The sequence below is a fragment of the Suillus paluster genome, assembly GCF_016628075.1.
Source record: "Suillus paluster strain FC165 chromosome Unknown EDB91scaffold_55, whole genome shotgun sequence".
Classification (NCBI taxonomy): domain Eukaryota; kingdom Fungi; phylum Basidiomycota; class Agaricomycetes; order Boletales; family Suillaceae; genus Suillus; species Suillus paluster.
In genome coordinates this window covers 1-253,932 of record NW_024537615.1, presented here as the reverse complement: position 1 = coordinate 253,932, position 253,932 = coordinate 1, and the positions used below count along the sequence as shown (strand labels likewise).

The 253,932-nt window shown below is 48.0% G+C and overlaps 77 protein-coding genes across 77 annotated transcripts; 36 read left to right on the top strand and 41 right to left on the bottom strand.

Annotated features, from left to right (window-relative positions):
- Positions 1-7,538: 7,538 nt before the first annotated feature.
- Positions 7,539-8,891, bottom strand: EDB91DRAFT_654999 (alpha/beta hydrolase fold-domain-containing protein). The gene is made up of 5 exons (XM_041328006.1): positions 8,510-8,891; positions 8,403-8,462; positions 8,188-8,350; positions 8,053-8,141; positions 7,539-8,006 (listed from the first exon to the last, which is right to left on the bottom strand). The coding sequence occupies exons 1-5, from the start codon at positions 8,787-8,789 to the stop codon at positions 7,606-7,608; spliced, it is 993 nt and encodes a 330-aa protein (XP_041174197.1). The 5' UTR covers positions 8,790-8,891; the 3' UTR covers positions 7,539-7,605.
- A 691-nt stretch (positions 8,892-9,582) lies between these two features.
- EDB91DRAFT_1238669 (Pyruvate/Phosphoenolpyruvate kinase-like domain-containing protein) lies at positions 9,583-11,056 on the bottom strand (the record flags this gene model as incomplete). The annotated part of the gene is made up of 10 exons (XM_041321751.1): positions 9,583-9,642; positions 9,693-9,817; positions 9,867-9,927; positions 9,985-10,045; positions 10,096-10,225; positions 10,276-10,291; positions 10,346-10,576; positions 10,640-10,735; positions 10,795-10,934; positions 10,984-11,056. 10 exons carry the CDS (start codon positions 11,054-11,056, stop codon positions 9,583-9,585), a joined length of 993 nt encoding a protein of 330 aa, XP_041174196.1.
- A 248-nt stretch (positions 11,057-11,304) lies between these two features.
- EDB91DRAFT_1150378 (uncharacterized protein) lies at positions 11,305-12,922 on the bottom strand. Its single transcript, XM_041319396.1, has 3 exons — positions 12,544-12,922; positions 11,765-12,495; positions 11,305-11,708 (listed from the first exon to the last, which is right to left on the bottom strand). The coding sequence occupies exons 1-3, from the start codon at positions 12,872-12,874 to the stop codon at positions 11,388-11,390; spliced, it is 1,383 nt and encodes a 460-aa protein (XP_041174195.1). The 5' UTR covers positions 12,875-12,922; the 3' UTR covers positions 11,305-11,387.
- On the top strand, positions 12,911-14,017 carry EDB91DRAFT_1238667 (uncharacterized protein; the record flags this gene model as incomplete). Its single annotated transcript, XM_041321750.1, has 6 exons — positions 12,911-13,049; positions 13,103-13,185; positions 13,237-13,377; positions 13,450-13,672; positions 13,728-13,768; positions 13,862-14,017. 6 exons carry the CDS (start codon positions 12,911-12,913, stop codon positions 14,015-14,017), a joined length of 783 nt encoding a protein of 260 aa, XP_041174194.1.
- Positions 14,018-14,167: 150 nt separating this feature from the next.
- EDB91DRAFT_1251564 (CwfJ C-terminus 1-domain-containing protein-like protein) lies at positions 14,168-16,920 on the bottom strand (the record flags this gene model as incomplete). The annotated part of the gene is made up of 8 exons (XM_041323395.1): positions 14,168-14,327; positions 14,384-14,781; positions 14,839-15,053; positions 15,109-15,199; positions 15,264-15,428; positions 15,479-16,288; positions 16,338-16,664; positions 16,717-16,920. 8 exons carry the CDS (start codon positions 16,918-16,920, stop codon positions 14,168-14,170), a joined length of 2,370 nt encoding a protein of 789 aa, XP_041174193.1.
- Positions 16,921-18,558: 1,638 nt separating this feature from the next.
- Positions 18,559-20,538, top strand: EDB91DRAFT_654908 (P-loop containing nucleoside triphosphate hydrolase protein). Its single transcript, XM_041328005.1, has 8 exons — positions 18,559-18,671; positions 18,718-18,941; positions 18,998-19,100; positions 19,153-19,286; positions 19,337-19,627; positions 19,688-20,065; positions 20,117-20,460; positions 20,516-20,538. The coding sequence occupies exons 2-7, from the start codon at positions 18,735-18,737 to the stop codon at positions 20,375-20,377; spliced, it is 1,374 nt and encodes a 457-aa protein (XP_041174192.1). The 5' UTR covers positions 18,559-18,671; positions 18,718-18,734; the 3' UTR covers positions 20,378-20,460; positions 20,516-20,538.
- A 508-nt stretch (positions 20,539-21,046) lies between these two features.
- On the bottom strand, positions 21,047-23,995 carry EDB91DRAFT_1150337 (uncharacterized protein). The gene is made up of 12 exons (XM_041319395.1): positions 23,347-23,995; positions 23,244-23,297; positions 23,118-23,184; positions 22,797-23,067; positions 22,720-22,744; positions 22,530-22,615; positions 22,353-22,478; positions 22,282-22,302; positions 21,975-22,231; positions 21,730-21,924; positions 21,592-21,683; positions 21,047-21,544 (listed from the first exon to the last, which is right to left on the bottom strand). The coding sequence occupies exons 1-12, from the start codon at positions 23,739-23,741 to the stop codon at positions 21,307-21,309; spliced, it is 1,827 nt and encodes a 608-aa protein (XP_041174191.1). The 5' UTR covers positions 23,742-23,995; the 3' UTR covers positions 21,047-21,306.
- Positions 23,996-24,998: 1,003 nt separating this feature from the next.
- Positions 24,999-27,281, bottom strand: EDB91DRAFT_654525 (uncharacterized protein). Its single transcript, XM_041328003.1, has 19 exons — positions 27,120-27,281; positions 27,028-27,063; positions 26,784-26,854; positions 26,643-26,724; positions 26,580-26,593; positions 26,407-26,515; positions 26,330-26,341; positions 26,254-26,279; positions 26,168-26,193; positions 26,080-26,117; positions 26,002-26,026; positions 25,938-25,949; positions 25,866-25,881; positions 25,670-25,810; positions 25,552-25,611; positions 25,475-25,502; positions 25,365-25,422; positions 25,161-25,318; positions 24,999-25,109 (listed from the first exon to the last, which is right to left on the bottom strand). Exons 2-19 carry the CDS (start codon positions 27,049-27,051, stop codon positions 25,056-25,058), a joined length of 954 nt encoding a protein of 317 aa, XP_041174190.1. The 5' UTR covers positions 27,052-27,063; positions 27,120-27,281; the 3' UTR covers positions 24,999-25,055.
- Positions 27,282-29,520: 2,239 nt separating this feature from the next.
- Positions 29,521-29,966, bottom strand: EDB91DRAFT_1084579 (uncharacterized protein; the record flags this gene model as incomplete). The annotated part of the gene is made up of 2 exons (XM_041315790.1): positions 29,521-29,668; positions 29,737-29,966. The coding sequence occupies 2 exons, from the start codon at positions 29,964-29,966 to the stop codon at positions 29,521-29,523; spliced, it is 378 nt and encodes a 125-aa protein (XP_041174189.1).
- Positions 29,967-31,174: 1,208 nt separating this feature from the next.
- EDB91DRAFT_1084578 (uncharacterized protein) lies at positions 31,175-33,433 on the bottom strand (the record flags this gene model as incomplete). Its single annotated transcript, XM_041315789.1, has 8 exons — positions 31,175-31,363; positions 31,420-31,959; positions 32,018-32,102; positions 32,139-32,235; positions 32,427-32,572; positions 32,633-32,690; positions 32,727-32,971; positions 33,081-33,433. 8 exons carry the CDS (start codon positions 33,431-33,433, stop codon positions 31,175-31,177), a joined length of 1,713 nt encoding a protein of 570 aa, XP_041174188.1.
- Positions 33,434-33,729: 296 nt separating this feature from the next.
- EDB91DRAFT_1251557 (uncharacterized protein) lies at positions 33,730-34,050 on the top strand (the record flags this gene model as incomplete). The annotated part of the gene is made up of 1 exon (XM_041323394.1): positions 33,730-34,050. One exon carries the CDS (start codon positions 33,730-33,732, stop codon positions 34,048-34,050), a length of 321 nt encoding a protein of 106 aa, XP_041174187.1.
- Positions 34,051-34,766: 716 nt separating this feature from the next.
- On the bottom strand, positions 34,767-36,608 carry EDB91DRAFT_1084576 (uncharacterized protein; the record flags this gene model as incomplete). The annotated part of the gene is made up of 11 exons (XM_041315788.1): positions 34,767-34,783; positions 34,864-35,063; positions 35,188-35,300; positions 35,378-35,494; positions 35,518-35,645; positions 35,728-35,775; positions 35,830-35,976; positions 36,048-36,092; positions 36,158-36,295; positions 36,357-36,485; positions 36,539-36,608. 11 exons carry the CDS (start codon positions 36,606-36,608, stop codon positions 34,767-34,769), a joined length of 1,152 nt encoding a protein of 383 aa, XP_041174186.1.
- A 7,842-nt stretch (positions 36,609-44,450) lies between these two features.
- On the top strand, positions 44,451-45,152 carry EDB91DRAFT_1084575 (uncharacterized protein; the record flags this gene model as incomplete). Its single annotated transcript, XM_041315787.1, has 1 exon — positions 44,451-45,152. One exon carries the CDS (start codon positions 44,451-44,453, stop codon positions 45,150-45,152), a length of 702 nt encoding a protein of 233 aa, XP_041174185.1.
- Positions 45,153-49,230: 4,078 nt separating this feature from the next.
- On the bottom strand, positions 49,231-49,709 carry EDB91DRAFT_1039044 (uncharacterized protein; the record flags this gene model as incomplete). The annotated part of the gene is made up of 3 exons (XM_041312855.1): positions 49,231-49,301; positions 49,352-49,565; positions 49,632-49,709. Coding segments are annotated over 3 exons (363 nt in total), but the record flags the coding sequence as incomplete, so codon positions are not given.
- A 62-nt stretch (positions 49,710-49,771) lies between these two features.
- Positions 49,772-51,282, bottom strand: EDB91DRAFT_1238664 (uncharacterized protein; the record flags this gene model as incomplete). Its single annotated transcript, XM_041321749.1, has 6 exons — positions 49,772-49,813; positions 50,516-50,586; positions 50,699-50,886; positions 50,939-50,991; positions 51,034-51,095; positions 51,138-51,282. 6 exons carry the CDS (start codon positions 51,280-51,282, stop codon positions 49,772-49,774), a joined length of 561 nt encoding a protein of 186 aa, XP_041174183.1.
- Positions 51,283-53,576: 2,294 nt separating this feature from the next.
- On the bottom strand, positions 53,577-53,867 carry EDB91DRAFT_1150311 (uncharacterized protein). Its single transcript, XM_041319394.1, has one exon. It carries the CDS (start codon positions 53,829-53,831, stop codon positions 53,616-53,618), a length of 216 nt encoding a protein of 71 aa, XP_041174182.1. The 5' UTR covers positions 53,832-53,867; the 3' UTR covers positions 53,577-53,615.
- Positions 53,868-54,733: 866 nt separating this feature from the next.
- On the bottom strand, positions 54,734-55,302 carry EDB91DRAFT_1150304 (uncharacterized protein). The gene has a single exon (XM_041319393.1). It carries the CDS (start codon positions 55,050-55,052, stop codon positions 54,825-54,827), a length of 228 nt encoding a protein of 75 aa, XP_041174181.1. The 5' UTR covers positions 55,053-55,302; the 3' UTR covers positions 54,734-54,824.
- Positions 55,303-56,899: 1,597 nt separating this feature from the next.
- EDB91DRAFT_1348925 (uncharacterized protein) lies at positions 56,900-58,048 on the top strand. The gene is made up of 4 exons (XM_041325995.1): positions 56,900-56,960; positions 57,010-57,186; positions 57,234-57,321; positions 57,359-58,048. Exons 1-4 carry the CDS (start codon positions 56,934-56,936, stop codon positions 57,568-57,570), a joined length of 504 nt encoding a protein of 167 aa, XP_041174179.1. The 5' UTR covers positions 56,900-56,933; the 3' UTR covers positions 57,571-58,048.
- EDB91DRAFT_1150295 (uncharacterized protein) lies at positions 57,290-58,020 on the bottom strand (the record flags this gene model as incomplete). Its single annotated transcript, XM_041319392.1, is given in 4 exon segments — positions 57,290-57,321; positions 57,359-57,362; positions 57,378-57,544; positions 57,781-58,020. A coding segment is annotated over 1 exon segment (240 nt), but the record flags the coding sequence as incomplete, so codon positions are not given.
- A 561-nt stretch (positions 58,049-58,609) lies between the features above and the next one.
- On the top strand, positions 58,610-59,025 carry EDB91DRAFT_654139 (uncharacterized protein). Its single transcript, XM_041328001.1, has 2 exons — positions 58,610-58,924; positions 58,982-59,025. Exon 1 carries the CDS (start codon positions 58,725-58,727, stop codon positions 58,911-58,913), a length of 189 nt encoding a protein of 62 aa, XP_041174178.1. The 5' UTR covers positions 58,610-58,724; the 3' UTR covers positions 58,914-58,924; positions 58,982-59,025.
- Positions 59,026-59,816: 791 nt separating this feature from the next.
- Positions 59,817-61,001, top strand: EDB91DRAFT_654270 (OSCP, subunit 5 of the stator stalk of mitochondrial F1F0 ATP synthase). The gene is made up of 2 exons (XM_041328002.1): positions 59,817-60,454; positions 60,506-61,001. Exons 1-2 carry the CDS (start codon positions 59,930-59,932, stop codon positions 60,665-60,667), a joined length of 687 nt encoding a protein of 228 aa, XP_041174177.1. The 5' UTR covers positions 59,817-59,929; the 3' UTR covers positions 60,668-61,001.
- An 888-nt stretch (positions 61,002-61,889) lies between these two features.
- EDB91DRAFT_653903 (uncharacterized protein) lies at positions 61,890-63,962 on the top strand. The gene is made up of 17 exons (XM_041328000.1): positions 61,890-62,015; positions 62,067-62,148; positions 62,198-62,211; positions 62,273-62,381; positions 62,441-62,458; positions 62,511-62,536; positions 62,597-62,622; positions 62,673-62,710; positions 62,774-62,798; positions 62,851-62,862; positions 62,918-62,933; positions 62,981-63,121; positions 63,175-63,234; positions 63,282-63,309; positions 63,363-63,420; positions 63,474-63,682; positions 63,741-63,962. Exons 1-17 carry the CDS (start codon positions 61,924-61,926, stop codon positions 63,786-63,788), a joined length of 1,002 nt encoding a protein of 333 aa, XP_041174176.1. The 5' UTR covers positions 61,890-61,923; the 3' UTR covers positions 63,789-63,962.
- Positions 63,963-65,695: 1,733 nt separating this feature from the next.
- EDB91DRAFT_1057712 (DUF427-domain-containing protein) lies at positions 65,696-66,162 on the bottom strand (the record flags this gene model as incomplete). The annotated part of the gene is made up of 4 exons (XM_041314103.1): positions 65,696-65,792; positions 65,851-65,907; positions 65,964-65,984; positions 66,038-66,162. The coding sequence occupies 4 exons, from the start codon at positions 66,160-66,162 to the stop codon at positions 65,696-65,698; spliced, it is 300 nt and encodes a 99-aa protein (XP_041174175.1).
- A 6,511-nt stretch (positions 66,163-72,673) lies between these two features.
- EDB91DRAFT_1057701 (mitochondrial NAD transporter) lies at positions 72,674-73,966 on the top strand (the record flags this gene model as incomplete). Its single annotated transcript, XM_041314101.1, has 6 exons — positions 72,674-72,716; positions 72,778-72,894; positions 72,960-73,273; positions 73,351-73,519; positions 73,578-73,875; positions 73,927-73,966. The coding sequence occupies 6 exons, from the start codon at positions 72,674-72,676 to the stop codon at positions 73,964-73,966; spliced, it is 981 nt and encodes a 326-aa protein (XP_041174174.1).
- Positions 73,967-75,116: 1,150 nt separating this feature from the next.
- On the bottom strand, positions 75,117-76,947 carry EDB91DRAFT_653631 (uncharacterized protein). The gene is made up of 4 exons (XM_041327999.1): positions 76,639-76,947; positions 76,435-76,539; positions 76,110-76,382; positions 75,117-76,058 (listed from the first exon to the last, which is right to left on the bottom strand). Exons 1-4 carry the CDS (start codon positions 76,790-76,792, stop codon positions 75,331-75,333), a joined length of 1,260 nt encoding a protein of 419 aa, XP_041174173.1. The 5' UTR covers positions 76,793-76,947; the 3' UTR covers positions 75,117-75,330.
- Positions 76,948-78,264: 1,317 nt separating this feature from the next.
- Positions 78,265-81,066, top strand: EDB91DRAFT_1150240 (uncharacterized protein). Its single transcript, XM_041319391.1, has 7 exons — positions 78,265-78,954; positions 79,001-79,086; positions 79,134-79,247; positions 79,296-79,533; positions 79,583-80,036; positions 80,087-80,249; positions 80,306-81,066. The coding sequence occupies exons 1-7, from the start codon at positions 78,420-78,422 to the stop codon at positions 80,765-80,767; spliced, it is 2,052 nt and encodes a 683-aa protein (XP_041174172.1). The 5' UTR covers positions 78,265-78,419; the 3' UTR covers positions 80,768-81,066.
- Positions 80,980-84,026, top strand: EDB91DRAFT_653561 (uncharacterized protein). Its single transcript, XM_041327998.1, has 18 exons — positions 80,980-81,352; positions 81,465-81,519; positions 81,580-81,594; positions 81,662-81,688; positions 81,749-81,797; positions 81,851-82,166; positions 82,230-82,347; positions 82,398-82,412; positions 82,481-82,503; positions 82,555-82,578; positions 82,633-82,712; positions 82,762-82,795; positions 82,858-82,987; positions 83,040-83,241; positions 83,295-83,318; positions 83,373-83,442; positions 83,492-83,707; positions 83,761-84,026. Exons 1-18 carry the CDS (start codon positions 81,191-81,193, stop codon positions 83,911-83,913), a joined length of 1,713 nt encoding a protein of 570 aa, XP_041174171.1. The 5' UTR covers positions 80,980-81,190; the 3' UTR covers positions 83,914-84,026.
- Positions 84,027-84,154: 128 nt separating this feature from the next.
- On the top strand, positions 84,155-86,867 carry EDB91DRAFT_1150224 (uncharacterized protein). The gene is made up of 15 exons (XM_041319390.1): positions 84,155-84,428; positions 84,506-84,560; positions 84,685-84,711; positions 84,766-84,814; positions 84,872-85,172; positions 85,227-85,353; positions 85,475-85,497; positions 85,632-85,711; positions 85,807-85,810; positions 85,860-85,937; positions 85,975-85,990; positions 86,048-86,343; positions 86,390-86,485; positions 86,511-86,606; positions 86,656-86,867. The coding sequence occupies exons 1-15, from the start codon at positions 84,270-84,272 to the stop codon at positions 86,809-86,811; spliced, it is 1,563 nt and encodes a 520-aa protein (XP_041174170.1). The 5' UTR covers positions 84,155-84,269; the 3' UTR covers positions 86,812-86,867.
- A 1,217-nt stretch (positions 86,868-88,084) lies between these two features.
- Positions 88,085-90,428, top strand: EDB91DRAFT_1301160 (uncharacterized protein; the record flags this gene model as incomplete). The annotated part of the gene is made up of 13 exons (XM_041324984.1): positions 88,085-88,140; positions 88,203-88,503; positions 88,564-88,690; positions 88,740-88,754; positions 88,814-88,836; positions 88,896-88,919; positions 88,970-89,049; positions 89,103-89,136; positions 89,189-89,318; positions 89,367-89,568; positions 89,623-89,716; positions 89,771-89,986; positions 90,039-90,428. 13 exons carry the CDS (start codon positions 88,085-88,087, stop codon positions 90,186-90,188), a joined length of 1,452 nt encoding a protein of 483 aa, XP_041174169.1. The 3' UTR covers positions 90,189-90,428.
- Positions 90,429-91,402: 974 nt separating this feature from the next.
- On the top strand, positions 91,403-93,791 carry EDB91DRAFT_1338205 (uncharacterized protein; the record flags this gene model as incomplete). The annotated part of the gene is made up of 18 exons (XM_041325614.1): positions 91,403-91,537; positions 91,595-91,798; positions 91,875-92,013; positions 92,090-92,165; positions 92,215-92,228; positions 92,286-92,394; positions 92,455-92,472; positions 92,523-92,548; positions 92,605-92,630; positions 92,681-92,718; positions 92,769-92,793; positions 92,846-92,927; positions 92,979-93,119; positions 93,175-93,234; positions 93,283-93,310; positions 93,361-93,418; positions 93,473-93,690; positions 93,738-93,791. The coding sequence occupies exons 2-18, from the start codon at positions 91,744-91,746 to the stop codon at positions 93,789-93,791; spliced, it is 1,167 nt and encodes a 388-aa protein (XP_041174168.1). The 5' UTR covers positions 91,403-91,537; positions 91,595-91,743.
- Positions 93,792-94,378: 587 nt separating this feature from the next.
- On the bottom strand, positions 94,379-95,092 carry EDB91DRAFT_1150193 (uncharacterized protein). The gene has a single exon (XM_041319389.1). It carries the CDS (start codon positions 94,990-94,992, stop codon positions 94,723-94,725), a length of 270 nt encoding a protein of 89 aa, XP_041174167.1. The 5' UTR covers positions 94,993-95,092; the 3' UTR covers positions 94,379-94,722.
- Positions 95,093-102,801: 7,709 nt separating this feature from the next.
- On the top strand, positions 102,802-105,156 carry EDB91DRAFT_1301101 (uncharacterized protein). The gene is made up of 16 exons (XM_041324983.1): positions 102,802-103,164; positions 103,235-103,316; positions 103,366-103,379; positions 103,444-103,552; positions 103,612-103,629; positions 103,680-103,705; positions 103,766-103,791; positions 103,845-103,882; positions 103,942-103,966; positions 104,019-104,030; positions 104,088-104,103; positions 104,159-104,299; positions 104,358-104,545; positions 104,596-104,604; positions 104,651-104,862; positions 104,914-105,156. Exons 1-16 carry the CDS (start codon positions 103,076-103,078, stop codon positions 104,965-104,967), a joined length of 1,059 nt encoding a protein of 352 aa, XP_041174166.1. The 5' UTR covers positions 102,802-103,075; the 3' UTR covers positions 104,968-105,156.
- Positions 105,157-106,855: 1,699 nt separating this feature from the next.
- On the top strand, positions 106,856-109,052 carry EDB91DRAFT_1301081 (uncharacterized protein; the record flags this gene model as incomplete). Its single annotated transcript, XM_041324982.1, has 16 exons — positions 106,856-106,944; positions 107,018-107,099; positions 107,149-107,162; positions 107,227-107,335; positions 107,395-107,412; positions 107,465-107,490; positions 107,549-107,574; positions 107,627-107,664; positions 107,724-107,748; positions 107,805-107,816; positions 107,872-107,887; positions 107,939-108,079; positions 108,138-108,274; positions 108,327-108,377; positions 108,443-108,639; positions 108,692-109,052. 16 exons carry the CDS (start codon positions 106,856-106,858, stop codon positions 108,743-108,745), a joined length of 1,035 nt encoding a protein of 344 aa, XP_041174165.1. The 3' UTR covers positions 108,746-109,052.
- A 154-nt stretch (positions 109,053-109,206) lies between these two features.
- Positions 109,207-110,924, bottom strand: EDB91DRAFT_1150079 (uncharacterized protein). The gene is made up of 2 exons (XM_041319388.1): positions 110,609-110,924; positions 109,207-110,538 (listed from the first exon to the last, which is right to left on the bottom strand). Exons 1-2 carry the CDS (start codon positions 110,835-110,837, stop codon positions 109,622-109,624), a joined length of 1,146 nt encoding a protein of 381 aa, XP_041174164.1. The 5' UTR covers positions 110,838-110,924; the 3' UTR covers positions 109,207-109,621.
- Positions 110,925-110,997: 73 nt separating this feature from the next.
- Positions 110,998-112,488, top strand: EDB91DRAFT_1150077 (uncharacterized protein). The gene is made up of 3 exons (XM_041319387.1): positions 110,998-111,196; positions 111,389-111,635; positions 111,706-112,488. Exons 1-3 carry the CDS (start codon positions 111,072-111,074, stop codon positions 112,105-112,107), a joined length of 774 nt encoding a protein of 257 aa, XP_041174163.1. The 5' UTR covers positions 110,998-111,071; the 3' UTR covers positions 112,108-112,488.
- A 1,003-nt stretch (positions 112,489-113,491) lies between these two features.
- Positions 113,492-115,847, top strand: EDB91DRAFT_1251535 (phosphoribosyltransferase-like protein; the record flags this gene model as incomplete). Its single annotated transcript, XM_041323393.1, has 10 exons — positions 113,492-113,564; positions 113,618-113,805; positions 113,857-114,094; positions 114,149-114,234; positions 114,290-114,665; positions 114,720-114,943; positions 114,991-115,115; positions 115,167-115,240; positions 115,290-115,389; positions 115,436-115,847. The coding sequence occupies 10 exons, from the start codon at positions 113,492-113,494 to the stop codon at positions 115,845-115,847; spliced, it is 1,896 nt and encodes a 631-aa protein (XP_041174162.1).
- A 165-nt stretch (positions 115,848-116,012) lies between these two features.
- On the bottom strand, positions 116,013-117,557 carry EDB91DRAFT_652341 (RNA polymerase II transcription factor SIII subunit A-domain-containing protein). The gene is made up of 7 exons (XM_041327997.1): positions 117,393-117,557; positions 117,312-117,332; positions 117,150-117,253; positions 117,076-117,097; positions 116,925-117,025; positions 116,733-116,874; positions 116,013-116,675 (listed from the first exon to the last, which is right to left on the bottom strand). Exons 1-7 carry the CDS (start codon positions 117,454-117,456, stop codon positions 116,179-116,181), a joined length of 951 nt encoding a protein of 316 aa, XP_041174161.1. The 5' UTR covers positions 117,457-117,557; the 3' UTR covers positions 116,013-116,178.
- Positions 117,558-118,067: 510 nt separating this feature from the next.
- Positions 118,068-120,350, bottom strand: EDB91DRAFT_1226279 (uncharacterized protein). Its single transcript, XM_041320984.1, has 16 exons — positions 120,073-120,350; positions 119,921-120,002; positions 119,858-119,871; positions 119,682-119,790; positions 119,604-119,621; positions 119,528-119,553; positions 119,442-119,467; positions 119,349-119,386; positions 119,202-119,292; positions 119,137-119,152; positions 118,945-119,085; positions 118,830-118,889; positions 118,754-118,781; positions 118,645-118,702; positions 118,360-118,583; positions 118,068-118,303 (listed from the first exon to the last, which is right to left on the bottom strand). The coding sequence occupies exons 1-16, from the start codon at positions 120,159-120,161 to the stop codon at positions 118,256-118,258; spliced, it is 1,068 nt and encodes a 355-aa protein (XP_041174160.1). The 5' UTR covers positions 120,162-120,350; the 3' UTR covers positions 118,068-118,255.
- Positions 120,351-130,162: 9,812 nt separating this feature from the next.
- On the bottom strand, positions 130,163-130,819 carry EDB91DRAFT_1057727 (uncharacterized protein; the record flags this gene model as incomplete). The annotated part of the gene is made up of 2 exons (XM_041314104.1): positions 130,163-130,410; positions 130,459-130,819. The coding sequence occupies 2 exons, from the start codon at positions 130,817-130,819 to the stop codon at positions 130,163-130,165; spliced, it is 609 nt and encodes a 202-aa protein (XP_041174159.1).
- A 329-nt stretch (positions 130,820-131,148) lies between these two features.
- On the bottom strand, positions 131,149-131,361 carry EDB91DRAFT_1031016 (uncharacterized protein; the record flags this gene model as incomplete). The annotated part of the gene is made up of 1 exon (XM_041312718.1): positions 131,149-131,361. A coding segment is annotated over one exon (213 nt), but the record flags the coding sequence as incomplete, so codon positions are not given.
- A 4,700-nt stretch (positions 131,362-136,061) lies between these two features.
- On the bottom strand, positions 136,062-136,277 carry EDB91DRAFT_1057739 (uncharacterized protein; the record flags this gene model as incomplete). Its single annotated transcript, XM_041314105.1, has 1 exon — positions 136,062-136,277. A coding segment is annotated over one exon (216 nt), but the record flags the coding sequence as incomplete, so codon positions are not given.
- A 4,120-nt stretch (positions 136,278-140,397) lies between these two features.
- On the bottom strand, positions 140,398-142,669 carry EDB91DRAFT_651993 (uncharacterized protein). The gene is made up of 18 exons (XM_041327996.1): positions 142,648-142,669; positions 142,305-142,579; positions 142,148-142,229; positions 142,085-142,098; positions 141,909-142,017; positions 141,841-141,858; positions 141,765-141,790; positions 141,676-141,701; positions 141,577-141,614; positions 141,494-141,518; positions 141,432-141,443; positions 141,360-141,375; positions 141,168-141,308; positions 141,052-141,111; positions 140,976-141,003; positions 140,866-140,923; positions 140,590-140,813; positions 140,398-140,533 (listed from the first exon to the last, which is right to left on the bottom strand). The coding sequence occupies exons 2-18, from the start codon at positions 142,415-142,417 to the stop codon at positions 140,486-140,488; spliced, it is 1,038 nt and encodes a 345-aa protein (XP_041174156.1). The 5' UTR covers positions 142,418-142,579; positions 142,648-142,669; the 3' UTR covers positions 140,398-140,485.
- A 1,007-nt stretch (positions 142,670-143,676) lies between these two features.
- On the bottom strand, positions 143,677-146,037 carry EDB91DRAFT_651926 (uncharacterized protein). The gene is made up of 17 exons (XM_041327995.1): positions 145,731-146,037; positions 145,590-145,671; positions 145,527-145,540; positions 145,354-145,462; positions 145,276-145,293; positions 145,199-145,224; positions 145,116-145,141; positions 145,028-145,065; positions 144,948-144,972; positions 144,879-144,890; positions 144,810-144,825; positions 144,619-144,759; positions 144,497-144,556; positions 144,420-144,447; positions 144,311-144,368; positions 144,036-144,256; positions 143,677-143,978 (listed from the first exon to the last, which is right to left on the bottom strand). The coding sequence occupies exons 1-17, from the start codon at positions 145,817-145,819 to the stop codon at positions 143,928-143,930; spliced, it is 1,014 nt and encodes a 337-aa protein (XP_041174155.1). The 5' UTR covers positions 145,820-146,037; the 3' UTR covers positions 143,677-143,927.
- Positions 146,038-149,705: 3,668 nt separating this feature from the next.
- Positions 149,706-151,781, top strand: EDB91DRAFT_1238656 (uncharacterized protein; the record flags this gene model as incomplete). Its single annotated transcript, XM_041321748.1, has 6 exons — positions 149,706-149,768; positions 149,854-150,111; positions 150,155-150,474; positions 150,525-150,576; positions 150,625-151,179; positions 151,284-151,781. 6 exons carry the CDS (start codon positions 149,706-149,708, stop codon positions 151,779-151,781), a joined length of 1,746 nt encoding a protein of 581 aa, XP_041174154.1.
- A 1,885-nt stretch (positions 151,782-153,666) lies between these two features.
- Positions 153,667-154,395, bottom strand: EDB91DRAFT_1057702 (uncharacterized protein; the record flags this gene model as incomplete). The annotated part of the gene is made up of 5 exons (XM_041314102.1): positions 153,667-153,719; positions 153,775-153,810; positions 153,861-153,993; positions 154,051-154,180; positions 154,238-154,395. 5 exons carry the CDS (start codon positions 154,393-154,395, stop codon positions 153,667-153,669), a joined length of 510 nt encoding a protein of 169 aa, XP_041174153.1.
- Positions 154,396-154,581: 186 nt separating this feature from the next.
- EDB91DRAFT_1057686 (ribonucleases P/MRP protein subunit POP1-domain-containing protein) lies at positions 154,582-157,564 on the top strand (the record flags this gene model as incomplete). Its single annotated transcript, XM_041314100.1, is given in 12 exon segments — positions 154,582-154,762; positions 154,813-154,859; positions 154,915-154,964; positions 155,015-155,129; positions 155,179-155,275; positions 155,330-155,406; positions 155,455-155,624; positions 155,672-156,122; positions 156,174-156,262; positions 156,314-156,485; positions 156,540-157,314; positions 157,332-157,564. The coding sequence occupies 12 exon segments, from the start codon at positions 154,582-154,584 to the stop codon at positions 157,562-157,564; spliced, it is 2,457 nt and encodes an 818-aa protein (XP_041174152.1).
- Positions 157,565-158,010: 446 nt separating this feature from the next.
- On the bottom strand, positions 158,011-159,543 carry EDB91DRAFT_1251521 (C-3 sterol dehydrogenase; the record flags this gene model as incomplete). The annotated part of the gene is made up of 4 exons (XM_041323392.1): positions 158,011-158,040; positions 158,099-158,888; positions 158,944-159,269; positions 159,319-159,543. The coding sequence occupies 4 exons, from the start codon at positions 159,541-159,543 to the stop codon at positions 158,011-158,013; spliced, it is 1,371 nt and encodes a 456-aa protein (XP_041174151.1).
- Positions 159,544-159,739: 196 nt separating this feature from the next.
- EDB91DRAFT_1149956 (uncharacterized protein) lies at positions 159,740-161,454 on the top strand. Its single transcript, XM_041319386.1, has 3 exons — positions 159,740-159,893; positions 159,967-160,230; positions 160,282-161,454. Exons 1-3 carry the CDS (start codon positions 159,818-159,820, stop codon positions 161,208-161,210), a joined length of 1,269 nt encoding a protein of 422 aa, XP_041174150.1. The 5' UTR covers positions 159,740-159,817; the 3' UTR covers positions 161,211-161,454.
- A 2,302-nt stretch (positions 161,455-163,756) lies between these two features.
- EDB91DRAFT_1149949 (uncharacterized protein) lies at positions 163,757-166,374 on the bottom strand. Its single transcript, XM_041319385.1, has 23 exons — positions 166,165-166,374; positions 166,053-166,108; positions 165,982-165,995; positions 165,905-165,933; positions 165,845-165,854; positions 165,737-165,796; positions 165,673-165,682; positions 165,599-165,616; positions 165,521-165,546; positions 165,447-165,472; positions 165,344-165,393; positions 165,270-165,294; positions 165,204-165,215; positions 165,142-165,157; positions 165,040-165,085; positions 164,885-164,988; positions 164,769-164,828; positions 164,688-164,715; positions 164,584-164,641; positions 164,507-164,531; positions 164,329-164,458; positions 164,173-164,268; positions 163,757-164,119 (listed from the first exon to the last, which is right to left on the bottom strand). The coding sequence occupies exons 1-23, from the start codon at positions 166,268-166,270 to the stop codon at positions 164,060-164,062; spliced, it is 1,065 nt and encodes a 354-aa protein (XP_041174149.1). The 5' UTR covers positions 166,271-166,374; the 3' UTR covers positions 163,757-164,059.
- Positions 166,375-169,581: 3,207 nt separating this feature from the next.
- EDB91DRAFT_1149919 (uncharacterized protein) lies at positions 169,582-172,953 on the top strand. Its single transcript, XM_041319384.1, has 15 exons — positions 169,582-169,783; positions 169,840-170,175; positions 170,299-170,652; positions 170,703-170,723; positions 170,778-170,909; positions 170,961-171,155; positions 171,213-171,346; positions 171,398-171,567; positions 171,624-171,710; positions 171,767-172,043; positions 172,095-172,187; positions 172,237-172,316; positions 172,371-172,500; positions 172,574-172,715; positions 172,771-172,953. The coding sequence occupies exons 2-15, from the start codon at positions 170,026-170,028 to the stop codon at positions 172,846-172,848; spliced, it is 2,043 nt and encodes a 680-aa protein (XP_041174148.1). The 5' UTR covers positions 169,582-169,783; positions 169,840-170,025; the 3' UTR covers positions 172,849-172,953.
- Positions 172,954-172,980: 27 nt separating this feature from the next.
- On the top strand, positions 172,981-176,003 carry EDB91DRAFT_1149908 (uncharacterized protein). Its single transcript, XM_041319383.1, has 6 exons — positions 172,981-174,672; positions 174,722-174,756; positions 174,809-174,867; positions 174,921-175,108; positions 175,168-175,204; positions 175,268-176,003. Exons 1-6 carry the CDS (start codon positions 173,381-173,383, stop codon positions 175,568-175,570), a joined length of 1,914 nt encoding a protein of 637 aa, XP_041174147.1. The 5' UTR covers positions 172,981-173,380; the 3' UTR covers positions 175,571-176,003.
- Positions 176,004-177,413: 1,410 nt separating this feature from the next.
- Positions 177,414-179,412, bottom strand: EDB91DRAFT_1084545 (MFS general substrate transporter; the record flags this gene model as incomplete). The annotated part of the gene is made up of 11 exons (XM_041315786.1): positions 177,414-177,477; positions 177,525-177,638; positions 177,692-177,752; positions 177,811-178,001; positions 178,056-178,269; positions 178,320-178,536; positions 178,585-178,601; positions 178,658-178,667; positions 178,727-178,946; positions 179,000-179,080; positions 179,132-179,412. 11 exons carry the CDS (start codon positions 179,410-179,412, stop codon positions 177,414-177,416), a joined length of 1,470 nt encoding a protein of 489 aa, XP_041174146.1.
- Positions 179,413-181,575: 2,163 nt separating this feature from the next.
- On the bottom strand, positions 181,576-182,347 carry EDB91DRAFT_650783 (uncharacterized protein). Its single transcript, XM_041327994.1, has 3 exons — positions 182,130-182,347; positions 181,704-182,076; positions 181,576-181,650 (listed from the first exon to the last, which is right to left on the bottom strand). The coding sequence occupies exons 1-3, from the start codon at positions 182,189-182,191 to the stop codon at positions 181,639-181,641; spliced, it is 447 nt and encodes a 148-aa protein (XP_041174145.1). The 5' UTR covers positions 182,192-182,347; the 3' UTR covers positions 181,576-181,638.
- A 259-nt stretch (positions 182,348-182,606) lies between these two features.
- On the bottom strand, positions 182,607-185,400 carry EDB91DRAFT_1149892 (MFS general substrate transporter). Its single transcript, XM_041319382.1, has 12 exons — positions 185,226-185,400; positions 184,756-185,179; positions 184,619-184,699; positions 184,349-184,568; positions 184,270-184,296; positions 183,999-184,215; positions 183,733-183,946; positions 183,491-183,678; positions 183,366-183,426; positions 183,196-183,309; positions 182,999-183,142; positions 182,607-182,928 (listed from the first exon to the last, which is right to left on the bottom strand). Exons 2-11 carry the CDS (start codon positions 185,028-185,030, stop codon positions 183,094-183,096), a joined length of 1,446 nt encoding a protein of 481 aa, XP_041174144.1. The 5' UTR covers positions 185,031-185,179; positions 185,226-185,400; the 3' UTR covers positions 182,607-182,928; positions 182,999-183,093.
- A 1,012-nt stretch (positions 185,401-186,412) lies between these two features.
- On the top strand, positions 186,413-187,648 carry EDB91DRAFT_650610 (uncharacterized protein). Its single transcript, XM_041327992.1, has 6 exons — positions 186,413-186,943; positions 186,994-187,047; positions 187,103-187,122; positions 187,174-187,346; positions 187,408-187,453; positions 187,507-187,648. The coding sequence occupies exons 1-5, from the start codon at positions 186,667-186,669 to the stop codon at positions 187,436-187,438; spliced, it is 555 nt and encodes a 184-aa protein (XP_041174143.1). The 5' UTR covers positions 186,413-186,666; the 3' UTR covers positions 187,439-187,453; positions 187,507-187,648.
- A 396-nt stretch (positions 187,649-188,044) lies between these two features.
- Positions 188,045-188,434, top strand: EDB91DRAFT_650630 (uncharacterized protein). The gene has a single exon (XM_041327993.1). It carries the CDS (start codon positions 188,146-188,148, stop codon positions 188,401-188,403), a length of 258 nt encoding a protein of 85 aa, XP_041174142.1. The 5' UTR covers positions 188,045-188,145; the 3' UTR covers positions 188,404-188,434.
- Positions 188,435-189,696: 1,262 nt separating this feature from the next.
- On the bottom strand, positions 189,697-191,800 carry EDB91DRAFT_1084542 (cytochrome P450; the record flags this gene model as incomplete). Its single annotated transcript, XM_041315785.1, has 11 exons — positions 189,697-189,866; positions 189,928-190,064; positions 190,110-190,134; positions 190,189-190,478; positions 190,537-190,550; positions 190,612-190,737; positions 190,790-190,905; positions 190,967-191,118; positions 191,168-191,356; positions 191,406-191,535; positions 191,590-191,800. 11 exons carry the CDS (start codon positions 191,798-191,800, stop codon positions 189,697-189,699), a joined length of 1,560 nt encoding a protein of 519 aa, XP_041174141.1.
- A 3,114-nt stretch (positions 191,801-194,914) lies between these two features.
- EDB91DRAFT_1057674 (uncharacterized protein) lies at positions 194,915-195,646 on the top strand (the record flags this gene model as incomplete). Its single annotated transcript, XM_041314099.1, has 2 exons — positions 194,915-195,086; positions 195,111-195,646. 2 exons carry the CDS (start codon positions 194,915-194,917, stop codon positions 195,644-195,646), a joined length of 708 nt encoding a protein of 235 aa, XP_041174140.1.
- Positions 195,647-202,322: 6,676 nt separating this feature from the next.
- Positions 202,323-204,552, bottom strand: EDB91DRAFT_1205695 (cytochrome P450; the record flags this gene model as incomplete). Its single annotated transcript, XM_041320700.1, has 13 exons — positions 204,257-204,552; positions 204,073-204,202; positions 203,835-204,023; positions 203,634-203,785; positions 203,457-203,572; positions 203,275-203,404; positions 203,206-203,219; positions 202,969-203,158; positions 202,858-202,914; positions 202,776-202,800; positions 202,593-202,729; positions 202,401-202,533; positions 202,323-202,342 (listed from the first exon to the last, which is right to left on the bottom strand). Coding segments are annotated over exons 1-13 (1,506 nt in total), but the record flags the coding sequence as incomplete, so codon positions are not given.
- Positions 204,553-205,667: 1,115 nt separating this feature from the next.
- On the bottom strand, positions 205,668-209,773 carry EDB91DRAFT_650032 (mitochondrial protein Pet127-domain-containing protein). Its single transcript, XM_041327991.1, has 12 exons — positions 209,100-209,773; positions 208,815-209,036; positions 208,691-208,760; positions 208,504-208,636; positions 208,305-208,451; positions 207,894-208,022; positions 207,672-207,794; positions 207,432-207,554; positions 207,209-207,306; positions 206,902-207,145; positions 206,551-206,842; positions 205,668-206,466 (listed from the first exon to the last, which is right to left on the bottom strand). Exons 1-12 carry the CDS (start codon positions 209,740-209,742, stop codon positions 205,844-205,846), a joined length of 2,847 nt encoding a protein of 948 aa, XP_041174138.1. The 5' UTR covers positions 209,743-209,773; the 3' UTR covers positions 205,668-205,843.
- A 326-nt stretch (positions 209,774-210,099) lies between these two features.
- On the top strand, positions 210,100-211,040 carry EDB91DRAFT_1226245 (class II aldolase/adducin N-terminal; the record flags this gene model as incomplete). Its single annotated transcript, XM_041320983.1, has 5 exons — positions 210,100-210,264; positions 210,310-210,345; positions 210,454-210,750; positions 210,806-210,925; positions 210,979-211,040. The coding sequence occupies 4 exons, from the start codon at positions 210,100-210,102 to the stop codon at positions 210,908-210,910; spliced, it is 603 nt and encodes a 200-aa protein (XP_041174137.1). The 3' UTR covers positions 210,911-210,925; positions 210,979-211,040.
- A 5,341-nt stretch (positions 211,041-216,381) lies between these two features.
- EDB91DRAFT_1251508 (kinase-like domain-containing protein) lies at positions 216,382-218,203 on the top strand (the record flags this gene model as incomplete). Its single annotated transcript, XM_041323391.1, has 4 exons — positions 216,382-216,639; positions 216,921-217,040; positions 217,095-217,726; positions 217,780-218,203. 4 exons carry the CDS (start codon positions 216,382-216,384, stop codon positions 218,201-218,203), a joined length of 1,434 nt encoding a protein of 477 aa, XP_041174136.1.
- A 278-nt stretch (positions 218,204-218,481) lies between these two features.
- On the top strand, positions 218,482-219,572 carry EDB91DRAFT_1084536 (Arl8a protein; the record flags this gene model as incomplete). Its single annotated transcript, XM_041315784.1, has 11 exons — positions 218,482-218,519; positions 218,566-218,611; positions 218,669-218,713; positions 218,771-218,916; positions 218,972-218,993; positions 219,049-219,129; positions 219,179-219,237; positions 219,287-219,320; positions 219,375-219,383; positions 219,430-219,455; positions 219,533-219,572. 11 exons carry the CDS (start codon positions 218,482-218,484, stop codon positions 219,570-219,572), a joined length of 546 nt encoding a protein of 181 aa, XP_041174135.1.
- A 470-nt stretch (positions 219,573-220,042) lies between these two features.
- EDB91DRAFT_1084535 (uncharacterized protein) lies at positions 220,043-220,851 on the top strand (the record flags this gene model as incomplete). Its single annotated transcript, XM_041315783.1, has 4 exons — positions 220,043-220,077; positions 220,102-220,130; positions 220,171-220,313; positions 220,372-220,851. The coding sequence occupies 4 exons, from the start codon at positions 220,043-220,045 to the stop codon at positions 220,849-220,851; spliced, it is 687 nt and encodes a 228-aa protein (XP_041174134.1).
- Positions 220,778-223,671, bottom strand: EDB91DRAFT_649445 (lysophospholipase catalytic domain-containing protein). Its single transcript, XM_041327988.1, has 6 exons — positions 222,481-223,671; positions 222,282-222,421; positions 222,081-222,232; positions 221,775-222,029; positions 221,677-221,724; positions 220,778-221,625 (listed from the first exon to the last, which is right to left on the bottom strand). Exons 1-6 carry the CDS (start codon positions 223,287-223,289, stop codon positions 221,095-221,097), a joined length of 1,935 nt encoding a protein of 644 aa, XP_041174133.1. The 5' UTR covers positions 223,290-223,671; the 3' UTR covers positions 220,778-221,094.
- On the bottom strand, positions 223,672-225,360 carry EDB91DRAFT_649735 (adhesion regulating molecule). The gene is made up of 6 exons (XM_041327990.1): positions 224,979-225,360; positions 224,909-224,920; positions 224,702-224,859; positions 224,556-224,638; positions 223,947-224,497; positions 223,672-223,852 (listed from the first exon to the last, which is right to left on the bottom strand). The coding sequence occupies exons 1-5, from the start codon at positions 225,264-225,266 to the stop codon at positions 224,148-224,150; spliced, it is 891 nt and encodes a 296-aa protein (XP_041174132.1). The 5' UTR covers positions 225,267-225,360; the 3' UTR covers positions 223,672-223,852; positions 223,947-224,147.
- A 3,477-nt stretch (positions 225,361-228,837) lies between these two features.
- On the top strand, positions 228,838-231,242 carry EDB91DRAFT_649398 (cytochrome P450). Its single transcript, XM_041327987.1, has 14 exons — positions 228,838-228,865; positions 228,922-229,119; positions 229,175-229,304; positions 229,360-229,548; positions 229,598-229,749; positions 229,804-229,919; positions 229,969-230,095; positions 230,149-230,162; positions 230,211-230,400; positions 230,458-230,514; positions 230,565-230,589; positions 230,637-230,773; positions 230,837-230,969; positions 231,028-231,242. The coding sequence occupies exons 2-14, from the start codon at positions 229,035-229,037 to the stop codon at positions 231,110-231,112; spliced, it is 1,440 nt and encodes a 479-aa protein (XP_041174131.1). The 5' UTR covers positions 228,838-228,865; positions 228,922-229,034; the 3' UTR covers positions 231,113-231,242.
- A 692-nt stretch (positions 231,243-231,934) lies between these two features.
- EDB91DRAFT_1057670 (uncharacterized protein) lies at positions 231,935-232,192 on the top strand (the record flags this gene model as incomplete). The annotated part of the gene is made up of 1 exon (XM_041314097.1): positions 231,935-232,192. A coding segment is annotated over one exon (258 nt), but the record flags the coding sequence as incomplete, so codon positions are not given.
- A 251-nt stretch (positions 232,193-232,443) lies between these two features.
- Positions 232,444-235,334, top strand: EDB91DRAFT_1205677 (cytochrome P450). Its single transcript, XM_041320699.1, has 13 exons — positions 232,444-233,082; positions 233,137-233,266; positions 233,316-233,504; positions 233,556-233,707; positions 233,761-233,876; positions 233,928-234,057; positions 234,117-234,130; positions 234,178-234,367; positions 234,418-234,471; positions 234,522-234,546; positions 234,594-234,730; positions 234,791-234,923; positions 234,982-235,334. The coding sequence occupies exons 1-13, from the start codon at positions 232,869-232,871 to the stop codon at positions 235,064-235,066; spliced, it is 1,569 nt and encodes a 522-aa protein (XP_041174129.1). The 5' UTR covers positions 232,444-232,868; the 3' UTR covers positions 235,067-235,334.
- A 450-nt stretch (positions 235,335-235,784) lies between these two features.
- Positions 235,785-237,002, top strand: EDB91DRAFT_1057762 (uncharacterized protein; the record flags this gene model as incomplete). The annotated part of the gene is made up of 2 exons (XM_041314106.1): positions 235,785-236,073; positions 236,413-237,002. Coding segments are annotated over 2 exons (879 nt in total), but the record flags the coding sequence as incomplete, so codon positions are not given.
- An 800-nt stretch (positions 237,003-237,802) lies between these two features.
- EDB91DRAFT_1300941 (uncharacterized protein) lies at positions 237,803-238,274 on the top strand (the record flags this gene model as incomplete). The annotated part of the gene is made up of 2 exons (XM_041324981.1): positions 237,803-238,019; positions 238,043-238,274. 2 exons carry the CDS (start codon positions 237,803-237,805, stop codon positions 238,225-238,227), a joined length of 402 nt encoding a protein of 133 aa, XP_041174127.1. The 3' UTR covers positions 238,228-238,274.
- A 384-nt stretch (positions 238,275-238,658) lies between these two features.
- EDB91DRAFT_1149734 (uncharacterized protein) lies at positions 238,659-241,002 on the bottom strand (the record flags this gene model as incomplete). The annotated part of the gene is made up of 5 exons (XM_041319381.1): positions 240,238-241,002; positions 239,749-240,160; positions 239,611-239,696; positions 239,505-239,564; positions 238,659-239,451 (listed from the first exon to the last, which is right to left on the bottom strand). The coding sequence occupies exons 1-5, from the start codon at positions 240,771-240,773 to the stop codon at positions 238,659-238,661; spliced, it is 1,887 nt and encodes a 628-aa protein (XP_041174126.1). The 5' UTR covers positions 240,774-241,002.
- Positions 241,003-242,329: 1,327 nt separating this feature from the next.
- Positions 242,330-244,311, bottom strand: EDB91DRAFT_1057673 (MFS general substrate transporter; the record flags this gene model as incomplete). Its single annotated transcript, XM_041314098.1, is given in 11 exon segments — positions 242,330-242,513; positions 242,564-242,704; positions 242,760-242,876; positions 242,927-243,144; positions 243,161-243,311; positions 243,371-243,505; positions 243,554-243,640; positions 243,746-243,835; positions 243,885-243,992; positions 244,053-244,072; positions 244,123-244,311. 11 exon segments carry the CDS (start codon positions 244,309-244,311, stop codon positions 242,330-242,332), a joined length of 1,440 nt encoding a protein of 479 aa, XP_041174125.1.
- A 1,487-nt stretch (positions 244,312-245,798) lies between these two features.
- Positions 245,799-247,527, bottom strand: EDB91DRAFT_649191 (Mmp37-domain-containing protein). The gene is made up of 3 exons (XM_041327986.1): positions 246,818-247,527; positions 246,205-246,763; positions 245,799-246,154 (listed from the first exon to the last, which is right to left on the bottom strand). Exons 1-3 carry the CDS (start codon positions 247,379-247,381, stop codon positions 246,012-246,014), a joined length of 1,266 nt encoding a protein of 421 aa, XP_041174124.1. The 5' UTR covers positions 247,382-247,527; the 3' UTR covers positions 245,799-246,011.
- A 40-nt stretch (positions 247,528-247,567) lies between these two features.
- On the top strand, positions 247,568-250,037 carry EDB91DRAFT_1149717 (glutathione synthase). Its single transcript, XM_041319380.1, has 6 exons — positions 247,568-247,772; positions 247,825-248,331; positions 248,387-248,520; positions 248,579-248,710; positions 248,762-248,842; positions 248,892-250,037. Exons 2-6 carry the CDS (start codon positions 247,954-247,956, stop codon positions 249,805-249,807), a joined length of 1,641 nt encoding a protein of 546 aa, XP_041174123.1. The 5' UTR covers positions 247,568-247,772; positions 247,825-247,953; the 3' UTR covers positions 249,808-250,037.
- A 1,456-nt stretch (positions 250,038-251,493) lies between these two features.
- On the bottom strand, positions 251,494-251,949 carry EDB91DRAFT_1251498 (cytochrome P450; the record flags this gene model as incomplete). The annotated part of the gene is made up of 4 exons (XM_041323390.1): positions 251,494-251,596; positions 251,645-251,669; positions 251,720-251,779; positions 251,853-251,949. 4 exons carry the CDS (start codon positions 251,947-251,949, stop codon positions 251,494-251,496), a joined length of 285 nt encoding a protein of 94 aa, XP_041174122.1.
- A 257-nt stretch (positions 251,950-252,206) lies between these two features.
- EDB91DRAFT_649018 (uncharacterized protein) lies at positions 252,207-253,023 on the bottom strand. The gene is made up of 4 exons (XM_041327985.1): positions 252,971-253,023; positions 252,604-252,771; positions 252,405-252,544; positions 252,207-252,355 (listed from the first exon to the last, which is right to left on the bottom strand). Exons 2-4 carry the CDS (start codon positions 252,697-252,699, stop codon positions 252,244-252,246), a joined length of 348 nt encoding a protein of 115 aa, XP_041174121.1. The 5' UTR covers positions 252,700-252,771; positions 252,971-253,023; the 3' UTR covers positions 252,207-252,243.
- Positions 253,024-253,932: the final 909 nt, after the last annotated feature.

The following is a 253,932-nucleotide window of genomic DNA, read 5'->3' as shown; positions in this document are numbered from 1 at the left end:
TCACGTCTATGCTTGAGGGGTGATCCGACTGGGAGGTTCGTGTCTAGATTCCACAGCCGCGTTGTATTCTCTGATACACTCGCAAGGAGGCGATCATTTAGAGACAAGGAGAGGACGCGAACAGTGTCTGTGTGACCCTCGAGGATGGCGATCTGCAGCCAAGTGGCTGTGTCGAATATCCTAATTAGGCCATTTAACCCGGAGATAAGCTTCTTCCCATCCGACGTCCAGGCCAGGCTGAAAACTGTTTGATTATGTTCGAGTGTGGCGACTCTGGCGAGCAGCTCGCCTGTCTTGGCATCCCATATTTTGACATCATCATGGTAGCCGCACGTCGCAATTTTTGATGAGTCAGGCGAGTAGATCGCTGCGAACATCCGCATGTGCCCAGTCTTGATTGTCAGAATGGTTTTGCTCCTCTTGACATTCCACACTCTTACTGTACCCTTGTGGTATCCGCTCATGACTCGCTGACCATCTCCACTCCAGCATACTGACCCCACAGTATCATTGTGCCCTGTCCATTTGGTGGTGACCTTCCCCGTCTCGACATCCCACAACTCTACTATCCCGTCATCGCTTCCGCTTGCAACAATCTTGCCGTTTGGAGACAATGCTATTGTTTTCACTGTTTCGTTGTATCCCTTATTTCTCCAGTTGTCTCCTATCTGTGCGCCGCTCTCCAGGTCCCATAGGCGGAGTGAGCCATCATCCGAACATGTGATGATGTGTCGCCCGCCGCGCAGGTGCACCACACCTCGTACCCAGTTGGCATGGCCTCGTATAGTCTTGCGGGGCGTGACTGCTGTGGCTTGTTGCTTCTTAATGGTCGGGGAAGACATGGTTGGCGCCCTGAGTCTCGACTGTCGCAGATCGTGGACTATGGATACAAGAGAAGCCGTCCGGGATCTTCGAATTAAGACGTATTGTCTTGCAATGGAAAATATGTTTGTGAGTCGACGGGCCTATCGTCATTCACTTCAAATATTGTCAATAAAATCACGAGGAAACCACGAGGCATTGATGACGAGAAATCCTGCTCACAGGAATTCAGTCCTGACACACAGGATGGCTTCGGAACTATATATGCAGGTGTTGCTGCGGCGCTATTCGTGTTTTCAAAATAGATCTTTTCTGGCCAAAGTTGTCGGTCAGCGAGTGGTCTGCTTTACGGCTTAAGGTATCACTCACGAGAGACACCTTTCAGGCCAACTCACACAAATGACAGTCCAATCACCATCACCAATACGAGGGATGGACTGTAAGCTGAGATAGTGGGTGTTTGGTTTGGAGTCAAAGAAGTTGGCACCCGATCGTTTAAGTCGTCTATAGGGCGTATTCCATGCACTGTCCTCGTGTTTAGTGCTGTGTCGACGAAGTGCTCAGGTCTGCGACTCTATGTGTATTTTTCTCTATGTAAGGGACTGCTCCGTTGATGGTTGTGATCATTTGACAGGTACTGCACTTCCTCTCCGCTTCACATATTCTTGCAGCCTCTCCATTTTCGAACTCATTGTTGTCGGCTCTTCGGCATGTGTGCAGGCGATGCAGCGTGCTGTTACCGCATGCTGTATTCCGAATCCGCCTGCTCTGACGTAGACCCCTACTTCGTCACCTTCAGTACCCTCTTTGCGACATAGCGAGTGTGATCGCTGTTTGTCCATGGCGATACTATGCGATTGGTTCCCACTACACAATGTGGATCTTCCACCCGGTATCGCATGTTTATCATGCATACCTAATAATTACATAACTTCCACACCAAGTTGCACTTGAACGACTACATGTGCCTATAATTGCATTCTCACGTCCGAACATCGAGTTGCACGGGTGAACATTGATTGACAATCCTCATGTCAGGGTCACACAGATTAATGAAGAGCTCATATCCTGTGACTGGCGCTACCATAATGTGCATTTCCTCCTTCCACTCTGAGAGTCCGCGTGTTTCTTCCAGCCAGTCTATTTCCGACCTCGACGTCTTCGACTCCTCAACATGTTTTCAGGAGTGTAGGAGGCTGTCCGACACCCTGAGATGTCTCTTCTGAGTCCTAGAGATGAAATTCGGGGTGGCTCGGCTCCTCGCCCAAGAGTGAAAGGGAATCATCAGCCTTTCAATGTCGGACTCCGTCCAGTTGCACGAGTAACGAGGACGTCGACTGACCACACTGGGCATCGCCTCTCGGGTTGCTGTGGACTAGTAAGTATATTGTAAGGATCGGTGATGTTTCTTCATAGATGCCCTCATAAGCGCTTGATCCCATGATATTGTATTCTCAGCAAGCGTGAAACTCCGTGGTAACGGGTATCATATTTTAATGAAGCAGATAACTCGGTGAGCTTTGGTGTCGATCGATCTCCAGCAACTGACACTCAGTGGTACTCAGCAACTTTATACAATATTAACGGCTTCCTTTGACGTTGCACATGAAGTTGATCGTGATGAGTGTCATCATCCGTGCGCATCCCTGGCATTCCCTGCATGACGCCATTTTTTCGTCATCGTCACAATTGAGAGCTCCCAGATGATGATCCAGACCCTGACTCAACAATAACAGAATCCCCCTAGTCGGTTCAAGCACTATTCCAAGGTGATTCTCTTGTGCTTCCCGTCTCTCGTCAATGAATATTGCAGTAGACAAGTCAGTTTGTCGTGACCCCGTCATTTTTGACCCAGGGCGCATCAACATGTCACCCTCTCTTATTCTGGAGAACAGGATTTACGAAAGAACAATCGCAAGGTGGTCTTAGAGTATCATCACATGAGTCGGTTGTCGCATTCAATGTAATTGTCTACAATTTATCACTGTTCTCTGGCACGCTCATATCATCCCATGCCGCTTCAAAAGCCTGCCCTGATAGCGTCGTTAGTTTGCTGCTTGCCAACCCTCAGTGCAGTGTTCATCCTGAGGATCTGATCCAGTGCTCTTGAGTACACATTTATCTATGCCTTCTCCCTGAATGACTTTAACCAAGTTCTCTCCGTACGCAATACCTTCATCGCAAAGAGACTCAAGCTCACATACGGCAATCCATGCATGTGGGACCTTAGAAAGTGCAGTATCCGATGCGAAGATGGGCGAGTTGCTTGACTCCGTCCAGGTCACAGGACACATGTTGCTGAACCACATCCTCCGCTTTCGCCGGGCCAAACTGTGTTCTGGCACTTCTTCCAAGCAAGTAGTCAGTGACAAATGCAATGCTATGTTGTCAATGACGAAGCACATTATTTGTGACAAAGTTCAACACGAGTTATGACAGGTGTGCAAAATACCTCGACAGACGAGTTAAGTGGCTACATAGATGGTCATTAACATCATGTATGGGGGGTAACGAGGTGTATCTACAACAGGGTCACACTGTAATTCAATAAAGAACTAGATGCGAGATGGAAAAAAAAATGGTTGCCTATGTGCTGGGATGTCCGCCGTCGGTGCCAGGAGAGACACAAACGAGAAACAACACAATACGAACCCACCATTTTGGGTTCTTGATGCGTTTTGCCTTGTCACTCGGTCGTTCCGGCCGCCGAACAACAACCAATGCCTGCGTAAAAATCATCAGACGCCAGAAATTGACACACTGGGGAAAGACATACCCGCTTGTCCCGCATTGCAGCAACCTCGACAACATAACGAGTGCGGGTGGTTTGCCTCGAGTGTCGCAGGAGTTTGGCTTCTTCATGCGTGTCAGATGGAGAACGGAAAAGTGAGGACAGACGAGCGATGAATGCATCTGAACGTGAACTAGAAGGTGTTGATGGTCGTTGAGGTTCGGTCGCTTTGTTGGTATTGAGTCGGGAGCGGGGAAAAAGTGAGGACATGCGACCGAGTAGCTCGTGTGGACGCAACCGCGAAGGCGTGGGGGGTTGCTGACGTTCGTTTACTTCATCACCGTCGGGTCGAGAGCGGTGGATGAGTGAGGACAGGCAACCGAGAAGTTGTGACCGCGAAGGACTTCGGGGCTGCGGAAGTTCAGTCGCTTCAACATTACCGGGTCGAGAGCGGTGGAGGAGCGAGGAAAAGTGCTCAAAGAATGCACTGGCAGGGGAATGGGCACCGGGCGTTGCGGAGGTCTGGGAGTAGAGGTCTGAACAAGAACTAATTATAAAGATGCTGATGACGCACATGAACATCAGCTTGCATGTTGTCAAAAAACTCCGGTGGGAGTTCATCATCGACATCCCCGGGTTGGTGGGGGCATCGCGTAGCATCAGCCTGGGATGTCGATGTTATAATCATTGAGAAGGTTCACAACCACGAAACGTACTTCCAAAAATGACATGTCATCTATGTCCGGCGAGGAGGGGGGAATGCGCTTTGTTCTTGAAGCTAAAGCGCCATTGGATGATGCAAGTGCATCTTTGGGTGTCTAACAGTAGACATTTTCAGCGAGAGAGTGCATGATATGTTGATACTCACGTTGGTAATGGGCAGTAGGTCTTCAAGGCCAGCTTCTTTGAGGATGGCGTGAATGTCCCATGCGTACGCATTTTCATCCTGACAACCAGTGACTAGCACGCCTCCATCAGCAGAAAAGGCGACGCATTCCACTTTGTCTTCGTGCCGGAAGGGTGGTCCGATCGGGAGGTTGGTGTCGAGGTTCCAGAGACGCGCTGTTGCGTCCCACGATGCACTCGCAAGGAGGCGGTCGTTCTGAGACAAGGAGAGGGCGCGGACACAGTCTGTATGACCCAGGGCGCGAACATAGTCTGTGCGACCCTTGAGTAGGGCAGTCTGCGTCCAAGTGGCTGTGTCGAATATCCTAATCGAACCGCCCGATGACCCGGAAATAAGCTTCTTTTCATCCGACGTCCATGCCAAGCTCCAAACCATTCGATCATGTCCGAGCGTGGCGAGCAGCTTCCCTGTCTTGATATCCCAGATTTTTATTCCAGTGTCGAGCCCTCCGCAGGTCGCAATTTTTGATGAGTCGGGTGAATAGATCGCTGCATCCAACCAGTCATGCTTTGTCTTGATTGTCACGACTATTTCGCCGCTCTTGATATCCCACACTCTCGTCGTCCCATTCTCGGATCCGCTCAAGACTCGTTCACCATCTGCGCTCCAGCCCACTGACTTGATACCCCATAATGCGTGCCCGGTCCATTTGGCGATGACCTTCCCCGTCTTGACGTCCCACAACCTTACTTTCCCATCACTACTTCCGCTTGCAACAGTGTTACCGTTTGGAGACAATGCTATTGGCCACATTGCTGCTTCCTCCGCATCTATCCAATCCTCTCCTATCTTTGCGCCACTCTTTAGGTCCCACAATCGAAGTGAGCCATCCCTTGAACTCGTGATGACGCGTCGTCCGCCAGGCAGGTGCACAACGCCATTTACCCAGTCGATATGGCCCCGCATCGTCTGTCGAGGCATGACTACTGGCATCTTAATGGTTTGGGAGGACATGTTCGACGCTTGGACTGTCGACCAAATCGTGGACTATGTATGTCTGGATGCATGCCGTTATCTTTCAATTTTAGCTTAATAATATGAACCGTAAGACAGGGCATCAAATTTGTATAGTAGGGGCTGGGCGCCGCCTGAATATCTGGGTTCTCAACCTCAAACATTTTATCCCGCTGGTGTCAGACATGGCACGAGTGAAGGGCTGTTCTGCGGAATGTCTTTCTCACGTTATGACTTCCAATACTCGACATCTCCGTACTCTGGTTTATCACTGATGGAACTTTCGCACCGTTTGTAGTTAGATCCTGATGATTGCCCCTGACTTGGCGGTGGCACAATGCTTCCCAGTTGGTCGAGGCAATGTTCCAAGGTGATTCTGCTTCCTTGCTGCAGCCTGGTCGCAGACAATTCAGTTGTCGTAAACCCGTCACTTTTGACCCTGGGCACAGATGCAATCCTATGTTGTTCCGGACAAGGGACGGGTCCCCTGAAAGACCAATTGCAAGGTTGTCTTGGAATACCCTATGTAACCGGTACCGTGGCCTCGCATTCATGGTCAAGGTGTGATCGTACACAGTTTATCACACACTTTTCAGAGTGATCCGCTCACACAATCATCCTACACCGCTCTGAAAGGATCGCTTACTGTCTTTATGGCGTCATCAGCTTGCTGCTTGCCAACCTTCAGTGGAGCGTCCATCCCGAGAATCTGGTGCAGGTGCTCTTGGATTAATTACCGGTCCTCACCCCCATGGATGTACAGCAATACCGGCCACCCGTTCCAGCGGGTATGAATGTCCGAATCTTGCACTTCTGCAAACTGATGTCCTTGACAAGTAATAGCCCGCATCGTGCTAGATGTGAAGGAACAACCGTTGATCCTCGAGGCATTGCGAGCGCACCGAGATGGACTTCGGGCGCCTCTGTAACTCGCCCCGCATCTCAAGATTGGAGGAGGGTTAAAAGATTGGGTGGTGTGGCCCTATTTCCTGGCACGTCTGGCACACAAAGGGCGTAACAGTTGTGGAGAGTATCTCATTGCCTCTGAGATTCTGGCTTTGTGTGATTTGATTTGATTTTCCCTTGAGATTGAATACATGGTCCTGAGTAGATGCCTCCGATGCTGGCGTCTCCTGTTCTATCTCAAGTTTCGCCATTTTATCAGCAACCCCGATGCATCAAAACCTGCTGTCGTCTTGCTCGTAAGGACACGACTTGTTAAATCTTCCGATCTGGACCATTCGTAGACGCTACATATTCTCACATGCAGGACGGCAAGGTTGACGAGACGCCGTCAGACATTCTTAAACGCAAATTTACCGGTCGCCTCTTTTCTTTCCCGATCACAAACAAGCGCCATCGTACTCATGCCAAACATGAAGGGCATCATCAGGACCGATGATTTCAATGGTGATGGGACGTCAGTAGTGATGGGTGGATCTTTCGAGCGCTGTTCTCGTTAGCCACTCGGTGTCAAATCTTAGCGATGTCTTTTGGTAAAATTTGCAGTCTAGAGTTCTGAGAAGGTGACTGCTATCATTCAACTTCGAGCGGCTTATACCCAACCCTTTGCAAAGCTTTTATCCGATATTCCCTGTTTCCTTGGACGTCATGCATGAAGTCAATCTTGACGTGTCGCATTCCGCAGAGTCGAGATTCCGGACGATCCAGCCCCTGATAAGTCGATCGAACCGTTGTTTTGCTTTAGTAGTGGTAGCGTTATCTCTTTTTGACCTTCAACGTGTCATATAGTGTGCAGAGCGCGCAGTTTCTTGACAGACAAATTAAGATGGAATACATGGATGAATCGATGAACATGGATACCATTAATGACAGGGTCACGAAATATATCGCTCAGATCTACGACGGGTTTCATGTGCATCTTCCTATATGTCGAGGGTCGTACGGCTGTGACAATCATTCGACAATCATTGTGCCGCTACTTAATATTATTAGCAGGAGTCTGCTGGCGCGCGAATCGGCCCCCTATCATCTCTTCAATGATTATGATTATGAATGTGCTGTAACCCGGCCGTAGGCAAGTTAGTTGCTGTGAATCCTTCAGGGCGCATATGACACCCTGGACAAGTTCCACATGACCAATTACAAGGTCGCCTGAGAATACCGCAGTTGGCTGGCCCTCGCATTCAATATAGAAGTACACAATTTATCACTCTTCTGTGGCACCATGCTATGCCGCTCTGAAAGCATCACCCACTGCCTTGATGGCGTCATCAGCTTGCTGCTTCCCAACCTTCAGTGCAGCGTCCATTCCAAGAATCTGATGCGATGCTCTCGGGTATACCTTCATCTCTACTTTCACCCCAAGCGATTTTAACTTCTCGCCATACGCGATTCCTTCATCACGCAGAAGATCGAGTTCACAGACGCCAATATATGCAGGTGGGACCTTGGCAAGTGCAGCATCCGATGCGAAGATGGGCGAGTTGTCTGGCTCTGTCCAGGTCGCAGGATCAGGAAGGTACATGTTGCGGAACCACATCATGCGCCCTTCATTCAGCCAAACGGTATTCTGGAGCTCTTTCCAAGATGGGTATCGTCCGTCAGTGACGGATGCTGTGTTGTCAATCACTGCGAACAGATGAGACAATGGTCCTTTCGAATTCTTCATGCTTACCAGGCACGAGCAATAGCTGGAAGATGATAGGGATGGGAGGCGTGAGTTCTTGCGCCTTGAGAGATGCGATTGCCGCCAAGTTTCCGCCACTGGCAAAAATTGGTGCTTTATCATACGGAGTGAGACGGTACGCACCTGGACGACCCTCCGACAGCGATCTTGTTCACGTTTGCGTTGAACTCTGCCTTCCCACTGTAATAGATAAATTTCAACGCATCAACCGTGTCATCAACCGCTGCAGGGTATGGATTCTCGGGAGCCAAGCGATAGTCCAAGGCAACTGCGACACAGTCGTTCTCTTGAACTCAGTTCAGCACCAGCTCATGCCAATTTTCGTCTTCAGACCTCACCTTTGCATTGACGCGAGATGAATGAGTTCAGAGTGTCGATGCTCCCAAGCGTCCATCCACCTGAGGACTCTCAGCTAACATTCACCCGAACAGATACTGGCGCTCACCCCCATGGATGTATAGCAATACCGGCCACCCTTCTGGAGGAGGTGTTCCTTCGGGTATGAAAGCCCGAATCTTGCAGTTCTGCAAACTGATATCCTTGACAGCTCCAACTGTCCTGACCAGCGAGCCACCAGGAACGTAGGGTGCTTTCCTGATATCTGGGTGCCAGGGGATCGTGTGTGGGGGGACACGGTGTGCTATGTGCTCATTGTGGATTGCGACGTATTCAGGGTCGAGGCGGGGGAGGATGTCGGGGTGGATAGCGGAGGGAAGGTCTGACATAGTGCTGGTGGGTGCTCAAGGTGCAATCGAGCACGATAGTCCCGTGAAGCCAGTACTTGAGGGCCGCATTTTCATTATAATCGGAGTCGAGGACACATGACGTGGGTTATAATTGGCCAATGGGAGATAAGAACTCCTAGGTGGGAATTTGTTGGACATGTCAGGGGCTCTACTCGTATGATATTGCCTACTAGGAAGACCGTTCCGTCTCCATGAATATTTCGGTCACGAATCGCAGATTTTGAGCATGGTTTGTTGCCTCCTAGGGAACAGCAAATTATGGTTAGTGCAATGACAGAAAAACAGACAATTGTGGATCCAGTGTTCATTGGATGATAGTCCCCTCCCTGACGCAAAGGAGCCGAAGGAGGATAAGACTGGTCCTTTCGAGGATCGATGTGTAATGTCTTGTCGCTGAGGCTCGCAGTGACAAAGGTCTGCCAGTGCTGTGATGCGATATGATTTCTGATTATTTGAGGTGGTATAAGTGGAAGAGTAGAGCGGTATTCTCCGCGAATGTCGACGTGGTCGGTTTCTCATGAGTCATCAGTGGTTAATCGAGGCATAAGACAAATTTCCCGGAAGATGCGATAGGCCGATGACGATGAGGAGGGATATGGATTCCAGGTGGTAACTTGCCGAGTATGATGCGGTCGATAAGACGAATCCAAAGGTCGCCACAGCATACGCGTACCTAAATTTATTTCACTGGGTACTTGCTACCCGAGCAAGGAAAGTAGTCGAGAACTCGCAGTTCACTCACTTGAACTGAACGTAATACATTCGTTCGCAACTAATCTATAACAGGTATTTGCAAGCCAGCTGCCTTGGCCACTCGCATAATATTCTCAGCCTGGCCAACATATCAGACACTGCACAAAACAGGAAACTGCACAAACTTACCTGCTTCAACATCGGAGCATCAATCATCTCCTTACCGCCCCCCTCCATCTCTAGGCCAACGGCGCCCTTCTGAGAGGAATGCGCAACTTCCATCTGGTGGAGAATCTTGGCGGCGCGAAGAATTTCTGTGCGAGGGTGTTCATTAAGGATTGGACTTGGATGCAGACGACGCACCTTTTTCTGAAGGAACAAACGTCGACTGAATGATATCAACCTGTGTGGGGTGAATGGCTTGCTAGAAATGATAGCCACATTCAATACGCGTTTCAAGACAAGACTAGACGAGATCGACCTTTCCATTGAAACCAAGTCTCCTTCCATCTTCGCATTCGTCTTTTAGATAATCGAGGTCCCTTGTAGTTGACACAAACCTGCCATGGTCAACTTTAGCGAATATCCCAACGTAGTCGTGACACTACGCACCATATCTATGGCATCCAATCCGAAAGCCTTCGCAGCAATCGTAATTTGGGACCGTACATAGAGAAGCTCAAGTCTTGAAGAAGACCGCAACACCGAGGTATCCGCACAATCTGTATCACAGTAAGCTCTCCGCCTGTGCCGAAGTATAAAACCACAATACAATCTTCTGCCGCGAACTACAAATATATGATCTCTCAGCACCTATGAAAGCAGATAAAGAGGAAACGCACGAGCAAAGCACCCAACTTCCCACCCACATCTGGATCATACTCCGAAGTCCAAGAAGCGATCTCGCCAAGATTCCACGCGCTTCTGGCGCTTTCGATACTTGCAACGAGGCGTATAGGGAATGGAGTTGATATTCCTGCCCGGGAAGTTCGGATAGCTCGCGAGACGTGATGAAGGTCGCGCACGGAGTGGATCTTGGGGAGTACGAGTGTTCGGACGAATGGTGATTTAAGCTGGATGAAAGGCAAGCCAAACTCAGCTACGGGATACAATGTGTGGGAATAGAGAACACCTACGACTTCGGAGATATCATTCTCGAAGAAAGGCGTGGTGATGTCGTTTAGGCGGACAGCTATGCGCTGAGGGTGCGGGAGCTTGTGCTCTGGTGTGCGCTACCCGGCGAACAACGTTTCAAGCTCAAATCATGAGGAATACAAACGCGTCGACGTACGCTGAGAAACGTACTCAGTCTTTGTCTCGCGCTTTCTTTGTCGTAAGCGGAGGGCGGTACGCTGTCCTCGAGGTCATATATGATGACGTCGGATGGTGTGCTCAAAGACTTGTCCAGCATCCGGTCGGACGATGTGGGCACTGGTCATCGTTCAGCTTGAAACATCATAACTCAGATATGGCATCACACCATAGAGATATGACCGGCGAAGCGCCTGGTCGGTCTTGCCATTGCCAATAGTACTCAGTGTGCGAATGCACATAGAGCCATGTCTCAGATTCGTGCGCACGGCACTACGTGCGGGTGAAGCTAGTCGCGATAGCAGCATCGGCGTCTCCTGAGGCCTGCGACTGCCTATTCGAAGTTGGAGATCGTACTGGAACGAAGTTGTAGAGACCTGCCCTTCAATGTATCACGGTTCCAAGTAACCGGGTTCGCCGTGTGACAGTAAATTCACAAACATAACGTGTAGTTATAATACAAGTCCCACCAAAGTCCCACTATAAGTATACTTCGCAAAATAGGATTTCATTCGTAGCAGCTTCAAGTAGTATAACACAGAACAAGTATGCGCTCTACGAGTGACCATTTCTTTACCCTTTCCGGCTCCCCATGGAAAGCGTCACTCCAGATCCAGGTGCGCCTCTCCCTCTGCGTACCACCAGTGACTCTTGCGGCCTTTTTACCTCAAACTCCCATGTAGCAAACATTTGTGCGTCGGGTAACGTGAACGTTGGAGGTTCGTTTCCACGTCCGTTGGCTATGCCATCGTCTTTTCCTTTCGCTCCGGCAGGCGCACCTGATGATGACGAGTTCCATGGCGCGCTGACGCCAGCGCCATAATAAAGTTTCTGGTTGCCCCGTTGTAATACGGGTGGATGTGCAAGACGTGTAGTACGTGCGAGAACCGAGGGCTATGGCGGCATTGTAGTGAGTAGATGATATGAAATGGATGGAAAGGACGACTTACAGGCAAGATCTGACGTGCAAGATCTGGTAAGCGCGAGGATTGCTGTGACGCCAGGAACACAAGTTTGTCGGAAGAAAAGACAGGACGGGGTGGTGCAGAGGGAAATATAGGTTTTTTATCGGATTCTTTGTCGTCCTTGCCCGAGCGAATGTCATCCAAAGTCGATTGCGCGACGGGGTAGGAAGGGCCGATGACTGCAACCCGGGGTGGGCAGGGTGCGATGTTAGCGTATAGTGTATCTGGAAGGCTCCATCGTGGGTTATTTTGCACTTGGGAGAGGAGAGTCGTTGCGACTTTGTGTTTTGCGGGATTTGGTGGGGCGGGAGGAGGTACGGGGTGCGTAAGGATATGGTGGTATGCTTGGAGGAGCGCTTGTTCTGTTTGTGGGGTTGGGAGGTGAGATGGTTGTTTTCGGGACAGCGCGCTAGCTGGTGGACGCGAGGGGAGGTGCCACTCCGGCGTGGAAGCTAGAACGGACTCAGAGTAGTTGACCTGTGTCACGTAGTCGGAAACGGTGTTAGATGTTATATGCTGTGGGATGAGTGACGGCGGCTTTTCTAGCTTCACGGGGTGAGCCGTGGGCTTGGGCGATACGCTTCGTGGCCGCGATGTATCATCTGGGAGGGGAGGCAGGAAATCTGGAGTAGGTGAGCGATACAATTCGTCGCTCGACGAAGGTAGTAAGTCGAGAAGAGGTATCGCGTCGTCTTCGTGGCCATCCTCAAGATAACCTGTGATAATCGTAAACCAACGGTGAACTGGATGGTCTAGAACAGTACCTCTGAATTCTAAAAGATCGTCGAGCCTCCTGGCGCTGCTGCTCGCATACCTCCCAATCTCCTTTCCTTCAGAGCCGCAGTACTCGTCCAGCTCTTCTAGGCTCACGCCCAGGTCTTCTAATGAGCTCAGCACATCCCATATGGACAACTTCGAGCGTCCCGAAAGCTCGGCGTAGCTGCCACAGACAGAAGAAAGTAGAACAAGATAGCGAGAAACGAGGCTGGCTAGGACAACAGAAGCCTGCGATGACGTCCTCGAGAAATTATGGGCATGTAGAATCTTTAGGATAGCTGAGTCGAGGATGGTCGTCGCTGCAGCTTGAGATGCCATTGTGTGTTGATGTTGACGCGCTCTTCACTACTTACCATGTCGTCTCATGACACTGACGCTTTCAAGCAGGTACTTCACCGTCAGGACTATACTTCGTGGCATTCGCAGCCCATATCACTCGCATCTACATCTGATGCGACGTCAAGCGCTACTAAAAAGAAGAGACCAAAGACGAGCACGTCTTCAGTGAGCTCGTACCTTTGCAAGCACTCTAACATTATTCTCTAGCTACTGTTTATTCGCAACCGGCGGATACGGGAACAGGCACCAATGCCAACACCCAGCTAGTCTACGCGATAGACCATTTGAAGGTAATATACTTTAACTTCGACCGTTGCGCTCACACTGACCTTCAGATGTAGTCGACGCATAATCCAATGCGTATTCAGGACATAGCAATTGTCACCGGCACGCCGCTAGACACCGACATGGTCCTTCTGCAGAAATTCAAATCACACGATCGTATTCGGTGGGATACAAAAACTGACCTCTACTCGTATCGAGTATGTCCCATCAACGCTCCCCAGAATCGTACTGACGCATGATGTAGCACGAGTTCAGCTGTCGCAATAAAGCCAGCACTCCTCACAGAAATACAACGGCAGACACGCAAAGGTGGTGGGATCCCTGACCGTGCACTGAAAGAGTCGTGGAAAGAGGCGCCGCAAGCTATAGAGGAACTCGAGAAAGAAGGGGAAGCTCTTGTGACGCGGACAGTAAAGGACGGTCAGCTGCGAATGGTGTTTTGGAACGAAATTAAGCCAGATGACGAGAGTGGGAGGAAGCAAGTCGAGAATGGTGAGTTCTAGAAATGTTGTCATGGTATAGACCCTTGCTGATCATTTTCTCGCAGAATTTTTCGATCTATGGTATTCACTCAAGGTGCCAAATGACGTGGACCTGCTCAAAGCGTTGCACGCAGGCACGTATCTGGAACCATTCCCTCCTATTCATTTTCTGACAGACTGAACTACAGAGGGTCTCCAGGCTACTGCAGAAGAAACGCCAATTCCGAAAGCACTATCGAACGTCAAGAAGAAGGGAAAACGCGCTGCGCCGCAACAACGACAAGCCAAGATTACCAACACTCACTTGAAGGGGGAAATCGACCTTTCAAGAGATTATGATTCTCAGAGGACATGATCTTTTTCCTATCGGCGTTGATCTTCACAATGATCTCTATTCCTCACGCTGCGTAAGAAAGAATGGAAGATCGCAGGTGCGGGTACATACATCAGATTAGATGACCCAAGGCAACGCAAGCTCGAATAGCAGACAATCTCAACAAATCCGTCACGACGTCCCAATCAACCCCGTCCAATCATACTTCTCATACATCCTCTTTAACAACTGTATCCGTTCCTTGTTATGCCGATAATCCACCTTCCGCGGTCGCATCCATCGACGTGGCTCAAGATCCAGCACGTTCCCAATAATCTCTCCCGCAAAATATCTGCAAGCAAGCACCTTCAAACCCGACCACGAACGTTCAGAACAACAAAGACGCACCTCGGAAAATCCCCACCACCTTTATCCCCTTCATCCAACGCCCCATCCTCCTCACCCGTTGCCGCAGACTCCCCGGTACCCTCAATAACATGTCCGTACCCCTTCTCCCCCTTATAATCAAACTGCACCATGAAATACGGCAGATTCGGCACCATCGCACGTCGGAACCCCCCAGGCCTCGCGGAGAAATCGATAACTTTCTTGTGCGTCGACCATTCTGCTTCAGAAGCGAGGATGCTCTCCTTGAAGTACGCTGGGATGTCGTCGTACTTGTCCCATGGGAGCGGTACGCACTCGATGCAGGTGTGTTTTTGGGGTTTGAGGGAGATGACGGTTTCGTAGAATATGACGCCTTTGTCTTCTTCGGCGAACATGCGCATGAGGCTTTTCATGAAGTTCTGTGGGTGTCGTCAGTAAGTCTGGCTGTGGAGGTTGGTTTAGGTCTGATTACGCACCCGCACTTCATCCCAGACGTCATCATCAGCTTCCAGCATTGTAAGGTGGTGTTGTATAGGCACAATGAGACAATGGCCGTCTAGAAGTTCCTCGTTCAGGGTGCAGGAGAGGTAGACTCGTGTGCCCATTGCAACGACAGGTGCTTTTGGAGGCGAGTCGTCTTCACCGTAGCAGAACTGGCATGTTGCGAGTGCTTTTTGAGTGCGCTTGTAGTCTGATCACAAAAATTGTTGAATGTCAAAAAGCGAGGATGGGGAATACAAACACACCGTGGACAGCAAACTGTCGTTTCATTGCGTCAGTTCGCATCTTTTGCCGCCCGAGCCGTTCCGCATTATCATCCATATAGTCGAGGTTGCTCTGTGAATAGAATAATGAGTGTCAGAAGGAGCAGGTGAGTTGATAGCGCTCTCGTACCTCAAACTTGCCATCTCCCAGTGATAGCCTTGGCGAACTGTGCATCCAAGTTCTTCTGATCCGCCATACCCGCTCCAAACCGCTCTTGCCTAACCATCTCTCCCAGTGTAATCTCATCATCGTCAGCGTTATACCTGAGGAGCTCTCCCGTCTTCGGATCACGCGTTTCGAACTGACCAGCATGTAGTCAGTGACCTCGCGCTCAAGGATGCAAGAACTCACCTTCTCTTTCTTCCGCTTATTACCAGGGCCTTTCTCTGCGTCATCCTTCCCATGACCAACATCATACATTTGTCCCCTGGCATCCAATGTCGGTAGTACTTCCACGCGAGTCCTGACTCCGCCCTCCTCACCCTTGGCCCGCCTCACCTCTGCATCGTACTCTTCCTCAAGCCTCTTCACATTCGGTGCATCCATCAGCTTCGCACGGATAACCTGCGCTTGAAGTTTGTTTAACGATGAAGGCGACATGGCACGGCGCGTGCTCGTCGTCGCCACAGATGGAATCATGACGCTCGGTATTGGGGTGTGCGACTGTGCGAGTGGGGATGCGGCCTGCGAGGGTAATCGTACAGAGTCGAGGCGACGATTCGCAGGTGGGTTGGTGGGTGATGGTGTGGAGGGGGTACTTCCTGTCGCGCCCGAGCCAGGACGTCTGAAAGAGGAGCTACGGGACGAAGCCCCACTTGCGCCGACATCAGTAAACATAAAACGTTTCCCCCCACCAGTCTCCCGCCCTCGACTGTTCTCATCTTTGCGTTCTGAACGCCTGCCTTGACGTTCGTCGAGTATGCGCCGTTCTTCTTTGGCCTCCTCGAATGCTTGCAGTGTGCCGAAACGCTCGACTGCGACTTCTTCGATGGGCTTGTTTTCCTCCTCTGATGTCTCGTATACGCGCCGGAGACGCATCATGCGCCAATTTGAGCCTGGGCCACCGGGGGTTATGGCTTTTGGAGGTGGGGGAGGTGCGTCGTTATCGATAGGACGTCCAGCACGGATGTCCTCGTTGATTTCTTTAGAACTGACTTTGATCTGGAGGACACTGTCATTTGAATGTATGCAGATGGGAGTGATACTGTACCTTGTCAGGATCAGGCTTGTCAGGCCGTGGTGGTCGCTTGCGTTCGGTGCCAAGGGAAGAAAAGAAGTCGACATCGCCGCTAGGGTTGCGCCCGCTCGAGGAGGCTTCGCCGTAGTCCTCTGTAAGAGAGTCGTCTCCTGTTGGCAATCCTAGTCTTGACGCATTCAAAGGCTCTGCAACACCACCGGATGGCATGAGCATCCACTCGTCGCGTTGTAGTTTCGTCTCCGTTGTTAGATTAGGCGGGAGCGGCGGGTCAGTCTCCCCAGCAGTTGCATGAGTTGTGATCTTCAAGCTCTCTGCAGTTGGGATATCCGTTGCGAGAAGCTAGTAAACCAAACATGTCAGCGTTACACGGGCAAGAATAACAAATACGCACCCGCTCGCCGTCGTTGTCGATGTTCTTCTCGACCCACATATCATCGTCGTTGGCGTCATCGTCCGTGATATGGACGGCGTCTGTGCGAGACTTGCGTTTGTGGGATTTATGCTCGGACTTGTGTTTTTTCTTAGATTTATGCTCGTCCTTGTCTCTGGAACGTTTGTGCTTGGAAGTTGAGTGTCGCTCGCGGTCGTCTCCCATCGTGTTCAACGTTGAGCACAGTGACGAACGATGCTGCCAAATGTAGGCGCGCGAAAGAGTTGTCTTATTTAGTAGTAATGTGACATGATAGTGACTTCATTGGTGTCACACCAAACGTTGTCACGCGTAGAGCCTTATGTCGAGCGACCTCCAGCGATTCATCAGCGACAACTGTCTTAGGGTAACGTTCGTTTATCCTCCTCCATTCACCTTACCTAATGCCCATTTGCAGCTTTTTGGTCTTGCAGACCGAAGTATCATCGACTTCGTACAAGCTTCAGGTGCGCTCTAGCATTCTACCAGTACATGCCATTGCTCACATCTTATCTTCCAGCATCGACATCAAAAACACCAGACGCTCTCTTCTCCTCCCTCACCGCTTCAGGCCTCCCAAACACCCCCGACGCACATACATTCATCAACGAGCTCTTCTCTCGCGTTCCCAGAAAAAGCAAACACAAGTCTTCAGCAGACAGCGCACGGAAGCAAGCGGAGAAGGATGCAAAGGCGTTGAATTCTCGCAGGTTTGAGTTCTTGCTTGAGGATGAGGCTACCCCTGATGTTACCGAGCTGAAGGGGAAGCGGAAGGAGGAGGGAAGTAGTAGCAAGGACAAACGGAAGGATGATAGAGCGAGTGGTAAGGAGAAACGCGACCGGCATCTCAGGAAGAGAGAGCACGATAGCAAAGAGTGGGAGAGCGACGAGGAAGAGAAGGCTCGCAAGCGGCGGAAACCGGACGATGATGTTCAAGCCGACGTCGATGAAGAGGCAATGGAAATCCCGGAGGACGAGGATGAAAGGAAGGAACGAGAACGGATACGGGATATGAAGGAACGAGACGAATTCGCTGAGCGTGTGCGTGAAAAAGATCGGGAAAAGACGAAAAAGGTCGTCGAAGATCGCTCCTCTCGTAACGCAGGTGCAGCGGCCGAGGCTGCGCAACGTCGACAACTCGGAGATGACGCAGAAGCACGGACGCAAGCAATGCCTTCACTACGATTGCACTCTCGGCAGGAATACCTCACCAAACGTGAGGTCCAGCAGATCGAGCTCTTGAGGAAGGAGATTGCGGACGAGGAGGCCTATTTCCATGGAATGAAGCTCACGAAGGAGGAACATGAGGAAATAGGGCGCAAGAAAGAGATTCTGCGGCTTGTCGAGGAGCGTCTCAAGATCAACGACAAATGGGACGGTTACATGCTACCCGAAGACTACATTACCGAGCAGGGGAAAATCGACAAGGAGAAGAAACAGAACGCCCTTTACAAGCGGTACGAGGAAGCCAAGCCCAAGGACGACCAGTTCGTAACGGACGTCGACCAGTGGGAGGCCAGTCAAACGCAACACAGCACCTTCCGGACAGGCGCAATGGACAAAAGGGAGGTCGTCGACGAGTACGAGTACGTCTTCGACGAGAGTCAGACCATCAAGTTTGTCATGGACCAGACTCTTAAGGGGGAGGGGATGATGAGTGCCAAGGACAAACTCCTGCACCAGCAGATCGAGGAGGCTGAAAACCGAGGTCAGTATCAAAAGTCTATCTCTGGTCAATGTTTTCTGACCACCTCAATCTAGCGAAATCTATCGATGAAACTCGCAAATCCCTGCCGATATTCACGTACCGGGAACAACTGCTGGAGGCCATTAAAGAGCATCAGGTGCTCATCGTCGTGGCCGAGACGGGGTCGGGCAAAACAACTCAGCTTCCGCAGTACCTGCATGAAGCCGGGTATACATCCAACGGACAAAAAGTGGGTTGCACGCAACCTCGTCGTGTAGCCGCAATGTCCGTAGCAGCGCGTGTCGCAGATGAAATGGGTACAAAAGTCGGTTACGAAGTGGGCTATTCCATCCGATTCGAGGACTGCACGAGCGACAAGACAGTGCTCAAGTACATGACGGACGGAATGCTCCTCCGAGAATTCCTAACCGAACCTGACTTGGCTGGTTACGCAGCGCTGATCATTGACGAAGCACACGAGCGGACTCTAAGTACGGACATTCTTTTTGCTCTCGTCAAGGTGTGTGGTACTACTTCTCACGGTTTGCTTTAGGTTTTGAGGGTTTCGTTTGTTAGGATATCGCGAGATTCAGGCCTGAGCTGAGGTTGTTGATTTCAAGTGCGACTATGGATGCTGAGAAGTTTAGCGAGTACTTTGATAATGCGCCTGTGTTTTATGGTGCGTGTCAACACTTTGCGAATGCAAAACGTGATGCTCATGTTCTACGCAGTTCCTGGACGTCGATACCCGGTTGACATCCACTACACGCCGCAACCAGAGGCCAATTACCTGCACGCAGCTATCACCACCGTCTTCCAGATTCATACAACACAACCCAAGGGCGACATTCTCGTGTTCTTCACAGTAGGTGACATCCTTTTTTCTACGTTGTTCATGAACTTACTCGTCTACAGGGTCAAGATGAAATCGAAGCAGCCCAAGAAAACCTGCAGGAGACCGCTCGAGCACTCGGGAACAAGATCGCCGAACTAATCGTTTGTCCAATCTACGCCAACTTGCCCAGCGACATGCAAGCCAAGATTTTCGAACCCACACCAGAGGGCGCAAGAAAAGTCGTGCTTGCTACAAACATCGCAGAGACGTCAATCACCATCGAGGGTGTAGTCTTCGTCATTGATCCCGGATTCGTCAAACAAAACTCGTATAATCCTCGAACTGGCATGTCTTCCTTGATCGTGGTTCCGGTAAGTGATCACGCTGTATCATATTCTTGCCTACGACTCATCTCATTCTGTGTTCAAAAGTGTTCTCGAGCATCAGCCAACCAAAGAGCCGGCCGTGCAGGTCGTGTGGGGCCAGGCAAAGCCTTCCGACTGTACACGAAATGGGCGTTTTCAAATGAGCTGGAAGAGAACACGGTGCCTGAAATCCAGCGGACGAACCTCGGGATGACTGTCCTCCTGCTGAAATCACTCGGCATTAATAACTTCATGGACTTTGAGTTTATGGACCCACCTCCAGGAGAGACGCTTATCAGGGCGCTAGAGCTGCTCTATGCTCTTGGAGCCTTGAACGACCGTGGCGAGCTCACGAAACTGGGTCGGAGGATGGCAGAGTTCCCTGTCGATCCCATGCTGTCCAAAACTATCATTTCCAGCGAGAAGTACTCGTGTACGGACGAGGTACGGGCTTCCCACCTTGAAAATCAATCTATGCTGACGCTATCCCACCAGGTACTGACCATCATATCCATGCTTTCCGAGTCCTCGTCATTATTCTACCGCCCCAAAGACAAAAAGATGCACGCAGACCAAGCCCGCCAAAACTTCGTCCGCACAGGTGGAGATCACTTCACATTACTCAACGTCTGGGAGCAATGGGCCGACACCGAATTACTCGCAACAGTTCTGCTACGAGCAGTTCTTGCAGTTCAAGAGTCTCAGTCGGGCACGGGATATTCGGGATCAACTTGCTGGGCTTTGCGAGCGTGTTGAAGTCGTAGTTCAGAGTAACCCGAACTGCGAATGATATAAGTGCTGTGCAGAAAGCTATCACGTCGGGATACTTTTATAATACTGTAGGTGAAGTGATTTGTAGCATGTGTAGGGGTGTGCTCATGCGAACACCACCAGGCACAACTCCAGAAGAGTGGCGACTCTTACCGGACACTAAAGACGCATCACACTGTGTATATCCACCCCTCATCAAGTCTTTTCCAACATCAACCGCCTGTCAAAACCGTGCTGTATTACGAGCTCGTCATGACCTCGAAATCATACATGAGGTAAGCCCTTTCCCAATATATATATATATAGTGCTTCTAATCCACTTTGCTCTTCCCAGACAAATCATGGAAATCAAACCGTCGTGGCTACTAGAAGGCGAGTACTCTCATTCAAGTCGTCTCCCACACAAAGCTAATGATATTCTCCAGTCGCTCCTCATTATTTCAAGGAAGCAGACATGGAGCAGCTCACTATTGGCGACAAGAAATTGCCCAATGCGAAAGCGGTTGGTTCGTCGGGGGCAGCAGCAGCAGCAGCTTCATGACGTGCTCACTTGGGATATTGATCCGTGTTGTGCTACACTTGATACTGCGTTGTATTTGTTGTTTGGTAGTGACTCTAAGAATACCACATCAGATTCTTTGGATGGACGCAGGAAGCTAACAACACCATCAAAGTAGTGATTGATGCAAATATCATAGTAGATTGGGAGTGATAACTTTGTACAATAATTACATTGGATGTAAAGACATGCGGGGGTTATGTACCGGTTATGGTATTCGAACTTCCGAAGCTCGAAGAGATCCATATATCAGGGTCATGGTAATCCCCGTGGTACCTCCCTCGGACAGACGGAGCTAACAGTACTAGTAGTACTAGGCGAAAGCAACACCAACACGCTGCATATGGAGAAAGGTTCATGCATTCGATGCCAGCGGACTTGTTCTAGCACGCAGGTGTACCAATCTGTACAAAGCATATACAGGCCGCGACAACAGCTGAGATAGGTCCACGACCTGGCGCCCGTAAACTTTGGTCAGAAACATCAGGATGGAAACAGAGATGAAGACGAATATGCTATAGACAACCACTACAGCCACCGTAGAGGTCATCTCGGAAAGGATTGCAGAGAACGCGACAACGAACAAACACAGCCTGTGAAGGTGTTTGTAAGGTTTTACTTGATGGTAAGCTGCACTCACCCCCACATTAGCATTGCGTGCGGAAGGCTATAAATGATCGAAATGCCCGCCATAATATGTATTCCGAAGAATGGTTTGAATATGTATTCAACCTATGCTATTTCAGCGAAGCTACCATGAGTCTGTGAAGTCACTCACAGTTTCGGTGGCGGATCGTCGCCCGTCCTTTTGGACACGCCTAGCCAACAGCATGGAAACCAGTAGGGAGCCAATTGTACAATATGTCGACAACTCGATGGCGATTATCGCTATCTGAGAGGTGAGGTAGTTGGCCCGATTACTGATGACTGGTAAAACCTGAAACCCAATGTCTGAACCGAGCATGATCATCGCCTATTATGGCGTTGGACGAATGCTAAACAAGGACGGGAGGTGTTACGCACATAAAGGGCAAGCGATGACCACTGGCGGGTCAACCTTTCGTTAAAATCTTTCCAATGGATATAATTGACAGTGTGGTCCACCCAGATTTTGCGCAGCTCCGGCATATACGCGTGCGGACCCCCAAACAAGATAAAATTGATGCACCAAGAGATTATCGTTCCAATCCAACCCGAGCCCTTTCTAGAATAGTAGACAGATTGATTGGCGTCTAGACGAGCAAATGGTTGACCGCAGAAGTTCAAGAATTTGGCTCTGGCTAAGGCGCTCGTCATTTAAGATAGCCCTCACTAAAATGAGGATCTCTACCAAAGTATTCCATGACTCTAGCTGTAGGAGGAATCGGTCATCGGTCATACAAATGATTGATCAGTACTCACCGATGACCCACGTGTAATGCGAATCGTACTCGTCAGAAGTAGCTTCGATATTGGGCATCAAATCCAGGATGTACTTGAGTTCTTTCCCATTAAACGGCGACAGAGAAGTGGTTGATGTTAAGTTCACTAACGTCCGCACTCAGCTATCCTCTAGTCAATTACATCATTGATCAATACCTGTACAAGCCACGAGAAGAAGGCCTTTCAGTTCTCTAATTTGATCCCGATTGACCGTTGCAAGTGGGTATAGTTCACAGTGGCGCCTGACAATTTCCAAATTATGATCACAAGTTTGCATTGACCAAAATCTAATCGTATCAGCTGTTGTACGTCCTGCGCGACAAAAAGCGACTCACATACACCTCACCAATACTCTGCTTCAATAGCGTATCCTGAAACCAATCAGTCTGTCTTAATAAGTATACTCAATGCCACTGCACCCACGAAATTGATGCAAATATTTGAGTCCCTCCACGCCATTGGATAGGTTATTTGCTGGCATTTCCTCGATCCAAAACAACGCGCGGGTGGCATGGTTTACGAAATAATATCCGCAGACTCGTTCACCATCCAGTGAGGCTAGCTGGAGCATCACCTGGACGTCGTCAGTGATATGTAACATAAGGTCGCCTGCAGTATTCCACAAGTGTTGCGCGCAAGCGTTTATGCTAGCGAAAGTGGTGCTTTGGTACAGATTTGCCTCCGTAACAAACCGCTACGCACCCATCAACGCCAGTTGTGAGAGGAACGATACTAGGGGCTGACTTCATTCACAAAATATAAGGCACCATTTGGATGGACACGAGCTTCCCACCCAGACGGCGCAGGTGGACTTTGGAAACGCGGTACCGTCAGCCAAATGAACATAAGAAGTACATCCACAACGCTCACTTAGGAAATTGCAAAGTACCGGCAGGAATGATGACCTTTATGGAACGTGATTCACTCAAATAAAAATCAATATACGTCAGGATAAGAAATCTACGAAACATACAGAAACACATTCTTATGGTACCTCTGCACATCCGAGGCTACGCGAGGCACACAGCGAATGAGTCCACTAGATTCCAATATCTCTTGGGAAACATGTTGACTGAGAGACGATACTTCGGGAACACGGGGTACGAGTTCGGCTGGCTCTGGTATTGTAGAAAACATGTCCGGCGGTTGTAATGAGGCAAGCGCAGCCAGTTCACTAGCCTCCTGATTGCTGTGACTTTTACGACTATGCGGAAGGTGAATGGTAGTGTGTGTGAGTTGGGCGCAAGACTTTAGGTTGCATTTCTTCAAGAAGGCCAGGATGATGTATAAACATGAAGACTTTAGCGACCGGAAAAATGTTGCCAGTCTCCGATATAGCCTGTAAAGAGTATTGTAAGAGGTTGCCATAGGTAAATCGATGCTTGGGAGTGTGTCATGAGAACGTTCGGGAAATGGCCACTCTGAGGCTATTCCATGATAGACTTCTGGAGCAAAGTCTAGGGCCAGTCTAGGGCTTCGGCGGCTGAGTTTACATAAACAAGTACTGCTCGATGACGCGATGACGATTTACAAAGTTTTGAACGTCGCACGCTGAAACATTTTTAGATCGTGAATTGAGATGAGAATTCCTCAAGACATAAGAAGGACTTGATGCATGCTAGTTGGCATAAGAAGAGAGAATATTGCAAATACCCATATATATGAGAGCGGAGTTTTAAACAAACAGTCGACCGTTTGTTATGATTTTGATCAACGGTCTGCCGCAATCAGCATACAAGCGCCCTCCGCTCGATGGCGTCAGACGTCTTATGGTCAAGCTCACCGCTGTCTGGCGCATCTAGATCTATCTAGATTCTACTTATAAATCTTCACCAACACAGACCATGATCCTTGGCTGGGTGATCACCAATCATACCCTCCTCTACGAGTCGGGATGGTTTGGGCTGACTCAGACAAGTCGTGAATCGAACCACTAGCGACAGTCGAAGGCTATACTAGGCTCCAATTATCAGCCTTAAAAGTTTAATACGGGACCCCGTGCTACAGCTCATCAAAAGAAGCCCATGCAGCATACGTATTTCTTCCCTAGCCAGTCCGATATAGACGAAGGAAGATAACCGTTCCTTCTAATGCTTATAGGAAATTAAGCTTCAAGCCTCGATTTTCCCCGCTGCAGTCGCCTTGCACTGCCCTTACAGTTGACTTCTCAACTTATGATATTCCGTCAGATTAACAAACTTACCATCCACAAAGATACGTTAATAGTTCTGAACTGATTGCATTGCCGTTACGCATCTGACCGCCAACGGACATTCCATCCACGTCACGAGCCTAGACTCATTTGATGCCGAACGTGTGGTCTTACTGTAGATGCCTCTACTTAGAAGGAACGACTTCAAGTATAACAGACCACAAATTAATCTCTCCGAGCATGGCTTCAATGAGCGCGTGTTCAATACTGCGAAGAAGTGGACTTGCTGGTCAAAGAAATCACGAAGCCCTTTCTGGAATGGCAAGGTCACTAACGCTGGTGGCAGGAAGTCGTACGTGCACTCGTATACAGTTCTAAGTAACGATATTTATTGTAACCTGCAGGTGCAGGTGTAGTGGCCTAGACTGCTCTCGTTCCCCACAACTGTTAAGTGTGATAATTTGATAAGAACTCACAATGTCCTATCTCGTGACAAGACAGACAGATAATAATACATGCATAATCATCCATCACACAGACGAGAAGGAATTCATCTCCACCATCACCTCAATCGGCCCCTGTGGCTAAAGCGTGTCATTCAGTAACTCCTGCATCACCAGTACGCAACTACCAACCATGACAGATGGAGTCGGATGTACCACTTCATCGTCGGGATGTGTGGAGTTCCTCGTCCTGCGACACGCCGTGGCGCACACGGAAGAATCGATAGTGCCTGTGTTGGGCTTCAGATAGTATGGCGCGTTCAGGAGTGCGAGGAACGAGTTGACATATACTGTAATTTTAATCAGCACGATCCTAGGAGAAAACTGTGATCATACATTTGGCCACTAAAAACTGAATACTGAGGAATATGAAATTGTTCGGCATCATTGCGCACTGTATGTGACCCTCAGAGACGAGATGAACGGTACAACCATTGTAACCTCACTGTAATCATAACTGCCATTGAACACATACTGCACGAGATGTGAGTCGAGATATGGGATAAGCTCGAAGGAGGAATACCTCGTCAGACAGCCTGTATTGATGGTATAACCCATGAGTTTTGTTATTAAAGAATTGGTACTGGTAAGCACTCCGCGTGAGTATATCAGAACACGGCAGTGAAAGGGCCGCTGCTCACCTGGAGAACCCAGTACGGGAGGTGGCAAGGAGATAGCTGAGCGATGATGCAATAACGATATCGAGGAAAGTAGTCGTTCCCAAAGTCATGTATGTCGACCACTCGATTGTAACCAGATCCGTGAACACATGGCACTGATATCTATTCACTACATATCAGCGCTTCGTGTAGTTAGGCGGTACGATGATTCACTTACATTGCCCACATAAGGGCTGCCGATATTGGGTCAAAATAGTGGGCCGACGATCATAATATATTGAACACTCACTGATGGCGACACCTGAAGGAATCTTTAACCTCGAGCGAAGTGCAATTCTATGTAACAAGCTTACCTGAAACCAAGATCACGATTATGCCCTAATAGTGAATCAACATAAGCTGTTGAACATGTACATCAATCGTCCACCTACCACCGTTATAGGGAGAGCTCTTGATCGGCCCTTGCTAACTAGGTGCCTCACATGAGTCGTGGAAATCCTTTGGTAGAGAAATAAATACCCATCCATAAGCGATGGACATACAGGCTAAGACGGAAGAAAGTATTATTTGGACGTTGCATATAACACTCTGCACATCGAACTTACACATGGACCCCATATATGATAAAAACCTGCGAAGTATGACTGAGGCGCATCGCAGATCTTAGCGAATACAACTCACGTCGATTATTATCTGAAGCTGCACGAGACCATAATGTCTTAGTAGAGGCTGCACGGAGGACTAAAGTAGGAACTGACCTTAAAACTCCATACAACATCCGTGAGTGCACCGATGTTCGCATAGTTGATCACTAGATAATAATAGACGCAATGGATGATCAGGGCCAGGTGCAGGGCATCAAGTATCCTAGATTTTCAGGGGACCGCGTAATTCGGATGCGCTCGATGATAGCAACTCGAATGATACATACCAAAGCCAGATGACCTGACATAGAATCAAGAACTGAACTGACGAGAAGCCAGCACAGACGTACAACGAGCTTATAGAATGTTCTTCCCGTGTCCCTATGCGTCTGAAAGTAGACGAAAGCTTGAACGTTGGTTGCGCCAAAGAGACTGTTTCGTGAGATATACTTGGTGAAGCGCTGAGTTGTGTGAGTAGATAGCTTACTAACACTGCTGAAACGATGACACCAATAAAAAGTGCCCCGAACGTGCTCCCAAGGTCAAGTTGTGGGATGAGGTCCTGCGTTGAGGAAGACATTGTTGACTGAATCAATTCCGACTCCAGCAGGGTAATTCCAGCTATATATCCGCAAGCTGCCGACCCGAAATGATTATGGCTTCTGCGGTGCTGATGCGCGGGGGCACAGCCCACAGTTTGAAAGAAAGATGAAGTTCAACCCATCAGGCACCCACCATCATCATGTTCTTGATGTGCATGCAGAACTGGTACTGAAAGATCAACTATTAGATCAGGCTGCAAAGCGAAACCAAACTGGGCGACGAACACTGACTGGATACAGTACACTATCTCATACTGTATAGCGACGGGAGCTGCCTATTCGCTATACTTACATGTCGGAAAAAGATAAATGAGCTTTATAATACCGCCGGCATAGAAGGATGTGCATTACAAGGGGCCTTGGCTATTTAAGGATACCGAAGTAAACGTAAGGCCTTGACAGGCGCTATTACATAAATGCTGCCGGCTTACAAGTTTGAACACAACCTTATCACACAGCGAGGAAACTGACATTTTACCACCTTTTGCCGCCAGTGAAATTACATTCAAAAGGTAATCTAGAGTGCTCAGGAACGCTCTAGGCTAGGTCTGAAATGCTCTAGCCAGGTCTAGATATGCTTTTGATTGAAATCTTGCAAGAGGCAAAATGTTGAAACCCCCGATGTGTCAGAGTGTAATTGCCTCGAGTTCTTATCGTCTCATAACTCTCTTCTCTGTGCATACATGTACATACTATATACTGTCAGATATATGGTACCAAACCGCTCAAGCCGAAGCAAGTACAATTATACCCAGAAAACACTGACTAGTGGGTCAAAATGTTCAAATCCCAGGGCTATAAGCGGCACAAATCAACATGCAAGATGCGTGATGCGCAGGGCCAAGAGAACACCCTGGGGAGATAATGCATTAAGTCTTACAATTGTAAGTGTATTGTAATACATGAACAATTACAACAGTAAGTTTGAATCATGCATTAATTCATTACAATGTATCAGTGGAGGATCCTGTCAGGACATTCCCATAATAATCTCACACTCCTAATTATCGCTTTTTTGGCCAGCTACTAGGTGGGAATTTCTCCACAACACTTAAAAAAAATAGATTGTTCCTTGTATCGGGACCTTCCCACATTATTCCCATACCCCGCATTGTTGTCCACCTAGTGTGGGAATTACCCCACAACACCAAAAAACATCGCCCATTTTGGGAATCTCCACAATATCAATTATTCTCACACCCTCCCCACCTCACTGCAGCTTCACTACTACACTACAATCAGTCCCCCCTTGTATCTAAGTAGTAGTTTGGTATATACATGTGTAATATGATATAATAAACCACTTTTTTTGTTTATTTATGTGACAGCTCCCCCTCCAGGGCTATTTTAAAATAGCCTGGGTACAGAACATTTTCGCATTTTTGCCCCTTTGATAGGGAAGTGTTCTATGGTATTCAGGACATATTTAGGAGTGTATATGAAAAGATTCCCCCACCTGTTTTACCCCCTGAAGCATTCTACATCAATAGATATAGCATATATACAGGAAAACATAAAATATGTTCCCATTTGTTTATTTCTAGAAGGATAGACTTGGAAAAATGATTCCTAGCATCTATTAAACAGTAGGAACGATGTATTAGGAGCCCAGGACCATAGGACAAGACCTTCTTGTGTAGTGTATCCCCCCTCTTCTGGTGGTTTACCCCCTGTGAAACTTTTTCCTATAGGACCGGACCTTCAGGATTGTATGGGCTCTATTCCTATGTATATTTAGGGTATAACTATCACATAAGTACCCCAGAAAACCTATAGGATCCTTCTACAGAAACAAGGGCATAGAAAATCGCATTTTTGATGTTTACAGTATCTTACCCTTGCACACATGGTTCACTCTGCTCATATCATTAGTAATACATATATAAATGCTTTGTGTGTCAGGGATCAGTTCAAAATAGACTGAAGGTTTGAGCCAGTGTATATACTTGCCATTTCTACTGATAAGGGGCCTATACTTTTGAATTGTTGAAATCTAATGATCAGACACCTAAAGTACATTTCACATATATTTAGTATCACAGGACTAAAGTTACAGAAACATCCACCCAGAATTTAGAACTGGAGAAGTGAAATAGATAAGAAATCGAGCATGGGAAACTCCAAATGCCCAAAACATCGAAAATGGTCAGTTGAGTAGTGTTAAGACTTATGTATGTCGAGCATTTTATGCGGTTTTACGGTCACGTGCCGCCCTGGCATCTGCCAGATTCCCTCCCTCTTGGTTCAAGAAAACTTCCTTCTCTCTCTCTGTCAACATTGCCGACATCTTTTGGAGTCTTGAATCCTCCACTCCGCTGCTTGACACGCATTCATGTTCAGTCACACAGTAAAAATGAAAATGGATTTGAAGCTTTCAAAACTGTGGGTGTGAATTGTACAAATGACCAATCCTTTACAAAGCTGATGCCTACAAAACACAGAGCATGAAAGAGATACAGATTGAGTTATGAGGAGTAAGTAGTAAGTGGGTGTGTGTGGTGCGTGAGTGTGCAGTGAAGTCATGCCAGCAAGTCTGATCTTGCTGCAGGTATGTGCAACTGGGTGGTATGTGGATGAGTGCAGATGGAAAACCATGGTATAATTGTTCTCACCGGGAGGAGGATGCTCAGACTTCTGGGCGGCCATTCTTACTTGCTTGTCCAGTGATTTTACCACGTCCCTCGCATTGGTGCTGGATCACATCAAAAAGCGGCTTGACACCACGGGTTGCCTCAGGGTATGTCTCCAGAAATACTCCCTCGTCCTGCTGCAGCCTGTTGAAAGTGTGATCCAAGTCTCAAGCCCCGCTCTTGAACCGACAATGAGCATAAAGGTGACTCACCGGTAGCACTCCATGGCAATCACCTTGCAGATGTTCTGTTTCACACTGGTGATCGTGTGCATGGGACCAGTATACCACTCCTCTGGCCAATCCTTCAGGGCCTTGCCTCTGATAGATGCCACAGGGTCTTCCCACTGCTTTACGGCAGCACACCATGCCTCAAGTCCACATGGAAGGTCCGGAATCCCGACGCCAGGAATAGGAGTGGCTTTTTTTTGTTGAGGCACCATGCCTGTGACTGTTGCGGAGACATGCAGCTGACATCAGGACAATGGGAGGTGTCATATACCAGATCCAAGCACCTCCAACACCACCCATGAGCATCCCTATTGCTGGTCTGACCCCCTGTTTCCCCGTCCGCTTCATTCCTCCTTCCCCGACAATGCACGAAGTGCATCTCAGCAGGACTAGCCCTGCTACCTCTGCCCAACTCCGATCTGCTCCTCCGATGCTACCCCTATTCCCTTTCCATCCGACCCTATCTGGGGTTCTGCTCCTCCGCCCTATCGGTCCACCCGATCCTACTCCCTCTGCTTTTCTGCCCCACTCAGTTCCTTCAGTTCCGCTCGTATTGCCCTGCCTGACTATTAGTCTGCCCGACTGCCTCACCAGTCCACTCCTAGACTAGGAACCACTCAACTGGTCCTATCTCCATTTAGTATCATAGTTCCTCCTTTCGGATCACCGGTAATCCCATACCCAAGTGATATTTGATCCGTTGCGTACATACTATTCTCTGAGCCTCTTTCTTGTATGCCTCAGTCATCTCTCTTGTAATCCTGTACACTCAGCACATAGCCTTCTGCTATGCTATGCTACTTACTTAGAGTATATAAACATATGTACATCTGTCTGTAGATACTCAGTCTGAATATCACCTTTTCTAAGCCCTGCTCTTCTGCTCCTTGACTTAGGCTTAACCCAAGTCAACTCCTGTTTGTTATGGCTGTGTTGTTCTATGAACTTCTTTTCTTCTTTCCCTTGATCCATGCTTACTATGCATGACTCTTATTAGTCTATATTTAGTTCAGTATGACTCAGACGCCTCATTGCTTACACATGCAGCTTACTGATCATTAACTATTATTACATCATACACTGTACCCTGTTTACTATATAAACCCTGGCTAGGTGACGCTGATTCTTCAGCTTAACCTACACTGATTTTCCTTTGATCACTCTGACTTGATTCTAAGTTACCTCTTCAGTACTTAGCCTTTACTTGAACTTGGGCGTTCTTTAGACAGTTGTCTAGAATGTATCAACAAACCTTTGGTCTTATTGATTGATTGTTTGCCTGCATTATACTTCGGCGTAACACTGTTTGCTGACCTAGGGGATTGACTCCCTAGGTTGACTGCCTTCTCCACTCGTCCGACTTCCCACGCCTCCGCTGCCTTTCCCACGTGTTGGACTTGTGGTCAATCCTCTCGTACCTCTATCCTCCATGTTTCCATTCTGCTTCAGACTTCATCTGAGCAGTCTCCCCCGCTCTGTTCCTACTGTTAGCTCCGACTGCAGTAGCCCTCCGACTCTCCCCTGTAGGGCGGACCAATCTCCGCCTGACGTTCCCATGCTTATCTAGTAGTCCATCGGTCCTCCTTCGGAGGACCTCCGCTCTGATGTCCTGTCAGAGCTTGTAGAACTTGAGTCGGACTACAATCTGAAATTAGGGGCACGTACTTGGGTAAGGGGCGCAGTGTACGAGCTGAAGCCAAGCCCCCCAGACTCCATCTTACCCCTGAGCACAGTCTTAACAGGAGGCAAGGGTGCAGAGGAAGAATTCGAGTCAATAGGAAATGAGTCGGGTGTTGTAGATGGTGAGACACAGCTTCCCAAGGAAGGTGCATGCAAGGCCTCAGGCTCACAAAACGGTGTTGGCTGTACTAGGTTGGACTGGCCAGATAGCGGAGATGATGAGGAGGGGACAGAGTTTGAAACAGAGCACCAAGCAAGTTGGGAAGGTGGTGGTGATGGTGAAGGCCCTGCTGGAACAAGGGTCAGTTTGTCTAGCACCTCCTCGACTTTGTCAGACAGCCGATTCAGCTCGCGATTGAATGACATCTTGAGTTGCCATGTTTCTGCTGCTGTCACAGGTGCTGTCAAGATGTGGTCACTGTTGAAACTCTTGTCAGCTTCCTGAGGGATGGGGCACAATGCATCCCTATGATTCTTCTCATATTGAGTGAGCTCGTCCAGAAGGTACCATATCAGAGTATCAACCTGTCCAAGTTGAGGGGGATTGGTCAGTTCACTGCACCACACAACAACTTCCACTCACACTTTCGCCTTCGGCCCATGCACCCCACCACCGAATGGTAGCAAGTGACCAGCGCTGTCCCAGAGGTGTGAACATGAACTGGTACCTTGCACCACCTCACCAAAAGCAGTGGGTGGTGTACCTAGCCGTCAGCCCTACCTCCTTGCACATCCAGGCAAGCATCTTCATCACACCATTGTATGACAGCTTGTCGGAGGCATAGACCACACTGTTTGCACCTACTCAGGCGAAGATGAATTCATCAGGCTCCAATGGCTGCCGGAGAAGGACCTCCTCCAAGAAATTCACCCAGGCTCGCAGATGTGTGAACATGCAGATCTCAGGTGTCTGTTGTTGAGGGTAGATCTTGTACTCGTGATCTTGAAGCTACATGTCAGGACTCAGCCTTTGGGGGCACATAGGACATTACCATCTAAGGTACTGTTGGTCTCGCCTTTTTGCTGCCAGCCTTTGCAGTTGAGCAGGCTCACTAAGTCATAAGGGATGTCGTATGGAAGGCGTCCCTGGCAATTCCAAACAATGTCCTTTCGTCTGATTTTCGTAAGCTCGAAATTTCTGCAGGGGATTAGGTGGCCAATATAATTAGTCTTCACACTTCCATGCTGATGGATGCACCGTGTCCAAATCATAAAGCCTGTGGTTGCGAATGCACGGATTACGAGGTGCTTCTGGGCTAAAATTACATCGTCCATATCAAGAGCCAACTCACTCCGAACTCGGGAATAGATGAGACTGATCAGCTTGTCAGGGCACTGCTTGTAGGACCATGCCATCACCTTCTGCATGTCCTCAATCGTCATGGCAGATGCATGGTTCCTGCTGCCACCTTCTGCTCCCTCATTGTTCTTCAAAACTTCCATCATGTCTTGCACAGCCATGGACTGAGCTGGGTTTCCGGTGACTACCCTGGTCGCTGAATTGAAGTGGTACGGCCCTTGGTAGGTCTCCCCTTGGCTGTACATCATCCAATTTTGTGTCATAAAATGAGTGTGCGATCACTCATGAGTTCTTCCACAGATTGTTGAAAGCTGAGAACATGCCCCACATTGTGCTGAGACTTCACGCCTCCATCAAACCCTTCTGGACGAGAAAGAGTTTGAGTGCGGATGCAGAGTATCTGTTGGGAGTGTTGTCGAATGCATGGCTATAAGCATCAATGTTGATGAGTTTGCCATTGGCCTGGGTGTGAGTACCATCTGTATGAGCAGTCTTCTTCTGCTCAACTACATCTGCAAGGAACCGGCAGCCCCGCACCAGATGACTGTCGTACTGCGACCGCATGCCCTTGGCCTTTAGTAATGTCTGCCGTGCTTCCTCTCGCTGTGCCATCAGGGCTGATGCCGATGCAGTAGTTGCCTTCCCTTTTGCCGACTTCTTTACAGCAGACGTGATTTTCTTTGTTATCCCCCGAGCCATGGTTAAAAATACAGTAGTGTGTCCAGTGCGATAAATAATGAAATGAGTGTGAATGAGAGTGCAACCCAACGTGCGTGCAGCATGTCATGCACCTGATGCTATAGGGGTCTGTTAATTCAACTTTGAACACTTGAGGGGCTTGTCATCCACACATCATCCTGCACCTTTTCAAAGCATCAAACACAACACCGGTACATCCCACATCTTCACCTTTTTCCAAAGCATCAAACAATAATGCTGGTTTGTACTTGTCGCAGTGTATGGACTATGTTGCACTAACACACACCTCTACAGCCATGATGCTCCAGCTGATGTTCTTCAAAGACTGCACCAGCAAAACTTCAGATGGATCTACTGCTCACACCAGCATACACAAGGGTGACATCACACACTTTGCTCAGGCCGGCTTCAAGGCATGGGTTCAATTGCTTGCAATCCAGCAAGGATTTCAAGCAGATGTCATCAGGACAGTTTATGGGTACCTCAAGAGTTACGAGCAAACAGTAGAGACCATAGAGGTGATGAGGGAGGTAGCTGAGGAGCGTGCTGTTGCCGAGATTTTAAGCAAGACAGAAGAGGATGAGGATGAGGACAGTGTTAAAGATGAGGAGGAATAGTTGGATTGCAAGCAGAAGGACTACACTACAGCATCCCCTTTGTAACAGGTGGTATTTTGAGTGCATCACCAGCCAATTCGAACAACCACGCTGTGTCCAAGAAGAGGCAATATCGCTGGAGTGTCCCACTGCATGCACTTCAGTGGCGATGTCTCGTCTGTCACTAGCCACCAGTGACAACACTGAAAGTGTGAAGTCTAGAAAGATTGTTTAAAATGCAGGGTCACATATGGATAACAAAGCCTTACAGATGATCATGATGATGGTACTGGACTGAGACATCATTATGTAAGTCAGTGTAAGGAGATAACTCTGGTGCGGTTTCATCCATTTGCATGACAAATACTGAAGGGTCTGAGCTCAAGCCAAAATGGGCGTAGACCTGCAATATGTTATGTATTGATACCTAAAATTTCCGTTTCCATCCAACTCACCTTAAAGTTGCCAGCAGTAACGCACATGCATCTCAGTTCTTTTGAAGAGACTGAGATGTGAGTTAGTGCCATTTCATATACATTAGACTAAACTAACGAGACCATAATGTACCTTGTTTTATAGGTACAAAGTTCATTAACAGAGAGTGTCAGTGAGTTGCCCATGCTCTTCGACATCTTCTTGCCATTCAACATCAAATGCCCATTTGTGCGGATGCCCTGGGGCCACTTGTCTTCAGGGAAGATTGCAGTGTGGTTATACAGCAAGAACATCAGATTATTCTAGACCAAATCTTTGCCTGAGGAACGCATATTGAAGGGGTAGAAGTAGTTGAATTCATGCTTCAGTGAGATGATAAAAATTGATTGTGACACCTACCGTGCAACAAATGTGTGACAGTGTAGTATGCCATGTAGATAGTGGAGTCGCTCAAACTTTCAACCATAAATTGGGGATCCCAAGGCAACTTGGACCCCAGATCATATGTCCGAGCACACGCCCACTTGTTCAGCCAGGCCAAGGTGGCTTTGAACAAGTTCCTAGTCTCAACCATCCAGGTCTCCATCTTTGCCAGCAACCTGAAATTAAACTGGGTAAGCAAAAGAAAAGGGATAACACAGAACTACGAGCCTCTTGGCTTGTACTCTCCACTCAGGTTCTCCATAGTCCATATACCACTGGTCCATCAGAGCAACAACACACTCATCCGCACTGCATGATATGACCAAGTTCTCTGGCTTGGCATATGCGAAAGCCAATCCCTGTTTGATCATGCTTGCGCAAACTTTGGGCTTCGCCTCTTGAACAGACAGAATCTGAGGGCACAGATGTGATGATACTGGTACCCTAAGAGAATGTCAAAAAGATCTACTGCAAAGGTACGAAGACTGACATTTGTGGCCAAAACATTGTCCATGGGCAACATGTACACCTCAGAAACCAGTCCAAACGGTGCTTTGATCTTTGTGCCGATGATGGCCACTCCATCTATCTCCAGTAACTGTTGAGTCTGACCGTGCTCAGGCAACAGACCTTGGAAAGCCATATTACATGCTGCACGATGCGTGCACACAAACACTTCCATGTCATTGATTGCAAAGACACCATACACCATTCCACAACCTCCATCTTGACGCCAGTGTACTCTTGGGGATTGACACCTTCACCATCAGACCAATCATGGTTCATACAAGGTTGTCCATCTTTTGGGCTGTAGATGGTGTATTGCTTGCCAAACTTTACTTTTCCCAGTGCATGCAACTTGTTCATTTGCCATCAAACAATATCTTCCTGTAGTACATAAATGAGAAACATAGCAAGTAAATTGACAATTAGTCTGCACACCATGCATATTGGAGGAAAATGTTCCAGCCAGTGATGGGGATTGGCGAACTTCTTGACTTCTGTGCGGGGGATGCCGAATAGCATTGGCATGTCCGGCCACCCAAGACTGTGCTAGGGTTACAATGTCCTTCAATGCCATAGGGTCATCTTGTCATAGCTGTTGGCCGGAACCTAGCACAAGGTCAAGATGCGTCAAGAATAGACAGGGCGGTACTTACTTCGAAGAAGTTTCAGCAGAAGCTCTACCCTGAACTCAGAAAGGTCTTTGTCCAAAAGACCGCAGATGATGTCATAAACAAGAATACACAAGATCACTTGAAAGTTGTACAGCTCTGAGAAAGCACGACGAGGTTAGAACACTCTTTTCCTAGGTCTTCAGGGACTTCAGTTGAGTTGGCTGTTGACTTTTCGTCCACCGAAGCGAGGTGCTGTTCATATGACGCAACTGCGTTCTGAACGAAGTAAGCTGTTGAGTGCACACGGCGCATTAGCTTACATTGCAGAGTGTCATTTTAGAAGACACATACCAAACACAGTGCCGATCAATTTATAGAGGCTAGATATAAAAGCCATGTGGAGGACAATGTACAAGTCCAGAAGGGTTGAATGAGATGAGATGCCATCAATGATGAGGTTGGTGAGAGTCAAGGTGACATCTGAGGAAAACACATGTGTGCCACGCTCAGTACGGATAAAAACAAGCATGAACCATGTCGGCAGTGGTTGTGATATACCTCTTCAATGCTATCTACAATGGTTGTGATATTTTGCTCGGACATTCTGAGTGCAGCTGGAATTAGTGTGGAACATGACAATATAGAAAGACATTACCTGTTTATCAGACCTTTCAGCTGGCGAGTAAGTTTGATTTGTTCCTCTGTTTCATTTGTATTGGTACTGGCTTGTTTTCTCTAAGACATGAATTCAAATGTGGAGGAAGGGAGATGTGATACTCTGCCAATCAGCCTTGGGGCAATACAGCCAAACCAGGCGTCATGGGGAGGGGAGTGTTTGAAAGAAGAAAATGAAAAAACTCACATTGAGCTCCTGGTTCAGCCAACATAAGCACACCACAGATCTAGCTCAGATCCACCCCAAGGGCAGGCTTGGGCCATGGTAATTGTCATGAGGACACTGAATGATCAAGGCTTAGCGAGAAGTTGTTGAGTGCGGACAAGAGGTAACTACTAACCTGACGGCAACAAAGAGCAGTGTGATTGTGACCAATAGTCACATTGCCTTCTTAAGGGAGCACCCCTGGGTCTGAGCACATGAGATATGCTGTAGATAGTAAAAGGGTTGGTTGTACATACCTCTGGGATTTATCAGAGCAGTGAATATCATAGTATGAATGTAAGGTTGCGGTTAGAGCAAATTTTTGAGGGAAGGGAACCAGAAATGCGATTTTTTGCTGCACTGGGTGCCACATTTTACAAGAAAAGAACAGAAAAGTGGTGGTAAAGTGTCTGCCACACTTTATTTTACCGTAAAATCTTGGGATTTTACGGGTGGCTGAGAGCTCCGGCGGTGGGATTTTACATGGACAGGGTGGGCAGGCACACTCGATCGTTTTCACCAGACAATGAAGCAAATTCTAAGACTTGTATTGCAGGGGTCTGGGTATATACAGCTGTACATATGGGCAGAAAAAACAAACACTTATCACGCTGTCTTTCTGCGTGTGCGCATGGCAAAGTTTGATGGAATCACGTTGCAACCATAGTGCGAGGCTGTTGGATGCAAAATGGTGACACAATGAGCCCAGCAAGCTCCATTGGTGAGTGGTTTCAGTGCTGACAGGTGGTCCTCGAGTGCAGGTACCAATGCAGTGCATCCTGCAATGGGAAGGCAACTGAACAGGAGCTGCAGATTTGCGCAAACCAAGGACACATAGTTACTACTACTCTAGTAAAAGACACGTCGGGTTGCTGATTTGTCAGCGAGATCATGTGCCATCATGTTTTACGGGCCTTTGGTAAAATAAGTCAATAAAACCAACTTTTCACAGATATGTTCCTTTGCTTCCCTGTCACTCAATACTTGATGGATCTTTCTGAAACCTTAAACCCATGATGCTTAATATATTCAAAATGCACTCCAGGTGTCCGATCATTAGACTTTGATGATTTGAAAGCATAGGCCCCTTCCACCATCAGCCCAGCAGTCTGGCTTCATATGGCCTTTCTTCTCACAGTTGTGACACTGGCCCTTGAAGCAGTGCTTCTTTCCATTGGAGTTTGCATTGTAGGCAGCATCATCATTAGAAGATGCAGACTTCTTTCCCTTTGTGTTGTGACTAAGATAGTTCTTCTTTCAACAATCCAATAAAGGATAATCAAGGTTGAAGCATATTGCAAGTTCTGCTAGTTGGATGTCAAAGGTCTGCTAGATCAAGGGTTCTGGCTAGTTGAGTTTCAAGGGCTCACTAGATTAGTGATCAGGCTAGTCTGCTAGCAGGCAGCTAGATTGGTAAACTTGAAGTATCAGGAGAGAACCTAGTAGATTCAAGTTAAGGAATCCTAGTACCAAGGGTGTGGTGTATATATGTATAGTGAAGATGGTTTAGGGTCAGTCTGTAGGTTGATGACCCTATCAAGAAAGGTAAGTGGAAGTAAGGGAAATGATATTGTCCAATCAGAAAAGAGATGAGAAGTGGTACAATGTTGAATTGATCAATCAGAGAACAGTATGAGTGTCATATACCAGATCTGACCACTCCAATGATATTAATATCTGCTCCATCTGACTACATCCTTTCTGCTCTACCCTTCGTCTGCTCCACTTGCTCCCTGCCCTAGTGCTTCTGCTTCACTGTCTTGTTGGTTACCTCCTGTATAGGTTCCATTCAACTGGAACCTCTTTCCCCATTTAGGTATATACTTTCCCCTTCAGCACATAACTCTTACTTCCTGGATCACTGGTATTTCCTATAACCGCTTGATTACTGATTCATTGTGTACATATTTATATCCGCCCTGACTTATGTTTTTCTCTGTAGTAATACTTACAAATTGTATACTCAGCACATAGCCTTATGCAATGGACTACTGATCACTGCCTCCTCACATAGAAGTATATAAACCTATCCTGTACTTAGCTAGTTTCCTCAGTCTTAATATTACTTGTCTTCCCTCAGTTTCTACTGGTGGGAATTCTCCATAGAACTTTGCTCACTCCTGACACAAGTCTCATCTTGTTGTCACCTCCACTCCTCTGCCCTGACTTAGAGCCGTGCTGTCATATCCCATACCTCCAGACCCAGAACTCCGGATCCTCCCCCCTGTGAAAGTCCAGTTCTCCATCCTATTCTCCGTCCTGTTGTCTGCCTGGTGTGGGTACAACAAGTGCAGCAGTGAGAAATTGATCTACTACAAAGTTGGGTCTTTGCTACCTGCTGCCTCACTTGAGAACAAGCATGTTCGACCCTAAAGGGGATTGCTACTGTGGAGTACTAGTCTCTGCCTAAACGACCCTAATCAACCCTACTGCAGGTAGGATGAGGATCCACAAAAATGCGGAACAAGCAGAACTCAAGCAGAATGAAGTGGAATGAAATGGAACTCAAACAGAATGAAGCGCAGAATGTACAGATTTGTCAGAACTTGCGGATCAAGTCGAAGGAAGTATATCACAAGGTTAGATTGATAGTGGGCATAAGTCAAAGCAGTCCTCTAGTAAGGTGAAGGAAAAGTCAGAGAAAAGTTGGAAGGTAAAAGATGGGAGGAAGTAAGTGAAGTAAGTATTTTCCGAAACCTTCTATGCTTATAGGGTACAGTATTTTCAAGGAACACGGAGATATAGGTAGCACATTCCCAGGATGCGGAAATGAAGGCAAGCAGTGCACATGGGCGGAATACTGCACAATAGGGGTCCATGCCATAAGGGCATGTGTCAATGTGATCCTGTTAAGGTCATGCTCAAGGGGGAGGTGGAGGTTACTCAAAGGGTTTTGGCTTCAGCTTGTGCGCTGCGCCCCTTACCCGAGTACATGCCTTTAATTTCCAAGAGGCAGAAGGGAAGTCCAATGGAAGTCTGGGAAGTCCAGAGGTCAGATGTCGGGGGGAGTTTGGCGGAACTTTGGAAGACTATGAGGGAATGGAGTAAGGCTACTCCAGACTTGTCTGGAGTAGAAGCAGAACAGAGGTTAGACTACCCTAAGGTAGAGCCGGAGAATTAGTCCTAAGGTTTAACCCCTAAGACTCGGAGGTAGACAAGAGATGAGACTCAAGTCCGGAGATGCAGGAATGAGCAGAACTAAGATGATATTTGAACTGAGGAGTTCCGGAGTATTACAGGAGTTTATATACTGTAGGTATTATGTAAGTAAATCAGTCAGCAAAGTAAGGGCTATGTATGAAGCATGTGGAAAGTCTATTAGTAAGTGCATAATGGATCAAAGCAGTGAGGTCAGAAATGAAGTAAGAATGGACGGATCAGTAAGCATAGTGGAAAGGACATAACCGGTAACTGGAGCAGTAACTATTCTAAAAGGAGATAGGGGTGAGTATGGAGATGAAGGCAGAGCGCCAGGCGAAATAACAGGATGGAGAACCAGACTTTAGTGGAGGAGATCTGGAATTCTGGATCCAGAGGTATGGGATATGACAGATCCAGATAATGTTGGAAGCAATGGGAAGAGAGATACAGTGTACCAATGAACCTGGAAGGATGGGGACAGGACATGCAAAGGTTGTCCAATGATGCGTGGGAATATCGGATAGTGCAGGCATGTTCCAGAGGATGCGCGGGAATGTGGAACCCATCGGAGGATGCACGGGAAATGTGGAACGTGTGGAACTGATATGAGACAATGTGGAATCGACAGGGTTTTACGCCTACAGTGGGAGTATTCCCCACACTGGCACTCCGCCTTCATCTCCGGACTCACACCTATCTCCTTTTAGAATATTGTTCTCCGGCTACTGGTTGTACACCTTTCCATTTGCTTACTGATCCATCCGTTCTGCACTTCATTTCTGACTTCATTTCTTTGATCCGTTGTACACTTACTAATAGACTTTCCATATGCTTCAGGCATAGTTTTTACTTTGTTGACTGATTACTTACATGATATCTACAGTATATAAACTCCTGTAATACTCCAGTACCTCCTCAGTTTGAATATCATCTTAGTTCTGCTCATTCCTGCTTCTCTGGACTTGAGTCTGATCTCCTGTCCACCTCCAAGTCTTAGGGTTAATCCTTAAGACTATATTTCCAGCTCTACCTTAGGGTAGTCTAACTCTGTTCCATTTCTACTCCGGACTTGTCTGAAGTAGTCTTACTCTATTTGCTCCTAGCCTTCCAGAGTTCCACTGAACTCCCCCTGTGTCTGACCTCCGGACTTACCCAGACTTCCCCTCTGCCTCTTGGAAATTAAGGGCATGTACTCGGGTAAGGGGCACAGCGCATGAGCTGAAGCCAAGCCCTTTGAGTTACACTTCCCTTAAGCACGACCTTAACACATGCTCTAAGTTAAACTATTCTTACTTCCCTCCACATGATAAACCAATGCCCTTGTCCCCTTCCGCTCCAACTCACTTCCCCCACCTCATCTGCCCTGCTCCTAGTCAGCCTCTCACTAGAAGCCTTTACCTCCCGACCCTCAAAGCGGACCAAAGCGGACCAACCATCCTATCATCGGACAATGTCAGTCCTGCTCCAAATTTGGGGCATGCACTCAGCTAAGGGTGCAGCACAAGAGCTGAAGCCAAGCCCTGACCCCTCCACTTCTCCATCCAAGCACAGTACCTAACAATGAGTAATCATCTGTGTAAGTGTTATGAGTAAGCATATAAGTAAGTGTTCATGTGTTGGACATGTTGATAAGCAGTCACAAGGCTTGATGAGTAAGAAAAGAAGTAAGAAGAAGAAAATATAGTGCCATTGTAACACTTTGTGGTGCATTGGTCATTGTCATATCCCATGTTTCCAGACCTGGAACTCCAGATCCTCACCCTTAGACCCAGACTTCCATCCTGATTTCCGTCTGGTGCTCCTATTTCATTTCTGGACCTGAACATAATCTTGTGCCCATCTCCTTTTAGACTTACTCTTCTCTGGCTACCAGTTATACTCTTTTCTGCCTTGCTTACTGATCCATTTCTCTGTATTCATTTCCAACTCCATTTCTTTTGATCTGTTATAGACTTACTAATAGGATTTCCACATGCTTCATATATAGCCTTGTACTATGCTGACTGATTACTTACTTGATACCTACAGTATATAAACTCCTGTAACACTCCATACCTCCTCAGTTCAAATACCAACTTAGTTCTTTCTCATTCCTGTTTCTCTGGACTTGAGTCTCTTCTCCTGTCCACCTCCAAGTCTTAGGATCAACTTCTTAGACTATATCTCTGGCTCTACCTTAGGGTAGTCTATCTCCACTCCGTTTCTACTCCAGACTTGTCCATAGTAGTCTTACTCTAACATTTCTTGAATCCCTGGAGTTCCACCAAACTCCTCCTGTGTCTGACCTCTGGACTTCTCTGGACTTTGTCAGACTTCCCTGCTTACTAGTTTGCTACGTTCAACTAGAAGTTGTAAAAGTGAATCACAAATAACCGGGGGCCGTTATTTGTGAGGTATGTGAGATATGAGAGAATATCTAAGGTCACTCCTTTGAGTGGTGAAGACTAGATGCGAGTTTTGCCAGTTGGGGGGAGGGGCTTCGGTTGGTGTTCGGCTTTAGCCGAGAGCCAAAAAAAAGAGAGTCTGAAGTCTCCGAAAGACAAGAAAGATCGAAACGATAAGAAACTTTGATGTTATGATCAGTGCTGCAAGTCATGTGACACATCAATGCTCAATGCAACTGATGCGAAGCAAAGCGAGAGCAAGGAATTGTTTCGATCAGAGAAAGCTGAAAAGGAGACAGCTAGACGTCAAAATAAGCACAACCGAAGTCCTCGAGTGTGAGGTATTTGAGAGGGTTTTCAGAGCACGACACTACCCATAACAAGCAAGGCTCACAAACAGTCGTGGCTGAAAAATGCGACTCCCCAACTAGCAGACTTGCGAGTGAATGATGAGAAGAGCAAATTTGGAAGTGGTAGGACCAGCATTAATCATGGTAATATATACCTGTGCGCTCGCGCCTGAAGGAAGTAGTGCCGAAGGAATAGTTTTCAAGGTTAATTGGCAAGTGGAAGACAATTGGGTAGGATGTACAAGTTTTGGTGAATCGCTGTGGTGTCGCGAGCATGCCGAACATCCTAGAATGACTTGGGTATTAACATGAAGTTAAAAAGAATCATCTCCAAGTGTGGATGAGCGTGTTCTGAGATTTTATCTGGGCAAGATAGCAGTAGTGCAGAAGGCCCTTGGCTAGAAGCGGCTGACACCACTCGATGACCAGTAAATGGCAAGGATCATGACTATCGAATGTCTGAACGACATTTGTTCTGCGACTGGCAAGGAGCGCAAAGACATTAATGTAAAATAACCCTATTGAATTTGTGATGTGAAGATTGACAGATAGAGCAAGAGCTGGGAAAACAAATCCAATCACTGCGCCATACAAATCTGACTCATGTCGAGTTGATCCAAGGGTTGAAAAAGATAAAACAAGATTGAATTGTTATGCTATACCAGAGGACTCGTGATGAATGGAGTCTGATGACTTTGGTGAAGCAATGAGCTGGGAGGCCATCTGAAGTGCATCCATTTGTCCGGATACAAAAGGGAATGAAGACGAACGACCAGAAAACAGAGTCAAGTGTTGCAAGTGTATACAGAATGTGACATTGTAGTCCTCATCAGGGCTCAGTGATGCGAGGTGCGGACACAGAGATAGGCAAATGAAAAACAAGTGTAAGACTGCACACACGGTCTCACGTGACTAAGGGAAGATGTATAGTATGCTCTGTCAGAGCTGCCAATAGCAGGAGAGACGTGTCAAGGTGTTTAATGCCTCCGTAGGAGCGCCAAGTCTACAAAAACAATAAAACAGGACAGGAATCCAGGTGGATGTCTTCTAAATGAAATGAAAGTCGAAGACGCTAAACCGATTCCGATGAAACTAGTGGAAGGGATGGTGATATCGAATTGCGTGCGCCCACAAGTGCTGAGGTTTACCAGCAAACAAGTAGCAATGGTCCGAACGGAGAGGGTCGGTCCCTCTTCCAGTGGTCGCATATACCTTGACCAGTGAAGGAAAAGACATTCCCCTACCAAAGGCCATCACATAGTCCAGCAAGGAGGAAGTGCAGCACCGTAGAACAGGTGTCCGACACAAATGAGTTCTAAAACCAATGTCTAGAACAAAGGAAAGAGAAGGGAGGGGCGGAAGACACAGGGCGAAGCAGGTATTGGAAAGCACAAAGTAGGGCTGAACAGGACACTAAGCAAAGAGAGACAATGGCTTGTCGAAGCATAGACATGCAAAATCCAAAGGGAGAGTGATTGTGTATTAGCAAAAGACGTAGACCAACTGTCTCGATCGTGAGCACTCTCGTAAGGAAAGGGAGACTTCGACCTGCACAAGTGTGATTGTGAACAATTCACCAAGAGGGAGGCATTGGCCCGCATTACCCAGTCATGAAAGATATGTCAACCAGCCGTCACGGTCACGCACACTTCTGCAAGGGAAAGAGGTATTGATCTGCACAAGTGCAGTCATGCACAACCCAAAGAGGAAGGCATTGGACCGCGTTACACGGTCATGCACGACCAACAGAGAAGGGGCGTTGACCCGCCGTCGCGGTCATGCACCATCCTGCAAAAAAGGGAAGGCATCGGCCTGCACAAGTGCAGTCATGCGCACTCCGAAAAAAGGAAGGCATCGGCCCACATTACACGGTCATGCACGACCAACAGAGAAGAGGCGTCGACCCGCCATTGCAGTCACGCACACTCTGGCAAAGAAAGGAAGGCATCAACCTGCAGAAGTGCAGTCATGTGCAATCCAAAAAGAGGAAGGCATCAACCCGCATTACACGGTCCTGCACGACCAAGAGAGGAGAGGCGTCGACCCGCCATCGTGGTCACGTACACTCCAGCAAAGAAAGGAAGGCATCGGCCCGCATTACACAGTCATGCGCAACCAAGAGAGGAGGGGCGTCGACCCACCGTCGCGGTCACGCACACTCCTGCAAAGAAAGGAAGGCATCGATCTGCACAAGTGCAGTCAAGTGCACTCCAAAAGAGGAAGGCATTGGCCCGCGTTACATGGTCATGCACAACCAACAGAGAAGAGCATCGACCCACTGTTGCGGTCGCACACACTTTGCAAGGCCTCAGCCTGTTCAAGTGCAATCATACACAATCCAAAGGGGGACAACATCAACCGTCGCAGTCGCACACGCTTGTGCAAAGGATGAAGGCATTGACCTAAACAGGTGCAGTCATGCACAATTCAACAGAAGGAAGGTATTGGCCCGCAGTACGTGGCAGTGCATGGCCATGTGCCGCCGATAAAGAGAAAAGAGGCATCAACCGGTTTGTCGCAGTTGCGCGTACTTGTGACAGCCGAGCGCAATGTACAAGAAGGTAAACCAACCACGGCCATGGTTATGCACATCCCTGTCCGAGAGAGAGACCCCACCATGCAAAATGCGGGTGATCAAACCCCAGGTAACAGGTGTTCATCAAATACAACAACAAGAACGGGAAACTTGAAAAGGCTCTGTAGGGTGGCCTTGAAGCAGGGGTAGCAGTCTGGAGGAAAGAAAGATATCGAAAACATGTAAAGAAATGGGTATATGTGCTGGAAACACAGCATGTATGCACTGCGGGTGAAGTTCTGGTGGCTAAGCACGATCACTGAAGCATGCAAACAGCTGCCGAAGTATGTGTGCCCGAATGCACATTCCGAGGCGCGCGAATGGCTAATGATCCACTACAGAAAGTGTGTCTAAAACACGATAGGAAAGAAAAATACGAAGGCTGAGTATATGCGCCGCATTATAGCATGTATGCGCTGCAAGCAACATGCAAGTGCCGAAGCACGATCACTGAAGCGTGCGAATAGCAATCCGTTAGATTGGTGTGCCTAAGTGTGAGCATCGAAGCATGTCCAAGGCTTCACGGTGCTTGGTCTGTGAGTGTCGAAGCACTGATGCCACAGCATACGGACGAGTGCCAAAGTATATGTGCTAAGGCGAGCAAGAGGCTGCCGATATGCCTGAAGAGAACCCGAGACAAAATGTAATGCAATTGAGTAAAGGCCCTTGTCAAGGGCGAATCCTCGTCACAAACGACGAGCAGAATCCATAGGCGAGACCTTAACACACACATGGTGTGTTATCATGAAGAAGAGAAAACAAGAAGGTGAATGTATGCAGCCTGGGGAAGACTGTAGAAACACTGACGTGAATAGTATGATACTATATCGCTCAACTCGTCATGGCCAAAGGCCAATAAACTGAATGGACTGAGAAGAACTCATCTTTGATTGAACAGAGTCGAGGGGTGCGAAAATACCCACAACACGACATATCGGTGCGTGTAGGATACAACCTCCGTGCGAAGACGACCACGTTGGAGGTACGTTGTCAGATGCGCGAAGCGCCAGAATATGACAGATTAACCAGATGAGCATCGGATTCTCAACATCAAAGAAAACGAGTGAGCGAGAGATGAAGGGAAGAAGTAAGATGCGTGCATATGATGCATTGCAACTTAGATCGCTCACTTGCTTAGTAAGCACTTGTTTGAGCTGTGCTTGCTCGCAGGCTCGCTAGCTAGCTCAAACGGCACCCTGCCTTTCAAAAATTAAAGGCACATACTTGGGTAAGGGGCACAGCGCATGAGCTGAAGCCAAACCCTTTGAGTTCTCCTCCCTTTGAGCATGACCTTAACAGTCATACTTATCAGTGACTGCAGCCATCAAGATATCTGGGGTAAGATCTGCACCAGAGACTCTGGCTCTGATACATGTAGTGGTCATCTTAACAAGTTTAACAAAGGATGTTTAGCTTTGTTAACCTGTAAATGAAAATTTGAACTCCCATCATCAAAGTCAAGGCATGACTTCAGAGTCAGGTTGTCATATACCTGATCCGACCGCTTTGTCAATATTAATATCCACTCCACCCAACATCCTACTTCCCCTGCTCTCCTACCACCTCCGCTCCATCCGCCCTCTGCCCAACCCAGTCGGCTCCTGCATTGGCCCCTACAGCTCCACTCGACCACCTGTCGGTTGCCTTCCGCATCATCCATCCTACTGTAAAATCTCCTTTCCCATTTAGGTACATACTTTCCCCATTTGCACATAGTACTTACTTCCCGGATCACTGGTACTTCCTATAACCACTCGACTAACTGATCCAACGTGTACATATTGATATCCGCCCCGACTTATGTTTTTCACCTGTGCCTACTTACAAATTATGCTTGGTACATAGCCTCCTACCAAGTACTAACTATTCACTACCTCCTACATAGAAGTATATAAATCATATCCTGTACTTAGCTACTCTCCAGTCTTAATATTACTTGTCTTCCCGCTGTCTCTACTAGTGGGGATTCTCCATAGGACTTTGCTCCCTCTCTGGACACAAGTATACCTTGTCGTCACCTCTGACCCTCCACTCCGACTTAGAGCCGCGCTCTAAGTATTCACTCTTACTTCTCTGACTCGACCAATCAATCCCCTTGCTCCCCTCTGTCCCAATAAACTTCCTCCGCCTCCTCCGCTCTGCTCCTAGTCAGCTTACCACTAGCCGCACTTACTTCCCGACCCACCAAAGCAGACCTAAGCGGTCCACTTGTCCTATCATTGGACATCATCAGACCCGCTCCAAATTCGGGGCATGTACTTGGCTAAGGGCACAGTGCAAGAACTGAAGCCAAGCCCCGACCCCTCCACTTCTCCATTCGAGCATGGTCTTTAACACAGTTGCATCATTGGCTAGCAGAGGATGACTCTACAGTAATATGTACATGCAAAACTAAATATATAAAAATCTAAGGCTCCATTTTATTCTGCATTTCCATAAGTCAATTTTGGAATGTGACCTCAATTCCAAAACTATGCTTGCACCATGTCTGTCATATCCATGATCCACACAAGTCACCTCCACACTCAGTTGGTGTCCTCCACCTTCAATTATAGTCCTCTGCCCTCATTCATGCTCTTCTGCCCATAAATACATATCTCTGATGTCAGGTACATTCCTCTGCCCCTGACTCAATCAAGGTATGAGGTGCACATCTGTCCATTCTGAGTTCCCTTTGTACATTCTGCTTTCCATCTGGTCCTGGTACCTTGTATGATCTGACTCTCCATTCCAATCTAACCTGTTGTATACTATGGTACATTGTACCTTTTGCTATTACTTTGTACTCTGCTATGCTGTGCTGCATAGCCCAGTATTTCTATAGTATATAAACCCTATGTATTCCGGTAGTGTTTCTACAATATGAATATAGACTTGAACCTATCCTAACCACCTCCAACTTGACTTAAGTCTTGCCCATTGTCTCTTCTGACTTTGAGACTAGTCTTGCTGACCTCTGCCTCTGTCTTCCAACAGTCTTTGCCTTACTTTCTACATCGAACTTAGTCCCTTGTAGTCTTACCTCTGTCAGAGCATGTCAGATGTAGTTCCCCACAACCATTAGGGGACTGCACGGGTATACCCCTGGGTATCAGAGGCCATACCTGCACCCGTACCCAGTGAAAACCCACACCTGCCAGCATGGGTATGGGTTTTCCTATGGGTATTGCACTTGCAGACCCACACCCGCACCTGTCCGGGGTATACCCATGGGTAGCACGAGGATTAGGAAGATGTTTTATACTACTACAAAGTGCGCTACTACTGGCTATCTAACTTGATGCAGTCCCAGCCATCATCAAGTTCCTGTTCATCATCACCTTCCAGATCAGCTAGTGCGGCAACTGACATCACATCCTCCATCTTGATTAAGTTGAGCTTGCTCCAGTATCTGAGGCACAATAGTGCATGCATTGATTGTGCTGACAAGCGAGATTGGACATGTGACAGGAGGAGACACCCACGGCTAAAGAGCCATTCAACATCAACCAATGTAGCTACCAAGTGAGTCAATGAGTTAGTAGACTACAATTTCATTGAAACAAAGGAAAACACATACCAGGTATTGTAAGGTAGTCCAATGCCATGCAAGAAAGGTGAGGATAGGTTTTATGATGATCATACCACCAGGTGAGGGCATCCATAACATGTTCAATGTCAGTGTTGAGGTACTGGTCAAGTTCATTGGAGGCAGCGCTTAGTTTTGGGGGTGTGAGTGCAGGGATATTGTCAAATATATTGCCCTGGAGTTCAAGTGACTTAGGACTAGCTCAGACAATCAATATGAAAAAAAACTCACCGAGGTGGGTGCTGCTTGTGCATCTGTGTCTTTGTCTGAGTTGGCCCCTGCTGAGTATGAGTATGAGCACTCAAACTCGTCTCTTACAAGCACCTTGGCCATCTGAATCCACTCATCTGTCCATTTGGTGAGCTTGAAGTATGCCAATTTGTGCCGAGGGTGTAAAACTAGATAGTAAAATATATTAGCGTCATGACTGAAAATATTTGAGACTTACCCATTGCAATTCTGTAGACTTCAGACCAGTCCATTAATTCATAGTAGTGATTTAAAGTTTTTTTAGCTAGTCCAACAGCAGTGTGAATTGATGGGAGGAATTTCTCATCCAGAGAGAGAGTTGTGAGCTTCTTGTCAATCAGATCCATCGCTGGGATGACTGTGGTGAGGTTGGGTGTTGACCGAGAAAAGAACAATGTTGCATCCTTCAGAATCTAGATCACAGACAAACAAATGTAAGTCAACAAGTTACAATGATGCACATGCATGTACTAATGCACCTTCAGTACATCTTGTAGCTGTTCAACAACCAACCACTCATTGTCCAATAGCTCCAAACTTCTCAATCCCAACTGTCTTCGTTACATCAAGGTGTCTGCAGCTTTCTGATACCTGGACACATACTCCAGCATATCATAAGTCAAATTCCAACATGTTGCAACATCGCAAGGTATATTAGTAACTGGAACACACAGCTCTTGAAGGATACTGTGCCACACTGGCAGGAGTTTTGTTGTCGAGTGGATTAACTTGAAGGCCAGCTTGCAGAGCTGCATAAAACATTAATCAAGGTCCATGTTTCATTTTTCACAATGCACATACCTTCACCAGAACTAATTTTACTGGTTGAATACTGTTTTGCAGGTTTTACCGTTCATCTCATGTCAGCATGGCTACTTCATCCACAAGCCCATCAACATTATCCGCCAGCTCATCACTTCCACCTTGCTCTGCAGCAGTGGCCCACTCCTCTGTTTCAATACCCTCGCTCAATTCTGCAAGCTCACAATTCAGCTGAGCATCCTTGGGTGCATTTATCTCTTCCTTCGACACATTGAACTCTCAGATAAGGGACTTAGCCACAAGATTGACTGTGTGCAAGAAGCAGCACGTGTGCGCTGCTGTCCTGCCAAACTTGGGGAGTGTTGTTGCAAGTTTGTCAACCATAACTGTGTTGTTGGACGCGTTATCACAGGTAATACTAAGAATCTAAGTTATAGTGAGTCCTATTCTTCTTTGGCTCATATTGTTGTGTACTGACCTTGTCTTTTATTCCAAATTCTTTCAGGATATCTTTGAATGCTGCCGCTAGTTCCTCACCTGTATGTGACTGAAAATCAGTCGGTCAGATGTTCAACTATACCTCAGTGAGTTTACAACTCACTTTCACTACTTCAACAATGTCTAATGGCATTGTTAGGGGTACACCATCAAGCTCAAGGTGTACACATACAGCTACAAATGCTCAGTGGTTCGTAGATGTCTATGTGTCAGTCATAAAGTTGAGTTTTCCCTTGTATTCTTAGTAGGTTGAATTAGTTTGTATTTATGGCTTCAAAAACTCAACTGACCTTGAACATTTTAGCAATTCTTGCACGTGTTCGAGCAAATACAAGACAGACATCATGCAAAACACTCAAAGGCGAAGGTATGTAAATTTCAGGTCTTCCTGTCTTCATTAGGCACTGAAACCCTTGGTCTTTGACAATATCAAATGGCCTCAGACTTTTGGACACCCATTTCACGATTTCAGCCCTAATTATTGGAATATTAGTGGGTGGACCTCATCATGTGTGAGTTCTCATACTTGGATTCTGTGCATGTATGTTGGCGGTGTGAGTATGTTACCTTTCCCTTCCCCTTTCACTCAAAGGCAGATGTAATTGATCCATCTCACAGGACACTTGCAACAATTGTTGTCCAAACTTCTGCAGCACTCTTTGCATCATCAGCCACCTGCAAAACTTCCTCACCCCAGCAAGACTTAGCATGCTTTTACATGTTACCAGTGGAACACGCATCCTTTTTATCAAGGAAACGGCGAATCGTGACCTTACACCCTTTAGCTGAACATTTAAAGACATGTGCATGATGTTTGTTGACTTCTTGAATGACTGGAATAGGGTCAAACAACACATAAATAGGTGACATCCATTCTTTCATCAAAGATTCTATATGCTTATGTCAATTTGTGTTCCCAGTCTTCAAAGACATATGTACTTACTCAACTCGTCTTCAGCACTCTGCTCTTCATCATCTCTGGCATTGTTGGCCTCATCATCCAAGCTAATGGTGATCGGATCATTGTGTAAAGCTTCCTCTTCCTCCTCTGTTTGGACTGTAGCCCAACAGCCTGTCTAGGGGACCATTGTGATCACTGGCTGTGCATCTTCAACTGTAGGTAATCTTATAGCAAGCTGCTTGTAATACTAACAAGTAGCTCACTAGGTGTCTGTCTTGGCTTTGCCTTCTTGGGTTGTGTGCTCCTCACACTGCTACCATCATTTTTTCGCTTTTTTGATGGCTTGGCCAACTTGTCATCAAGGGTAGCTTTGGCTTTGTCTGTGAGCTTTGTGACACGTCTCACAGCTGTTGAGAAGAAGGTTGGTTGCATGCTGTGATGAGTTTGTACAGATTTTCGTCTGGTAGATTTGTGTATTTGAGTATTTATGTAGCTTCAGACTCTCAAAATGATGGTGCTATTTGGTATATTTAGAGTTTTAGGTTTGAGTAATGTCAGAGTGCCAACCTTATTTTGGTGACATACCCACCTCATGGGTGTGGGTATGGGTGTGGGTATCCCAAGTTCAGACCCACACCCCAGGGGTACCCACACCCACGACCCATGTGGGTTGCACATACCCATGCAGTACCCTAGTGATGGCCATAGTAAAGTGAAGATGGGTAGTTTAGTGTTCCAGTTCAAAAATATGTGGCATTTTGATAAATGTTCACACGAGAGAAGTTGACTTCTAGAGTAAACTTAGGCATAGCACGGAGAGAACTGTCAGAACTAAACTGTTGTCACTCGGAGAGGGAAAGGATTAACTGTCCCTCCAATACTATGTAAACTAACTTATATAGGTAAGGAGAGACTCGGGAGAAGTAGGAATAAAGGAAACAGAAAGAATAACTAGGAATGAATGGGTGATGCTGACATTTCATACGGATATTAGTAGCTAAGTACAATGTCCGTGCGCTCGGCTTTTGACAAGCATTACACTCTGACACTCGATCAAGGCAACCGTCACTCACATTGATCAACTCCGCCAGCAACTAAGAATTGTGCTGTGAGCCACAGCACCAACACGAAAGCAGAAACATGACTCACCCTTATGTCATGTCAGCTCATGGGTTTATTAGGCCGTACAGGCCGCACACCCCTAAATCCACCTATTGGGTCAAAGGGGTTTGAATATCAGATGTAAAGCAAACTACTCCGAGTACTCACATACATGTTCTATTGCATTATAGGGTCAAGGGAGTTGAATATTGGATGCAAAGCAAATTATTCCGAGTACTCACTTCAAAATTACAGCTTAGAGAGCAGCAAGCATAAGACGTTTGGCAAGGCAAGTTGTCAGGCAAACAGTCTTGTTCGCCGAGAACAGCTGGTGCGGCATTAACAGACATAGATGCTGTCAAAGTAGCGACGACGACGAGGAAGGAGAAACGCATTGGTTGTGTGAGGTTTGAACACAGGATCTGGCAGGGAGGTCTTCGAATAACTCTGAGGGGAAGCAAGGTAGTTGACTAGCGCATATAAATAGCCGCGGCCAGGTGAATTGACACAAGACATGCTAACACATGTTGACACCGCACCACCATGATGCAGGTTACATTGATGCAGGATATGCTGGCACATATTGACGCCGCACCGCCAACGAACCACCATTCCAACGCGCGAATGGTGGTGGTTTGTGGTGGTGCCACGACATGAGAGTGGTCAATCAATGTTCAACGTACGTCTACGTCACTCGTGGTTCGATATGAGATGGTAATCCTAGGCGTAGTGAGTAATTACATACAATTGCTACGGAAACTACTTCTGCACTGAAAATGAGTGTACATGCCAAAGACAATGAGCGTCAGAACATGCTATTTGAAGGTTAGTACCTATTGCGCATCTAATGATACCATATGGCTAGGTAATTTCTGCAGGAAATGATATCTTGAAATCATTCAGGCCAAGAATGTAGAAATCCTGGCATCTGCTCGTCATATGATCGATACATCATTAATGTACCATATGAAGCTCTGCATGCAAGTAGACTATTATCAAAGGGCGATAATATGACACGCGGTTGATAGACTATTACATTTCATCATTATATTAGCATGTCATAGCCATGCAAAATTGTTTGTCATATCATGCTTCGTGAATCTCAGTGATTTGCAAAGGCCTTGTTTGCATGCGTCGACGTTCGCAAGCTCACGATCAGTTTGGAACGGTCATCTTACCAGCAAAACCCCACGCGCGCCTATTACATTGCAGGGTCAAAAGGTGTTGAATGTTGGATGCAAAGCAAACTACTCCGAATACTCACAATGGCTTGACAGTATCCACTGCAGCACTCATCACCATTGTCGCAAGGCCAGCGAGGTAGAAAACAACCTCGCCCGCCGATAATAGCCGGTGTGGCATTGACCGACATAGACGCTATCAAAGCAGCAACGACGACGAGAAAGGAGAAACGCATTGGTTGTATGACGTGATACGGGATCTGGCAGGGAGGTCCTGGAATAAAGTGGTTAATCAACTAGCGTATGTAAATTTATAACAATAAAAGTAGCACGGGCTACGCAGGACATAATAACACATGCTGACGGCACCACCACAAACCACCACCTATATGCAAGTTAAATTGATGCAGAACATGCTGGCACATATTGACGTGGCACCACCACAAACCCCCACGATGTCAAACACAAGGCTCGATATAATCGAAGTCGAAGTTCGTGCTGTATGCTGTTGCATTAAATATTGGCATCCGAAGGGAACCAAGGAGTTGCGATATGGAGATTCGAGAGTCGTGGCATACATAATGAATTAAAGGTTTGTGTACAAGTTGAAGGAGAGTGGTACGATGCAAATTGCAATGTAGAGACGCGTCGTAGATGGACGTGTTCGATCGTATTATATCGCACATACTCCGAGTCGTGCATGTTTTTGGTCTCGCGTGGTGGACATTTCCCTTCCACGGGTAATTCTCGTTGGAATGACTACATACCTAGATATATTCTTACGCTAGCGAAAAACCCCTCTCGTAGCATGCACCCAGTGATGTCATGCCTGAGGGTAGTTTAGCACGGCTGGCAACAACTCACAGGAAGCTCACAGTTCGATTGATAACTCCGCAGTCATAATTCGTCGAATCCGAATTTGATGATCTTGTTGGGCTTGCCAGTATTGATCTTCATGTTTCAGCGCATCGAGGTTGACTTTTTCGCAGGTGGTACCAGGCTGGCAGCTATTGACTCGGGTGATTCTCATCTTCGTGACCACAGATGGAGCACCGCTCGATGCTTGACGACGAGGAGCGACCATGATATGAGAGTGGTCAATCGATGTTCAACCTCCACGTCACTTGTGCAACTGGAGGTTCGGACATGGGATGATAATTGTAGGGGCACATACATAGTCATCCAAGTTCATCAGGAATCGTGTTAAGTAGCACAACTCACCAGCAGGCTCAGAACCCTAGTTGGATAGTACCACTACCAGCCCGCAGCGAGCTTATCACCGTTTCGCCATGGGTATCAAGGGCGATATAAGGGAGGGGTCTACGCATGCTGCACCAGAAGAGACCCAATTCGAAGATAGACAGGCTGGATTCTGGAAGAAACATGTGGAATAATGTAGCGCCCTGTAGAATATTTGCCACAACCATCAATAAACCAACACTAGGATAACACATCATGATGAGACGCACTTAAATTAAGACGACTTGAACCCACGGGTGCCCAACTTCCTCGACTCCGAACCAAATGCCACCGGTCTCAGTGATGAAGTGTCATCTGTGTAAGTTAGTCTGCACGGTGTTTCTCGTGAGTAATACTCTAACCTGTAAAGCTGACCACTCGCTTGCCGGCCCACAAAGATTTCCTGTGAATTTTCGGATAAGGTCGGAACAACACTTGCAAACGTAGTCCCGAAGCAATCTTGTGGGTTGTGATTGAGCTCCTGTAAAAAGGCATCGTCGTGAGCAAATTGTGCGGTTCGAATAGAACAGGCGTGTCGACTCACCAAATCGACTTTGCCCTTGACAAATAACCTGTCGGAATTCAAAGATTCCGGGAAGCTTCTCCGACATACATAATTCACGATCTGGTTGAGACACCAAGCGCCGACTATGTCTTCTGTCCCCAGCAAGAAGCAACAAATGCCAAAAATCGCGCCATGCCAGATGATGCGAGGTCATACCGACGCGCCGGTAAATGGTGTTGTGCACCTGCCGGGTGGCGGGCGGTGCATCATCACAAGTTCAAGGAACGGCCCACTTCGACTATGAGACATATAAAATGGTGCACAAATAGGGGAGGACTGGAGAGATGAGGTGTAGAATGCAACAGTGCAAATAGGATTATCTCCTAACTGCAACACCGTTGCAAGCGGAAGTGAATATAGGAAAATGAGGGTGTGGGACATCGAGACTGGGAAGCTCATCACCGAGTGGACAGCGCACTGTGTTGGAGTGCAGATGGTAATCGAGCCCACCTTAGGGACGTCCGTCGACTACCACTTCTTTTTGGTAACGTGCGTTGTCGGCAATCCTCCGCAAGGCACACTATCGATCCCCGTTGCTCTGCCCGCCACAGTTCTCTCACATTCTCACGCCAACACCGGTGAAGCAATCGAACTCCAGCAACGCCCAAGGCAATCTCTCTTTTCTCTTCGCGGTCTTGATGTCGTCGAATTTCCTACGTACAGGACAAATGGGTACGCCTTTCTTCCGGTGCATTTCCAATCAACATGGTTCAGCGATTTCCGTCCAGGCATTGTTTATTGCTCTGTGTCGTGACAATGCGAAATGAACACAACAGCAACAGCAAAGCCAATCCCAAGCCCAGGCGCCATCATCGCAATCTCTATCTGCCGCCGCCTCGACGTCCGCGACACATACTCCAGATACGAGTGCTACCACGCCCGATCCAGTACGCATGCAGTCACGTCCCTCTTCCATTGTGGGGTCGTCTCATGCTTTTTCTCTACTGTGCATCTCCTCCACACGCCAATGGTCATCGATCCCCAAGTATTTCATACTTTTTTTTTGTACTCTTATAATGTCTTTCGCCTATCCTATCAATCATTTTCGTTTAGAGTGTGTCTGTCACTTATGAAATCGGACAGTCGTATTGTCTCAACTTGATTCTTGATATGTAAGTTGAGTGTATGTTCTCCTGCGCCTTGTACTTACTACTTCGTACAGCTGGTTTGACGTGCGCTTACAACAGTCTCGTGGGTTGTAAAATTGCTATCGTGGGCTCGTCGTACAGTCGTCACATATGCACCACCATCCAATCGTACGTTACATATCTCCAGTATCATCCAAAGCGTTCAGGCCTTTTATTCTATGGTCTCCTCACACACAAAGATGCTCGTGACTAGAGAGTATAACATACCCCCTCAGACTTGATTGACCTGAATATCTGGCGGGTTTCGGCGGGGCACAACTTACGGATGGAAAACAGAAGCTCAATGAAAGCCAAGTGGAACGCGGGGCAGACCCAAACCCACAATAATGTCACAGTGCAAGCGATCGATTTAGCTGCATTTTACTTATGCGCTCGGCATTTACTGAATGGGGTGGATATACAATACAATATATGTGAGTTGTACCTCGCTTCATATTGTCGTGAGATCAATGACCATCTCAGTCTACTATGATGCTTGCTGTTGATATCAGCTTTCTCGCAGTCCCATCTGTCCAGACTCAAACGCCCGCGATCCTTCTAGCATATCTGTCTACCCTCAGCGCCTCAGGCTCGTTAGTGGTCTCGCCGATCTTGGCTGGTCAAGTTAATGACAACCGGCGAGGCTGCGCTGAAGATGCGGTAAGTTTCTTTTCCAATTGTTTGACCTGCATTCTTTACGTCCACAGGCGTCTTTCACGGTCAAAATATCACGTTCTATACTTAGCCTCGAAAGCCTCGCTCTCAAGCTCAGTCTGCCGCTTGCACTTCTGGTTTGGGGGTGCGATCCTGGTTAGATATTGACACGGGTCGATGGGCTCAATCTGTGACAGAATGGCGTTCTTTGCTGCTGCATTATTGACCGTGATTCTCCGCACTTCTGGTATTGTCACCCATGTATTTCATACGGTTTGGGCCCCAATATTCCTTCTAGCGACATGGCCCATCCTGGGTGCCAATGATATTCACATCTCTCGCTTGTGGTACTGGATCATAGAACGTACGGCCACCACCTCTTATGTTTAATTCACGTAGTCTGATTTACAATTGTATCGAGTGTTTAGGAAGGACAAGCCATGAAGAATGTGTCCAAGCGTAACAACCCTGATCAACTCCGCCAGAAACTAAGAATTGCGCTGTGAGCCACAGTGCCGACACGAAAGCAGAAAGATGACTCACCCTCGTGTCATATCAACTCGTCGGTATCTCAGGTCTACACCACGGTCCGGAGGACTATTACATTATAGGGTCAAAGGGGGTTGAATATTGGATGCTAAGCAAACTACTCCGAGTACTCGCAACCAAAATACAGTCTAGAGAGCAGTAATCACGATTCGAGTGGCAAGGCGAGAACTCAGCAGAACAGCCTCGCCCGCCGAGAACAGCTGGTGTGGCATCAACAGATATAGATGCCGTCAAAAGTAGCAATGACGACGAGGAAGGATAAACGCATTGGTTGTGTGAGGTAATACGGGATCTGGCAGGGAGGTCCTCGAATAACTCTGAAGTGAAGGAAGGTAGTTAACTAGCGCATATAAATATGATAGTGCGGGCCAGGTTAAATTGACGCGGCACCACCACGAACCACTACCTATAATGCAGGTGACATGGATGCGAGATAATAGATTATGCAGGACATGCAGTGTCAACATGTGCCAGCATGTACCGCGCTATTATATGCGCTAGTTAATTACCTTCATTTTCGAATATCATGCAAAGTGATAACAAAGCCGTTTGGATCCGACGCACGATGTTCGATATAAATCGGAGTCGAAGTCCGTGCTGTATGCTGTTGCATTATTGGCATCCGAAGGGAACCAGGTGTCGTAATATGGAAGATTCAAGAGTCGCAGGACACATAATGGGTAAGGATTTGTGTACAAGTTGAAAGAGAGCATGATGCAATGTAGGGACGCGTCGTAGATGGATGTCTGAGTTGTGTAATTTTGGTGATGACAGCCAAAGACCATCTACCTGCACGCAGCCGATAACACCACCGTCTGTCAGATTTATACAACAGAATTGTATTCTTCACAGTGGGTGACGTCTTTATTCTACGTCGTCTATAAACTCACTGGTCTGTCACAGGGTCAAGACGTAATCGAGGCGGCCCAAGAAAACCTGCAGTAGACTCCGCGAGTACTCGAGCAGAAGATCTCCAAGTAAATCGTTTGTCCCCGATGTACGCTGACCCGCCCAGCAACCTACAAGTCGAGGTGTTTGAACCAATGCCAGATGACGCAAGAAAAGTCATGCTAGCTACAAACATCGCAGAGACGTCGATTACCATCGAGGGTGTGGGCTTCGTTATCGATTCCGGGTTTGTCAAGCAAAATTCGTATATCCTTGCACCGGCATGCCTTCCTTGATCGTGGTTCCGGTACGTGATGACACATCGTGTTTGTGCTCACAACTCATCCAGTTCTGTGTTCAATAGTGTTCTCGAGGATCAGCCAACCAAAGAGCCGGTCAGCCAGGTCGTGCGGAGGAAGGCAAAGGCTCACAAAATTGGGTCGGCGGATGGCAGAGTTCCCTGTCGATCCCATGTTATCAAAACCAATCATTTCCATCGAGAAGTACCTGATGAGGTGCGGGCTCACACCTCGAAATAATGGATTGGCTCCGACGCTATCCCACCAGGCACTGACCATCGTATTATGGCCATACTTACCGAGTACTCATGTATATTTTACCGCCCCAAAGACAAGAAGGTGCACGCAGACTAAGTGCGTCAAAGCTTCGTCTGCGCAATGGAGACCAATTCACGTTGCTCAATGTCTGGGAGCAATGGGCCGACATGGAATTCTTCGCAACAATTCTGCTATGAGCAGTTTTGTAGTTCAAGAGTCTCAGTCTGGCACGGGATATTCGGGGTCGACTTGTAGGGCTTTGCGAACATGTTGAAGTCATCGTTCAGAATAACCCGAATGCGAATCGATAACAGCGTTTGTGCAGAAAGCTATCACGTCGGGATACTTTTCAACACTGTAAGTGAAGTTGTTTGGAGCCTGCGTATAGGTATGCTCATTTGATATCGATACTGCATTGTATGTGTTGTATGGTAGTACATTACGTTGCGATTTTGCATCGGAGTTGCTGGTGTGTTGCCTAGGATCATTGTCTTGTGGTCTGCCCAGGGACCTCATGCACATCTATTCGCCATCCCACCATATTACTGGCGCACCCTCAATCACAGAAAATTTCTCTTGAAATTAGGACAAGTTAAAATTTAGAATAGTACACACTGAACTTCAGAATCAGTATTTCCTCGGGTTGTCCTCGGATGCAATTTGGTTGCGGAGACGCCGGTTAAGCTTTGCATTTGAAAGCCCGCCGAAATTCCCCGATACAACATCGGAAGAACAACACTACCAACACACCTACCATGTTGTGCTCCTCGTTCCGTTCAGCAACCGCCTCCGTAGGTCTGGGACGGCGAGCAGCGTCTACCATCGCTCAAAAGTACTCCAAGGCTGTTTATTCGGCTGCTCTTTCGAAATCACCGCAGACACTCACCAAAGTCCAGTTGGAGCTGAACGCCATCTCTAATACCATCAAAGAGGTACCTGACCTCAAAGCGTTCGTCAGCAACCCGACGCTATCTGCCAAGGATCGCTCTGCGGGCCTCGCTGTCGTATATGCTCATGCAGAAAGCACTGGTCTGAAGAAGGAGCCTGTCTCCGACATAACTAAAAACTTGTTCGGTGTTCTGTCGGAGAATGGTAGACTTGGAGAGACACAGGGTGTTATCGAGGGTTTTAACGAGTTGGTCGCGAAATACAAGGGAGAATTAGAAGTGGTTGTCACGTCTGCCACTCCACTGCCCAAGGATTTGTCCTCCCGGCTGGAGACTATCCTCAAGCAGTCTCAGACAGCTCAACAAGCAAAGTCGCTGAAAATCACGAACAAGGTATTTTAATTTTGTTCATTATGCTTTCGAGTTGGTTCTCATGAATTTTAGGTCAACCCTTCGGTTCTCGGCGGTATTGTGGTCGATTTCGGCGATAAGAGCATCGACCTCAGTGTCTCGTCGCGTGTCAACAAGCTCAACAATGTTCTGCAGCGTATGTTTTACTTGTTTCTACTTGTTTGGTGGCTGATCTCTTGCACAGAATCCGTATAGATACGTGCATGCCTTAGTTGAGATTGCAGTTGGTCGGGATTCCACGACACGACAAAGGGGAGGAGGGCGTCGTCGAGTAACCTTTTTCTGACCTAGCCAACGCAATTTAACATAATCGTTTTCGTAGTGTGAAGCTATTGCACTGTCTTCAACGTTGCTTCAACTTGTGGTAGACCATTCATCAGAAGGAAGACAGTTGTTCCTTCTCAATAATGCTGGCAACTGTCAAATTATTTTTTCAAATATCTAGAGCTATACAAGAAACAGTCATTCCTACTGTACCTACCTGTGTACACGTGAATCTCGTGTATCATGGTTATCATCATGAAGCTCAGGTTTTTCCGAGCTTGAGTGCAAGGTGCCTGAGGCCTGAAGCTAGTCTCTTTAGCCAGACCAATCGAAGGACAGTACTGGTCGTCTATAGTCGTTCTCCCGAGTCCCAATGGACAGTTTTCAGCCGGATTATGTAGTCAAATCTCAAGGACGGTGGCAATGACTTTGGTGCGCAGCTTCTAAGTCACATCCTAGTGTGTTTGCTAAACAGCTTCGGCTCCAGTTTCCTTTGGCTATGTCTCCCGAACTCTGGCTAATGCTATTACACTACCGGAACCCGTGTAAAATTTCAAGCCTTTCGATAATTCTCTCTCACAATGAAGTCAACTGCTGGCACGAGCTGGCACGTCCGCATCTTCGCATGTAGGAGGTAGGTGTCAATAATATCTATCAAATTGATTAGATTGAGAGTGTCAGACTTTGAACGAGCGCAAGGATGCCCTCGAGCTTCAACGGCACCTTTATCCTTCCAATATGCGGTCAGCGCATTAAGAGTGGCTCTAACCCTGCAAGCTGCGGCAAAAAGCAGCCCCTCCTACGGCTGGGCGGTGGGGGCAAAGGAAGCTGTGCGGGGGCTCGGAGTCGTAATAGAGCACCATGCTTCTGCAGGCTTCTGCTGCGTCGACGGAGATACGTTTTCTCTGGAGTCTGGTGATTACTAGTACTGATTGGCCCGACCCCGGGGGTCTGGCATGGCCCATGGGAAAGCCAAACAAATGCCTTCGATAATCAAGTACTTTTGCTTTTCGTAATGGCGGTAGCATTTATTAAGATAGACACGTCTACTGGTCATCTCCGCAGTTTCATGACGGCCTTCACGCGGTGATATCTCTCTAGGGAACCCGAAGGGATATATAGTAAATTAGTACATAATATACTACGATCAAACTATTGCATTGCTGACAGAACTGCCTCAGTCAACAATGTCCTCTGACTCAGCGCAGGACATCACCCCACAACTTGACCTCGGGGACACGTTTGGGGCACTTTTTATCGCGGCTATTATTGCAGCACTGTTAGTCCACCATTTTCTCGCTAGTATGCGTCGTAACATCTCACGGAACAGTCTCTTTGGTGTGACAAATGTTCAAGCTTTCGTGTACTTTCAGACACATAGAGGCACAGGGACGACATTCTATAAGCTAGTCGTACGTCTATGTTATCTTCTTCTTAGTCGTATTCTTGAAGTCATTTTAGGTGATTTTTCTTTGGTAGGTATTACTTCGAGCTGCAATTATCGAGCATGTCAAAATCGTGCGCTGAAAATTCTAGGACACTCGATGCCCTGCACCTGGCCTTGATCGTCCATGGCATCTATTATTATCTGGTAATCAACTACGCGAACATCGCTGCGCTCCCAGAAATTGAATGGAGTTCCAAAGTGAGTTCCTACTTTGGCCCCCGAGTCGCCTCTACTAGCGTATTGATGGGCTCGTGTAGCTTCAGATCCCAATCGATGTAAGTTGCAATTCTTTAGCTCTGTGATCCGTCCCACACACGTACTCTACAGACGGTCATCGTTTGGGGGGTCAATTTGTAAGTTCGATGCGTACAATGTTATATGCAACATGCATGTCATGTTTTCTTTCTTCATAGCCTGTATGTTCAACGCATATGGATAGGTATTTGTTCCCCTATTAATGCATTTGCCAGACTAATGCGATGAACATAGTCAACAGGGGTCGATCAAGAACTCTCCCTATAACAGTGGTGGGTTTACAATTGATATTTATGTGTTGTGCCATTTCATTTCATCGACCCACTATCGCATAGGGCATAATCGTGGTCCTAGGTTTAGGTGAGTCTGTCATCTAGAAATGCTCCTCACTCGATCTTGAAAGTACCTTCAGGTACTGCCATCAGTGAGTGTTCAATAGCATTATTATGATATATTAGGTTGTCCTAACCCAATGACAGATTTCAATTGGGCAGCGTAAGTGAGACAGTGAACTAACTCTACAAAGTGCTGATAGCGAGAAGATATCGGTGCCACACGTACGCGGAGTTATTGAAAATCGAGTGGGCGAACTACTTGATGTTGGGCACAATTACTTCTCTCGATATCCTTATTGCATCATCGCTATGCTATCTCCTCACTACCTCTCGTACTGGGTTCACTAGGTAAGGAGCAGTCCTTTCCCTGTCGGGATCTGATATACAAACAGAGTACTTAGCACCGATTCCTTCGTAACGAGGCTCATGAGTTACACCATTAGTACCGGCTGTGTAACAAGGTATTCCTCCTCCACCTACTTCATTCCTTGACTAAAGTTTAGTATAGTATATCTTCATTGACAGCTATCATTACAGTGAAGTTCTAATTGTTGTGTTGTCTGTCTCGTCTCTGAGGGTCTTCCCGCAGTGCGCAGTGATGCCGAAGAACTTCGTTTTCCTTGGTGTTGAATTTTTGGTGGCGAAAAGTATGACCAAATTATTCTCTCAGGATAGTGCTAACAACTGGTACCCTTTCCAGTATACATAAACTCGTACATTGCACTTCTGAACGCACAATACTACACACAGGCCGAGTCAGACAATTTTCATTGTTCCGAACTCCATATCTCCAACGGCGTTTACCGTCCGGAACTGTGTCTCAGTGCGTCGCAAAGCGAGACCTTCACTGCATCCCGGAAGAATGCATTTAAACATCCTAGCGATGTGGTGCATCCTGCTCGATTCAAGGTTGGTAGTTGCGTTATTGTTAATAGACTCAGGGACTGAATGACACGCTTTACCACAGCGGTCGAGTGTGGTAACGATAGAAATGGATTCTTGCTCGACAGTGTGATGGATTAGCATGCATGGATTTTTGTCTGCTTGTATAACGAGATTGGACTCGCAATTTCTTCACGTTGCTTCAGCGTGTTATCTGTTTACTAGCAACTGTCATTTTTTTCAAACGTTCTGAGCTATAGGGAGAACAGTCGTTCCTTGTAATCGAGGTGCTGCACATTCTTGTGTGAATCTAGTTCATCTTGTCGAATTCTGTCGGTCCTGTTTGCTTCACCGCGACAAGCGGTGTTCGGCCAACGGGAGAAGACTCTTGCACATATATTGGCAGTGAGGTGATATCGTGGCATGCGAAGGGAGGCCCACTGCTGGTGTCGCTGGGAGCACTGCCGTGTGGCTAAATAAATGAGTGCAGGGTGCAAGGCACTGTGCATGATGAAGTCATCTGATGAGCGGAGAGACAAGGCACATGAGCACTTAGCTCCTCCCTCGCTCTGTTCTCTCTATGCCTCCTTCCTTGCCTCTCTTCATCTATCTGCAGATGCTTCAAGGTACCGTGCGCCGTTCAATTTTCCGTCGCTAAGTGAAGTTGCTGGCCAAAAGAAATTAAAGGGGCCTCTCTGGAATGGCAAGGTCATTAACATCAGGCTGGTGGCTCATTCCAATCCATAGGAAGTCGTGTATCTTGAATGACTTATATATATATTCCTGTAACCTGCAGGTACATGTGTAGTGGGTTAAACTCCTCTCATTCCCCACAACTGTGTGGTGTGAGAATTTATCGAGTCTCACAAGGTTTTATCTCGCGACAAGACGGAAGGCAATAATACATATATGCTCATCGATGCATCCATCACATCAACGAGAAAGAACTTATATCCACCGTCATCTCAATCGGCCGCTGTGGCTAAAGCGTGACATTCAGTAACTCGTCCATTACTAGCATTGCAACGCAACTACCAACCATGATGCATGACAGATTGGGCGCCACTTCATCGTCATGTTTGAACATGTTCTTCCGGGACCGGGATGCCTGGAGTTCCTCGCCCTGCAGCTCCGCATGGTAGACCGCGTGGCGCGTGCGGGATTCGGTGCATCAAGTCTTGCATGTTCTATCGAGTTAATACACATTCCTACGCGACCCATTAGTCACATAACTACTATAAGTAACGAAGTGCTTTCTATGTACACGGTCTCGTGACTTTGCTATTATTTATCTGGCAATCTGACTCTAGACCCCTCTTTAGCGACTCACCAACAGTACTTACTAGTAAACTTCTAATTGTGACGAGCCTTCCCTCACGTAGCCAAGAACTCAGAAATGATGGGTCGTTCCAAATAAAGTCCATATACTACCCTCCCTGCGAAGACCACCTCCTACATCCAGCTCCAATTCCAGCTCATGAACTTTGCAAATGTGTATCACATCGTTCAGCTCCCAGCCACGTTCACCTTTGCCAATCTGCACACGCACATGCATCGCGCAGAGGTGGTGTCGTATGTCGTCATGCATGACCCGAGCAGCGACCTGGCTGGCACGATGAAAGATGGGGTCGCAAGCCGACTTTGGGGGAGTTTTTGGGAGGTGAGGAAGAGGGACCTGGGGATAGGATATCGTGGAAGTTTGAGGGATGGCAACCCTATATATCATGTTGACCGGCATGTAAAGCGCCCCAACTACGATTTTGGCATGAGCTCTTCAGGAACCTTCGCGAACCTATCAATTATGTGCTGAGATGAACCGGGGTATTGACGCTTGCGATAACACAGAAACAGGCGTTCATGTTGATGCCAAGGTCCTAGTCACTTATATGTTTTCGCTGCTCTTGAAAGGGTAGACCTCCGATTCTGTAAAATTACACGGATACAATTACGCACAGCTGGTGCTTTCTATTAATGTCCCCTCGTCGTCTCACTGGTGCTGGAATGCTTTTCACTCGATAGTGACTTTGTTCTGATACGAGTTTAGAGTGGTAGAAGGACCCATGAAGACAACCTTGCCTTGTAGAATGCGACATAATCTTTGATATGTGATGCTTTGGTTTTTGGATCCGGATAGTACCTTGAAAGATAATTCCGTACAGTCCCTGACAGATGCTTGTACAGTAATCTCGACGTACCATGCGATATCTTTCACAGTGTCACCATGAATCTGTGCAGAATAGTACGATGCTGTCCTTCAGGGGGGGTTCCGTCAAAATAGGTTCAGCACTGAGAATCGACGGACGCTCACCCTTTCCAAGGACATTCAGTGCTGAGCACTCGGAGTTCAGTGGACATGTTACATTAATAATACTATATCCTTACCTTGTGTCCGAGGGAGCGAGGAATGATTTATTGACGGACGCAGGGGGGAAGTAGTAGTTGCCCTCCACCACGACAGGATTGGAGTCCTCGGCGAGTATTTCGTCTCTATAAGTTACTTTGACCATGTTTTATGGGCGCTATAATAAATAAGTAGTATTAGATGATGTTAAGTCTAGGTTGAGTCATACAGTTTCGCCACATGTCAATAGCAGGCACACCTCAATGTCAGGTGGTTTCTGCCTTATGCTCATTAGGATGCAAGATCCGAACCATTACTAGTGTCCTTGCTATCTCTTACCTGTAGATTGTAGTTGCTTTGTTGTGTCAGTGTCACTAGCGATTTTTTTTGACCTTTAACCGCCACCATCTGCTTTTTTCCCACGGTTCAACAGAACATGGGCGACGAGCCAGGAGGCAGTATAAGCATAGCTAGAAACCTTGACAAACGTATATCAGCAAGAACATATTCACAAGCAGCATCCCTTAGTAACACCAGACAACATATGAAGGAGTTCCAGCAACGTCGGGCGTGGGATGAATCAGAGCCCAACGATCCCCTCCCACCCCCAGAATTCCCATACAGACCAACCAATGCCAGCTACATGCCAATCACACCCACACGTAGAGGGTTAGGATACAAACGTAGACTGGAAACAACCACTTCTCCATTGGCCTCACCAAACACCGCGAGACAGACCAAACGCCGTCCTACAGAACACGTGGCTATGGTAAACAATGTAGCCCAACGCGAATACGACTCGGAAATGGAGACGGACATCTACAGTGAAACCCGTTCGGAGCAAGGATGGATCACTGACTTAAACCATCATCTTATCAAAGCCGCAGAGGCATTAGACAACATATCAATCCACGCTAAGTTCCCAGATAACATACTTACCGCTGCTCAAAGAATTACACAGGCCATCCTACCCCCTAAACCGGTTGAAACACCAAGAAACAATCCTGACGACATAATTCCGATCCTCAACCAACTCGTCAAAGATGTCCAGGAACTACGACAAGGCAACAAACCGGAAACCAGTCAAAACCCCCGTACTCAAATCGCAAATGGCCCCACCATAACTCCTACTCCGAAGACCAAGACAAACTCAACTAAGATAACAGAACAAGAGAACCGACGCCGAAACAACCCGTTAACCCGACACCACCCCTCTAGACTCATTCTCCACATCGAAACTCCTCCGGACCCTACACAACGCCAAAAAGACCGAGGATTAGTAGAAGCGATCAATGAAAGACTCAAGGAGGTCACGAAAGTTACGGTCAACGGCATAAAATGGAACACCAAAGGTAACTGTATCGTTATTACACATCCGGATTACACAGCAGATGACTTGCTTCCATTCAAAGACGCCTTCGCAGACTTAATTGTCGGAAACTCCAACTACGCAGCCACACCAGACAAGGAATGGTTCCGTGTTCTTCTCAACAGTGTAGACACAGGGAAGTCCGATGCCGAAGACATGATGGAATTCGAACCACGATCCGGAGCAGAAGTAATCTATGAGATGAAAACTAACAACCCCAGTGTACGCAACATCAACTTCACGGCAGAACCCTCGTGGATGGCGAAGCCGGAGACCCTTGAACACAAATACCACTCAACCATGCTGTTAACGGTCTCATCACAGGAAGAAATCGACTACCTTCTCAAACACGTCGGTGGAGTCTTCTTATATGGACGGTACGCCTCTTTCTCGCGCTTCCAAGATTTGAAACCTGTTCGTCAGTGCAACCGATGCTGGTCCTTCGACCATCATACGTCCAAATGTATTAACCCCCCCAAGTGTCGAGTATGTGCAGGCGACCACACTGAATCATTCCATACCTGCGATTTGTGCCCTAACACGGCCAAAGCACAAAAAGGATGTGATCACTCACCGATTAAATGCGCAAACTGTGGAGAAGCACACACGGCAGACTCAACCAAATGCCCCATTCATATACTAACCAAAGGATCTGCAAGAGACCCACGACCAAGTATCCAAGGGGGACGACGCGCACGTCGACCTCAAACTGCTAACAATCCAATAGCACCTCCAGAGACCCGGACTCCAACCCCACCATCAACATCCCAGAACCATATCGTAACGCCACAACCAATGAACGACAACAATATGGATGGATGGCAATGATAGTCCATACTAAACCCATAAAAATGATTCAACTCAACACTAACCGTTCAAATATAGTCTGCCACGCATTACTCAACAACGCCGTCCGTGATTATGACATCCTGCTCATAACGGAACCATGGTATGGTGACATCGGAAATAACACAAAGGGCCCAGCGTCGTTAACCGGATGGCAACCAATCCTACCATTACCGTCTGTTCCCCCGAATGTCATTCCTCGAGTCATGGCATACATCAAAAACAGACCTGACTTCATGGTTACCCTTCGTTCTGATCTCGCAATGGATGCTGACATACAAATTTTACAGATCAACCAAGGAACACATCCGCCTACAATACTTGTAAATATGTACAACCAGAAAGCAGGCGAGGATCCATTGAACTGGTCAGCAGACCGTCTTTTCAACATCGAACTACCAAACGGAATACCGGTCATCATCTCGGGAGATATGAACCTACACCACCCAATGTGGTCAAACACAGCTGAGAACCCCAATCCTCGTGCAGAAGCTTTCGTTGACTGGCTAACTGACCAGGGATTCATCATGCTAAACGAACGTGGGGCAACAACATACTTCGCACACGACGGTGAATCCTCGTCGGTCTTGGACCTAACATTCATCAACGACAGAGCATACGAACTCGACACGATCAAGGACTGGTCAATCGACTACGGTAAAGCCTACGGATCAGACCACGCAGCGCTCACATGGACACTAGACCATGAACGTGTCCCCATCGAGAATATCACGGCTCAACGATTCAATTGGAAAGATATCGATGAAGACACGATCAAAGCATGGAAAGGAGCGTTCATGAGAGAACTGACGGATAGAGAAGACGCATGGATACCGCTACGTGTTTCAACTCTTCCTAATATTGATGATATTGAAAGAGCTACCACAGCACTACAAGATGCACTGGTGCAAGCAACAGAAAGCTCGGTCCCCATCCGCAAATCTAGTGCACATGCGAAACCATGGTGGACTCCCGACCTCACGCAATCACTCAACCGCATTGCAGAAACTCGTGAAAGGGCTAGACAACATCTCATCGATACAGGTTTTGCTGACCACGACCTTATCCAACAGATCCGCCAACTACGCAATCAGTTCAAACGGAAGACACGCCTTGCTAAACGACAGTGGGCAAACGAGACTCTGGGAAAAGCCACTCCCGATGACGTCTGGAATTTCACTCGATGGCCCAAAGGGATAAGAAACTACCCCACGCCACCACTCAGACGAAACAACGGTCAAAACATGGCAATAACACATGAGGAAAAGTGTGCTACACTACGAGGTGAACTGTTCCAACCGCCCCCGAATCTAGACTTAGCTGCACCAGATTTAGAACAGGACCTCCCGGATGACATCCCATGGGAACCCATAACATATGCCGAAGTGAAGAATGGTATATACCGACCAAATCGCAAAAAAGCTCCTGGACCCAGCCAAATCAACTACATGGCTCTCCGATGGGCCTGGGAGGTTGCATCGGAATATATCTACTTACTAATCTCACGCTGCGCAAATGTAGGCTACCATCCCATCGCCTGGCGACGCACAATCGCAGTAGCCCTGCGCAAGCCCCGAAAACCAGACTATTCGAACCCGAGAGCCTATAGACTAATCCAGCTAGAGGAATGTCTTGGAAAAGTCCTCGAAAGCGTACAGGCAAGTAGATTAGCATATCTCACAGCAAAATATCTGCTGGTACCTTCTTCACAGTTCGGAGGCCGCCCAGGAAGCTCCACAGTCGACGCAGCCCTATCATTCGTTCATGATATCGAAGCAGCCCGTAATCACGGACTTGTCACGTCGTGCATCACATTCGACATCAAAGGATACTTCGACTTCGTCAATCATACACGGCTACTCCGAATACTTCGGGACAAGCACCTACCGCTCCCTATGGTAAAGTGGGTGAAATCCTTCCTCAGCGAACGACAAGCAGCAATCTGCCTGGACGGAGTACTGTCACCATCGGAACCAGTCGAAAACGGTATACCTCAAGGATCCCCAATATCACCGGCCCTTTCGATTATCTGCACAAGCCCACTAAACGAAGCCTACAATGCGAAAACTCGAGCTCGTGAATTACGCCCGGACAAAGCCACACCGACCACATTAGCATGCTACATCGATGATGGAAACTTATATGTCTCCTCTCCATCCTTGGAGAACAATGTCGCAATACTCCGGGAGGAGTTCATTTTTGTGAACAATTGGCTTCGCGAAGCTGGACTGATGGCGGAAATTGACAAATCTGAGCTCATCCATTTCACATGGCGTCGTGCACCGGATCGACCACCTATCCTGCTGCCTAGTGACGAAGGACAGGTGACAATTAACCCCCGTGACTGTATCAAATGGCTTGGTATATATTTCGACTCTAAACTCTCTTTTCGCAGGAATGTATGTGAACTGGCAGGCAAAGCGGAAAATATCGCCCAAGGACTACAAATGCTTGCAAATACGGTAAGAGGTCTCTCGCAATCACTATTGAGAACTGTATACTCGGCTTGTGTCCGCAGTGTAATGACATACGCAAGCCCCGTTTGGTGGACGGGCGTGAAAACCCATGCAAACATGCTTACCCGCGTCCAAAACAAATCCCTTAGACATATCTGTGCCGCTTTCCGAACCACCCCAATAAAGGCCCTAGAAATAGAGACATCAATCCCCCCCATCAACCTCTTCCTCGAACACGCAAACGATAACGCCGCCACTCGACTACTCAAACTCCCCTCGTTCAACCCAATCCTACAGAGACTTGATCAACCCTGGCGACAATTTAACCTCGCTGACCCCCCACCCGCTCTTCCCACCGACAAATACCGTCCTCGCAGCCGCAAACCACCAAAATCGACCAGACTCACCCGTCTGTCAAAACGAGCATCCCCGAACGCGGAACGCATCAACATATTTGCGCTGCCACCTTGGGCAAACACGAAGGAAACGTACCGCGGCCGCCTAACGATCTCGGACAAGCAAAGAGGAGGCAAGAAAGAAGCCGCCAAAGCGCACATACAAACCGCTCGTAATCTACGAACGGAGGACACGCACCTTCTCGTTTACTCAGACGGATCGAAACAATCAGTCAGAGAGGAGGAAAGAGCTGGAGCAGGATGGGCCGGCTATCACAGAGGAAGAGAAGTCTTCTGGGGTCAGGAAGGAATGGGTCCCAAAGCAGAGGTGTATGATGCAGAGATGGTAGCGCTCCTTCGAGCAATATCGCGAGCTATCAGCTTCGCGCAAAATTCCCAGGTGACCCATTTACATTTCTACGTCGATAACAACTCTGTGGTGCAGGCTGCATATGCAGCTGCACCCGGACCCTCACAATACATTGCATTACAGATCAGACGCTCGATCGAAGACTACCTAACCACATCCCCCCTCCATCATGTCCAAATTGCATGGATCCCAGGACATCACAACATCATCGGCAACGAACGTGCCGACGAGCTTGCAAAAGAAGCCACTGGACGTAACGACTCGTACCACTCGACCTATGCAAATGCGCGCCGAAGAAACAAGGAAGGGATCTTGCAGAAATGGACAGAGAGTTGGAATAGAGACGTGGCAGCACAGACTGGACGCTTCGCTCTCGCAAATCGACTCCCACCAACGCTCAAACCCCGCCAACATTTCACTCACACTCCTCGAGAAGTATACGGCCGTCTTATACAATGCCGCACAGGACACGGATTCATGGGAGAATACTACGCTGCATTCGTTCCAACCGAACCCACCCTCTGCCCATGTGGAGAACCACGTCAAACACGAGAACATATCATACGTGACTGCCCACTATTTGCGCGACAACGCATCCATCTGCGTGAGGTATCACACAACATCATACTCAACGAAATTTTGGGTACGGAGAAGGGCATAAAGGCACTAGCGAAGTTTATTCAAGAATCCAGCGCATTCAAGAAGGTCGCACTGGAACGAGAAGGAGACTGGGAAGAAAGGAGAGGGACAGAAGCCTGAGTAAGGGCAAAGAAGGAAGTGACGAGGGAAGGAGGAGACGAGGAGAGATCAGAAGGAGGAGGAAGGAGAGAAAGTGTATCATATTATACTAAGCCTGGACACCAAACGAGCCCACACGCACACCAAAACTCATCAAACGCGGACCGCTTGGCTATTCGTACTATACCTACATCCCTCACCCTGTTACAACACTCCCCAGCACAGCCCTAACAGGGCACCGCGTCTTAACAGCTCACTTTGTTTGTTGCGGTATATAAATATAGAATTTCTCTCTCTCTCTCTCTCAGTGTCACTAGCAGGATCAAAATCGGAACGTGTCGTAGGGACAAGTAGATGGCTCGGCAAAACCCGGGTGTGCATGGCGTCGGCTTATAGTTGGGGCAATAAACATTGGGTTGGTCAGACTTCTGCCATCAGTATATAGTCGGTCACGCCAGCATAAAGCAATAACGCTCGAGCGTCCCCCTTCGCGGGGAAGAGATATGCAGTCGCGAAAATCAAGATGGACTGCACACAGCATGATCGGTGCGCTATTACTGCTGCATACGACCTCATTTTCTGAGCAAAGTCGGCTTTCCGCATACAGCTGGCGCCGGAGGAGGTTTCGTCGCCAGCGTTGCGACCTGTCCGCTCGACGTCGTCAAGACCAAGCTACAAGCTCAGCGTAAAGTCCAAGGACAGCAGGGTTATCAAGGGGTCCTTGGTTCGTTATCCGGCCCCTTCATATCCGTTCTCATATCGCTTATCATTCCTGACTCTACCTCATAGACATTGTGAAAACGATCCTCAAACATGATGGCATACGTGGCATGTACCGTGGTCTTGGCCCCACAATCTTGGGGTACCTCCCAACATGGGCCATCTACTTTGCGGTGTATGACGGGATTAAGACGCGCTTTGGAGAACCTCCGCTAGGCCTAGTGCAAAAGCATGACCGAATATACCCCGCTGCACAACCTAAGGGATATCAGCCCGCCATGCGCGACCACCCATGGACCCTCCACATCCTCTCTGCTATGATCGCCGGCGCTGCTAGCACAACCTGCACCAACCCACTATGGGTCATCAAAACCCGTTTCATGGTGCGAGTCTCTATCTCGATATCATGCACTTGGAACCAAATTCACGAGCTTTCATCCCTGGTTCATGCATACAATAGACACAATCAAGACGAGAAGTTAGATATCGACATACTTTCGATGCAGCCTTGACAATATACCGCACAGAGGGCATCCGCGCGTTCTACCGCGGACTCCTACCCAGCCTCTTGGGAATAACTCATGTAGCCGTCCAGTTTCCTCTATACGAAAAACTCAAGATGTGGGCGCGTGAGTGGCAGCTACCTATTCTGCATCGCTTTCATGACCATCTCAAAAATAAACGTAGAGGGTGACTCCGATGAGCCACTACGAAGCGATACGATATTGCTATGTTCTGGTGTAGCGAAGATGACTGCGTCCATCGCGACGTATCCACATGAGGTTGTACGCACACGGCTGCAGACGCTCCGATTACCAATAGCTGAGGATACATCCTCGGACGGCATGGTTAAAACGCATGCACGCCGCGGAATCATTGATACGACACGCAAGATCATCCAGAAAGAGGGCTGGACGGGGCTCTATAAAGGTCTGTCAGTCAACCTGTTCCGAACAGTGCCGAACAGTGCGGTTACACTTTTGACGTACGTCAAATGCCCATAGCTCGTTTCCACTTTCATTGACATAATTGCCAGTTATGAACTGCTTATGCGTCACCTTACGGCTCAACAATAAGACATAATTGTACCCATCGCGCGATCACATATAAGCACTCACCCACTCACCCCCCGAGGACAGTACTTTTTGAATACGACGAGTCCAACACTGCATTTAGAAAGACTCGTTCACGTATAGATAACCTGGTGTATAGTATCATCACGGGTGTATTCCTATTTATCTCCCCTACCAGTCGCCCTCCTTCGCGCTGTTCCTGCGGTTGCAGTAATACATGTGCTATAATTGACACTAATTGGCCAGGGGTACATAGCCCTGGGCGTCCAATTTGAAGATGGCCTATCATTCTCGTCAATATCGTTCGTTGCCAGCGAACGGAGTTCTATTATACCGTGGATTTTTACGCCCCATCGTCAGAGATTGCCAGCTAAGTCAAACCCAACGTTCTATTTTAGGTATACCCTTTGCCCGGCGTGTGCATGCGAAGAGCAGCAAACGTACGTTGTTCCAGCTTCCAACCGGGTGTTTTTCGGGAAAAAAAAGAGCTTGTACGGCTTAGAGCCTCAGGCCTCAACGTCAACACCAAAGAAATCAAGCCCAGACCCCGATCCAGTCCCAATGATAGAAACGTCCGTCTCCCTTCCAGATGCAAATCGGACATCCCGTACTTCGCTTGCGATCGTTTCATCGTCATCATTATTAAAGGAGAATCTGTCTAGTCGTATGGTAACCCAGACGGCATATACGGTCAACAAGGTTTTGGCACGAGCAAAAAAAACAAATGGGAATTCGAGGACCGTAAAGATATATGAAAAAGCGTTCGGGGAGTTAAAAAATCCAAGTGCGCGTCCGTCTTCCCTAGGTAAGGGAGCGTCCGTCCCAGCTCGCATGGTCCACATGCATGCCGAAGTTTGGTTGTTGAAAAAGAACGTGAGCAGTTTGACGAGGAGGCATGTGGTTCGCGGGCGACATACGGGCAGGGGTGGGAAGACATAATGACAAGTATATGCAACAACGGTGGTGGATGCCGTGTGTGGGTGCAAGGAATGATAGGACGGTGTCCGTGGGGAAATACGGTGGCAAGGATTGGGAGTAGTAGAGCAGGGCAAGGGGGGTGGGGTCCGAATGAAAAGTAAAGTGCAACTACCAGAAATCACCGCGAACCACAATGCCAACGGAAGAATGGTAAAAAAGTAGCCTTGCAATGAAGGAAGAAGGTACGAAGAGGGTGGTGGGTGGTGGGTGGAAAAGCGGAGACTAGAGAAGTGGACTTATGCGGGTCAGAAGGGCAAGTAGAGGGGCAAACTACACGGTGATGAAGGGGTGACAACAACGTGAAGACTGCAACAGGTATCCGAGAAAATATACAACCAACGTTGAGAAGCCGAAAGTAAAATAAAATAAAATAAAGCGCACAAGAAATCCTAGTGATCTTGCACTGTGTCACCAGCCTCGCTCAGAGTTTCCACTCTAACTCCTCGTGATGAGCTAACACTACGTATATCCCGCCCTTCTTCTGCCAATTCACGATTCATGATCGCATCATCCCTGTGTTCCTCGGCCTCCTCGACAGGGGGCCCTGCAAAATCAGGTTTGCGTAGTGCCTTCCTAAATGCATCCGCCATGATGGCTGCATCGGCTCCTGAAAATGGGCCGGTGTCACCTGCCGAGTGTGTCCGTGAGACATCAGATGCACCATCCGGAGATACGATAGATGCAGGACGATGTTGTTCTGACGATGTCCGGCCTGCCACCGCACCCACCAAACCAGCACCCAACAACGGTAGTTGAGGAGAGTTGGAGTTCTGGGCGTTAGCCATCATCGGAGACGAAGAACCCATGGACCCTCGATTCGAGAGCTGCTCACGTCTTCGTAGGCGGCGCATAATTAACCAAACTAAGACGCCCCCGGCTGCGATGGCGAGAAATCCCAGTACCACAATAACTGCTATTGCCCAATGAGGAAAACCTGCATTTGCGTTGTTTGATTGAACACTTCCCGATGGAGTTGACGACGATATCCCAGATGACGATCCATGTAAGCTAGATGCCAACGCAGATGATGATGATGCGGCGGCGAGGGATGACGACGCGGCGGCTGCAGATGACGAAGATTGCATGGAAGAAACAACAGCATCTAAATACGTGGTTTCTTCACAAACATGTTAGTGGAGGCGTAAACTGTTGCGCGACAGGAACGCACGAATAGCTGTGAACGTGGGATTGGTGGTCTGAGAGCCATCCAGGCCATTCTGATTGGTCACAATCCAATAAAATGGATATGAGAAATTCTGCCCTGGCGTCCACGAATTGCCTTTGTCTCCGAACCAGGTATCGTCTACTTCCGTACTATTCTCGCCGGCGTTACCAGTTGGATTCGTTGTAGTGTAATTGAAGATGGGTTCGTTCGTATCGGCATTAAACAAGTATATTTGGACGATGTTGAGCTGCGTGAGTTGCGGCCGTCTGCTATTCCCTGCGATGATGTCAATTTCAACAGAGGGAAGATGAAACGTTGAAATACTCACAAACAAGGGCTGCCCAGTCATGCTGATACACGATTTCACCTGCTTCTGGATAGCAAGTCACCTGACTATTATCAGCGTATAGTTCACATGTAGTCTTGGCGGCCTCTGGCACAACAAAGACAAGAGGTTAGCATAGGATACGAATAATGAGGGAGACACGACTGCTCGCGTCCGGGACCTCGCATAACTATATTGTACACGCACGGACAGCACTATAGTTCGAGATGGTGGTTCCTTGTCTCTTTTCCAGCGATGGGTACCAAGACGATCCCACATTAGGTTCCCTCTTTCGTTTTGATGGCGATGGTGGAGGTGTCACAGCTGGCCAAGGGGAGTTCTGGGATGGGTTAGGAACCATTGCAGCAGGAATGTGATCGCAGAAGAAGATAGAGTTGCAGATTTTGAATGAAAACCTGAGATGTAACCGCCCGTTTCTTCAAGAAGGGACAGAAGGAAAGTGTTGGTATGACTGGGACGAGGTGAGATATATTATGGTTGCTTTATGACCTTGAATCTTGGGGGGAACGGTCCAACTAACAAGGAAGCGGGAATATATGTCCTTGACGACGTCGAGGGCGACGACGACGATGGGTTCGACGACGACAGCAGCGACAGGAATGACGCAGGGGACGACGAGCAGGGAATGAACAGAGCCAAGGTTCTGTAGTGAGCGTTGCAAAAGGTGAGTGTGCTGAATTCTCAAAGACCCTGAATACCCCGACTTACATAATAATTATACGTTTCCTTTGTTCGCGCACGGCTCTAGTTGTCCGCGCGTTTTGGGAATCAGCCTCGCGTTATTCATAACATAATAAAATCTAATTCCCTCGGTGAAGTTACACTGAAACCCACAGCCAGACCTTCATTTATGCTTCTTAGTTCATCAAGATGTCATCCATGTCATGACTCATCGTGTCAAAAAAGTTTGTAGTTTCATAGCGCCGGTGATCATGGCCATCACATGGAAATAGGTATACCGCAGTCTCCTGGGGATTAGCACAGCTCAGAGGGAGAGACCTTGCAACTCAAATCATACGGCAGAGGGTCCAATTGGCTGCTATATGTATATCAAGGCACAAAAATTCCTCGAGTACTCGTTCACAGAGATTAATTTGAACCACACGGCGAGGTCCCACCAGAGTTACCACTCACTGCCATCTGGTGATGCCACCGGAGAAACACTCATCTTGTGAGTTTCTCAGATACTACGTACTGCCAATTTTTTCACGCTGAGTTCAAAGATATTCGGTTCACCCACAATCCAGGGTCGCGCCCGGTCACGCAAGCCAAAACTTGAGCGAAGCCTGCCATCGGATGATCGATGGGGATAAATTTGATGTGAGATTCGGGGAATCGGAAGAGTTTGTCCTCATCAGTAACTCCGTAAAACATGTCGAAGTAGAAGTCGAGTAAGCTGGACCGTATTTTCCGTTTTCATCGGCGGGGTAGGAGGACGACGGTCACCCTAGAACAGCCCAGAGCCGATTTACAATCGTTAGCCGCAAAGTGTTGGATGAGCTTTGTGATGATAAGTAGATATCAGTGGAGCGTTGGATTCCAGGCGACAACCAGCTGACGAGGGTCGTGAGTCTAGAAGCACGGGAGAACAAGAGGGAAAAAGCTACGTTGGGATATGAATGTGGGTTAAGGCACTTGTCAGCCAGGATAAGTTATCGGAACCAATGCAATTAGAGCGTTCCCCGAACGAAAGCAGACTCGAAGATTCATATTATAATTCATATCAGAAGAAACGTTTAGAAGAAAGAGATCTGAACAAAAAAAAACGAGACCTTGTGATAATAATGAAGCGCGATCAAGTCTAACCGGTAGGCGACATATAGACGTTCGTTTCAGTTGTAAGTAGAACTTAACTTTCTTTGAAATAGACGCTTCACGTGCACCGAGTCGAGCAGTCCTGAGAAGCCACATTGACCAGATCATCCAGCAAGCAACAAGTACTAGCTTTGCAGTTTTCTTCGTGCGACATGGCATTACCATTGGACCGGGGGCATACCCTTCTACTCAGCAGCTTGGGGAAGTCAAATACCACCAAAACTCCATTGCCGACCATCCAGGCCCTCATCGTCCACTACCTAGCCAATGTTCATCCTTCTCCAACACCTCTGGCTGCCACTATTGTTAGCAGCCCCATCTTCCTTCCGTTTTCGCATTCAAAGTTAGAACTTCTCAGTACATCCTTAAGACATGCAGTACACTCTAAACTACAGGCGCTGAAAGCGGACTCAAGCGGACTATTTTCTCCGAGCTTAGATACTCAGCTCAACGTCTGGTCCCTTGCTATCCTTCAAGGTCTCGAAGGTGGACATGCCATCATACGATTAGCCTGCTGTAGTGGACTCCTTCTTGGCCTTGAGGATATCCTGCAACATTTGCCAGCGAAGAAGCGAGACGTGAAGGGTATAGCCGAAGATGAACTGGTTATGACGTTTGCGGACGTCATTGACCAGTTCTCGACGTCCGATTCATGGGGGAAAGAATTTCATTCTGCTGCTGAATCAGGTGCGTATTTAGAGTATTGGTAACTGCTCTACTAATGCACCTATAGCCGATGCCCTTGCATTGTCACTCATCATAGCTTCTCAGTCCCTTCTCTTGGTGCCCTCCGAGAAATTTACTGCACTCCCCCTTTCAGTGAGTCCGCTCACACGAACAATTCGCTTTTACTAATGTGCCATCAGCACCTACTAAGATTGATTATGCATACCATTGAGGATACGTTTAATGGCGGAAGGTTCCTATCTTCCCTCCAGTCTTCTTTATGTTCTAAGCCAGAATTCGCTATTCACATTCCCGTCAGTAGCCAGCGTATGATATATCTCACTAAACTAACATTCATACAGCCAGACAGTTCAATTTCAGAATCCATCAAGAAATCATTAAATTCAACTGCGATGGCTTACATCGGTTCAATATCGAAGTTGTGCGCTAGAACCGTGTCGCTCTTTGTAGACCATAGGCCAAATGTGGCACTGCCCCTGGTCTCGGAAGCATACCAGAAACTCAACTCTATTACTGCCCACGTTGAAACCGACTGGTTTCCGACTCCACTATCTGGCATTACAGACCAGAACTCGTTGTGTGAGAGCCTCGTTGAAGTAATAGCCGTTCAGCGCTCATCCATACTTAGCACCAGACGCCAGGGATGTTACAGCCGCCATATGGACGACTTTGAAAACACTCCTATTCAGCGTGATTATGATCACAGAAGCAGGTCTCTCTGCTCTTGTCTATATCCCTTCCACCTCCGTGGTTCTACCGTCGACTTCGATGCTTGCGGTAACTGTCCTGCAAACGCTCTCACACTTGTCATTTGTTATCACGCAGTTTGGTGGTGCAGGTCACGGTGCTTTCAATGAGCTAAAGAGGTTATTTTACCTTGCACTCGACGTTCTCGGAAATGATGTAACTGAGAGCGACAAATACGTTCGAGATCTCTGTGTCGTTGAATCGGGTCAGCAGCCACTTCTGGCTCATCCTTTCTATCAAGCGAAAGAGGCCTTTGCGCTTTCAGCAATCGAGCAACTTGTTCCTGTGCTGAGCGAATTGACGATTCAGGAGCTCGTATTTCCTACGTGTCTTCCGTGAGTTTCATCCTTCACACATGTAGTAATCTACCCCTAACACGCGGTAGGCACCTGTCTGACGCTAGTCACCGCGAGACGTTCGAATCCGCGCACAGTGTCGTCCTCGCCATCTTCGCTTCGCATGCGCAGAAGACTAGGGAATCGACTTCGCAACAGGGGAGCGGGTTCACGAAGAAAATCGTGCCATTTTATGCCAACTGTTTAATAGATGTAAATGGTCGCGTGACTATCTCTTGTACAACACTGACCACGTCGATCTATCACAGAATTCAGCGCAGGGCAGACTCAGCTCATTGCAACTTCGGCTAGCCTTTGCTGCTCTCGTTCGGAGTGCAGCATCTGCTGCCGATCTGTCTCTTGCGTGGTTTTGCATCGACTGCCTTCTGACTGCTGTTGCATCCACTTCCGAGCATGACGGCGAGCGTGAACATCGGCTTCACCTTACTCTTATCTCGTGCGTGCCATCGGTACCGCTGGCCTTGCTCCCACGCTTGCTAGATCCCATCCGTTCTGTTATCGAAGCAGCTCACGAGGAACAGAGGAAGACGGAGCTGATTGACGCGCTCTTTGCGGAGATAAAAGAGCGCGTTGGTGACAGAGAGAAGGGATATATGGTGCGATGGTGGGGAGAGCAGCGAATAAAGTGGGCTCATACTGGACCTGGTTGTGAGGAACTCGAAAGGGATCATAATTTGGACGCTGAGGTGACGTTGACAGCACGGGTGTGATATGCTCCCCCGATTACGTGCGCAAAACTGCCCTTCTGTACGCAGGGACTTGCGTTGAGATTACTCGGGTGACAACGGGCTTGGGATGTCGTACATAACATGTACCTCTGGCCTCCGTGTCAAGGCACATGGAATCGAGGGTTGTAATGCGCCAGCATACCACCCATACATTTAGTACCTATGACTCATTCAATTGTTTGCTGTACTGACACACCTCACTTGAAAGTCTATATTGATCCGCCACAAATGATATATAGGCGCCCAATCATCGAAATAGCTCGGCCGCGCGAAGTTATCATGTGAGTTGGCATTTGACGCATGGGGACTCCATAAAGACAAGCATGGGAGTCCACGTTACAGAGCGCACGTCGTCTTTCCTTGTTTTCGCTTATCGTTCTTGGCTTTCGGATTGGTCGATAGAGAATGGCTGAAGTCGTGTCGCCCGCAGGAACCCTCCCTCACATCCCTGACGACCTCACGCTCGCGCAGTTCGTGTTGGATGCGGAGCATGTCAGAAAGCCTGTCCGCAAGAGTGGTGCCTGGATTGTTGACGACCAGAGTGGGAGAAATATTGAACTTGAGGAGGTGAGTGTGCCTGCCAGCAAATACGGGGTAATGCACAGAAGAAGTTGGCGTGTGCACGATATAAACTGTTGTTCCCGTCAATGCTTACCATGGCTGATTGTATATTTCGCAGCTCCGAGTTCGGACGTATGGCCTGGCTAATGCGTTGAGTATCCGCTACAACATCCGTGCGTTCTCTGCATTTTCATGGTACTGACTGCTACATACTGATTATTCCCTCCATACAGAGGAGAACGACGTTGGTAATGACACCACCACAATGCTAACCCCTTGCAAGTACTAATGACTGCCTCATTCTGCCAACCATAGTGTTGATCTACAGCCCAAATCATGTGGGTACGTGAGCCGGCTCCATGACATGCAGCCGTATGTCTGGGTTGATGTATGAATTCGCAGATTACCTTGTGGCTATTTGGGCAGCTCATAGACTGGGTGCTGCCATGTCGTATGCTCATGTTCCTCTAATTTACCTAAAACATTCTGAGACGCACTTACAAGGGGTGCTAACCCGTTATTCACCGTGGACGAACTCGTGTATCAAATCAATACAGTAAAAGCAGCCGTCATCATCACGCATCCGGACTCGCTTAAAGTGGCCTTGTTGTCTGCGCATGCAGCGGGTGTATCCGCAGATCGCGTCATTCTTTTTGATGTTGAGGGTGCTGATGCCGCGCAGAGAGTGACTGTGCAAGGTATGGTTTCGCAGGGTCTTGCGAGTGCTCCACACTTCACGGAACGGAGACTTGCTCCTGGGGAAGGGAGGACTAAGGTAGCCTTTCTGAATTTTTCCAGCGGGACAACTGGTCATCCCAAGGTGAGCGCGTATTTTGCAAGGACATGCATCATGTCGATGTAACTTGCACATGGTATACATCAGGCCGTCGCAATACCCCATTTTGCGCCAATTGCAAATATCATTCAGGTTGCTACGCATCACAAAGTCGGTGAGGACTACGCTGCACAGAGATTTAAACCTGGTGATGTGTGCTGTGCTGGTGCGTGTGTAGCTGTCTTTCCGAAGGGCTCCATTTAATTAACTGCGCAGTGCTTCCTCTATATCGTGAGCCATTACCACCCTTCTAACGTCATTATGTTTTTTTTTTTAAAAAAAAAACCTGCTTTTTCCAGATATCTATGGACTGGTGTTCAATGTCCGAGCTCATTTGACTTTGGTTACTATTTCATTGCTGAATTTCTTGTAGACCCATTATGCATTTTTCTGCGGAGTGCGTCGATACACCCCCAAATCTGCAGCTGCATACTGACTGAAGTACATCTAGATGACGGTTGTCTTGACAGCGAAATTCAACTTTCTAGAGTTCTTGAAGAGTATAATCAGGCACCGTATTACCCATCTTATGTACGTCATGGTTCGGCCTTTTTTGACCTCACCTGAACGATCCCTTTAGGCTGGTCCCCCCACAAATCGTGTTGTTGTGCAAGGTTAGCGAGTCGTAACTCTAGGATGGTCAGGTCACTTACCTATCTGTGTGCTCGTCACTTAGCATCCAGCCGTCAAGGATTACAATTTTAGCCATGTTCGATACGTTACCTCAGGTGCAGCGCCCCTGTCTCGTGAAGTAATGGAGCAGCTCGTTCAGATATTCCCAAACGCCGACATTGGGCAGAGCTACGGTATGTCCATCTCTGGAGCACGCGTATCCACGTTTCATTCCATCGGCCACAGGCACTACCGAATCATCCACTGTCATAACCACTTGTGCACTCGATAAGAAATGTGACTTAAGTGGTGGTGCTGGTCAACTCCTTCCCGGTATCATCGGCCGTGTGGAGAAACCAGATGGCACTCTTGCGGACTTCGACGAACCTGGCGAGCTCGTTGTGAAGACACAGTCGCTGGCGCTTGGTTATGCAAACAACCCTGAAGCGTATGTGATCATCTTCCTTGTTTCAACTGACGTATTCACCCTGATATAATTAGAACGAAGGAAACTTTTGTAAATGGGCGAGTAATTTTCTGTCAATCAGCTGGAGACTAATCGTAACATTCTTCTGTCAGGTGGCTTCGTACGGGCGATGAGGTGAAGATGAACCGCAAGGGTGAAATCGTAGTCCTTGACCGTCTAAAGGTTTCTTGACTTTTAGAACTCTGTCTCGCTTGACTGAGCTGTCCCACAGGAAATGTTGAAGGTCCGCGGATTCCAGGTCGCACCTGCCGAACTCGAAGGGTGCATTCTGAACCACCCCGATGTAACTGATACGTGCGTGGTTGGAATACCAGATGATTATAGCGGCGAATTGCCATTGGCATTCGTCGTTCTCCGCCCTCAGGCCGCAAAACGTATCGGAGAAGACCCGAGCGCCTCGGACGAGATCAAGGCGTCCATTATAAAGGTTAGTGCTTAGAACATCAGGGAACGTGTCGTACTGATGTTTCAACTTTACAGCACGTTGCGGACAATAAAGTTGCCTACAAGAAACTTGCCGGCGGTGTTGAGTTTATTGATGTTATTCCGAAGAACCCAAGCGGTAAACTATTGAGGAGGGTGCTAAGAGCCGAAGCCCGGGAGATGCGGACGAAGCCCAAAGCGAAGCTATGACACGATATTTGCGAGTGCCTTGTACATCACATGTACACCTATGTACCAATATCGACCATCTTGTGTTAATCGGCCGGGTCAGGAGCTCTAATACTCTGTAGATGAATTGTTCCAATGTTGCGGTATCCAGGCCTGAGAGCCAGTACATATGTTGCGGCGGCACGCCACTCCCGCATGACCGTCGTGTGACCGGGGGTTCTGACCGCACTTCCCCGCACTTACGACATTCACGTATCGAAATGTGCGGCCAATGATAATAAGTACGTTACGACCATAATAGTCTGAAAGATGTCAACCAATGATTTCCCGAACTACCCAAAGTCTTTTCAGATTGTGCCCTCTTGTAGTAGATAGTAATGCCTGAGATATTTGGTGAACCGCTTGACACAGTGGTCCCCGACGACTTGACACTCCCCCAGTTCATCCTCGATTCCCATCATCCACGTAGGCCGGTCCGAACCAATACACCGTGGTTAATTGAGGATGAGACTGGGAGGAACATTGGTTTGGACGAGGTGCGTGATATCTATTACCAGTCATGATGCAGTAGCGATTTTGACCCTGGTGCATGTCCATTGTCTGCAACTCGAAGATCCGTGCACGAACCTTCGGATTTGCCAATGGACTTACCTTGCGCTATGGTATTAGTACGTGTTTGACGTGCCTGAGTGGTTTTGTGTTCCTAACTGTGATACGTGCAGAAGAGGATGATGTTGGTAGGTGTTCAATCGACCCGGTTCAGTCACATCCCTTTTTCTGATTGGTCTATAGTCCTTATCTTTAGTCCTAATCACGTTGGTAAGGTTTCCTCTCCATTCCCGCGTCAGCGTTAGTTCACCGTGCCTGTCACAGACTATCCACCCGCAATATGGGCTACGCACCGACTGGGTGGAATTGTTTCGTGAGCACACCCAATGATGATATTTTTACCCTCTGATGCGACCGACCACGTTACAAGCGGCGCAAATCCGGCATATACTACAGAGGAACTTCTATACCAGATCCAGGTTGTGAAAGCAACTCTGATAATTGCGCATCCGTCCTCCTTTCATACGGCTCTCGATGCTGCACGTGCGGCCGGCATACCTTCTGATCGAGTTATTACCTTTGGCGAATCGACTCAGCCTACTGTAGAGAGTATCATTCAGCTTGGACTCAGCAACGAACCTGCATTTGTCGAACGAAGACTCAAGAAGGGCGAGGGAAAGACCAAGGTCGCGTTCCTAAACTTCTCCAGTGGCACAACAGGTAGACCCAAGGTACGCAGTTGACTACACGCACGAAATTGAGCAGATGCATAAAACAATGAATAGGCAGTAGTCATTGCACATTATGCACCTATTGTCAACGTCATACAGATAGCGCAGTATACAAAGGTGACCGAGAATTATGCTCCTTGGGAGGAGCAACGGTTCAGACCAGGTGACATAGCTGCTGGAGGTATGCGTTTGTCCGGGCAGTCTTGAGGTTACATCTGATTTACTATTACTCAGTGCTCCCCTTCTTCCGTACGTCTGTTCCTTGCATGTCTTGTGTGTTGTCGAAAACATGCATTGGGCAGATATCTATGGTCTTGTATTCTCCGTGAGCACAAGCTTCCTATAGGTGTCTTTAGAATCGGACATTGATCCCTGAAGTAGATTTGCGCGGCGGCGTTTTTCGGAGTAAGTCCATCATGTCGTGTCATCTCGAGGGTTAACGCCAGGGCTATTCTATAGATGTCGATGGTAGTCATTCCAAAATTCAGCTTCACAGATTTCTTGAAGAGCATAGAGAGGCACCGTATCACTCACCTGACGTGAGAATCAGTCTTCTCGCCGTTGAAAAATACGTTTGTTGTTAACATATCGATTACCCAGACTTGTTCCGCCTCAAATCGTACTGCTTTGCAAGGTCAGTAAATGGACGGGTAGTTGATTCCTGCACGCTGACAAATATAATTCCAGCATCCAGCAGTCAAGGACTATGACCTGAGTGGCATTCGATTCTTGATCTCCGGCGCTGCACCTCTTTCAGCTGAATTGGTTAACCAGCTCATGAAAAGTAATCCCCAACGCACAGATCGGTCAAGGTTATGGTAGGTTTGCTAATTCTTGCTCCCTTGACACTTAATTTCGTTGCACCTGCAATCCAGGGCTGACCGAATCATCTACGTCAATTACAATGTATTCGGTGGATCAGAAAATAGGTGTCCCAGGTAGCGCTGGACAGTTACTTCCAGGTGTAGTTGCCCGAGTAGTCAAGCATGATGGTTCTCTGGCTGGCTTCAATGAGCCAGGTGAATTGAGAGTCAAGGCACCTTCCTTGGCGCTGGGATACTGGAATGACGAAAAGGCAACAAATGAGACATTTGTCGATGGATGGCTTTGCACTGGAGACGAGGTCATCATACGTGAAGACAAGGAAGTGTTCATCGTTGATCGATTAAAGGTATTCTTCTCCAAGCACCTGTTGCAGTAGCTGATCTATTTGTCAGGAAATTATGAAAGTCAAAGGATTCCAAGTAGCTCCTGCCGAGCTAGAGGGATGTATTCTAGATCACCCTGACGTCGCAGATGCGTGTGTCGTGCCCGTACCTGACTGACTACAGCGGCGAGGTTCCATTGGCGTTCGTCGTGCTTCATGCATTCACTGCGAAGCGTGTGGTGAAAGACCCTCGCGAAGCAGACAAAGTAAAGGCTTCTATAATGAAGGTTCGGCTATTTTCAAAGTGATGGCAGCCAGGCTGACGTCGTCGTTCAGCACGTCGCAGACAACAAGGTCGCGTACAAGCGTCTAGCGGGGGGCGTAGAATTTATAGACGTGATACCAAAGAATCCAAGTGGAAAGCTACTAAGACGGGTGCTTCGTGACCAGGCCCGGCAATTGAGGGCAGAAGAGCTCAAGGCGAAGCTGTGATATGTTTGATTCTGTAATGGCAATCTATGATAAATGAATATCATTGCGCACCCAATGCCGAAAAGAATGAATCAACAGCATGATAACAGCCACAGATGAAAACGACAGGAGGAAAATACGCACCTCTCATGAACATGTCATGCTGCTCGAACCTATTGGAGGTCGCGAGGAGCGAGAGGGTAATGAGGCCAAGCGGGTGGCGGACGAAGTAACGAAATGTTGGGTGAGACGCGGGCACAGATGTTAGATCTAAGTAAAGGTGTCCGAGGAGCCGAAGGAGAAATAAGCGGCGCGACCATGTCTTGAACCAAAGGACATTCAGTAGTACATATACGTATGATCATTACATGCGACATCACACTTGTCGGCGTACGTTGATCGACTTCCCAGACTAAACTAATACCTCTGACGTTCTGTTGTATTTATCTGCGAGATAGTAGTTTGTCGGGAGCTGTTGCTGCCCATGTTTGTCTTTTTTCACGAGCGGATTTAAGATAGTAGAATTTCCACCCACCGTGTACAAATTTGAAATACTGAACTGCGAACCAAGTCAGTGCGCTGGCTCCCCCTTAGCACCCGTTTCAAGTTGGACACTCAAGTACTCACCGGAACCGAGCTTGCCGTGACGATACGGTTCCTAGCAGTTCCTGGCCCAACCGCTTGAATATCCTCCCGGACACGTTGTTCGTAAGTACAGTTTCAACATCCCGTAACATAAATCGCCATCCCGCGCTCAGTTTCCTTCTCTCTCTACAACGTTCCCACTTCCGAGCCTCCATTCATGCCTGAAATTTATGGTCCGAGTCTGGAGACGTCTGTTCCAGACGACCTTACTTTACCCCAGTTTTTCTCGACTCGTCTCATTCATTGAGGCCCATTCGACCGAGCCATGTGCCATGGTTCATCGAGGACGCCAGTGGACGAGGGGTGGGATATGAAGAGGTGAGTTGTGGTACTACTGCGATATCCTCGCTGGGTATGTGACGTCACCAACACTTTACATCCAAGATCCGGGCAAGGACTTATGGGCTTGCCAATGGCCTGAGTCTGCGGTTTCGTGTCAGTAAGTCGTGGTAGAAGTCCTAAACGTATCCGCTTATCTTGACGATCCCGGTTTAGAGGAGGATGATTCGGGTACGTGTGTGCAATGTTTAGGCGCCCATATAGAACTTCGAAACTCATTGGCTTTGCCTCAGTGGTCATCTTCAGGCCCAAACCACATTGGTATGGTCATTATTCGAGTGTCAGTAACTTCTAGTCATACTCACTAATCATGGTAGATTATGCGGTCGCCATATGGGCAACGCATCGACTAGGTGGTATCGTGTCGTATGTTATGCACACTATGATATTTTCGAACCTATCTAATCATCGTCGGGCTTCTATCACAGATGCGCAAACCCAGCTAATAATATCCACGACTTGCAGTATCAACTTAAGGTGGTTCATGCGTCTGTGATCATCGCGCATTCCTCTTCTTTGGACACTGCGTTGGCTGCTGCTCGGGCTGCCGGTTTGCCATCCGATCACGTTATCACGTTGGATGAGTCAAATCAGATAACGGTAGATACTCTGATTCAGCAAGGGCTGCGGAGCGAGCCAAATTTCATTGAGCGAAGGCTGCGGAAGGGAGAGGCGAAAACGAAAGTCGCATTCCTCAGTTTTTCGAGTGGCACAACAGGAAAACCGAAGGTGTGACAAGCTTTAGACTGGGAGGGACTGAAGGGAATCTCATACCTGTGGTCGCGACAGGCCGTCGCAATATCACACTTTGGTCCTATCATGAACGTGATTCAGATGGCCGAGTCGCAGAAGGTTAACAAGAACTATGCCCCTTGGGAAGAACAGAGGTTTCGACCAGGGGATATAGCCGCCGGAGGTATGTTTTTATAGGGGTAATCACACGTCGCTGACTGTCTTTTGTAAAGTGCTACCCTTCTTCCGTATGTAGGCTCTCTTCATTGCCTATCGTCCAACAAACTGAAATGTGCAACGCTACAAGATATTTATGGACTGGTACTAGGAGTACGTCTGATCTCAACAACTCGTTCTTTGATTGTCATGCTTAAACACGATTACCTTAGCTTCACTTCATGCCATTTTGCGGCGTAAGGTTCTGTTGATTCCTCCCCATGTATCTTGTCTCAACCCCACGCAGATCTCAGTTGTGGTAATACCCAAGTTCCACTTTACGGACTTCCTAGAGAGTATTGTGAGACATCGCATAACGCATCTTAAGTGAGTCGTCACCATTCCCAGACCCAGCCATAGGAATCCTGACTTGTACAAAGATTGGTACCGCCTCAGATCGTGTTGTTTTGCAAGGTCAGCACCAACCTTTCTGCTAATCAACCGATCGGTCTGATACTTCTAGCAGCACCCTGCTGTGAAGAACTACAACCTCGATGGTGTCAGGTGGCTGATTTGTGGAGCTGCTCCTCTCTCCGCCTCTCTTGTTGACCAGCTGGTGAAGATTCTGCCGAATGCGCAGATAGGTCAAGGTTATGGTAGGACTACTTTCTGACCCTCACCACCTCTTTGTCATCATTTTCCAGGCATGACGGAGTCGACAGCCACTACCACAATGTTTTCCGTGGACAGTAAACTTGGCGTTCCCGGCAGTGCCGGACGCCTGGTGCCTGGTGTCGTTGCCAGGGTCGTCAAAGATGATGGAACCCTAGCGGGATTCAACGAACCTGGAGAGCTTCAGGTGAAGACTCCGTCTGCAGCGCTGGGATATCTGAACAATGATGAAGCGTAAGTAATCGTCCATGTCATAGGCTGGTGTTGAGCTTAGCTACCGCCGAATAGGACAAAGGAGACCTTCGTTAATGGCTGGCTGCACACTGGCGACAAAGTCATTATAAGCGAGGACCATGAAGTTTTCATCGTGGATCGGCTGAAGGTGCGTCATGCGCCTGTCCTATATCGAGTTCGGCATCTTTAACGTTTCCGGCAGGAAATCATGAAAGTCAAAGGGTTCCAAGTCGCTCCTGCAGAGTTGGAGGGCTGTCTTCTTGATCATCCTGATGTTGCGGACACATGCGTGACGTCAATTCTCGATAGCTACAGCGGGGAGCTTCCGGTGGCATTCGTCGTACTTCGTCCTAACGCAGCCAAGAGAGTCGCCTCGGATCCTACTGAAGCCGAAAGGGTCAAAACATCCATTAAAAAGGTTAGCTCGTACTTATTGTCGTATGATTCAGTCCTGACCGTTTTTCACAAAGCACGTGGCAGATAACAAGGTCGCATATAAACACCTTACTGGGGGGGTGGAATTTATAGACGTAATTCCAAAAAACCCGAGTGGGAAGCTGCTGCGTCGCGTGCTGCGCGATCGGGCGCGTGACTTGGTACGGCCGAGATCGAAGCTGTGAATGGATGGATTGCTATGCCACAATATGCATCTAATGGGCGCATTTGTGGACCTTTGCGGACTTTGTTGGGGTTATACTATGTTGTTCTTCACACTTCACGCGCCTGTTTACCTCGCCATGAGGATGCGCGGCATGTTGATTTCGAATTCAATGCAGAGGCTCGTGACCAGCTGGCTTATTGTACCGCCACAGCATCTGGTGATTTCTGGTATGCATGTGAAATTGTAAATTGATATTCACCTTCAAGAAGCAAGGTACGCCAGATTAGGTTCAAGCCCATAGGTAGGTATTATGATATATCGACCACCTCGGCGAATGAACAGTGCAGCAGTTTGCAATACTGTATCATCGCACTCGCAGATCATAGTTAGTACTGGAGTCGAGTAAAGCTTATCTGTAAAAGTCTGACCGCCTGACATCGCCTAATTTACGGACAGAATCAGTGAACCGTAAGAGACCGTAAGACTCAGCAAGACGATGTCGGACCAGGAACAACTTGAACACAAATGATCCGGGTCACAATTATGTAATTCTGGGTTGATTCCAGAGCGAGCCATTTAAGAAAAAGAAAATTGCCCGAATCAGACAAAATTGTAGTGCGTTACGACTCATCTGGGGCCTCCACAGATTGGCAGATTTACAGAGAAGTGCGAGAGAAACCGTTTGACCAGGCTCTACAGTACCCCTCGTACCTCTTCAGATGCGCATGCATGCGGTGTGGTGTGTTATGCCTAATCACTGCAAAAGCCACACGACATCAATTCAAATCCAACACAACCCTTATTATCCCTTCCGGTGCAATCGGCATCCCACAAAAGTCGGCAGTCACGCTTTTTCGCAGGGTTTTGTGTGACTGCCTGTGAGTCAGTGACCAATTGTAACAAAAGTGTCACGTTTTCCCGCCAAAATGTGTGACCTGCCGACTTCTGTGGGGTGCCGATTGCACCGGAAGGGATAGTATCCCTCAACGTTGCAACGTACGGTTAACCTAGCATAATCGATAAGGTTTGGCCATGACACAACAGGGTTTGAATGTCTATCCTAAGGTCCCGAGTCTGTCCTAACTTAAGTGCCCTCAGGGACTGCCCTCAAACAGCCTGAAACCTCCTGAAACCTCTGCTTGGGTACGGGCCTGCCGTTTGACAGGTATCAGCGCGGTTATTTGGTTAAGGCTAAGGCTAAGGCATGAGGCGTAAGGATTAACCAGGATTAACCCCGAATCATGCCCGTAAGGTTTTACAGACCTTGGCCGAATAGCCGCGCTGGATTTGGAAAGTAGTTGTCAAACGGTTGGCCACCGTCACTTCACCGTCTCGCACTTGTCTGTAAATCTGTCAATCTATGGAAGGGTAGCTACCTGTAGCTACCCCTCGGTCCATTGTCTTGCTGAGTCTTACGGTTTACAGATTCTGTCGTAGATTAGCCGATGTCGAGCGGCCAAACTTTTACAGACAACTTGTTTGTGTAAATTCTTACGGGAAGTCACTCAGTGTGAGCATTGAGAATGCTGTGAGCAAGGTTATCAGATATCGCCGGCGACTGTGCCTAGCAATGAATGGTTCTCATGTCACATGCAAATGATCCCTACACTGATGTTAAATTTTCGACAGGTACGCTCGTGTGTTCAGATTGCTTCTTGACAATCCGACCTTCGCTGACCTCGTTGTCCTTATCATGTGGCTGCAGGATATATAGTCATTCCTACTGGCCGAATGAGTTCAACTTCAGTCAACATTAAAATGTCTTCCTCAACGCAGGACTTCCTACACATCGACGTCGGGAACACGCTGGGGGCACTTTTTATTGGGGTCACCCTTGCAGCAGTGTCAGTAAACATTAGCTCACAAAGCTCAGCGCTTCACTGACTTCTGTCGTCCTAACATACCTATTTCCCCGAATAGCCTCTTTGGTCTGAGTAATGTGCAAGCTTTCATCTACTTACAGGCGTGCAGGGGGTTATCATTCCATAAGTTGGCTGTACGTCCATACTTCCTTTTTGTCAGTTCAGCTTTTGATGCTACGTTAGGTCATCTGGCTTTGGTATGTGTCCCTTCAAGTTGCCATCATCGAGTGCGTCCAGATTACGTCATCCCCTAGTATACTTGATGCTCTGCACCTGGCCTTGATCGTCCATTCCGTCTATTTTTATTTGGTGACCAACTACGCGAATATCAGTGCGCTCACAGAACTTGTATGGAGCTTCAAAGTGGGTTCCTACCTTTGAGATCCGTGTAGCGTCTACTATGATACTGATGGGCTCATTCAGCTTCAGTTAGTCATCGATGTAAGTTGTATTTCCTGCGCTTTGTAATCCGCCCCACACATGCACCACAGGTTGTACTCATCTACAGTGTACAAGCGTAAGTCCGTGCTGTATACAACTTGAAGATCCAACTAATGCTTGATTGATTCGCAGTATGTATGCTTATCGCATATGGATATGTATGTGCTCCCCTAATAATGGATTTCCACAACTGATGCAATGAACCTAGTCAGCAAGGGCCGATCAAAAATTCTCCCTATCATAGTGGTGGGTTTGAAACAAAATAACGGCATTCGATTCTGATGATCCAATATTAGTGGATAATCGTGGTACTGGTTTCAGGTGGGTCTGTCGCCTGGAAACCCACTTTGCTCAATTTTAAAAATTCCTTCAGGTCCTGCCATTGGTAAGGGTTCAGTGGTACTCTTGTTGTTGATTCATCATTTTCACCTCACGGTAGTCACTGCTTGGAGCATGTGAGTGATAGCATACTCTATGGTTTTACGAGGTGTGCTAATAGTGAGTAGATATCGGTGCCATGTGTTCACGGATTTGATTAAAATCGAGTGGGTGACATTTATGGCTTTCGGAACGACTACTTTCCTCGATCTCGTTGTTGCATCATCGCTATGCTATCTCCTCGCTACCTCCCGTACCGGGTTCTCTAGGCAAGCAGTGGTTCTTTCCCTGTCAGGATCTGACACACTAACGTGGAGCACTTAGCACCGACTCATTCGTAAAAAAGCTCATGGGCTACACCATCAATACTGGCTGCCTGACGAGGTACTCCTCCTTCCAGACTATGTCATAATTGACTCATATTTCGTGCAGTATAGTTTCAATCACAGTTATGGTTACAGTGAGGTCATAATGATTGTAGTCCGTGCTGTCTCTGAGGATCGCCTGCAGTGCGCAATTATGCCGCGCAACTTCATCTTTCTCAGTGTTGAATTTTTAGTGACCAAATGTATGACCAAAGCATTCTCTGAAAAACCGTGCTGACCATTGATCCCTTTTCAAGTATATGTCAACTCGTACCTCGCGCTCCTGAACGCGCGATACTACTTGGGGGTTGGCGCAGACACTAGTATTGATTGTTCTGGATTCCATATGCCCCACAGCGTGTACAGCCCGGAGCTGCACAGGGGGGCATCGCAAGATGGGGAACTCCAGGCATCTCAAAAGAACATGTTTCAATATACCCACGATGAAGTAGTGCATCCTACTCGATCTGTCAAGGTTAGTAGTTGTGTTACTAGTGATGAGGGCTGGATGACAAGCTTTAGCCACAGCAGCCGATTGAGGAGGCGGTGGAGATGAATTCTTTTTCGTCAGCGTGATGTCCAGTGCTAGATTACAGCTCTCGAGAGCACTGACGCGGTGAATATCATTTCTATGACATTTTGCTGTTACATAGAACACACGTATGCCAGTGCATTGTACAAAACATAATGCGGTGTTCATGATCGCAGTCCTGATGTACTAGTGTGAGTTGTGGCTAAAAAAAATCTTTCTCCTCGCTTTCTCCTGTTCAATCTGTCTCACTGCCTGACTTCATTTCGGTTGTTCTGCATGTGAGGAGGCTATCCTCTCAGACTCGAGAAGATCAAGATGGTACATTGCCGTTGTCAAGGGTGTCACAATGTTTCATTCTTGTTCTACTGTGTGGGTGGTAGATCTGTTTAATTGACGAAATTTACATAAGTTGAGAGATCATGTGGCGAGCACGCCTCGCACGAAGAAAGGTTTCAGATTGATCGAGAGATAGAATGTTCGAGGCCCGGTAACTTGTCGTTTCCGTGGCCGCACGATAAGTTTTCTTTATATTCGTTATTTCCTTAATCACAGGCTTCGTACTTATCAACAATATTTAAAGATCGTGTTTATGTACTTAGCCCTCAGAACTTCTCCCAATTACAACTAGGCTGGTATCTGGTTAACATTGCGCGAGATTGTGTTCTACCTTGTGCCGTCATCTAAAGTCTTAAAGAAACTTCTACTTGCCGTCACATATTTTTTAACCTTCTCCAAGCCTTTCCTCTTTTCTCTCAAACACTCCTAGTCACTCAGTTAACTGGTCTGGCCCACCACGTTCATCGACAGTGACAAACCCCAAACCTGAAATCAACAAACCATGTCAAAAATCCCCCGTTACAACCTTCGCTCGCGCACACGCGCTAGAGCTAGTTCGTTGTCAACTCCCGCTCGTGTTAAGAACTTCAAAGTAGGTGATTTCTTCGGAGACCTTGCTAATGAAGCGTTGTCTAGTGCTCACACTCCGGCGGAGGGCCCCGGTCTCAAGGCTGCGCTGCCCGACTCTGTAGAGTCCCCTCTAACCTCGGTGGGGCGGCCATCGGAGGCCGAAAACCGTAGTTCGTCCGCAGCAGGACCCGTCCGCTCGTACAGCGACGTGGTCCGTGCGAGTAGTCCTGTCATTGACTTCAAAGTTGAGCAGGAGAGTAACATAGCCCTAGATGCGATAACGAGTGTCGAGATCGACAATAATGTTAACACTCTCGCTGAGAGAACGACCGAGCCCATCACCTTTAGAACCGCCAATGAACATAGCGAGTTCACTAGTGAGAGTGAGGATGGTGACGACCGTCCATGGGTCACAGTCGGCAACAGAAGCCGCCGAGGCAGAAGCCAGGCCAAGAAACCTGATGAGCTCTCAAATGAGCGAAATGAGATGGTAAAACCTACCAATGATAAACTTATCAGTGCCGACCGCTCTACGCTAAACGAGCGCGAAGGAAGCGTTGATCAGCGAAAAATCACCCACTCTATGACCGAAGACGGGTCAAGAGGTGAAGGTCCGTCTAAAGGAAAGGGCGTGGACCCAAGGAACTGGGGCGCCCTGGAGAACGACGAGGAAATAGACATCGAGGGGCAACGAGCAGCCCTCGAGTTGTATAAAGCTGCCAGGACCCTAGCAGATGAGATCACCTCCCCATGGGAGGAATCGAACGAAAATGTACCGAAGGAGAAACTCAGAGACTCCCCAAGGACGGAAGACAGTTTCGATCAGGCAATTAGAGTCAGAGAGAAAAGAACAATCGACCTGGCAGTAAAAGAGGCGGAAAAACGCCTGCGGAAAGAGTACGATCAGAAACTGAAGGAAGTGCTGTTGGGAGCCCAAAAACCCGAAAGCAAAACTCACCTTCATGACCCCTCTGATAAAAGAAAAAACCCAATAAACGAGCTGGTTGGAAGGGTGGTAAACCCGGAGACCAGCAGACGAGAGCAACGCCGAACACCCCAGGCCATGGAGCCAGTACATCAGGTAGCGCCCAAGTCATACATTGGGCAGGTGTTAGGACGTATAGGTCAGGGAGACAATGATTCTTCAGACCCTGAATCGAGCTCCTCCTCGAACAGCTCCTCAAGCTTGAGCGACGAGACAAACTCTGTTAGCTCAAGCAATGAAGCTCTCAAAAGGGGGAACGAAAAGCTAAAGAAGCGTCCGAAAAAGAGGAGAAACAAGACTACCTTGAAACCCATAGCTCCTACAATGTACGACGGAGCAGTCGACTCCCGCGCGTTCCATCGGTTTATCACCAAGGGAACCGCATATGTGAAGGACGGGAAAGTCCAATCCAAGAAGCGGGTATTCGTGTTATCGCACTACCTAAAGGGCAAAGCCCATGAGTTTTACATCCGGGAAATTTCTGGAGACCCTTACCGCTGGAGACTCCGCAAGTTCTTTACCGAAATGTTCAACTACTGCTTTCCCATCAACTTTAGGACAAAGCAGCGTGAAAAGTTGAAACGGTGTTTCCAGAATGATAAGTCCGTACGGGACTACGTGTATGAGCTCAATGAGCTATGGAACATGATTGGCGATGTAGATGACCGGGATAGAGTATCTCAGTTATGGACCGGTCTATCAGCCGAAATCCAAAGGGAACTTTGGAAAAAGGAACTGAACCCGGAGGTATCAACCTTCAAGGAAGTTCAGGCTGCAGCCGAAATAATTGAGATAGCTCATTCCGTACCAATGGGGAGGGAAAAGCGACCCGCCCAAAAAGACAAAACTGCTGCTGTCGAAGTTTCAAGTGCGACGACTTTGGGCAGAGCACCCAGAATAAAGGGAGCTGACTCACCTTACCGAAGAGGCAGAGACAGGCGCCCTAATCCCAACAATAAATCTAAGGGACAGAAGCCGCGTCAGGGTGGTAGTATGCCCAAAAGCATGGGGAGAGCCCCCCAAGGGAGCGGTATCAGTCCGGAGGAACGCGAGCGGCGCAGAGCAGAGGGCCGCTGCTTCGTCTGTGGGGAATTAGGGCACGTCTCGCGGCAGTGTCCACGGAACACTCACATCAAATCAGACCATCCGGGGAAACCACCTGGAATACCCAGTTTCGGGATACACGTTGGGCCCAGTGACGAAGAGCGCATGCGGCAACTAACTGAGGTGTCAGAACCCCTGGACAGTCTATTCACAGGGTCCGTCGGACTGTTCATGGAGGGGCCATTTGAAGAAGCCCCCACGATCACGGAAAGAGAGGAATCTAACATACGATTCAGGGATCCCGTAGCCCGAAGGGCAGAGGATCGTCTACAGGGATTGAGGTTCCCCTGGGATAGTTCAGACGATCGTTCAAACACGGTTAACTGGGACGACCCGGATTGATTCTGGGTAACTAAGCTTAAAGATGAGGACACTTACATCGTAATGGACTTCCACCACGATGGGTGTGGGATGGAAAAAATGAGGATATCGCGGCGCCAGCTGGAGGATCCCCATTTTCGAATCGATCGGGCTTATTGGCTGTATCTAGGACGGCTCTTGAGCACATGAAAGGGCTGGAAAGGGCAGCAGCTGCATAGGCAGGAGAGACGATGCACCGACAAGAGGGCACCTATGGGAACCCCGATCGAGGATCGCATCGAGTGGTGGTTGGAGGAGTATATAGCTCCAACCTTGGGCTATTGGTCCTCGTCGTTGGACTGACGTTTCGTCTGTAAGCGTATCAATGAGCAAACTTATCAGGTCACCGACAATGCCCTAGCGATAGAGACATACCTGTTGAGAAGAACGGTCTTGCAGTGGCATTGGAACCCCGGAAGATGGTATCGTCGCCACTTAAGGAAGGCAGCCTGGGAATTAAACGAGGACTTGTCAATGGTTCAAGACGACATCTATGTAGGACTTAACGAGTTGTTTGACTCCACAGTCAAGAGGCAATGTGCCCCCAGTAGCGTGTTGCTAAATAAAGACGAGTTAGCGTCCTTCCAGGCAACTGCGCCGTTTGATGAGTGCACCGTCTATGGGGTACAAGTAGCACAGGGCACGTACCCAGCGTTACAACGAAATTCGGCAATGACCAGGGATATGACGAGAGCTATTCCGAAGCCAATAGTGGTGATCTAGTAATCAGATGCTTGCAATATATTCTAAGCATGGTCAATATCATGGTCTCAGATTTATAAAAGGATCCACTAACAGTTGAGAGCTAGGGCAGTGAAATATCTCTGAAATAGAGTGTGGGAAAGTCCAAAAGCCCAAAACATCGAAACTCACTAGTTTGGTGTATATGTAGTGGTTGGACTTTTACTTACCAATCCTAATATTTCCTCACCACACTCTTCTACAAAGACTTTACCTTCAGGGCAATGTGTATTTTAGGTTCATTATGTAGTCTACTATACATACTACTGCATTTTTAATAAAATCTTTGGTGTGTGTGATATGTGTCAGTGACTTTCAGTGACAGGGGTAAATTGTCATATGTCAAGCCTATGTTGTTTTACTTATCTTACCGTCAATACTTGAGGGATCTTTCCAGAATTTTAGGACCATGACTAGGGATATACATGGGACATATCCCAAGTGTCTGATTACCAATAACATCCTTGATAGTGTTGGAGGGTTCTTATCAGTTATGTTTTCATGTATATATGCTATATTGTTTGATGTAGCCCTTCAGGGGTCAACTAAGTGGTGGAATATGTTGATATATACTCCTAAATATGTTTTGACAGTGCTAGAACACTCTCCTATCAAAGGGGCAAAATGGAATCCCCTGATTGAGTGCTACATTACCACAAGCAACCGGTTGCAAAAATACTGATTACAATGGTCCAGATATAAGCTGATACAACACTGTATCCTCTGAATGTGTGGCTTTCTCTTGTAAGGCTCATAACTTTGTCAAATCTTGACCATTTTACATGATCAGACCACCGGTAAAATCGCCGGATTGAGTGTTATGTTACCACAAGCAACCGGTCACAATGGTCTAGATATCATATATCCTCTAAATTCATGACTTTCTCTTGTAGGGCTCATGACTTTGTCAAATCTTGACCATTTTACATGATCAGACCACCGGTGGAATCACTGGATTGAGTGCTATGTTACCACAAGCAACCGGTCACAATGGTCTAGATATCACATATGCTCTGACTTTGTGACTTTCTCTTGTAAGGCTCCTAACATTGTCAAATATCAACCATTTTACATGGTCAGACCACTGGTGGAATCACCGGATTGAGTGCTATGCTACCACAAGCAACCGGTCACATAACTACTGGTCAAAAAATACCGGTCACAATACTGTAGATATCATATATCCTCTAAATTCATGACTTTCTCTTGTAGGGCTCATGACTTTGTCAAATCTTGACCATTTTACATGATCAGACCACCGGTAAAATCGCCGGATTGAGTGCTATGTTACCACAAGCAACCGGTCACATAACTTCCGGTTGAAAAATCCCGGTCACAATGGTCTAGATATCATATATCCTCTGACTTTGTGACTTTTTCTTGTAGCACTCATAACTTTGTCAAATCTTGACCATTTTACATGATCAGACCACCGGTGGAATCACTGGATTGAGTGCTATGTTACCACAAGCAACTGGTCACATAACTACTGGTTGAAAAATCCTGGTCACAATGGTCTAGATATCATATATCCTCTGCCAGTGAATTTGTGACTTTTTCTTGTAGCACTCATAACTTTGTCAAATATTAACCATTTTACATGATCAGACCACCGGTGAAATCACCGGATTGAGTACTGTTACTAGAAACAACCGGTCACATAAATACCGGTCACAATGGTCTAGACATGATATATATCCTCTGAAATTGTCACTTTCTCTTGTTGTAAGGCTCATAACTTTGTCAAATCTTAACCATTTTACATGGTCAGACCACCGGTGGAATCACCGGATTGAGTGCTACATTACCACAAGCAACCGGTCACATAAATATCGGTCAAAAAATACCGGTTGCAATGGTCTAGATACAATACATCATATATCCTCTAAATTTATGGCTTTCTCTTATAGGGCTCATAACTTTGTCAAATCTTAACCATTTTACATGGTCAGACCACCAGTGGAATCACCAGATTGAGTGCTATGTTTTACTATAAACAACCGGTCACATAAATACCGGACACAATGGTCTAGACATGATATATCCTCTGAAATTGTCACTTTCTCTTGTTGTAAGACTCATAACTTTGTCAAATCTTAACCATTTTACATGGTCAGGCCACCAGTGGAATCACCGGACTGAGTGCTATGTCACCACAAGCAACTGGTCACATAACTACCAGTTGAAAAATCCCGGTCACAATGGTCTAGATATGATATATCCTCTGACTTTGTGACTTTCTCTTGTAAGGCTCCTAACTTTGTCAAATCTTAACTATGTTACATGGTCAGACCACCAGTGGAATCACCGGATTGAGTGCTATGTTACCACAAGCAACCGGCCATGTAAATACCAGTCAAAAAATACCGGTTGCAATGGTCTAGATACAATATATCATAATATCCTCTAAATTTATGACTTTCCCTTGTAGGGCTCATAACTTTGTCAAATCTTAACCATTTTACATGATCAGACCACCGGTGGAATCGCCGGATTGAGTGCTATGTTACCACAAGCAACTGGTTACATAAATACCGGTCGTTGTTGCACCCCATAATACCGGCCCACCCGTCTCCATTGCACCCTATCATGCCGGCCCACCCATCTTCATTGCACCCCATATCACTGGCCCACTCGTCTTCATTGCACCCTATATCACCGGCCCACCCATCTCCATTGCGCCCTATAATGCCAGCCCACCCGTCTTCATTGCACCCCATATCACCGGCCAGCTCGTCTTCATTGCACCCCATATCACCGGCCGACTCGTCTTCATTGCACCCAATAACACCGGCCGACTCGTCCTCATTGCACCTCCTTTACCGGCCCACCCGTCTCCATTGCACCTGCTATACCGGCCCACCCGTCTCCATTGCACCTGCTATACCGGCCCACTCGTCTTAATTGCACCTTATTTACCAGCCCACCCATCTCCATTGCACCTGCTATACCGGCCCACTCGTCTCAATTGCACCCTATTCTCCGGCCCCCTCGTCTTCATTGCACCTTATGTACCGGCCCACTCATCTCCATTGCACCTCATTTACCAGCCCACTCATCTCCATCACACCCCAGTTCCCCGGCCCACTCATCTATATTGCACTCCATTCCTCCAGCCCACTCATCTATCACACACTGGATTCACTACTACTATTCATAATTTCCTATATAGTACATTGCTATACTACCATCTATACTATATACACCCGGCCCATCTGTTTGCCTTGGACACTCCACCCCCTCGGCCCACTCGTCTAACATGGTACAATTATTGCCATGGGCCGGCACCGGGTGGCCCGTCTCTATCGGCACATTGTCACACCCGGCTGCCCGTCTGAGACGGGTATATGTTACTGCATTATGTGGGTACTCGCACTATTCCTCACTCACCGCGCGCTCCTACTCCCCGATCATCCACTCGCACTCATGCATCAGCTTGTATGGAGATCGACGAGGAAGAACCTGAAGAGCAATCCGGTAAAAGTTCCAACAAAGTTGAAAGGGAGCTCACCAGGCAAAAGAAAAGTGAGGATGATACTCATCCTGGAGGGGGGTATGTGGCGAGCGCGCCTCGCACGAAGAATGGTTTCAGATTGATCGAGAGATAGAATGTTCGAGGCCCGGTAACTTGTCGTTTCCGTGGCCAGCACGATAAGTTTTCTTTATATTCGTTATTTCCTTAATCACAGGCTTCGTACTTATCAACAATATTTAAAGATCGTGTTTATGTACTTAGCCCTCAGAACTTCTCCCAATTACAACTAGGCTGGTATCTGGTTAACATTGCGCGAGATTGTGTTCTACCTTGTGCCGTCATCTAAAGTCTTAAAGAAACTTCTACTTGCCGTCACAGATCAGCGCTCAGCCCTAGCCACTGGCAGTACAAGGTGACTGATTCATGAACTGTGGCGGGGGAAACACGGGGCTTCCCAATAAATACAGTGTACGACTGTAAGTGTGGCCCAGTGCTCGACTCGCAACGTGTAGGCGCCTGTATAAATCTTTAAGCTTTAAGACTGATACTTGGCTGATAGCCGTCAAACTATATAGACTCGGAAGGAAGACAAGCATCTAGGTCCCTTCTTGGATAGCCTTCGACTCAGTGGACGGCTTGTTTTCAGCGGCCAGCCCAAACTACATTGGTGGGTAATAGCACGGATATTATTAATTCAAGCCCCGATTCAAACGCAACCACAGTGTAGAGTAGGGTCGACGGTGACCGGTCGTAGACCGGATCTGCTAATTTACATAAATGATCAATTACTATTCAAGTATCAATTGCATACAATGCGTTCGATCATCCATATCTTTTCTTTTCTTCCTTTTTTACACTTTAGTTGTTTATCTCGTCAGTCTGGAGCCTCGAGGGGGAATACATCTAGATCTGATATCAGAGATGGATGATGAGGAAGCCATGAGTTTATGTAAACAGGTTTAATCTGGTGGATATGCGTGCTCACAATTCTAGAGACTAGATGGGCCCATTTCTCCAGGCTGCCAATCCCCGAGTCGGACTGATGCATCAAGTCCATCTTTTTCCTCGAGCTTCTTATCTCAATTCTGAATCTAAATTTGGGGCGCCAAACCCAACCCAACCAGAGTAGTAAGTTTGATCTGTTCAAGCATATCTAAACTCGGATAACCCGATCAAACTTCACTGGTGTACAAGAGTACCACCGTAATGATAAAACCATAGCCAAGCGGAACTCCTCAAGAACACTGATTGAATCAGTGCCTTCATTTTCCATGCGGTGTTGGGGGTAAACCTGGTGGGCTGGTGACCTGTGAGTCTATGACCCAAGCCGTTGTGTCTACCAATGACTTGACTTGCTTGTGACCATTATGTTTATGTTGAAAGGTGTTATCATATCTGGCTCAGCAGCAAGAGTACGGCGCAAAATTATACATAACTAACTTTGATGCAACTGCGCGACGGAGAGAAAGCTGTATCCAGTCAGTGTTCGTCGCCCAGTTTGGTTTCGCTTTGCGGCCTGATTTAATAGTTCTTTCAGTACCAGTTCTGCATGCACATCAAGGACATGATGATGGTAGGTGCCTGATGGGTTGAACTTCATCCTTCTTTCAAAGTGTGGGCTGTGCCCCTGCCTATCAGCACCGCAGAAGCCATACTCATTTCGGCTCGGCGGCAGGCACTGGCCTCGTTGTACTCATGCGGCTTGCGGATATATAGCTGGAATTACCCCGCTGGAGTCGAAATTGGTTCAGTCAGCAATGTCTTCCTCAACGCAGGACCTCATCCCACAAATTGACCTTAGGAGCACGTTCGGGGCACTTTTTATTGGTGTCATCGTTGCAGCAGTGTTAGTAAGCTATTTACTCACAACTCAGCGCTTCACCAAGTATTTGTCATCTTAACATTTCACGAAACAGTCTCTTTGGCGCAACCAACGTTCAAGCTTTCGTCTACTTTCAGACGCATAGGGACACGGGAAGAACATTCTATAAGCTCGTTGTACGTCTATGCTGGTTTCTCGTCAGTTCAGTTCTTGATTATATGTCAGGTCATCTGGCTTTGGTATGTATCATTCGAGTTGCTATCATCGAGCGCATCCGAATTACGCGGTCCCCTGAAATTTTAGGATACTTGATACTCTGCACCTGGCCTTGATCATCCATTGCGTCTACTATTATCTAGTGATCAACTATGCGAACATTGGTGCACTCACGGATGTTGTATGGAGTTTTAAGGTCAGTTCCTACTTTGGTCCTCCGCGCAGCCTCTACTAAGACATTACGGTCTCGTGCAGCTTCAGATAATAATCGACGTGAGTTGTATTTGCTGAGATCTGCGATGGGCCTCAGTCACACTTCGCAGGTTTTTATCGTCTATGGGGTCCATGTGTAAGTTCGATGTGCAGAGTGTTATATGCAACGTCCAAATAATACTTTCTTGCGCCTTAGCCTATATGTCCATCGCTTATGGATAGGTATTTATTTCCCTCCTACCAAAGGACTTCCACGACTCATGTGAGGCACCTAGTCAGCAAAGGCCGATCAAGAGTTCTCCCTATAATAGTGGTAGGTGGACGATTGATGTACATGTTCAACAGCATTTTATTATGTTGATTCACTATTAGGGCATAATCGTGGTATTGGTTTCAGGTAAGCTTGTTACATAGAATTGCACTTCGCTCGAGATTAAAGATTTCTTCAGGTGTCGCCATCAGTGAGTGTTCAAATGTATTATGATTGTCGGCCCACCATTTTGACCCAATATCGGCAGCCCTTATGTGGGCAATGTAAGTGAATCATCGCACCGCCTAACTACACGAAGTGCTGATATGTAGTGAATAGATATCAGTGCCATGTGTTCGCGGATCTGGTTACAATCGAGTGGTCGACATACATGACTTTGGGAACGATTACTTTCCTCGATATCATCATTGCATCATCGCTGTGTTATTTCCTGGCTACCTCCCGTACTGGCTTCTCTGGGTGAGCAGCGGCCCTTTCACTGTCGGAATCTAACATACTCACATGGAGTGCTTACTAGTACCGATTCTCTCGTCACAAAGCTCATGGGTTATATCGTCAATACCGGCTGTCTGACGAGGTATTCCTCCTTCGAGCCTATCCCATATCTCGACTCATATCTCGTGCAGTATGTGTTCAATGGCAGTTATGATTACAGTGAGGTTACAACGGCTGTGTCGTCCATCTCGTCTCTGAGGGTCACATACAGTGCGCAGTGATGCCGAACAATTTCATATTCCTCAGTATTGAGTTTTTAGTGGCTAAATGTATGACCACAGTTTTCTCCTAGGATCGTGCTGATTAAAATTACAGTATATGTCAACTCGTTCCTCGCACTCCTGAACGCGCCATACTACCTGCAGTCCAACACAGGCACTGTCGATTCTTCTATGCGCCACGGCGTCTACCGTCCAGAACTACACCACGGCGTGTCGCAGGACGAAGAATCCCAGACATCCCGGAAGAACATGATGGTCAAACATCCCGACGATGAAGTGGCGGTACATCCGATTCCATCTGTCATGGTTGGTAGTTGTGTACTGGTGATGGAGAAGTTACTGAATGACACGCTTTAGCCACAGGGGCCGTTGGAGGTGATGGTGGAGATGAATTCCTTCTCGTCTGTGTAATGGATGATGATGCATGTATTGTTATCTGTCCGTCTTGTCACGAGATAGGACATTGTGAGTTCTTATTAAATTATCACACTAAACAGTTTTGGGGAACGAGAGCAGTCTAGGCCACTACACCTGCACCTGCAGGTTACAATAAAATATCGTTACTGAGAACTGTATACAAGTGCACATACGACTTCCTGCCACCAGTGTTAGTGACCTTGCCATTCCAGAAAGGCCTTCTTGATTTCTTTGACCAGCAAGTCCACTTCTTCGCAGCATCGAGCAACGCGTGTGCGCGTCTTACACAGTCCTATGAGTTGATTGAGCTGACCAGGACTTAATTGTGGTCCGTGTCACCTACAACATGATATCCAGTCTTGAACACGCGCTCATTGAAGTCGTGGTCGGAGCGATTAATAATGTTGTGGTCTGTTATACTTGAAGTCGTTCCTTCTAAGTAGCGGCATCCACAGCAAGACCACACGATCGGCATCAGATGAGTCTAGGCTCGTGACGTGGATGGGATGTCTGTTGGCGGTCAGATGCGTGACGGTAATGCAACTTGTCAGCTCAGAACTATTAACGTATCTTTGTGGATGGTAAGTTTGTTAATCCGACGAAATTTGCATATGTTGAGAGGTCAGCTGTAAGGACAGTGCAAGGCGACTGTAGCGGGGGAAAATCCAAGGCTTGAAGCTTAATTTCCTATGTATAAGCATTAGAAGGAACGGCTATCTTCCTTCGTCTATATAGGGGAGACTAAGAAGTATGTATGCTGTATGGGCTTCTTTTGATGGGCTGTAGCACGGGGTCCCGTATTAAACTTTTAAGGCTGATAATTGGCTGATAAGTAGCCTAGGATAGCCTTCGACTGTCGCCAGTGGTTCGATTCACGGCTTGTCTTCAGCCCAAACCATCCCGACTCGTAGAGGAGGGCATGATCGGTGATCACCCAGCCAAGGGTCATGGTCTGTGTTGGTAAAGATTTGTAAGTGGGATCTAGATATATCTAGATGCGCCAGACAGCGGTGAGCTTGACCATAAGACGTCTGGCGCCATCGAGCGGAGGGCGCTTGTATGCTGATTGCGGCAGACCGTTGATCAAAATCATAACAAACAACGGTCGACTGTTTGTTTCAAACTCCGCTCTCATCTGGGCGAGGATATGGGATACGGGTATTTGTAATATTCTCTAGACGAATCCGCTTCTTATGCCAACTACATCAAGTCCTTCTTATGTCCTAAGGAATTCTCATCTCAATTCGCGATCTAAAAAATGTATGGGGTGCCCAACCCACCAGACTCTGAGTAGTAAGTTTTTATCTGTCGAGAAAATCTAAACTCGGAAAGGCCGATCACAGGCATACAGGTAGTACCTGTGATTATCAACACAGCCGAGGAGAACTCTTCAACTACAGTGTTTGAAATTCATTGAATGAGTGCCTTCATTTTCCATGGTAGGCATGGCATGGCGCCGATGACCTCTGGTGACCTGTGGAGTTGCAAGCCGTTTTGTCCATCACAACGGCTTGTGACGTGATCATAACGTGTATGGCGAAGGACGTTTACAATTTGGCTCAGTGGCAGAGTACGGCGGTTTGATGCAACTGCAGAGGGAGCCTTCTCCAGTGTTCACTGCCCAATCTGATTTCACTTTGTGGCCTGGTCTAATAATTCTTTCAGTACGCGTTCTCCAAGTAGTACGCAGGCGATCAAGAAGATGATGACGGTAAAACACCCTTCTTTCAAAGTGTGGCCTGCACTGCGCTTCGTGACAGGCCATAATCCGCATAGTAACACTGATCAGGCCGGCGGCAGTGCGCTACCCTCATTGTACTTGTGTGGCTTGCGGATATATAGTGAGATTATTCCGTTGGAGTCGGAATTGGCTCAGTCGACAATGTCCTCCTCAACGCAGGACCTTACCCAACAAGTTGACCTCGGGAGCACGTTCGGGGCACTTTTCATTGGTGTTGTCCTTTCAGCAGTGTTAGTATAATATCTGCTCACAAAGCTCAGCGCTTGACCGAGTTCTGTCGTCCTAACATATCTCACGGAACAGTCTCTTTGGTGCAACCAACGTTCAAGCTTTCGTCTACTTTCAGACGCATAGGGACACGGGAAGAACATTCTATAAGTTCGTTGTACGTCTATGCTGGTTTCTCGTCAGTTCAGTTCTTGATTTTATGTCAGGTCATCTGGCTTTGGTATGTATCATTGGAGTTGCTATCATTGAGCGCGTCCAGATTATGCCGTCGTCTTATATTTTAGGATACTCGATGCTCTGCACCTGGCCTTGATCATCCATTGCGTCTACTACTATCTAGTGATCAACTATGCGGACATCAATGCGCTCACGGAAATTGTATGGAGTTTTAAGGTCAGTTCCTCCTTTGACGCTCCGTGCAGCCTCTACTAAGCTATTATGTGCTCGTGCAGTTTCAGATTATAATCGACGTGAGTTGCATTTGCTAAGTTCTGCGATGCTCCCCGATCACACATTTAATAGTTTTTAATCGTCTATGGGGTACATTTGTGAGTTCGATGTGCAGTGTTATATGCAACATCTAAATAATACTTTCTTGCACCTTAGCCTGTATCTTTATCGCATATGGATAGGTATTTGATCCCCTGCTAAAGGATTTCCACAACTCACTGGTGATGCACCTAGTCGGCCAGGGCCGATCAAGACCTCTCCTTATAACAGTAGTAGGTCTACAATTGATAGACATGTTCTACAACATTTAATTCTGTTCATCCACTATTAGGGTATATTCGTAATCTTGGGTTCAGGTAAGTCTATTTAATGGAAATGCTCTTCGCTCGATCTTGAATATCCCTTGAATCAGGTGTTGGCATCAGTGAGGGTTCAAATTATACTCCTTGTGTTGGCTTATCATTTTAAGCCAATGGCAGCTCTTATGTGGGCCATGTAAGCGAAATATCGTACTCCTTAACTACACGAAATACTGATAGTGAGTAGGTATCAATGTCATGTGTTCACGGATTTGCTTAAAATCGAGTGGTCGACATACATGACGGTTGGAACGACTACTTTCCTCGATATCATTATTGCATCGTCGCTAAGCTATCTCCTTGCCACCTCCCGTACTGGCTTCTCTGGGTGAGCAGCGGCCCTTTCACTGTCGTGTTCCGCTATACTCACGCGGAGTGCTTACTAGCACCGATTCTTTAATAACAAAACTCATGGGTTATACCATCAATACAGGCTGTCTGACGAGGTATTCCTCCTTCGAGCCTATCCCATATCTCGACTCATATCTCGTGCAGTATGTGTTCAATGACAGTTATGATCACAGTGAGTTTACAATGACTGTACTGTCCATCTCATCTCTGAGGGTTACATACAGTGCGCAGTGATGCCGCAGAACTTCATATTCCTCAGTATCTTTTTTTTACTCGTTAAATGTATGACCAAGGCCTTCTCCTGGGATCGTACTGACCAGTGGACTCTTTTAAATTCCAGTATATGTCAACTCATTCCTCGCACTCCTGAACGCGCCACACTACATGCAGCCCAACACAAGCCCTAACGATCTATCCACATTCTGTACGCGCGATGGTGTCACCTATCCAGAGGTCCACCTGTCGCAAAACAGGGAACTCCAGGCATCCCGGCACACACATCCCGACGCAGTGACGCATCCGACTCCATCTGTCGTGGTAGGTAGTTGCGTTGCTGGTGATGGAAGATTCACTCAATGATATGCTTTAGCCACAGCGGCCGATTGAGGTGATGGTGGAGATGGATTATTTCTCGTCAGAGTGATGGATGAGTATGCATGTCTTGTCGCGAGATAGGACCTTGTGAGGAGAAGAGGAGTCAAGCCCACTACACTTGTACCTGCAGGTTCAGTACACTAAAACATCGCTACTTAGAAGTTAGAAGCAATTTGTACCTATATAGAAGTGCGTTTGAGACACACGACTTCCTATGGATTGGATGACAGTGATGGCACACCAGTGTAACCCTGCCTATCTCAAGTATAGTAGGATGTGGCATCTTATCGCTGGTCCGCGCACTGCAGCTCTAACAGCAACTCACTGCTTCCTACAGCGACCCGATCAGGATTTCTGCAGTCTGGGAATGAACCCTAAATAGTACATGACTACAATAGATCCCAGTCGCCAGCGCCCATCTACAGAAGATGTAGTGCTAAATTTTAGTGTATCTGATGGATATCTGCTACGTGTCTTACATAAATCTTTGCATTGTTCATCACTTATCATGCATCTTTTCATATTCCTTAACGCATCTCTTTGTTCTATCGTGGGCGAGTTATCTTATACGGACAGCGCCACAATCTCACGTTAGGGCTGGATCAGTGCAAGGTGATTATCGTTGGGCAGAGATGCAATTGTAGCAGGGGACGATACTCGACTGATTTTTTTTCATCAAATATTATCTGTACATAGAATGTGAGCACGAATAACCGCCGGCTTGGTCATTACTTTAATACAATGCATCATGGACGTTCTTTCCAATGACGGGTACCTAGGGAATACTGTGGGTAACAAAACAGACGGTATAAATAGCAGAAAGAAAAATACGACTCAGGAGATATCATGCAGACAACAGGATCGCGAGCCCCGCCGTATCAAATCGCATCACAGCAAACACGCCTGCTCCTTTAAATCCCGCAAATTACTTCCTGGCAAATCCATCATCATACTCGACTTGCTGATCAACTGTGATCTGAACGCCCAAACCCGTGCGCGCACGCGGGATACCACCATCAATATCCTCCCCAACAATTGGAAGGATAACCTTGGATTCCTCATGAGGGGTGACGCTGCTTTTGTCGGCGTCCCACTCTCCGCCCTCTTTACGACCGGCCACCGCCACGGACGCATCACGCATATCACCGAGGGTGAAAGTGTGGTTAACGCCTCTTGGTCTGGTCCCTGAGCCAGAGAGCGAGTGTGTGTTGGCGCCTGATGAAGAAGCAGCGTGGGAAGAAACAGAGAACGAGCCTCCGTTGGCAAGGTCCCCTCTAACGGAGAGGATGATGCGCATAGACATGGTTGTGGTAAGCACAGCTGCCATGCTGCTAACGATTGTCTTGATGGGGTCGGTTGGATCCGTGGGCGTCATGATGAAGTAGAAGAGGACGTTGACAAGGTTTACAAGGAGAATGGCACCGTAGAGGTTCAAGCCGTCACGAAGCATGAGACGCCAGTATGATACTTTCTTGGCTTGGAGTGTTTTAATGCTGCGTAGAGCAGCGAGGACGAAGCTGGTACCGTAGAGCAGGGTAGGAGCTAGCCAGTAAATTCCAACCCAGCTTGCGTTATTCAGTGGACCGGCGATGCATCCCTGGCCATCTTCAAGATGCACAGAGCGATAGAAGCCACAGCAAATGGCAGTGACGACAATCTGAACAGCATACAATCCCCACATGGTTGCACGAACGTTTTGAGTGTGGTCGTAGATAGCAGATATGCGCATGACATGAACGGCGGAAGCCACAGCAATGAGAATTGCTGTACAAATTGGCTCGTATGGCCAGAACCTGACGCAGTCTGTGTCTTGTATGACTGTTGTACTAAAGAACATTACGCCTGTAGCGTTTCAGATTAACGCCAGAACTCGTGCGATAAGGCTGGAATTAGCTCTAATAAGACAACGCACCTGTTACAACGAAATCTGCTAGCACCCAAAATTGCAAAAAGTAATACATGGCCTTCAAAGCTGGCCATTTTGGCTGACGCCCCAGCTTGTAGGACCTGGGAGTAAGAACGAGGGCATCCCAAGCCAAGACTGTGAGTGTACAGACAAAAAAGTACTTTTGTGCAGATAGATGAGGTGGAAGATCTAGTGAAGGAGGGAGGGTTGGGGTGTCTGTCGAGTTCGAAGACATTGGGGATAGAAGGGAACGTAGGAAAGGCGATGAGCGCTAGATCTACATGGCGAAATGAGCAGCTATTTTATTCGCATGGGAGGCAGTTCCATCAACTAATGATTATGTCAGCAAAATCTGATCCCAAGACTCTGGTGCCCAGGGTCCTCCCACGGTAATTCGTAAAGAAGCCGTAACGGTAACGGTAACGAGCTCACTAGTAGATGTTCCATCCGACGAGCTCGCATAATATTAATGTCTTCATCGTCGTTGTCGTTGTCGTCGACGACGCCTACGCTTACTATCCCAGTTCAACAGCCGACGACAACAGAAACTGATGCCGGTGCGCAGCAGCCATCTACGTCAACCACGCTATATCTGTATGTTGCCTGATCCCAGCATCATGATTCACTGGCTTACACAGGCTTCATCATCCCATGCACTGCTTCCTAAACGTTTCATCTCGTATTTGCAAAACGTTTTCCTCCTTGTGATCTCTTATTTGGATAATCTGGCCTTGTTTACAATAACGTGCGGCTCCTCAACGTTGCAACAATGAACTCTACAACCAGCTTCACGTTTCTCGCTACACTTTTTGTCCTCCTTCTCATATCTGCCTCTATCATATTCCGCTCCTTCCTCGTTCGCCGCCGCTTTCGTCGTCGTGTCGAAGGCGCTCTAGCACAAGGAATCTTTTTTGAGCTACCACCCTCAGGGCTCGGTCTTACTTCACGGTTCATCGGAGAGAAACCTAGCGTGTATGAAACGTGGATTGAACAGGATGACCTACAGGAGAAGGCACATTGGCAGGCCATTATGGTACGTCTCGAACTGCCCTACCCGTTTGCAGGGCTCGACTCAATACACGACTCAATACACTCCCAAATAGCCTGTCACTGCTCTCCTAACACATAGGGTCGATCCCGCTGCGGAGCCCCGATTACCTCATGAATCTCCACACCAACGACAACCCTCATTCCTTGCGCGCTTCAAACAACGCTCTGCAGCTGTCGATTCACGTCCAGTCGCAGTTATTCGAGATGCCTCCCCAGATGATACCGTCTCGGTGTGCGTGCTGATATCCATGCCTCACCCAGATTCCCCAATGCGCTTCAAGCACTCCTCGGAAGATCCGGCTGCTCTATCCAACTCACAATTAATTGATGCCAAATATCCAAACCTGGCCGTGACGACAGGGAGGGCCAGTGATGAGGAAGGCGTCCCAAACGTTGTCTTTGGTGTCGCCGAGCTGCCCGTGCTGGGTGGCTGGGCAGAAGCAAAAGTGGCGTAATGTTTCAGCCATGCACTTTCCCTGATATGACAAACATGATACTACTATGGTAATGTGGAACGGCATGGATTTTAACTTTGCATCGTACTGTATTCACGTCAAGCTTGGCTTTGTACTCTTACTACCACTTACCCACACACCGTGATACTTACCCTCCCAGCTATGTATGTATATTTTACATCGGAAGTCCGGATTATTCTGTGCCCTGTGTTATGTCATACCCTCGACGTCTTTTGTCTTGCCCCGCCCTTATCTGTCGCATAGACTCAGAGCCCTAGTGCTTCCTATGTATGTTTCTGTGCCTTGGTGCAAATAAACGCATCATCACGCAGGCTATAATTGACCATATGATCTACTGAGGGATTGCATCCCAAAACGTCTCCCAGGCTGCTGAGGCGTCGATGGACTGACCTCGAACAGGATCTTCATATAGCATCGTCATAGATCACCATCACCATCATCATCATATCAGCGGCCAGCCAGGCTTCTGACACCGCCAGGCTAAGCCTCACAGCGATTATCTATCATGGATGATCTTATATCATGTTGATATTTAGGCTGATCTTGCGGTTGTTGTTGCGTCTGTGTGAATCGTGAATCGGCCAATCGTCGAAGCAGCTCTGGGGAACTCGGGGTTCCGGGCCTCGCTTCACAATTGATTCTTATACAACTTCCAGTTATGACCAATTATTGCATATTGAATATCGGCCCGACTTCATTATAGGCTCGGATACCGCCTACGCTGATACTCGCCTTTCGAATCCCTCTTGTTCTGCTTCGAGCCTTTGATTCATCAGATCGTTGTGCAAGCACTGCACGTTCAGACTGATAATATAGCGGTGGGCATACACTTGGCGCGAAGGTGTTTATCGCGATCAATTAAAAACCAGACTGGCCCCCAAAACCGTGGCACTCTAGAAGGCAAGAGGTGGGAAATCTCATCTTGCTGCCAGCGAGCAACAGCTTAAAGCGGAAAACTCGTGTGAACAGCCAACCTCAGCCAGATGCTAGTGATTCAGAGCTTTGTGCAACCCGATCAACGTAATGGCCAGCTTGACCTCATTTGGCATAAGTATCACAGAACTATGCCCCAGGGGAGTCTGGGGAGAACCCGCCTGGTCAAATAATGAGACGGTGGAAGAAGCCTCAGGGCAGTGAAAGAAATAATCGTGGTGAGACAAAATTCGTAGAGTTCGCAAAAGTTCTCCGCAGGATGGGTTGCTTTTGTTATAAGATGGTGTTGTAAGTAGCTAACCGTAGTTGCGGAGTTGGTGTGACTGCAATTTCAACGTGATCACCCCGCAGGGCAGAGCCAATTTAGCAGACCGTATAGAAGGTAGAGTCTCGACTCTCGGTCGTTTCATGAATTGGAACGGACTTAGAGATGCTAGGCCCTCGCTGTGCAGAAAATCTGGAAAATAGACAGTCCGACTCCGACTCCGAGTTCACTGAAGATAGTAAGCATGTTGCGTTGTGGACTGGACCATTAGATGCGTTCAATATGGGCAAGATGCAGCTACTGACATCGAGTCTCGACTTGATCTGATCAACAAGTTGCACGTGGCTCGGGCCGGAGCGCGATACTCTCCTTCAGAGTCCTCCTCCCAACTTTTCCGTTGCTCTAAGCTCTTTTATCACGATATCACAGTTTCAGGTTTGCTGCCTTCCTACCCTTTCGTTCCACCCCCACGTTTGCGAGTAAGTTTGCTTCTTGATCGTGCTAAACCTAAGCGCTAGATCCTCTGACAGATCTCCGATTTAGTGTGTGGTATTCTAGGGCTGCTGCTCCATGATGCATCGGTAGATGCAGCTCCAGAGATTTCTGAAGGTCTCGCCATGTTGCAGCATAGAGGACAGGATGCGTGTGGCATCGTGACTTGTGGAACCAAGGGTCGATTTTTTCAATGCAAAGCCAACGGTATGGTACGGGATGTCTTTGATGAGAAGGCCATCGCAAAATTGATCGGAGGTATGGGTGTTGGCCATGGTAAGCCCTTGAATTAACGTGATCCTGCCAAAGATTATCATACTGTTATCTTAGTTCGTTATCCAACTGCTGGCAGCTCGAACCACGCCGAAGCACAACCGTTCTACGTTAATTCACCATATGGTATCGTATTTGCACATGTGAGTCTGTTTTCAAGACTTGTCCCTCAGAATCGATTGAAGGTGATCTGCCTAGAATGGGAACCTTATAGATACTCCTTCACTCTTGCAATTTATGGACGCCACTGCACATAGACATATAAACACATCGTCCGATTCCGAACTTCTACTCAACCTTTTCGCCAACAATCTCCAGCAGACAGGCAAATTTCGTATCAACGAAGACGACATTTTCGCTGCTATAGGAGGCCTTATGAAGCAATGCACAGGAGCATATGCGTGTGTTGCCATGCTTGCTGGCTTTGGGATCATTGCATTCAGAGATCCAAATGGCATAAGACCAGTCGGGATGGCTTCCAGAAGGGTCAACTCTGGAAGAGACTACCTCTTTGCAAGCGAAAGCATTGTCGCTGATGCTCTAGGCTTTAGCGAATGGGAAGATGTAAAGCCCGGTTAGTCCTTTTTCCCACTGTCAGCTGCAGCTACTGATGTCGGGCTGTGGGTAGGCGAAGCAGTGATAATCACTCGGTCAGGGGTTTCAAGAAAAAGAGTTGCAGAGCATGCGGTCTTTGCACCAGATATTTTTGAATACGTCTACTTCGCCCGCCCTGATTCCGTGCTCGACGGCATCAGCGTTTACCGCAGCCGCATGGCCATGGGCGATGCGCTTGCTGTTGAAGTCGATAAAGTTTTAAAGGAGTGTGGCATCACAGTGGATGTTGTCATCCCCGTTAGTGGTTTCCTCCGTTCCAGGAATGTTTATTTTAAGATTTGCAGGTCCCTGATACATCTCGCGTCGCAGCTTTGAATCTTGCTCAAAAGCTCAACTTGCCTTATCGAGAGGGCTTCATCAAGAACCGCTATGTTGGCAGGACATTCATTATGCCAGGTCAACAAATGAGGTAATACCTACTGGTTAACGTAAACCCAAAGGGGTGACGCTCTTTTCACAGACGGAGGAATGTCAGGAGGAAACTGAACGCCATGGCCTTGGAGTTTTCTGGGAAGAACGTACTCCTTGTTGATGGTAAGATTTAGAGCAGCTGAAATCGATCATTTCGTGACATACATTCTAGATTCCATCGTTCGCGGTACCACGTCAGAAGAGATCATCCAGATGGCAAAGGATGTCGGCGCAAAAAAAGTCATTGTCGCAAGCTGCGCGCCACCCATACGGTAACCCCTACCAATAAACTTCGCCAGATTGCTGATGAAACTTTAGGCACTCGAATGTCTATGGCATCGATATGCCTTCAAGGACAGAACTCGTCGCATATGGGCGCAGCACCGAAGAGATAGCCGAAGCCATCGGTGCTGACCTTGTCGTGTTCCAGACTCTTCCCGACCTCATCGCATCCGTGCGACAATTCAACCCGTCCATTTCAACGTTTGATTGCTCCGTATTCACAGGAGAGTACGTTACCGGTGGTGTCACTGCGGAGTATTTGAACCAATTGGAGTCACTCCGTGCGGATAACGTCAAGAACAAGGTCACCGTGAACTCGCGGGAAAACAAAAGTGAGGGCAGTAGGGTCAATGGATTCCACAGGAGGGAGAATGTAGTAGCGTCTGGCGGTCCAGTCAATGGCGCGGACGACACAGTTGGATTGCACAACACCTGGAATGTCAGTTGACAGTCATCTGGTTTCTTCTGTAGACGCCGGGTATATGTCTATTATAATTTCTTGATATCCCTTGTCTCATAGTTAGATATATTTCGTCGCCTAGAACGCGAGGAGCATTTCTGCGTAGTGAGCGTCAGGGTTTAAGGGGTATGCGTCTAATGTCAACGTCAACGTCAACAGGGATAGCGTGGATAGCAAATGACAAGCAAACTCGGCATACACTACTGAGACAGTCGTGCGACAATGGATAATAGATGATGATTCCAACAAATACAATTCAAGTGCTGAATAAGTGATCAAGCAAAACGTATGCAGTGGAGTGAGTAACTCAATTTGGACGTTATCGGGTCGGCATGATACGCGCATTACTGGTCTGTCCCGGAAGCTGAGAAAGGGTGCGGTGTTTCGGCATAAACAAAGAAGCCATGGGGTCCTTCTTGTTTATTGGAGGCTTTGACGGTCGCTGTTCCCCTGTGGATGGTGATGACTGTGGCATCTGTAATGATTTCGATGGGCGAGCAGAAGGAGGAGAAGCAGCCAACTTCTGGGGAGTAGTGGGGCCTGAGGGAGCCGAGACTGATGCTGTAGGAGCTTGGCCAGATGTCTGAGGCGGGGTAGGTGGAACAGGCGGTCGTTTATAGGTGACTGTCTTGACGGTAACCATGCTCTTGGTTGTTTGGGAAGGTCCAGGTGCTGGGGCTCTTAGGCTAGGTGAACTGTGTATCATGCGGTTTCGCTGAGGAGGAAGGATACGAGCCGTGTACATAGAGGTACGCAATTTCGTAGCCTCAGTCTTTGTCTTCTGAAAGAGTGTCTTGGGTTGACTTGGCGCTCCCCCTTGATATACAAATGTCAATGAATGACCATTGGAAGAGTTCAAAAAATTCAACGTACATCCTCGAGCACGTTTCGGGGGAGGTAGGCGATCAGTGATCTTAACCTCACGTTCCTTCTTCCGTTCATCCGCTTCCATACGTTGACTGCGGAGACGAGAACCTACTAGTTCAAGTCGTTTGGCCTCTACTTCTCGGAATAGCTGTCGCGCCCTCTGTCAAGAAGTGTTCATAAATTCAAGAAAAGGCTTACGAAGAATTGCTCGCGCCACGATTCAGGAGCTTCAGCGCCTTCTTGCAAATATTGCTCGGCCAAGAGTGGAAATGTTCTCCAACACAGTCGTTGCCATATTTCTTTGATAATGTGAGAGAGCAGCGGAGAGACTGGAATCTATTGGACTCACCAGAGGTATCATTTACAAGATACTGTAGGAGGTAGATTAGGAATCAAAGCACGAGGGGAGGAGATAGGACGAACGGGTGACGATTGTTCCAGGCGAAGAAGGGTGTCTGCAGAGCAACATTCTAGCACTGGCTTAATCACATCATAGCGTATAGCATCGTCTCCCAAACTGCTTATAGCTGGACCAATAATCTGCATGAGTCTCGGACGATGATGTTTGATGTCTTCGGTACGCACAATCTGTATATGTAGAGAGGACTGTATATCACGGTCATCTTAGCATACGACCACATAGACAGTGCGATAGAAGAAACTCACCACGCTGGCAAAATGTGACCAACGTGGGCAAACGACGAGGCTGCCCTTCAATCTCGGACAACATAAGAGAAGTAAGATAGCTTGAAAGGTAGCCTGCTGGACAGATGAGCAAGGGAATATAATTTGTATATAAGTCAGTGAATTGGCTGAGTTCAGTAACCTTTGATCATTGCTGTGGGCCTTGACCGCTTAAATACTGCCCCCGAGCCCACGCCTCGGTTGTTGCCTTTTTGGAGATTAATACCCGGTGTACACTGTGGATCGAAAGGAGACTAGCTAGAATTCCACCATTGCAGTGCATCTACTCCTACAAGACGCGGGAGATGCATTAATTAATATAGCGGAAGTTAAGTCATCGTAGATTATCAAAATCAAAGTAGTAGTCGCTCTGGTGCACGAAGGTGGCAATATAAAGGTCCAGCCAGAGAAGCGACTCGAGTACGAAAAACTAAGATAGTACCATCATGATGAGCGCGCGCGAGAAAGAATCCGCCTCATTCATCTCATATAATAGTCGATCTTGATTAACGTCCAGTCATTGCGCCTAGCATGCCCGCCCGTTTTGAGAGGCAAGTCTATAGGATATTTTCCAAATGACTGGCGCGGGTAGCTTAGAAGTTGAGTTGAGCCCTTTTCTCTAGCTTCCTGTATAATTCGCGCATTAAACTCACGTGTGAGATAAATTAGCTCGCACAAAAGTTGCTCATCAAAACGAAATGCCCATTTTGAATAATATAAGAAGCGCATAGCTAGTGGCCGATTCCTCTCGTTCCCAGCATTAATATTTATTGTGATAACTTATAAAGAACCCATAAGGTATTTGCGAGTCCTATCTGGTGAGAAGACGGACAGCCAACAGTCCATCACATTGATGAGAAAGACTCCATTTCCATCTTCACCTCAATCGGCCGCTGTGGTAAAGCGTGTCATTTAGCCCCTTTCCATCATCAGTAACGCAACTACCAACCACAGTAGCCTGAACGGGTCGAGTGAGATGCGGAAATTCATCATCTGGTTGTGTAAACACACTCTTCCGGGGTGCAGGGAAGTTCTCGTCTTGCGACGCACTAAGGCGCAGATCCGGCCGGTAAAAGTCGCGGCGGGCATGGAACTCGGAAGAATCAATATTGTCTGCGTCGGCCTGTGTGTAGTATCGCACATTCAGGAGTGCAATGTACGAGTTGACATATACTGGAAAGCGCACCACTGGTCAGCAACTTTGCACAATCCCAAGAGAATGCTTTGGTCATACATTTCACCATTATGAATTCAACACCGAGGAAGATGAAGTTATTCGGCATCGCTGCGCACTGCGAAAGACCCTCAGAGACAAGACGACATTAAAACAATTGGAACTTCACTGTAATGATAGATGTCAATGAAAATACACTGTACGTGATATAAGCGAAAGTATGGAGCAGGGGAGAAGAGGAATACCTCGTCAAACCGCCGGTACTAACTGTATAACCCATGAGCTTTGTTACGAAGGAATCGGTGCTAAGTACTCGGTGTTAGTATATCAGATCCAGACGGGGAAAGGAACGCTGCTCGCCTAGAGAACCCGGTACGGGAGGTAGCTAGGAGATAGCATAGCGATGATGCAATAAGGACATCGAGAAGACTAATTGTGCCCAACGTCGAGTATAACGCCCAGTCGATTTTAATTAAATCCTCAGTCACTTTGCACTGATATCTGTTCGCTATCAGCACTTCGTATAGTTGAGGAGTACGATGTTTCACTCACACGGCCCAATTAAGACCTGTCATTGATTTAGATTGGGTTAAGATGATATACAATTGAACTCTCACTGATGGCAACTCCTGGAAATGATTTGAAGATCGAGCGGGAGTAGTAATTCCAGGTGACTGACTCACCTGAACATAGGACCACAAATATGCCCTAATAGTAACGATAGAATGAAATGGCACCCTCGTGAATACCAATTGCACACCTACCACTATAATAGGGAGAACTCTTGATCGGCCCTTACTGACTGTGTTCGTTTGTCGCATTAGTCGTGGCAAATGCACTGATAGGGGAACAAATACCTATCCATATGCGATGAAGATATAGACTGGCCACCAAGGAAGCATTACGGGCATGTTGCATACAACATTGTACGCATTGAACTTACAGATGTACCCCCCAAACGATTATCGTCTATGGAGAGCATGTCTGAGAGTGTCACAGAGCTAATCATTCACACTTACGCCAACTGGGATCAGAAGCTGCACGAGCCCATCAATATGCTTGTAAAGGCTACTCCAAGGGCCAAATTAGGAACTCACTTTGGAACTCCATACAAGTTCTGAGAGCCCAGCGGTGTTGGCGTAGTTGGTCACCAAATAATAATAGAGGCCATAGACTATCAAGGTCAAGTGCAGAGTATCAAGTGTCCTAAAATTTCAGGGTACAATGCACGATCTCGACATGCTGGATGATTCCAACTTGAAGTGATACCTACCAAAGCCAAATGACCTAAAACGGCTTTAAGAATAGAACTGAGAAGAACATAGCATAGACATACAGCCAGCTTATAGAGCGTCATCCCCGTGCCTTTATGTGTCTGAAAGTAGATGAAAGCTTGAACGCTTGTAACACCAAAGAGACTGTTCCGTGAGATGTTATGACAGAAAATGCTTAGTTTTGTCCGCATACTAGTGAGAATAGTGAACTAACATTGTTGCAAGGATAGCCCCGATAAAAAGTGCCCCGTACGTGTTCCCGAGGTCAAGTTGTGGAATGACGTCCTGGGTTGAGGAAGACATTGTTGGCTGAGGAAATTCTGTAAATTTTCACCACACTATATATCCCACAGCAAGGCTGTAGAGCTTTAGCACATGATCCTCATTTTGCGATGCACCATGGCTGTAAGTGGCCGTAAGCATCGAGACCGTCCATCTGATGAAGCACAGCCCTGCGTGATGTGAACAGTATTGATGTCGGCAATCTACCATTATGCTGTTCTGTAGTTCGACTGGATCGCCTGCGTACCGTATGATACGCAGAACTACTGAAAGAACTTCTCAAAGTCCAGACCCAGCAAAGCGAAGAATTCGGAAGGGAAGTGCAGGAGCTCATCGTAAATGGATCAATCACTGCAATTCGTTGCCAGAGTGCCAGCACTTCTAGTACTATATGTGGCGTGGGTGGTCATAGTAGCTGTTGCCTTTGAAAGATTAGAATATATCTTGGGGATCATAATGACAATCAGTGCCTGTAAAAGCTTTGCGCACCGTGCCGTAGTTTATCCTTGACCGCATTCGGGAAAGATTCGAACTGTGCGAAAATATGACGTCCCTGGACGCCCCGGTGATGTTGCCGCAGATTTCTGACTTGAGCTCGGGCTCTTCCATGTTTGAGTGAGAATCAGCGCTATAGATAACTATATCAGACGGTGCCGGTATAAATGAGCTGGTACCGCAACATACCTGGTCAGACCTGGTCCCAAACTTTCCAAATAAACACAAGTGACAGGATTTGTGCTGAAATAGTCCTTGTTGTGGTTGTACACTGGTAATTCGTGAAAGCGACTACTTATCAAAGGTTTGAGACTCGTTGTCTCATTGTTTCGTCGTTGCTTGGACTTATATCGCGTCGCTTTGCTCCCGGTAGGGCCAGCAGTCACAGGCAATGCGTGTTACCTCCGAATGCTTTAGTGTTGCGCTGCAGGGTTGCTTGTTTGGTCAGTGTTTCAGGATCCTTGCAGTGTTTGCATCTCATACTGATTAGCGTCAGAGAGGAAGAACTTGCGTCGTGGTCAGTCTGGACTCGTCGTTTGAACCAATGCTTTCCATTGCGCGTTTTGTGAGAGAGGTAACACTCTGCCCTATATATTGTTCTTGAAGAATGGAGCTTCTGTGCTGGACCGTCAATTTGCTCGTGATCAGTCCTTCTTCGTGTGAAGGATTGACGGTGTGTGAAAAGTTTTCCATTCTACTCTGGCATCGCGGTTTCTTTCCATGGTGCAGTTCACTTAGAGCCAGTTCGTCAACGAGATGTTGACGAACATCTGGCAAAATAACATCACGTGCGAAGGTTGTCGGCTTGGGCCGTCCCGAGGGTCGGAACTTGAAATCTGAACCTTGCTTCATGTTTCACCTATACATTTTATCATCATGAATTCGTATCCCTTGGACGATCAACATCGTAAACAGATCTGCACTTGGGCGGCCACTATTACCGCCATCTGTGCCCATTATACAACTGTTCTCATGGCCCAACCAGTTCAGGCTGCCAACAAGGCACAATGGAATGACCTCGAGATTAACGCGCTACTCGACTACCTGATCATAAATCATGCAGAGGGTGGTGATGGAGGAAATTTTCCACAGGAAACTTTCAACAAAGGGGCAGCTTTCCTGAATGCTAATGAAAACCTTGAATCAGTGGGGCCGCTGAAGACTGGGAAGAAGGTGAGGACTAAGTGGACAACAGTAATATGTTATCTTGATCTTAATCTATTACGAACTGATGGTTGTTTTTAGCTCAAAAAAACATTCTCTAGCATTGAGACGTACCGCAACCAATCAGGTTGTCACTGGGACAACAACACGGGAGCATCGATCGAAGGTACAGACGCGGGAGTTGTGTGGAAGGCCTACGTTGATCAGCAGGTAAGCTATCATTATTGTATGTGTCTCATATACAGGGACTGATTACAATAGTGTCATGCTTCGGTGCGTCCCTTCCGGAACAAGGGCTGGGTGTTCTACGACAAGATGTTGGAGATCTTAGGGATGAACAGCGGCGCTCGTGGAAGGCATGCCTTCTACCCTACCTCTGCAGGTCCACCCCCCACCTTGTCAGCCAATGCACTTGAAGCCGAAGAAACAGGGCATATTATTCTAACAGCTGCCAGCATGGGTCCCATTGGGGACGCTGTCAGCGCCGCCCCACATGCAAGTGATGACGTCATATTCCCACCTAGCACCATCATCCATGAACCTCCTCTTTCCACTGTTACTACAACCTCTCAGTCCTCCGGCAACAAGCGCTTGCGCACCGACACTTTTCTATTCGACTCTACTGACTCAACATCTTATGCCTCCATGGCTGCTCCAACTAGTTACTCTGACCATCCCCAGCTATCGTCCCTCCCGCTTTCCTCGACCCTGGTGTCGTCTGCACAACCAGCCATAAAGAAGGCCCGTGCGTCCAGACACAGTGGTCAGGAACTCATGAGCAGTGCTGCCAGGGCAGCCAAGATCACCCCTGCAGCCGCTGTCATGGGTATGCAGGGTGCAATCAACCGCCTGACTGATGTTCTTGAGAAGTCATTGACTACCCCATCCATGTCTTCTGCACCATCACTCAACGCCAGCACAAACACCATGACCCGTGCCTTGGAGATTATGCATATCCAAGATGGACATCTGTCAGGTCACGGAGAGAGCGATGTTGATGCAGATCTTCGGCCGTCAGGGAAATGAGAATACTCTTGCTGCTTACATTTCGCTTGATGGGGACTTTGAGACACGTTCTCAATATATCACCTTGCTCATGGCGAAGCTGTAGATATCATGTACCGCTCGTGTTGTGTTTAACATGTCTCATACTCGTAACACCATGTAGTTCCTATATCATGTACCGCTCTCATATCATGTCGCTCGTACACTCGTATCATGCCGCTCATATCATGTCGCTCGTATCAATGCAATCGATTTCGCGCAAGTGCCAGTTACATGTACTTGATGTCGTCTATTCTAGAACCGACCCAATCCATCCTCCTCATCCTCCGATAAAGCCTGGTCTGATAGATCATTGTCCGAACCACCTTCAAGAACACTTCTTTCTTGCAAAACTCACTGATAATCTAACCACATCTGCTCCGCAATGTGATCACGAGATGCATGAACATCTGCATCAGCAGGTTCATGGTCATCTGCTACCGCTGGTTGCTCCCAGTCTCCAGTGTGCACATCACCAAGGTCATTGTCTGCATCAACAGGGATGGGGCCTTCTGTAGGGTCATGGAAATGGATAAAGTTATGTAGGCTGCACAAAGCGGCGGGGATCTGTGCCTGAATCTCCATAGCATATGACGGCGATAGAAGGAGAATGCGGAAGCGCCGTTTCAAGACGCCAAAGATGCGTTCGATGACGTTGCGTGCTGACGCATGACGCAAGTTGAATAGTTCTTTTTTGTTAGCTGGTCTGTAGGCAAAAATGAGTATGCTCCAGCGGCTGAAAAAAAAAATCTCACCTTATGCTTGCGCGGCCCCATTCCGTGAGGTGGTAGCGGACACCACGATATGGTACAAGTAACTCAGGCCGTAGAGGAAAGCCAGCATCTGCGAGAAAGTACTTTCCTGGAGGTATGCGAAGGTCATGAGCACAGGCATCCTCATAGATGCGGGCATCTGTGGCCGACCCTTCCCAGCCAGTAAGCGCGTATGTAAAGTTCATCCTGAAGTCACAAGCAAAGAGGCAATTTTGAGATACAGATCCCTTGCAATTACGATAAGGCCCGCGTTCAAACGCCCGAGGTGACACGTGAATATGGCTTCCGTCAATGGCCCCAACGGTATCCTTGAAAAATGGCCAGAACTTGGGGTTCTTGCGAATTTTGCATGGGATAGATGCATCCGGCAAGCGAACATATTTTGAATAGAAGGGGGGGGGACGAAAAGATAAAGAGCATCCTGCGAAAATAACTATGTACAATGAGATATAGCGCGCAATTAAAAATATCACCCTCACCGAGATATAGTCTCATTCGAGCATTGAAATCTTTCACCGGTGTGTCTGATAGGTAAGCCCGTGACTACTGTGTAGAGGAAAATTGCTAGTTGTTCCTCTAGCAAGACGAACTTGGAGTCCGTGTGCCCAAGGGTACGAATCTCTGAGATGAGTTCTGCGAACACATGCGCATGTACACCAAGCTCGCATCGTATACGCTCAGGGTGACCAGTTAATAGTTCTATGACCCACGCTTCTCCCAAGAGAGCAGATGTGTGATATGGTTCTGGATAGATTGAGTGTAAGATACTAGTTGTAGCGCTAATCAAGATGCTGATCAAAAGGATCGTGTATCGTATGAGACGTTGCTGAACTTCGGGACGATGGGGCATGAATAGCGGGACATCCAATCGAAGGTCGATGGGAGCAGGGACTGCTGGTAGAGCGTCCATTGTCAGGAATATACAGTACATACATTGTACTAGTACTGCGACGGCTAGATAGTATGTTCAAGTTCCGACCCTCGGGACGGCCCAAGCCGACAACCTTCGCACATGATGTTATTTTGCCAGATGTTTGTCAACATCTCGTTGACGAACTGGCTCTTATGTGCCACTACTTCGGGGCAACCGCCAAATTGATGGCCAAAAATTCCTAACCCTAACCTTATTGCCAAAAATGGCATGGTAGCTTTGATGTTAGTGTACAAGATGTCCTATCCCAACAGACAATTTGTATGTACAGATGAAGTTGATTATTTACACTGTTTACAATGGCACAAAAATCCTGCAAGTACTGCAAAGAGGCAGCTGCTCGTGCAAGACTCGCCCAACAAGCTTCTCAAGTTTACACTATTGAAGTTGCTACTGTGCTGGAGTGTCAGACGTCTCAGAATCGAGGCGCAACACAAACAACAACAACAAAGACCCAGATACTGAAAGAATTGACCATTAGTGAGTATTAATACAGAATCAGCGCTAAATAATACCTGAAAGAATTGACCAGCATGACGTTAAAGAAAAAGGAGGATGTATGACTTTCTGAAGACAAATACTAAACGAGTAAATGAGAACAAACACCATATCCCGTGACTGAAACACGAAAGGTTCATGACATTACCCCCCTCTTAAAGGGCTGTGTCCCACAGCCAAGGCTGGTCATCCAAAGCACCGTAAAATTTCTCGCTTTCTTCTTCTTTCCTTAGGTTGATATGTTCATGCTTCTCGAAGACTCCATCTTCCCAATTGAACAAATAGTGAGGGATGCAACTCGGTATTGTGAGATTTTCAAGGTGTTGAAACCAAAGTTTCATAGTCAGCATAGGACGAGGTTTGCAAGGATGATTTCGATGAAAGTCAGCAATAGATCCAGGTGCATGTTGCAGTTTGGAAGCCTTCAACCATTCCCATTCTTCACATGGAAAGCCTTTCCAGTGTACTAAATACTCGAGTCGATCTCGACGAAGGCGAGAGTCAAGGATTTCTTCAATCTCCTGTTCCTCATAACCTTCAATGAGATACAGGGGAGGAGGTAGAGGTTTTCTCTGTGAGGGGAATTGAGCCGGTGTATATGGAGAGAGCACACACTTGTTGAACACTGGGTAAATTGTCTTCCATGTCTTTGGCAGGTTTAATTTGAATGATGACTCTCCGTGTTTCAACAGGATCCAGAATGGGCCATAGCATTTGTCATTGAGCTTTTTCATTGGATGATCGGAAGAAATGTGAGTAGCCTCAAGCCACACCTTATCTCCAACCTTGAACTCGTGTGAAGGGCTGCGTTTCCTGTTGTAATAACATTTCATATCATCTGCTGCCTTCTTCATAGTGTTTGAAAGTCCAGTTGCCGGACCGGAAAAAGACCGGCAACTGAACTGGACCACAACTTTTTTGAACTGGACTGCAGTTGCAGTTGTATGTCAGTCTTTACTGGTCCGGTTGGCAGTTGCTTCATTTGGGCACAGGTAATGAACCGCTCAAAAACCGGTTGCAACCGGTGTGGGGAACGTCCCCACTGTAGGCCCGTATCCCGCATATTTCCCATGCCTTCCCACCATTTTCCTGCATGTTCTGCTACCCATCCGCATCTTCCCCGACCCGTCTGCTACACGGAACCAAGCGGAACACAGCGGAACCCAGCGGAACAATTGCCTACCACATGCATTATATTCCTTCAGCCTTTGGAACATCCTCCTACGTCCTGTCCATGTCCTTCCATCCTCGCTGGTGAGTACTAGCTGTTATGATCAACGTTCACCGATTGGCAAAGGTATCACACAACCACTAGGACTCGTCAAAGGATAAGAGAATAGATGATATTGAGAGTGAACGTCTCTGTCTACACAAGGTAGGAATGAAGAGGTTAAGTCTAAGGAGTTCTACTGACTACGACCTAAACTATATACTACTCTCTAGGCGGAGATATCTGAGTATGAAAGGTAGTGATATATCTATATAAGATCATAACATTGCGCCTAGGGTATAGGGCATCTTATCAACCAATCAACTACAAGAAAGGGTAAAGGGTTCATAGGGGTATCGGTGATTAAGCAGGGTCTCAGGGTACTGCTTCTATTTCAGGGTGGACGGAGATTAAGAAGGGTGAGAGAGTTCTGTGACAAGAAGTCTCGAGCGGTGATTAAGGATCTTGATAAGAGATGGGATCTGGAGATGTATCGGGTACGATCGGATCTAGGGTTTCTCCAGGGTCTTCGGTAATGAGCATGCTTCTCTATGAGTAGTGCTTCTGTGATAGGGTTTAGGGATTCAGCTATGACTGTGCAACAGGTTCTTATGTAAGGGGTTCGGTGAATGACAGAGGTAACTCTTAACATGTCATGTGTGGGAAGTGAAGGTCTGCGATGTGAAGGGATGATGACTCTTCGAGAGATACAGTGGCTCAAAAAACTGTCCGCATGTTTGTGCTATTTTCACTATCTACATTATTGTATATGAATGGACAGGTAGACCAAGGTTATGCTAGTGGGGTACTCTGTAGTACTCCCTTGGGGCATGAATGTGAGCCCTTGACCGTGGGAATCCATGGTAATGTGGTGGCGCTATAGGCCTTAAAAAATGATGACTCATGTGGACAGTTTTTTGACCCAAGTATTTTACACAGATAATTAGCTGTTCTAGTATTTTGTGTGACCTCCCTTGCCCTTAATTCCTGCCTCTATCCTTCTAGGCATACTTTCAATCAATTTCTGACAATCCTCTGCTGTAATCTTTCCCCACTCCACTGTAACTCTCTCCTATAACTCCCACACTCCTTTAGGAGGGTGTTCATAGGCTAAAAGCTTCTTCTTGAGTACTCCCCAGAGGTGTTCAATGACATTGACATCAGGGGATTGTGCTGGCCAGTCAAGGAGGTGAATATTTTGCTCTTCAAACCATTCTCTGGCTCTTCTGCATGTATACTTGGGATCATTATCCTGTTGTAAAATAATGTCTTCTTCATCAATTCCTGATTCTGCCATGGTAGGCAGCAAGTGGTGGTTGAGGATGTCCACATACTGCTCAGCATCCATCCTCCCCTCAACTTCTGCAAGCATTCCCACACTATTCCACCCCATAGTTCCCCATACCATTAGAGAACCTCCTCCAAACTTGAGAGTTCCATTAATCTCTCTGTCTGTAAGAGGGCCCCCCTTCTTTTTCCACACATATACCTTCCCATCTGACCCAATTCTATTGATTTTAGTCTCATCAGACCATATGACCCGCTTCCAGTCCTCTACAGTCCAGTTTTGATGGGCTAGGGCAAAGGCTAGTCTTCTCTTCCTATGAGTGATGGAAAGAAGAGGCTTTTTCTTCTTTATTACAGCCCTAAGATTGGCTTCCTTAAGGACATTCCTCACTGTTTGTGAAGAACCTGGAGTAGGGATGATGGAATTGATATGATGAGTGACTTGGACAGCATTATCAGCCTTTCCTGTGGTGATATGTTGGATAATGACCCTCCTATCAGTAGAGGTGAGTTTGGATGGACAACCTCCACTGGAGTTTTCCTTGTCTGGGTGACATTCTTTGATGAGCTTAGCTACAGTAGACTTGCATACACTAGTTCTAGAGGCTATTTGATGAGTGGAGAGGCCAGTAGTAGACAGAGAAAGGATATTAACCCTTTGAGCAGAGGAGATGGTTTTCATGGTGATTATGACTATGATATATGGGACACACTTCATTATATACTTAGCAATAGGTTTAATAATGTCATAATGACACCACTTCATAATTTATTTAATAGTGGCATGACTTTATGGTGTCATAACTAATGATTTATATAATTTTAATCTAGGGTCAAAAAACTGTCCGCATGAGTCATCATTTTGTAAGGCCTATAGCACCACGACATTACCATGGATTCCCACGGGCAAGGGCTCAAATTTACGCCTCAAGGGAGTACTACAGAGTACCCCACTAGCATAACCTTGGTCTACCTGTCCATTCATATACAATAATGTAAATAGTGAAAATAGCACAAACATGTGGACAGTTTTTTGAGCCACTGTAGCTCGTAAGGGACTCTCGGTTATGGTTCGATCATAGCGGTGTGTAGGTGCTTATGATGTAACCCGTTGCCTAATCATAGGACTTCTAAGGATATGATGATGTCGGGTGTCTAGGGTTACGGATATAGATGGATGACGTCGACTTAGTATAGATGTGATGTGAAGATAGTGATCGTTAATTGGTTATCCATCTTATCTTATCAGGGATCTTATCTAATCTAATCTTATCGGATAGGGTTCCTTAGGTTTGATAATCGAAATTTAGATGCAGTTGGTAACATTCATGACACTAGCTATGTTCCCCGTGTCACTAACATGTTCCTATCTCCTTTCTCATGTGTTACGGTACTTATATGGACCCTTCCGCTACTCGGGACCGATTCCTTATCTCACAGCCTCACCCGGTTGTAGCATATCGCATTTCGGAACCCCTTCCTATATAGGTAGCAATAGATGGGATCTTAGTTTTTTACCTTCTGATAGACTCGACTCCACTTCCACTTACAGAGTACTTCCCAGTACTCCACTCACTGTTTAAAATATCTTCCCGAATCTATTCCTGATCACATTGCATCGTTCCCGCCCCATGAGTTCCGCTTGAAATGCCCAACATCGGATCCGACGACTTGGAGCAAGTACCAGACACAAGCCTGGTCTGACTTTGCCCAATTATCCTCCTGCAGGCTCGTAGTTTCTTTTCCCTCCATTTGTTCCCCATTAGTTCCGTTTGTTCCCCGTTTGTCCTGTTTGCTCCGCATTAGTTCTGTTAGTTCCCCGTAGTTCCACTTGTCGCGCGCTGAGTTCCGCTCGTTGGGAACCCTCCGCATCTTCATGTTCCCAGTCCTAGTAAGGACCGGAACCCTTCGGGTCGCTAGACAGAGTCTAGTCTTTGTTTCCTCGCACTTATTTGAGGACTCGCTACCCAGTAGCAATCCCCTCGGGACAAGTATAAGCCTCGCACCCTTGTTAGACTTCTGATTCACACAGAGTCTATTTTCCTCACCCACACTGGTCTACAGTGCAACCGGTTGCATATCAAATGGACAAACTACATGGTATGGAAAACATATTCAAGCTACTAGTATGATCCAGCCACCTCATCTTCTCCATGCTCCCACTCCACTGCTTGATCATCCAGGCGAAGGAGATCTGCATAGTCAGTAAGTAAGACCTCTTCAATGCTTGATGAGTTGGAAGCAGCGTGATCAACAATGGATTTCCGCCAAGTGAACTTCATGACCTGCAACTGTTCAAATTGGTCCAAACCTAAACAAGACTGGCGATTGGTGGCAGTCTCTGCACCTGCTGAGAACAGCCGTTCACAGGGCACAGAAGATGCTGGCACTGCACAAACATCCATAGTAATCTTGGCGAGTATCGGAAAGTTAGATGCGTGATTCTGATTAACTATATTAACAATGAGATTCCAATTGAAATGAAGGAACGACCTACCAACCACCACTGAAGGATGTCAGCGTCCTTTGAGACATCATCAAGGACATCGTGTAGGTACTGCCACAACTCAGCAGCCCATCCAGAACATTGTTGACAGGCAGCTTTGTCGACTAGTGTGCGTCAATGACGATCAAACTCAGACTCAAGTGTTTCAGTAGATGCAAGCGGATTGATGGGAGACGAGGAGTGAGTGGTGGCACCTGTGGGCATACATTTTGAATACTCTCGCATGGTCTTCTCAACGATCTTCAGCACTTCATCATGCCAGTCTACAGCATTAGGGTTACCAGCAGCGTGTTCGAGTTCTTGCTCCTTAGGACCTCCCCAGGCCATCTTGATGTAGTTGAGTTTATAATATAGATGCAGGACTATAGAACGTATCAGCAATATGATAGAGCAGGGGAGAACTAACGTACCAAGGGCCAGGACGTAAACTGGTTTTTCATCGAACCTTCTATAGTACTTGTTGACCTTTTCCAGTCTGAGCTCAATCACTGGCTTGAAGAGAGTGTACTTTGGATCATCACACTTGGCTTCCCATGCAGTCTGCAGTTCTTCGATGGCCGGGATTGCTCGCCAGAGGGTAGGTTGTAGTTCTGAGGAGAAATACTGCTGAATGTTGTTGGCATCGGAGACGATGTTGCGAGTAGTGTTAATGTGTTCCCAATCCACAGGCCCAATTGTGAATGCTTTCCACGGAATATGCTTTGCAGGACTTGCAGGACACCGGATTGTAGTTACTGGCCCGAAAAGCTCATCTGCTGACTTCATGAACATATTGATGGACTACGAATGAAGTCAGCGCACTGGTAAAGATGTGAAAAGAATGTTGCCACACACCTGGTGAAGCTCATATGCTCGACCCAGCATACCCTCAGCAGTCCCCCACTGGATGTTACTGTGAAGCAGGATCTTGAGTGGTATTTCAATGCTGCAGTTGCATTGAAGTGTTTCAAAGTACTCAATATGTTGGCAAGAGCATTGAATCTGCAATGTACATTTAGAATCATTGGAATAGAATGAACATGATGACATACCTTAATGGCGAGGGTTCGCACAGCAGCCACGACATCCAGCGAGTCCCCAAGGATGCGATTATCAGGTAGTGTAGGATCATATTCCCATATGGCCGTTGTAGTCACTACATTGGCAATTTTGGTGATTGATGACATGAGGGCCACAATAGCAAGGTTGATGAGATGGGCGAGGCATGGGAGGCGTTGTTTATTGGTATTGAAAGAGTAGATGTGATGGCGGTGAAGAATCTGCTCAATCTTGTCACAGGTCGTATCGTTGTTGCTGGTGTTATCAGCAGTAACACAGAAAAGCTATGGAAAGTTGAAATAAACTAACTCGAAAAAATGGGATGCAGGAACGTACCTTAGATGATTGTCCTGAAATGATTCCAGCTTGTTCACATAATCCAATGAAATAGCGACCCAGATTATCCCCAGAGTGCGTGCCAGAGATGCCTTTGAAAGCAATGATGCAAGAATGAAGTGTCCATGTTGAGGCTGCTTCGATCCAATGGGCAGTCAGTCCAAAAAACGCCACTTTGGTCTGGTCAACAGACCAAAGGTCAGTGGTAGTTGAAACATGTCCCGCTAGTGGGTTCTGTATATTTATGTAGTATGTCAGCAAATATATTATATAGAGAAGAAAACATACCTGGACATCAGACTTGAGCTTTGAAAAGAAGTCGATAAAGGAATTGTGTACATAGGTCATAATATCGTGAGTCGAAGGCAAATCAAGCTTGGTCGCATTGCTACTAAGCAATTGCGAAATGTGACCTTATCTGCCACTGTGAGCGACTATTGTCAATGCATCAGCTATAATGCCACCCATATATTCCCATCAATACTATCTCTTACCTGGTCATCACAAACAACGAACTCAGCAACTGCATGCAATACATTCCTTCATGAGAACTCTTTCGTCCTTGGTTGTTTCTGGACAACACCATCCAGATTCTGCTGTTGCCCTTTTGTCTTCGCTGCATCTCTCTGCCTCAGCAACACCTGCGGAACTGAATGATGATGTTCTCATATCTCCTGCTGCAAGCACCATTCCTGATACAACTCGTAATGGCTGCGGATGTGCTGATGACACGACGAATTGGACCCCACATGAAACACTTTCCTCTCACCATGCTTTTTCACAAATACATGATCCTTTCTGTGATTTGATGGTAAGCTTGTATTAATACTATAGGCTACAAGTTACTGACCTGCACTCTATGCACCAGCGTCCAACCTTGGTAGCGACTTTGCCATCTGGACTACAAAACTTAACAGTGATACATTCTGAAAAGATGGTGAGTAGGTCATCTGCGCTGTTCTTTTTTGTCTGTTTCTTGGATGGGACATCATCCTGTCGTTGCTGATGGTGAGCTGATATACTATCTTTAGCAGATCGCAAAATCGTACATTGTCATCGTCCAGTCCAACATCGTCTTTGTCTTTGTCTTTGTCCCTGTCCTCATTCTCCTGGTCCAGTGCTTCAACATCGAGAACCTCTGGCTCACTTACATCAGGTGCATCATTCACGATCTCGATAGATGCTGCACTCTGACGCCGTGCTCGTTTGGATGCAGCTGCCTTTTTTTTGGCGGTACGTTTATTCACTGTCGTGCTGACATCACTGTCTGAATCTTCCTCGCTGTCGCTGCTCTCAGGACTTGGAGCTCGTCGTTTTCGACTCTTCTTTGGTGAGGGCTTAGTGTTAGGTGCACGGCTTTTTGGATTGTGAGGCCATGGTACTAGTGTATTGGCACTAGCCTTTGCTGTTGGTTTTCTTTGACGTGCAGATTTATGGGGTGACATTGACAGTAGAAGGGGAGAGGGATGCTGATTACTAGCACACATACTAATGTATATACCAAAAAACAATTGACCAGTCGTGTTATCCATGAGGCATTTTATTTTTTCAGTGTACGTGGACCAGTTGCTGTATAGACCGGTCTGGACCGACTGCATGATATCACCACAACTGGTGGCAACCGGTTGCATGCAGTCCAGTCCAGTCTTTAGGTTGCCAGTGAGAAAACAAAGACCGGTCTGGGTCCAGTTGCATCTAAAATAGACAAAAAACCGGACTGGACCGGACTTTCAAACACTACTTCTTCAATGCCAACTCCACTTCCACATAGATCTTCTTCATTCAATCAGCAAGATCTTCCTCTCGACAATAATTGGTACCTTTCCACAGGTGATGTCTGTAATTCAGGAAGCAAGGTGAGTGTCCTGTAGAAGATTGAGCTTTATCATTATAGGAAAACTCGGCTAGAGATAACCATTCAGTCCAGTCACTCTGATGATGGTTGGTGAAAATTCATAAATAATGTTCAACTTCTTGGTTTAGACGTTCTGTCTGGCCATCTGTCTGTGGGTAATAGGCCGTGCTCGAGTTTCCGGTAATGCCCAATTGTTGATAGAGCTCTCGCATAAATGCTGATACGAAGTTAGATCTGCAATCACTAATCACCTTGCACAGCAATCCATGATGTCTGAAGACTTGGTCATGCAATATCCTAGCCACCCCTGAAGATGTGATCTCGGTATGAGCAGGTATGATCTTAATCATCTTGGTGAATCGGTCCACTATTACTAGAATTGCATTATGTCCTGCCGATTCAGGAAGAGGACCAATAAGGTCGATAGAAGTTTGCTCCCAAGGTTCGGAGGGGATTTCATTTGGATGTAATGGGGCGGCTGGTTTGAGGGTCTGAGATTTAGTACACTGACAACTTAGACACCCTGCAACATACTTTCATACGTTAGACAGGATACGAGGCCACCAGTAATTCTGTGTAATGAGCTCGTGTGTCCTGTATTGTCCCGGATGCCCTACAGTGCATGAGTCATGGTGCTCATGAATGATATCTTCCCAGAGTTTATGATCAATGGGGATATAAACCCTTCCCTTCCATAGGATAAGGTCTTTTTCGTCCGTCCAACTTGCTTCACTAGATGCGAGCATTTTGTTGACTACTCGATCTCAATTGCCATGTCGTTGGTGTGCATGAGCAAGGAAATCTTTATCCTCAGTAATCAATTTGACTGGACGGAAAAATTCAGACTTTAACACAGTAACATCCTCATTGTCATTCTCCCTGGTCTCATGATCTGCTTGTCTCGACAGAAGATCTGCTTTGAGATTAGTCTTCCCGGGTTTATGGTGGAGTGCAAAATGATAATTTGCCAGCTCTGTTACCCACCAGGCCTGACGACGATTGAGTTTCTGCGGTTTTCGAAAATATTCAAGATTTTGATGATCAGTCCAGATCTCAAAATCTCAAACTGCACCCATAAGGTGATGTCGCCATTCTGCCAAGGCAGTCATGATAGCAAGTAGTTCACGGTCATAGATCTCGTAATTTTGTTCTGTCTCGGAAAGGGTTTTTGACAAGAACGCAATCAGCTTCCAGGTGCCAGATTGACATTGTGACAAAATGGCACCTACAGCTCGACCAGAACTATCAGCTTCAACACGATATGGGTCATTGTCAGTAGGGATAGCAAGCACAGGTGCAGATGAAACTTGTTGTTTAATGTCTCGAAATGCCTGCTGTTGCTCCTCTCCCCAAGACCACTCTGCTTTTCCTGTCAGGCTCGTCAGAGGCTTTGCCAGGTCTCCGTACCCTCAAATGAAGTGACAATAGAAGTTTACAAACCCCAGGAAAGCTTGTAGCTCTCGTTTTGTTTTAGGGGTCAACCAATCTAAAACTCCCTTCACTTTGATAGGGTCCATTTTAACTTGGCCTTCTGAGATAATGAGACCAAGGTACTCAGTCTCAGCCACCTCAAACTCGCACTTCTCGGGTTTCAGATATAACTTGTTCCGACGGAGAATCTCAAGTACTCAACAGGTAATTCGACGATGTTCTTCTCGGGACTGTGTAAAGATCATGATATCATCAAGGTAGATAATGACCTTCCCCTCGTTGATCAAGTCCCTGAAGATGTCATTCATCATAGTTTGGAATGTAGCTGGCGAATTAGTGAGCCCAAAAAACATGACAAGTGGCTCAAACAACCCCTGATTGGTATGAAAGGCTGCTTTCCAGTCATCGCCCTCATTGACATGAACATTATTGTAACCCCATCGAATATCAAGTTTGGTAAAATATTTTGCCCCCTTGAGCTTCTGGACGAGTACTTGAATCAGAGGTAAAGGATAACAATTTTTAACCATAATTGCATTCAACTTTTGATAATCCTGCACTGGCCGAAGAGCTCCGTCTTTTTTCTTGACAAAAAAGAAGGCAGAGGCAAACAGTGATTTAGAAGGTTGGATTCGTCCAGACTGAAGATTCTCTTCAAGGAAAGAATTGAGCTCTCATTGTTCTTCTGGGCTCAAATTATATACCTTGCAGTCAATTGCATGTTCCCCAGGGATCAACTCAATAGCATGGGCTCAAGGCTTTCATGGAGGGAGTTCATCAAATGACTCCTTTTTAAAAATATCCGCAAAATCATGATACTGCTGAGGCACCATTTCCTCAAAAGATTTCCAAACCTTAGTCTTGGATGCTTCTTCAGCCAATTGCTGTGAGGTCGTAGTGTGTGCTTGAATATAATCTGCACCAGTCTTCACATACTCCTCAAAATCGAATGCAAAGATCCTCTCCCCATCCTCAAGCTTGACCTCCTGGTCAGACTCCACATCTTCATGCAGACAACCTATGAATTCTCCTGGGTCCTCTGGTTCATAGTGTGATATGAGATAGCCACACTCCTTTGGACACCGGTCAAACTGAATTGTCCCTTCCTGCCAATCAATGGAAGGATTGTGATGTTTTAGCCACTCTAAACCGAGGAACAAATCTCCGCTTCCAAGGTTGGTTACCCCGAAAGTGATCCATTCAATGTGCTTCCCGATTGTCAGTTGCAGTACGACATAGTCAGTAATGGAACCCCCACTGTTCAGGGATCCATCTGCATTATATACAGGGACAGGTTGTGCAATTTTACCCTGTGCAACCACTATCTAAGAGTGCACGAGTAGCAATGCAATGTCAGTCATCAACAGTTGTCAAGGAAACAGGTAAAAATAATGATCGTCCTGTTCCACGGATGTACTGTTTTGGTCCATGCAACTCCTGAATAGCTGTTGCTGCCTCTTTGATGGGTAATGCATTTAGTTGCTGGAGCACCTCATCAGTAGCTTCGAGATGACATTTTGGGTGCACCGCAATATGAAGTAATGCTATGGCTTGTATTGGCGACTGATCTCATAAATGTTGGGCATACCAGATAGGTGACCATGATTTTGCTGCCAGTACTCGGGCTGCACAGGGTCCCCTTGGGTTATTAGCAGCTGCTTCACCCTCGGATCTACCACTTCTGTGCACCTCAGTCTTCGTGTTCAGGAAATTGTTGATCGCAACCTGAGGCAGAGGGTCCACGTCCGTAACCTCAGGTGCAGGTGATTTGGACACCTTTTGCTCTTGAAGCATCTCCTGAACCTTTGGACTTTGGCTTCCCTTTCCCCTAGACAAGAGCATAAGGTTGGGAGTTTCACCTCCTGCCTGTAGCTCATCATGCGCTTTACTTGTTTCGTCAACGTCAAGTACTGAAAATGGATTTGAATTGTTCATATGTGACAGTGTACAGGATGATGATGATGATGATGAACACGAATGCTCGGTCAACAAGGGCGCACTACCTTTCGACCGTCTCAAAAACCCAAGCTCTCAACAACACCCTTCTTCTCATCTGGATCAAGCTCCTCTAGCATCTGACAGATTGTGTCATATCCCGTACCTCCGGGTCCAGAATTCTGGAACCCCACCACTAAAGTCCAGTCCTCCGTCCTGCTATTCTGTCCGGCACTCCACCTTCATCTCCGCACTCACCCCTAACTCCTTTTAGAATAGCTATTGCTCTGGTTACCGGTTATGTCCTTTTCCGCTATGCTTACTAATCCATCCATTCTTACTTCATTTCTGACTTCACTGCTTTGATCTGTTACACTTACTAATAGACTTTCCACATGCTTCGTACATAGCCCTTATCTTTGCTGACTGATTTACTTACATGATACCCACAGTATATAAACTCCTGTAATACTCCGGAACTCCTTAGTTCAAATATCATCTTAGTTCTGCTCATTCCTGTATCTCCAGACTTGAGTCTCATCTCTCGTCCACTCCTAAGTCTTAGGGGTTAAACCTTAGGACTAATTCTCTGGCTCTACCTTAGGGTAGTCTAACCTCTGTTCTGTTTCTACTCCAGACTTGTCCATAGTAGCCTTACTCCGTTCCCACATAGTATTCTGGAGTTCCACCAAACTCCACCGACGCTTGTCCTCCAGAACTCCCTGGACTTCTGTCGGACTTCCCCTCTGCCCCTCAGAAATCAAAGGGCACATACTTGGGTAAGGGGCACAGCGCATGAGCTGAAGCTGAAGCCCTTTGAGTAACCTCCCCTTTGAGCACGACCTTAACAGATTGCCTGAGCATGATTTTTGCAATTACATGCAATGTGACCAGCTTGGCCACATCAATAACAGAGGTTATTCTCTTGAGCACGCTGATGACTAAGGTCCATGGGCTGACCACGACCTCCATAGGTGATTCCGCTGCTATCAGTGCGGTCTCCCATAGACGATGAAGGTGGATTCATGTGAGATGCTGAGGCCCTAGTAGGAGGAGGATGATAATTTGGGTTTGGGGTCTTATGATTAGCTCCTGCACCCTGACAAGAATAACATCATTCGAGAATTCTACCCTTGACCAAAATCCTCTGTGTCCACTTCTCCAGATCACAACAACCATACATTTCCAGTTCTTCGTCAACCGAATTGATGATGTCGAGGTGAACATTAGTTCGGAGGATGTTAATGAGATGATCGGCAGTGGTAGTATTGGCTTTGATATTGGTGTATTCAGCCGTAATGAGAATCTGCATCCAGCGAGTCAAGAATTCCTTGATGGGCATTTTCCCTTGCATGAGCATGGACAAACGCTCCTGTGCATCACAAAGTTCATTGATGGGAGAAAATGTGGCTTTGAGGTCCTTAACAAATATGTCCCAGTCCCAATGGACGGTCGATGATTTGGCCCTCTCACGATCATAGGCTAATACCGCCCATTGTCCTGCAAAACTGGTTTTCATATAGGATAAGGTAAAAATGATCTTCTGCTTTGGTGTCGGAGTGACAGTGTCTTGACTCTCAAAATACATCAAGACATGCCGGAACCATGCCATGAATGCATCTTTTGAGCTGTCAAAGTCCACTGGCTTTGAGACCTTGAAGGCCTTGGTGTCAGCTATAGTAGGTGTAATAGGGGTTGTAGATATTGTGGCGTTAAAGCTGAAAATAATGAGTTAACAAATTGTACGAGTGTGTCGGCAATACCGAAGACTCGGAGAAGATTGTTTGTGAGTTAGTTAGACTCGATAGGGTTGGTCGTGGGCCGATGCAAACATTGTGCTTTTGTCAGACGTCTCAGAATTGAGGTGCAACACAAACAACAACAACAAAGACCCAGATACTGAAAGAATTGACCATTGGTGAGTATTAATACAGAATCAGCACTAAATAGTACCTGAAAGAATTGACCAGCACGACGTTAAAGAAAAAGGAGGATGTACAACTTTCCGAAGACAAATACTAAACGAGTAAATGAGAACAAACACCATATCCCATGACTGAAACGCAAAAGGTTCATGACATGGAGCCCAACAATGATGACGATGACTTTGAATGTGGGTATACTGGTGGTGTTCACTGTTCATTGCCTGACTCTGACAGTGATTCAGAGTTCAATATGGATTGGGACTCAGACACTGACTTGGAGTCAGAAAGTGGAGAGAGCATTGTCGAGCTGGAGGGCAAAGAACTCAAGAGTAGTCTGGCACAGTGGTCTTCTGCAGGTGAGATGTCGAGACAGGTGCCAAGCAAAGTGTGCCGACGAAGCAACAGACTGCTGCCTCAAGTGCATTCTTGAACAGAAACCACTCATGCAAGAAGTCATTGAGGCTGCTGGTCAAGGTGGATGGAAGCTTATCAGTCAGGTCTTGAGATGAAAAAAGCGCAGTTGCAGATCAAGGAGTTCAGCTCAAGGAAGTACAAGTCTCATAGATGTGTCCCAGAGACTGTAGCATGTAGTGATGGAAAAGTTCGGTTCAGTCTGGTTCATCAGGAAATTTGGTGAACGTTGAACCAGACGCCACGTTCGGTTCAGTGATTTTGCTGAATGCTGGACCGAACGTGCTCAAATGCGTTCAGTGCATTCGGTTCACGTTCGGTTTGGCGTTCAAACACTGAACATCTGAAATTTATGCACAAGGTTAAAGACACTGCATGGCATCATGCGAGGGGCTTAGTGATGTTCCGGCCCGGCTTGGGCTCAAAGCCCCAGCTTAGGCTCGGCCTGGAGGGGGTTTGGACTCACTAGATTTCAAGCCTGAGCCGTGAGCCCAAGCCAGCCGAAAGCTGGGGCTTGGGCCCAAGCAAGCCGTGGCCTCAGCGTCGGGTAAGCAGCTCAAAAGACGACATCACGCACCTCCTGAGAGTGGGACATCGCTGTGGGACCAAATTCTCGAGACCAGCTTGCAATGCATCAGCAATACTCTGAGTAGCATTGGCAGGCTCCTGTAAGAATCAGTAAGATGATGTCAATATTGGTAAGTAAAAAGAAAACAAGGAAGGAAAATGATGCACCTGAAGGCATTTGGCACCTTGAAGACCACTACAGTGCGTCCCAAGCACAACCCATCAATCTCTTCACCTGGGGAATCGACTTGGAACAAAGTACACACGTGATGTGACACGAAAGTCACTGAGCGTGAAAGGAATCTAACCCCCACAACATCACAAAATTCTAGGACTAGGTAGTGTTCGCGTTCGGTGTTCGCATTCGGCGTTCGGACACGTTCGAACACGTTCAAAAAGGTTCGGAGAAAGCTGAACGTAGAACCGAACTATGGGTTCGGTTCAGCCCATACCCCGAACCTTGAACCGGACTTCAGTTCGGTTCGGGAAAAGTCCGGTTCGAACCGCGGTTCAGGACCGAACTTTTCCATCACTAGTAGCATGTCTTTTTGACTAATTTCGCAAGTATCTTGGCCTCACCGCCAATTTGGGTCATGTCTGAAATTTTTTCTTGCTCAAATCTAATGCTATGAAAAATTGCTCTTGACAGCATGTTCCTATCATCAATCCAAGCATTTTTACAAGACAAGAAGTTACAGGGACTGTTTCTTACAAGGCCATAAATTTTGCACAAAAGTAACGGTGCATAAGTGAACTGCACCATAAATCGCGGGTAAAACGATACATAGCTGGCGGAAAGGTTACTGACGAAAACGAAATGCCAACTTTGAAAAATGCAAAAAGCCAGTGTGTCCGAATCTCGTTCCCAAAACTGTGATAACTTACAAACAAACCCATAAGTTATGTGCGAGTCCGAAGAGACAGACAGTTAACAATCCATCACACTGATGAGAAAGACTCCATTTCCATCTTCACCTCAATCGGCCGCTGTGGTGAAGCGTGTCATTTAGCCCATTTCCATCACCAGTGATGCAATCACCAACCATGGCAGCCTGAACGGGTCGAGTGAGATGCAGCAAGTCATCGTCAGGTTGCATAAATACGCTCTTCCCCGGCGCACAGAAGTTCTCGTCTTGCGACGCACTAAGGCACAGCTCCGGGCGGTAAAAGTCGCGACGGTTATGGAACTCGGAAGAATCAATATTGCATACGTCGGCCTGTGTGTAGTATCGCGCGTTCAGGAGTGCGATGTACGAGTTGATGTATACTGGAAAGGGCACACTGGTTAGCGCAATCCCGAGAGAATGTTTTACTCATACATTTCACCATTAAAAATTCAACACCGATGAAGATGGAGGTCTTCGGCATCACTGCGCACTGTAAAAGATCCTCAGAGATGAGATGGACATTACAATAATGGGAAACTCACAGTGATGATAGCTGTCAATGAAAATACACTGTACGTGATATAAGCGAAAGTATGGAGCAGGGTGGAAGAGGAATACCTCGTCAGACAGCCGGTACTAATGATGTAACTCATGAGCCTTGTTATGAAGGAATCGGTGCTAAATACTCTACGTTAGTATATCAGATCCAGACAGGGAGAGCACCGCTGCTTTGCCTAGAGAAACCGCTACGGGAGGTGGCGAGGAGATAGTATAGCGATGATGCAATAAGGACATCGAGAAAACTGATTGTGCCCAATGTCGAGTATGTCGCCCAGACTATTTTAATTAAATCCTTGGACACTTGGACGTTATATCTACTCGCTATCAGCACTTCGTGTGGTTGGGGGGTATGATGTTTCACTCACATGGCCCAATTAAGACCTGTCATTGGGTTAGATCAAGTTAAGATTATAGCAAGAATATTATTGAATTCTCACTGATGCCAACTCCTGAAGATATTTTCAAGATCAAGCGAAGTATTTCCAGGTAACTAACTCACCTAATCCTAGGACTACAAATATGCCCTGATAGTGGAAACATAATAAAATGGTACACTCCGTGAATATCAATTTGCACACCCACCACTGTGATAGGGAGAGCTCTCGGTCGGCCCTTGCTGACTATGTTCGTGGATCGCATTAGTCCGAGTCGCAGTAAATGCTTCAATAGGGGAACAAATACCTATCCACATGCGATGAACATATAGACTACGAACAAAAAAAGCATTACGTGCATGTTGCATTGTATAACACCGTACAAATCGAACTTACAAATATACCCCCCAGATGATCATCGTCTGTGGAGTGCAAGTCTGAGAGTGTCACACAGCTTAGCATTTGCACTTACGTCGACTGGGATTTGAAGCTGCTCGAGTCCATCAATATACTTACTCCAAGGGCCAAATTAGGACTCACTTTGGAACTCCATAAAAGTTTTTGGAGCGCAGCGATGTTGGCGTAGTTAGCCACCAAATAATAATAGCTACCATGGACTATCAAGGCCGAGTGCAGAGCATCGAGCATCCTAAAATGTCAGGTTACATTGCATGATCTCGATATGCGCGATAATTGCAACTCGAAGTGATACCTACCAAAGCCAAACGACCTGAAATGGCTTCAGGAATAGAACTGAGAAGAACGTAGCATAGACGTACGGCCAGCTTATATAATGTCATCCCTGTGCCTCTGTGTGTCTGAAAGTAGATGAAAGCTTGAACATTTGTCACACCAAAGAGACTGTTCCGTGAGATGTTACGACGACAGAAAACCCTCAGTGTTGTCCGCACACTAGTGAGAAAATGGTGAACCAACATTATCGCAAGGACAGCCGCGATAAAGAGTGCCCCGATCGTATTCCCGAGGTCAAGTTGTGAAATGATGTCCTGGGTTGATGAAGACATTGTTGACTGTGGCAGTTCTGTCATTAATCTAATCGTACTATATATACCGCAGCCAGGCTGTAGAGCTATAGCGCAGGCCTTCACAAATCGAAGGCAGCCCTTTGTGATGCATCACGGTTCCTAGGGCCGCAAGCGCCGATCGGTGGCGGCCTATCCATAGCCCCGCGGCGTGACGGTGGAAATCTACTATATGGTGTTCTTTAGTTCATGATATTCTTCAGTTCGACTGGATACCCTCTGATACCCGGAACTACCTTCTCAGAGTCCCGACCCAGAACAACGAGGGGTTCGCAAGGAAGTACAGGAGCTCGTCGTAAGTGACGCGTCGATCACTGCAATAGTAATTACCAGAGGGCCAGCGTCAGTACTATAACGTGATATTTACAGTGATGCTAGTGGCGCCCGGTGCGACCGCGGCACCCATATCGATGCACTGATCAACGCACCAGCTTGAAGCTTGGAGCTCGTGAGTTTGAAGTCCCACTGGCAGTAGTTTCCCCAAGCCAGACCTTGAAAAACGGAAGATGGTAGTCGTTCCTGGCAGGTGTCCAGTTACATAAGTAACGGTGCCTGTGATGTGTCGCTTCCGCTTCTTCGGTTTCTTCAGGCCCACTTCAGGCCCACTTCAGGCCCTGGCCTTCTTCAAGTTCTCCTTGGTAAGTACTGCCACCCTCCTTAGGCTGCACGCACCCTGCGCCCTCTCACCCCTCCTGCACATCAGAGTGGCCTAACCTGACAAGGTGTTCCTGTATCGCGAGCAAGGCCTTAGGCAAGGAGTGGTGGGAGCCTATAACCTGACACTAATTGACTAAGCTACTGTATACGTGCTATCCTACCGCCGCTGCTGCTCCAGCGCCCAACGTCCAACACCTGCCGCTCTACCGCGCCTTCCACTACATCACCGTACCTGCTGACAATATCGCCAGTCTTTCAACATTCTTTACAATAATAAGTCTTCACGCATGGCATTGACTCTACACATAATAATAGCGGCGTAGCGTAATATGCGGTACAAATGGATCCGTTCACAGGTCGAGGATCCTTGACAGAGTCGCAAAAGGACTTGATGATCCGGACACGTCTCTAAGAGACGGAATGCAAGTGTCAGGCGCGAAACTGGGATTGTTGAACACTCGTATGTATCAGCACTGTACTAGGACGGTTACGAATGATATGGTGACGCTTCGCATCCTAAGCTTCTAACATTTGTTGGACTGTTCAGAACAGGTTTGCATTCACGATTTTCGTTGTTCATATCAAACTTCTGTAGTGCGGGTTCATAACCACCGTCTTAATACCGGTTACCGGTGGAGCAAACTCGAGAGCTGCTTGGTGACTTTCGGATGAGTAAAACTGCGACTCACAGAAGGCGCGCGCGAGGTCACATCCTATTATTTAGTAGAACTTCGAGTCATACCTGGGATGATGTGCGTGAAAACCCATCATCTCTAGTACAACCGGGCACTTTGAATTCGCCAGGAAGCAAACGAATTTGGGGGTTCTACCTCATGACCAGACGAACAGACAATTCACACTAATCCGCAAAAGACTGCTTCTCCACCGTCACCAAAATCGACCGGTGTAGCTGAAGCGTATTATTAGGTCCGAGTCCTCATCCGCCAATAATAACGCAGCTACTGACCATGGCAACCTGAACAGGTCGAGTGGGAAGCACCACTTCATGTTCGGCACGAGTAAACATACCCCTTCGATATGTCTGGAATTTCTCTTGCGGCCCATCGTGCGTCCCAGTGCTGAGGGTGTCGCTGAGACATATATGCTGTTCGGAAGAATTGCCGGTGTCTGTATTGGACAGCATGTAGTATCGCGCGTTCAGGAGTGCGATGTACGAGTTGACATAAACTTGAAACGGGATCACTGATCAACACAATCCTCGGAGAATTCTTTGTTGCATACGTTTAGCCAATAAAAATTGAACGCCGAGGAAAACGAAGTTGTGTGGCATCGCTGCACACTGGATGACCCTCAGAGACGAGATAGACAGTACAAGTAATTGGAACCTCACCGTAATGATAGCTGTTATTGAGCATATACTGCAGGAGATATAAGTCAAGGTACAGGGCGAGCTGGAAGGAGTAATACCTCGTTAGACAGCCGCTATCAATGGTGTAACCAATGAGCTTTGTGATCCAGCCATCCGTTCTAAGGGGTTCGTGTTAGTATATCAGATCCCGAGAATCGATGGAGTTCGGAATGCTCCTTACTTAGGAAACCCAGTGCGGGAGGTAGCGAGGAGATAACATAGCGATGATGCAACAAGTATATCGAGAGAAGCAGCCGTGCCCAAAGCCATGAATGTTGGCCACCCAATTTGAAATAAATCTATGGGCGGATTGCGGCGATACCTACTCGATATCAGCACTTAGCCATCTTAGGAAAAATGCTGTCTATTCACACTATCCAAGTCAGGGCTGACGTCGGGTTAAATGATGAGCCAACTATAAGAGTACTATTGAACGCTCACAGACGGCAACACCTGACGTGATTGTCAAAAATCGAAAGGAAAGCATTTCAATTGACAGCCCGAGCTTACCTAAACCCACAACAACGACTATGCCCTGATTGACAAAATGAAATGGTACGGCTAGAATGTAAACGCCGATGGCAACGTACCGGTATCATACGGAAAATTCTCGATCGGTCTCTTCCGACTAGGCCCACCGCATCAGTCGTGGCAAATCCATTGATAGGGAACAAATACCTATCCATATGCGATGTGAATACAGACTATGGGCCGAGAATGCATTACTTTAGCGTTGCATATGCAGTGCCCATGGAACTCACAGATGTATCCCATAGGAGATGATAGCCTGCGAGTACGTCATTGGATCGATCCGTTGCGCTCAGGAAATACAACTTACGTTGAATACTATCTGAAGCTGCACGAGTCCACCAACATGATAGTAGGGGTTGTGCGCAAGGACAAAGTAGGAACTCACTTTAAAACTCCATACGACTTCTGTGAGTACACTCGTGTTCCCGTAGTTGGTCACCAAATAATAATAAACGCAATGGACTATCAACGCCAGATGCGAAGCATCAAGTATCCTGAAAGGTCAGGTGTAGTATAATTTGGACGTGCCCGATAATTGCAACTCAAAAGGATACCTACCAAAGCCAGAAGACCTAACGTAGCGTCAACGGTAGAACTGATGAGAAGACAACATGGACGTACAACTAGCCTATAGAATTTTGTCCATCTGCCCGCATGCGTCTGATAGTAAATAAAGGCTTGAATGTTGGTTAGACCAAAGAGACTGTTCAACAGCAAAGTGCTCAGCTTGGTCTGCGTAGTGAGCAAATGAATTTTACTAACAGTGCTGCAAAGATAGCCCCAATCAAGAATGCTCCGTATGTGTTCCCAAGGTTGATTCGTGGTAAGGAGACCGGTATTGAGGAGGACATTCATGAATGTTGTGGACTGAATCAAAACTGCCAGCAACTGCAGTACTCTATATTTCAAGCATACGAAGCAAATAGCACATTGCCATCTGTGATATGATGGATTGTTACGACTTTTGGTGCTGGCAGTGGTGGATTTCACGATGTAACGCACGGGCCGACTGCCCGCGTGGCCCATATGCGTCATAAGAAGCATACAAAAGGAACCGATGAGGAAAATCATTTAGTCTGCTGGGATTGCCAGCGTACACAGCCGGAAAAACCATTCATACCTTCGAATAATAGGTTGACTAATCTTGTGACCTAAACAAAGCACTCGATGACTGCCAGCCTCCAGAGCTCCAGCCTCTGCCAGCAGCGTCATGCTGTGAATGTGACCTTGACAGCCAAGCCCTGATTTGGCACTTGCCTTGATCTCTTGCGTCACACACCTGCATTGGATGTTGTGCCAAAACTCGCTGAATGTATGGAGCGCTGGGCGCTACACTTTTAAGCGCCACCTTTCGTCGGCGGAAACCTTGTTTGACACAAAAGAAAAGAATGGCATATGGTGCTTGTCACTGAGATGTTGAATACCCAAATCAGCTCGGTATATAGGTATCCTCTCTGGATCAAGCAATCCCACATCCCTTACCTTTATTTGTATCGCAAGAAACCGGGAGTAGAAACGCGCAGCGAAGAGATCGCCCTCTGGGCACCAAAAACCTTTGCCTGGAGAACAAGTGTCAGCATACCTGAGTAGCATGATCAAATAAAAACAGGAGTCACATCCAGATGCAAACAGCTGCTTCTAATCACTATCCCACTCCAAAGGTCATGGATGGCATCCGCAACGCGACCTGTCTAATTGTAGTATTAGAGTATTTTTGCCAAGTATGATAAAGGCCCCCGGCCAATTAACTTGCGCGCACATAAGCAAAATTTCCTTTCCTGTCCATTAAAATTCTTAGCAAAAACACTCTACTATCTTTGGCCCAGAGTTGCAAAATGCGATGTAGCACACTCATCTTTCGCTCATTTTCTTTGCACGATGATTCTGAAGGATGATCAATGCATAGCTCACTGTCTGTATTTTTCATTTCACAAAAAATGGACGAGAAGTGCCTACGGGAGTAAAACACTGCTCAGAAAGTGTACTTTCCACGCCAATCCATCACAGGGAAGCCATCGCATCGACCAAAAAAAATCAGGAATTTTACACATGATTCCTCATTACCTTCTAACACTGCTCTAATTTTTTCCGACACAAAAATCGAGCTGTGTTGTGCGACACAAATGTTGTACTTGTCGAGACACAGGGCGTGACAGAGGGGTGATTTGGTGGTCGGAGTCATCAAGCTCCGCTCGGCATCCAACACCCTACTATCCCTTCCGGTGCAATCGGCACCCCACAGAAGTCGGCAGTCACGCTTTTTCGCCTGTGGGGTGCCGATTGCACCGGAAGGGATAGTGCTTCATTCGATCAACACTTGACGGCGTCGGAGAGTAAAAACGGCAGTGTGACACAGTGTGACATGATCCATTCTGTGCAGGTGAGAAATTTTGCAACTCTGTGCTCAAACACCGTTCACGCCGGCTTCTCTCTGGCAACGTAGCCTCAACAAAATTTGCAAATGTGTTTTACATAGCGCTGAAGCCTGAACTGAATCCTACGTCCCCCTGTTGTCGCCGTTTTTAAATGTTGTGTTATTGTTGAGCTATCACGCGAACATCGAAAAGTTTTGCAACTCTGGGCCAGAGATGGTATCTTACCTGAAGCTGCTGCGTCAGGGCACGCGCGATCATACTGTGTTGTGGGAATACGTACATGTTACAAAGATGACAAGGTCGGCTCCACTCGCGAATCGTCATCGAATCCCAACCCAGAAGACGATAATGTAAGCCCAACGTTGGCTTACCTGAGTTCCATAAATACTGTCCGGGATAATGAAACGTGTTTCATTATCACTGGCGTAATGGTTAAGGGACGATAGTCTTGACCACTTACAGATAAGTGGGAAACCCCTTGCCCAGGGGGGTCTTCCTACTGGTAAGAATCGTGCAAAAGCACAAAAAGGAAAGTGAGCGAAACGACTACCTTGCCAGACGTGATGAGCTTTGCGCAGTCCCGATCATAGTCACCTGGTGAGACGAAGTGACAGTTGTCGAGCCTTGTTGCGCAACGAACTAGTTAATATGGGCATTTCTTCTCCACAGTATCATGTTGAAAAGTTCCTAGAGTTGACAAAGGGAGAGCAGCATAGAAACGGCTGGTGATATCTGTTGGGGGGGAGGAACATCCTGCCCAACATATTCCATGACTCAAATGACTCAAATCAGCCGAGAATTCCGCACCAAGTACGCTGGGTTGCTGGTGAGCAATGAGCAAACGGTTTGTCGTCTGGCGAATGTTGACAGGGGTCGGGAAATGCTGGACAAGCACTGTTTTCGTCATGTCAAGAGCAATATATGTTGAACATCCTGCATTGAAATTGCATGTGCTGTGGCAACAAAATTATATGTATCTGATTGCATAGATACTCCAACCGAGAATTCAAGGAGTTCTGTAGGCAGACGCTGAGAATTAAATCGAAAGAGAATCAAATCATACTTTTATACTTTCAATCCTAGGCGGAGGATCCAGCAGGAACCGTGACGTGAGAAGTAGGACCTCTGCACAATATTTCTACGGACGTGAAAGGATGAGGTGTCCTCTCAAGATGTTTTCTGCAGGTCCGTACAGGATATCGATGTGATACTTTTGAATTATGTCTAGACGCACAAAGAAAACGGCTATAATAAGTGACTATGTAGTTGGTTGCCAACTTGCTATTTAGGCAACCCCGAAGTTATATTATGAAGAGTTGATGGTATCGGGCCAATTAGAATTTCAATATTCTTAATATCCAGTTCAACATTAGCAAGATTCGTGTATGGTCTAGTGCCTAGTAGTTGGCAGTTGGCAGCTGACCGCTAGAACCTATGATTAACCTATATCAACGACAAGACTCCAAAGCGCTGAAGCCTGGATAGTAGAACAAATGAGTCACCGCTTGATCAATTCAAGCGAGAATCACGTACTACGGTTCACTTTCGCTTGAGTCTGTGATGCACGTGTTACTACTATTATGTGGTTGCGCCTGGGTGCGCAATGCGCATGCCATCGATTTTCCGCCCTCCACGGTCAAGGATGACTAGCGCTGGTATCATACATATTTTTGTCTCTTATTGCCGCCCACGCTGCGGTTATTATGAACATTGAAGGGTTATTACCGCTTCACTGGCACGATCAGAAGATCGAACTCCAGACGGCAGTCCTAATTACATACCTTGGATCCAATGGTATTGGCAATAGGAACCAAGTGACAAGCTGACAAGGTGTATTGCGGTTATTTTGCTGTTCATCACATCAATTTGCGGTTCCATGATCATGGTCCAGATTCTTCCGGACTCATCTTCCTTCCAGTCTACGGGAGACTAGATGTCTCGTGGGTATTTTGATTAGTTGAGCGGTAAGCCGATTAGCCCTTTCCGGTTGGAACAGGTGACGTCGATGACAGCTCCCAATGGTAGCCCATGTCAACGGTCTCGATCGTCACAGCTGCCGAGGGCTAGAGGACCAATAGGTGGACCCACCGATTGCAGTTAAAGACTTTCTGCTCCCAGTTTTCAGCTACTTCAAGCTTCATATCCTTATGCCGAGGAACCATCCTAGTTGCAATAGGCGCTCTTTACGTGATCCACCCTCCCAGTTATTTCCATCCAAGCTCGGTCGAAGCCAGTGTCTGACAACCTAATCAGACAAGCAAATGTCCAATTTCCGATTAATATCATCACGTGTGTAGCATTTAAGTCGCCCGATGATTAAGACCACCTCTGCCCACCGCTTTCTCGCTAACGTCTATGATCCATGCAACAGCAGGAAAGACCGCCACCGTCAAAGCTCTCCTTGAAGGGCTTCTTAACATTTCCAGTATGTCACACCCGTACTTACCTACAAGTCCCTCTCACAATTCTCTAGTACCGCATCTGCAACCCACCCCCGTCTATTGGCAAAGTACGGCTCATGTGGGGTAACACCATTCGTAGACGTTAATCTTGACGATGTACTCGAGCGCAAACACCTCCCGCCCCTCGGCCTCAAGGATTTCGAAGAATATCTTCTCTATGTCGAACAATCCCCCGAAAATCTCTACTTTTTGTTATGGCTGAAGGAGTACACCACCCGTTACCACATCTGGGCCCAGCGTACCAAAGCCACACTTGCCCCAGCTACCCCAGATCCCGCATGCACGACAACCATTTCGCACTCCGCCGTCGTCGGACGCGTCGCTTGCTCTTTTTTATGCAAAAGCAAAGCAAACCTTCTTCACGCCTGGCGCTGAGTACGAACTTGATGTCCCTTCAGATATTCTCGCGCCATTTCCATTGCCCAGCTCAGAACTCTGCGCTTTTAGCAGAATTCGCGGGCCTACAGCCGTTTCGAACCCACCAAATGCGCACCCAGATCCTGCAGTATTTATAGAGGTTGCATTGGAGACGCGTGCTATGCTCAGAGAGTCCCTTTCCCGCTTTGTTCGTGCAGCTTCTACCAATGTTGGCTCAGGCAGAGCAGCTTGCGGCATTGCCGCTGGGACACTGTGTTTATGCGTTGCTGGAATTTTACCCCTTGCACTGACGTCTGCTGACTGGGCCGGTGCCCCCCACGGACGGTGGTGGAGACTATCAGCTTTCCCGGCATCTGGCTTGGTCTGCTGTTGTTGATCTCCAGTTTCAACGGAGTGAGTGAATTTACTCCCTCCATACAATCGTGCGTGCCTAATTTCTAGATTTGTCTTATGATATATGTCTTCGGTGACCTGAGACAACTTCGAAAATTTGAGCTTGCCAGGCCGGTTATTTCAAGGCCGCTGCCCGTCCCTGCGGTCACGTCGATATCTTCACCGCTGCCTCACCCACCACCGCTTAGCAAGAGGCCTAGTATCGCAATATCGAAACATCACGATAGGCAGTGTGATCCAGAGTTCTTCTCGTCCACCTCCCTCCAATCTGCACCATGCATCATTTCTGCGGAAGGACGCTCATTTTCGCCAACCTCGGACTCGTCTTCTGATAGCGAACTGTGCGGATCTTCGGAAGGCTCGTCCTCTTCATTTGAATTGCCGGAGATTGAAGTTTCTCCCGCCTACTTCGATGATGTGCCTGCACCTGAGGGTCCAGCCACAGCCACAGGCTTGCATCGATCCCATTACCGTTCCGTACAATCATCCATCACCTTCCCTTCTGTGCTACATACTCGACAACGCCCGAATTCTGCTGCGCTACCCTCACCCCTCGAACATCGCGCATTCCAACGGGAATGCCCGGCACAGTCCAGCTGTCAAGTTCCACAGCCCAGAGGATTCTAGGTTCTTTTGGTCCCAGCGCAGCGTTCATTCGTCACGAAGTAGACCTCGATACGAATGAAGATGTAAAAGGGCGCGTACAGATAAGACGAGGCGAGAGCTTTGACTTTGATCTTCTTCCCAAGTCTGGCAAGGGAAACGCGATTCTTGCAGATAACATTCGCCTCACGAGCAACACTTTTCCACCTCCTATCACTATCCCAGATCATATTCCAACCCCTTCTCCTCAAACTGAAAACACCACTCCTTCAAACAATCCCATGAGTTCCGCCATCGCACGCCAGCAGTATAAATGCAAGCGCACATACGCGCCACCACTATCACTCGTCTCACAAATCTCATCAGTTCCTTCGCCTAATTCATACACTTCATCTCCGAGCCCGACTTCTAATCGCCCCCCCCTTGTCTCCTTCATGATTCCCTCTTTCACCGCAGGCGTTCCTGCGTTCCAAGCGCCGATGACGCGTGTGCGGTCGCCTGTGGTGATCCGAGCTCAGTGGGAAGTTGTTATTCGCTCTGCTGCCATCGGCCTGATTGGTGCGGTGATATTGGTCGCCATTTTTATTGGCGCTATTCCATGAGCCATTGTGCCTTGTGCAGTTATCAGAATTCGAATTCTGCCTTGGTGATTCGTTTCCCGTAGCGGTCCTTTAGTAGCTTTGTATGGTTATTTTGTCCGAACAGACCGTGACCGTCACATTCACTCATTTTCTCCGAGCTTACCCGCATTTTCTGACGCTCTTTTGTTTCTTTATGGCTGCTCGCTAATCCTGGTTCAAAGTACTTGTTGCTCGCTAATCTTCACTCAAAGTATTCGTATGCACTCTAGATACCATTGTTGTACTCCAATGCATGTTCGTTGACCCGCAAGTCATCGCTAGTAAGGGGAATATGCACGCCAGATATAAGTCCGTTAGTGAAGCCGCCCAGGGGATCCGAGGGGATCCTAATCTCAAGTAGTAATTGTGTGACTATTTGTGACGTGATAACTTGCAAGGGGCGTTGAGGGGCAGAGTCCGAGATCTACTATAGCTACTATTAGAATCCGCAGATGGCTTCCATTCCTCCTGAACTTATATTTTGTCTTAGAACATGCAGTTCTACATTATCGACGTCAAGCCGAATGACACGCTCAAAGCTGCTGCACTAGTGTACAGAACCCGGTCAGGACTCAGGACCAGCACAACCCCTGCTTCTTCCGCGACGCATATTTCTTACTACTGCTCAAATAGACTTGCAAAGTTTCATGCAGCACTTTTCTCTGCAGCGACCCGGGGAAAAGGCTTAGGCGACTTCATACGAAACCTCGAAATATCGATCGGGCAAGATATTGAAGAAGATTAGGGGATGGAGGGCGGAGACTGAAAGTATTAGTTCTGTTGGGCACCGGTAGCTTACCCTGTCTCCTAACTCCTCAATATATAGCTCAATATCCAGTTTCTCAAGATCAGATGCGAGACTAGTGCGCACTGCGCAGTGGCCGTGTCGCACGGCGGAGCACAGGTCACGGTGCTGCTGAGGGATACTGACGCTGGAGATTCAAACTCATGGGCGCAAAGAACTGCTTTTATGACCTTGCGTTGCCGCATTATCCACGGCCGGACTTTCCAACCTGGTTGGCATCAGAGAACTCAGAACTCGTGAGTCTACCCAGGGTACTTTACGTCGATTACGGCGTTTTATGACTTTATATTCCAATATAAAGGAAAGAAGTTCTATATATGACGATAAAAGACTTTATCTGCGGCTCATCAGTTCACTGATGCTGCTTGCGTCATCTGCCGACTCCCTCCGCATCCTAAGAGATAGCAGGAACCACGGAGTGAGATATACTCGCCGTTCATGCCCCGCGGCTTCGTTTCCTTCGTCTACTCGACTATGACGTCCATTCTGCCGCTCTGCTCCGCATGTGGATTGCGCTCAAAGAGCTGGTGCTTTACCTCACGCTCACACTCCACCAGTATCTGATTTCGCGCCACACCTTTCTGTCTACATTTACCGTGATCGCGAGTCACTCTGGCCCATTATTGAAGCAGTAGATGTGCTTCCCAAGCTTAGAGTCCTGACGTGTGACAGGTCTGCAGAGCAGCAGGTTGTGGCTTATGAGATATTGAAGGCGAAGTGCAGAACGAAGGGTGTAAAGGTTGTCGTATCGCGTATGCCGATCTTCATGGTGAGTATCAAATTTGATACCGATGTTCCTGCTCCTGTTCTCATGTCAAAAACAGGTCGATGACCCTGTCATATAAACACGTTTCCCTCGTACTCGTTCTGTGTCGAACTTCGCAGCGATGTTCTAAATATCAGAGGGAACCGGGAAAACTCCTGCCTATGACTTTTTGGATCCATCACGACCTGGAGTCATTCGGAACATACGGTCAGCATCCATGACCACCGAAGATAATTTTAAACCGTTGTTCGAAACTAAAGGAGGTTTTCCAAGGAGTTCTATAAGTATGATGTGCTCTATATACGAACAGATGTGGCATCCTTCTTGGCTAACGAATGCAAGTCTTGTTCTGATCAAAAGTTTTCGTCAGTGGTAGATATCGAATAAACACAATAATGACTGACGCATTCCCCAAACATGTGATCTCAAATCAAGGAATTCTTGCCAAGTCTATAAGCACACGCGCTGCTGCGTAGGCGGAACAACATACCGATGTGCAATCCGTCGTATACTTTCTTGAGCTCTGCACGAACCCTTGATAGTTCATCTTTACTTGCGGAACTCTGCGATAGCGCCTTCAAATCCTTTTCCACTGCTTCGATACGACGGACGTGTGCAGACACCTGGAGGAGTGACATACAACATAAAAATAATATTTCACAAAGGCGCAAGTCTCAAACCTTCTCCGTGCTTGCTTGCAGCTCCTCCACACTGGCCTGCAGCGCTGCGGAAGCGAGCTTATATTCGTCCAAAAGATGATATGCAGCAAACGCGGAGGCTAGCGAGAATCCGAACAGAAACCCGATTATTCTAGCAGCAAGAAGAAAGAGTGAGATCATACGGTAAGGCGCGTGCAACAGTGCTTACCCTCCCCGGAAGCCCCCGACCGGTCTCTTCTGCGGTTGGACCGAACCTAGGTTGGGTGAAGTGGATGTCTCTTCCCGTAGCACTCTTGTCGTTGATATAAATCGTGCACCTGAGCGCTGGGCGAGTTTTGGAGTAAGAACCAGACAACGCGAGGCCATGGTGGTGAGAGGAAGGAGGTTGTTCGGGGTTAGCCGGTAGAGGTCGCGTTTGTGGCACTGGTAGTTCTTTCAGTTCTGCAGATTCTGTATTCACCACCTTCCGATCCTCTGTTTCTGTCAGTGCTGAATAGGTGCATAACCTAGGTCTAGGACCTGCTCTTTGAGGAAATAGCACATCGAACACAAATGCCTTTGAAACGTAAGGGGGGCGCGGAAGAAATGACGCCTCGGGAACGGAAGAAACTCAAAGTTGCAGATGCTCGGACAATTGCAGTTCAGCCAGCTGCGTCAACCAGTGGTAGTGGGAGTGTCCGATCTTCAGGAAACGCGCTCGCCGGACCGTCAAGCACCACCGTACGATTTGATTGTGAGCATCTTTCGCGTGATGCGTCTTTACTTGACATTTACCTCGAATAGCTATGCAAGGATTACCTGCGTCAATCGATGTGGAGAAATTTACAGAGGTACGTGTTTGGGCTGATTCTGGTTCTATATTGTTGAATTTGCAAAACGCCATAGGCTCGAGCCTATGAGATCGATGCCATGCAGAAAGCGATGAAGACGGCAGGGTTAGGAGCATGTGCCTCAACATATACAACTACTTATTTTTCGCCTTCAGGGAAAGTGTGACTCATCGCGCATGGCAAACTCTGCCCCGCCATCTACGACGAAGGGCAGCCAGCCATGATGTTCGCCGGGTGCCCTTGCGCTTGCGAGAAAAAGCACGTGCCGAGGTGAGGTGCAACCCACTGCCTCGGAAATATTCCTCATTTCATCTTTCAGATGGCTCCCAACGCCCGGCGCATACTTAGATGTGGACTCTCCAAGCGAGGAAAAACAAAGCAAGTGACCCGCACTGAATCCCTCTTGAAGCGACAGCGTCAGTACATCATGTAACCCCTTGTGTTCCGTATCTTATGTTGGTGTTCGACAGGCGATAAATCCTGGCTCGAGACTCATATTTGGCACGCCAAGCGAATGAAAATGGAGAACATGTGGGGGTATAGACTCGTCCGTCTCTAGTTATGATTACATGCTCCTTCTGAATTTTATGTCCAGGCGGTAACACCTACGGAGAAATCGTTCCGTCCCTCACACCGAGCGTCTATGCATGGCTCAATCCTGCATGATGCTTCGTACAGCTCACTGATAGAACTCAAGGGGCCTGAAAAAATCCTTCGAAATGTGTTAGATCTCTGCTGCGATCCTCAGTGCACTGGAATGAAGCGGTCAGTCTATGAGGTTGAAGAAGAACCATGAACTAATTATTCGTTAGATCCATGTCCGGTTCTCGCGTGCTCGAGACGGACCTGTACAAGTCAGGAAGCTACCCCTTTGACCTGATTGCACCTGTAACGATCATGTGGCGGCCGTTGCCTCCAGCACAGACGAACCCGCCCCCAGCGGAAGGATCTTCCAAACGCAAGCGGAAAGGAAAGGACAAGCAGAATACACTGGCTAATGCTGTTCAACAAAGTTCCGCGAGAGCAGTCTGGGTGCGCTCGCACCCTGCGGTGTTCGACGATGTCTTCGAAGCGTTGCAGAAATCTACTTCCTTAGTTCTTGAAGCTGAGAAACAGCGACATAAAGATGTATCTGTGGAAGTAGAGATAGCCGATCTGCGAGGCACTCTCAATGTTTTCGAAATCATGGGACCCAAGGCAAGTCAGGTCATCAAGGGCGCCTTGTCTCCAGTTGGAGATGATGACAGGCATGCATTCAAAAAGGTGCCTTCGTTCTTTCCTTGACGTTCTTATAACATCTGATAACCTAGACAGTTCTGGTCATCCCTCAACGATCTACAAACCACTGCATCCCTACCGCGCGGAATAGTCATCGGAATGAAAGTCCTTGACCCACGATTGAAGTAGGTATCTGCGGCTACTTGGCTTGTCCACATGAGTAACTTGTCACTCAGGTTTCCGCCCAAGAACGCCAAACCCAGCACGAACGATGTACAAGCCGCCGCCCCTGCAATGACGTTTCCCGCCACCATACTTGCTCAAAGCGAAATATGGGAGGAAGAGAAGCGTTCAGCGCTCAAGAAACCTACATACAAGAAGAAAGATCTTGATACGCGTCGTTCCAATGTAAGCCCCCCCTTGGTTCTCGAACTGGGAACGATAAGTAACTTGCATGCAAAGAATCTTGTTCCAGGCACGCCTCTGAACCCCCTTCGCCAGGACGATCGCATCCCACTGCTGCTCATCCAGCGCTCGCTCGAATCGCCCTCCAGCACGCATGGTATCCACGGCTGGACGCTCATTTTTCCCGCCGGATGGGGCATGCCTTTCCTCCCCTCACTGATACATACAGGCACACGTGTCGGCGGACAACGAGAGCGAGGCACACAAGCCTTTGAGGCGGGCACTGCATATTTCCCGAGAGACTTCCCTTGCACGAAGTTCTACGACAAGCATTGGGAAGAGCGTGCCGATAAGGAGAAAGCGAAGTGGGAGAGAACGCCACCAGCAAAGAGACCCAATCATAAGAACCTTGGTACCCGTAGCCCATGGCGGGCGGATTGGGAGGTTGTGCTAGGCCTTCCGATGGCGTCTGCTGTAGATGAGAACCTGGTGCCAGCACAACGAGGCCCCCAGGATGCAATGGACGTTGACAGAGCACCTATTGTTCGCCCTTGGTTGCTCCGTGGTCCAGAAGTGCCAGCGATTCTCGAAAAAGTAACACAGATGCTTAATCACGGTGCGGGTCTCCTTTCAGAGATCAACAGGCTTCGGGCGAAGCGTGGCATGAATTTACTGGATGCCAATTATCGCGCCGAGGCTCTCCTGAAAGGGGCATTGGTCATGATCCGCGTGAAGATGGTCACTCGTGGCGCCCCGGATGACCTCGCCATTATCCACCGCCTCGATGACGTCGAAGTCAAGAATTTCAAGGAGAAGGGCAAGATGCGAGATAGTGCAGATGCGAATGAGGTTTGTCGCTTTTGTCTTTTGGACCTTGTATTCGGATTGATTTGCTTCCCGACCAGCCCCCTGAGGCTGTTCCTCCCCACACATCTATCATTGGGTATGTTACTACTGGCAGCGTGTCCTTGTCCCGCGGAGAAGGCTTCGCTATCGGCGCTGTCCCAGTGTCGGTGCTGATAGAATTGCAACAACAGGCACGGAGGTATGGATTCCTTGTGTCATCAAGAGCGTTCAATTGATGTGTCCGCAGTCATGGAGAGTCGCGTCCACTGGTCAAAATTCGTGATCGTGATGGGATGATTTGCCGGGCCGCATATCTCGAGCTACTTGACTCGTGATATACTTTGTTTTTACATGGGTTTCACCAGTTGCATTCTTATCAAGTGAAGGAAGAGCTTATGAACTGAAAACCTCGGAAGTGTTTTGGGTATTAATGATATCGTATTATCAAGGTCCTTTGGTATAAATACGAGGCCTCCACATAATCCCCAAGTACTAATGCTACGATACACACAATTGTAGGTGGGTCGATAGCTAGCTCAATAGCGCCGAACACGAAAGGGTAGGTATCCGTGCATCATCCATATCGAAATGAAGCAACATGCGCGGGTATCTCTACAGCGTACGATGAGTGTACAAAGAATGCAAGGAATTAGATACATAATCCAAACTCAGATAGCAAGCATCACGGAAGATTGTTCTCCTTCTTGAACCACTACACGCAGAGAAAGAACAATTAGCCACACATAAAAGAAACAGCGGCCGACACCTACCTCCACCATTCTTCTCACACCCTCCTCCAGCCCAACCTCAGGCTCATATCCAAGCACACGCCTTGCTTTCTCGATATTGTGATATCTCGTAGCACAGCTATACCCCACCCTGTATCGCGTGAACCCAGCCTCTTTCCCAATTAAGGACGCCCAGCACTCCGAAAGGAAGCCCAACACCATCCCAAAGCCCCTTGGTATCACCCACGTAGGCCTCTGGGCGCGCGCCGATACGCCCGAGGGGGACTTCGACAAGGGCGGATCGAGAGCAAGCCATATAACGCGCATGAAATCCCAGAAGTACACTGGCTCGCCGTTAGTGATGAAGAAGGCCTGCCCTGCGACCTGTAGTGGCGAACTCTCTGCGAACTCGATCGCATTGTCGGAGAACTGGTCGAACCGGGAGCGTATGATAGGGTGTGCGGGAGTGTGCGGGTCGCGTGGGGCGTTGAAGGCTGCCTCCATTTCGACGGCGTTAGGCGGAAGCGTGACGTATGGTCCCAAGGGGCGTGCTTCGCATGTCGGGATTCGCTTTGCGGCGATTGTTGCGCTCACAGGCTGGAGGGCGCGGTCAAGGTGAAGCGTGGCTTTGAGGGTGTCGGCGGTGAGGGTCTCTTGTGAAGATGTAGGAAGTGAGGGAGAGGAAAGCTTGTCGGCAGCGATGAGATGTGCATGGGCAAGATTACCGACGTAGGTGTAGTCGAAGAGGTTATTGTTGTCTCCGACTTGGAAGTGGGTTTGTCCACGTTGGTAGGCTTGGTAGAGGCCCACCATCATTTGGCGGTCACCCTCGCTGGAGGGATCGCGTTGTATCAAAATTTATGGTACGATATGAGGAAACAACATACCCAAATATGCCCGCAGGCCGCAAAGCAACAGTCAGTAGGCCACCCTTGCCATTGGCCTCAAGAATGATTTTCTCTCCTTGTGCTTTCGAGTCATTATATGCATCGAATGGCTTCTCCGGAAACGGAGCACGTTCGTCGAGGTTTACGACGTCGCCACCATCAAAAACGACACCTGCACTGCTCGTGTAGACCAACTTTTGCACGCCAGCAGCCTGGGCTGCGCTGATGACAGCTTTGCAGCCATCGACATTGACTTTATAATATATGCTTGGATCTTTGGCACCGTGTGGCGGTGAGGCGGTGTGAATTATGCAAGTTGTACCGGTCTGCGAGACGTGAGGCACACCACAGAGAATTTCAAAAGCATGTTAGCACTTGTTGACCACAAAAAATTGGAAAAGTAGCGTGCACCTTTGTCAAGACATCAAGAAGTTGAGACTCGTCAGTGATATCACCCGAATAGAAGTCAACATCATGATGTCGCTGAACAATGTCAAACACGCAGGCGATGTCACCACGAGCAAGAAGGTGCTCGACGATGTGACGGCCAACAAAGCCGCTACCGCCAATGACAAGGTAAACTTCTTTTTGCTCTGACATGAAGAATAGAAAGTAAGAAGAGAGGAGCTCGGAGCTGTCGCTGCTTGTCAACGTTCAGCTTAGTGACCAAAATACTTAAAAGCGTAGTCACCTGTAACATACACGGTCCGACCGACGGACCTGTCACGTGTCTCATGGACTTACGCGACCACGTGCTGTGGACTCAGTCGAGTCCTTCCACCTGTTTAATGTTTGTCCGGTTTACAGTTTCGGCGTTGCCTCTAGCCCTACGTTTTCCAAGCCATCTCTGTTCTGATCGTCGAGGCTGGTGAAGATGTACATCCCAGACACATCCCGCAAGTACACTCCTGAGGAAAAACAACAGCTACTCCAGAATCTCGACATTGAAGGTGCATTTCACTGGTTTCGCCTCATCTAACTTTACTTCACTGAATTTTCTGCATTGATTTCTATGCTGCACAGTCGAACACCGTGTTCGTCAGCTTGAGGAATGGCTCGCAGACGCGCTCACAAATTTTCGGCTTCACCAAGAAGGGCTCATCTCCCGAATTCCCAAACTCGTGCGCGGCGTGACCATGAGCGAGTTTGCTGATACCTATAATGGCGATATTCAAGCGTGTCTTCGTGGTCTCGTGGGCGGTGCTCCGCCAAACCTTGAGATCGACCGTGAGACTCGCAAGCGCAAGTGGGAGGAGGCCAGTGAGGGCGAGCGCGCCGTTAAGAATGGTACGTGGTTAATTTGGCACTAGTCTTTTCATTGACATGTTTCTCGTTCAGCGAGGATGATGCATGCCACTCCCAAGAAGAAGCTTCCACCTGCTAACACGGGAACTGCACAACGCGTTCGCACATTCTCTGCCGCAGTCCCGCGTACTCCTGGACAACTCCGCACGACCTTCCGCTTCCCCTCCGTCAGTCCGCAGAAACCGTCTTCCCTCAGAACTCCCTCTAAATTACCTCTCCCCTCCCCCTCCAAAGCTCCACCTTCGCCTGGCAAACCTATGCCCTCACATGCCAAGCAACCATCTCAGGCAAAACGCCCGCCCACCAGGGCAACCTTCGCCCCAACCTTGCCTGTTAAGACGCCCGCTTATCCTACGCTCCGTGCACCCCGGCGCGATGAGAGCATGCTTAGCCTAAATGGTTCTCCGCTAGCTAACCCTTATAAGCTCGGTTTGGAGTGGTTTGCTACTGAAGAGGAAGACGGTATCGATGCCATGGACGTGAAAACCAAAGGCAAAGGAAAGGAGACACGAGTAGATACGCAAGGCGAAGGCAAGACTCTAAGACGCGTAAACAGTATAGTTATCCGGCGTGATCCATCCGTCTCGCTCGTCCCTTCTTCCTCCAGCCAGACCACCTCCCAAACTCACTCACGGGCCAACTCTCAAACTCAAAACCATTACCGCACACACTCACGTACCAATTCACGCACGGCAGCTCTCGTCCAGGAGCCGACGCCCAAAATCGCTACACCTTCCCTCCTGCCTTCCAGCTCGCTCTCGTCCCTCCCTTCTTCATCCTCTGCCCGCGCGGTCGTCGCGATCTCAACCTCCGATGGACACGTCCTCGAGTTCGACCCACTACAAACATCACCCAGCGCACTCGATGCACTCGTAGGTATCACCAACAGCGCGAAGAAGCAAGCACGTGAGGAGATGGGGCGCTTGGTGCAGGCTGCGGTGAGTAAGTGGAGTATCGCGTAGCAGGCGCCGTGCGGGCCCGCGTCAGGCGTGCCACAATTCGCGACGCCATATAGTACCTTGTAATAGATTTCGATTCGACATTCATCTCGCTAACGCACCTGCTGAATTCTCGTGTTCTAGTTATTTATTCCGCATACGAGCCTCGATGTAAAGATGTAGCGCTAGCATATAAAATTATGGACACCGTTCGCATCGAGGCAAAAATCGTCATTGCTATTTATTTTTGAAGGCTTGAAGGCTAGGGAGTACTTTGTAGAGGTTTGTGTCGCTCTGACAGCTTTGACATTGATTCTTGGCTCTTGCCGTACTAGGCTCGTGACCAGCCTGGCGCACATATGCTACCACGAACAAGTCGAGTGACTACGTCAACCTCTGAATATCTCAAAGACGTAGTCCAGACTGGTTACGAGTCTACTCTTGCTGCTGTCATTTGATCACAAGCATCGGTACTTCTTCTCGCTTGCCGCCATGCATGGCTTTATCCACATGCTCTTCCCGATTCATGTGCTGTGATTACACACTAATGAACCCAGATAAACTGATGGGCCGTGGCGATGCTAATAGTAGCAGCGGCACTAACCAAGCACCGCTGATGTGACGTAGCTGAATAATGTGTTGCATTGAAGTTACGCCTTCTGAAATTCTAGTATATGATGCCATGTTATTTATTGTATTTTTGATCAAGATCTGATGTGGCATCGTTCAGCACCGTACTGACGACACCCTCTAGCCCAAGATCTCTGCCAGGTGGTAGGTCTCCCCTAGGCAGGCCATATGCTTGGGTGAAGCCAGAGTAATTTCTTGATCCGAGGCCGAACTCTGAAGGGCTGCTCAATTCTAAAAGTTCGAGTTCACTGGATTCAAGCACCGCTAAGCGTCACCAAACCTTGTCCTAAACGGGACTTGTACCTAAACCTTACGGCGCGCAGCGCCAACACTTGGTATATACAAGCAGTCTTAAAGCACATCCCAAACCTCACTAAACCTCGTCATTTACATTTCTAACCCTCGTCAGGTCTAACCCTAACATTCCTGAACCTTTTCCTAACCATTTTCATAGAGTACATCATATGTAGTATGTTCGTGAATATAATATAATCATTTCTCACTCAAAAATGGGCACTTGATTGTACATTGCTGGCTGAGATAAGGGTCAGCTCTGCTGAGGGTTAGGAATGACGAGGTTTAGGAGTCTTGCTGAGGTTTAGGATATACTTTCAGACTGCTTGCAGATAATTTACTACACCAAGTGTTGGCACTACGCGCCGTAAGGTTTAGGTACAAGTCCTGTTTAGGACAAGGTTTGGCGACGCTTAGCGGTGCTCGGATCCCAAGTGAACGCGAACTTTTAGAATTGAGCAGCCCTTGACCTTGTAAACCTGTAGACCTGACAAGCAAACCATCATCCCTGCGCCGCTACCGAATCTTAAATAATGCTCCGCGGTCGAAATTCAAGTGGCCAATTAACATCTTATGGGGAACCTTCGGAATCACTCCACGGGCCTATCCGAGTCATATAGTACTCAATGTACCCCTTCGGAACTCTAAAGCATGTGGACGAGACCCTCACCATGTGCCACAAGACCGAAACCTTGATATTGTATAATTTCGCGGGTAACGACGAATATCGTCCAGTATTCAATAGTTACGATCTTCCCCCTCATCGTACGTTATTTTTTGATTACCTACTCTCTTTCAGCTGATCCGAGGACCGGCACAACGCGCGACAATATCATACACTGGTTCACGCATACTATCCTGATTCAGTCTTGTATGGGCACCGGCAGAGCTGATTTTAGGCCTTCGGCGTCCGTGGACTTCTCATCGATGGGCCTTGAAAATTTGCCGGGACTCTGGACGGTCAGAACAAAGCGTGATATTTCGTGCAATGGACAGCGACCGAAGATCGTGAGGAGCCCCTACCGGGCATTGACGTGAGGTTCTACGAAAACGGGTTTACCTGAATAGCCCCGCGTCTATACGCATGACAAACGATTGAACTCAAGTATAATTATGTCACGCGGGAGCTGCTGCCCGAGCTACCCAGAACAGCCCAGGACCCACATGAACATAGGCACCTCGCGCCCGGGTCAGTAGTACTGACCCGGGCGCGACATCAATGTTTGGACCCGTCGAAAAACTATCGTTTTACGATCCCTGACATTCCCTCTTTGGTATAGTCTCAGGTGAACTGAATTGATTTCTAACACTTAAACTGCGCGAAATTTCAGCCGCTTTTGCTGATGTACTATCCCTTCCGGTACAATCGGCACCCCACAGAAGTCGGCAGGTCACACAGAAAACGTGATACTTTCGTTACAATTGGTCACCAGCAGTCACATTCTGTCACACGAAACCCTGCGAAAAAGCGTGACTGCCGACTTCTGTGGGGTGCCGATGGCACCGGAAGGGCTAGTAACGAGCTCCCATAACCCCAGGGTGACGATATCCCCATGATCACCATCGAGATTAGGCACGATAATTGAAATTCGACTTTCTTGTTCCAAATACTTCCGCATATTTTCATTAGGTCAGCTCTAGGAGAATACGCGGTTCTGAGGGACTTCAATTTGATTTCCCAAAATTATATCGGTGTAGACAGTACGTACAATGTGTGCGATATGCTATGTATTCGTTAGTCCGTGATATAACACATGTCCTCTGGGTCTAAGCTCAAGATGCAGGGACTGATCTAGTAGATCCGCGGTGCATTGCTTCAAGACTCCAGCATGAACAGCAATATAATACAACTTGGGTGGGGGGCGATAGCGAGCAAAGCGAGTGCAGTAGATAGCGATCATTAGTACAACGATATTGATAAGCATGCAGCCGGCGAATCAGACTCAGCATCATGACAAACTTGCCTTGTCATATGCAGGCTGTTCACTACAATGAGAACGAATGGAGGCCTGTCATAGATCAATAAGTAAAGGGACAACGTCAACATCATATAGGAACAAACCAAGTCTTCGCCATCTGCATATGATTTGCTTGCGTCCTCAATTTCACTACCCCTGCTGTCCCCCCTATGTGATGAAAAGTTCAATGACTGTTGTGTCTGATGATGTGATAGCTTCATGTCAGTACCGAATGCTTGGGCTCGAGGTGTGTGGCTCACTGCCTTTGTGCTCAATGGCATGCGGAAGCGGATGGCACTTGGCAAACCATCGTTTTGTGAATCGTGGTGGTCGGAGAATGTCTCTTCTTCATTGAGACCTACGCCGCCTTTAACTTCTCGGGCATTTAACCTGGGAACAAATGGGAGTGTCTGATGAACCGCCAGGTGAATGACTTACAGTCCCAAGATAGTATTGACACAGACTATGTTCTGCCATGAGCTTGTGCACGCAGTGAGTGGGTAACAAAAACTCACTCCTGCATGTTACCATCTGGACCGCTATCCAGTATGGTTTTCCTGGTGAGGAAACAAACTATATCGATGAGTTATGAGGGGCTGCTTCCTGAGTATACACCTACTGTGCCAAAGTAGGCTAGCTGAGTGACGCTGACCAATGGAAACATGGTTAGGTTGCAGAAACCGACATAAAATTGACCTACGCGAGTGCCAGGCCACGGCCAGTAAATAGCACAACAACATTGTCCAGCACTCCCTCAGGCCTGTTTCAAAACAATGCGTCAGCAGTTACTTGAATCCCACGATACGGAACACTGACACGAGCATGTCTGGATAACGTGCTGGACGCAACGACCAACACATCGCAACGAAAATGATAATATTTGCGACTGCCGCGAAGCCTTGGCTGATACCGGCGACAGCCTGTAATTCTTGGTGAGCATTTCTCCGGTGCCTGGAAACTGAAACACCAACTCCCACAAGAGGCAAAGTTAGTGCAGATAGTTGCCTTTGCTGGAAGCTGAAAATTGAATTCGCATCAGTGGCGGTATCTAAGACCAATCTGTGTCCGCTTACATTTGCCCTACTGAAGCTGCACTGCCATCAATAGGATTCCATTGAATATCAAATATACTGACTCAGGCCGAAAACTGTAATAAAATACATGTCAAACAAAGTTTATACATGCGAACAAGGATACTGACCAAAGGCGACGAAGGCAAAAAATAACTGTAATAGGGTTAGTGGAACTGACTGAGCATGGATAATAAATACATACCACTGCCGTAGTGACGAATCTTGACGTGGTACTTGCAGGACCACCACAAACTATTGAGCGAATGATGAGACAACAGAATACACAACTTGAAGACTGGGCTCACCGGTGTAAAGTCGACCAACAAAGAATCTAAGGGAGAGTAAGAGATGCCAAACGTTCTATTATCAATGACCTTACAACTGTGCGATCAAAGTGAGAATGACCTAAAGTGTTGTTGTGAGCTACCTCGAGAGCGACCTCTGAGTGTAGACTCACCGAAAGAACATCTTGTATCTTTGTATGTCAGACAATGAGAAAGCAACATAAGGTTTTGTGCAAAGTTGACTTACGCAGAAAGCTCTGGAGAACACAGTTACACATCACATACATACATTCCACGAACTTGACACTTACGGCGTGGCATCTAGGACCTCGATGTTCACGTCGAACATCGTTATCAGGTAGTGATATAATCTGTTCATATGCGTCAAAAATTGAAGTAAATGGGCACACTTCTCCTACAGGTAAGATACTATAGATCTAGGTTAGGCAAACAGAAAACACGTATAGAGATGATCGCACCTAGGGCAGTTGAAGCCGTATCTAGGACACTGAATATAGGTGAGGTGCAGCTCAAGTCCAAAGTTGGAATACATTACAATAGTGCCCCAACCTGAGACGGAGTGGGGATGTCAAACACACACTTGACGGATAGGAGATGACAGCATACCAAGACTCTTGTCCACGTATAATCATTGGAGTATCGAGAATGATAAATGTAGCTCTCTGCAACAATTAGACAACATGAAACAGGTTTAGTGAGAGACCATGAAAATGCTCACGAAAGAACGTCAAGCCGTATAAAAATGTTGCAAACGCGAAGCCCATGAAAAGAACAATGAGATTCTCTACTTCAGCAGGAGATGGGGAGTTGGGGTCACTCATCATGCGTAGTGAAGCGCAGATTGAGAAGGGAAGGATGAAGAAATATACATGGAGGAGATGATGAAAACCATCTCAAGTTTAATTCTTTCGCATAACTAGCACGTGTATTAAGCATATGTATGTAAACGATCGACGGAGATGCCCATGTCCAATAGAAACCAGGGTTCAATTTCTTATGTAAGCACGTCGCGGGTTAATGATACCGTGATCGGAAGCCACTGCAGTGCAATCTGAGTTCAAGTAAGTTTATATTATGTAAAAACATTTAACCGTAGTACTTTGAGTCCCGTGACCCGGGTTCCTCTCTCAATGGACCTGGAAGGAACACTGGGACTGGTACTCAACTTTGGAAAGACCAACTTAACCTAGTTGCCTACCACGACAGGGCGACTCGCAAAGTCCAGGCCTGCTGTTGTGGCTTGAGGCGGAAACTTCGATCCGCCGGTTTCGTTTATAAGAACCGATATCACTATCCTTTTCCGAACAACGTACGTTCATAGAGCGCAAAATAATCCTCCATATACCTTGACGGGAGACAAGGCCTGCGGTTCATTCAAGAAAGTCTTGTCGTTTTTGCCGCATCTGGGACTGGATCATCACCAGTACTTGCTCCCGCGATGATGATGACCCGGGTCTAGGACCTTGGGAATACCATCACACAGTTGCTATGCGTAGTCGAAAATTCTTGCGCAAAGAACGATGCAAACGGACTCAACAGGGTCTCAAAACAGGAATGCCTCCGACCTGCACAGTAAGGTTGCATTATCCCGCGATCATGATGCTCAGGCAGCTTTTGCAATATTTCATATGAAGGGTTGAATTTCATAGCACTCAACGTTCGGATCCGTATTAGCAAATCACTTTGCTTCTGTGGGTTCTGTACAGAACCCACAGAGTCTCGCAGAGTTCCACAGTGCAAAGTGTTTTGCTGATGCCAACCCCCGAGCATGCGCCGAATTCTGGAAACCGATTTAAAATATGAGTACCAACATTTGTGCTTGGGATGCTGCACACTTTATTACTGACGCCGGGGGGGATTTCAGGCCTCAGGCTCGGCTTGAGTGAAACTCCGTGTCGGACTCGGAACGCCTTCAAAATCACGACATATCTGCGCAACTGTAAGGCCTAAGCACTTCTAACTTCTAAGCGTTCACCGGGATACCTGAGCTAGCTATATACGGTCTTCCTTGTGTGCGCGACCATCGAACTCATTTATACACGCTTTTACTTTCACGTCTCGTTTTTCTTACTTAGCACGGAAGAAGCCTTACCCCAAACCCCAAGTGGATAGTAGGCGTAAGTATCTGCCTCATAAGAACCCTGGACTTAGGTATATGATTATAATTTTAATTTATAAATCAGTGACTCGCGGGCTCGGGAAGCCTATCTACTCTGGGTATGAGTCAAAATGGAGTGCAGTGATGGATGTAGAATCTGGTCGCACCCGATGATCACGGTCCTCTGCAGCTTCGCAGGAGTGGATAAGTCTGTAGTCATCAGTGCTTGGTGTATTTGTGACTATAGTCACAGTTGTAGGCACACTCAGAGTGGATTTACAACGTGATCGCGATGCTCGGCGAGGCAGTGGGTCAAGTTGGATACTCGAATGTTGCACAAGTGTGGCACGAAGTCTATGAGCACCAGATTTCTTGAGAAAGTGTGTTCAACGTTTCTTTGTTCACTCAGGCAAGAACCACACTGATTTCTATTCGCGTTGGACGGTATCCCTCCCGGGCGGTGAATGACGTGCGAATTTGCGAATGTCAAGTTAGAGACACGAATTCAAATGCCACGTCACTGTCCTGTCTGAGTCAGGACCACTCAACGGGGCCAATCAGATTTACTGTGATTCTCGCAATGCCACTTGGGTTGTGCAGGCATTATGGCACCATGACTGTCATTGACCGTGCCTAATCCAGAACAATGATCCACAGCCTACCTTGTGACCACAATGAACGTGCACTACTAATACTCACCAGGATTCCACTCGACCCTTCCTGCTGCGTCACAAAGTCCAACTCTATAGAAAAGCCATAGTAAGTATACTACCTTTGCCCTGCATTTCTCTAGCTGAGCTACTTACAGCTAAGTTACAGGTATACCTCCTCAGGGCAGGCGTGTAAGTAATGCATTACTTATAATGTATCTGCCTCCCAATGTCCCTGACTAGTACTAACGGGTCCTGGATGGCGTCATTTTAAGTTATGATAAGCGTGATTCGAACGGGAATAATTCCACAGTTCACCCACTGGAAGGTTCCTTTCAATTTGACTCAATAATTTGACAATTACGGCAATCGTAGGTGAGTAGTTAGTCGGTCGTTGTATTTGATATCAGCGTTGTTGAAACGTCGATCGGCTCCGATAACTCACGATCCGAGGAGCGCTGAAGGCCAGGGGTGACAACTCCCGCGAGCATATCGCTTTTCGAATGTGCCCTCGCGATCTGACAGGGGGTCGTGTACGTCTCGCATTTTTCACCAGGTGTGGTACCCAGACCTGCGTGTCAGGTTGTCCTGGATCTCGAAAAGAAACCGTAGGTGGCCGAACGAGATAGAGCTGCCTGTATTGCTCTCAAGAGGGAGGAACATGATGAACACGACGGATTACCCTTGTCGGGGAACTTCGTTTGTGAGATTACAGCGACCAAAACTTGCAGTATTTGACTTATTAAATCGCACTCAACAGCGTATCCCATTAATATTTATTATGAACGCCCTCCTCAGCCTCCCCTTGACATTTTAATCATACCAACGGTGTGTCAACCAACTCGTGCTGTGGTTAATTTCTATTTTCGCAGACGTCGAGGATTACACTTCTGGAACACCTGAAGGGCGGAAGCTAAGCGGGACACGTACGTTCTGGACACATTACGAACATACATGATGCATGATACTACGGTAGGTCTGACCGCTCATGGCTAAATTACGGGTCATGGCAGGTCATGGCCCATCCCCGCTCAGCTTGGCCCCAAACTGGGAGCCGAGAAAAATATTCCGGGAGTCAGAAGTAGCCGCGCGCGACGAGATCCAGTTGCTACAGGAGTTGTCTACTTATATACCAGGAGTAATTTTTATTGGGTCCTCCTCGGCTGTCGCTCGGGGCAACCTCTTGGCTAGCTCAACTCATCCTTCGCGGTCTTGCGCAATTGCGAGGTGACTTAAGTGAGACCAATTGGTGAAGATACCATACAAGTAGCGTACCATCGGACAGCACGGATACCCTAGATCGACCGTAATACGCTTTCGCGGCTTAAAGAAACCATTGAAGATTTGAGTTAGGCGCCTGCACCGGCTAATTAGCGACGGACTTACTTGACTATAAAACTCCGTCGGTTACGCTCGGCTACGTGGACTGCAAGTTGCCTTCAAAGCCCTTGGCTTGGATTCATTTGCAACATTGATGACCGTCCTTGCAAGCTCTGCGTCCTCCAAGTCTATACGTCTTTTACCACGTCTCAGACTACCGGAATCACGCAACGCAGACTCGCGCTTTTGGCAGTTTGCAAATAATCCCGGTGGATATATTGGGTCGGTCACGCAAGCCAGCGGAAGTACTGACAGGACATATCAGATTGATAGCCCCAATCTAGCGCTTAAGTACCCCACACGGATCCAATCTCCATCCTTAACATCTATTGGCTTGCGCCAGAACCACCCGCGAACCCAATTTTCACGACTACAGACCTCAAGACCGTTCTCCAGCAGTTCACGTACAAGATCCAACTTTGCGTTCTCGCTATTTGAAAGTGATCCTGCCATGGCTTCGTTGACGCCGCCACAGTCTCCTCCTAAGTGGAACCACACCCCGGAAGAAGTCCTGAGTATCACCAAGCAGGCCCTTGCTCAGAACAAGGCGGTCAGTGACAAAGTCGCGGCTCTCCCGGAGGCTGAATGCACCTTCGAATCAGTAAGTGAACTGTCGTGTGTGCATTGTCGGACTGATCATCTTTGATTTAACTCGCAGGTTTTTGTGAGTGATGCCTCCGATCAGTTGTCATCGCATACTCAAACAAGCTTCCGACTACCTTAGTTACCGCTTGCTAACGCAGAGGCGGAAGCCCTGATCATTTGCGAGCCTCTTTCATTCTACCAGAACGTCTCCACCTCCAAAGAGCTCAGAGATGCTTCCAATCAAGCGGAGGTTCTTCAGCGTGATTTTGACGTCGAGGAGTCCATGCGTCCTGACGTATTCAGAGCCAAGGCCGCCGCGGAGAAAAATCTGCGCGAATCTGGTGCATGGGAGAAACTGAGCGACGAACAGCGGAGGCTTGTGGAGAAGATGGTGTTGGATGGTAAGAGAGCCGGTCTCGCGCTCCCTGAGAAGGAGCGCGAGGAGCTGATGAAGTTGAAGAAAGAGCTCTCGCAAGCTTGCTTGGATTTCAGCGTAGGGATCATTCCTTTAGTGTTCAGGCGTGATGCTAATATCGTCTGTAGAAAAACTTCAATGAAGAGGATGTGAGAATGATCGTCTACTTTGATTCATGGCATTGACAACCCAAACATACACAGGGTCGCATCTCGTTCACTCTCGAAGAACTGGATGGTGTCCCAGCTGATGTCATCTCGGGTTACACTAAGCGCACTGAGGGCTCGAAGGAAGTCTATGATGTCACTTTCAAGACGCCAGATATCTTCCCAATCGTATGTGACATCATGAAGAGCTTCCGTCGATTCACCTGAGGATTATTGCAGTTCAAATCCGCGCACAATCCAGCCACGCGACGCAGGGCTCAAGAAGGATATGATGACCGACTAAAACAAAATGTGCCTTTACTTGAGAAGGCGCTTGACCTGCGCCGGCGCATCGCCGCGATGCTTGGCTATGAGACCTGGGCTGACTACATTACGGAAGTGAAGATGGTCAAGTCTGGTAAGAACGCCGAGGAAGTGAGTGGTTTCCGAATTTCCAATTGCTCCTATCAATCCAACATACATGCACCCTAGTTCCTTGATGACCTTGAGGGGAAGCTGCGCCCTGTCGGAGAAAAAGAGCGTAAGATCCTCCTTCAGCTCAAGAAAGAGGATCACGAGGAGCGCGGTCTTCCGTTCGATGGCGAGTTCTACATCTGGGACTACAGGTAAGGCACCACGTGGATCGGTACCATCGGTCCTCGCTCATTTCATGACAGGTACTATGACCGCGTCTATGTCGAGAAGACACTCAACCTCGACGAATCCCTCGTGAAGGAATATTTCCCGGTCTCCGTCGTTGTTCCCACGATCTTGAAAATATACCAGGACCTGCTTGGAGTCAAGTTCATTGAGATCAAGGACGACGCCAAAGATGTCTGGCATCCAGGTGAGTAGCACTGGCTGTGTCGAAATTTTTTTCAGCGGTCTGACTTTTTGCTCTAGAAGTGCAACAATTTGCGGTGTGGGAGAAGGATGCCAAAGACGGATCTGCATTTGTAGGATATTGCTATCTTGACCTATTCCCCCGCGGTAAGGACGCGAAGCTCATTTGTATTTGTCCTTGCTAAACTTTGTCCTATTGGCAGCTGCAAAGTACTCTCACGCAGCTGTGTGGGGCCTTCTCCCGGGCTATGAACTGCCATCGGGCGGACGTCACTACCCTCTGACAGCAATGGTGGCGAATCTCGCAAAGCCAACTCCCGACCGGCCCGCTCTAATGCGACACGACGACGTAACGACGTTTTTCCATGAGATGGGCCATGTCTTCCATGGATTGCTGAGCCGAACGAAGTACGCGCGATTCCACGGTACATCTGTGGCGAGAGATTTCGTTGAGGCCCCTTCGCAAATGCTTGAAAACTGGTGCGCGTTCTATGCAGCCCCGGCGTGAGGAGTGCTGACGGCATAGAGTAGGTGCTGGGAGCCCAAAGTGCTCCAGCGAATGTCAAGCCATTACAAGACACAGGAACCGCTGTCGCCGGAATTGATAGATAAGATGATAAAGAGGTGTGTTTCATCTTAAGTTTTCGAGAATGAAGCATGACATGTGTTGCAGCCGCTACGTAAACGTTGGGCTATTTTACCTTCGGCAACTGTTCTTCGCCAAGTTTGACCTCAAAGTGCACGTGGATAAAGGTTAGATGGGGCTGTTATTTTTTTCGACCGCAGGGCTCACGGGCTATTATACAGAGGCGGCAGATTACACCAAACTCTGGAATGACCTGCGTGAGTCGATCTCGCTAGTAAAAGGGGGTAAAGCCCAGCCTGGACAAGGCACTTTCGGACACATCGTCGGTGGCTATGACGCAGGGTACTACGGGTGAGTCATGCAACCATAGGATTCTGATGGGCCACCGGCTGAAACTGACGTCTCGGACAATCGCGATAATCAGGTACACGTACTCGCTGGTGTTTGCCGCGGACATGTATGCGACAGTTTTCAAGAAGGATCCGTTGAACCCTGCTTTTGGCAAGCTTTACAGGGACAAGATTCTCCTTGTGGGAGGTAGCCGGGATGAAACGGTGTCCCTTGAGGTGCGTCGCATTTTCACAATTCAATCTGAGGATGATGGCTCATGTAATGGTGCAGGATTTCCTGGGTCGACCGCCAAACTCGGAGGCCTTCTTGCAGGAGATGTTCGGGAAAGCTCCTTCTGCGAGCCTGTGAGAAAAGAGAAAAGCAGAGAGACGTATACATTCAGGATTCAGTACCTAGTAGTCATGTGACAGTCATAGCAGAAGGAATTGCATGTGTATTTATGGGGTTCAGGAAGCCACGTGCACAGGATTTACCCATTCAAGAAACTCCCCTTGCACTGCCCACCAGGTTCTGATATCGAACAATAGGACGACTGTGCAAGCGACCAACACGGAAACTCTAGCAGCAGACACAGAAACTCGGGGGTATAGCAAATCTTTGGATCTAACTTGTTGACGTTCTCGAGCGGACGAGACTACTAGGGCAAGAACTATGATGAACGGGGGAAAAGAAGCGAAAGTGAGTAATCATCGTGTCCGCCAAGACGCTGTAATACTCTTGTGCGTTTCATTGTTCCTCACGATTAAACTTCTCGCCTTTTCCAGCCATCAGTCTCGAACGACGCAGCCACCAATATCAGGAACCTTTCGACTCAGGTAAGCGCCACCCTTTGTTTCGACCCATTTCAATCGCTATTTCCTGTATCTCTACTGCAACGGTCATGTCTGCCACTGCTGAGCCTGGCGTGCGTCCAAGACATCGCAGCTGGCTAGCGTGGCACGGTTCGCAGAAGGACGCTGCAAAGGACATACCCAGACCAACCCTTCTCTTGGACACAGGGTTGACGTCCCCAATAGAGGGACTCGAGCAGACCTTCCATTCTGCAGACCCAGGTGCGAGCGATCCGCGCTGTGAGCCAAGCTCAAAGACCTCACGGCCTAGCACACCGAAACGCAGCTCTATTTCTTCCTTCTCTCACCTCCTTTCTTTGCACTCATCTCCTCATTCCTCTGTTTCTCATCTACAGCAGTATGAGCAGAGTTTACCAAACAATGCTGCATCATCGTCCTCTGCTACATTGTCGTCCTCGACCGCCACCGTGAAATCACCTGAACTGATCACTCGCACCTCCGGATCCTTCGGCAAGATATCTTTTAACTCCATGATAGGGGGTCTTTCCGCACTGTCTCTGACTCGCACGAACACGTCAACGAACGACGACAAAGACAAGGAAACTCGCGGACGCACCGCAAACAAACGGAAGGCTCGCTCCTCGTCTTTTGTACTTCCGTCTTATACAAAAGATAAAGATAAGGATAAGGACACAGCATCTGTAGCTTCCAAGGAATCCATCCGTGCTCGCTCGTCATCTCCCTTCAGTCTTCGCCGTTTCCGTCCCCGCGATCGTGATGCATCTCCTACTCCTCTTCCCCTCGAGGAATCGGACTGCGACTCTGTCACTTCACGACGTACACTTGCTGTCCGACCCCGCAATGCTTTCACAGATGATCCGGATTCAGGTTCAGAGTACGCTGGGGAAGAAACGGAGGATGACGATGATGATTGGAGCGATGACACCGCGGGCATGTTTGATATCGTCACCGAGAGGAACACAGAGCAGAATGCGCTTATTGCCGCCCATGAGATTCCAACAGGAGAGCTAGACCCTGACGACGTCGCTATGGATCCCGATCCATTGGGTGAAGGTGTCAATGTTGTTGTGCCACCCGAACCCTATTTTCCATCTACTCTGAACCGGACGAGTTTCACCTCGATTAAAGGCAAGCGTGGGGGTGCTAAGCGAAGGAAGTCTCGGCATCATGACACTCTTCCTCTGAAGACCTCTCGTCCACTATTCCAGCGTGATCGGTGCACGATCACTATGACTCAGGGCGAGCCAGAGGCATCAGCAAGACGGAGGCGGATGTACATTGTCGCTAGTGACCTCAGCGAGGAGAGTCGTTATGCTGTTGAGTGGGGTATCGGCACAGTAATTCGAGATGGTGATCATTTGTGAGTCTTCTCACCCCTCTCGTAGTACACTGTCCAATTGACGGTGCAGGCTCATCGTTACGGTCGTCGAAAACGAGGCCAAAGGTAATGGTATCCTCACTTGTATTCACATTTTGTTCTGATTGACATGCTACAGTTGACCCGCCTATCCCCAACCCAGCGGACCGTACCACCAGACTTCGTTCTCAACAGGAAGTGAGACGACTCTCATCTGCTCATACTGTGAATTAATGAATGCTGGCTCATAGCGTCAAGGCCTTGCCTACATCCTCGTCCGTCAAGCAACATCGCTCTTGCAGCGCACACACTTGAACGTGACTGTCTCCTGCCAAGCATGGCACTCGAAAAACGCGCGCCACATGCTCCTCGACATCGTCGACTACAACGAACCCACAATGCTGATTGTGGGGTCCCGAGGCTTGGGTCAGATCAAGGGGTAAGTGTACACGATGGTCTCATCGCGCCACTGGAACTAATATGTCCCCCTCTTCATAGCATTCTCTTGGGCTCGACATCACACTATCTCATTCAAGTAAGCCTTATCACACCCCGGAAATCATTGTTATAACACTTTATCTGATATCTTAATCATTAGCGTTGTGCCGTCCCGGTCATGGTTGCCCGCCGCCGGCTCAAGCGGCCCCCGAAGCGCTCCGCTCACCTTGCCAAGAACCGCATGCATGTTTCCCTCGCGGAGGCCGGGATCGACAGAGTCGCTCCCAAGGTTGACCAGGACGTCGCGGTCATGCGGGACGAGATGCAGCGTGACGACGATCGGCGGGGCGAGAAGGAGGAGAGAGCTATCGAGGAGGATGGCGAGGGCGAGGAGCCTGGGGAGGAGGGCGAAGGAGATGGCGCGGAGGGCGAGGGGTACTTGGGCACTAAGGTTGCGGGTTGATGAAACACGAGCGTAACGCTCGTTGATCGCCTCGTGCGTCGATTCTTCTGAGTCGCACATGGAAGTTTTCTTTCTTTTCTAATTTTTCCCTTCATCGCACCCCAGATATGAGTGTGTCGCTGAAGCGGTGTTCATACCTGAACGATGAAATTTTGCAGCGAGGTTACAACCCGTCGTGTATAATAACCCTAGACGAATATTTTTTACGAGTTGTAACATTGTAGCATTACAGATCGATTTTACTTATTAGCTGTGGTTTGTCCGTTTTCCTCGCAGGCATGGACGGTGTCATGTAAAATGTAGATCTAGAACGATTACTGTGGCTGAGTAAGGTACGGGTCAGACCCAGTAGTGGGTCACCCGGGGTTTTTCCCGCCAACCACAGCAGCTATTGACTTGCTGTTTTCGCCATCGTATAGAGCATAGTCGAAAGGTCACTGTCCCAAAATTTTGAGCTGAACTATTCAAGGTTTGCATGATGAAATAAGTGTGACCTGCCGACTCCTGTTGGGTGTCGATTGCACCGTACTACTAGATGTCCACTAGAGTTCGCGCATTTTTGGGAAAACATCTATAACTCTACAACACATCCACATAAAAATAGAATTTTTCGACAGATAGATAGCCTGACATCGAAAGTACAAGGCCCGCTGGTCTTTTCTTTCAAAATCGACATGTTGAGTCCACCGGAGACTTACCGCGCAGAAAAGTGCGGTTTTCCCTAGAGTTCGCGCATTTTGTCACACCATGTCACACGTCTGCCGCCATGCCTTTTCACACTCCGCACCGCTTGCACCGCAGCAATTGGTGTTTTTGTGCCGCATTTCGGCACTGCGGAGTTTAGATGCGTGCAGTCTCATTGTAACGCTTTGGATAGATTGTCACGTCTGGGTCGTATTTGATTCATAGCAGATGATTCTGAGAAGCATGTGGCCTCGGAGAAATTTATTTTAGCATTCTATAACCATCATTTCGCATTCCACATTTTTCTGTGGTGATCTGACCTTTGGAGGGAGTCATCTATGCACAAAACCAGCCTTGAACACCCATAACTCGGCCATAGCACGAGATCCACTTTGTTTTTTTTTTTTTTTAAGAAAATACATGGTCATGTGTATTATGTTGGGAGGAACCTATGCGTAACATACATAAGGATTCCGTGCAGACGCGCGAACTCATGGGACTATCTAGTATGCCCTCGCCTCCTTCACAAAAAACTGTATACCTGAATCAAGTGGAACCCTGTCTGACAAGCCCTCCACCAAAAATAATTGCATGAGCTTGTGGGGTTGGTTTGCTAGTTCTGACTGGTCCATTTGACCAAAGTTGAGACCCTCTGGCAAAATATTCACGAACATACACAACACTTCTCTAAAATCACAAAACCTCGATATCATGATAGCCATGATCATTTTCTATCATTCCACGCAGTTTCTCAAATAAAATAGTCTGAAGTAGTGCTGGAAATCAGAAATCAAGGGTAAGTGACCCATTTCCTGTTCAGGCACGGTAGATGGTGAAGGGCTAATTATAGCATCTAGATGTGAGCTCCTAAGCTTTGCATCCGTGGTTTGGGTAGTATCGTCATTTCACTCATGAGGGATGATTTGAAGGTAGTAAACACCATCAACACTCCGTCGAGGACCCAGTATCTCAGCGCGACGTGATGACATGAAATGCATCGTCCTTCCACTTGAAATGACACCAGAATCACCATTAAGTATACAGAAAACTAAACACGATTTGTTGATTATTGGTAAGTATCTTACCATGCAACCACCGAAAAAAAGAAGTTTCATTCATTCATTCACAAGGCATGGAGGAAGTGTTCGTGATCGATACATTATGCCTTCTCCGTTGTCGTAACTAGTGGAGGCTCGATCCGTTCCACGCCTGCCATTTGCATCCTGCCATGGAAATTAGCACAGGTACATCAATCATCATGGACACTCACAGAGTCTCATCCTCGATGTCCGTGTGGTCGGTGACGCGAAGGTACACCATTGGTAAAGCGAAGAGCATGCCAGCAACCGTCAGGCACCACGTCGACAAGAAGATGTTCATGTATCTGAAGCGCTGATCCAGTGGGGTGTTCACAAAATGGAGGGATGATGAACTTACGGGAGACCGACTCCATCAGCACGCCAGACGCCTGCCGCACCCGCAGATTGTATGGACTTGTCTATACGGGTTCTTGATCAGTATCGAACTCGTACTTCTAATTGAAGGTCGATACATACAGAAGCCAGCAAATACGGCCAGCTTGGCAGGGTCGTTTGACATCGCGCCCATCAGCCAGTATGCATATGTCTGCCACATCGAGTCCAGGAAACCATAGAAGATCATGAGCCAAACATGGGCAGGGTAGGTTTTGTCCAAGATGTCGATTTTGTAAGCACCTGTCGCTGCCTCCTCAGCGCGGGTATATGTCCTAAGGAACGCATTGATTATCCATTTGGATTTGTAGTGCAGTAAGAAGACTTACTTCTGGTAGAAGTATGCCCAGACGTGGACAATGAAAACCATGAGGAACACAATGATCCACCCGTAAAATGCGCGGACTCTACGCCGGAGCTTCTTCTGGTCAAGGACAAAGTAACCGATGAAGACGGATCCAAAGATCTGTGATGTCCAGTACATGAAGTTGTTGAGACCCCGTGCACGGATGTTGAATATCGCGCCGTTGTAATCATTGAATTCTGCGTAACTTATCAGCATCCGCAATGATTCCAAGAAGAAATATACGAACGCCACGTGTAGAAGTAATTGCTGGCAAAGAACATAGGAAAGAGGAGCAGAATCCAAGGGTCAGTCTTCAGGGCCACGAACAGGCTGAAAAACTCCGTCTTCCAGGATGGATGGCGGACCTGGTTCACGCGGGTTCCGTCCGTACGAATCATCTTGTCTGGATTCGCCATGAACAGCGGGATAAATACGCCGATGAGGGTCAGAATCAGGAAGCCAACCTAACAAAGTATCAATTTGTGTTGGCAATGATGTATCGGATGACATACGTATGTACCATTGCCAACTGGACATGACAAAATCGGTCAGTTCCGCTGTGAGATGGCAATATTATGCCCTTACCGCTGTTAGCCTGACAGTGGAGGATATGAGCGTCCACGTATTTATTCATAAACGTAATATTTCACCCACCATGCTATTGAAATTGCTTCCAAACGCCACAGCAGACCCCACAACTCCCCCAAGGTTGAAGATGGCCCAAAAGATACCAATAAACATGCCCTTCTGAGCCTCAGTGGGGTATGACAACATCAGCGAGCCCTGCGCGGTCCAAAGGAAAGCTGCACAGACACCGAGGATGGGACCGGCCGCGACAACGAAAGCACCCGCGCCCGGATGAATGTTGACAGCACTGAAGGATGATGTTTGAGCAAAATCGCAGGATCGAATAACAAGGCATCTTACAGGTAGGAGGCAATATACAACGAGTAGCCCCAGGTCCCAAGCATCAGGGTGCGCCGAGGACCAAGCACATTGTTAACGGAACTGGAACATTGGTCACCATAGGCAAAAGCGATGGTGATGACTCTGACTTACCCAGCAAAGAACCCAAAAAACGCAAAAGTGGAGTACAAGCCCGTGTTAGAGTTGGAACCGTCCGTAGTGCTAACTTGGCCTCCACCGCCGAGACCAGTAAGTGCGTTGAACATTCCGGGGCACATGAAACAAACGAATCCCAACATCGACACCTGCGTAATGGGGTGGTAGTAGTATCTCCTCCATCCCGTCGGACGGTCAAAGATTTCTGCGCGCTGAGAACCGGAGTCCTCGCTGCTGCTGCTCCCAAGTTTGTCGACTTCTGCTTGTGCGTCAGACATGGTAGTCAGAAGATGCAACCGGCAACAACGCGGAGCACAAAGTTACACTCTAGTGATTCTTATAACGTAGCGTTATCAAGCGCCCACATATAGTATGGACAACCCATGCGGTCACTCGGCGTATTGAGACCCGTGGGGAAAGTAATTGAAAGAAAGGGCTCGTACTAAAATAAGCAATGCCGGCGAGGGAAAGTCAAATGTAACAAAGGAACTGGGCCCCTTGTTTACACAATGCGCCGTAGGCAAGCTCGTGCGTAGATACGCTTCGAAATGAATTTTATCACGATAATAGACCGTACAGTCGTGAAAACTATCGCAGAGAATACCCAAAGGTTGCACCGGGTCTCTGTGGATATCTTGGGCGCTAGCTGCCAGTGGCACTGCACTAGTAGATGCAATGTATCAGCTTGGCTACGAATGTAGAGCAAGTTCTCTCATGCATGTCATTCCGCATGCGATCTCTTACCTTCTCCTGCTTGCGCTCGGCGCATGGTGCATGAATGCACTGTGGCGTTTGAGTCGAAATCATGAATTGATCAAAAGTGTCTTGTGACTCAGTCCAAAAACAGTGATCCAATCACGAAAGTAATAGCGGGCTCACCTTCTCGGACGCTTCTGAGAATCAACGTCGTCAACGCGCGGCCCGTACAGCATGCGTTTCCTCGCAGGCACCTATAAACACCGATCTCCAAGGTACGAAATTATTTACAAGTTTGTATATGGTACTAAATGAATTGTCCTGCATGCTTCCTAGTCTCGTTGAACCAGACGTTCCGGGACAACCGGGTACAGAAGAGTTGGTGCGTCTTACCAAAACGTTGGTTCCAGATTAGCTTGCTCCAACAACACCTGTCGCTTTACTTCAGCGAGCTCAGAGATATTCTCGACATCGGGGCGATTCAATCTGGGCCAGTAAGTACTAAACAAAGTAAGGAGACATAGCATGACATGACAGAGGAACTGGCAGAGCCTCGTTGTCAAATATCAGCGTGGTCCTTTGCGCCCACGTGGACCAAAGGTAAGGTGCATATCATGCCGGCAGCAGCTAGAACTCAAGTAGAAATGAAGATGAGGTCATATACCTGCGGATGAAGAAAAGAACATTTTACACACTTACTGAACCGGAGAGAGTTTACGGGTGTTGCACGGCGTCGAGGCCCCACACAACAGCAGATCCAGCAGATTGGAAGCATTTCTCTGGGGAGTAGAATAACATTAAAAACTGGGGTGTTCCGCGACTTCATGTGAGATTCGATTCTTACAGAAGCCAGCGAACACGGCGAGCTTCGCAGGGTCATCGGTCATCGGTCATCGGACATCGGACATCGCGCTCATCAGCCAGTAGGCAGTTGTCTGCCACACAGAATCGAGCAGACAGTCCTATAGAGTTGGTTGTCATGTTGAAAAAGAGGTGGACGGCGACTTACTTATGCCCAGGTATGGACAGCAAAGACAAAGACGACCACAATCGACCAGCCCAAAGCGCACAGAAGCACTTCGAATCCAGAACAAAGTAGCCAATGAAGAATGAGCGAAGATTTGAGAAGTCCAATACACAAAGTTGTTCAGGCCGCATGTGCGAATGTTGAACAAGGCGGCGTTATGATCGTCGAATTCTGGAAAACGCATCAACCATTTGCCGCGTCATTTTCCTGTGATGTTTGATTCGCGCCAAGTGTAGAAGTAGTTACCGGCAAAGACCATAGGGAACAAGATGACAATCCAAGGATCCGTCTTCAGTACCACAAAAAGGTTGGTGATCGCGGATCATCTTGTATGGATCTACAAGAAAGGCAAAACAACGCCAATAAGGGTGAGGATGAGGAGCCCGATCTGCAGAAGTATGATCACAACGATCATAAGAATGATAGAGGAGCTTACATAGGTCCCATTTTTCTTCGCCTGATTTTCTATGTATATACATTGTATCAGCTTACTTATATAGCAAGGAGACTTTACCGTCGAGTAGAAGTTCGACCCGAAGGCCACCGCGGAGCCGACGATACCTCCCATGTTAAAGATAGCCCAGAAGTAACCAATACAGGTCCCCTTCTGGGCTTCGGTCGGGTATGCCATCATCAAGGATCCTTGGACCCCTGAGATAGGTCCGGCGGCGACGGCAAAGTCACCTGCATCGGGATGAATGTTCGTCGCACTATTTGTGAGTCGATGTACAGAGGATATCCACACGTTCCGAGAAATAAGCAGAGTCTAGGTCCAAGCACGTTATGCACCGGGCTACACAGATATATCAGATAATGACTTGACACAGAGCACTGCGCACGACTGACCCAGAAAAAAATGCAAAGAAAGCAAAGGTAGCATATAGTAAGTAGCATTCGCGTTTGAGACTTTACCGTCGAGTAGAAGTTCAACCCGAAGGCCTCCACGGAGCCGACGACACCTCCTAAGTTAAAGATAACCCAGAAGTAACCAATAAAGGTCCCCTTCTGAGCTTCGGTCGGGTATGCCATCATCAAGGATCCTTGGGCCGTCCATAACAAGGCTGCACAGACACCTGAGATAGTTCCGGCGGTGACGGCAAAGTGACTTGCATCGGGATGAATGTTCGTCGTACTATTCAACCTTGTGAGTCGATGTAGAGGATATCCACACGTTCCGAGAAATAAGTAGAGTCTAGGTCCAAGCACGTTATGCACCGAGCTACACAGATATATCAGATGATGACTTGATACCGAGCGCTGCGCACGACTGACCTAGAAAGAAAGCAAAGGTAGCATATAGTAAGTAGCATTCGCGTTTGCGCTGCTAGTTGCATCGACTTGACCGCCAGCGCCAAGACCGGTAAGGGCGTTAAACATGCCCGGGCACATAAAGCACACAAAGCCCACTAGGCAGACTTGTGTGACTGGGTGGTAGTAGATACCTCATCCTTTGGGACATGCAAAGACTTCGACTTGTTGAGCAGACAAAGTATCAGATCCGCTTCCATGGGCCTTTTCTTCTTCAGTGGCCGGAATGGCGGAAGGAAGGGAGCGTACCCAGCAGCATTAGAAACGTTCACAATTATATGGCCCATGACTAAACAAGGTCTGCAGGTATCAGTTATATGTCCCGCGTGGGACACAATGTGGAGGCTCGACAAGTCATTATGCATGGGTTGTGCCTCAGGTGACCTACTGGTATCTTCGCTTGGCTCCGCAAGTCGATGAAAGGGATCTAGTGGGAATGCGCACCATTCCATCAAGAGTTAGGTCGTAAATACTATATTCCTTCAAAAGAGAGCAGTACTGAGTAAGTATGGATAACGTTAACGTTCCTGCGAGCTCAAGGCAAAACAGCATTCGGCATCTCCCGGCTATCGATTATGCGTTCTCCCGGGCCGCCCGCGGGTCGCAGATTACATCCTGCCGACTCCCACGTTGTGGAAGGGGGAGAGGGCATTGAACCGACTGCGGACACGACTTCTGAGTAGCATGTCAACCCAAAGGGGAGCCCACACGCGACCTGTACACAAAGACACCAAACCCACTTGTTCACTGCAATATCTATCATCTGAGAATTAATTTACAACCTATCAATACAACATACTATTCCTTCCAGCAGGGTAACTATAAACACAGACCTCAAGTAACAACAAAAATCCCATTACAAGTTCGTATAAGTTCGTGCGTCCTAAATACAGTATCGTTCTCGCTTGCTGCACCAACGCTTGTCACTTTACTTCTGAGAGAATTCAGGAAGTTTCTCGACGTTTGGGCGGTTCAACCTTGGCAGTAACTTAGTGGGTACGTAAGGTGACAAGGCAACAGAGAAACTCACAAGGCCTCATCGTCCATTTCCGTGTAGTCTTTTACACGCATGTAGACCAAGGGGAAGGCGCATATCATGCCGGCAGCCGCTAGGACCCAAGTAGAAATGAAAAGGTTCATATATCTGTGAATTGAAGAAAAAAAAATGTTTGCAAACTTCCAGAAAAGAACAAAGCTTACGGTGTTTGCACAGCGTCAAGGCGCCACACAACAGCAGATCCAGCAGACTGGAAGCATTTGTCTTGTGAAATAGAACAACATTAGAACTGGGACTATTGTGTGACTTCAAAGGGAGATAATCTCACAAAAGCCAGTGAACACGGCGAGCTTCGCAGGGTCATTGGACATAGCGCCCATCAGCCAGTATGCAGTTGTCTGCCACATAGAGTCGAGGAGACCATAAAAGATCATGAGCCATACATGTGCAGGGTAACCAGGGTCGTGGATATCCATCTTGACGGCAGTAGGAGGCAGAGAGGTGCGAGTATAAGTCCTGTGGAATTGACCGTCATGTTAGACAAGAGGTAGACGGCGACTAACGACTTACACTTGGTAATAATATGACCACACATGAACAGCAAAGACAAGGACAACTACAATCGACCAGCCCAAGAACGCACGGACTCGTCTACGGAACGACTTCAAATCCAGAATATAGTGACCGATGAAGAATGAGCCGAAGATTTGAGCAGTCCAATACACGAAGTTGTTCAGGCCGCGTGTGCGAATGTTGAACAGGGCGCCGTTATAGTCATTAAATTCTGGTGAATGCATCAATCCCTACTGCATTATTTCCTTGTTTTGTTGACTCACGCCAAGTGTAGAAGTAGTTGCTGGCGAAAAACATGGGAAACAAGAGGACAATCCAAGGGTCCGTCTTCAGTGCCACAAAAAGACTGATAAACTCAGTTTTCCAAGAAGGGTGACGGATAGGCGTGACTCTGGTCCCATCAGTGCGGATCATCTTGTATGGGTCTGCAAGGAAGAGGGGCAAAACCACACCAGTGAGAGAGAGGATCAGAAATCCGATCTTCAGGAATATGATCAACGAACATCACTCCATCACAATATTAGAGGAGCTCACATAGGTTCCATTTCCAACTTTGTTCGCCTGGTTTTACGTTCATGAACATCGTACAGCTTATGTAGCAAGGAGAATTTACCGTCGAGTTAAAGTTCGACCCGAAGGCCACCGCAGAGCCAACGACGCCTCCTAAGTTGAAGATAGCCCAGAAGTAACCGATGTACGTCCCCTTTTGAGCCTCGGTTGGGTATGCCATCATCAAGGATCCTTGTGCCGTCCATACCAGGGCCGCACAGACACCTAAGATAGCTCCGGCGGCGACAACAAAGCTACCTGCACCGGGATGGATGTTCGTTGCACTAACCGATCCCGTGTAAGGACTAAAGACAGGAGACGAAGAAAAACGTACAGATAAGATGCGATGTACAGAGAATATCCCCACGTTCCGAGCATCAGGCAGACTCTAGGTCCGAGCACGTTATGTACAGAGCTAGACAGGGGATAAATCAGATGATCGCACGATACCAAGCACTGCGCGCCACTGACCCAGAAAAAAATGCGAAGAATGCAAAGGTAGCATAGAGGGCGGAATTCGCGTTTGCGCTGCTAGTTGCATCGACTTGACCACCAGCACCAAGACCAGTAAGGGCATTAAACATGCCTGGGCACATAAAACATACGAAGCCCACCAAACAAACCTGCGTGGCTGTGTGGTAGTAAACACCTCTCCATCCTCCAGGACGCTGGAAGATCTCGACTTGTTCAGCATATGAAGTTTCAGATCCGCTTCCGTGGACCTTTTCTTCTCCAGTGACCGACATGGCGGAAGGAAGGGGGCGAGAGGAGCAACATCTGATTCCGAGTAACGTTTCTAATTATATGGGCGCATGACCAAATGAGATTTGTAGGGGCTCTGCAGGTTCTGCGGCAATATGAAGGCTCCACAGCTCAACTTGAGATTTCAGTGTGCCTTCATGACATTCAGTAAGGCGTATATTGTGCCTCAGGTGACCTACACGGTAGTACCAACTAGAGGCCTTCGTTGCGTCGTAAGTCTCCGCTTAGTTCCAGAAGTCGATAAGAGAATTCGAATTTACTCCAAGTTGGCCTGGAAGCTGCCAGGCCCATCATAGAATCAAGGAACTTAGGGTAATACGTTATCTGTAAAGTTAGAACTTAGTAATGTCGGGCGCTTGGAGAGAAATGACCGTATCGCGTCCCCGGCCTATGATACAATCTCCCGGGCGAGTCGGCAACCCACAGGCGAGATACTGCCGACTCCCAGGCTACTACCAATTTCTAACAGGTTCCGATGAAGCTTAAGAGTACTTATGGTACATGCTACTAACGTGTTCGATCAGTTGTTTAGCACAAGCGGAGGACACGTGTGGCATCGCAATTCATAGACTTGCTGGAGAGATCCGAACAACGAGGATGATGATCTAGATTATATTGATTACATTTATGTACTTGAAGCCCTGTCGTGATAAAATTCGCTCGCAGTACTCTGTACGACATTCGAAAACCATCCTGTAAACCTGTCTCGTTCATCGGACAAGGATATTATTGGGGCTAGTCCCCGCTGAATAGTGAGAACTGGCAACAACGACGATATGTTCTCCAATGGTGTCCCTTTTGTCCTAAGCTTACTCTTCGGTGCGTCCAGACTCGATACATGCCTATCGAGGGCGATCAGCATCGAGTGCGGTTTTTCACATCAGATGCGGATGTCCCCGGGGGGCCAGTCTTTTTTTAATTTTTTTTATAGCAAGGTTCCGGGCCGGCGCCGGCGCAGCCGCACTGCTCAAGTTAGTGCTTTTCTCGAAGCTGGGATAAGTACTAGTAAGTATCTATATGCAGACAATCTCCATACAGCGAAGCGTCGAGCCTTGTAGTTTTACATTCTCCACCGGTTGCTTCCATCGCTCCATAAACCTCAGGACTGCGCGGTCTTCTTTGGACACCGATCCAATACCAATCCCAAAATATCATAGGCCGTTTCGTGACCGCACGACTGCTATGCATGTTTGCTTCTGTGATCTTCATCAGAGCTCGCTTCCTTTATATTCTGTGAGCGCAGTGCCTCGACATCAGTACCTACTGATTGAAGCTTGTGGCGGTCAGGGCACACCGCCGTTGACACGTTGCAGACTGTTTTGCAATAGATGGAAATACTAAATGCATTTCACCCCCTATAGCCACCTAGATTAGATGCATACGCACTCCAGCTCAGGGTTCTGACGAATAGCTGGCCTTTGACAAGACTCTGAGCAGAATCGTGATTGTCCACTCAAACCAAATACTTCCTTCGTTATGGCATCAATGAGACTAAGTACTGCCATTTAATTCTCTATCTACATCAAATACCAGGGGCGGAGATTATCAACGGCACCAGCAGGGCCGCGGCCGGGAGGGATCGTTCCTGGTTCTGTCGGATGCGCCCAACACTAGCAGGATATGTGCGTTAGCCCATCTCCCCTGTATCCAGTTTATGCATCCGACGACCCAGAGATGCCATTCATTCCCATGTTCCATGCCAAACTATTGTCAGCTAAAGGTAGACAGCCGTCTCTCAGGATGATCTGCGCAGCTCTTGCAGGCGTCTCCTTGCTCAGCTTTGGAGCTCTCCTGCTCGAGCCCTTGAGCTATTTGGACGTACAGTATGCGCCTGCGTATTCTGCTGTCTTCAACTCGCGGTTATATGTCCAAGGCCCACCCACCCAACGCTTTCGAGGTCAGTTGGTCAGTCAAGACGTCCCTCGGATCTCACAATAATGGTCTCAGATAACTTTCGTAATGACACGAAGTACATTATATCGTGGGCTTCATCAGGATGGAGTATGTCAACTCTAGCGAACCGCCACTTACACCACCGATCACAGTTACTTGTTAGCAAATGACGTGATGACCTATGCAAGTCAATGATCTATTTCCGACGTTGTGCCCGTTCCTCACAGAAACTAGGGAAATTTGATTTACCTGGCACTCATAACAGAGCGTATACGCATAATCCCGAAGTTCCTCTCTTCTCATATCGACAAAAGTGAACTTCCATTTGCTTTTGGGGAAGTGATCGACGCCCCTCGGCTTAGCCAAGCCATAGGGATTCCCTTACTTGAATGTAAAAGACTCGGAAAGTGGGTTCTCGATGATTTTTGTTGTTGGAGTGTTTGGGAATGCGTTCTGAAGAACTAGTAGGATCCCCGTCCACGGGGAAGTCCCTCCGTGAACCGGCTCAAGCTCGGTGAGACAACTTCGAACATCCCTAGCCGGTGATTAACAATATGGTCATCACAGATATGTCGTGGATGCGAACCCCCACTTGGGTCAAGCTGATATCTCCTGGCAGAGAAGATAGTCAAGACGGTCAAGTTCATGCGTCCGTTTGGTCCCTTGCAGCACTTGGGTTTCCGGAGGTCCGCCAGAATAGCCTGGAATAAACGAATCGTCCTTCTCCTCAGCATTAGGTTTCCCTTCCCCCGGACGATCAGGTACTTGCTTCGATTTCCTTTACTATGTAGGTGCCCATCATGGATGGGAATTGAACTATTCTCCTGCATGGATATTTGTAGGCCAACACATGCGATGGAATGCAAGCCTAGAGAGGCTTTCCGATGCGCATGCCCGGCACGCCATGAACGTGCCAGTAGATGAACCAACACCTCTTGTGAGTGGAAATCTCGGGTACAGGTTTCTCCACAGATCTAACTGTGGATAGTATATATCTATCCACATACGGCATGGTGACTTCGGCGATCAATGTCTTTGGATCAGTGTTTGCCTCATTGTCTGTTATTGCGCGCAGGGTGTCCGAGGTGCAAGAGGAGCTTCGCACACAAAAAGGGATTGAGGTCACACGGGTTATCATGACAAGTGACGAGCGTGACCCGGAATGGTGGTCAGAGGTCAGGGCGTTGGGCTGGACGTGGGTAGATTATGCTACAGAGGGTACAGAGGGGATCCATGGAAAGTGGTGAGCCATTCAGATGCCATATTCTCATTCTGATACTAGAAGCTGTTGCTGTTGCCAGGTATCCGGTTTTTATCGACGCTATCATTCACTCGAATGGAGCCGACTTCGTCGGCACTTGCGGCTCCACGATGTCCCTCCTAGCTCGCCGCAGAGTGCGGTCATGGCTTGACGGACCAACTCGGCTCGTCAAATGGGGGTCGTGTGGCGCTGATGACCACTGATGTGATCGGGATGATGGAATCGAAATGACCTAGATGGCCTTGCGCCGTTGATTGAAATGACATTATATTTTTGTAAATCCAGAGGCATAGGCAGCAAGAGCTTGATATTTTTCTTCGTGTATCAAACTGGGACTGAGGTTCAGTATCCCGTCACAGATCTCGTTCATCTGCACCCCGAGTATTGATGACACTCCCCCTCTAGGCGGCGATTCACGGAACACAGGTCCATCCTTGTTTGATTTATTATTCACTGTCGCCAACATGGTCACAATAGCAGACCGGTGATCATGCAGAGGCTTCGCCATATAATGTCGACCTAATTAAAGAATGTCTTGGCTCGTTGCAAGCTCTACGGCATTAAAATTGCTCAACTCACTGGGCATATAAATAAATCAACTTATACGCCCTATTTAGTAGTAGACCGAAAAGTCTGCGTCGCAGCTCTACACCACAAATTCACCAAACGAGGTATTTTTTGTATTCTTCTCTCAATTATATAGTACTTTGTGCTCGAGCTTTACTAGTACTACTGTGAATCGCAACATATCTTCGAAGGGAAACCGTCTACAAGCATTTCTGTAGTATGTCCTCTGCACACGATCAACGTAGTAGTCTAAGTACTCCGATCTATTTACACCATACGTACACCGTGACTGGACGTCCGAAGGCGAACGGATTGATTGCTTGTAATTTATAATCGGGAGGAAGTGCCACTTGGACGTCGCGTCATGTCTTTTCGATCGCTATTGATTTTCGCTACGGATCGCCGATGATCGGGTAAGGAAAAAGATTCTGGAAGGAGGATGATGCGTATGATCGGACAAGCGTGCTCAACCTGTATACTATTGTCTCTTGTAGTTCAACTTCTTCCTGAAGTCTCACCCCACGGATCTGGGATGAGCATCACCGCCGTCATCAGTTATAATGAACCTCAGTGGGAAAGCTGGTACTTAAATCGAATGGAGCGTGATATATGATCGACCGCTGGGGTGATCCAAGTGCCAGTGGCATGCAAGCTGGTAGGGTCATAGACGTCGCGTCCCTTCTTCGTCTGGCCAATATATGACGAGGGTTTACTCGCCCACGCTCATCGCCAGGCGCAATTATTAGTACGTCGCGATCTCGTACCAATACTTATACAGGTCACATGTCACTAGTGTTACAGAAGCAGTCCATCTGCATGCACATTACACGGCATTCCGCAAAACATCCACAAGTCCTGGGCGAATATGAGAACGGGTTGAAATACTGCAAGGGAAGACCGCAGGAAAGCTAAAGCAACGAAACTGTTAGTCACGGGAGGTCAGAAGGATATGAGGAAGCTAAGTACCGAACCACTCCGGGGATGAACTCGGGGGTGAAGTCGATCACTTTACCCTGGTCATCTTTGGCGGAAGAAATATCCACTGTAGCCAGCATGGTCACAATGGCAGACCATACAGAGGCATCGGCAGTAGACCGGCCTGATTAGAAGACACCTTGTTCATCGCATGCTCTGCACGACACTAAACGAACTCAACCTACCTGCGCATATACGCCGACCTAGGCCAAAAATGTACTCCGCAGGGTCATCATTGGTCAGCGCGCCGTTGACGTCGATGAACCTCTCTGGCATGAAACGGGATGCGTTGGGGTACCGCTTTTCATCCCGTGAAATGGCCCTGAAATGAGGTCAGTATCGCGAAATATGGGAGAATCCATCTGACCATGTATTGTACACAACGGTCGCTCCTGATATACGTGAGTTTCTTTACAAATAATATGCTCATTGGAAAAATAGCACACCTTTTGGAATGAAGTAACCATTATATGTATCGTCACTCGATGTAGCATGCGGCACGCCTAGAAGATCGTCTTTAGTACAGGCGAGATCACACAGTAAGAAGTCTAAGTTACCAAGGGGTACAATAGGCTGCCATCGGAAAGTCTCCCGCAGAACTGCCTCAATGTAGGGTAGTGATGCTCTGTCCTCAAATGTAGGTAGCTGATCTCTTCCAATCACTGAGTCGATCTCCGTTTGTGCACGTCTCTGAACATCTGGATATAATACCATCGCGAGAAGAAAAACCATCAAGCTTGCAGAAGTCTGTGAAGAGGTCAAGGAGCAGACATGGAATTCGGACATTCACTTACTGTCTCATATGAGGCTGCGTAGCGTGGATATATCAAGAGCGTAACGTCGCTTGTAAAAAAAGGTTACTCGCCTACAATAGCAGTAGTAGCCGCTTTCTTCAAAGCAGTCTCGAACATTGGTTTCGAGGCCTCATCTTGCGTCTCCATCCGTTGCAAATTTTCTGCTACCATTGAGGACTGACCGAGGAGCGAGCTGTCGGCCTTGGCACGCATGTAATCAATGTCTGGAACTAGAACAAAAGGAAATATCCACCATGTGCTGCTGCACATATCGAAAAGGCACGTCGGCCATTTCATTCACGCGATCCCTTGAAGATCGAGCACCACGCTTGATCGAGGATCCCCAGCACCAGTCAGGTAACTTCAGTACTGCATCCCACAAGAGTGCTCAGTATGTTAACTCTGTCTCGTCAAAGACAGTCAAGCTCACAGAATGGGAAAGCTTTAAGTAGCATTGCTCTCTCCGGGGTCAACACAGTAAAGCCCGGAACTAGCGCTTTGATCACGAGCTGGACCACAGGATCATCGCGAGCACTGGCATCGTAGTCATATACGGTTGACATCGCAACAGAGGACGATAATCTGTGAACAGGTAAATAATCGCTCGATGTGTAAAAATACATGCAATGACGTTGCGAAGTGGGACTCATAATGTTGAGGTTCGTCGATTAGGTTGACCACCATCTCACGAGCTCGCTTGAGTTGCATTGGACGAAATTTGAGTGCAGACTCGGGACGGAACGTTTGATGGAAGAGTCGTCGGCAAAGACGCCATTCGTCACCGTAACCTATGAATCCAAAGTTGATCGTCCAGCCATATCTGCCTGGACTTCAGAATGATTAAATGGAAGAATATTTGAAGAACCCACGGCTCGAGTGTAGCTAAGTACGGTCTGTCGGAGTAAATGCGAGAACGCTTGTCTAGCAAGGCTTCTGCCACATGCTGAGAATTGATCACGACCGTTTCCTGGTCTAGGAGTCGCACGAAGATCAAGTCCCCTGATAAAATATTTGAGCTGCACCACATATGCACCACACTGTCTGTCCACGTACCGTAAGTAGCACGCCATTCAGTATACGTCAACCAAGGCTCTTTTGTGTCAATAGATAAGACGTTCCCTACCAGTGGGAGCGGCACTGGGCCTGGGGGAAGAGAGGGTTTATTCCGCCGGCTCTCGATGAACCGCCTGAGGGCAGTGACAGCAACCAAGGACAAAGGAATGCCAACAAGGATAGCGAGGCGGCCATCAACTGAAGGGACCATCATTCGAGTAGTGTGTGAGCAGACCGTATAACGCAACGGTCTTTATAACCGCAAGGGGACGGAGGACGTTGCCCGATCGGGTAGGGAACAAAGATGATTCTGGAGGTATCAAGATGAGAACGGATCATACGATTGGGGAAGCGAGCAGACTCGCACAATTCACGCAAGGCGGATTTGCTTCGATGGGTCTCGCCGGGTGGCTGCCCAGTGGTCGATCACATATCATGTGTTCGAGATCAGGGAAGCCAGGAAGCACTGCACGGGAGTCATGAATATACATGCACTGAGGGCCACCGCGGACTGTCATTTCCAACAGCCCAAATGGTCTCTGAGTGGAACTCGTCATCAGAACATCATATATATTAGCGCCCCGTGTCTCAATAAACTTGAGAATGGGAGAACCATCTGCAATATTAGCGCACTATTTCAATTTTAGGACCCACCGCCTCGCAACGAGAGGAGCTAACGCGCAACAGACACAGCGGAAGGTTGCCATCCATAAATAGAAGCTGTAGGTTCCCAGTCCTGCAAATGAAAAGGTCATGGTATGAGCCGTAGTACTTCAGATATACTAAAACGAGACCAGTCACGCTACAAGATACATTGCAAAAGAGGAAAGTAAAGTACAATAGACATACGTTGTCATTTTATTTTGCATCTTTTGCGTGCCGTCCTAGGTCCTGGCATCAGCGTTTGTGAGCTGTGAGCGACCCGTGTATGAGAAGCCCTTCGTACGAAAGATCAATCGACTGGTTCCAAAAAGGCATCGCAAGGTATTGGACACCCAATCCATCGCGTGCGAGAAGTTATAAGTCATCTAGGGTGAATCTCAAGGCAAATGTGTACTCAACAGCACCACATCAGATTCTTGGGATGAACGCGCGCTGAAGTTTGGCAAGCAGTAAGCTGACGAAGTCATCAAGGCAGTTCGGTACAGTATGATGGTGTGAGCTTGCCAGACGAGTGATAAATTGTGTGAAAGCGAAGTCATGCGAGAACCCGCTACGTGGGGTATTCCAAGACAACCTTGCGATCTGTCTTTCAAAAGTCCCGTCCCTTATCCCGAATAAGAGAGGGAAGGCAAGATTGTCGTGGTGTGCGTGACCACAACGCGATCCATGACTCCTCGTAAACAACATATGCATCCTGGCCACGCGCGTTGCACTTCCTACGAACACACTGAAGATATCGAGTTCGAAAGTTGACTGGCTGCAAGAAACAGAGAGAAATTGCGGTGCCCTGTCGGATGCCTGTCACAATTCATCAACATATATAGTCCATTGTATATGCAGGGCCAGTGGCAGGACCTGAGCGCTTCGTCTGATTGAACTGTGAAGCGAACACGAGGGTAACACATGGAATACGCACCAGAGTACATGACTTAAACGAACGAGTGCTCGGCTTCCTTGGCTCCAAACCAAACGCCTACTTTCGCAGCTTACAGGTTGTGCCTCTCGCTGGCGTTTAGAGTTTATATGAAGTTCTAGCGCTTCTCGTGAGTGACTAGGTTTGTCTGCCAAGCAAAACTGACCGACCAGTTACTAGCGACTGTGAATTCTCGCATTACACCGCACCAATACCTGCGTACAGTACTGGAGCCGTCCTGTGGGTCAGAATTGAATCACTATAAGCAGGCTATCTCGTGAGCAACCCCTTATACGCTTCTATTAACATGACTTGAAGTAACAGTTGTGATATTTACCCCTGCCAGATAACCCGTCCGAATTCACATACTCCGGAACGTCTCTTGTATACGTAGTCCACAATCTGCCGTGCTTGAGACCCCAAGCGCCACCATGTCTTCCCGGACCAGCAGGAAGAAACAGACCCCAGTAATCACGCCCCGCCAGATAATGCGAGGCCATACCAAATGGGTACAAAATGTTGTGCACCTGCCTGGCGGACGGCGCATCATTACATGTTCAATGGACGGCTCACTCCGACTATGGGACCTAGAGAGCGGCGCACAGATTGGCGATGACTGGCGAAATAAAGGAGATCGGTCAGGATTGTGGACCATAGCAATGTCTCCAAACGGCAACACTGTTGCAAGCGGAAATCATGATGGGAAAGTAAGGTTGCGGGACGTGGAGACGGGGACGGTCATCACCAAATGGACAGAGCACAATGCGTATGGGTATGTGAGATCAATATGCTGGAGTGCAGATGGTGACCGAGTCGTCGGCAGATCCGACGACGGGACGGCAAGAGTGTGGAATGTCAAGACCGGCGAAACTGTCCTGGAAAATTGAAATCAAGACCGGGCACATGGGTATGTTCGCGGTGATCTACTACCCCGACTCCGCCAAAATTGCGACGGTCGGACGTGACGAGGATGCAGCAAAAACCTGGGACGCCGACAGGCGAGCTGCTCGCCACACTCAAACAAGTTTTCAGCTCGGCATGGAACCATTGGCTTGATTGGGGTATTAGACACCGCCACATGGAAGCACATCGTGGGTATGCCATCTCCTTGTCTCCCAACGACCGCCTCCTTGTGACTGCATCACAGGATACCACAGCACGTCTTTGGAATCTCGACACGAACCTCCCAGTAGGCCCACTCCTCCGGCACGAAAATTATGTGCAGTGCGCAACCCTTTCCGCTGATGGAAAGGTGTTAGTTACTACAAAAACGCGTACGTGTGGGACATCTATGCCATACTACAAGAAGCTGGCCTTTGTAAGGCTAGTTGTGAGTTCGAAGGGGAAATGTAACGAGACGAAGTAGATAAGTGACGAGCGCAACGGCGAACGAGACGAGTAGAGAAAACGTATAAGACGAGGACTTTTCTGCGATAGCTTTCGGTCGAGCTTGGAGCGGGGAATCAGCGTCTGGGATTCTGCTATGACTTCGCTAGTAGATACGAGAGTACATGAATGATTTATATACGTTTTCGAACGGTTGACTAGGCCGGAATCGGCATGAAGAGCATATGGTGAGGTGAAAATACTCGGTCCAAGAAAGGGATTGTGAAGTTGGTTTTCTACGCGCAAATAAGCGAGGTGGCGCAGAAAGCCTCTTGCTTCTGACCACCTCGCAGTCGTCTATTAGTCTCAGTCCAACATCTAGTTGCTACGTCTTTTGCTTTTACAAAGCCCTACATAGCCAGTATGGACCCTAACAATGCTATTAGACCAGACTACACTCTACCAGAGTTCCAAGGAGAACGCCAACAACTGATAGACGAAGGTCTATCTGAGCAGCAGGCTACACAATCCCTAACAGCATTATGGAATTTTAACAACAACACCAAAAAAGTACGCTGGGCAGCTAGACAAGAGCGTCTAGAGGAGGCTCGTCAGTGAGCCGAGGAAGACGAAGCCCAGAGGCAGCAGGACCTTAAAGATGAAGAAGAAGCAACTCAATTAGAAGATAGGAAGAAAAATAAAAGCAAGTACACACCCATCAAGTGTGGAAAAGTACCTTCCGACCCTACTATCCTCCCAGCGCAATACGCGAACAGGAGATTGAAAGCAGGGGATTATTGCGAGTTACACTACTTTACCAACAGAGGCCTCGACGAGGCCAAGTTTTCAGCCTTGATTGCTGAACCCAATGCGCTAGTGATGCTCCCAGCATCAGACGGAGTCCATTCTTGGGTCCCCGCGGCAGCAGTCAAAGACCCCAAGGCAGCCCCAGTCACCAAAGATGAAAATCTCACCTGGGAGGAATTTAACGAGGTGGCCCCGCGCATAGTCTCTTTCATGAAGGTACACGACTGGCCAAACGACAGAGTCAACATGCATATCCAGTTCTGGACGGCCCTTCAAGCCCACCACTGGCGTCACGCACCAGATGTGCTCAAACAAAAAGCCTTGTTGCTTTACCAGTCGCAACAGTGACGCCGTTGGCACCTCACAGTAGGGACCACACAGGGTTGGAGTTTAGAAGAAATCAACCAAGACCTCCTTTTCAAAGCGAGAGAGGAACTATTCAATGAAAAACGAGACAAAGACACAGTGTTTGCGATCCAGGTCAGTCGAATTAATCTACGGACACAATTTGTAAAGTTCACGCGCTCATCTTACTATCGTGCCTTGCACCGTTTTCCCCCCTTTTTCTCCTACCCCATTACAATGTTTACTTAAAACTTTCAACTGTCAGCCAATCATGTGCCGACAAAAAACCCTTTACTCGTGCATCATGCACTACTACACCTTGGGTTATCACAACCTATTGGGCTATGGCCAATCACATGCCAAAACGAAATCAATTTGTTTAAAAAATAACTCGGTTATCACAACCAAACAACCCCTTTTGTCGTTACTTGAACTTTCTTCTACCCACTCACCGCATCGCGCACCGCAGCACATCCACAATCGCCCGGCAAGCAGCAGCGGTGTTCGCAGCCAAAAGCTCAGACCCAATACGCCCACAGCACCCAGCGTCAACCCAACAGGGATATACAGCCCAGAAACGCGCTCTGCCGCCTAACGAAGAACCAGCAGGCAACAACAAAAAGTATGCCTGGGACGCAACCCGCACAGGACCATTGAGTGCATGGCCACCCACACATGGGACAAGCAACACGAAATGTTCACAGAGCGCATCCACAAGGGACTGTGGACAAAGGACGGAAAACAACTATGTACCGCTTGGCAGCGCGAAGAAGGCTGCACAGTACCCCAACACGATGCGTGTCACATCTGTTCAGGATGTGGGGCCACATCCCATGGAGCCCAGAGATGTGCTCGAGCACAGAAAGCAGATCCCACTAACCCCATATAAAGTAGAAGCTTGGACTCACGAACTTAAACACCTCGGACTTTCTGAACGCTTTGCTAAGATACCTGAAGGTCTTCGTACTGGTTTCAAAATAGATTTCCCCCCTATCACTCATGTACAAACTCCACCTAATAAACCCTCGATTGTCGAATTTGAATCTGAGTTTCGCTCCATCATCCAAAAAGAAATCAACAAAGGGAGATACCTGGGCCCTTTTGAAGCGAACACCTTAGAATCGCTAATCGGACCTTTCCAGTCGTCCCCTTTAGCTATCATTCCGAAACCTGGGAAACCAGGGAAGTTTTGGATCATACAAAACTTTTCCTTCCCACATTCCCCGAGTACACTCTTCCCTAATCCATCAGTTAATTTGTGTATAGACGCCAACAATTTCCCAACAACCTGGGGAAAGTTTTCGATAATATACCAATTAATAGCTACCCTCCCCCCAGGTTCAGAAGCCGCTACCCAGGACATAGCAGAAGCATATCAGACAGTCCTGCTGCACCCATCACAATGGCCAGCAGGTGTGATCCAAATATCAGACACTCAGTTCTGTATAGACACTTGCATGGCTTTCAGCGCCACCCCGTCAGCAAGAGCTTATGGGCATGTAGCAGACGCCGGAACCGAAATCTTCCATCATCGAGGAATCGGACCGCTGGACAAATGGGTCGACGACCATATATTTTTCAGAATAAGGCGTGAATCCCTAAAAAGCTACAATGACAGCAGGGCATCATGGCACAAAGAATTCGCTGGAGCCGGTTTGAGACAATCGGGCAGGAGGTTATGGTTTGGCAAATTCTGCCCAATCAAAGGGAGAATGGAAGAATCTAGTGAGGACCACGCTAAACCATTATTAGATCTATCACACCGCTCGCACCATTCAACTCACGACACACTGTTTACCTTTTGTTTCCAAGACTTAGACGATCTCTCTGACCTTTTAGGTATCATTTGGGAGTGTCTGAAAGATCAGCTTTTCGGTACCTCCACCATTTACATAGGCTTCACGTGGGATTTGAAACAGATGGTAGTAACTTTAAGTCCAACTAAAGTGGACAAATACCTCACTGCTATACACAAATGGAGGAAGAGGTGCACGCATATTCTTCAGGACATACAAGAACTGTACAGTAAACTTTTACACGCATGTTCAGCGGCACCTTGAGGACGAGCTTACCTCACAAGCCTCGAGGACATGCTATCGACCAACGGAGCTAAACCTTTTCTGCCGCACAGAGCCGGGAAAACTGTAAGCGAAGACTTGGACTGGTGGACGGACCTACTTCAATCAGGAGGAGTAGCACGAGACATCTACCCTACTACCAAACTCCAAAATCCCCTCGCATTCTCAGATGCAAGCTCAGGCATCGGGATAGGCATCGTTATCGGCGAACACTGGAGAGCTTGGAGGTTGATACCAGGTTGGAAGACACTCAATGGAAAGCGAGATATCGGGTGGGCTGAAGCCATTGGCTTCGAGCTGCTTATCTATGCCATCGCCTCTCTCCCAGGCATTAGCAGCAATATTCTCATCCACGGAGACAACACTGGTGTCGTGGAAGGCTGGTGGAAGCACAGACACCGCAACAGAGTGGTCAACAGAGTTTTTCGGAGGATTCACAACTTCCTACACCATCTACCCAACCATCTCGACATTACAACTACCTATGTCCCAAGCGAGTTCAATCCTGCAGACGACCTATCCAGGGGCATACTCGGACCTGCCCACCTTCTTCTCCCTCCCATCGACCTTCCTGTCGAACTTAACCAGTTCATCATCGACACAACTCTGCCACTCTCCTCCACGGAATTACAACTACTGCGAGACGGGAAATACTCCGTTCCTGCAGCTAAGCTTATCAATCGCACCCTCCTCAGACAGCAGGCAGCAGAACAGAACAAAGCCTATCGGGCAGAGGAAGAAAAACTCATTAGCTGCGTGCTCAGAGACGAATGACTATATGAGTCACACCCGTTTCAGAGCGCCATTGACCGAACTCTCCGCAGCATCTACACCCACCCCACAGAACTACAAACCGAACCTCACCCCTCATTCATCCATCCTCCAACCCCACTGCCTTGCACGCGATCGCCTGAGGCTCTGGGTTCCAGCAGGAAGCAGCACCAGACAGTTAGCTGCAACAGCAGAAGACCCCGACACTCACAAAGTTTCAGATGAGCATTTGAACCGCATCCTGCAAGTTATGGGTTCCACATGGGCCCAATCAACGAAAGAAACCTATGGAGCAGGTTTATTAGTTTTCCATGTCTACTGCAACCTCAACAAAATAGAAGAAAACAAATGCTGCCCAGTCAGCGCCAGTCTCCTCAAATTCCTGTCCAGTTGCGTGGGCGCGTACTCCGGATCAGCGCTGACCAACTATACAGCCAGCATCAAAGCCTGGCACCTGCTCCACAGCAGATTGTGGCTAGTGCAATTGGGTGAACTCAAAGCAACACTGGACGGAGCCACCGTACTCGCCCCATCAGCCTCTAAACATCCCAAGAGACAACCAATCACCCCAGACTTCCTTTCCTCCATCTGCGAACACCTAAACCTAAACAAGCCACTTGATGCAGCAGTTTTCGCTTGTATGACCATGACCTTCTATTGTATAGCAAGACTGGGAGAGTTCACGGTTAGAACGGCCAAAGGATTCGACCTGAAAAAACATATATCTAGAGCAGGAATGGTTGAATCAGCTGACCCCAATGGCCACCAATCACCAAATTTTCGCTTCCTATCATGAAATCGTCCCCGGTGGTAGGTGAAGAAGCATATTGGGCAGCTCAAAACGGCCCAACAGACCCCAAAGCAGCCATGGAGAATCATTTTAGAGTCAACACAGCCGAATCTGGGGCGCATCTGTTCACGTGGAAGCACGAAAAAGGCTTATGTCCGCTCTCAAAAACAGAATTCACAAAGAAAATGACGCTAGCAGCAACCGCAGCAGGCCTACCCGACCTCAAAGGTCACGGTTTGTGAATTGGAGGAACCCTAAAATACCTCCTGCGAGGAGTGCCTTTCGATGTCGTCAAAACAATGGGAAGGTGGTCAAGCGAAGCTTTTACCTTATATCTTCGGGATCACACGAAGATCATAGCACCTTACATCCAATCATCGCCCACGTTAGAACCGTTCACACACTACACCATGCCACCAGTACGCTAAACCAAGCCGCGAAGTGAGTACAACTCCTTTCTCTCACGGGGCATCAAGCTTCACTGCATGCGTCATAGTCCTCCTACCTTTCGGGAACACAGCTCACCATTGATACCTAGACTAAGACTCTGTTTCAGTCTGGAAAAGCCTCACGGGCTTTCGCCCAAACATTCAATAACCTTGCTTTGTTCTCGTATATCGAGTCGCGTACCTTTCCAATTAAAGGATTAATATAGTTGCGCAGGTCTGTAATAGACAGACACTCTCAGATCGTGCACGCGAAGGCAAACGTCTGGTATATTCACCTGTAATAGACAGACACTCTGCGCGATGTAAGCAAAGGTGAAATATAAGTAAAGAACTAAGTATCTTACCTCAGATCGTGCACGCGAAGGCAAACGTCTGAGGTAACGAGTCGAAACAGTGCTGGCTAAATAGTTTGAGTGATCTTGTAAGTAAGTGAAACTCGGGACAATGGAGAAGGCGCTGGCCATAGCACACAAAGGATTCAGTAGGTACAAGAGCGAAAGTGAATCACAAGACCGAACAATAGAAACATACGATTCGATAAGCTCAACCAATCAGAAGATACGAACGAATAATGGAGCGCCACGGCTGCGGGCGCACTTGTTCGATTCCAACACCAATGTCTCTATCTATCTTCTCCTAGTTGTCGGAAACTACTCAGCTCAGTTACCCTCACATGCAATACACTTAGTCTCCTGAACACATTGCATTGCAGCGCATAGAGTGAGCACAAGGTAAGATCGTAAAAGGAAATGAAAATGGAAGTTTGTAACTCGGATGCGAAGAGTAACGGAGTCACGTCGTCTTCGCTTTGAAGCATGATCGGTGTCTAGAGGATATGCAATCCTTACACCTTGAAGACCTCTTGTCCATTCCCGATGTGAGTGTAAATCTCATGGTTCTTTGGTAAAGACCACACTAATCTCCCACTCGCAGGTTGCCGCTGGGAAATCGTTAATGCTTGTAGACGACTTGTTTCTCAAACTTTTCAATCACTTTAGATGAAAATTCTAGCGTGATGCTACGCGACGTCCGGCTCAGCTTAAGTATACCCACCAACTAACACCAGGGTTTTTCGATGATGCTCAAGGCAATATTGGTATGCGTCGTCAGCGCTTTCTAAATCCGTTTCTATTCTGACCTCTTTCTCTCAATCCTCTGCACGCGGCGGCAGCACTTTCGCACCCTCTTTGGGGAGTCCAAGTGCACTCCTTGACCGCCTTTCTTCGCTCTTTCGCCGCTCTTGCACCAATGCTTGGGAAGTAACCGAACTTCAGCAACGCCCAACTCATCGCGGTCTTCGTACTGTTGAAGTTGCTGCAGTACGGGACAAAAGGGTATGTTCTTCGGGTGCATTTACAGTCACCGGGGTTCGATTATTTCTGTCATTGTATGTTGCTCCGCATCACAAGGCGAAACGAACACGACAGCAGCAAAGCCAATCGCACGGCCAAGCCCAGGCGTCATCATCGTAAATTGAGTCTGCTGTTTCCTCGTCATCCACGACACCCTCTCCTGCTACTGGCACCACCACACCAGGTGCAACAAGACGACCCCTCCCATTGTGGGCTCATCTCATACTTTTTCTCTACTCTGCGTCTCCCCCACACTCTGACGGCCATTAATACTGCAGCAATTTCATCTCTGCACAATATTTAGTTCTGTTGTAAAAATGCTATCTCTTTGTTGATGTCTCTCTCAAAGTGAAAACCAAATCCCGCAAATTATGACCGGATACACGCGATATGTGACAACAAACCAAGTTCACACACAATCCTCGATGCTCCCGATCACCACTCCCCGTACTCAGCACCTCCGACGCTCTCCAACGCATGTCTCCCAGTATCAGCCTGAATGCCCGTTTCCGTACCCAAGGCTTATCGCACGCGCCCCCCATCTCTCCACGCACCAAATTAAGCCCGAATGCCGTGTCGGCGAATAGCATTGATTGCAGACGCAGAAGACATTCCTTTCTTGTCGCGTGTTCCAGGCAATCCGCTTATCACCCAGCTCACTTCCACGGAATGCTTGATACTCCAAAGCCAGATGAACACGGATACGGGTGCGCTTATTAGGACGTTGAGTACTGGGAGATCAGGTAGCGTGTGGGTGGTGTCCCTGCTAGCTCGAGCAGGTGGTGAAGGATTATTCCTGGATGTACGACCTGGCATCAGCGTTTGTGAGTTAGCATTCTGCCGATATGTACTTACTCTTGTAACACCTCCTATGTAGCCATGCTTCCTAACCGGCTAATGATGATTGTCATGAAATCTGGGTGGTGAAAGGCTGGTTCAAGACAGTGAGTTTCATCCCAGTTGATAATAGTAAAGCTAGGTTCAAGTTTTCCAGCGTCCTCTGCATATCCAAATCATTTAGTCTCTGACTCTCCACATCCACCAAAGTGACTACATAGGTCATCTAGTCAATATATAACATGGATTACTCGCTTATGCTCATTGGCAGGCGCAATGATGTTCCGATCTCGCACCAATATACAGATATGTCACTAGTATTATAGAAGCAAGCATATTACACAGTATTCCGCAACGCATCCACCAGTCCTGAATGAATGTGAGAACGAGTTGAAATACTGCAAGGGAAGACCGCAGGAAAGCTAAAGCAACAACACCGTTAGTGACGGCAGGTCAGAAGGACATGAGGAAACTAAGTACCGAACCACTCCGGGGATGAACTCGGGGGTGAAGTCGATCACTTTACCCTGGTCATCTTTGGCGGAAGAAATATCCACTGTAGCCAGCATGGTCACAATGGCAGACCATACAGAGGCATCGGCAGTAGACCGGCCTGATTAGAAGACACCTTGTTCATCACATGCTCTGCGGCACTAAAACAACTCAACCCACCTGCGCATATACGCCGACCTAGGCCAAAAATGTACTCCGCAGGGTCATCATTGGTCAGCGCGCCGTTGACGTCGATGAACCTCTCTGGCATGAAACGGGATGCGTTGGGGTACCGCTTTTCATCCCGTGAAATGGCCCTGAAATGAGGTCAGTATCGCGAAAGCTGGAGAGAATCCATCTGACCATGTGTTGTACACAATGGTCGCTCCTGATGAACGTGAGTTTTTTTTTTACAAGTAATATGTTCATCGGAAAAATAGCACACCTTTTGGAATGAAGTAACCATTATATGTATCGTCACTCGATGTAGCATGCGGCACGCCTAGAAGATCGTCTTTAGTACAGGCGAGATCACACAGTAAGAAGTCTAAGTTACCAAGGGGTACAATAGGCTCCCATCGGAAAGTCTCCCGCAGAACTGCCTCGACGTATGGTAGTGATGCTCTGTCCTCAAATGTAGGCAGTCGATCTCTTCCAATCACTGAGTCGATCTCCACTTGTGCACGTCTCTGAACATCCGGATATAATACCATCGCGAGAAGAAAAACCATCAAGCTTGCAGAAGTCTGTAAAGAGGTCAAGGGGCAGACATGGAATTCGGACATTCACTTACCGTCTCATACGAGGCTGCATAGTGCGGATATATCAAGAGCATGACACCGCTTGAAAAAACGCTACTCACCGACAACAGCAGTAGTAGCTGCTTTCCTCAAGGCAGTCTCGAACATTGGTTTCGAGGCCTCATCTTGCGTCTCCATCCGTTGCAAATTTTCTGCTACCATTGAGGACTGGCCGAGGAGCGAGCTGTCGGCCTTGGCACGCATGTAATCAATGTCTGGAACTAGAACAAAATGAAATACCCACCATGTGCTTCTGCACATATCGAAAAGGCACGTCGGCCATTTCATTCACGCGATCCCTTGAAGATCGAGCACCACGCTTGATCGAGGATCCCCAGCACCAGTCAGGTAACTTCAGTACTGCATCCCACAAGAGTGCTCAGTATGTTAACTCTGTCTCGTCAAAGACAGTTGAGCTCACAGAATGGGAAAGCGTTAAGCAGCATTGCTCTCTCCGGGGTCAACACAGTCAAGCCCGGAACTAGCGCTTTGATCACGAGCTGGACCACAGGATCATCGCGAGCACTGGCATCGTAGTCATATACAGCTGACATCGCAACAGAGGACGATAATCTGTGAACAGGTAAATAATCGCTCGATGTGTAAAAATACATGCAATGACGTTGCGAAGTGGGACTCATAATGTTGGGGTTCGTCGATTAGGTTGACCACCATCTCACGAGCTCGCTTGAGTTGCATTGGACGAAACTTGAGTGCAGACTCGGGACGGAACGTTTGATGGAAGAGTCGTCGGCAAAGACGCCATTCATCGCCGTAACCTATGAATGCAAAGTTGATCGTCCAGCCATATCTGCCTGGACTTCAGAATGATTAAATGGAAGAATATTCGAAGAACCCACGGCTCGAGTGTAGCTAAGTACGGTCTATCGGAGTAAATGCGAGAACGCTTGTCCAGCAAGGCTTCTGCGATATGCTGAGAATTGATCACGACCGTTTCCTGGTCTAGGAGTCGCACGAAGATCAAGTCCCCTGATAAAATATTTGAGCTGCACCACATATGCACCACACTGTCTGTCCACGTACCGTAAGTAGCACGCCATTCAGTATACGTCACCCAAGGCTCGTTTGTGTCAATTGATAAGACGTTCCCTACCAGTGGGAGCGGCGCTGGGCCTGGGGGAAGAGAGGGTTTATTCCGCCGGCTCTCGATGAACCGTCTGAGGGCAGTGACGGCAACCAAGGACAAAGGAACGCCAACGAGGATAGCGAGGCGGCCATCAACTGAAGGGACCATCATTCGAGCAGTACCTGAGCAGCCATAATGCAACGGTCCTTATAACCGCAAGGGAAAGGAGGAATGACATCAGAGAGAACCTCTGGTGGGAATGCTGCGGCATTTCACGAAAAAAAACCCTTAATTACTCAACTTCCTCGCTCGATTCTAAAATGACATTTGAAATTGCTGCCCCTAAAATCAAAATCTCTCGGCCAAACACGAAGCTGCACCATGCAACGGACTTTGCCGGTGCAGTGTCGGCATCTTACATACATGCAGTTCTAAACGGTAACGTTATCCAGCCAAACTTTGTCCGTCGAAGCGAGCACGGGCGATACCTGCGGAGCGCGCACATGTCACGAATTTGCCTCAATGGGTCTCGCCGCGTAGCTGCCCAGTGGCTGATCACATATCATATCTTCGAGATCAGGGAAGCCAGGAGGCACTGCACGGGAATCATGAATATAGATGTACTGAGGACCACCACGTACTGATAATCAACGAAGGCGAAGTCGAGACCCACTAGGACAAGGTCAGTCAATTCCAACAGCCCAAACGAACGGTCTCTGAGTGGAACTCGTCACATCCGAACTTCATATATACCAGCGACCTGTGTCTCAATAAACTTCAGAATGGGGGAATCATCTGCAATGTTAGCACACTGTTTCGATTTTAGGATCTACCGCTTCGCGATGAGAGGACCTAACGCGCTACAAACACAGTAGAAGGTTGCCATCTATAAACAAAAGTCGTAGTTCTGCAGTCATGCGAGTTGAAAGGTCATGGTATGAGATATACTAATACGAGACTTCACCTGCCGAAGGTCCTCCAATGTTGGAATATCCCTGTGTTAATACGGCGGAAGGAATTGTTGTCACTGTGTATGAAGTTCCAGCCTATCACTCAATGTGCCAGTGATCGCGTGATGACCGCGAGTCTTGCAAGGCGATGATCGAAGACCTTTCATAATAATTGGAACATGCCGCAAGGAGCAGGCCTTGTCGAAGGCGTCGCCAATGTCTGATTCATAGAACCTCATCATGATGAGACCTTCAAGTTGATGTTGGCTGGACAGATCGCTCTCTTTGTCGTCGGATCGCAACAGCGACCGCCTGATCGGAAGTAGAGCAGTGCTTGATTATTATTATCCGCGTAGGGCTGCCTCTGCAATGTGGTATAAGTTACCATGAGTCGTATACTTATGCGATATCCACCTGAAAATGCAAACGTAAATCGCACAAAAATATAGCGTGCAACGTACTGAGTACTGAATAACTAATGATTAACTTGAGGTGCTGTTTCATGAGTCCACTCGCAGTAGACACCGTCGTAGATAGAAGGTCGACAACATATCGGCGGCAGCGCGTTGAACAATACGGGGAAATGTTCTCCATTCACTCTTTATCGTTCTCTTTGCTCCTTTTTTCCACCGCATCGACTGCCCCCATCTCTGAAGCCTGAGTAACAGTTGATGTCGAACTGCTATCCTCGGCCACTTCCTTGGTTTCACTGCTCGCAGCGCCTCCATTTCCCAAAAGCCCCCAAACAATTTTCTCCCTTCCCATCGCCTCCTCCTCAGCCTCTGCCCTCAAAGTCTCCTCTCTCCCATCTCTCGATAGCTGGCGCAATCGTTCAATACTCGTCGATGCCGGTCGGAAGAGCCTGGAGTTGAACGACTGCGCGCCATTCTTGATTTTGTTCTCATCGGCTTCAGGTCCTTCCTCTATCAAACTGTTCTCCTCCATTGCGACACAGCTCTCGTCGCCTGCCACCACTTCACGTAGCCCGCTCACTGCTTCTCCCTCGCTCACAGTCCCATCACCGTCACCTAAAGGAGAAGCGGCATTCTTCCGTCCGCCGAAATCCAGCGCGTTCCACCATGCTTTCATCTCCTCGGGTCCGCTGATATTCGCTGGGAAATTCCACGCGCGGAACTGTCTCTCTTTCGCAGATGCGAGGTTCGCGCGAATTTTGGAGGCTTCCAACGAACTATGCGAGACGGACCAGTGGAGAATCCCTGTAACCCCGACGTCAGGACATACGATGACAGAGCAAGTGAATAGAAAAAGTGAATAGAAAGGAAATAAGAATAACGACGTACAGTTCTCATCAGGCGCGACACCAATCGCTCTCGAGCCCGAGACAGGCTGGCCAGCGACAAAGTTCTGCACCTCTACGTCGATCTGAACAATCGGTGGCTCCTCGGTCTTCGCCTGTCTCTCTTCACCCCCACCCTCTTTCCCTTGCTCCCTGACTTTCTCTTCCTCTCCCTCTTTCAACTCTACTATCACATCCTTTCCCTTCCCTTCTTTCTCCGCGTCCCACTCGACAGGCTCAACCCATATGTTCATCTTCGACGAGCGTTCCCGTGTCTCGATTGTGCATTTCACGCTCTATCCATAGCCACACCAGAGTCACCAAAAAGGTGGACAAGAGAAAGAAACGGGCTTACCCTATTGCCAAACACCACAACGATCTCATCCATCACTTTTTCCAACAGTCTCACGCACTTCTCGAATATACGCGCGCCTCGGGTGGGTGAACTACCTCCGTTAAGAACACCAGCAGGTTTCACATCTGGTCCGAACAACCGCGCGTCCATCTCCTCGAGCGAGACATATTGGAATCCAAAAACGCGAGCCGTGTTGTGATAAGCAACAAACACGCCATCCATGTTACCGATACGGGCTTGGAAGCTAGTAAGCGATGAACATGAGGTCGAGACGGGAGGAAGCGAAAAGAGCGGGAAACTAACACACCTGTATTTCAGAAACGCACTCCGAATTAAATCGTAGTATTCCTTTTCAAAGCTCTCCAATGGCCCGTTCAGCGTGCGAATGAGGTAACCTGAGTTCTCCTGCATCCAACGAACACCGTTAGCCCAGTCCCAGTTCAAAGAATATTACCAAAAGACTGAGCCGAGTTAAGATGCAAATGATGTACTATAATGGATGGCACCCAACCAAAATCAAGAACACGTACCTCAAAATTCAGTAAATCCAGTCGGATGGGCACCGCAGCACGGGTTTTGACATCAAAAACGCCTGTTCCTGGTAAGCGAGGATCCACGCAATCGAGCTGGGAGCGCATCAAAAAGCGGTCACTCTGATCCCGCAATGTCAATCACAAAGTCAACCAGGACAATGTGGACATCATACAACACATACACGAATTGAAAGTGTCAGCGTTCGCTACCCAACATAACACAGGAGAGAAACGCACCTTCGCATACCTATATGCCTCCCTCCTGTTATCCTCCTCACCCTCAGCGGGTGCGGGCGAGGAGCGCAGCAGAGTCTTGAATTCAGGCTCCGGAACTGTCAGGAATTTTTCAAGGAGGGTGCCCTGTGATGCAAACGCAGACATTAGTTATGCGGTACGCTAATCGAAATTTACAACACGAGTGTAAATGAAAATAGAACCAAATGTACCCGCACGACTCACCATCCAAGTCAAAACATTCTTTTCGCTGTCATCCTCGCCGTCCTTGCCGGAGTCGACCGCCCATACGCCATCATTGTACCGTAACACGACTGATACGGGCATGCGCTGGCCTGGGGTAAAGGTCGTCGGCTGTGAACAGATATGTCAGCCGGTATCGGGAAATGGATCAGGAGAACGGGGGAACGTATAGACGCGTCCAGGGACGCGTGTAGTGAAAGTGAAAGGTATGTAGAGACGTCAGCACAAGCACAGACCCCGGATTCAGGGGAGAAAAGCACACATTGCAGAACACAAGAGGTTAGAACTGGGACGTGCGCCCGCAACGCGCAGCCCACGAATTTGGATAAAAGCCGCGCAACAGAGAGAATGATGAAACCCATGCCCAAAAATCAGCCTCAAACAATCACCCACCTCATGCGCAAACGCGCCACTCAAAATACTCGTATCTACACCCTCTCCGCCAGACATGAGGAAGTAAATATGGCTCAGCAGACCAGTCAGGGAAGAGGTAGAGCCAACATATGGTCGGGAGTGGATTTTAGCGAGGGTATGAAGGTCCTATTGGGTGAGTGTGCTCAGACCTTGTGGATTGAAAACAGATCGAACATACGTTGTCATGAGAACTCCTTATGAACCCAGTGACGCGCTCGAACGCGAAATCCGTAACTTTGGGTATGCTCTCAAGCCAGGGCGTGAAATTATATACACGTGAGCGTGGATCTTGGAGCCAGTGCACACCAGGGCTACGAAATCAAGTTATCTTGCCGTTTATAACAGGATGGGGGAGAAAGACACACTTGAACAACACCCTATCAAGCCCATGCGCAAGCCGCGCAATAGGCTTGTGTTCCGAAGGTGGGTCAATATCTGCGCGGCATAAGTATTGAAATCACGTTCAAAACCTTTAAGAATACCACGCACCTTCCAATACGTTATTGATGGAGCTCGGTTTGCTTGATGAAGGAGCATTTAGATCCTGTACGTCATCGAAGAGACCCTCTACGCGGCGGGTATAAGGCAGGGGATGGCGACGGCCCATATGCGGCGGTTGCCCACGTCGCGCAGACCCATTCCTACTTTCTCGTACATCGCCACAGAACGAACCCTGCAATCCATAATTCGCATTCTCCCCAGGTCGAAGCACTGCACACAATGAACCAGAGTCAAATGAGAAATAAAATCACAGTCATGTCACGGGAAACGCACCGTCTTCGCCCCACCCGGTTGTCCAACCATCCCTTTCTGAGTGATTGATCTCCCCAGAGCCCTTCAACAGTAGCTGAAGTACCCCAGTACGCTTCGCGTCGAACCCTGCAAGGGAGGCACGCGCTGATTCCACAGTAGGTCGTGCATTAACGAATTTTATTTTCACTTTCCCCTGCCCCTTCTTTTTCTTTGGCTGCTTGTCTTTTTGTCTTCTCTTCGAAGCACCTGCCACCGGAACGTGGTGAGAGCTTGGGATGTCTGCAGCGCTATCAGATTTTTTCGTGATAATCTCTATGAATGATTCGGCGTCGAAGGAGGACCTGGTGGTATTAGCGTCGGCGTGTTCTTCTTTGGCGTATGAGCTATTTGCGTGGCGGCGCTGGGGTTCACGCCGGCTACGCAGAGAGCGCGAGAGCTTCCCCGCGATGTATCCATGCCCCTGCCCATCCTGTTCTCCCTGTTCACCATCCACCGTTTCCCTACTTGGGCTTTCATCCTTTCCCAGGTCCTGGTTCTGGTTCTGACTTCGAGTTGAGCCGGCGTCCGAGTTGGCATTTAAAACACTCGCAGACACGCCAAACGCTCGTTTTCTGCAGGAGAGTGCACCGATAGCGATGGAGCGTGCATTGTGAAGACGGTGCATCCAAACGTTGCGGTAATAATAGTCGTTGAAGTTCACAGCTTGAGGTTGGTGAAAAGCTTTTTTTATGGGCGCTTATTTACATAAAACTTAGGGTCAGTTACTCGATTGGGAATGGCTTCTCACTCTGCCACTCATAAGTTACAAGATAACTTGTACCTCCACTAACAAAGTATTGTTGCGCGTCGGGAAATTTTGGTAATTCGGGCCCATGTGAGTGCCGTGATGGTATTCGGACCTTTATCCAGAGGTTGTTGCGACAACCGAGGAAGGTTGATGTTATAATAGGGACCAGGCCCACCAGGGTGCTACAAACTCGTCCCACATTCGAAGTTTCAATATTCGATCCACAGAATTACTATGGTCGCACCATCGGGGGACGCCAGCAACAGTCTTACGAGGACTTCGTTGAGGGATCACTTGAACGATGTACCCGCTCGTCCTACGTTCTCTGATGCACTCGAACATCGAGCGTTTATAAAATCCCACCTGGCTCAAGCATACCGTATCTTCGGTGGGTGTATCGTTTCATCGTAACAGGAAGCGCCGTCATCATGAAACGCAACAAAGTATGGCTATGACGCAGGCCTTGCTGGACACATGACTGTTCTGGTAAGAATGATGACACTGATAACATGGTGCACGCGACATCTAATTGCTCTTCCGAAAGGACCCTGCCATGCCAGATTGCTGCTAGATTAACCCCTGGGTAAGTACTTGTCATGCCAAGATCAAAATCATAATATTCACCACTTGCCCCAAAATGTTCACTTCAAGCTCGTCCAGCCTGAGCTCCTCCTTCTCGTAGACCACGAAGGTAAAATACAGGATAAGGAATCTGGGCCTATTCGGTCCCTCAATAGGTCGGCAAACATGATACATTCAGCGATTCATGAAGCTCGCCCAGATGTCATCTGTTCTGCGCATTCGCACACCGCGTATGGCAAGGCGTTCAGCACCCTTGGGGTGCTGCTTGATCCCATTAACCAGGATAGCTGTGCTTTTTATGAGGTATTTGGCGTCCATCGTTCTTAAAAGGGATCTCTCAGCCACGATGGATACTTAGGATCGTGTGTTATTCAGCGAATTTCATGGCGCCGTCGATGACCGTGAGGAAGGACATGCTGTTGTTTGTGGTCAATTAGAAACAGACTTCAAATACCCCCAGTAGTCTGTCTCAGAGGAGGTGAGTACATAACATTAATGGCGAAGAAAAAAAGAAGACTGGTTTTGCGGAAGGCTGTCTGGAATGATGGCATCAGGCTCATCTGGGTGACATGCGAAGCGAGAATTAGTAACGGTTACAAAAAAAAACGAACGCTGAACGCGTCCGAAATTCATGCAAAAAGGCCCTAAACCTGTGTAATATTGCACGAGCCTGAAAACGACGTGTACAGCATGGCCAGCGTACCTGCCGTAGTCCGGCATGCTCACACCATCATACTAGTATACCGGTGCATCGCCAACTGCCTCGATGACTTCGTCAGTTTACAGGCTGCTTGCCAAACATTAGTGCAGCATTTGTCCCAAGAATCTGATGCGGTGCTCTAAGCTCTTCAGCACACTTTTACCTCAGCCTTCACCACAGATGGCTTTAACTTCTCGCCACACGCGATGGCTTGCTTCTTTGGAACCAGTTGATCGATCTCTCCTGGGTCTCGTATCTTCCGTACGAAGGGGTTCTTATGCACGGTTCGCTCACAGCTCACAAACACTGATGCCTAGGTAGTACAAATAGCAATAATCCTTGCCCACCTGCTCGAACTATCAATGATACCACCCGCACGCCACCCGATCTCCTAACACTTAACGTTCTAATAAGCACTTCCGTTTGCGCGCTCATCTTGTTTTGGAGCATCAAGCATGCCGTGGATGTACCACGAGCTGGGCGATAAGTGGACTGCCTGGAAATGCGAAAGAAAGAAGGACTGTCCTCTGCGTCTGTGATCAATGTTGCTTCGTTGAGCACGGCGTTCAGGCTTAGTTCGATGCACGGAGAGATGGATGAGCCTTGGGTATGCAAGCGTATGGAAGGTGAGAGCTACGATACGAGCCTAAGAGGAAACAAAGTAAGTATGTGCATAGTGAGGCGGAATAGAGTATACACACCTCAGTCGCACGTAACGAGACTGAGGTGTGTGGACGGTGGGCTAACCTTAAATATGTAGTGTAAACAGAAAGAGTAAAAGTACTGTAGAATATCTGAGTGATATATCACAATGCTAATATCCTTCCTTAGGCATATACCTCTGACGGATCACCCTTAAGTCTCGATAAAGCGGACATGAGCGCGAACGGGCTCATGCTAGGAGACATGCTAGGAGAGCGTCGGAGGTGCTAAGCACGGAGAGTGGTGATCGGGAGCATTGTGGATTGGGGAGGAGCTTAATTTGTTGTTGCATATCGCGTGTATCCGCTCATAATTTGCAGGGGAATTTGGTTTTCAATTTGAGAGATATTGACAAAGTGATGACATTATTCACGACAGAATTAAATATGCAAAGATGAAATAATTCTCCACTTGCTGCAGTATTAATGACCACTGGAGTGTGGGGGAGACGCACAGCAGAGAAAAAGCACGAGACGAGCCCACAATGGGAAGGGTCGACGTACTGCACCTGGTGTGGTGGTACTAGTAGCAGGGGCAGGTGTCATGGATGTCGAGGCGGTAGCAGGCTGAGAGTGCGATGATGAAGCTTGACCTTGGCATTGTGATTGGCCTTGCTGCTGCTGCGTGGGTTTCGCCTTGGGACGCGGAACAACATACAATGGCTGGACAGAGGTCATCGAACCACGGCAATTGGAAATGCACACGAAGAAAGACAGACCTTTTTGTCCCGTACTGCAGGAACTTCGACAGTGCGAGGACCGCGACGAGAAAAGAGAGACCGCCTTGGGCGCTGCCGAAGTTCGATTGCTTCATTGATGTTGGTTGGAGAATGGCGGAAGAACGAAGAAAGACGGCCAAGGAGTACAACGGGAGTGCCGTCGACACGTACAGAGGGATGGTGATTGGTACCACGCGCTGTAGAGGACTGAGAGAAACAGATCACAGTGAAATAGATTTAGGAAGTGCTGACAACGCACACGAATGTCGCCTCGCGGATCATCGAAAAACCCTCGTTGTAGTCGCTTAAGCTGAGCTGGACGACGCGTAGCATCTCTCTACAATGTTGATCTAAGATGATTGAAAAGGTCGAGAAGCAAGTCACGCACGTCCGTTAACGATTTTCCAGTCGGGGTCTGCAAGTAGGAGATTAGCATTGTCTTTACCGAAAAGACGCGAGACTTACAACCGCATGAGGAATGGACATCAAGCCTTCAAAGCCAGCTTCTTTCAGGACAGCATAGATGTCCCACACGTACACATTTTTGTCCTCACAACCAGTAACTAGCACCTTTCCATCAGGTGACAAGGCTGCGCAACCCAGGATGCCTTTGTGCTGGAGGGGTGGTCCGACTGTGAGGTTCGTGTCGAGATTCCACAGCCGTGCTGTTTCATCTTGTGAAGCGCTTGCAAGGAGGCGGTTGTTGAGAGACAAAGAGATGTCGTTTACAAAGTTTGTGTGACCCTCCCGGAGAATGGCGATCTGCTGCCATGTGCCAGTGTCAAATATCCTAATCGACTCTGATGCGGATATAAGCTTCTTTCTATCCGACGTCCATGCCAAACTCGAAACTATTGAATTATGCTCGAGTGTGGCGAGCAGCTCGCCCGTCCTTGCATCCCATATTTTTGCTGCATTCTTGTATGCTCCACCTGTCGCAATTTTCGTGTTGTCTGGTGAGTATATCACCGCCAACACATACCGGTGCCCGGTCGTGATTGCCAGGACTGTTTCGCCGGTCCTGACATTCCGCACTCTTGCGGTCCCATCAAAGGATCCGCTCACGACTCGCCTACCATCTGCACTCCAGCACACTGAAAATACGATATTAGTGTCTGTCCATTTGGCGACGACCTTCCCCGTCTCGATGTCCCACAACCTCACTCTCCCATCTTCACTTCCGCTTGCAACAGTCTTACTGTCTGGAGACAATGCTATTGTGAGTATTTGTGCTTCATCCCGTCAGTAATGTTCTATATGTTTGCTGCTCTCCAGGTCCCATAGTCGGAGGGAGGTGTCATCCGAAGACGTGATGATACGACGTCCACCAGGCAGGTGCACAACACCTCGTACCCACTTGGTATGACCTCGCATCGTTTGGCGGGGCATGAACGGTGGTGTCTGTTGCTTCTCACTAGTTGGGGAAGACATGGTCGGCGCTCGGGGTCTCGACCACAGCAGATCGTGGACTACGTTTGCGAGAGAAGCTTGTGATTTGGAGCGGGTTATTTGGCAACGGCAAATATCACTGGTGACTCAACGAGCCTACTACATACTTGTCAATACATGCGCACGAGGCCTTGTTCGCGAGGCAGTCTGCTTACAGGAATTCAATATTCCGTTCTGATACGACAGCTTAGGGACTCTGCACGCAGGTGTTGCTGCGGTATAATGCGAGAATTCGCAACAGAACTTTGCGGGAATTCAAAGTTGCTGGTAACCTGCCGGTCAGCTTTGCCTTACAGACGTGCATGGTCACTCACGAGAAGCGCCGTTCAGAAGTTCAGATGGACAACGAGAGGCACAACCTGTAAGCTGAGAAAGTGGGCGTTTGGTTTGGAGTCAAGGAAGTTGGGCACCCATTCGTTTAAGTCGTGTACTGCGGTGCGTGTTCTATATTCCATGTGTTACCCTCGTGTTCGTTGATTCATCAATGTGTACTTGTAGACAAAGCGCTCAAGTACAGCCACTCGCACTACAAGTGTACGTCCTTCTATATGCAAGAGACTATGTGGATGGGTTGTGAAAAACACAAGGTGCTGCACGTCCACATATTTCTTTCAGCCAGTCCATTCCTGTCTTCAGCATGTCTGCAGGCGATGGAGCATGCAGTCACCGCGTCAATACTCAGGCCTGAGTCTTTCATGTCTGAACCTTTTCATACCTCATAACACGCGTGCACTGTACAGGCAAGCCACAGGGTGTGCCCTTCCCTCCTTCCTATTCATCAAATCTCCTTACTTCTCACCTGACAGCCTTGGCTATTATTTCAGTTGTCGGAGCATCAATACATTCGATGTCCCGTAGACCAATGAGCGCCAGTGTAGTCACCACCATTTGTGGCATCTTCTAAGTTCGTTGCACATTGCAACATGAGAGGGATTGAATGCATTCTAATCTTATCAGCCTACCTCTCTTGTAGTCGGAAACAGTGAGATTCGAACCGACCTGATTGTCATTTATGAAGGTCTGCAGCTATCTTTAATACCATTGTGGCTACACTGTTGCTAGTAACTAATGCTCACAAGAACGATTTGCGATGTCTCCCATTGTGGGGTATGCCGCAGCAAGAGTGATATGGTAAGTGACGATGCCGAAGAGAAGAGTACTAAGCTGCATGTTTAGAATTGAGAGTAACAACAAAGGACTCAAGGAACCTCACTGGAGACTTGCGAAGGTTTGTATACTTTCTCGTAGGCTCGTTGGACGAATTTGACCTCGGAAAGAGATCCAGGCATGCAACAAGCAAGTGTCGACGGTCTTGGAAGGTACAATACTAACAGACGCCATTCAAGTCCCGAGGTACGTAGATCAAGCTCGAAGTTCTGTTGCGAGCCATGACGGCTAGGAATAATTAGCTGAATATATTTCTTATTACTCGCCATTTCAAGTTCAGGTACTACACGTTTAGCCTCCCCTGCGGAAATTGGGCTGAGAAGGTCGATGCATGCCTGGCGCGAATCTTCAGCATGTCGAGCCCGAGGAGAAGATCTACGCTGCGGCCCTCGAATATGCGGGCTTCACATTCGAGGAGGATACCTGGGAAATGAGAGGGAAGCAAACTAACCTCTATTATCGTGAGACACCACCCCAGTGCGGAGATGTGGAATTGACGTAGAGGGCTCGTGCACACGAGAGTCAGTCATATTTAGACTTGGCTCGTATCCTCATGCTGTCTGCTTTCGAGAGGATGATTTGGGTTCGTGTATATTGATATTTGTATATCTGCGGACTACTGATACTTCTATCGTACTATGATACCCCGAAATTTGAGCACGAGTGGTACTAGTACGACCTCCTCGACTGCCTATAGATGTTCCATGACAGCGTGTCTCGCCAAGCATTTTGTTTTGGTCTGAGGGTCCGTCTAGGTGTGTTGTGCGGATAGGACTCGTGACTAGATCTATGTGATAGGTACATATAACAGAGTGACGAATACAAAGCTCGTTCGGAGGTGAGCCTACATCTACTGTACCGCATGCCGCTTATCTAGTGGAATGTAAAGGGATCATGGTATGCAAAACAATTCAAGAATCAGTGTGGTCTAGACAGCGAGTAAAATTCATTCCTGATCGTGTCATCAACTCTCTCCGTCGATGGACGGTCCTGAGGGTCAGCAGACCAACATTGCTCCATAAAAGACCAATACTTGTCGAGCGGTGGAGGATAACGAGATCGCAAAGGGTTTGTGAACTTGGCTATGCGTAGGATGATGGCGGCGTCATTCAAGAGGTAATAGTAGGGAATCTTGTTGGTAAGGACCTAGCTAATGATATCATCAAGAGGTTGACATTACCTGAGACATACCTGGAGCATGATTACCGAGCATTTTACATCTGCCATTCATCCCTCCAGCCTCCCTGATGATACCGAGGCTCGTTTGCATTCCATGATGATAGATGATGAGCTACAGACTTTCCAGTTGTCAATCGGGAGTAAAGGTGTCTACGCCCATTGGGTAACAAAGTATGCTGTTCGCAGTGCTCAATGGGTCAAGGCAGGTATTGTGGCTCTGGATATATTTGTTCTGGCCCACCCTGAGATAGCGAGATTGCCAGGAGTATTACTCTCTGTACGTGTTCGTTTATTGGAGATGCAGGAGGATGAGTGTAGACTTTAGAATTACCCTTGTTTCGGTTACTTTTCAGCACACGTAATTATGTTCACAATAGAGTAATAGGTGACTGACCGCTCTGATCTTGTGAGCGTGGATCCACTTTCAACAAAGACGCGGTGCACTTTTGAGGGACCTTTTGACAAGTTTACAGTAATACAATAAGAAGTCTGGTCGGTCTCGAGATTTTGGTTAGTAATCACGTTACAACCTTACGATCCTCTGACAGTTTGACATAGGTTTTGCACCTTATATCGTCCATTGAGATTCGTCACTTCGCATTGAAGTTATACGTTCACCTTGACCATGAGGGTATGATGATCACGCCCCGTTTGATCATATCATTTGCTGAATCCTTGGTAGACCGTCGCTGACTACAACAGGAAACCCGCATAAAAATTAATTGGGATCAGGTTTTGAAAACGGCTTCGTCAATTAGGGACCAACCTTGCACCATCTCAGAAGGCGATAAATTTTCTGGCGGTTGTAACATCGTCAATCGCATCATCTTCGAGGACGGCACAGTCTGGGCTCTTCGTGTTCCATATGACGAGACGCCCTCGCCCATTGAAGCTACAGTGACCACGATGCGCTATGTGCACAGCATTATACCCAGTATACCTGTTGCCACCGTACATGCTTGGTCGGATAGCAAGGATGGTGATGGCATAGGGACACCCTATATACTGCTGGATTGGATTGATGGCAGGACGTTGGAATGGAATGCAAGGTTCCCACCACCAGCTGCGAGAGGAAAAGTCCTGGCTCAGCTGGCGCAATACACCGCAGACTTGCTGGCGCGCACTCTCATGCATGCCAACGCTCAGTCAACACTGAGATGGATACTCAGGAGAATCGACCCCCGCCTCACACGCATCTTCACTGGTGATCTCTCTGCATTCGACCCCATCGATTGCCTGATCTTTCGTGCCATGGCCGAAGAAAAGTATTTTGTCCCGTCCTTGGACACCTTCCCATTTCCACTGATGCACACTGACCTTAACCAAATGAATGTCCTTGTTGACGACGATTTCAACATCACTGGGTATGAAATACTTGTTAATATGGGCAATTTCATGTGGCTGACAATCTTATCAGAATCTTAGATTGGGATGAATGGGCTTGTCGATTACCCTTGCAATGCGCCGTGATGTGCCCAGCAATGATCGCTGTTGGCAACGATCCCCTGCATGACGAAATTTTCCGCGAGGACCGTCTGGTATTCACCGAGCATTTTACGTCTGCCATTCATCCCTCCGGCCTCTCTGATGATATCAAGGCTCGTTTGCCTTCCCTGATGATAGATGATGAACTACAGACTTTTCAGCTGTCAATCGGAAGTAAAGGTGTCTACGCCCATTGGGTAACAAAGTATGCTGTTCGCAGTGTTCATTGGGTCAATGCAGCTATTGTGGCTCTGGATTTATTTGTTCTGGCTCACCCTGAGATGGCGAGTTTGTCGGGAGTACTCTCTGCACGTGTTCGTTTATTGGAGATGCAGGCAGATGAGTGTAGACTTTAGAATTTGGCTGTCGCAGGTCTCTACCCTTGTTTCGGTTACTGTTCAGCACATTCAATTATGTTCAATGTAGGGCTCTGTAGGGCAGTACGTACGCGACTGACCACTCTTGCGGACAGTGTTTTGCTAAAGAAATAATACGAGGTGCCTTGGCCATTCAAAGTTGACTACTTATTTAAAGTTAAGCATCAAGCTTCGAGTCCTGTGCAAGACCAGTGTAGTTCCCACGCATCAAGAAGCGCCGCGCTCAATGAACGGTCGACCATGTTGTCGTCATTACCATGACTTTCATATCTTCGGTGCTCTCCTGGTTCAGTAGGTAAGCCAGCCTCTCCTTACAGCAGCAAAATCTTCAAATTCTGCAGCATATTCTTCTCCAAAGCCGCTGAAATATCCGTGGTTGGGCTCCAAGTGCGTGGGTCCATACATTATGATTCAAGAAATGCATACTGACACGCCTTCACGAAGGCTTCTGGAAAGACATCATTTGTGAATGTCATTGGCTCGGGACAGGTGCGACTGTGTTTTATCATTGGCTTCTCCTTTACCCAAGCGGCCCACCCCACTTAGTGGTCAGAAGACGTCGTCCCCACCGTTGCGTTCAACTATCGCAAGGTACGCAAAGGCGCGGTGACCCTGAAGATATGGGATGTCGCAGGACAGCCGAAGTTTCGCTCAATGTGGGAGCGCTATTGTAATGGAGTCGATGCTGTCGTGTACGTCGTCCGCTTGTTTGCGTTTGATAGGTGGTTTCATGCTCCCTCGTTACAGATTCGTGGTTGATTCGGCTGATGTAGGCTATGCTGTGCAATTGGTGGTTTCAGTTCTAACGCCGATGCTGCTTAAAGCAAGAGAAGTTTGATACGGCGCGCTTTGAATTGCACCAGCTATTAGCGCAGCCGAGTCTAGCAGGTGTTCCTCTCTTAGTGGTGAGCTTACTACCTCAGAACATCTATAGGATTGCTTACTTTGATACAGCTTGGAAACAAGAATGACATCCCCTCACACGCATCTGTCAAGGATCTTATACGCGACCTGTGAGTAGAGTATATTCAATACCGCATTCCCACTCATTTTCGAGTGAAGTCAACTGGACAAGATACAAGACCGTCCAGTCTCAGTAAGTCTTATAACTATTGCATATTTTCAACGCACTAATTACATATTGTACCAGTGCTATTCGGTGAGACTTTTCATCCTAGCTGCCGTGTGCGCTAACGCTCTACCAGTGTTCGATGAAAAGCCAACATAATTTGTGCGTTCCAGTTCTCTAATTCATGAATTCATTTTGATCCTCAAATTCTTGACTAATTGTATGACCATCTATTATAGGGATATAGTCCTCCGCTGGCTCTCAGATCGTGGTCATTAGGCTCAGCACAACCTCGAAGGTGCTATCCCGACTCACCGCATAGTTTATGGACCACAGTCAACTTCACCCCATTCTAGGCATCTAGTAGGATCGATATATTGTGCAATATCGCATTAATATACTTTGATGAGATCACGCGCGGCTTGAGAAGGCACGGGGAAGAACTATATCGGGTTTTGGTTTTCCGGAACAATTTGAATCTGTGACGCCTGGCGCAGTTCATCCCTGCGCTTGCATCACCACTGAATGGCATCTGATCTGAGCACACCAGGACGGGATCGCCCACGTCACTCAGTTTTCCAAAACGCTCCGGAAAGTCATCCAGCGGCTTATTCAATTCATTTTGACTACCATTACGTACTTATGGCAGTGACGTAGACGAACATGACCTTGCCATCCACACCCCATGATGCTTATGACTTGCACTCCAATGGAAGTTATGGAACACACAAACCTCAGGGTGGTATGCCATGTGGGAGTATTTGCATGCATTTGATAGTTTTAAGTAAGTAAGGTGAGTGGTTTCAAGTTTTGTGTGTGTGGAGTTTCGGACAGTCCGTAAGTGTGTACGTATACAATACAAAATACAATTGCCAAGCACACGGAGCTCGGGGCGGGGCTGCAGGGCTTCTATACTCCAGTCAGATGCCACCGCGCAAGCGCAAAACCGAAGTCCGTATAGCGAACTTGCGGAAGAAAAGGAAGATAGGTGACGATCAATCGACAGGCCAGAACAGAAATGTAAGACTTTCATTCTTATCCCAGTCCATGAACATGACAGTGAACGATTGAACACAAGACGCGTGTGGAGCATTCTTCACGAGCGATGCATGCGTCAAGCGCTATTCAGGACGTTCCAGAAAGTGCCCAATACCTGGTGATAGAGCCCTGCACACCCCGACACCTAAGGAGCGCTTTAAACCACTGGTTTGGAGACGCAGAGGCAGGGGCAAAGACTCACCCCGCTGCAGTGTTCTTTGGAGAACCTTTGAGTTCTCCGGTTCACGAACTTCCCCCGGCACAAAGTACCGCCTATGAAGACATGTCTGGGGATGCTATACATTGGGAACATGCTGCGCAGGAAGTCCTTCATTGGCCTGTCAGAGACATTCCTGGCGTAGTGGGCACACAACTACCAGCTGCCCCAGTTTCAAATACGGCGAGTTTTGCCCCGATGCCATGGATGGTTGGTAATTTACAAGAAAGATCACAGGCGTCCGCATGGGAACTCCCTCACACCTTAGATTTGTCGCATCTGACTGCCAGATCTGGTACTTGACCATACCGCTGAAACGGCGATACACAAGCTTGGTTGAGCTCAAACTTGCTCCTTATAGTTACCTACAGACACTGTAAAATAATGACAGCTCCTCCCTCCTCTCGAGGTCAGGTTGCGAGGTAAATATCTAGCATGTCCATGATGCGCAACTTTACAGGCGAACATGAAATCTAATGTGTCGGATCCTATGAAATACGCACCCTCAGTATTAACCCATCGCGTGAACCCAGGTCTCGCCCGACCTCAAATGAAAGCCAATACAAATAAGGACGTAGCCACCATTCCCGCAATCCTCCACCCTCCACTGACATACAAGCTGCGAGCACCACTGATCACCTCCAGCCCATACGTCGAACCATTCCAGCAGTATCGCTCAAAGCAGCTGGAACACACCCCACTTCTCTCAACCCCACTCCTATTCCGCGCGCGGTCCACAACTCCGCATGCAAGGCATGCGGGCCACTCAGGGTCGATCGCACTACTTGCGTTTGCTGGGTTTCCTTGCGTAGCGATTGTGTAAGTCTGGTCGAGGAACCCTTGCATTTGTGCGGTTGTGACGTTATTTGGCGCAACATTCGTCAGTGGTGTCTCGCCATTCCTTGGTGGACCACCATTTGCTAAATAAATTATCAACGGTGCCTCCGTGCTGGAATCGCATCCGAAGAAAGTGGGCCTCGTAGAGAGGTTCTGTGTAATGAACTCGGAGACATTGGTTGGGACAGGAGGGAACGAGTATGCGGTGGGGAAGAGTGCGTTGATGCGGTTTTGCGTGTTCTGACGTCCTTGCTCAGCACACGGAAAATAAACGCGAAGAAGTTGACTTACAATCAGAGACCCACCAGCGGACCAATATGCATTTCCCCAGTCTTGGTTCTTAAGTTGTATGTTAAGGAGTGGATCAAATGGGTAATAAAACGACCCACAGAGTCAATGGCAAAAATGGTGTCAACCCCTCTTGCCTTGACCAGCAAAGGTTGAATCGGGACGGCTTCTCCGTCACTTCCGCCGTCGGACATCGCGATTACTGTTTCTCCGGCGTCAACGAACGTGCCCTCTGTAGTGGGACCATGGAAAGAGTTTGGGAAGAGCGTGCCATCGAGGACGACGTTGGTTTGAGGAAGTGTACTATTGAGAGCCTCGATGATGGGGTATATCGATGAGGCTTCGAAGGTCGATTCCTGTCCATAGATTAGCCAAGGCGTATGCGACTATCCAAAGGAAGTTTCCACCGATGTATTATAAAACGTATTCCAATCACCGGAAGCTCCCATGACAAGGCCACTCTGATCATAATTAGTGACACAGATGGACTCATTCATCGTTCCAAGATATTTCATAGGCGTAAAGGCTGCAAGGGTAGGATCATATGATCCCATTTCATCTGAAACTCAAGCTAAGCAAGAGGACTGCATACCACCCACAGTACTTACAAACGTTGAACTCCATGATGGGATTGGAGGTTGGAACAATGAAGCTCGAATTTGGGATGACGGTGGACATATTTCCGTTGGGAGACAACAGTGTTGCAACGAGAATGGGGAACGGTTGCTCGTATGACATGAAAGTTGAGCTACAAAGATGGATGATCGTCATCCAAAATGTCAACGATGAGTCACAACCTACACTTACACATTTGCAACGCCTGACCAGGTATATCCTGCTCCATGCGCCAACGAATCGTCAAAGAAATTGCCAAGGTCAGTGCCGTTCACGAAATGACGTCCGTTGTCGCGCGCAATCACATCCACATAAGAAACAGCAAAGCCTGCCTCAAACTTCCCGCGCACTTCCTCGATGAGCACCTGGAGATACTCGCTGTTCTGAGTCGCGTTGGTGAATGGCGCCTCTTGGTTGATCTGCGACAACCATCCGCCCCATGTATATGTGGGGTCTGTCGAATTCGTGCCAAAAGCTAGGACATCCATGGTAGGGAAGTTGGCCTGAGCCAACGATCCTACCAGATTCGAGCCACCAGAGAGACCTGTAAGGTACTGGGCTGCCTGAAGCAACCCACCCGTACCCAACGCAACAGACATGTCATACCGACCATCCAGTACATTCAGAACACCAGCACCAAACATCGTAGCTCTCCACCCTCCACCGCTACACGCGATTCCCAGGTTGGGATAATCCGCGATGCCGCTGCTGTTGCCACTGAGGATGCCGGAGACATAGGAAGGTAACGACGCGTTGGTAGCCTCGATATTGGAGAGATAGGTCTTCCAAGCATTAGGTGAGACATTTGATTTGCGGGCGCTGATGTACGCAGCTTCTTGAGGACTTAGAGTCTGATTGCCAGCAGCACTGAAGCCCGCTTGCCGAACAAGGTTGAACCCGCTCGGGCATGCGCCATAAACAGGGGTATATGCAAGGCTCGCTGCACTCTGTGCCACAACGAGTAGGGGCAGTGACGATACGACAAGGATAGTGGCAAGCATCGTTGAAGGGGCTTATCGCCCCGCCAGGGTCAACGTTATAAGCATTCCGCTACGAGGATCCCGCGGGGCATGGAGAAACCAATGGAAGAGTGGGCAACATGTGATACGACCTCTGAGGTTGAAACGATTTTCTTCCGATAATTCAGCGACTTATCGCAGCTCGAAGGATGCGAGGGGTCCGCTTTGTCAGAAGCATTGCCATTGACCTGGGTGCAGAGCACTCCAATATAAAGAGCTAGCATTAGTGGTACTCAGCTGGAAAGACAAATACCGCCCGAAAATATCGCGGTAAAAATCACCAGTCCTTTGTCGTTCTCCCATTGATCGGTATTTACACGGCTCCACTAGGAAAAACTCGTAACGGAAGTTGGAGATGGCCACTGTAAATATTATTGATGAAGCGGTCCGTGCAGTAACGCATGACAAACGGATATCAACGGATGGACGGTCCGATCAGTATCAATTAGATTTTGACGGTTAGCGTGACAAAAACATCAACTAGTGAGAATAAGACATTACATCATTCATCAGATGATGCAACGCATTTGGGAAGCCAAATCTGACTGTGTGGTCAATCACCGATCAAGTTTTGTTTGATGCGCGTGGGGTAACCATCACTGTTAGTGGTTATGTAATATACGAAATGGAAGAACTCACTTGAGCTCCTGTATAAGCAAGCGCGGATTCAACTCGACAAGACATGTATGCATTCGCCGAATATTGTTCCCACCGCAAGTTTCCCGCAGTAAGCGCGCAGTACGAACAAAACGGCACATGTATAAGCCTGCAGCTCAACACCAAGGAATCTGGAAAGATAGTCGTAACTAAAGAACAGTTCGACCGACGCGTATGTGCTCCCTAATCCTCTTCCATCCGTTCTTCAGTTCCACCTTCCTGTCTTGCTTGCTCAGCAATAGCAGCTAGGAACGCAGCAACACCCGTCGCAGCACTCTCAGGAAGACCAAGGCTCCTCACAAAGTCGCCGAGGGCGCCCGTCCGAAGTGCCCGATCAAGCTGCGCCACAGCTGAGCGGAAAGGTTGAGAGTTGGTCGTACGCTGCAATATTTGTATCACTTGTTGCGGGGTGGCATCTGACGATGGGAGAAGTTCAGGGGGTAGATGAGGGAAGAGAGATGGGAGGAGTTCAGGGTGTGATCGGAAGAGCTGAAGCAAATTTTGGGAGGACAGGACGTCCGTCAACCAAAGTTCTATGGAAATCGTCAGCTATGATGTAGCCTGATTGAAAAATTTAGAGACCATCTTCACTCGGGAAACCGGTCATTGAGCTAACAAGCCCACGAAGTTGCTCAAGTTGTTCTGGGGTGGTACCTGCTGGAGCGTTCTGCTGTCTAGATATCAAAAGGTACCTATTAATTGTCCGTTTGGTATTATTATGCGAACGAATAACCTACGCCGTGGACGGTTGAGAGGTAGATGCACCAACAGCAGATGAAGAGGCTTCCGACGCTGGATAAATGTTTCGAGCATCCCAGATAGCGACGATGTTGGGATCAGCAAGGGTTCTGTTCAAATTCGTCACGAATTCCTCATCGCGGCGGGTTGACGAGTCCTGCAAGACTTTCAGATCTGCGTCAAAGCAGTCGGTGCTACAAAATCACCTGTAGCCAGAACTGACATATATAAACAGATGTTAACTGATGAAAAAACAAGTAAGTGCGACACACGTACGAAATGTTTTTGGTCAGAGCTCTCGAATTTAAGGACATAGGTCCTGCCCCAGCTACTTTGCGGGACCTGTTCGAATTTCGCATCACCAGGAAACAAGATGAGATCCTCGCCAACTTCCCCTGTCGTACGGTCTTTCCACATGAAGTGTATGAGCCCGTCCTCATTGGTCAAGACAACAACCGCGCCCTTGGTGGGGGAGGCATCGACGAAGTTGGTTCCAGCGCGTCGAAAAGCACGACCAGCCTTGAAAGCAAGAATGGTACTAGGACTAGTCAGATTGACTGACATTGTCAACGCTATAATTCTGAAGCTGCTGCAAAGATTGTTCCAACTTGGTGGAACGACTACGACGCGTATGTGTGTCGGAGTTTGGAAATCATCTGGGCGCCGACTTGCCACCAGTACAGCTCTTCATAATATTCCATTGTCCATGTCCAAGGACCAAGTGCCAGTAAGTTGGGCCTGCGATGCGAGGGAACTACATGGACGTTCGACACACGAAACGACGTAGGATGCAACGCGGTAAGTAATACTAGTGATTGTCGCCGCGCGGCTCGTCTCATCACTAGAATTCTTCATTTACTTCTAGTGATAATTCTTTATGATGATAGTATCACAGAGGATCACAATATTTGTTCGATGCAGTGATCCATCGCCCATACTTAGGCCGTCGTTCGAGAGTAGGATCCGCGAATCATCTTGTAGATGGATAGGGTAGTATAGGATCGAATGATCATAACCGCAGTGAAGAACTTCGCCTACTATTGAAAGCCAACTCAAATGCAGGGAGGTGAACTCGAAGCGGATGCGAGGCCTATTAGGATGTGTTGAGTATCTGGCTAAGTTACCTGTTCTTGATCTTGCAGCAAATCTCGACATATAAGCACTGACGCAAGAGTTCCATGATAATGCACGCATTGTTGACGGGTGCCTTCTGAACGGACGCACTAAGTATGAGTGCGTTCTCCTTGACATAGCTCATTGTTTTGACTGACTTTAATTTAGATTTTGCGCGCGCGCGCGAATGAAGTCGACATCTTTTTGGTCCATCTGCAGCATTCATATCTCATGAAGACACAGTTGGTCTTAGATTGTTCGCATGCTTACGGCATTGGAGAAAGTAGGTGATGTGCATTGTGTATTGTAGGAGTTACATTATAACGGTATGGAACTGATATGATGACTATTTTCACTCAGCCGACATCGGATTCTATTAACTATCCCTTCTCAACTCTTCAGTTTCTTCTGCCGACTGCACCAGTCCGCGGTGTAAGGGCCCCAACGCATCTCGTTTTATGCCAGAGAGGTTCATGGACGTCAGGCGCATTGACGAACGATGACCCTGCGGGATATATTTTTTGCTTGGGCCGACGCGGATGCCCAGGTGGGTCGATTTTTTTCATCGCCCTATAGCATGTAACGAATCAATGCATCCTTTTATCAGGCCGGTATGCTGCTGATGCCTCTTTGTGGTCTGCTATTGTGACCATGTTGGCCACGGTGGATTTTTCTTTCGCCAGAGATGACCAGAGCAAAGTGATCGACTTTACCCCTCAATTCACGACGGGACTTCTTCAGTACTTGATTTCCTTGTGTCATTCTACCCTCCCGTGTCTAACAATTTCATCCCTTTAGCTCCGTTATGGTCTTCCCTTGCAATATTTCCCCACGTTCTCATGTTCATTCAGGACTTGTGGATATCTTCCAAACTGGAGTATAACAAGTATACGTCTATCTTTCCTTCTTACTTGAGGCACACCAATCAGTTAAACCGCATTGTCTTTTGCGTCCGCTTTCCGCCTTTTCAGTGTACCTGTACAGTACTCATATATGAATAATTATGTGACAACCGACCCTTTTCCCACTCATCACTTTACCTCGGTTATGGTCGTCCCTTGCAGTATTCACTGCTTCTCATATCCGTCACGCAGGCCTTGTGAATGCTTAACGACCTGGTGCTATCGGAGCAGTTGAGAGTGGGTGACTTCAATTTAGATCTTGCGCGTGCAGCGTTATGTTGACACAAGTTGGTCTTAGATCGCATTTTGGTATGCAAGTGGCAATGGAGAAAGCAATGTGCATTGTGTTATGAAAGATGATGGCGCTACACTACAACGGCATGGACTCGGAACTGATATTTTCACGCGGTCGAGTCCCGGCGACATCAAACTCTGCTGACTATCCCTTCTCAACTCTTCCGAAGTCTCTCCTCTACTAGTACTACCGGTCCGCGGTGCAGTATGGATAGTCATCTCCCAGCGCGGTTGTAAGGTCCTTTTGGTGCTTTATGGCATGTGTAGCCCACTATTGTCGCCATCATGTTGGTCACAGTGAACATTTGTTCCGCCGAAAATGACCAGGGCGAAATGATCGACTTCACCCCCAACATACCTTAACGCACGAAGGGACTCACTCGTTGAGGCTACATATATTCGCGATATAGAGTTGGCATGGCCGGACAGCCTGAGAATATGTGGCTTCTGCATCCTCCAAATTTGACTCTACATCGTGTGTAAACTACAACAGCACGAATCCGATGTGATGCTGGAGTGGGCTACTCCCGAGCTCTGGCCCTGGACTCTACGAGTCAAATAAGTTCTGCGGGAGACTTTATGATGGTACCTCATGTTACCCCTTGGTATTCTCCCTCGCTGAGGGATCTCACCTATACCGATGATGGACTTACAAGATCTTAGCAACCAGGGGTATACTAAGTACCTGATCCCAGGTTTACTCGAGGTAATGGTTAAGTCCTCGCAGCTGATATCTCATTTCCTCCGCACTGTGCTTGCGACACTGGAGAAAGTATATAATGTTGGTTACCACTGATGCCGGATTGTTCGACCGTTCAACGTTGCAACCTTTGCGTTTGCTTTCAAGTTGTGCACTTACTAAGAACAGTGGCATTGGCAAAAGATACCGGCTGCCTCCTGCCAGGACCTGCTTCGCTGGGCAGTTGACTTATTTTAAGGGAACTGTGTCATTCGACACACGATAGAAAATAGTAAGTAATTTCCGCTACGTTGCTGATTAGTGTTATCACCAGGATTTTACTGGCTTCTAGTAAATAATTATTTGTACACAATGTTCGATGTATCATCACCCATGTTGTCGTCCGAAAAAAGGATCCGCGAGTTATATCGCTGAGATGGAAAGGGCAATATAGAATAATTAATTGAATGATCACAATGGAGGTGGGGAAATGTCAGTCCTGTGACTCCTGTCAAACACGTGAGACTTCGGCTATGCACCCCACCACCCTACTCGAATGCAGGGAAGTGAACTCGAAGCGAATGTAAGGCATGTGAGGCCTGGGATACTTTGAGTATCTCTAAGTACTGTAATACGTGGGTTTTGTCTAGACTCTACACTTCAACGGCGTGGAGCGATATGACGACTACTTTTACTCAGCCGACATCGAATTTTATTCATTCTCAACTCCTCAGTCTCTTCTGCCGACTCCAACAGTCCGCAGTGCAATAGGGATAATTATCTCCCAGTGCGTTTGTAAGATCCATTTCGCGCTTCACGTGTAGTCTGCTCTTTTGACCATGTTGTCCACCCTGGACATTTCTCCCGCCATAGCTGACCAGGGCGAAGTGATTAGGCGCCACCCCTGACGCGTGGGGGACTCATTCATCGAGTTTGCATATCTTCGTGATGTAGAGTTGGCACGGCCGGACAGCCTGAGAATATGTGATTTCCGTATTCCCCACATTTGACTCTGCGTTGAGTGTAAACTACAACGGCGTGAATCCGACGTGATGCCTTTTTTCTCAGCTATGACACCAGATTTATATTCTTGACTCTTCAATCTTCTTCTGACTCCAGCACTCTGCAGACGCCAGGTACATGGTGCGATAAGCACCACCCCGTGCAGTTATAAGGTCTGTTCTGTGCTTTGGATGCTACCTACGTACTGCTCTAACGATGGTCCTTTCAGTTGATGGTCGCCTTTCTATCTTTGTCACCTTACCTGTTTCCTTTGCTGTCTTCACTGTCCTCAGGCGGTTCATCGAGAACAGATACAACAGGCCTCCCCTTCCTCCTGGACCAATGTCGCTCCCACTGATAGGGAACATCTTATCTATCGACGCTCAAGAACCTTGGTCGACTTATACTCAATGGCATGCTGCTTATGGTACGTGGTCAGACAGATTGAATAGTCGTATTTGTGGTGTAAATCATTCTACTAGGGGAATTGGTCTTCACACGGATTCTAGACCAGAAGGTGGTCGTAATCAATTCTCAGCATGTTGCACAAGCCTTAATGGACAAGCGTTCTCGGATTTACTCCGATCGACCATACCTTGCAACACTCGAGCCGTATGTTCTTCTAACATCTTTCAAATTTCATTCAATCAGTCTGAGGTGCAGGTAGATTTGGCTGGTTGGTCAACTTTGCATTCACAGGTTATGGTGATGAATGGCGACTTTGCCGGCGACTCTTCCACCAAAGTTTCCGTCCTGACTCTGCACTCAAGTTTCGCCCGATGCAGATGAGACGGGCTCGTGAGATGATCGTCAATCTTATTGATGACCCTCAACATTATCATTCCCACTTCGCAACGTCAGCCAATGTATTTGTAAACATTGAATGATCATTCACTTATCCACAGGTTCTCATCTTCTGTTGCGATGTCAGTTGTATATGACTATCAGCCCAGTGCTCGTGACGATCCCCTGATCCGAGTCGTGGAAAATGCACTGGATATTGCTCTTCAGGTCTTGACCCCAGAGAGAGCAATCTTACTCAAAGCCTTCCCCTTCTGTAAGCTCGGCTTCCTTTTGTGAGAAAGAGTTGACATTCTATATTCTCGTGCAGTACTTAAGTTACCTGACTGGTGCTGGGGATCATCGATCAAACGTGATGCCCGAATTTCAACCAATCACGCGAATGAAATGACGGACATACCGTTTCGATATGCGCAGCAGCATATGGTAGGCATCATTCATGTTCATTATTAGCATGAATTTCATGCTCGCCAAGGGCGAAAACTTCCTTGGCCAGTTGTCAATGGTGGCAGAAAATTTGCAACGGATGGAGAAGCAAGATGAGGCATCCAAACCAATGTTCGAGACTGCCTTAAAGAAAGCAGCCACAACTGCTATCTTAGGTTTGTCACCTTTTCAAAGAATGACATACTGTTGACAAATACATACTATGCAGGTTCATATGAGACGGTCAGTTAATGGTCCGAACCATTTTTTGGCCGCTCAACCTCTTTACAGACTACTTCAACCCTCATGGCTTTTGTTCTCGCTATGGTGTCTTATCCAGATGTTCAAAGACGTGCACAAATGGAGATTGACTCAGTCGTTGGAAGAGATCGCTTGCCTACGTTTGAGGACAGAGCATCACTACCCTACGTTGAATCAGTTCTGCGGGAGGCTTTGAGATGGCACCCCATTTTACCCCTTGGTAATATTTTTCGCTGACTCCTGAGTGATCTCACCTACGCTGAAGATCAACTTGTAGGCGTGCCGCATGCGACCTCGAGTGATGATATGTATGAAGGTTACTTCATTCCAAAAGGTCTGTCATTTATTTCGAATCAACAGACCGTCCTTAATATCATGAATCAGGAACGACTGTGATATGCAATACATGGTCAGATATTTCTCCTCAGCTGTCGACATGCTGGAATCATTTTGCAGGGCCATTTCGCGGGATGAAAAGCGCTACCCTAACGCATCTAATTTTATGCCGGAGAGGTTCATTGACGTCAACGGTGCGTTGACGGACGATGACCCTGCGGGATACGTTTTTGGCTTAGGTCGGCGTGGATGTCCAGGTGGGTTGAGTTATTTCATTGCCGTATCCTAGCATGCCATGACCCTATCCTTTCTTCAATCAGGCCGGTATGCTGCTGATGCCTCCGTGTGGTCTGCTATTGTGACCATGTTAGCCACGGTGTATTTTTCTCCCGCAAAAGATGACCAGGGAAAAGTGATCGACTTCACCCCCCAATTCACGACGGGACTCACTCAGTACTTGGTTTCCTTGTGTCATTGCATCTTCCCTTCACTAACAATGTCATCGCTTTAGCTCCGTTCTTGTCTTCCCTTGCAATATTTCTCCACGTTCTCATGTCCATTCAGGACTTGTGGATATTTTCCGAACTGAAGCATGAGTCGGAGTAACATGTATATGCTAGCCTAACTACTTTGGTCTAAGTACATCTAGCTATAGCACTCTCTCACTTCTTCCACCACACGACCCATGATCAACCACGTCAAAGCTCACATTCGATAACTATATGACCGTTTTGTGGAGGCTCGTAAATGCAGAGGGGAGAGCGGCTCATATATACAGAGCCCTCGCAGGTCTCTGGTTCGAAGTGAACGGTTGATTGTATTACCGTCTCCCGGAGGTGACTGCATCGTTTGCCAGTCAAAAGAAACTGGATTCGGACAGCCTGGATGATGAAAAGTCCGTCAATGCTAATAATGCAGAACCGGCACCAGCTTCTGACGGAGATCTTCCCAGTGCGGGCTCTACCAGCCACACGGCGGAGCAAGGGGTGCCGAAGTGAATGTCAAAGCGGACGCTGTAAGCAGGCAAGATCTGGAGCCTGGGGTCAAGGTTGAGGCTCCTTGACGTTATGAACGACAACAAGAACTCCAAGAAAGTGAGCGAGCAGGGGTGCGCCACAAGGCAGGAAAAGGAGAAAGGCAAAGAGAAACTCGAGGAGGACAAAGAAAAAGCGGACAAAGAACAGAGTGAGGAATGCCGGAGCGAAGAAAAAAACTTCACCATTGAACCTCCCAGGGTCATCCACTGTAGCATCTTACTCTAGGCCAGCTCTTGGCACTTCGCATCCACACTACTGTGAAGTGGCAAGACCCTCAGAAGTGAGGCTTTCGACTCGCGGCCCGTTCCGCACACCGTGATAGTCCGTGTCGTCGCGGAACTCTCGATCGAACTGTAATGAATGCCACTCCTCTGACGCGAGATAGATCCACAAGGATTGTGTCTGGATGACAAGCAAGAGTGTGCATTGCCTGTATTACGCTTTAATCATACGGGGTGGTTGCACCAGTCATTCGCAGCGCGGAACATCCTATGGCAACAGGAAGAGCCAACGGAGTGGCTAATCCAGCGGCCGTTCTCGGGCAAGAGCTTCTGTCTGATAGACTTTGGCAGATCAAAGGAGATGGATGATTCAAACAGCAGGGCGGAGAAACAGCCTGGTGGACTTGTTGCATCATGACTCAGCGCTTTCAAAAACACCTTGCTGTTCCACTTAAGGTTTCTAGGGCCATGATCATGATATTGATTTCAACGTCGTAGCAAGCTCGCTCGCCGTCTTCCGCGAATTTCATGCTGTTCTCCACATTCCAGCTAGCGAGCAATTTTCAAGGGAGGTTTTATTTACTCATAAGATTTCCCACCAGAAGGAAGAAATATAAAATTTGGCGATTCCCCGGGATTACAGAAGACAGAGAAATTACATAACTTTTACATGCAGCAAGGGTGAAACTAACAGATTATCCACTTCATCCAAAGCGAAGCCTAGCGCAGCGCAACAGCAACGCACCAGTAGATTCTCTGCGAGCCCGCAGCAATGGCAATCGAGCCTACATGTATATTTGACAATGTAGAGTTGGCGTGTCCGGACAGAATACGCGGGTTTTGTTTCCGTATTCTCCCCATTTGACCTTACAACGTTGATTGTACGACGGCATGAATCTCATATGCAGACTTGGACTTCCTTTTCTCAGCTGGGACTCCCAGCTGAGAAAACGGAATGGTTCCTTCTAGGCTTCATATCTCCTGCCGATTCCGCCACTCCACTCCGTGAACGCGGCAGTACTTCCCTGTGTGGTTATAAGGTTCATTTCATTTCGTGCTTTGGATGAGTCGGTGACCCACGCACTGCTCTAACCATGGCCCCTTCAGTCGATGGTCGCTCAATTGCTATCCTCGCCGCCTTACCTGTTTCCTTTGTTGTCATGACTGTCCTCGGGCGGTTCATTGAGAAAAGACACGACAGGCCTCCCCTTCCCCCTGGCCCAATGCCGCTCCCACTAATAGGGAACATCTTATCTCTCGACGCTAAAGAACCTTGGCTGACTTATACTCACTGGCGTGCTATTTATGGTATGTGGTCAGACAATCGAGTAGTGGCGTCCGGGGTGCAGATCATTCTATCAGGGAACTTGGTCTTCGTGCGAATTCTAGACCAGGATGCGGTCGTGATCAATTCTCAGCATGTTGCAGAAGCCTTACTGGAAAAGCGTTCTCGAATTTACTCCGATCGACCATACTTAGCAACAGTCGAGCCGTATGTTCTTCTACTATTCTTCCAGTCAATCATTCTGACGTACAGGCAGATTTGGCTGGTCGATCAGCTTCTCATTCACAGCTTACGGTGACGAATGGCGTCTTTCCCGACGACTCTTCCACCAAACTTTCCGTCCCGAGTCTGCAATTAAGTTTCGCCCCACGCAGATGAGACGGGCTCGTGAGATGATCGTCAACCTGATTGATGACCCACAGCATTATCATTCCCACTTCGCAACGTCAGCCAATATGTTTGTACATATTGAGCGATTATTAATCGTATTTCACAGATTCTCGTCCTCTGTTGCGATGTCAGTTGTATATGACTATCAACCCAGTGCTCGTGATGACCCTCTAGTTCGAGTCATGGAAAATGCGCTGGCTCTTGGTCTTGCTGTGTTGACCCCAGAGAGTGCAGTATTGCTTAAAATGTTCCCATTCTGTGAGTTCACTCTCACTGATGAGAAAGACTTGACATTCTGTGCTCTCATGCAGTACTGAAGTTACCTGACTGGTGCTGGGGATCATCGATCAAACGTGATGCTCAAGCTTCCAGGAATGGCATGACTGACCTGACGGAGGTGCCGTTTCGATATACGCAGCAGCATATGGTAAGCATTTGTTCTCGGGATTTTGTTCTCATTGATTCCATACTTTTCAAGACCCAAAACTCGTCCCTTGACCAGTTTTCAATGGTGGCAGAAAATTTGCAACGAATGGAGAAGCAAGACGATGCATCCAAACCAATGTTCGAAACTGCCTTAAAGAAGGCGGCTACTACTGCTATTATCGGTTCGTGACCTTTTTACGAGGGACGTTGTGCTCTTGACACATTTACAAATACTTTGCAGGTTCATATGAGACGGTCAGCAGATGCCGAATCATATTGTCCACTGCTTAATCTCTTCACAGACTACTGCAGCCTTGATGCTTTTTGTTCTCGCCATGGTGTCTTACCCAGATGTTCAACGACGCGCACAAGCGGAGATCGACTCGGTGATTGGAAGTGATCGCTTGCCTACGTTTGAGGACAGAGCATCACTACCTTACGTTGAATCAGTTCTGCGGGAGACTCTGCGATGGCATCCCATTTTACCCCTTGGTATTCTCCCTCGCTGAGTGGTCTCGCCTTGACTGAACGTGTCCTCGTAGTGCCGCATGCTGCCTCGAGTGATGATATATACGAAGGTTATTTCATTCCAAAAGGTTAGTGATTTATGCCCAATCAACAGACCATCTGTAATATCATACATCAGGAGCGACCGTGATAGCTAATATATGGTCAGACATTTCTCCTCAGCTGTTGACGTGCTGAAGTCATTTTGCAGGGGCATTTCACGGGATGAAAAACGCTACCCTAACGCATCTCATTTTATACCGGAGAGGTTCATAGACGTCAACGGTGCGTTGACGGACGATGACCCTGCGAGATACGTTTTTGGCTTCGGTCGGCGTAGATGTCCAGGTGGGTTAAGTTTCATTACCGTATCCTAGCATGTCATGACCCTATACATTCTGTAATCAGGTCGGTATACTGCTGATGCCTCCGTGTGGTCTGCTATTGTGACCATGTTAGCCACGGTGGACTTTTCTTCCGCAAAGGACGACCAGGGCAAAGTAATCGACTTCACCCCTCAATTCACGGCAGGACTCACTCGGTATTTCTCTTCCTTGTCTAATTCCATGCTCTCGTCTTTAACAGTTTTATCGCTTTAGCTCCGTTCTTGTCTTCCCTTGCAATATTTCACCACGTTCTCATGTTCATTCAGGCCTTGTGGATGTTTTCAGGACTGGGGCGTGAGTTGTATATAGGGAAAGAACCAGCAGTCTCTATTCTCATTATCGATTACCTTACTTGGGCCACGCTGTTGGTCGCAAACTACATGACCTTCTGCGGCCCTTCAGTGTACTCGTATGATTATGCAGATTCATTTCCTTCTCACGAAAAAATTACATTGTCCATTCATCGCGTCAAAAGCTCAAGAGCTCACTTTCAATAGCTATTCCCTAGTCCCTACTGTATGTGCGTCTGCAAATCACACACAGACCGGTCAGAGGCGTAACCAATCACTTACAATCAAACTGCGTTCCGATACCGACCTGGACCAGGTGAACCGTGAACGTTGCGTGAACATAGAACTGTGAGGCGCGGCTATTTAGGAAACCCCTGAGGCCTCAGGCCTTATTTCCGCCCATAGTCATATGCACTTAAGAGTCATGGCGATACCGATCGTGGCTCCTCTGACTAGATCCGAGTCTTCATCCGACTCTCCCAGAATTTACCAGAATTTCTGGTGCGAGAGCCACTACACAGGAGATGCGAAGACCAGGGTAAAAAAGGAGAGCGGTATGTCGGAGTAATTGACGCCATTCATCGCTGTAGAACCATGTTGTTGCAGCCTAGTAGATTCAGGCGAACGAGCCAAATATGCTGATGTCAGGACGATTGACCCCATAAACTTCCCAAGTCTATCCAAGTACAACGCGACAACCAGAAAATTCGTGTCGGATATGGCAATAACCGCATTATCTTCCGCTCCTGGCCTCGTGATTCCAAAGGAAAAGCCATCCAGCCATTTTCATTGTGGGGCAAGGAGGCTGGCAATGGACTTGATTTGTGGGGTGCGACGCTCTATGACTTCTACCACGTTCGACGTCTCCCGTATCTGCGAAACAATATAACCAACTCCACAGGAAGCAAACTTGCGAAATGGATGCGGCAGGCTGGTGAACTCACAGCAACGGATGAGCTCCATTGGGCCGAGAAGGAGGAGATATCAGTTGCCGACATTGGGGAGCTCATAAGGTGTTATGATGTACGCGTCGCAGTGGGCGTATTAAATCAGTTTTCCAGTCGAAACGAGATTAGAGAGAAATACAAAACAAGCACAGGCTTTTCATCTTCCAGATATAGTAAAATAGCAGAAGCCCCAGATGGAGAAGATTCGATCCCCCCAGTCGATAGTCAGGGTGATAGTACCGGGAGGCAGCAAGAAGGGGAGGCAGCACAAGTTCGTAATGACGATGCAAAGGGAAATGTAACTGTCGGTGTGAAGGAGGCCATGCATGCGGATCAAGCGGGCGAAACATCACCAGAAAAAGGCGCGAAACAACCAACAGGTGAACCCGCCGCGTCGTCACCAAAAGACGACTCGCCCTTCAATCCCGCTTATTATACCTCTCCATGCCGCTTCATCCCTTGCACACACAAGATTTCGACACTCCAACAACGGATTCATTGGCACCTTCTCCCTCAAAAGCTCCACATCCATTATCCTTGGCACAAATTATCCGTCGATAAGGGCGGCGACGATCACAAGACTCCATGCCTTTTCAAAGTTGCCGATGGAGGAGACATCATCCGAACCTATTCCCTTCCCCTCGAACCGGAAGGCAAAGAGGCAGTGTTGAAGGCGCAGAAACGGGCTCAGATAGCCGAAGACGAAGCAATCAAGGGGGAGAGTGTGCTCCGCATCTTCCCCGCTGAAAAAGAGGGACCGATGGAAGAGCCGCTGATTGAAGTTGTACTCCCACCTCAACCCCGGAAGCGGACACAGGTGGAAGAAGCTCATCTCTACCTTTCATTTCGTGAAGTAGACTCCGGTGATCATTCAGTTGTGCATGGTGTCGAATGGGAGCTTCCGCGTGACCTTTTCGTGAAGGCCCGTATATGCAGAACGAGCGTGGAGGAGGACGTCCGTCGACAGGTCCAGAAGTTGAAGGACAAGGGAGAATGAGAAGCACTCCTAAAAGGCCCGGCAGATGAACCTGGAGAAACGCTGGAGAGCAGCTCAAATATGCCCTCTGGAACAGAGCCCTCACAGGTCTCCGGTGTGAAGTGAACGGGTGGTCACGTTACCGTCGAGGAGCACCAGCTTCCAGAGGTGACTGCGTCGTTTATAAGCCAAGAGGAATTAGATTCAGCCAACCTGGGTAACGAAAAGTCTGTCGATGCTAATAACGCTGAACCGGCGCCAGCTTCTGACGGGGATCCTTCTACTGGTTCTCCCAGTCACACAGCGGAAACAGGGGATACTGAAGTTGATGTCGAAATGGACGCCGTAGACGGGCAGAATCTAGAGCCTGGAGCCAAGGTTGATGCTGACATCGAGACGAGGGTAGATGTCAAAGAGGACTGCAAGGAACCGAGCGCGCAGGAGTGTGCCCCGAAGGAGGGCAAGGGAAAGGCGAAGAGGGCAATGAGGACGAAGAAAAACACGCAGAAGAAAGTGAGGAAGAACAGAGCGAAGAAAAACAAAGCGAGGAAGAAATTTTCACCGTTGAACCCCCCAGGGTCGTTCGCATATCATCTTACTCTGGACTAGTTCTTCTCATCCGCACTACTGTGAAGTGGCAAAACCCCTCGGAAGAACGATGCAGACACGGGGGGCCCGGCTGGCAGCCCGTTCCGCGCACCACGACAGTCCATGTTGTTGCCAAACTCTCGATCGAACACGACTTCCACCTCGCTCGAGAGGCCAAAAACTATTAATCGTTCCCTGACCACTTCTTCCAACACTAGAACGGATATAACGTCATGCCCCCTCTGCATAATCCTGTCCCCGTCGGGGCACTCTGCCCACAGTTCTACGGGTACTACACGCCTGATGATTTGACTGACGGTACCGGTCGTTCTAATTATCTGAGTCCGATATTACTCCTGGAGCACCGTGGCCGCGAGATAGATCCAGAAGAGTTATGTCGGGATGACAAGCAAGAGTGCGCGTCTCTTGTCTTCCGCTTTCATGAAGCGGGTAGTTGCACCAGTCATTCGCAGCGAGGAACATCCTGTGGCAACAGGGCAAGCCAACGGAGTGGCCGATGCAACGGCTGTTGTCGGGCAAGAGCTTCCGCCTCATAGACTTTGGTAGATCGAAGGAATTGGAAAACTCAAACAGCCGAGCGGCCGAGGAAGCCATGGCTGTGCGGTTGCTCCGCTTGTTGCATTATAATTTTAAATGATGGAGTCATCGGACTGGAAAGAATTTGTTTTCCAACGATGTATATGCTTTTGTAATTCACATTGATCGCTCTGCAAGAATATATGAGCTGTTTTACTGATTCTAATAGTCTGACTATAAGGGGAGACTAGCCCGAATCGAATGTCGTGTTCTGAATTTCGATGCGCATTTTGTACACCACAAAGCGACGACGATTCATGAACAACGTTGACTGATCTACATGGACTCACGACACATCATCATGAATAACAAAGGATAGAGAATTAACAAACAACAAAGATGAATAACATATTTCAGGAGTATATCTAAGGCGAAGAAAAAGTGCGGCGCGCAAGGTAGATAAACACAATATCATCTCAAAGTCTAGGGGACGACAAGAAGACATAATATAAATCACACGAAAAGATAAAATTGAACGAACTTCCCAGCACCCTACAACCCCGTAAACGAACGCAGCGCACCAAACACCCTCCCCGCCAACCCCACCCCCTGAGATCCATCACCACCATTACCACCAACAGGCGGAGGATCGATCTCATACCCCCCACAAAGCACCTCCATCATCCTCTCGACCCCCATCTCACTAGCCCTCTTATCCCCCCAAAACTGCACGAGAAACCGATGTCCAGCAGCCGACACCCTATGCTCAATCACTTTACACAACACCAACTTTCCAAGGCTGCTACTCGGATCAGGGACGATAAGGAGGAATGCCTTATCGATAAGCTCCAACGGATGAGTCTCGAGATGGCGCAGACGTTCGGGGGTCAGCTGTCTATGCGGACGACGGGCCAGAGCTGGTGCTATGGGTTCGAGGGATGCATAGCTTTCGTTTTCTTTTGGAGAGTCTGGGGTGGAATCTGTCATTGTACATGCGTCGCGGAGATCTCGGGATTTGGTAGTTGGGAAGAGAGCGGGAGTGCTCATTGATAGACTGGCGCTGTCGGGCTCGAAGTGAGGGTGGGTGATGCTTGCGCCGTCACTGCTTCCGCTTGTGAGGTTGCTAGCTCTGGTGAGGATTTCGTGGAAGGTGGTGGAGTAATAGGACCCTGCGGGTGGATTGGTTTCGGGCATGCATAGGAGGAAATCGCCTGCGGATGGAGATGGGTCGACAGGCGGAACAGGAAACAATTCGGTGCCAGGACCGTAATGGAGACCTGGTTCAACACTTGACATGGAGGTGCTGTCTTTAGCTGCTTCACTCATCGCCAGTTTCCTTCGAATGCTAGCAAGATAATCGAATTGATGAAGCTGGACATGCAGGCATGTTCGACTCACCGAGAATTGCGGGCATTGGTGCGTTTTCTCTCTTTCATTCTTTCAGCCTCAATTTCATCGCTAAGGACAATCAGTAAATCATCAAAATAGACTGATGCTGACATACATCTCGCCATTCTTTATTCTTTCCTTCAGCCGTTGTCTGTACTTTTTATTTGCTTCGCGATGCTTCTCTGACGTTTTTGGAGCTGTCTGTACACAAGATAAACAAGCGAACAAGCCAAAACGACGATGAAGAACTTACCGAGTTATTTCGACCATTCTTCATGGTTGATATGCTTTCCATTTCCATATCCACATCCATTGGGTCGGCAGCATAGTCAGACTCAATATCTGCATTAGAAGCTGGCGAAGGCAATGCTCCTGCTGAAGACGGAGTGGGATATTGAGCCTGAGGAGAGGCAGGCGCAGGTCGAGACTGACCGGCAGCAAGCGCTGCTTCTCGACTAGCTTGCTTTGCCGCAGAAACCATTGGTTGCATGCGACGAGCAGAACGTAGAGGAGCTAATGAAGATGTGGGGAGTGGACCGTCCGATGACGTGGGAGGTGTAGGAGGGCGCGGTGAAGTGGAAGCTGGGGCGTTTGTTAATGCGGGAGACAAGAGCGGATTTGGAACGGGCTGCCTAGACAGAGGTGACGGCGCTGCTGCTGCATTGCTTGAGAATGAAGATGCAGGGCGTAGTGTGGTCGACGGGACACGCGCGACGACGGGTGCAGTTGTAGCATCATCGACGTGATTGGGAGGAGGTAGGGGGTGGAGGAAAAGGTATAAATGGGTGGAGCAGCTACGCGCGTGGATGATACAGGTGTAGGCGTTGGCGCAGATGTAACTGGCGTAGGCGCAGGTAGAATAGGCCGTGCAGGGGAGGTGGACGCAGGTTTGGATACATTGGATGGCGTCGGGGGTGGTGCTCGTATCGGTGGTGCAGGCGAAGGTGCAGGCGCAGATAATGACGAGCGTATAGAGGAGGTAGGAATAGGAGCGGCGGCGGCAGCTGCAGCTGCAGCAGACGCAGCAGCAATAGCAGTAACAGATGCTGCAGAAGCGTTATTTGTGGCTAAAAAAGCTGGATGCCCGACAAGAGCTGCTCTAGGCAAACGAATCGTCAACGGTGTACGAACGCGGGGTTGCGCGGTAATCGCTTCTCCCGATGCCGGTCCCCTGGAACGCGTATTTGGCGAAGCACGGGACGGCGAAGAATTAGTCGTAGGTGCAGTAGAAACATGTACAGGAGAGGATGTTGTAGTTTGAGCGCGTGTCTGCGGCATGGTTGAAATTACAGATACAGAATCCGAGCTTGATGAAGTTTGTGAGGCCCGATTTTCGAGCAACGACAATAGAGGAGGCAGTGCAATATTGTACTCGTTACAACCCCTGCGAGTCAATCCGATTCAAGGGTTTTTTTATACCAGTACTGCGCTGATGTCGACCCGTCCAGCCGCGATATCAGAGGTTGAAAAAGAAAAGAGTGTGAACGACTTCCTTGAACACCTTCCATCTTTGGCTGTCATCAAACCGCCTCGGATTTTTTTTCGACCAACGTCGTAAGCTCGTCGTGAGACTCGAGCAGTGTATCGACTCTGACAACCGTTCCAAGACGAACACTCCAGCAAGAATCAAAGCCAAAGACCATTATCTTTTCTCGGTTCCTCATATCGGTTATGGTCAACTGGGAGAAGAGAATTTCATCTAGACACTGGTCAGCCAAGCTACTTGACTGAGCAGTGAGTTATCTTGAATTTAGGTCATGAATGATATAATTGCTACCCGGGTTTGTGTGTAGGGAAAAATTCGGACAAGAGTGAATACTGTCTCCTTGCGATATCGACGACCAACTTGGCCCGCATGAACGTCGTTGAAGATCTGATCATCTGGTATTTTGGAATCGATAAGCGCCAGTCAGGCAAGTAAAAAGTATGCATAAGCCCTGTAATACTCAGCTATATCATAAAGCTACAGAGAATCTCACATAGCTAGTGATTCAACTCGAGCAGCGGACGTGCCCGCAGCGGTGAAATCACCAGGCTGAGTTCAATGTCACATGGTGGCCATAACGCATCTCGCGCAAGCAGGTGCCAATATTTAGCACATACATCATGTTGCATGTATCATATTCGTACGTATGTAACTAAACCCATGAGTACTCAAAGTCCCGCAGAAGACCAGGTGGGTTTACTGTCTGACTGATTGACGGTGAGCCCCAAGTAAGACCATGGAGGAGAAGAATAGACGCTAGTTTTCAGACCATGTACATATTACGTTTTCGTTTGGAAAACATCCAGGAGTCCTGAGGCCTGTCAGAGGCCTGAATGGACATAAGAATGTGGTGGAATACTGCAAGGGATGGTAATCACGATCAAAGCGCCCCTCACCGAAAATGAGATGCGTCAGGATATCACTGGTCAAAGATGTGGCAGGACGGAAAGTTTGATCGAAAAGTCGTCGGGAAAGACACCATTCATTACCATAACCTAAGGATGCAAAGCTGATCGACCAGCCAAATCTGCCTGCACTTCAGAACGATTGAACGGTAAGAATATTCGAAGAACACTCGAACGTGGCTAAATACGGTCGATCAGAGTATCCGAGAACGTCTGTCCAGTGAGGCTTCTGCAACATGCCGAGAATTGATCACGACTGTGTCCTGATCTAGAATTCGCACGGAGACCAAGTCCTGCACGATTGTACGGTGGTTTAACGTTCAGATGAAGCAAGCATATCGGTAACATATATGATGTATTGGGACCCACCACTACGCCTTTACATATCATAGGCAAATCCCAACCGAACACCGACTGAACACTGCTTCGTTGAACAGCGATTGCTACAGGAGATATCTAAATCCCTCAGGCAGCCCTAGAGCTCGCTCTTTGGCTGCAGCAGCTTCATTACACCGCGAAAGGTGTTCCCTAAATACCCAGCACATCGCAATAGACATGACGCTTGTCAAGATGCAAATGAGATATGAGTTCACGTATGAAGGCCCCCAACTAGACGGCCAGAAGTACCTGTGACGGCGTCAGTGGTAGAATGAAGCATGAGGTCGCTGTGAACTGACGATGAACCAATGTTGCCAATTGATCCCATCGAGTTTATTAGTGCGACGGCTGCAGCGCGTTTCGACTGTGATTGGGACAAGGTATTCATGGCCCAGGTCAAAGAGATAACAAAGGCCACTTGGGCCTGAGTCATAAAGAATCTTCAGAGCTTGTAAGCCCGTTGTAACTGCAGAACGAGGAAGAGAAGATTCGTACAACGACAAATATCGAATCGCCGTATTCATAGTAGAAATGGCAATCATAAACCCAATGATACCGACAAGTAGAGGGCCTGTGATATGCCAGAAGCGATCACCAGTTGCGTCGGAGTGCCTTGGCTCTATTGTCAATTCGCGCATCGAGCCTGTTGAGTAAATGCTGACCTGGCCACAATAAATGAAGTTGCAGTTCCCAAAATCCACGGAGGTGCGCAGAGTAAGAGGCTAATAGTGGTGTTGTAACCCATGGTAGCTGATAGTGTGGGGAAAAAGTTGCCGAATGATAAAGAAGCGACCATCAAGGCAAGAGCAGCACCAAGCCACCATACCCTCCAATCCATTAGAGCCTCAGCGAAGACCAGAAAATCCCTCTGCGGGCTTGCCTATGGTCTCATTTACGGCCGCAACTTCTTCCTCCATCCGTTGTTTGGCCAAGGTTTGTTCGTCGGGCGAAAGCCAGACGCTCGGCGTTGACGGAAAATCTGGTAAAATCCAGATTGCAGACGATGCGATCACGATGGTTAAAGTGCCTTCCACAAAGAAGAGCCATCTGCAGCAGCAAAGTCAGAATAATTCTACTTTTGGGAACATGCGGATTTCGCCTCAGACCTCCAACCCGTAAAGCCTAGTGTGCCATCTAGGCCTGCCAAGATTCCTGACGCCATAAGGGTACTAAAAGCATTACTGACTGAGCTGCCGCAAGCAAGAAGTGCTGTGCGTAACCCTAGCTCGTTGCGCTTGTACCTAGAGAAATTTCAATATATACTGTTCGGAGGGATGGGGTAACTATACCATCGCGAAAGAAGGAATACAGCTCCGGGATAGAACGCCGCCTCTACAAATCCAATGAAGAAGCGCAAGATAAGAACAGTATGATACCTGAAGCAGCGTTAACTCGATAGTGGCAAGAGTGATAGATACCAACGTTCGAGTTACACCTTCCGTGACCCTCGTCAGATAACGTTACTTAAGTGAAAGATGTACGTACCAATAAACACGGTGAGAGCACCCCATATTGCCATGCAACTTGAGAGGTACAGTGATGGCCTTTTCATGCGATCTAAGAACATGTTGCTTTTGAATCCTCGGAGATGCGGCAGAATGATAACGTGCTGGTACATACGAGGGAACTTGCGTCAAAAAATACCCCACGTACAGGATGCTCATGAGTGTATTAAACTGACTCCCCGTCATGCCGAGGTCCTCCTCAAAACCACGCAGCCTCGCTGCACTTGCGAGTGGGCGGTTCTATAAGTCACTCTGCTCCAAGTGATTTCTAAGGGCCACGTACGCTGCATTAGTGCGGTCCATCTAGGCAAAGAGTTTAGGCGGTGACGGAAACGTCAGGTGTACCCACTCACATAGTTCATAATGTAAACCAGAACTAGAAAGGCTACTCGAAGGTCCAACTTACGGAGAAGCCTCTTCTCCACGATTGATCTAATCTGCTCATCACTTTTGTCAGGAAGTGTTGGACCATTACTGCTTCTGCCAGAGGCACCGTAGTAGGGATTGTAGTTGCCTACTACAAGCAGCGGACGATCTGACATGACTATGGATGGAAGGCTAGCAGCAGGTTCCTGCACTGTTGTATACGTGGGTATTGGGCATAGCTGGTATTTATGCATTTCAGCAACCGAGTAATGCGTAGACTAGCCCTGGTCCGATTCATGATTCGGAACCTACTCGACTCCCAAGTTGTCGAACCATAAACTTTCAAAATCTCGTTACTTACGGCGGAGTGAGGACTTGCCCCCCGGAAACTAATACTTGGCCGTTCGCGTCGGGGAAGCCTGTCAGGATCCTCGCCCTCAAATAGGCATGGCTCATTGTAAGTGTCAGATAGGTAAAGTCTAGTGCACTTACAATTAGATGCACTAAGTAAAATGCAGACAGCTGGTGCCTGGTGGGACCCGAGCATGTAGAGGCTCTTGAGCTGTCTTCCTTCGTGTAATAATGTCTGGAGAGACTCGAGACTGTCACGGTGGTCAACGGTGGAACTCTTAAGGTTTTATAGCATGCGCCCCCCCCAAGAATTTTTAACTTCGGTCAATTCTGCAAAACTGCAACAGAAGTAAGTGTGTTCTAATACCTATGTGCAGAAAATAACGTGCATGCTCCACCACGGCCGTCGGCTATAAGCGCCAGGTGCCTTTTCCTTCTGTTCGAGGTTGAAAATAAGACTCTGGCTGCCAGCGGGGGCAAAATACATATGTACGCTGCCGACATGTCCGACAGTCCTAGTCAACTGTGTTTTGGTGTTACAGGCGCTGCTCACCATTGGTCAGAAATCAACTTGAACTCCGAGTTAGCCGCCTTGATCCAAGTCATGTCTGAGTCAAGAATTTTCCCGTTTCCCACTCTTCAACTCCCAATTGGCGGACTCAAAAAATAATGTACATGAAAACTTGATGAGTGATCATCTTGAGCTCTCCATCGTCAATTATTAACTTGACAGCTTGAAACAGCACCGGTGCACCTTCGAAATCGATGATGTTTGTGAACTGCCTGAGTCACTGAGACCGTCCGTCCAAACCGGTATTAGCGAGCAACTTGTCTCCCAGGGTTTGGCCCTTTGAAGTCTCGTTCCTTCCCATACTACTCGTAGGTACATCCAGTGCAACATTGAACAAAATTGTTCGATGGGTAATACCACCGCGCGCTGGGCCGTACAAGAGATCATCGATCAAAAGTCCGTCCACATATCCCAACTCTACATTGTCGAATAATGTAGGCTCGGTTTCATCTGCGGGCTCGCAGAGTCTACTCGTTTTCGAATGGTGAAGTGTGAGCACAAGGTAAGATCGTAAAAGTAAATGAAAATGGAAATTTAACGTTAACTCGGATGCGAAGAGTAACGGAGTCACGTCGTCTTCGCTTTGAAGCGTGATCGGTTTGTAGAGGATATGCAATCCTTACACCCTTCAAGATGCTGTTGTGCTGCGCTCTTCACTTTGGATGAAGTGAATAATCCTGATTCCTGTTAGTAAGCTCATTTTTATGTACACGTCAAATTTCAAGTATAAGCGCCAGGCAGGCAACGACATTCGATCGATCTCGACAATTAAATTATATACCAACCCAAAGATCGTGAGCCCTACTAGGCAAAGTACATTACAATCCTGTAATACTCAGCTATATTATAAAGCTACATTGGTTCGACGGATGAAAGAAGGGATGGGTCTATATCGCTGATAAAGAGTGGGGGAGATGTGGTATTTACTATTATTTGCTGGAGGATATGCATCCACTATGACGAACTGGAGGAAGAGGTTCCTTTCCACCACTTGCTGACCTTGGCTGCAGAGTATCGCACACTCTTAGCCACGCCGGCGCTCACTATGCCCTTTAGTGACTGGGCAGTTGCTGGGTACCGCACGATCTTGGTTATTTCTAATCAAAACCATCAGCATGAGAATCTTAAGGGACAAATGAGAACATACCTGAGTCAAGAATTCCTGGGAGCTCCTTGTCGCCTGCGATACGGAGCCAATAGGCGCTTTCATCCGCCTCTCTAGGCGGACCGCGCCCCTCGACACGTTCATGGACATGCCTCAAGAGCTCTTCCGGCAATTTCTTAAGATGCGCCGCTCTCGCATGCGGACTAGTATCCTGCTCCACCGTCTTCGAACCTGCCGCCCACCGAACTCCAGGAAGGCCCTGCGCGAGCCGCCAATACAACTCACGAAACTGGTCCTCCTGACGAGAAACCATATTCTCCACCTTTCCGCGATTCTCAGCTGGGAGCACCATTCGAGGGTCACCAGAGTAGCTGATTCCTGCGATGGCTGAAAATAGCTCGCGTTGGGTGAAGGACTCGGGAAGCATGAGGAGGGCGGTACGAAGCGCAGAGGTGAGGTTGACCTGCTGAGTCAGTCGCACGCGTGCATCATCTTTGATGATCCGTAGAGGCTTGTGCATCCTTCCCGCGAGATAAAGCGTGCGCCAGTTAAGCAGATCGGCGCATAGCGTGTCGACGGTCGTTACTCCGTATTTGATAGTCTACCGCAGTGGAAATAAGCGCACAGTGGAGCAGTACGAACGAAAGTGACGTACGACCCCCTTCATCGGCACAAACGTATTGAACCATAGTCCAGGGCCCATATCTTGCATCTTGGAGACGAATGATGATCCTAGTACGCGTGCATGCAGGGGATAATGACCGGGGTGCTGTTGCATGTTGATCGAGTGCCAGTGGTCCGAATGAGTGACCGCAAATATGAAGTCTAGCATCGGCATTTCTTCCTTGCCCTTCTGCTTCTCATACCCAGCCTGTTCAAAAACTCCAGATCCGTAGGCAAATGCATATCGAATGGGCGCTTCAAACGATCCTACGATGTCCTCTAGAAGGGCGCGAGTGGAATCTGGAACCGGCAGGACCTGGTTCCGCCCGAAACTTGGAGGAAGGGTTGGGAGTGCTTGTCGCTGATGCGGGACAGCTGGGCGCGGGCGCGGGTATAATCGCGACTGACGAGGCTTGCTTGTCTCTGGCTTTGAGAGGGGAGGCGGTGGGGGATGGATAGTCTGAGCAGTAGTAGAGTCTGTGGTCAATGAGCGAGGTAGAGATGATAGGCGACGAGCTGATAGACGACCAGCAGACGACCGAGTAGCGGATAACATAATGTGCTCAACGACGGACAAAGGGGCGGCGGGGACGTCGCCGACGATGGTAGTCGCTGCAGAAATTCGGCTTACTCTTGTGTCGCACGCGAACCACGTGGCTATTATGAACGGTTTTCAGGTTATCCGACGGACGGACGTAATCCGGCAAAGTCGGTGACCCTAGACTTAGCTCCTTATAGGCTTATCACGCACAACGAGAAGCGCGATGTGCAGCCCACTGCTTTGTATTACGTTCACGCTGGTCTTCAGGTATCCAAGGACCAAGGTATGCAACTCAGCGGCAGCTGCTGTTCAGTGAGTGTCTAACTCGACTCTTTGGGGGTCTGGAGTATACGGTACCCTGTTACCATTGCGAAGTAGATCGGCTCCCAAACGGGGGGGGGACAATGCGAGTTCCTGAACTGATTGCAGGTTCACATCACTCTGAGCAAACTTCACAGATAGATTAACTTCGATTATTTGATGGAAGGATGGCGCCATGGTAGGCATAAAATCGAGGTGTACGTACACCTATTGCCATCGTCTTATAAAGTTGTAACTCATCGGTACGTGCCCCCTTCAACTTATCAATGACCACCTCGTTCGATTTCTCTGCCTGGCCTCCCCAGCTCACCCCAGAGCACCTAGAAGCTCTAGCACTCACCGCAATCACATATGCATTCTCACACGGATTACTATACCTCCCACCTTCCGACACCCAACCACGCATACCAACCTCCGCTATCCACGTCCCCCTCTCGCTCTTTCCCGCGCCCTTTCCCCGTGCGCACTTCCAAGCTGCAAGAGGACTGCAGAACGTATACAATGTCCTCTACGCACGCGTGGCGATGGATACCCACTTCTTAGATACAGTGATGGGCGCTGAGGAAGGCGCGGGGAGGGCGGATGAATTTACTGGGATTCTGTGGAATGGGTGGAAACGCATCCGGGAGCACGGTATTGTACAGGTAGGTCTGAGACTTGTTTTTTACTTATGCGTGGAGAGGCGCTGATTGCAAGTAGCCGCTGCACCTCGGCCTGTTTAGATCCGATTATCTTTTACAGGCTGCGGAAGATAGATTTGCGCTGAAGCAAGTCGAGTTTAATACTGTCGCTTCGTCTGGTTCGCATTGTGAGCGTGCGGCTGCTATGCATAGGTGCGTCCGTCTTGTTGGATTCTTTTTTTTCCCGTAGAGATTGATGTACGTGGTGTAGACATATATTGACGTCTACCTCCTACTTTTCCGCATCACCGTATCTCACGGCCGATAATTTCCCAGAGAATCGCGCCAACTCTGGACTGGCTGAAGGTCTTGCCAAAGCTCACGAAGCATACGGCGTCTCAGAGTCAGTTTAACTTCATTTTAAGTATGTAATACTTAATTCACGTCAATCCAGTGCGCGCATCCTATTCGTTGTGCTACCCAACGAACGCAATGTCTTTGACCAACGATGGGTAGAGTACGAGTTACTCGAAAAGTACATCCCCATCTCCTCCCATAATTCATCAAATAACCTATCAGGACAGATACAAAATCCACGTCATCCGTCAAACACTCGCCGACCTCGCCATCTCTGCATCCCTCGACCCCTCCACGCATGCCCTCACAGTCACCCTTCCCTTTCCAACCCATTCATTGACATACGAAATCTCGACAATCTATTTCCGCGCATCTTTAGTCCCCTCCGACTTCCCCACACCGTCCTACTACGACACGCGTTTTCTCCTTGAGCGCAGTCGCGCCATAAAATGTCCTTCCCTTCCCCTGCACCTCGCAGGCGGGAAGAAAGTCCAGGAAGCACTCACACACCCCGGGGTACTCGAACGTTTCCTCGGCAACGAAGGCGCGAGATGGGGCACAGACGCTCCTGACCTCTCAGCACACGCAACAGATATCCGGGCAACCTGGATGAGCATGTGGGCGCTCGACTCGGAGGACGCTGATATAGTTGCTGCGCTTGACCATCTCCCAGCTCCAGGACAAGGACAAGGAATTACACCACCCGGAACACATCTCGCCCGCCTCAAAGCTTCCTCGCTCGTACTCAAACCCCAACGCGAGGGAGGTGGGAATAACGTATACCGCGAAGCCATCCCCGCGTTCTTAGACGCCCTACCAGCAGAAGAACGCAAAGCCTGGATCGCGATGGAGATGATCGAGACGCCGCGCGGGGTAGGGGGCTATTTCATGCGCGCAATCCCTTTGAGTTCGAGTTCGGGTGCGGGGGACGCGAATGCAGGTGTAAATGACGGGGACACAAAGAAGACAGTCGTACGCGCAGAAGTCGTTTCTGAGCTAGGGATCTTTGGATATGCCTTATTTGGAGACGGGAAGGTGGTGGAGAGGGAAGTGGGGTGGCTTGTGAGGACAAAGGGGGCGGACAGTAATGAGGGTGGGGTCGCTAGTGGATTTTCGGTGTTGGATAGTGTGGTGCTTGTTTGAGGGGATGTTTGTAGAATGGAGAATGTGTATTAATGTAAGGACGCCATGTCCTTTACGCACCGACCGTGATTCAAAAACAAGACGCATGAACCATACGTTCGAAGTCATCCGCGTGAGTCACTGATGCGAAGAGTAACACTCTTCGCATCTGAGTCACGCGGATATATCTCTTTTCATCTTACCATTCAGTACCTTACCTTGTGCTCACATTACACCATCTCTGTTCCTTCATCAAGTATTTTCACCTCGCCACCAAGTATTTTCACCTCGCCGTCAAGTATTTTCACTTCGCCGTCAAGTATTTTCACGCTCGATCCGGCTTAAACAAGTATTCGAAGAAAAAAAAAAAAAAAAAAAAACGTGTATATACTACCAATGTACACTCATACCTACAGCGAATCTTACAGTGAGATCCCCGCTCTAAGTACGACCGAAAAGCCTCTAGAAAGTCCTCGTCTCTAGTCCTAGACCAATCCCTCTTCGCGTTACCTATTAACGCGTCTCATTTCTATCTCGTTTCGATCACAATTCCCTACCGAACTCACACTCAGCCTTACATTAAGTCTGGAGTTGGAGGCATGGGCCTAAGTTGGGTGTACAAGACCTGGTCCAGTTGTGGTCGTCCGAGATTGTTGTCGGGAATTGTATAGACCAGCAAACGTCCTGTCCGCAACCTTCTGTTTTTTTATGTTACTGTACCACCGGTAGTTTGACCTTCTGTTGTGCAGATCGTAATAATCGTATACTACGTGCTATTCCGGCCAACGTTGAGGCACAGTATGTGCACCCATTTCATCGTCTTCTGTGCCAACGTCGCTCTATACTGATTTAGACTGATATGACCTAGACGTATCCTTGCATGCATCTACTTCCCCCTTTTCTGCATCTGTGCTATACCTGGTGCGTACGAGACTAAGTACCACGAGTTGCCTGATATCTTCACGTGATCCTCCGTAAACTAACCTCGCAGGACGGCAACGTTTGACCTGGGGGTGACCCAGATGAGCTATGTATGTGTACAATCCAGTGAGCTGCATGAATTACCTTAGAGCAAATGATGATAGTGGACCCAGCGAGGTCGCGATTCGCGACTGCGCGTGGCAATATAATGAACCCTGGCTGGTCTGTATGGAACATGAATCCCAGCGATTCCCTCGAAACTCACATATGCAACTATGTTAGGCTCGGGATCAGCCAACTATGTACCTTTCAATGAACTGTCCTACGCGTGCTGTCAGATAGAGACTTTAGTTGCATTCTGCCCGTGTAACTGATTACAGGACTCTGCCAAATTATATACAAAATCCTTCCCCACACAAGTTACTGCTCAATGTCACTCGTCATCATAAGTCCTGAATGGATGTGAGTATGTGGTGAAATACTGCAAGGAAAGACCATAGCGGAGCTAAAGCGAAGAAACTGTAAGTAATGAGAGAGTGAAATGATACTAGGAAACCAAGTACTGAGTAAGTCCCGTCGTGAATTGAGGGGTGAAGTTAATCCCTCTGCCCTGGTCATCTTTGGCAAGAGAAAGTCCACCGTGGCCAACAGGGTCGCAATAGCAGACCACACTGAGGTACCAGCAGTATACCGGCCTAATTGAAAAAATGTTAATGTCTTAACTCATCACAAGCCGTGCAGCATCAACCCACCTGGACATCCACGCCGTCCTAAGCCGAAAATGTATTACGCAGGGTCATCATCCGTCAATGCCCCGCTGACGTCCATGAATCTCTCTGGCATAAAACGAGACGGGTCGGGGTACCGCTTTTCATCTCGTGCAATGCCCCTGCAAGATAATGTCAGCATCTCGACAGCTGGGGAGAATATACCTGACCATGCGTTGCATATCACAGTCGCTCCTGATGTACGATATTATAAATGGTTTGTTGATTGGACAAAAACGACAGACCTTTTGGGATGAAGTAACCATCATATATATCGTCACTCGAGGTAGCATGTGGGACACCTGCTGACCGTCTCATATGAACCTACATAGCGTGTATTTGTCAAGAGCCTACCATCCCTCGTAAATGGTCACGAACCTAAAATAGCAGCAGTAACTGCTCTCTTTAATGCAGTCTCGAACATTGGTTTGGATGCCTCGTCTTGCTTCTCCACCCGTCGTAGATTTTCTGTCATCATTGAAAACTGGCCATGGGACAAGTTTTCGGCCTTGGCAAGCATGTAATCAATGTCTAGGACCGAATTGAATAACGCATACAAAAATTGCCCACCATATGCTGCTGCGCATATCGGAACGGCACCTCCGTCATGCCATTCTTCGAAGCTCGAGCATTGCGTATGATTGAGGATCCACAGCACCAGTCAGGTAAGTTCAGTACTGCATGAGAGTACAGAATGTTAACTCTTTCTCAACCGAGGACGCTGAGCTCACAGAAGGGGAAGTTTTAAGCAAGATTGCTTTCTCTGGGGTCATCGTAGAAACCCAAGAGCCACTGCATTTTCCGCGGTTCGAACCAGGGGATCATCACGAGCTTTGGGTTGGTAGTCATAGACAACTGACATCACAACAGAGCACGAGAACCTGGAATAGGATTAATAACCGCTCAATATCAATAAACCGGTTGGCTCACGTTGCGAAGTGGGCGTGACAATGTCGAGGGTCATCAATGAGATTGACGATCATCTCACGAGCCCGTGTCATCTGCACGGGGCGAAACTTTACTGCAGAGTCGGGACGGAAAGTTTGGTGGAAAAGTCGCCGGGAAAGATGCTATTCGTCACCATAAGCTGTGAATGAAAAGTTGATCGACCACTCAAACCCGCCCGCACTTCAGAATGATTCGATGGTAAGAATATTAGAAGAACACACGACTTCCTTGTGGCTACGTATGGTCGATCGGAGTAAATACGAGAACGCTTGTCCATTAAGGGGTGCAATATGCTGAGAATTGATCACGACCACCTCCTGGTCCAGAATCCGCGCGGGGACCGGATCCTCTGATAGAATAGTCTGCACTAGAAATGCACTAAACTGCCTGTCAATGTGGGCCATCAGTGAACTGATGAGCCGCAGATAAAGGCTTATATGACGATGCATCGTCATATATAGAACTTCTTTCCTTTATATTGGAATATAAAGCCATATAAAGCCATGTAAAACGCCGTAATCGACGTAAAGTACCCTGGGTAGACTCACGAGTTCTCTGATAGTACCATAAGCAGCATGCCACTGAGTATAGGTCAACCACGATTCTTTAGCGTCGATAGATAAGACGTTCCCTATTAGTGGGAGCGGCATTGGCCCAGGAGTAAGGTTCTACCTGTTCTTAATGAACCGCTTGGGAGCGGTGATGCCAAGAAAGAAAATAGGTAAGGCGGCGAACATACCAAGGCGAACATCGACCGCGGGAATCATGGTTAGAGCAGTACGTGGGTAGACACCCAAAGCACCAAACGCACCTTATAACCACACGGGGAGATAGTTTCCGCCCCTTGTATGTGGCATCTCCTGTATTTAGCACTTCCGGGGGGTCGTAACGGGACTGAAGAGTTGAGAGGGAAGAATTCGGTGTCGTAACTGACAAAAAAATACTGTCATATCAGATCCATGCCATTGCAATTTGTAGTGTCGACAAAACCCACGTATTGCGCCACCGCCCTCAACAATATACATCCAAATACCGCAGTAGAAAATGTCAACCCAAAAAGATGACGTGATCACCTTCCAAAGCTCGCACTTCGCCGGCAGAATTTCCGGGCAAAATCCAAGTCTGACCCAAAAGAAACGACAACGAAATAAGGTGCGCACCTTCCACAGCTCATACTTCGCCGGTAGAATTTCTACGATGCAAAGAAAGTCGAGGCTCCATGTCAACCTGAGTCGTATCAAAACACCGTCGTTATTTATTGGACAATGAGTTTGATTAGAAAAAAACATCATCTGGGGCTCTATGTCCAGCATGAAGCCATTTCGGAAACCATATAACATAGAGACCATAAAGAGCGACAAGAAAGGGAAATATAGGCCTGCCGCCTGTGAAAGATGCCAGTGGAGATACTGTAGGATAGGTGCATGTACAAAGGGGGTAAATGCGTGTGTTCCGCGATCGCAACCGGATGAAACGGGAAATAATGCACATAGAATATATCCTGAAATCA

What these genes read in the sequence shown, in the direction of transcription:
- EDB91DRAFT_654999 (XM_041328006.1), bottom strand. Translation starts at nt 8,789, where the DNA reads ATGTCAGACCTTCCCTCCGCTATCCACCCCGACATCCTCCCCCGCCTC. An exon ending in CATCTCGCGTCAATGCAAAG is followed by an intron (nt 8,351 to 8,402) that starts GTGAGGTCTGAA and finishes ACTGAGTTCAAG; the next exon opens with AGAACGACTGTGTCGCAGTT. An exon ending in GCTGTCGGAGGGTCGTCCAG is followed by an intron (nt 8,142 to 8,187) that starts GTGCGTACCGTC and finishes AATTTTTGCCAG; the next exon opens with TGGCGGAAACTTGGCGGCAA.
- EDB91DRAFT_1150378 (XM_041319396.1), bottom strand. Translation starts at nt 12,874, where the DNA reads ATGGCATCTCAAGCTGCAGCGACGACCATCCTCGACTCAGCTATCCTA. An exon ending in CGATCTTTTAGAATTCAGAG is followed by an intron (nt 12,496 to 12,543) that starts GTACTGTTCTAG and finishes CGATTATCACAG; the next exon opens with GTTATCTTGAGGATGGCCAC. An exon ending in TTGCACGTCAGATCTTGCCT is followed by an intron (nt 11,709 to 11,764) that starts GTAAGTCGTCCT and finishes ATGCCGCCATAG; the next exon opens with CCCTCGGTTCTCGCACGTAC.
- EDB91DRAFT_654908 (XM_041328005.1), top strand. Translation starts at nt 18,735, where the DNA reads ATGGGTACAAAAGTCGGTTACGAAGTGGGCTATTCCATCCGATTCGAG. An exon ending in ACATTCTCGTGTTCTTCACA is followed by an intron (nt 19,287 to 19,336) that starts GTAGGTGACATC and finishes ACTCGTCTACAG; the next exon opens with GGTCAAGATGAAATCGAAGC. An exon ending in AGTACTCGTGTACGGACGAG is followed by an intron (nt 20,066 to 20,116) that starts GTACGGGCTTCC and finishes CTATCCCACCAG; the next exon opens with GTACTGACCATCATATCCAT.
- EDB91DRAFT_1150337 (XM_041319395.1), bottom strand. Translation starts at nt 23,741, where the DNA reads ATGGCAACCTCTTACAATACTCTTTACAGGCTATATCGGAGACTGGCA. An exon ending in CAAATATTTGCATCAATTTC is followed by an intron (nt 22,745 to 22,796) that starts GTGGGTGCAGTG and finishes GATTGGTTTCAG; the next exon opens with GATACGCTATTGAAGCAGAG. An exon ending in GGTCATCGCTTGCCCTTTAT is followed by an intron (nt 21,925 to 21,974) that starts GTGCGTAACACC and finishes ACGCCATAATAG; the next exon opens with GCGATGATCATGCTCGGTTC.
- EDB91DRAFT_654525 (XM_041328003.1), bottom strand. Translation starts at nt 27,051, where the DNA reads ATGCACATCAAGAACATGATGATG. An exon ending in TCCCGTACTGGGTTCTCCAG is followed by an intron (nt 25,612 to 25,669) that starts GTGAGCAGCGGC and finishes AGTGCTTACCAG; the next exon opens with TACCAATTCTTTAATAACAA. An exon ending in AATACAGGCTGTCTGACGAG is followed by an intron (nt 25,503 to 25,551) that starts GTATTCCTCCTT and finishes CATCTCGTGCAG; the next exon opens with TATGTGTTCAATGGCAGTTA.
- EDB91DRAFT_1150311 (XM_041319394.1), bottom strand. Translation starts at nt 53,831, where the DNA reads ATGCGTTTCTCCTTTCTCGTCGTCGTTGCTGCTTTGATAGCGTCTATG.
- EDB91DRAFT_1150304 (XM_041319393.1), bottom strand. Translation starts at nt 55,052, where the DNA reads ATGATGTGTTATCCTAGTGTTGGTTTATTGATGGTTGTGGCAAATATT.
- EDB91DRAFT_1348925 (XM_041325995.1), top strand. Translation starts at nt 56,934, where the DNA reads ATGGGGTGGATATACAATACAATATAT. An exon ending in GAGGCTGCGCTGAAGATGCG is followed by an intron (nt 57,187 to 57,233) that starts GTAAGTTTCTTT and finishes TTACGTCCACAG; the next exon opens with GCGTCTTTCACGGTCAAAAT. An exon ending in GCCGCTTGCACTTCTGGTTT is followed by an intron (nt 57,322 to 57,358) that starts GGGGGTGCGATC and finishes GACACGGGTCGA; the next exon opens with TGGGCTCAATCTGTGACAGA.
- EDB91DRAFT_654139 (XM_041328001.1), top strand. Translation starts at nt 58,725, where the DNA reads ATGTACGCTGACCCGCCCAGCAACCTACAAGTCGAGGTGTTTGAACCA.
- EDB91DRAFT_654270 (XM_041328002.1), top strand. Translation starts at nt 59,930, where the DNA reads ATGTTGTGCTCCTCGTTCCGTTCAGCAACCGCCTCCGTAGGTCTGGGA. An exon ending in CGCTGAAAATCACGAACAAG is followed by an intron (nt 60,455 to 60,505) that starts GTATTTTAATTT and finishes CATGAATTTTAG; the next exon opens with GTCAACCCTTCGGTTCTCGG.
- EDB91DRAFT_653903 (XM_041328000.1), top strand. Translation starts at nt 61,924, where the DNA reads ATGTCCTCTGACTCAGCGCAGGACATCACCCCACAACTTGACCTCGGG. An exon ending in GCGGCTATTATTGCAGCACT is followed by an intron (nt 62,016 to 62,066) that starts GTTAGTCCACCA and finishes CTCACGGAACAG; the next exon opens with TCTCTTTGGTGTGACAAATG. An exon ending in TGCATCCTGCTCGATTCAAG is followed by an intron (nt 63,683 to 63,740) that starts GTTGGTAGTTGC and finishes GCTTTACCACAG; the next exon opens with CGGTCGAGTGTGGTAACGAT.
- EDB91DRAFT_653631 (XM_041327999.1), bottom strand. Translation starts at nt 76,792, where the DNA reads ATGGTTCCTAACCCATCCCAGAACTCCCCTTGGCCAGCTGTGACACCT. An exon ending in CTCGAACTATAGTGCTGTCC is followed by an intron (nt 76,540 to 76,638) that starts GTGCGTGTACAA and finishes TTGTTGTGCCAG; the next exon opens with AGGCCGCCAAGACTACATGT. An exon ending in TGACTGGGCAGCCCTTGTTT is followed by an intron (nt 76,383 to 76,434) that starts GTGAGTATTTCA and finishes ACATCATCGCAG; the next exon opens with GGAATAGCAGACGGCCGCAA.
- EDB91DRAFT_1150240 (XM_041319391.1), top strand. Translation starts at nt 78,420, where the DNA reads ATGGCATTACCATTGGACCGGGGGCATACCCTTCTACTCAGCAGCTTG. An exon ending in GTATTTCCTACGTGTCTTCC is followed by an intron (nt 80,037 to 80,086) that starts GTGAGTTTCATC and finishes AACACGCGGTAG; the next exon opens with GCACCTGTCTGACGCTAGTC. An exon ending in ATGCCAACTGTTTAATAGAT is followed by an intron (nt 80,250 to 80,305) that starts GTAAATGGTCGC and finishes GATCTATCACAG; the next exon opens with AATTCAGCGCAGGGCAGACT.
- EDB91DRAFT_653561 (XM_041327998.1), top strand. Translation starts at nt 81,191, where the DNA reads ATGGCTGAAGTCGTGTCGCCCGCAGGAACCCTCCCTCACATCCCTGAC. An exon ending in GAAATATTGAACTTGAGGAG is followed by an intron (nt 81,353 to 81,464) that starts GTGAGTGTGCCT and finishes TATATTTCGCAG; the next exon opens with CTCCGAGTTCGGACGTATGG. An exon ending in GGACAACTGGTCATCCCAAG is followed by an intron (nt 82,167 to 82,229) that starts GTGAGCGCGTAT and finishes GGTATACATCAG; the next exon opens with GCCGTCGCAATACCCCATTT.
- EDB91DRAFT_1150224 (XM_041319390.1), top strand. Translation starts at nt 84,270, where the DNA reads ATGCCTGAGATATTTGGTGAACCGCTTGACACAGTGGTCCCCGACGAC. An exon ending in TCTATGGTCTTGTATTCTCC is followed by an intron (nt 85,498 to 85,631) that starts GTGAGCACAAGC and finishes GCTATTCTATAG; the next exon opens with ATGTCGATGGTAGTCATTCC. An exon ending in TCATCGTTGATCGATTAAAG is followed by an intron (nt 86,344 to 86,389) that starts GTATTCTTCTCC and finishes TCTATTTGTCAG; the next exon opens with GAAATTATGAAAGTCAAAGG.
- EDB91DRAFT_1150193 (XM_041319389.1), bottom strand. Translation starts at nt 94,992, where the DNA reads ATGGGCTCGGTCGTTCTCTCAGCGAGAGTGTTAACATTATTGTCGATC.
- EDB91DRAFT_1301101 (XM_041324983.1), top strand. Translation starts at nt 103,076, where the DNA reads ATGTCTTCCTCAACGCAGGACCTCATCCCACAAATTGACCTTAGGAGC. An exon ending in GAGTTCTCCCTATAATAGTG is followed by an intron (nt 103,883 to 103,941) that starts GTAGGTGGACGA and finishes ATTCACTATTAG; the next exon opens with GGCATAATCGTGGTATTGGT. An exon ending in ATCCGATTCCATCTGTCATG is followed by an intron (nt 104,863 to 104,913) that starts GTTGGTAGTTGT and finishes GACACGCTTTAG; the next exon opens with CCACAGGGGCCGTTGGAGGT.
- EDB91DRAFT_1150079 (XM_041319388.1), bottom strand. Translation starts at nt 110,837, where the DNA reads ATGTCTTCGAACTCGACAGACACCCCAACCCTCCCTCCTTCACTAGAT. An exon ending in AGCAGATTTCGTTGTAACAG is followed by an intron (nt 110,539 to 110,608) that starts GTGCGTTGTCTT and finishes GAAACGCTACAG; the next exon opens with GCGTAATGTTCTTTAGTACA.
- EDB91DRAFT_1150077 (XM_041319387.1), top strand. Translation starts at nt 111,072, where the DNA reads ATGTCTTCATCGTCGTTGTCGTTGTCGTCGACGACGCCTACGCTTACT. An exon ending in ACGTCAACCACGCTATATCT is followed by an intron (nt 111,197 to 111,388) that starts GTATGTTGCCTG and finishes CTCTACAACCAG; the next exon opens with CTTCACGTTTCTCGCTACAC. An exon ending in CACATTGGCAGGCCATTATG is followed by an intron (nt 111,636 to 111,705) that starts GTACGTCTCGAA and finishes ACTCCCAAATAG; the next exon opens with CCTGTCACTGCTCTCCTAAC.
- EDB91DRAFT_652341 (XM_041327997.1), bottom strand. Translation starts at nt 117,456, where the DNA reads ATGTTGTCCGAGATTGAAGGGCAGCCTCGTCGTTTGCCCACGTTGGTC. An exon ending in GGTCACATTTTGCCAGCGTG is followed by an intron (nt 117,333 to 117,392) that starts GTGAGTTTCTTC and finishes CGTGATATACAG; the next exon opens with TCCTCTCTACATATACAGAT. An exon ending in CCTCTCTACATATACAGATT is followed by an intron (nt 117,254 to 117,311) that starts GTGCGTACCGAA and finishes TTATTGGTCCAG; the next exon opens with CTATAAGCAGTTTGGGAGAC.
- EDB91DRAFT_1226279 (XM_041320984.1), bottom strand. Translation starts at nt 120,161, where the DNA reads ATGTCTTCCTCAACCCAGGACGTCATTCCACAACTTGACCTCGGGAAC. An exon ending in CATTGACATCTATCATTACA is followed by an intron (nt 118,703 to 118,753) that starts GTGAAGTTCCAA and finishes GGTCTTTCGCAG; the next exon opens with TGCGCAGCGATGCCGAATAA. An exon ending in GACCCGTTCAGGCTACTGTG is followed by an intron (nt 118,304 to 118,359) that starts GTTGGTAGTTGC and finishes GCTTTACCACAG; the next exon opens with CGGCCGATTGAGGTGAAGAT.
- EDB91DRAFT_651993 (XM_041327996.1), bottom strand. Translation starts at nt 142,417, where the DNA reads ATGACAGAACTGCCACAGTCAACAATGTCTTCATCAACCCAGGACATC. An exon ending in GAGCTCTCCCTATCACAGTG is followed by an intron (nt 141,519 to 141,576) that starts GTGGGTGTGCAA and finishes TTCCACTATCAG; the next exon opens with GGCATATTTGTAGTCCTAGG. An exon ending in CATTGACAGCTATCATCACT is followed by an intron (nt 140,924 to 140,975) that starts GTGAGTTTCCCA and finishes GATCTTTTACAG; the next exon opens with TGCGCAGTGATGCCGAAGAC.
- EDB91DRAFT_651926 (XM_041327995.1), bottom strand. Translation starts at nt 145,819, where the DNA reads ATGTCCTCCTCAATACCGGTCTCCTTACCACGAATCAACCTTGGGAAC. An exon ending in ATCTCCTATGGGATACATCT is followed by an intron (nt 145,142 to 145,198) that starts GTGAGTTCCATG and finishes CTCGGCCCATAG; the next exon opens with TCTGTATTCACATCGCATAT. An exon ending in TTCACATCGCATATGGATAG is followed by an intron (nt 145,066 to 145,115) that starts GTATTTGTTCCC and finishes CGGTGGGCCTAG; the next exon opens with TCGGAAGAGACCGATCGAGA.
- EDB91DRAFT_1149956 (XM_041319386.1), top strand. Translation starts at nt 159,818, where the DNA reads ATGTACATCCCAGACACATCCCGCAAGTACACTCCTGAGGAAAAACAA. An exon ending in CCAGAATCTCGACATTGAAG is followed by an intron (nt 159,894 to 159,966) that starts GTGCATTTCACT and finishes TATGCTGCACAG; the next exon opens with TCGAACACCGTGTTCGTCAG. An exon ending in CGAGCGCGCCGTTAAGAATG is followed by an intron (nt 160,231 to 160,281) that starts GTACGTGGTTAA and finishes TTTCTCGTTCAG; the next exon opens with CGAGGATGATGCATGCCACT.
- EDB91DRAFT_1149949 (XM_041319385.1), bottom strand. Translation starts at nt 166,270, where the DNA reads ATGATGAGTGACCCCAACTCCCCATCTCCTGCTGAAGTAGAGAATCTC. An exon ending in ATACGGCTTGACGTTCTTTC is followed by an intron (nt 166,109 to 166,164) that starts GTGAGCATTTTC and finishes TAATTGTTGCAG; the next exon opens with AGAGCTACATTTATCATTCT. An exon ending in TGCCATTGAGCACAAAGGCA is followed by an intron (nt 164,269 to 164,328) that starts GTGAGCCACACA and finishes TCACATCATCAG; the next exon opens with ACACAACAGTCATTGAACTT.
- EDB91DRAFT_1149919 (XM_041319384.1), top strand. Translation starts at nt 170,026, where the DNA reads ATGGCTTCGTTGACGCCGCCACAGTCTCCTCCTAAGTGGAACCACACC. An exon ending in CTGAATGCACCTTCGAATCA is followed by an intron (nt 170,176 to 170,298) that starts GTAAGTGAACTG and finishes CGACTACCTTAG; the next exon opens with TTACCGCTTGCTAACGCAGA. An exon ending in TCGCAAATGCTTGAAAACTG is followed by an intron (nt 172,044 to 172,094) that starts GTGCGCGTTCTA and finishes GGCATAGAGTAG; the next exon opens with GTGCTGGGAGCCCAAAGTGC.
- EDB91DRAFT_1149908 (XM_041319383.1), top strand. Translation starts at nt 173,381, where the DNA reads ATGTCTGCCACTGCTGAGCCTGGCGTGCGTCCAAGACATCGCAGCTGG. An exon ending in ATTCGAGATGGTGATCATTT is followed by an intron (nt 174,673 to 174,721) that starts GTGAGTCTTCTC and finishes TTGACGGTGCAG; the next exon opens with GCTCATCGTTACGGTCGTCG. An exon ending in GGCTTGGGTCAGATCAAGGG is followed by an intron (nt 175,109 to 175,167) that starts GTAAGTGTACAC and finishes CCCTCTTCATAG; the next exon opens with CATTCTCTTGGGCTCGACAT.
- EDB91DRAFT_650783 (XM_041327994.1), bottom strand. Translation starts at nt 182,191, where the DNA reads ATGCAACTAGCAGCGCAAACGCGAATGCTACTTACTATATGCTACCTT. An exon ending in TACCTTTGCTTTCTTTCTAG is followed by an intron (nt 182,077 to 182,129) that starts GTCAGTCGTGCG and finishes ATATCTGTGTAG; the next exon opens with CTCGGTGCATAACGTGCTTG.
- EDB91DRAFT_1149892 (XM_041319382.1), bottom strand. Translation starts at nt 185,030, where the DNA reads ATGTCGGTCACTGGAGAAGAAAAGGTCCACGGAAGCGGATCTGAAACT. An exon ending in GGTCGAACTTTAACTCGACG is followed by an intron (nt 184,297 to 184,348) that starts GTAAATTCTCCT and finishes ACGTAAAACCAG; the next exon opens with GCGAACAAAGTTGGAAATGG. An exon ending in CAACTACTTCTACACTTGGC is followed by an intron (nt 183,947 to 183,998) that starts GTGAGTCAACAA and finishes TGCATTCACCAG; the next exon opens with AATTTAATGACTATAACGGC.
- EDB91DRAFT_650610 (XM_041327992.1), top strand. Translation starts at nt 186,667, where the DNA reads ATGTGCGTTAGCCCATCTCCCCTGTATCCAGTTTATGCATCCGACGAC. An exon ending in ACCCACCCAACGCTTTCGAG is followed by an intron (nt 186,944 to 186,993) that starts GTCAGTTGGTCA and finishes TAATGGTCTCAG; the next exon opens with ATAACTTTCGTAATGACACG. An exon ending in GAATGTAAAAGACTCGGAAA is followed by an intron (nt 187,347 to 187,407) that starts GTGGGTTCTCGA and finishes AAGAACTAGTAG; the next exon opens with GATCCCCGTCCACGGGGAAG.
- EDB91DRAFT_650630 (XM_041327993.1), top strand. Translation starts at nt 188,146, where the DNA reads ATGCTACAGAGGGTACAGAGGGGATCCATGGAAAGTGGTGAGCCATTC.
- EDB91DRAFT_650032 (XM_041327991.1), bottom strand. Translation starts at nt 209,742, where the DNA reads ATGCACCGTCTTCACAATGCACGCTCCATCGCTATCGGTGCACTCTCC. An exon ending in AACCGGGTGGGGCGAAGACG is followed by an intron (nt 209,037 to 209,099) that starts GTGCGTTTCCCG and finishes CATTGTGTGCAG; the next exon opens with TGCTTCGACCTGGGGAGAAT. An exon ending in TTGTGGTGTTTGGCAATAGG is followed by an intron (nt 206,843 to 206,901) that starts GTAAGCCCGTTT and finishes GGCTATGGATAG; the next exon opens with AGCGTGAAATGCACAATCGA.
- EDB91DRAFT_649445 (XM_041327988.1), bottom strand. Translation starts at nt 223,289, where the DNA reads ATGCTTGCCACTATCCTTGTCGTATCGTCACTGCCCCTACTCGTTGTG. An exon ending in ATACGTTTTATAATACATCG is followed by an intron (nt 222,030 to 222,080) that starts GTGGAAACTTCC and finishes ATCTATGGACAG; the next exon opens with GAATCGACCTTCGAAGCCTC. An exon ending in CCATTTTTGCCATTGACTCT is followed by an intron (nt 221,725 to 221,774) that starts GTGGGTCGTTTT and finishes ATACAACTTAAG; the next exon opens with AACCAAGACTGGGGAAATGC.
- EDB91DRAFT_649735 (XM_041327990.1), bottom strand. Translation starts at nt 225,266, where the DNA reads ATGTCAGTCAATCTGACTAGTCCTAGTACCATTCTTGCTTTCAAGGCT. An exon ending in ACCTCTCAACCGTCCACGGC is followed by an intron (nt 224,639 to 224,701) that starts GTAGGTTATTCG and finishes TTTGATATCTAG; the next exon opens with ACAGCAGAACGCTCCAGCAG. An exon ending in CTCAATGACCGGTTTCCCGA is followed by an intron (nt 224,498 to 224,555) that starts GTGAAGATGGTC and finishes CGATTTCCATAG; the next exon opens with AACTTTGGTTGACGGACGTC.
- EDB91DRAFT_649398 (XM_041327987.1), top strand. Translation starts at nt 229,035, where the DNA reads ATGTCGCTCCCACTGATAGGGAACATCTTATCTATCGACGCTCAAGAA. An exon ending in GATATGCGCAGCAGCATATG is followed by an intron (nt 229,920 to 229,968) that starts GTAGGCATCATT and finishes ATGCTCGCCAAG; the next exon opens with GGCGAAAACTTCCTTGGCCA. An exon ending in AGGTCGGCGTGGATGTCCAG is followed by an intron (nt 230,774 to 230,836) that starts GTGGGTTGAGTT and finishes TTCTTCAATCAG; the next exon opens with GCCGGTATGCTGCTGATGCC.
- EDB91DRAFT_1205677 (XM_041320699.1), top strand. Translation starts at nt 232,869, where the DNA reads ATGGCCCCTTCAGTCGATGGTCGCTCAATTGCTATCCTCGCCGCCTTA. An exon ending in TCACTGGCGTGCTATTTATG is followed by an intron (nt 233,083 to 233,136) that starts GTATGTGGTCAG and finishes TCATTCTATCAG; the next exon opens with GGAACTTGGTCTTCGTGCGA. An exon ending in AGGTTATTTCATTCCAAAAG is followed by an intron (nt 234,472 to 234,521) that starts GTTAGTGATTTA and finishes ATCATACATCAG; the next exon opens with GAGCGACCGTGATAGCTAAT.
- EDB91DRAFT_649191 (XM_041327986.1), bottom strand. Translation starts at nt 247,381, where the DNA reads ATGTTATCCGCTACTCGGTCGTCTGCTGGTCGTCTATCAGCTCGTCGC. An exon ending in TTGTGCCGATGAAGGGGGTC is followed by an intron (nt 246,764 to 246,817) that starts GTACGTCACTTT and finishes CCACTGCGGTAG; the next exon opens with ACTATCAAATACGGAGTAAC. An exon ending in CCCAGGAATTCTTGACTCAG is followed by an intron (nt 246,155 to 246,204) that starts GTATGTTCTCAT and finishes GGTTTTGATTAG; the next exon opens with AAATAACCAAGATCGTGCGG.
- EDB91DRAFT_1149717 (XM_041319380.1), top strand. Translation starts at nt 247,954, where the DNA reads ATGACCACCTCGTTCGATTTCTCTGCCTGGCCTCCCCAGCTCACCCCA. An exon ending in GAAGCATACGGCGTCTCAGA is followed by an intron (nt 248,711 to 248,761) that starts GTCAGTTTAACT and finishes ACGTCAATCCAG; the next exon opens with TGCGCGCATCCTATTCGTTG. An exon ending in GAGTACGAGTTACTCGAAAA is followed by an intron (nt 248,843 to 248,891) that starts GTACATCCCCAT and finishes CTATCAGGACAG; the next exon opens with ATACAAAATCCACGTCATCC.
- EDB91DRAFT_649018 (XM_041327985.1), bottom strand. Translation starts at nt 252,699, where the DNA reads ATGGACAAGCGTTCTCGTATTTACTCCGATCGACCATACGTAGCCACA. An exon ending in TACCATCGAATCATTCTGAA is followed by an intron (nt 252,545 to 252,603) that starts GTGCGGGCGGGT and finishes GGTGACGAATAG; the next exon opens with CATCTTTCCCGGCGACTTTT. An exon ending in TGTCACGCCCACTTCGCAAC is followed by an intron (nt 252,356 to 252,404) that starts GTGAGCCAACCG and finishes ATCCTATTCCAG; the next exon opens with GTTCTCGTGCTCTGTTGTGA.